We start from the raw sequence: 288,358 nt of genomic DNA on the forward strand, positions 1-288,358 counted from the left end.
TGCACAACAAATCCTCATACTTTTTCATCATTTCTGGTCATGGAATTATTTTGCAGTAGTGTGATGGAGAAAGGTTTTGCATTTGCCATCTTCTAAAATGACAGTGTCACACTGGCAATAATTATATTTTTACAGAAATCCTTTTGTCTAAATAATATAAAGATTTCAGACAAATAGAAGAATCAGACATAGATGAACTGAGTTCTACGTCCTGAGTTAGTAATAGTTGAATAGGATTTATGGGCTAACATTGTCATAAAGGTTTTGAACTCTTCAGTCTCCTGTGCTCAAGATGCTTCTCCCCATTAGGCTCTGAAATGCAGTGATATGGTAGTACTGAACAGGTGTGAGAAGTACTTCCTGAAATATTTCACGTTCATCATTCTTACCTGAAAAACGGTAGCCAAGGTAAAAGAAGCACTGCTGAGTGTCAACCTGCAGCTGTTCCCAAAACTTAGTCCGATTTCCTAAGGAAATAAAACTTAGAAATATAACACTGCTTGCACGCTTGTTTACTCCTTAGATCCTGCAACTAACTTGCAAGCGTATTGCTTAATTTACACAAAATACAACAGAGGGATAGAGGGACATACTTTGTAAAAATTGGTGAATAAGTAGAGGAAAGATGTCCAAATGACTGCCACTGCAGAGAGACAAACTGCAGTCAGAGCTCGGCAGCTATTGCTTCCATTTGGCCTGCTGGCTAGCACATTAGCAAACTTGCCAGCACATCACACGCTTAGCTTGGAGCCAGCCACAGCATGCTGCCGCTTGCCCAGCTGGTGATGAAGGACGTTGGAAGGGGCCTTAAATCCTGTAAAGACTGGTGTGACAGGGCAGAGGTGCGGGGTAGCTGAAAGATGGCAGGATCCAGGATTCTTGCAGGAAAACAATATGTAGAAACCAGTCTCCACTAACTCTGCTGTTGAGAGAACACCTACTGATAGGTCTTGTTGGTTGCGTGCATGCTTTATGTATGTGACAAGTATGAGTAACACTGGAAGACAACAAATAACTGCGTTGACAATAGTGTTTTGTGTAGAATGTTACAGAGTAATGAGTTTCTAACTTTCATCACTTATGCCCCAAATTCCTATACCTGCAGTTTTGAGTCCTGGAAATTGAACTTGTTTGGGATGAAACTGATTAAAGTGCCTCATCTGCAGTTACTAGTGAACAAAATTCAGATCACTTGAGAGGAAGACAAAATCTCAGAACGTATAGGCCTATTTTTGTAATGCGTATGCCCTGTAAAAGAAGTTGCAGTGGTAGAAAGAAAAGTAGTCTTCATATTTTGGGTGTTCCATAAACTATCATCACATTCAATAAAAGTAGTACTAACTAAAAAAGAACATGGACCAACAGATGGCCTGTCATCTTCCCTTTCTATCTTCCTCCGAGAAAATACCTATGGAAATGCTGAAAGGTTTAAAACTTGCTGTCTCAAAGTAAAATCAGATGTCATAGTGAGGAAAAAGTGTAGCAAACAAACAAAGGAATGAATCTCCCACATCCACACAAATAAGAAAAGCCTGGGTTCCTTTAGTGTCTGTATATAGGTAAACAAACTTTTCAGTTTTGGTTCAGCACAGTTCTCCTCTTTGAAGGTATCTCTCCTAAAACAAAAATGCAGCAGACAAATAGCTTGTTTGGACTGGTTGCATACATTTTAGGTTATATTCCTAAAAGAGTGAAGAGACCAGAATTTGTGTAAGAGAAGGTGTCTGTCTGCTTCAGGAAAGTTTGGATAAACAACTGAATTTAAGACCTCTACAGTAATTTCCAGAAGTTTCATGCTGAACCTTTTGCATTTTAGTCTTTAACTCATGCTTCAGTGGTGGTTATTTGGACGTTATATTGCATTATCAAGGGGATTATAAAAGCCTTTTGAAATCAGCATGTTCTACTTTACACTGTAGTAACCTCATCAGTGCTGTACCAATCATCATGAGATTCATTTTTGCCATGGAAACTAATTTAGCTTGTTTGGAGAATTCATAATAGCATTTTCGTTTGCTTGGTTTTCTTTTTAAAATGGTGAGTTGCAATACGACAAACATGAACCCTTGTGAAGGATTTGAACCTTAAATATGCTTGAGTCTCTAGCTTTATTAGCATTATTATGGGCCTTATGAAAGAGTAAATCTTTCCTTTTTTTCAATACAGTCACATGAAAGTGAATAATTTTCTCCTTTTGGTAAGGGTTTGTGGAATATGAATATCTGGCTCTGTTAAAAGAGCCTCAAGTCACAAAGGTTGGCTTTTTGAAAATTCCTTATATATACAAAAATATTATTCATTGAAATTTCCTAAGTAAAAAATCCAGGTGTGAAACTAGAATCTGAGTCTAAATTAGGAACATGAGTTTTCTTTCCAAACGTTTGTAAGTGTTCAGATTTTTGGGCTTGATTTGGGGTTCACTTCTAGATATAGAAACTGTGTCCACTTAGTAAAGGCTTCTAGATTTAAGGCAAATGCGTATCTATTTTGCAAGCTCTAGCAGAGGAGATTTTCTTTGCCCAGATGGTTGTCATTGCAATGGACTGGATCAGTCAGCAACATAGCATCTTCTTATATGATGATGCGCTGTACCCTTCTCTTCAAAGAATATACAATATTGCTTGATGCTTTATGATACTAGCCTATTTCCAGGTCAGAGTTTCACATGAGATCTCTTTCTCTCCATGATACCAGAACATTTTTGTTCACATAAGGAGCTGACATTAACAGTTAACAGTCTCTCTTTTTCCAAATGACAGCAAATGAGCCTTTAACTAACATCAATAGCACTCTGTACATACTTGAATTTAAGTGATTTATAAAGAATTAGAGATCTAGCTCTTAACAGGATAGCATAACAAGCAAAGTGTTCTGTGGAGATCACAATTTATTAAAAGGAAAACATGATCAGTCAAAGACTGCAGCTTCTGTGCCAACATGTTTTCTAATGAACCCAGATGAAAACATGATAAGTTTAAAAAAAGGCTGTGTTTAATGATACCTTCCCTTTGAGGCAGTATACTTCCCATAATTTGGAAATACTTTATTAAAACATCGTATATCTTTTAAGAGCAAAACAAAAAGTGATTTGTGTTCAATAATTACTCTTGCTCTCCAAAGGCCTGCAGGGCATGTTCAATCATTTATTTTTAAAAGGCTTGTGGCTAACTTTGGTGTACTCGCAACATCTAGAAAATAAGACCTTAGCTCTCTAAGGACCTGAAACTAACCATGTGCTTAGAGAATTTAATTCCCATAGAAACTGATAAGAGTAAGAGTAGTTAGTTACATTTCGGATGGAACCTTGACACCACATAGAATAAGATATTAAAAACTTGTAAACAAGGTTTTAGTTAGGATTTAGGAGTAGTGCTTTGGCACAGAAGAAGAAAAGTGCTTTCTGTGCAGGTGTTTTGATATAAAACTTGATGAAGGAACTTCCTATCTAGACTGGAGCATCCTCCTGCTAATTGCATTGCTGTTTTGGAACCCGTTCATGCATTGGGTGAACAGAGCTTTTCAAACCAATACTCTCACGTTCAGACTACTGTGTATTGGCGTGATTTTTGTGTTGACAGTAAATGTTAACTACTGACATGAAATTCATATTGCTCAAGGTTTGTCTCCTGGGTTTCCCTGTATATATACCTCAGCCATTCCTATGGCTCACTATTCAGCATCTGCAACGGCATTTTGATGTCTTCCATTCTAGATACATGGTCATCCCAGCACAGCCGTTCTGTGATGATTGTCGCTTTACTCCCTGAAAGATCAGTGTGTTCCAAAACTTTACTGTTATAAATGTTATTCTGCTATATCATGCACAATATGGCACAGAGATGGTGCAGATGAAACCCATTTAAAAGCTGTATATATCATCAATAGCAAGGCAATGTTTTGCACCCGTATAGAAAACTAAATATTGCTGCCACTATGCAGATGTTTTATTTAGTTTGAAGTTTTCTGCTTTGTTCTTTCCAAACGACCTGTTAATCAGCCCAAAGATGTGCTGTATCTGGTAGTGCATTTTGTAAGGCACTTGTACAAAAGGCTGTCATCTGACATATCACTAAGATGACAAAATTGATAGCTTTTGACTGTAAATTCCTGTTTAAACTTTACCTGGTGAAGCCACATCTATCACTTCAGTGTTTTCCGATTGTTCATAATGACTCCCTATGTCTTTACCAACATGGTTTCTAAAGCCAACAATCAGTGACTGTTTGAGCCTCAAGGGCAAAACATTTACCACACAGCACCTCACAGTTGTCTAAAAAGGTTTTCTGAGAGATTCAACACCCATTAAGTTTAGGCAATTTCCACATTACGAAAAATGTATCTAGATCAAGCTTTTTGCTTTATTTGGGAGTTGCATGGCTGCAGGACAGAATGATACTGAGTTCTAGGGTTTTTTGTTTGTTTATTTCTTTGATAAAGGCAATGGGATAAGAATTGGTCAGGAGATGGTCCTAACTGACTCTGTCAAACAGACCATCATGGAACAGTCTTATTAACAGATGTTATGGTATCAGTATATTTTTGTCAGACACAAAACTTCAAAGTAGCTAACAAAATTGAAGTCTACTGACAGCTGTAAATGTGTCTCACAGATTACTGGAGAGAGAGAACACAACAAACCATCTACCCTACTTCTCCCACAGTTGAAGAGTGCTAAGTATAATTTCACCTGTACCTCCTTTGGGTCTGAAGTTACAGTTGATGACTGGCAATATATTGTAGAAATCTCTTCTGCCTTTTTTTTATAGATGAGAATAATGGCATCTTTAACTTCTGAGACTTTATTAAAGAGACAAAGGAAGCTTTTTAGTATATATTGAAACAGTTCTGCCAGTATATTATCGAAATTGGGTCATTTCAGATTTTGACTGCATAGCTAACTTTGTCAAGGAAAGGACATCCCATAGTTTATTATTCTGTTAGGAGAACAGTATGAGAATTCAGAAGTGATTTTCCTTTAAAAATGTTATTATTCATCTCACTTGGCTGTTTGTGTTTTGTTTTGTTTTGTTTTTAATCAGTACAAGGGTAGTTTTATAGATTATCACAGTGATTCATTCTCTATCACTACAAATGACAAGATGCCAAATCAATTTTTATAATGTTAGTCATAACATTGTTTGCAAAGGTGAACTCCTATGGCTTCTTCTGCTGAGTGCCTTAGTTTGAGTTATTTGACTGTATTTGGTTGTTGATCAAAAAAGGTTCTTTTGTCTCTGTACCAATAGTTCATAATAGATCAGAAGCAGTCCTGCCAGTATCCATTCCATCCACGCTCCCAGCCCTTTATCTTATGCTGCTGAAGTATCACATACTCAACAACATACCGTTAAGTGAATCTTAGACATAGCCGATGTTTTTGTGCCTTTGTTAGGAGGAATTATTAATTTTACAGTTTGATGCTTTGAATATTTATTAAGTAGCAGGCTGTTTTGATTCTCTCTCTAGCTGAAGGATACACAGTAATACATGATTAGTTGCTGAGCCTCCATTTAGTCAATTTCCCATGAAGTTGATCTGTTTGATATTTGTGTTGATCTAATGAGTTTATCTAGGTCTCCGAAAAAATGTCCTTCTTGTCCCCTGTGTTGTCACGCTGGGTGCGAGAGAATGGATACCTGTAGCATAGTCCCTATTTTCAGTACATGCTAGAGGAAAGGACATGCACTGCAGGATAGACTCTTAAAATTCTTGACAGAAAGTTTCAAATTGTGGACTCAACAAGTGATTGACATGGCTGTGATCTGGATAGCCACACAGGAAGAAATAAGCCTTGCTTTTTCATTAATTCTGGTTTCATTACCTGCATCAGCATCTACCTTGTATTCAACCAATGTTAATCTCTTGACATGTGAATTATGAGATCACATTGGAGTTTTATTGTTAAAAAATAATGTATGTTTTTACCACAGAAACTGCCCAGTCCTAATAGTCTCAGCACATTTCCACTAAAGTGTTGGGAGTTTTGGACACAGTTTTACTAGCTCTGTGGAGTAAACAGTACAGTACAAAAACTACTCAGAGTACTGGTTCTTCCCTTGACATCCACCTCTGACCAACCTTCAGAATATGCCATCATCATCTGACAATAGAAAGCACCACAGCTGTGATGGCCCAAAATGCCCCTGTAGTTTTTGACTACCTGCAATCCCTAAGCCCACCATCTTTCTTCCCACTCCAGCCTTCCCCTCTAGCTCACGTAGTCAAACATTGGAAAAACGAAACGTGTGTGGCTGTGACTTAGCCCTGTGGAATGCATCTTCACTTCATTTATCTTGCTCTCAGGCTCCGTGCTTTTTGCTGCTACTTCCTTCTCCTCTTTCCCCTCCCCAGGGGGAATTTAACTCAGAAGTTGAATTCCTTGAACTCCTTGAGCACCATTTGCAGAGGTCATTCCCAGTTGTAGCAAGGAAAGGAAAAGCCCTGCACAGGCATTGATTGCAGTACTTCCTTCACCCAGGCTTGGTTTCAACTTTAGTCGCTTGCATTTACGGCACTGCAAAATACATACCAAATAACAGCTAACTTTTATACAACTATTAATCAGACATAATTCTATTATTCTCTTTGGAATCACAGCAGAGAAAGTGAATGAAGACTAACTGCATACTTTTCTATTAAATTATTCTCTAGAAGACTCTAAGCAAAGAAACAACCTCATTTTGTATAATAATTTTGCAAAACACATACTTTATTCTTTACGCGTATTCTTTACTATTTTCAAATAATGCCCTGGTAGATGTGTGCCTCCAACTACCCCAGATATCATTAGAAATAGCATTTAATTATAAGAAACCCAATAGTATGCTTTTTTCTTCCCTCTAAAATCTGCTTTGCTTGAGGCTATTACTAAATCTGATTAACATTTTCAGTTTCTAGAAATAATGTGAATGTCTGTTCCTTCTGCATATCATTATCATTCTCGTTTAGTTGTATATTCTGCTTATTTGAACAGTTTTTATTCTGTTTCTGTGGAGCTCTGATTTTGGGACAAGACATCTGAGCACCATGAACAAATTACAGTAATTATTTTTAAGAGTAACAGAAACTCTCAGCTAACTGTTGAAACAGCTGTGAAAAGTTCCTTCTTATGCCTGGAAGCCTCAGCAAAGGAAAGAGAGTCTGCAGGACTGCAGCGTACACCTGATGGTATGAGTTGTATCTTGACACATGATTATAGTTTTACAGTCCTCCTCTGGGACAGAGTGTGTATCTGCTTGAAGCTATAAATTCTGGGCTCTCTTTAGGGTGGGGAGAAATGAAAAAGGCAGAAAGGACCACGAAGGCAAGGTGTAAATTCATCACTACTTGAAATCTTTAAGTCAGGATTGGCTTTTTCCAAAGGAAATACTCCATTTTAACCTCGTCATTTGGACTTACCAGGTTGTTTTGTTTTCTGTTTTGAGTAAGTGAGGAGTAATTCATTTAATGAGAAAAAAATAAATAGCTGGATACAATACTATGTGTTCTTCCCTACTGGCCCAGAAGTAAACACATGATTGCCAGATGTTCAGTATTGTAAAATGCTGATGATTCTGTTTTGTACCATTGTTGTGGTAACATTGATTTTTTCCTTTAGAGTCCCCTCCTATTTTGAAGATTGGAAACTTATAATAAATTCTTTGCTCCAAACTTAATCTTGGCATATACATTTCAAATCAGGAATAAGTTAGCTCTTTTAATTTTTCCCCCAAATTAGGAAAAGCAATACATAGACATTCAGAAACAAAGCCTTTCATAGCAGAAGAAGGTTTTTTTTGTTGGTTTTGTGGTTTTTTTTACCCTGAAATATATAGGTGAGGTTATATGACACCACTACTTCTGTTTTGTTCTTTAGCTGCATGAATCCAACTCACTTATAATTTTTGAAACTATAAACCGTATTTATTGAAATAAATGAAATTACTTGCTGGCAAAACTTCACGCAAGTGTGAGGAAAAACAGTATCCCTGAAAACATATGTATGTGCCTCTGTTTCAATTAGCACATGAAAGCCCTCCCCAAAGCACACATTGGTAAATAAGGCATTAGGAATTATTTGCCTGACTTCGTCTGTATTTTTTTCTTTGTCAATATCACACCTGTCGTCACCCTGAAAACTCACGTAAAATTTCAGCATTAATGTGTCCTGTTTCTGTGCAGAGTGCTATGAGAAGGCCACAGGATCCAAGACACCTGCTTATCTCAAAGCAGAAACACAACCATAAATGTGTTTTTTCACAGCCTGTAATCCAGTCTGTTAGTTTCCTAGATTTTTTAGACAGTTTCTGAGACGAGCAAACATGAAGTTTTCAGAAATTGAGAATATATCATCAGCATAGAACGCTGTACCTATTTTTTAGATAATTTGCTTAGTTATTTAATTTCTTTCAGCAAACTCTTTCCTCCTAGTGATTCTAAGAGTGTAATACAGAGATGAGGCCAAATAAAAACACTAGGTTCAAACTTCAGAACAGATTATAACCCAGACACTGTATCTTTATCTCATGTCTACTATAATTAAGCATTTCAGTCCCATAACAGAACTTTGGCAAGAAAACAGCTGAGAACATGTGAAGGCAGTCTTTAGAGATGTTTTTTTCTGCTTCTAAGTTGAGAACTGTTTTAGGACCACCCCTATCGCGCAAGTCAGATTATTTGAAGAGGTTGTTTGTAGTTTAAAGCTGCTTACAATTTCTAAATTGCCATACCAACAATGTGGCAGAGGAAAGTAGAGCAGTCTTAATGAGGAGGGTAAACCTTGCTCATATATTGTATTCCTTAGTGGACATTTCTTCTAAGGAGATAATCTTTAATACGGAAATATTACTTAACTTTATGCCTTTTTTTCCTATATTATACAAGACAATCTTAGACAATGGGGTTTTTTTATGTATTTAATATTCTTAATGTTTTATGGCATAAATAAAAAACATATACCTTATTTATAAAATCTGCTAATGATATCTTCTAATGGTATTGCTCATGATGAGTGATACTTGAGTATATCCAACATTTCTTGTCATATAATCAAGGGTTCAATGTTGGTAGTTAGACTGAGTTAGCATAATGAACAGTTGTTCAAACGAAAACAAATCATGTTTATAAATTATGTAGAACTCTTCATTGCTGTGTTACTTGATTATGTTTCTCTAATATTTGTTCTATTCTTCTCTAATAGAATTCAAACCACTCCTACTTTCTGGCCTTAGATCTTGGCAGTTTTCAACAATAAACATATGAGTTCCAGATGTTCACTAAGACTAGAGAAAATGACCGCCAATTCTGCTTGTGCCATTGTTGTGTGAGAGCTCTTTTTCTCCTTGGAGACCTCTCCTCTTCCAAGGATTTACAACATGGTCATAAAATGTTGTTTCAAACTACATTTTGCCATATAAATGTCATCTCTGGAACACAATGTGTTTTTCACAAAATATAAGACTATTTGGATTATGTTGCTATCCATTTAAAAGCTTATCCTTAGGATAAATCTTTGCTACTTTTTCTTTCTTGAAACAGAGGATAATTTTTCAAAAATAGCTAAGTGACTTGTGACTTTCAAGCGTCAACCTCTCTTCGCTTAAACATTTAGACAGTCTTGCAAGTGGCTATTTCGAAATTCTATGTATTTTTGTACTTGAAATCAACAGAGTATCTAGACTGCTGTCCATACACAAATAGCAGTATGATTAACTAGCAGGCAGATAACTCTGGCTAAACTCAGAACATGGGAATTTTTGCATTTTACTTCAACCATGGAAAGATACAAATCTTTCAAGCTAGTTGCCTGTATCGCTGTAAAGTCAACAGAGCAAAGGGGGGAATGGAGAGAGTAAGAGGAAGAGAGAAAAGGGGGGAGGGAGAGAGAGAAATAATCCCATCCTAACAGAAACAGAGCGGGCAGTTTGAATTTCCTTGTGAAGGTGTCTTTATCTTCACACTGTCTACAGAAACAGTCTATTAAAATTGTTCAAAACAGATGTGTCTTCCATGTTTCTAATGTCTGGTGGAACAGCACTTTCTCAACAACAGAGCAAGAAATCATACTTTTTGAGAATAAAATCAATAGTTAATGTGAAATGTCTCAGATACATTTTCTAAGTGGTAGAAATGAGCATTATTAAAAATAAGAAGAAGCTGACTGAACTGATTTTCACAAATCATCATTTTGATTTTTGAAAATGTAAAATTTGAATTTTGTTTCATTTATTGATAAGCTTTCCCCCCCTTTAGTCTTTTTTAATCACAGTACAGAGAGTATTTTTTTCCAGAAGATCTAGTTTCTAGTTAGAAACACATTTCATCCAGGAAATGTAGGCATCCACAATCCATTTAGTTCCCATTTTCACAGCGTTGGCAGTCAGACGGAAGAATTTTCCTTCAAGTCCCAGCAGCTCAGACTGAGAATCCTTTAATCTGAAAATAACTGTCTCTGGTCATACAGGCATTCCTGGGCTATAGGCACAATACAATGGCTATTGTGGGAGTTCCTCATGATAAAAAGTAGAAATGGAGACCCTAAATTGGTCACGTGAGTTTGGCTGACCGTGCAGCATTTGAAATACATTGTTTGCTTCTGTCAAGGAACTATTCACCCTGTAGAGACATTTTTAAAATACATCTGATTCTCTCCTGTTAGGTAACGAGGTCAAACCTCTGCCTGTTTCCACATTCCCAGGTTTAAGCAGCTCACAGCCTGCCCTGGTATTATTAAACTATTTAAAGATCAAAAGAAAATTCTATTTGTTCTTCCCTATAATTTGCTGGGAAAAAAAAAATTTGTGTCCAAACACCAAGTAGTTCACTTTAAAAATGCACAGCAAAAGGAGTAGATTCTCCTTTATTATTAACTCTTTCTAAAATAGCTACCTACCAATAACAGCTGCATATAATATAAGGTATACAAAACGTATACGAAATTCCACTTTTAAGTTACACACCTGAATGGTTTGTCTTTGCACTTAAATGGTTTTCCTGGTATTTCCATTGGGAAAACTATTGCAATGCATGAGTTAAGAGCCCTCTTTTTCAGTTCGTACCGCTTTTTAAGATATTTTCACTTCCTCTTACAAAATATTGTTAGCTATTTTAGCAGGTGCAATAATTTCAGAGACCTGTTGTTGCATCAGCTTGTTAACACTATAATACCAGTGGCGCTATTTTTAGCCTTATTCCAGGGAAGCTGATCAACATGAGTCATCTCATTTACGATTAATGCCCTTGTGGTCAAGCACGTGAATGACAATCTAATTCTACATGACACCATAGTGTCACAGCTAGAAGACACTCGTTGTAGCTGGGACTTCCAAGTAAAAGGAAATGGTGAGACTGGAATCCTCCTTCCTTCCTATGCCTGTGCACAAGGTTCAACATACTGCTGAGGGGCTCTGGGGTACTGTGCACTGCACAGTTACAGTATATGAATGGAACTGTCTAACCCACCCTATGTAAAGGAGAAATCATAAGGGGTAGAAATAATTTATACTAGGCATGTTCAATCTCCTGTAACCAGTAATAAAGAGAAATAAAGGCACCTTGCTTCTAGGTGATGGTGACGGGGGCAGCATCAACTCTCTCTTAGTTGATCTGCATAACTGGGAGAGTGGTGCTACCTACCTCCATTGGTACTTGGCAGAGACATGATGAACCAAAGAATTCATAGAGGAAGACTAGAAGAAGAAGTCTTATGAAGAAGTGACTCAGCTGCTCAGTTAAAGTGGACAAACTGCCATTTTTTATTTTAAAATACTTTCATCATTTTTGAAACATTAAAAATGTGAAGGTTTTCCACAGACATCTCTGTATATTTTCCATTATTATTTATATAGTCTGAGTTTTCCACCATGCATTCCTAAATTTTTTTAATGACCTTTGTTGGTATTTTTGTTTTTTGGTTATTTGTTTTCGGTGGGGGGGGTGTCTACCCTGCTGTTTTGAATGTCAATAAAAGCTATTTTGAGCCAGGATATAAGTCAGGACACATTTGTGTTTTTGTTATATATTAAACATACAACCATTTGAAAAAAAATCTTCCAATTCAGGTATGTCTCTTTGGTTTCATTTATTGCTTAATTGATACTGGGTCCTCGTGCTTCTTGAGATTTGTATTCCAAATAAGGGGGAAATCAGTTCAATGGGATATGCTAAACTTACACAGCACTCTATTATTCTATGTTGTATCACCTAATTTTTTTAACACCTTCCCACATATGAGGATCTGAGGCTCCAGTGACTCGCCTAAACTCTGATTACTATATAGTATTCTAGGAGACAGACTTAAATTTTCAGTTGTAGTTTCCTCCTCCGTTAATTAAGGTTTCTAGGATTTTCTAGTTTCATGACTTTCAAAGAATAATACAGAGTAATCAACGTGAACAGTGAAATGTTAGTCAGACCAAAGAAAGAGATGGCATAAGAATAACCATAAGGCTCACAGATAGACCATAATTTAAAAAATGCCACTATATCCCTGTAGCATCACCTGACTGCCTAGGTATTTTATAAAAAAATGGAACATTTCTGAATGGAACAGTTGAGAGAGACGGTCTCTTAAAAGGTGGGAGAAGGTGATGCAATGGTCTTCAGCAGATAGAAGGACTGATTTGAACTTTGGTGTTTCTCTTCCATCTTAGGTAGCTATCTTAACCATGATGCTATTGGAAAAATAGGGGCACAACACTCTAGGTTTGTAGATGGGTGATACAATCTAAGGAGTGCGAACCTCATGAAGTTCAACCAGGCCAAGTGCAATGTCCTGCATCTGGGTCACGGCAATCCCAGGCACAAATAAAGGCTGGGCTGAGAATGGATTGAGAGCAGATCTGAGGAGAAGGGCTTGGGGGTGCTTGTGGACGAGAAGCTCAACATGAGCAGGCAATGTGCGCTCGCAGCCCAAAAAGCCAACCGCATCCTGGGCTGCATCAAAACAAGCATGGCCAGCAGCTCAAGGGAGGAGATTCTGCCCCTCTACTCTGCTCTGGTAGAGACCCCACCTGGAGTACTGTGCCCAGCTCTGGAGTCTTCAGCACAAGAAGGACATGGACCTGTTGGAACTGGTCCAGCGGAGGGCCACAAAGGTGATCAGAGGGATGGAGCACCTTTGCTATGAGGACAGGCTGAGAGAATTGGCGTTGTTCTGCCTGGAAAAAGAAGGCTCCAGGGAGACCTTATAGCAGCATTCTAGTACCTAAAGGGGGCCTACAGGAAAGACGGAGAGGGACTCTTTATCAGGGAGTGTAATGATAGGACACAGGGTAACGGTTTCAAACTGAAGGAGGGAAGATTTAGATTGGATATCAGGAAGAAATTCTTTACTGTGAGGGTGGTGAGACACTGGAACAGGTTGCCCAGGGAAGTTGTAGATGCCTCATCCCTGGAGCTGTTCAAGGCCAGGCTGGATGGGGCTTTGAGCAACCTGGTCTAGTGGGAGGTGTCCCTGCCCATGGCAGGGGGGTTGGAACTACATGATCTTTAAGGTCCCTTCCAACCCAAACCATTCTATGATTCTATGAATCTATGAGTATGCTGCATAAATGGACTGAAGAAAAATACACAGAACACTGAATCCTTTATCAAGATTATTTGGTCTTGGGCACCATACTGTGATATCAACAAGCGCATACCTCTCAGAAACCCCCCAGGATGGTCCAAGCAGGTGCTTGGGTAACTTTACTAGCAGAACTTAGATATTTAGGATCTTCTCATATCTGAAAGGAAAGGAAAGTAGCAATATTGTGGATTTGCCTGCAGAATTTTAAAAACCTCTAGTCTGTGCTCCTTGACAGAAAAAACCCAAAGGACTTTTTTTCTGAGAAAACTTCATCTAGAAAATAATCAATATCATATGGTATTAACTAGCTCATTCTTTAGAGCCTTTCACACAAGTGTGAAAGGATCTGTTGCCAAGAAGCATAAAACTGTTGTTTGTTACCCAGACAACCATTGTAAGGGAAGATTAGGTTAGTCTTCCAAGTCCCCATTAAATTGTCTAAAAAGATTAAAAGTGATTTGTCAACTACATATCTCTGAAATATCTACTAAAGGAGATTTTTAAAAATGATAATTGCCTGTAATATTCCATATTCTGCATAGAAATGCCTCTCTTTTTAGTTTAGTTTTCATACCAACAACAATAACAGAATATCATTCTGCTGCTGCAGTGTGTTTTACTGGTTGCTTTCTGGATCTCTTGTTCCCCCATGGAGGACATACACTAAAAACAGAGAACATTCATGGCAAACTTATTGATCCCATATGAAAATCCTATTATTTTTAGCCAATTCATAGGCAAATACAATTCCAAGTTTGTTATTCAAGTTAATTTCGCAAATCCTTTAGATTGTAATTGTGTCGTGGTAGACAGGCCTTTTCCTCAATGGATTGGTTTGACTGAGAATTTGTCTCAATTTTTTTTTTCCTCTCTTTGTCACAGGCATACACCTTAGAATGCCATCTGTCCAGCATAAAAATAAAAAACTACAAACCAACAGCAAACCCAAAAAAAGCCCCAATCATTTTAGAGAAATTTTATGACGAGTTTCTTCCTTTCCCTTTTTTCTTCTAATGTTCCTTTTAATATGTTCCCACAATAACCCTGACAGTGATATTCCAGAAAATCCATATGCCCTGAGAATGCAATTGCAGAATAAAAGGCTAGAAAGAATGGACTTAGAAATTAAACAGGTTCAATGGAATCCTCTTCTTCATAATCTGTGAATTCTTGATTGAAAACCTGGTAGTTTATGAAAACTGCTTAAAGTTACTAGAGAATTCCCTTGGCAGCACAGCTTTTATAGCCCTTGGTTTTACCGTATTTACTACTTCTAGTTGTAAGAGGAAGGTTGTGTAAAGATGACAAGGTATGTAAAGATGACAAGAGGACTTTAAAATTTTCCTGAGGTCTGACCTTTAGACCTTGAGTATTTTTCTTTTTGTAACCGGACTGGAACACAGGGAAAAGTCACATTTAGTAGGTTCTGCCCCACACAAACTCTGCCTTTACTGTAGATGCCACTGATTTAACATTCAGTGACTATTCCATATGTACTAATCAAAACTTTCAGCTAAGTCCTTATTCTTCCATTTTTACTTCATTTCAGTTCTCTCATATCAACACTATGCTCATGAAACTGTTTGAGACTGTCATTGCTGACCTACCATTCTGTTTAAAATGAAAGTGTTACCTTCTATTTTTCTACTTGAATAATAAGAGATAAAAACTTGGAAAACCCACAGGTTTGTAACTTAACTAGTTGCAATGGAGCATCAATTTTCTAGAACTTTGTGAATATTTATGTGTATCAGAACTACTTGCTAAGTTTGTGGAGAAACTATATTAGAAACATCACACTATAAAGTGGTATGCTTATTTTTGGGCAGATGGAACTTTAGATCGTGGACCCCACACCGCACAGGTTATAGTTTGGCCAGTGTTATGCTGTTTTATACAGTCAATATGATAAGTGATCAAACTGATTGTCCAGAAACAAACTAGAGAGACAGATATGGGACTGAGTTCAGGGGTGAGAGATATGAGTCCCTAGCCAGTGAGGGATAAATATATAGTTTGGCTTTTTTTTTTTTTTTCTCCTTGGTATGGAAACCAATTGAGAGTTGTAATTTGTTTTATATAAATCAATTTTATCCTATGGTGACAATACCAGCTTCTGGTTAGTAACAGATTAAGCACAACTAAGTTGGTAACTAGTGACATGCTCCTGATTCCCTCACCTATTCAGAGATTTACAGATGTTTGTACAAAATCTCTAGTGTTGGAGCACTTGTGGATCAACTATAGCTACTATATAGTTATATAGTTATTAAAATTAATCGTACCTATTATCATTATAGCTAAATCTGCTGTAATAGGTAATGATAAAAAAGAGATATCTATAGCTTTTCATGCAACAATCAAAGAATACCTTAGAAAAAAGGTGTCCCACTCTTTTCTGCATAAAGGAAAAATAACTGTTTACACAGTGCTATATAGTGCTCTGCTGAGAACGACAGAATCAGAGAATGGTTTGGGTTGGAAGGGACCTTAAAGATCATGTAGTTCCAACCCCCCTGCCATGGGCAGGGACACCTCCCACTAGACCAGGTTGCTCAAAGCCCCATCCAGCCTGGCTTTGAACACCTCCAGGGATGGGTCATCCACAACCTCCCTGGGCAGCCTGTTCCAGTGTCTCACCACCCTCACAGTAAAGAATTTCTTCCTGATATCCAATCTAAATCTTCCCTCCTTCAGTTTGAAACCATTACCCTGTGTCCTATCATTACACTCCCTGATAAAGAGTCCCTCTCCGTCTTTCCTGTAGGCCCCCTTTAGGTACTAGAATGCTGCTATAAGGTCTCCCTGGAGCCTTCTTTTTCCAGGCAGAACAACGCCAATTCTCTCAGCCTGTCCTCATAGCAGAGGTGCTCCATCCCTCTGATCACCTTTGTGGCCCTCCGCTGGACCAGTTCCAACAGGTCCATGTCCTTCTTGTGCTGAAGACTCCAGAGCTGGGCACGATACTCCAGGTGGGGTCTCACCAGAGTGCAACAGAGGGGCAGAATCTCCTCCCTTGAGCTGCTGGCCATGCTTGTTTTGATGCAGCCCAGGATGCGGTTGGCTTTTTGGGCTGTGAGCGCACATTGCCTGCTCATGTTGAGCTTCTCGTCCACAAGCACCCCCATGCCCTTCTCCTCAGAGCTGCTCTCAATCCATTCTCTGCCCAGCCTTTATTTGTGCTTGGGATTGCCGTGACCCAGGTGCAGGACCTTGCATTTGGCCTTGTTGAGTTTCATGACGTTTGCACGGGCTCATTTCTCAAGACTGTCAATGTCCCTCTGAATGGCATCCCTGCCCTCCAGTGTGTTGACCACACCACACAGCTTGGTGTTGGCAAACGTGCTGAGGGTTCACTCAATCCCACTGTCCATGTCACCAACAAAGGTATTAAACAGCACCAGACCCAATACCCCCAAGGAATGCCACTTGTTGCTGGTCTCCATTTGGACATCGAACCGTTGGCTGTAGCTCTTTGGGTGCAGCCATTGAGGCAATTCCTTATCCACTGAGTGATCCATCCGTTAAACCCATGTCTCTCAAATTTAGAGTCAAAGATGTTTGAGAAAAGGCTCTTACTTTTTCTATGTCCAAATAGTAGCTCAGATCCCAGAAGCAATGAAATAATACCAATGCAGAAATCTGTCTAGATTAATAATTAGAACTCCTCAGCAGAACCAGTTTTTCTGATGACCTGGTTAAGTCTGCTTCCAGTTATAGAGTTAACTGCTCACTAAGCCACCGCAGCACATGGACATCTTCTGAAATCCATGTTTTCTGTAGGCAAAATCAAATGCTTTCATGTGTCTATAAATAGGACTCCTTGTCCATGACCCCTTCCTTCCTCTGTCACTGTGATATATGCAGAGATGATAGTGAGGCAGCTAATATTTTACCTTACATTTTTTGAGATGCTTTTCAGCTTTGTTCATAAAAGTCCTGTGGTGGAAGAAAAGAATGCACCAAGAGCATTCACCTAGCATGAGAGTGCAGAGCTCGAACGGCAAAGCACATGAAACTAGTGGAGCACTGTGAAAAGAATTGTTCAAAGAAACTAACCGAACAATCTGATCTTTGTATTTGGTCTGCATTGACTGAGAAGCCAATGCCTCTGAAATGTAGAGCAGGATCATTGACTACTTGTGACCTAATCCATACCTTATGGATCACTATGCAGGCTGTCTGTCAAAGCCCTTTTAGAATTTTAAGAGTTCTTTTAATTTCAGGGTTTAACACCAGACTGAAACTAAAGCACTAACAGTTCTTGTGAAATTATGAAAGTGAAGTAAATAATGTTTATTTTTTCATCTCTGAGCTGTGAATTGTATCTGCACATGTATGCTTGCAGTGTCATCTATACTAAACATTAGCTTTATAGACTGCATAAGAAGGTCTAACATTGTAGGGTATATAGAATAAGTGATTTATTAAGGTTCTCAGGTTGCAGCTTAAGCAGTCTCTCACTCATCCTGTCAAGTGCAGGATAATTATTTAGAAGCAACTTCGTTGATTTTTTTTTCCTTTTGATTGATATTTCTAGTACACTTATCTTAAAATAGAATCTCTGACTCTCTCTGGATTTGTATTGAAACCTCCTCATCTCAAGTAAATAACCTTTTTTTTTTATTTAAACTGTCAATATAAGATAGATTTGTATACAACACCTTTCACTATTGAAGCCAATGGATTTTCTGCCAGCAGAAAATATGGCCCACTACACAAGCAGCATGGGTGGGCTTACACAGTTGTTTCTGGGTAGATTCAGCACACAACAACTTGAAATAGCAGACTGTCCAAATGTAAACCCAACAGCCACCCCTTATTTGAGGGTGTTTCTTCTACAGAGAGTTTGAAAAATAGTCCTGCTGGGAATGCTATGAATCCAAGACAAAGCAGAAAAGCTTTGCGTTATCCTCCCCTGCTCCTCAGGATATCTTGTAAATCTTCCTTGTTTCCTCTTGTGTACTGCAGTCAGAGCAAGGACTACAGCCTCTGTGCTTGTGTGGTGCTGCTTTTAGTCCTCGTCTAGCAGACTCTTAAGCTCTGGGGTGGGAAAGGTGGAAAGATGGCAGAACTGCATAGATTTGTATACGTAAATTGTAATTTCCACCTGGATGTTTGTAATTTCTACCATTTTTCTGCATCGCAAGACAATGTTTTCTTGTCTATTGTGAATAAAAAATCTGATATATACTTATTTATATTTTTTATTTATATAAATACTGCAGTAACTAAATATTCCTGTCCTTTATCTTTTACGTTTTATTTCTTTTACTTTGAGTGTGTAATCCTGTTTGTGAATACATAAAGCTGAACAAGTGTCACCGAACCTGTCATGGTAATATAGACTACAAAACTGGAGAGTCATTTGTCAAAAATCTTCCACCTCAGTAGCATGTAGTTTTCTTTTCATGTGTCAAATATTGGTGTTGATTTGCCCGGAAATGTCTTGATGCTAGTGCTTATGCTACTGTGAATAAAGGATTTGAAAATTTTTTACCCTCGAGGGCCTGCATTATTAGCTTGCACATGCAACCAAGAATTTGTTGCATCTCCATAGTAACATCCTTGGATACATAGTTTTTAATAAAACCATATACATTGTATGGGTGGACTGGCAGAATTTATACAGAAAAATATTAGTCAAATTGTAAAGAAAAAGAAAAATGCCTTTTTCTTCTTCTTCTTTTTTTTTTTTTTTTTTTTTTTTTAATGAATACGGCAGAAGAGAGAGGGAAATTGTGGTAGTTCAGTTAAAGGTGGGAGGGGTATGATAACTTCACTCATCCTTATATTATGAAGCAACAGTTACAGAAATCAGTCAAGGAAACAAACTAAGCAAATGCAGGACTGGAGAAAGCCCCCTCAGCTGCTAATCTCTTTCAAGTGTTGCAAGCATTTCAGACAAACAAGCACTGGAAGAAAAGCTGGGGGCAGTAGGGAAGGAGAGAAGACTCTGATAACCCCTTCATCTTCAACACGGTTCCTTGTGCAAAGTTTAAAAAACAAATGCGTTTGCAAAAAAAAAAAAACTTGGAAACTTTCAAAACACATTTTTCAGAAACCTCACATAGTAGTTGCTCTATTTCCACAGTTTAGGAATACATTTCCACTAGAGTACAAATTCTACCACAATTTGGCAAAGTCATAAAAAAGTGTCAAGTTCTGGTCCATCTTTTGCAGATGCATGATCTAAACATAACTTCAGGCAGGAGTAAGAGTCAATACACATCCTGCATAAGGGGGCAAAGAAATATGCCTTTTTTTACAGGATTGTTTAGGATATTTTGAAATATTTGCTTTACTCTTTTTTTTCCTTTCTTTTCAACTGAAGGACATAATTGTTTTTTAAAGCAGACTACAGGAGACCTAGTAAAACTTTATTTAGCCATTCAGAAGTGAAAAGGAGGTAGGATCTCTGCCACTAGTAGCAAACACAAAAGTAAAGAAAATACTTCATTTTAATTAGTAATGTTGGATTCATAACCCTGCAGTTGTTCCAAGATGATTAATTCTGGGTCAGCTTTAAGCCTTCTAGAATCAACAGTTCACTGCACCATAAAATAAGCCACTTAGAAGACAGATTCTCAATGTATTATCAGTTTAACAGACCATAATATAAGAACAACTTCCTCTCCAAAATTATTACTTTGTAATTATTCAGATAACATTGAATATAGCTGAAAATGAATTTTACCACCATTAAGTGAATATTCCCATGGAGTCTTTTTTAATTAATTTACAATTCTTTCTGCTGATCCCTGACTCTGCATTGTCAATTAGTACATACATTATAGAGGCACAAACCAGTTAGGATTAAATTTTGGCAACACTGAATGAATAATAAATGCTGCTTTGCATGAATAGCCTGACCAAAAATGCTAATAAAAATAATGTTATTTTGCATCATTTTTATTCCTACACATCAATCAAAAGGAACCCACAATCATATAGCCTACAAAACTATAGGAAGTATCAGAATTAGTTGGTGATTTTCTAATCGTTGTAAAAGACTACTCTGTAGGTACGGTGTTTTTTTAAGTCTGTTTTTGTCAAGAAAGCAATTGAGAATTGAGCGGTATTGTTTGTTCTTAGTTTTTCTGTGTTTTGATACTTCACAAAGTATACTGTCATAGAATTAGAGGAAACTTAGTATCCCTATGGCAATTTTACTCCCGACTAAAAAATGCAAAAGAGTCTGAATGATGAGATGCCTACTTGCTAATGCACAAGACAGAAGTAACTCATCATGGGAGCTTCTCTTATGAAATAGTGTGTGAGATCCTTTAGCATGCAACAATATCTCTTTCTTAGTGACTACTAAGGATTATCTTTCATTTCATGTCACATTAATCACCATACACTCGGTTGCAACAGAAAAAAAAAGTGCCATTCCCTGCTTTTCCCCCATTTTTAAATTATCCAGGAGTAAATAAACAAATGACATACTGAGTTACTGAGTGCACAAGTGTTAACTACTGAAGGTCGTGGATTTTGGCATGTGCCAATACCTCATCATTTATCGTACTGGTACTAGCACAACATTGTACTAATTTCAGTATTCAACTTTTACTACAAAATTGAGAACGTCAATGCAATAGATAAAAAAATCAAGCTGAATACAGTTTATGTGCCTTTTAGCTATTTTTTATTTTCCAAGATACCTTATTTGCATCTGCTAACCTTGTAGAAAGAGGACTAGTTCCAAGCATTATTGATGGAGCCTGTCAAAACCTAGAATTTTTGTCAGAATCAGAAAAAGTATATAAAACCCTGTTCCTCAATCTGCTTTCACATTAGTTTAGCAACATTTTCTACTTCTGCTTTCAGTGGTATATCAGGCCAATTAGTCCTAATGTGGAGTTAAACACTTTGAATGAGGATATCTTTCCACACCTATCCTTGCATATGCCTCTTCTGATATACCAGCGGACCATCTGAATTTCATCAGATGTAATGCATTTACAGCTCTGCCTCTCTCAATGTTAAGTTGTTCATTAGAAAATAATCTTCAAAAACAACAAAGTATCACCAGTTTCTCCCAGCCCGAAGGCTAATAGGTCATGATGAGTGATATGGGAAGATTCTGACTTTTTTATTATAAAACAATAAGGAGAAGCAGGCTGAGAAATACTTTTCTTTAGCTTGGTATTGTAAATTCTGCCACTCAAGGTTTTCCCAGGATAATCCATACATACACAAATATATTGTATTAATTATGTATACTTAAATTTTTCATTTCATTATTAGCATGTGCACACAATACACTCACGCTTCCTTTTGTTTTTGTAGTAAGACACGTAGAACTTAGTAGCTGTAATAATGTCCTATTAAGTCCATTGAAAAAAGTTTGTAGTTATGTAAAAATGTAATGAATTTATTCAAATATACAGCATTGTTCCCCTAACTTCATCATGACTTTAAGATAAGACAGTCACTGAAAATTATAATGAAATATGTCTGTATGTTTGCATACTGTTTTTTGGTCTGCTGCCTTTCCACTTGTATGATGTTTAGCTATTTAAATGTGTATTGGGTAACTTATTCTTTCTCAAAAAAGAGAAAAACTTTTCCTAACATAAGAGTCTCAGAAATGTTCTTCATCACCTCCAAAGCCTTTCTTGTTCTTCCCTGACACGTTAGACAAGCCCAAGTACATCTCTGATGAATTTGTTTGGTCAGTGCCACTGGCTTTTAAAATGAATTTGGCCTGATGCTTAAAGAGACATCTTGAAATGGTTTTATTCTGTTTACAGGAACGCAAACAAAACAACTAAAAAAATTATAAACAGATGCTTGGAGTTTAAGAAGAGGTTCATTTTGCGTAAACTCCTGTGATCTAACATAGGAAAGGAGCACTTCCAGCCTTTTTAACGATAAAATCATGACATTTCTCTAACTCTTTGCAATTAGGACAGTAGGGGCCTTGCCTGCCATTCAGTAGATGGCATGTCTGTCACTCTCCATATTGTGCTTATATATACCTTATTTGCCAGACTAAGCCAGCTGATGAACTGCCAGGCTATAAAACACAACGCTGTATAACACAACAATGTAGAGAATTGGTATGAGCCCAAACTTGTCCTTGCTTTTTGGTAAAAAAAAAAAAAAAAAAAAAAAAAAAGAAGACAAAAAAAAGAACATTCTGATCTTTTTTACTGTCTAGTATGAATAGCAAGTGATTTGACAAGGGCTGGTGGTCACTTAGACAAATATAAAGCAAGCGGGTTTTTTGCCCCACGGTTCAGCATGTTTCTTTTGCACTGTCACAATGCAACTATTGAGAAGGATGTACAAACAACATGAACAGGAGATATGCATAAGCTACAGATGCATAAAAAGTTGCAGCATATATGCATAATTCTGTGTATATACAGTTTTTCTATTCTGCCCTATTTTTAACAACACACTTCTAATATTCCCAACCCTGCTCTATCTGCTTTTTCGGAGTCTTTGAGGACTGTCAGATGTTACAGATTTCAAAAAGGCCTGGACAAATCAACTTTTTGACCTTTTCTGTACAGAACTGTCACCCGATCTTTCTATTCTTCCTATCTACTCTGATTTGTAATAACTGAAGGCCACTTCACTTCTGAATTTTCAAGGAATGAAATAACCACCTATAAAACTGTTTTTCCACCTCTTAGATGATGGTCAAATAAAAAAATACAATTAATGTTTTTCTTGTTTTTCTTATCTGTGTAGATAACGTTATATTTGCGTTCTATGAGAAAAAGCCTTAACCTGAATTAGTGGTCATATTGTTAAGAAGAAAAAAAAAATACTTTTCCTGCATTACAATAAATAAGGAGGTGAATTCTGTGTGGTATGTGTATGCAGTATTCTATGGGTAAATACCCACATAAGTATACTAAAACTGACAATTTTATTCAGGCTTGTATAGTGTAGCTGACAATAGAATTTGGCCCACAGCAGCAAAGAAAAGTTGAGAATGGTATTTGTGTGTGACCATTTAATTTTGGCTTTGAGTATTTATTATTTTATTGCTGTGCTTTACACCCAAAAGAGGCCGTTAGAAAAGAAATCTACATACACTGAACACACAATTTCACACCAGGCATATTCTGTAAATATTTATGAAAATGCAGAATAAAGCTGGATATTTTTCTCTTGAATTGGCCCCAAGGTTTTTTTTTCACCAGAACCCTGGTCACTTGCAAACTGTTCATAGCAGCTGCATTAGGAATAAAGCCAAATATATGGCTGACCGCGGTTTGTAACGGGTGCACACAGAAAAACACTTGGCCTTACAATTTCATTCAGTTTAGGATTTGATTCCACATCAGTGACCACTAGCTGCGCACACTGCTTCGTTCAAACTGAGACATGTAAAGTAAATATAACAGTGCCTCATATCTATTCTGGTACCAAGGTATAATAGCCTGATCTGTGAGCAAAAGGAAGACAGTAATATATGATCTTTCATTTTCATACCAAAAATCTGCTTAGCCAAGCATTCTGTCTCTGACAGTCACTTATGCCTCAGGACAGAATATAAAAATTGGGAGTATATAGTGTGATATTTCTCCCATCATATGCTTTTAGTAACCAACAATCTCAGGACTTCCTGGACCATTCATATATCCATCTCATCATGCTGAGACCCTTCAGATATTCCCCCCCGGAAATTTATATGTTCCTGCTTGCCTGTTTGCTACAAGCCAAACTGCTCTATTTCTCTCCTACCCTCACATTTCTAGTAGAGTTTATCCTTCTGATTGTCCCTTTGATGACTATGATTATGCAGCTACTGGCAGCACTGCTTCTGGAGACATAATCTTGTCTATGTTTATTTTTGAGTTAGAGTGGATAGTAGCATGCAGCCAGGAAGATGCATCCTTGGAGGTGATCACTGTGGATAGAAGATAAGATTTCATTTCTTCTATATTGTGAAGGCAAATCATGGCCCATGATGTAAGATGCAACATAAATTCATAGTTTTTACATGCTGGAACAACTTATTTAGATCCAAACAGGGATCCAAAGGGTCTGCTTCATAAGTATCAGGTTTAACTAATGACCCGAGAATTTTACAGCTACCCATCAATTCCAAAAGCCTCAGACAGTGTTTTGTACTTCTTTCCATGTTGGGAAACCAGAAAGTCTAGCTTTTCCAAATAAATTTTGCAGTAAGTGGGAGGCTGGGTCAAAGGAAAGCAAGGTCATCCTGCAGCCTCCTCCAGTCTTAATTTACTTTGTCATTGACAAATAATTAAGTCAGCGGTTCCTTCTTCATGAGATAGAAAATTCTAGCTCCTAGAAAGAGAACAACAGTCCAAAGTATGTGGAAGGAAAAAACCAACAAAACGGATTCCAGAAAAATGTGACGGGATACAAGAGATTCTTTGCAGTGGTCAAAGACCACAGTAATAAGTTGATTTACTCTGAATCTTTGCAGTTGGAATCAACAGAATCTTGTCCAGACGTGCCTGTGTACCTGTACCTGCAGTTCATGAAAATGAATTTTTTTCTGCTGTTTGGGAAAGAAGACATCCTTGAAATTGGCTGTCCTGTTCTTCACACACATGAATGGGACTTTGCGGAGTTATATAAAACACTGACATGACCAATGAATTCTTCGTGTTCGCTAGCTGATGCTCTGTACGGGATCAATATAGCCCAGTTATGATTTGAGCAGTGGAGCACACTCTTAAAGACCTTACTTTCTATGCACCTTACATTGTAAGTCTTCACGGCCCTTTGAAAACAAAGAACTGCCAAAGAATCTATTTCATTCTTTCCTTTATTCCTTACCTACGCTTTCTTTCTCTGTTTTTGCAGTCTTTTCAAAGCATTTATTTCCAGTGGCATTCAAGATTATTTCTATCAAATATTTTAACATTCCTGCTTAGTACATCAGAATCTAGATGAAAAGAATGTAGATGGCTAAACACTGAAGCTCGCAGAAATTACAACATTATCTTCTCACAAACAAACTACATTAGTTCACCAAAAGCCATGTTAAAAACAGGAGAGTGCTTGTATGGTATTAGCCCTCTTTTCATTAAAGCAACAGTGTCAAATTTACAAATGACAAATTAATAATTCTTACTCACTTGGAACCAGATGCTACCACACAATTTCACAAGGTGAAGTGATGAAGTGAAGTAGTGGGATTGTCCCTGGTGTAAGAGAGTGCTGGGACTGTTAACAGTGGACCAGAGCCTCTTGTGTGATACTATTTCATACTACTCTTTTAATTGCTGGCAAATAATCCTTTTTATTTCATGGAACATAAAAAAATTAAAATTGTTCAAGAGTGGTTTTCCTAAACCAATACAAAAAGAGAAAACCCAAGTAAATGGGCAAACGATTATTGCATCTGAGTACACAGCTACACAGTGCCTTGGACCTCATTTGGTTGCAAGTATTAGAAGAGCTTCCATGCATTTAATTGAACATGAGACCATGACATTTACTGTACAGCATTCAATGTAGGTCCTGGACACATTAGGTACCCACCCAATTTTGGTTACTAATGGTAGCATTTATTTACTTTGTTTCTGTTTGTTCAGTTGGTTTTTGTTGTGTACTTTAAAAATACAGGCTTCATCCTTATGAATATATTGCAAGGTATTCCCTTAAAAAAGAGGTTTGATTTGGGAACAAAAATTTATTCTAACATAGTGGAGGGTAGTGGTGAAAGTGACATTTTATATATACTAGAAAATGTTAAAGACTCCATTGCAATTTCTGTACAGGTACAGGACTGTGTTGCAGTCTATCAGCAAATCCACCAAGTCTTGAGAAACGACAGGCATTCTTAATTCTTGACTCTTTTGTTCAATCAGATAATTTGTCCTGCAAACCTGCTATCGTTGCAGACCATATTACTCTCTCCTATTTCCTTGTGCTCCTTCTCTTTAAGACCTGTGATTTCCTTTGAGGAAAAGACAGTGTTTGATATGGTTTACGTTTTATGGAAAAGTATTGCAAATCCTTCTTGGTCATGAGCATGGCAGTATTATCACAATAAACATGGTAATCATTAAGAACTGTGCACAAAAACAGAAAATGAATTATAAATCAAACCAATTTCCATTAGTTAACATTTAATAATGTTGTTTATTTAGATTTAAGGTGTTTTCTCTTGCACCTTAGTGTACAAGGCTATGCAGTGATTATACTGGTTTCTCTTTGACCAGCGCAATAATCTGCTTGTTCAGACAGTAGATATGCATATGCTCTAAAACCCATTCCTTTCAATTGCATCACCAGGTCCTAGATGTGCATGAAAACTCACACAACAGCGGAATAGTATAGATATAGCTCTTTTTAACCTAAATTCTCCCTGGTGAAAGGGTGGATAAATAATATCAACCAAGCAGATTCAGTGACAATTAAGTTATAAAACAGAAGTAGAAGATAAAAATAAGTACAAGTAAAAGTAGAACATAAAAATAAGTGCTAAGTAAATTGTTGTTCATTATTTTGATCACTCTACAGGAATTGTTGTTTGTGACTCCAAGCTTCGTGCAGAGCAATTAACGTATCAGTTTTAGAGTGGAATGTCCCACTGAAGAAAAATCCCTTCTGTAATTAAGGCCAGACCTGCAATAGGAATATTACGTGTGTAGAAACAATAAATTTAGCAAGGTAGCAAAGCTTTAATGCTGCCTAGTACCCTAGTAAATTAATGAGCAAAAACTGTTTTCAGCTATTTGAAGGAACACTTCACACCACTGTATGTCAAGATGGGTTTAACATTTCAGTTCTGAAAGTTATTCCAGTTTTTGAATGCCAGGACTTTAAGGCAGTTCCTATTAGGGATTCTGCAACAATGTAATTGCCTCTTTCTTTATTTTGTCTTCTTTGTTTGAAATGCTCTCAAATGAGCATTTTGCTCAAAAGAGCAAAATGAAGCAAAGACATAGGATATGAATGAGATCTTTTGTGGGATACAAATATCTTCGGCACATGCAGGGAGAAAACCTCTAGCAGAGCCTTGTGAGAATGAAGGATACAAACATGCTGACCTCCTCATGCAATAGAAATTGCATGATTAGAGTCCTTGTGAAATGCAGATTCTTAGCCAGTTATTCATGACTAAAATCTTCATATTGCCTCCCTTTATTGCAATTGTTACTGCACAACTTTTAATTAGGGCACTGGCCCTAATTACCAGCAAAAGAGTCTGAGCGAAATGGTCTGGTTTTATACCACAGCTGATGCTGTTGTACTTGTGGGGAGAGGATTAGTGCTGCTGTGGGTCAGCTGCCAGCTTCCTGTTATTGCTGCTTAGACTAGTGGTGCAATCGTTCAGAGATTATAATAAATGTCAGTGTAGACCCAGCTGATGAACCTTGTAGATCAAGAGGATCCTCTTGTCAAACAACTCATTGAAGGATGTGTAGCTCCTGTCTCGATTTAACCACAGCCAGCAGTTAGGACTACGCAGCCGCTCACTCACCCCTCCTTTGCCCCCCCACAAAGAAGGGTAGGGAGAAGAGGGAGAAAAGGAGGGGAAAGGAAAAAAAAACCTTATGGGTTGAAACAAAGTGTTTAATAGAAAACTATTAGAACAGGGAAATAATAATAACAGTAATAGTGACACAAGTCACTCTCACCACCTGAACTGGCACCATCCCAAGCAGTGATTGCGAATACCCACCCCACAGATATCCCCATTTATACACTGAGCATGATGTCTGTGGTATGGAATATTCCATTGGCCATTCCATCGTTCTGTCTAGGCTTCTTCTCAGCGTCTATGGGAAGATGAAAAAAGTCCTTGAAAACTATAAACATCGCCTGGCAACAACTAAAATAATATGCATTATTGACATTCCTTTCATACCAAATCTGAACCACAACAACCACAAGAAAGAAATTAATTCTGTCCCAGCTGAAACCAGGACACTTCCTTTCTCTTTGTAATGTGGCAGCAGAATTTCCCTCTGCTGCTTCCTGTAAATCAATGTTCTCGGCAATGACATGGACTTAGCATTAATATAGTTCAACATGGAGTAGATAAGCATTACTGAGTATACCACAGTCCATTGGAGATAACATGGCCAAAGCTGGGCATATGTTTGAAAAAATTATTTAAGTACTCTACACAGCTTTGTAACTCAAAGCAAAGCACTACCAATAGCCACTGCACACACTTTTCCTTTCTAAGTGGTCAGTACAGATGTTCTCTTGTCACCTATTCTTTGTGTTTACATTTCTTTGTGGATATTCCACCAAAAAAGATGCTTTACGATGTTCTTGTTTTCTTGCAAATTTCAACAGACATTGTAATCCTTACCCTAATGATACAGAAGTTATTAGCAAATGTCCCACTGTCTTTTTCCTGAGAGCCCATAAGAGTAACTTTATATTTGCTAGGAATCAACATAAATCACAGGTAAATCTATTTTTATAAAAAGCAGTTTCGTTCTATCTTGTATTTATATCCTGATTATATGTCTTCCAGTTTTCTGTCTATTCAAGGTTCTGAATCAAAGAATTAAATTCTTTTAGAACTAAGCAATTTCTTCTACTGCCTTCAAAAAGGGACAGGAAATGTTTCTCTTGAAGCATGTTGCTTCTATTGTCAGCCAGCAATCATCACTGAGACCACTTTAATTAAGAAAATCCAATTGTATGAAACTAATGGATGAGCCAGTATAATTTACAATTCTATCTCATGATCAATTCTTTTAGTAAACTTTAAACACAATTAAAATTAAGTTTTCCAGTGTGTATTGGAAATTATTGTCCAGCATAAACCCCGAATTATAGTTAGAATAAATTAGAATCTGCTTTCCTCATACATAGTGATCAATGCAAATTTTACCAATGATAGCTACATTTTATAAGTACGGAGGGACAGCAAACTACACTTCATGATTTTCTACCTCTTATTTGGAACAATTAACACAGCATGAAATTCTAATGGCTGACTGAAAAATTACTACCAGTTGAAGAGATATGTATTTTTACAGTAATATTCTACTGAGAGGGGAGGAGAAAATAAATATGCTTCGTGTAAGTGTGTCTGTAAGTTCATAATTATGTAGAGTTATTGAATACTAAAAGTGGTAGGAGTCTGTGTTTTGTTGCTGAAGGTTTGAAGTCAAACTGTGATGATGGATGTAGGAGAGGATTGCACTTAGACAACCCCTTTTTCATTATATATGTGTATAATAAATATAACTTCTTACAAACATAACAATTCATGATATTAAATATAAAAAGTCAAACAAGTCAAAGCTATGTTTGCTATGCAGCCTCACTTTTTCGCCCACTCTAATTTTTTCTTTTCTTTTGCACGTATACACTATGAAACTGCGATTAGTTACATCATCATATAGTCGTCTTTTCCTAAGGGACTTCTACATCATTCAGAGTACAGTCTTGATGTGTAAAAGGCCAGCATTTTTGCATTAGGAAATAATATACTTGCTTTGATTTGTTTAAAATTATTTGACTTTGCAGTCTAAAAATATTTTTTACATACTTATTTTGATGTAGGTGAGTCAGAGTATTTTACTAGTAGTTTAGTATTTATTTCTTTGATATGATCAGTGTGGAATTTAAATAAACAGAACCCCCTAATTTTTCAAGAAATTTTCAGAGAGGTACAAACCTGACAATATGACTGTTATTCTCCACTTGAAAAAGTGTTTCAAGAAGTCTTCACTGAGTTCTTGAAGGTCAAGAAAGCTCTTGAATCCCCTGTTGATATTGCCGTGTATGTCTTTGGAAATAAACATGCAGCATTCCTACAATTAGTAACCAAACAAAATGCTGTTTAACCACCCAGCCAGTTATTTACAATACAATTATTTACAATTACATCAAGTCCCAAGGACCTAAGTATATGCAATTTCTTTGAATGTTCTCTAACCTTGTCCAGTGAGGGTAAGCCCTCCTCGCTCCAGACTTTCCTTCTCATCTTAGGAACCCTGGATTCCCAAAGGTTGGTCTTACCAGAAGAGACAAAGTCAAAGAAGATATCAAGAACCTCTTCCATATCCTTTGTCACCATGAAGATATAAAATCGCTATTTTGCCATAGCTGATCTGCTAATCTTTTTAATAGTAGCACCTCTGGAAATTTTTTTGGGTCAAAAAAATAGGAGGGAAGAAGAGTATCAGTTAAAAGAATCATCAACTAAACCCCTTGGAATCAAATGGAGATTTTGCCCCCATTAGTCCAGCAGAGCAATAATTACTATTTTAAATGAAATTGCTTATCAATTTCCACTCTAAATCCTTTCCTAACTATTTCTTCCTGTTATTTGATCTTTGCCTTTCACTGATTTTTAAAGCCTAAGTACATTTAGAGTATTTCTGAGAAACAATAAGGTCTTTGAAATATAAAAACCTGACCTATTTTTGAACAGTCCTCTGAAAAGACCTGAGTCTTCCAAGTGGAAATCTGACACAAGAATGGCACTTTTAAAAAAAATCTTATGGTGGAAGTAATTGGGTTTGGTTTGAATGAAATATGACCATTTAAATCAAGTATTAAATCGTGAATCTCTCTCCCCATAGGCTGAGTGCACCAGCAGAAAGTGCTGCAGCATCCCCCCATGTATGAATTATATATGGATTAAGTTTGCTTATTCTAGCAGTATTAGGAAGGAAACTGCCTGCAAAACTAGTTCATGGTTTTGCCAGGAAGCACCAAGAGTGGGGGCTGCTCACTGAGAGGACAGGGAGTTGAGGACCTGAGCAAGGCCAGCAGGACAGACGTGGAGGTGGTGGCCAGATCCAACCAAGAGTTCATATCATAATGCAATACTATTGTCATGAAGCAGCTGTGAGGTCAAGCTGGGAGTCAGCCTATAATGGCAAAGCTATGACCAGATTTGGTGATGGCTGGGCAGGGACATGGTGACAGGGATGGATGAGATGTCAAATTGGTGGGGGTCAGGAGGGGAACCATGGTCAGACACAGCCTGTGACTGTCAAGCAGGGCCATGGAGACAGGGACAGACAAAGGCCATGCTAGGACATCAACCTGTCGGTCTGGACTGGCTCAGCAGGGCCCATGTCTGAGCAGGGCAGGGCTGTGGGGAGATGGAGACCAGCCCTTCTGTGGTGGCACTGGGGCATGGTCTGACAGAACCAAGAGGGGAGGCTGAGAGGGGGTTCCAGGCTATGGGCAGGGTCAGGGGATGCCAAGGGGAGGCTGTCAGGGCTGGTGAAGCCTGTTGGTGCACTCTGGGCCCTGACACTTTTTTCCTTTTTTGGCTTTCTGTAAAATTTGTGATATGTAATATTGGCCAGCATCTTCATTAACGATCTAGATGATGGGGCAAAGTGCACCCTAAGCAAGTTCGTAACAATAAGAAATTGGGATGATAGATCTGACCGTCATCCTGCTGTTCAGAAAAACATTGGCAAGCTGGAGAAGGCATCAGACAGAAGTCTGAAGAGGTTCAACAAAGTCCTATCCCCAGGGAGGAATAGCCCCAAGGACCAGAAACAGGTTTTTACTGAGCTTAGGCACTTCTACTGCTAGGCAATTGCTAAGTGAAACTTTAGTAGGTAGCTACATTTTGGGTAGAATCCTAAAGTATACCTCTGAGGCCTCAAGCAATCTCTAAACATTGTTCCTGCTCCAAATCCTTCTAATTTTCAGTCAAAAAAAGGCTACTTTCCCACAGGAAGTGGGTAATGAAACATGCAGTTAGTCAAAGCCTGCCTAGGTGCCTTGTCAAGTTTTATTACTGATTGGTATCAGGGAGTCAATTCAATCAGTTCCACAGCAATAAATTATTATAGAATACAGATTTTTAAAGATGTTTGGGTGCCCAGAGGTGTAACGAATACCTTCAAAAGTATTGTCTTTGTCTTACCAACAATACTTCTTTTTGGATCAACTACTGCTGTCATTATACACAGAGCAATGTGAGTGAAATCCCAGTTGCAATGTGTGACATCTGATTGCAATAGTTTGTTTGCTGTAATTAAGAGCAGAACTTGTTATATGGCAAAAAGAATGATAAGATCATAGTGAGATCCATAAATTTTAGTTTATTAGCCATTCTCTGGGAATTGCTGTAGTTTAAATTTTTAATGGAAATACAGTTTCAGTAACTCCTGTGAAGTATGTTCTTTTCCAATTGGCAAAGAAGAAAAATCAGAACCATGAGGTACATTTTGCTTGATTCATGTTCGTAAATAGCTGAGATTCGTTCTTGGCATAAGAAATAATCAGCAAGAATCTACATTTTCATCTGAATTATTTAGATTGTTTCCCTCTTAAAAGAGTATTATTTTTCTTCTTTAGGCCACCACTGCATTTTACAAATCAGGAACAATCAAAACCGATGTTGCAATAAGCAACAACTGAATATACACAGATGATTTTCGTTAAAAAGTTTACCTTAAAATTAACAGATATTTATATTAAGTAAAGACGGTGAATGTATGTGGCCTATTATCGTTGGATGTTTCATTAGGCAATTTCTGAAACCACAGGAAAAATTTAGTATGGCCAGGATCGACAGTGGAAGCACGTGTGAACTGCTGGAAGTATGACTTACTGCATTGTGTCCAAAACCAGCAGATGGTAAGCGAGAGGAAGAGGACAGCTATTATTTAGGGCCCAGAAAGGTTTGGCTTCATACTTTGTTTGGGAAGGTCAGGCTATGGTGTAACAAGTAGTAAGGTCAGTCTGTATAAAAGTGAAATTTTTAAGAGATGGTGGCAACATCCAAGCAGATCCAAAATATAGTCAAATAAATGCAATAAAAAGCTGATGCAATCCACACAGCACCACGCATACTGAACTCTTCTCTCTGCCCAAAACCAAAAGCCAAACGGACACATGCTATTTGTTGAAAGCTGGGACCTGATTTCCAATGAGACAAGTATTTTGCACCACCTTATTCAAATGTGCTGTAACCTGTTGAAGAGACTGTCCTAAAGCATAATAGCGGACAACTAAAGCATACAAATTAGTGATGGGTCAATAGCTTTCCTCTCTGTAACCACAATTCCACTCAGACTTTTCCCTGAGTGTTGAGCTGAACTGAAGTACTGCTGCTGGATTCACAATTTAGTCCAGATGGCATTTGTTCTAAAATTCAGAAAGCTGCAAATCTTTCCTCCTTTTACTCATGCTTTTCTACAGACCTCTGCAGAGATTTGCCCCTCACATGGACAGCACCAGAAGCAGGGAAAGAGTGCTGTATGTGATTTAATACTCTGTGTAATTTAAAAGATTTAAACATGAAAAAAATATTTTTTTAAGCATTTAAAACTATAGCACTTCATATGACAGTGTTTTAGTTCCTTTCATTTCTTCTTTCTATATCTACAATTTTTTTAAAGAAAACTTATTCAAATAAAGCATTACTGCCTGTATCAGTTTAGGTCGAACACAACCACTATCTGCTAAGAATTTTCAGCATAAACTTACAGATATCAAGAGTGAATGTTTTCATTTTTACATAATTTAAAAATAAAATTATAGGTATTTATATGTAGATAAGCATATAAAAATGTACAATTTCAGTATAGTTTATGGCCTGATTTATGGCCTTGACCACCATAGTTTCTGAATCACTGGAAAAGAAGATTGTGAAAACTGATCTATCGAATCCTTGGAAAAAATTATCAGCAATAAGGTAAGGGGGAATAAATAGATGCTGGAAAGAAATTCCTTAAAACAAGTGTTCAAATTGTGTTCTGCTGTCCAGCTCAAAAAACCAAAGCCAAACTACAACAGATAGAAATACCTCATGAAAGAATAAGTACAAAACCTCAACAGAAAAACAACCCTTATCTGAGTACCTTCATTGGTTAAGATTCAAAATCTTTCAGGAATGATTGCTTCCATTTTTGTTTACTAAGGGAATTGTGTGCTAAAGTAATCAGAAATGATGTGGCAGTCTATTTCTAAGTAGTGCTGATGATTACATTTTTGTGCGATAAGAGCTGTGGAATGCGTTTGTAACAGAAGGTGAGCTTAACAAAGGCCTATTCTGCTAATGTCATTTTGCATACTCCCACCATAAATAAAAACACTAGAAAACAAGCCAAGAGGAAGAAGAGAGAGTTCAGAAAGGATGAGTCAGGTTATGCTAATGCTGGTGTTAATCAGAGATGTCAAAGGATTAGGTATAGGTATTTTTGATACTCACCATGTCAGAAAGAAAAGACATTGCAGTTGTACGGAAAGCCTAGCTAGCACTACAAAAATCTGTCAGTTTGTAGATTTCAGTGATACCATCTGTGTGTGTGTGTGTTTGACACACAGTTTGACAAGGGTTTCCTTTCTAAGGAAACTCTGTTTAAAAAGAAAAACATTATAGACATGCCCCTCTGGGTAAGTACAGTGATTCAGATGGCCAGTGGCAGTGGGAGGTGCTCTTTAGCAAGACCTCTCAACCCAGGCCATTTTCCATGGCCCATGGTACTTGCCTCTGCCAATGTCTACAGCTATTGCATTATGGATGTTGGAAGGTACATCCCTGCCTATCTCTTATAGCTTATTTGCCATGAGCTTATCTAACACCTGATTAAATCCAGTGATACTTCCTCTACAACTTTATTTAGGAATAAACTCCGGAAGTTAGTTAGGTGCTGTTAGAAAGGTACTTTCTGTTAACTGTTTTAAACTGCTTTACTTCTAGTTTCAATGACTGAACTTTAGTTATTGTAGAATTCAGGGAATGTCGCTCACTCTATCTGCTTTCATGATTTTATAAACCTTGGTCATATTCCACATCACACTTCGCCTTAAATGAAGAATCCCAATATTTTCAGTCTCAACTCACAAGGCAGTTGTTCCCTCCTCTGATCATTTTGGTTTTCCGTCTGTACATTCTCAGTTGCCCTATGTCCTTCCTGACAGATGCAGAAATCAGAACTGCACAGAGTACTTAAAACATTGGTGCAGGAAGGTCTTCTATAGAGCAAAATGATGTGCTCCGTCTTGTTCTCCTTACCCTTGCCAGTGATACAGAGTATTTTCTGGATGTTTCTTTGTCTGCTGCTGAACATGGAGCCAAGTATTTCAGAGATGTGTCAACACATAGGGACATGACAATTAATGTCCTTTGTACGTTTAATTCAGGTAGGTTATTAAGAACTCATTGTCAAGGCAATACTGCACAGGCTTTGGAACGGACAGATTTCAAGATTTGGAATCACTGTCAGTGACTTTAAGCTGGAGTATTGGAAAGGATTACATTATAATTATCTCCTGACGTTTTCTCTTACATTGTATTAGATTTTCATAGCACTGACCTTGAACCTCATGGAATTTTTTCATACTGAGTATAAATGCTCTCAAAATGTTCCCAGAATAAAGTAGTCTACAAAAAAAAAAAAAAGTAATAGAGTACACCTGTATATTTAGAGAGTATGTCCTTACTCTTTTCACTAAATTTACTCATTTCACCTGGGATAGTGTCATACCAAATGTTTTTGCAACTCTGAGTGCTCAGCTATAGTAGCATATTTTTAGTGGCAATTGTTACTTGGTATGCTATGTGATACTTACGTGTTTTAACTCTTATGAAAAGGAACCTCATTGCTAATATTAACAGTTTTGTACAAATAATGTTGTACAAATAATATACAACAATAGCCTAATTACCTTACTTCTTTCTCATTTTCATCTATCAGCTAGTTTAAAACGCTCACTTATATCTTTGTCAAGTTTCCCATCTCCACTTTAGAACTTGTTCAGTTTAGCTCCCTGTGGGTTTTTTTGAGTTCCCTTGACTTGGTTTTTATTAAGACTCTTCCTTTTTGACAAGTTTCAAAACTACTGTTAATCTTCAACCAAAATCATCTGTGCTTTTCCTTGTAAGATCTTGTCCTTTGTTGCCTTACAGTACCCTGTCATCTACTGATTCGTCTTCAGTCGTTATAGCTGTTCCTTGTACCTGTGCAGCATCACAGAGCAATTAAATGGTTCTTCAGGCAATTCCTGTAATTTTTCTCTCTAAATTTGATCTAAACTGTAAACCTGAATTTAGTGAATATCTCTATGACAACAACTTGCAGATCAGCTTCTCTTCTCCTCTCTCTTCTTATCTAATCTAAAACCTCTATTTGTCTCTCTCACTTGCTCTATTTCTTGATTGGCATTGACAGTACTACCATCTAGCCTATCACTCAAATCTGCGATGTCGTTGCCACATTCCTCTTCAATTTCTAAATTTTCAAATCTGGAATGTGGTTAAAATCCTGATGCTTTTGTGAGTATAATAACTTATGATGTGGGTGTTATGGATATTTCTTTCCCTAGTAGCCATATGGCTAAAACTCTCCTCCAGACTTTTATCATATTGTTTTGGTTTCTGCAGCATCTTTTTCTGTGTCTTTGCTTATATGAGTCAGAATTCTGCTACAAGAAGTAATTTTTTAGCTTTCTGTTTTCACCCTGTAATCTATGACTATTTTGCTAGTGTTATCTGCTTCTTAACTTTTGAGCCCCAAAATCTGTAATTCCTATTTTCCCTTTCCATTGTCATCAACTATGACTTTCATGGATTCTCACTTTCACTTGGCTCATAGTATCAGTTCCTATCATCCCTCTTTCTAGCACACCTCTCCTTTCTCCCATCTCCAGTGCACCCTTTGGGAATGCTAACAGCAAAAAGCCATTCAATTAACCCCTCATAACACTATGCTACATTATGAAAGTCATAAAATTACCAGACAACAGTTGAAACCTCCACAGTGCTACCGAAATACAAACAATATTTGTAACAACAGCGTCCTTTGAAAGAATATTCTGAAGATTGTTCTTGTAAGAATGCAGATTTTCTTGTTCTAGGAATAAATGTATTCATTTTCTTTTTCTAATAATTCCCTGTTTTGAGAAAATAATGTATTCTTTCTCTTTAGTTGACTGTTATTTATGTAAATGAGCTTCTCCTATTTCACTATGCACATTAAGTCCCACTTCAAATTAACAGGTTACACTGATACAGATGAGGAAAAACAATGAGCCCAGGAAAACCTGAATATTTATGAATTCAAAATCACAGCCCCTGTAATATGGTGCCTTGTTTGGCTTTTCCCCCATTATTCAGTTCCAAGAACGTTACATTACTGATACTTCTGTCTTGACTTTGAAGCATTTGCAAGTGGAAGAATGTACTTAATTACACCACTCTGGCACTATATTGTAGCACAACGAATCTAACTGTATTTGTAGAGCAGTGCAGTTAAAAATATGTGTGCCGCAAGTCAAAGACAAGAGCTCTAAAAAGAAATCCATGCATCCTGGAGGCAAGTGTCTGAAAATGTGATGGTGCAAAACAAAATAGCCTTGCTCTGTGTGCTAGTTTCCAGTCATTTTTACCTCAGACTACAGCAAGACCCTAGACAAAGTCACGTATTTTCTTCCAGTGTTTCAGGAGATGTTTTTGCATCCTTATTTTAGAAATATAAGATGATTCTTATATTACTGAACACTAAGATTTATACTCTGTCATGTATAAATGTGTGCGGGGAGAGGGCGGTAGGGGTTAGATTCTCAACTTCAGGTGAGAATGGTTAAGGAAAGACCTAGTTACTTCTTCCAGGTGTATGTAAAACTGACAAATGAAACCTTTGCTTATATCTTCTACATTTACTGATGATTGTGTGATTTATTTCTCATTTATCAAGGTAACCTAGAATTTTTGGTTTATGTTCAATTTTGACCCTGCAGGGCTGGATACCTGCTTGGCACTAGAGGTGCATGTGTCCTCTGGAAAATGGGATAGCAACATTCCTATCTAGCCATGTGTTTCTAATTTGCTAAACAATCATGTCTGAGATTTTTCCAATATGAAATCATTGCGGAGTACCAGCAAGCTGGTCATAAACCTTCCCTTTCCCCTGAAAACTCACTTTCAGGATCCCGTACAGGCCATTACTTTGTTATCATCACCACAGCACTTCAGTTCATATACATTGTCTTGAAAGTGAGCAATTTAGTCACGATTTTTTTTCAAATGGGACTCATTATCCTTTGCATTACAGCACTGTAAACTTGACCCATTTTATGGGGATTTGAATTTAGCTTTCTGGTTTTGTTTAGCTATGAGCTTTTTGTCTGGCACACAGGCAATTTGAAAGTTTTATACGTTTCAGACTTGTGATTATCCCAGAAGTTAACCAGTTAGCTTAAGAATAAATTCTCATAAAACTCCTTAAAGATGCAGTCTTTGAGAATATTCCCAAAGATTGGAAAAGTATTCCAGCTCCTATATTTCCTTTCTGGAAGATACTGTTTCAGTAAGGAATCTAGAAATGTGAAGGCTAAGGATCTGCAAAATAGCCTTGAATTAAGATTTGGTTTAAGAATCTTCACAAGCTAACAGGAAAAGAAACCTACTCTGTCTTATGCAATTAACCTAGCAATTGCTGAGTCTCACCCTAAAGGAAATCCATTCTGAAATGGAAATTGCGAGATGCCATATCTAGCCTTGACTTTTCTGATCACTGGCATTTGATCATATCCAGCTGTGGTAATTCAACAACATCATCACTGCAGATTTAACCACTGGCTGTTTTACTTCATCTTTGAATAAAACTCACTGGATGAATACTTAGGTGGATCTACTCTAACTTTAGTACCTGATTGATACTTATAAGACTTACCTTAATCTGGGATTTATTTACTTAGGTCTGATATAACATGTGTACAGGGTTCAGAGTTACAGAGAAGAGATTATATAAGCATTTTTATCTATCCTTTTTGAAGACAGAAAAGAGGGAAAGTATCCTAATGGGGTCACATTTCTTTTGATGCTAGTTTGAACTCTTGAAATGTTTCCACAGTTTTCTAAGCGCCAAATCTTCTACTTCTCAAGAGCTTTGAAAATACAAAGTAATTACTAGAGCAAATAGTTTTCTGGGTGATTATTCTAAGAATAATGCACAGTTCCCTTACAGCTACCCAAGCCTGGCCTTTGATATGCATAAACTGATACTCATGGGTTTTATTTTTTATTTTCTTCCTCTCCCAGATTCCTAGCATGGGATAAGACTGACACCATGGCTGTTGTGCGTTGTATTAAGATTGCATGGCTTTCCTTCTGAACTGCCTAGTAAGCGCTCTGACTATTTAAAGAGCGGGGTCATCCAGCACATTGAGTAGAGAACGGAGAACAGCAGGCTTCATTAAAGGTTAAATCTTTTAAGGTAAAGATTTCCAGTTCACTGATTTGATTCCATATGAAGGCAATCTTGTGTTCTTTTGAGAAAATACAATTTATAAAGAATTCTTTATGTGCACAGAAACATCTTTTTACTAATCTGGATGCCTTAATATTTTTATCCTATTCTTCTCTGTTAACTGTTCTATTTACATAACAGTTCAAAAAATAATAGTAGGTGATTCTTTCTTTTTAGCTTGTGATATCTTATTTCATGAGGAACAAAGATATATGCAGCTTTTTATAAAAAATAAATTGTCATTTTCTTTTTTGTTCTCATCCAGATATTGAGATTATATTTGTGACAGCATGGTAGTTTACTCCAGGGTGAAATCTCATAAACTTCCTCTATAACAAGAAATGGAAGCACTATTTGAGGAAAATGGGAGGGTTGTGGGATTTGGAGGTTTTTTTGGTATTCATTTGTTTTAGTTAATCTCATCTAAACCCTGCTGCTAATAACACACACATCTACACACCCCTCTTAGTTTTGGACACCAATAACAGGAGGCCCAGGCAGCACAGCTTCACTGTCATTGAGCAGAGAGCAGAGGACTTTCAGCTAGGTTGCAAACAGCAGATGTTCATGCATCAGACCTGGAGAATTTTGTATCTGTTCATAATGATATGTTTTATTGCTGTAATTTTGGAGAACAGAAATCTGGCCGACTATGTGGATGAGTTGGAGAGAACTAAAGCACATTTTCGCAAATTAAGGATTATGGTCATTTCTGACAGCTCCCTTAATGAAAAATTAGAGGTTGTTTAGAACTAAGCGGATTGCTGAGCTCTTCAATACTGACAAGTTTAATGAGACAGGGAGATGAGTCTTGATTAAAAGGAAGCTGCCCCTAACTAAAAACTTTTCTTCAACCCTCAGGTTTTTTTGCCATGTGGGAGAGTCATCCTCTGAGGAATACTGTTTTACAAGCCTTTTAGTCAATGACTGAGAGATTTCTTTTTCAAGCAGGTGACATCTTTTACCCTGAATACATGCCAAAGCTATCTGAAAGAGGATGTTTCAGAGGTGTTCCAGCTAGGTGTTGACGACTAGGTACAAAAAAGTCTTTGTCACTGATGCTCTGTTGTTACTCCACAACAGAGTGTTAATCTGTATGCCAGGAGTAGGGTCCACATGTTACAGTGTCACAGCCTCACTGATAATGACGCCAATCTGATGCTATGACGGGATGAATCTGTGGCATCTGTACTGTTCTCAAAATATGTGCAGATGCTATTATTTCTAGAGAGAATACAGAATTATGTGTATTTCTCCCAAGATTACTTTATCTCTGAAGGTTTGGATTTATGGTTGGACTCAATGATCCCAAGGGTCTTTTCCAACCTAAATGATTCTACGATTCTAATTAGGACCCCATTGTTATGTGATGATTGTCAGTCTCCAACCCTGCCTCCTTGGCTTTCCTCTTTTCATTTTAGGATGTTTGTTGACCTTCTCTCTGCAATGGCCTCTGCTTGCATTTCTTTCGGGTTTTTTTTTTTTAGTTACTAGGGAGAGGTGGAATTTTTTTGTTTGTTTTTAAAACAGTGCCTTGGCCTAGAATATAATCCATTTAATTTTCACAGCTAGCATCTTTGTTTTGTTATTTCTTGGAATGGAAGGACAGACTGAAAGCTCTGAAGGGCTGGAGAAGCACCAAACTATTGCTGGAGTTCCAATTCATCCTCTTTTTTAATCTGAATCATTTCATTCAGAAACAGGGGTAAAGTTTTTCTTCTAGAATTGGATTTATCCAAGTAGCAGTTCACGACATGCACAATAAACATCATGCATAGTTATGTGTTTAAGTTATTGTCCAAACTCACAGAACAAGTGCTTCTTGCTTACCATGGAGAATTTAATACATAATTAATTGGGTTTTGTGACACTATTGCTCCAAACCAAAGAAAACCATTGAAATTACTGCAGCTGTTGTTTCAAATAAAGAAAACCAAAGATACGCAGTAAACTTTTTGCCACTGTGCAATCAGAATAGGAGCATCTACTCGTTAAAGATGCATCTTTATTAATATAATAATTGAGGCTTTATCATGCAAAGGCATCCATGTGGCACTGTAGCATATTTATCATATATGTAAATTTATTTTTCCATCAAAGCCGCTTCTTTCAGAATGTCATCTCAGAATGTCTCAGAGTTGTCATCTCACAGTGGCTGATTTTAATTTTCTAGTATTAGTAATGTGTTTATGCATGGAGGGTGTACTCAGAGTGTTTTTGTCAAGACTCATTTATGTCTCTGGTTTTCTGGTTTTGAGTTTTGAAAAGTGGAAAAGTGGCTGCGGAAAAGTGGCTGTACATATTTGCTCATCTTTCCCTCTTTCTTAACAAATGCTGTGGATTAACTGTGCCTGTGCTCAGCTTTCAGAAACATGAGGAATTCCGGCTTTTTGTAGGAGTGGTACGACATACACTGATGTCTTATGGTGATGGTGCCTGCTCCACAGCACTACTAAAAGCATTTGCCCAAATTGTCCAGCAATAAACTGAACTGGAAGATTTAAATTTCCCAAACCCTCTGTGTAAGGCAATAATGGCATAGCAATCTGGGGGCAGTGGCCTTTCTTTGGCCCCTGAACTGAAGTGAAATTCACTGAAACAAAGTGAATTTGTTTCACTGAAACAAACACTCAGGATGCTCTGCAGCGGTCATATCTTCTGTCTAAATAATTTACTGGAGTTTTAAAATATCCCAACAATGATGACTCAAATTTTAATTTAAAATGAAACCTATTACTTATGTTAAATGAATGTCAGAAACCAGTAACATGTGAACTACAGCACCCAAAAGGCCCCTGAATCCCCCAATAAATTAAGATCAATCTAAAAACTGCTTTCACAACACACATCCATGCAAAGAACAGAGAGGTAAGAGTAACATAACAGTAATGAGAATACTGGCATAGGTTTTCTTTTTAAACAATAAGATACAGAATGTGTGACAATTTCATCAGGAAACTAAACTCATGTCTCTTTTGATCCTTAAAATATAGCATCTTCCACACTTGAGGGTTTAAGCCTGACACCGGTAAAATAGGTGTCAAAAAGGTTTTACTAAGCTAAAAGCTAAGACAACGTTCTGACTCCATATATGTGGACCTAGTGAGCGGTCACTGGTAATTGGCTGCCTCAGAGAGTCAAAGACCACCACTGACTCCACAGCCGGGACTCACAGCAAGCATATATAATCCACATGGTCTTGGCAGATTGCCAGCATGCAGAGGCCCCTTGAATATTTTCCTCTTGTAATTTCTTTAAGTAACATTTAACTTTAGATACACATGGACAAATAGCAGGTTAAGAAAAATAGTGCAAACAAAACCCCACATTTTAAAAGTTGGAATAATGATAGTGAATCTATTGAAATTCTTAGAGTTGAGGACAACTGAAAAGTGTCTATTATTGTGATAATTTCATTGTTACCAAAGGAAGTAAAAACATTATTTGGGGTTGTTTATTTAGATACATTGTCCAATTTCCCAAATGATACCAGTTTTGTATTCTTCCAATCCCAATTAATAATCTAAAATTATTTATTGAATTTGAGTTCCAAGAGCATCTACTAGATGTTGTGACCAGAATGATCAAGACATATAAACATAAGATTTATAGATTTATTACAGTGAATATATACTTGGGGGGGAGGGTGGGGGGAGATTTTTTTCATGCCAAGAACACTAACTGTTAAATTCTTTAATGTCTGTGAAGTTACCACCAGAACACTGGAAAATACAGAAATACTTTTGTAGAGGTTATAGTAGAAATTAATTCTTTTCAAACTTAAACAGGAAATGGGGAAACAGAGGCCAATGTGGTTAGAGGATATAAAAAGTTAGTATAAGCAATAAGCAGGCGGCTTTTAAGTAACACAAACAATCTGGAAAGGGAAAGCATAGGGAGTTATAAAAAAGTCAAAAGGAAGCACTGAGTGTAGAATTACCAGGGATATTTCAACCAACTATAAAGATTTCTTTGAGTAAAGTAAAGCATATTTGCAGTGAGCAGAAGGAAACTAAAATAGGCAGGAAAGTAAAAATTGACTAGTAAAATAGCTATGGAAAATCCAGCAGAAGAGACAAAGAAACGGTAGATTTCTTAATGTTGTTTTCTTTCACAAATAACAGGATAAAGCAATTGGATGTATTTAAAATCAGGATTGTTTGATCAGTACAGTCAATTGGCTAATGGGGATGCCAAGGAAAACAATCTGCAACATTAAAACCAAAGCAATAGAATTTTTATTATTTGAAAAAAATCTTCTCAAACGTCTGAACTAGATATTAGTGGACTTGTCTTTGGTCAATGTTTGGTTGTGGTACCTGAAGATTGCACCAGAGAGGACTGTGGACAATTCCTGGCAAATCCTTTCACAGCTGAGGGGCAGTAGGAACCTTTCTCAGTACAGAGCAAGACATTTTGCTGATCCTGCACAATCAGGGAATGAAAATATGTATTTCTAGTTCCTATTTATCGGCCAATTATTGTTAGATACTTGCATATAAACAAGCAGCCTGCCTAAAGCAGTCTGTAACAAAAATCTCCTTTTCATCATGTGATCTGACAATACTGGACTTCCTAAATGTAAATTCAGTAAGTAATTATTACTAATTATTAAATTACTGATTGCTGATTACTAAATGTAATCCTCACATGTGTGAGGACTTCTGGCACAGCTAAAGTTGTGCTGCAGCTTGTGCCGTGTGACTTCTTCTTCCCCTTTGGATTAAGTAATCTGTTAAAACAGTTTGCATAATTTAGTTTTGTGCCCACAGAGTATGCTCTAGAAATGTTATACGTTCAGGCAGTTAATTAAGCTTTCTTAAGGATATTACTCCAATTCTGAATACCTTGCTATTCAGAAACTATGCCCTCTACCAGTTTGTGTTTTCCAGATTTAATTTTCACGTGTTCTCAGTTTTCAAGTTTTTCCAGTATAACTATCCCAGTATATTCTGAACACTCTCCTAATATGATTGAAATGATCGTTTACTCCTAAATAGTTCACAGTCAAATCCCAGAAGTTGATTTGTTTGTGCGTTTGTTTGTTTAATGACTCCCATGACTAATGATACTGATGTATGTAGCTTTCACATGCACCTTTTAGACCACATGTGTCTGAGAGATATTATAACGCATTTTGGAAAAACTCAGTGAATTCGAGACATTTTTATGGAAACCAAACACGAGTATGTTTACCTGCCAAATGTCATTGCAGCTGAACGACTTTTGGATTATGAAAGGAAGAAGCTAGTTAACGTTATGTGTAATTCTATGCAGAGCACCAAGCTTTTCAATTTCAACTTTTTCTTACTATGACTAAAGACAAACTGCCACTTCATATCTGCACATTTGCTTCTGTTTGACTTACACGGGAAACTATTTCTCTTTTCTTCCCCTGTAAACATCCTCCAGAAAGGCAAATAAAAGCTTTGATATGCAAGGATTGCAATCCCTTCAAATGTACTCGGACTTTTTCCAAACAAATAATGTTATAGCTGTATCTTATGCAAGTCTACCAAACTGCAAGATACGTTGCATTATCCCCAGAATAGACATTCACCAAGTCTGTCATCTCCTGATTTAAAAAGACAATTAATTCCATATAGTTTCATGCACTGAATCATGTTTTACTTAAGAGATCTTCTTTTTTTAGAGCAACTATTAAATAAGCACAATTTTTATGTTTTCATAATCTGGATAGTGTGATAAAATAAAAAAAAAATCTAGTCTATAAAGTAATCTGATTGATAAGCAATCTATATCGTCTTAAATCCCTCAAACACGTCACTTTAAGTGGTGATCATTTGATATGCAGGGCAGAAGAATTATGTTTAACTGACAGAAAAATCTTTTTTGCTTCTCACAGAGTGATTTAAAAGACTTTTGTACTAGGAGTAGAAGCCACACATAAGTCTCAAAATACTTCAAAACTTTTTCTGGTTTTGTTAGTTTTTTTGGTTGTATTCCTGTGCTCAATCCCAAGGCTAAGCCAAGGTTTACATATATTTTGAAAAGCATAGCAGGTTGTGTCCTGTCATGAAAAAGGGACTTCACGTTCAGTGAATGTCCTAGAAACACAGGCTCCCAAGATGCAGCTCAAGCTCACAGGGCAGGGACCAGCAGCGCAGGTCTGTGCCCTGGACCGGAATTCAGCATTGTGCACTTATTTCTCCTTTGCAGCCTGGAAGGGACATTAATAACATGGGGTAAGCGCAGTAGGTTATGAGCACTCACACGGTCTGTGCTGTAAATCTCTGACTCTGTTTTTGTGTACGGTTCACAGAACTGCAGGCTTACTTGAAATCTGACTTCAAATGTGGGAAAGGAAAAATCAGCTTTCTGGCCCCGAGTCTTGCTCCAGTGCAGCTGTACTATAAGCTAGCGCAAAGCAGGTGCCTGGAGTGTACGCTTGCAGCATATTGAGTCCTGCCAGGTTGAACCTGATCTGTGAAGGGATGGAGCTAAACTGCCTAGATTACAACTGTTTAGATGCCTGCTTGATACAGCAGTTGACAATAAAGTGGATTTCCTGTGACGTGGATTCCTGTGACTTCTGCCAGGGGTTAAATGAGACAAATTAGTTCCGTCAAATATTACATGCTAAAGTAAGTAAACCACTGTAACTCTATTGCTAACTGATAGAAGTACAGCTGGCTCTCTATGTCTTTGATTCCCTGATTTCTTGTGTTCAGATCTGTTGTGTCTGGGATGAATACCCACTGTGCTGTTGTAAGTACAACATTTGCACAGAAACACTGAAATTAAGGCAGAATATGTTCAGAATACTTTACAAATAGGGATCCTGAGCAACCCGTCTTTGTGGTGAAAGATTTCTCTACTGTGTCTGGGAGTGTGAGAACTTTGACAATGTCGCTACATGTTTTCACCCACAGGACATAGCACAGTGTGTTCTCAGTCCTGACTCATATCTCTGCGGTTGAAGTGGAACTATTTGTCACTAACAGCTGAGATACTATGTCTTTGCTTTTCTTCGAAAAATCTTCACTGCCATGTGAAGACAAATTGCATGTCTGACCTGAGGGAAACTACCACAATGCTTTGCATAATGTCTTTCTCATCAGTTCTCTCTCATGGATGATGTGACTACCCCTAAAATCACATATTTTAGGGCAAGTCAGGGGACTCATCTGCCCTAGATAGTCAATTACTAACCATTCGATAGTGGCTTCATGTAATATTAGGAAAATAGTCATAACATGGCTTTTTTTTTTCCAAAATGTGATCCAGCATTTTCCCTGTCAAACTTACTATTTTCAATTAAGCCATCATTTTTCACCAGAAAAAAATCTTTCACAGGAGATCTTCTGGTGTTTTCTGGAAGACAGTGCCAGATGCTTTCTCTAATACAGTATTGCACTTTACATAAAACCTTCATCAGCCTATTGGTTGGGATAACATCTTTACCCTGTAACTGTCTGTTAGTTTTATCCAATCCGTCAAAGAAACATTTGTATGCTACATGGTGCTGCTTGCAATAACTCAATCATATAACTGAAATATATCACCAATGATGAAAACAGGTGCTGGATCTGATTCATAACCCTGATAAATCTTTTTTTAAACATTGCAGAGCTGTAATATTTCATATTTCCATAGCACTTTCCATGCTGTGGGCTGTGAAGGCTAAAATTTCCCAACCAGGAAGGCAGAAAACACAAGCTAAATGAAGAATCAGAGGTGAAGTTCTCTTCAGTTTCAGTCTGGAGGAGAGTGGTTACTTCTTTGTATAATATTAAAAAAAAATCACTGTATGATAGCCTAATTACCATTTTTATCATGTTTAAATGTAAAGTTTCAATAGTCTTGGTGGCAGTGGAGTCTGGATCATTATATGTGGAAAAGTACAATTTCCTGTAAAATATTGCTTGATTTGACGTTGTCTAGAAAGCAGTTTTTTCATATTCTTACATAAGAAAACAAAATCTGGTTTACTTTTACAGCTTTTTTCTGCTTTCTGTTAATATGTGGAAAGAAGTCAATCATGTCTGTAAGCTTAGAAAAAATGTTTTGAATTTCACTCTGCTCCAAACAGATTTATCTCTCTCCAGTGTATACAGAAGATTTCATTATGGGTAGCTGCAGCTGTCTGTCAAAAATATCTTTATTCTAGAACTCCCTCTCCGTGTTTTTTTTTTTCTTGTTCTGTCTGGAAACAAAATAGTTAACAAAAACTATACACAAGCAAGAAGTAGTCTACTACCACTACTGTAAGGTTGTAATTCCTCTGCAGAATATTTATTGACCTAAGATTAATTTGGTGCCTTGTGTATTATTTTACTAAGATGCTAAGTTGGTTTTTAGCTCACCACAGATGATCATAATGAATTGCGCTTGTCCTGTTCCCATGCTTAGTCAGAAGTGACTTGCAGCTTACCATCCATTTCAGCAACAGGTGCCTAGATACTTTCCTAGAGGATCAGAGCTTCCTGGCTAAAAGCCAACGGTATGGTATATTCAAGTATTCTACAGGAAGAAAAAAAAAATTAAAAAAAAGGTAATTCAGAGGCCTTTTTGAAGAGATATAAAAATGCAGTCCCATGGCCTATCTCTGCAATTTCCACACTTCAAAACTTTTTTTTTGGCCAAAAAACCCCCACCCAAAACACTATAAATGAAAGTCCCCCACGGATTTTTTCCAATTTAAATATTATTATTCTGCATTAAGATGCATTTCCTAGTATATTTCAATGTCTATTTCAGTCTGTCTAATAGCATGCAATAGTAAAAGAACAGGGTCAACATGTTATTACATAATAACTTTAAAATATTCTTTTATATTTGAGGTGGATAGAATCTATCCACAGCTTTGAGCATTTCCATGTGACATGTCTGTCAAAATTAGAAAAGTTTCTTTTTATTGATATTAGTTTATTATTTGGCTAGGCTGGAGTGTTACTAACGCTGGAGTGTACTCACACTGGAGTGTTAGTACCACGTCATGTTTTCATCTCTTTTTAACAACCGTGAATATCAAAGACAGCATATTACACAAGGAGAAAGGACCAACATCCTTCAGATCAGTGAAGCCTCCTCTCTATTTCATGGTCATGGCATTTATTGCACTGCTGAAGCTTACCTAGCTTATGTGCAAAGACAGCATGCTAATATACTGTCTTTTAGGTCAGCATCAAGTAAAAAGTATCAGACTTGGAAAGATTAAAATTTTCCCAGCCTAGTCAATATGTGCATATGATTCTGGGGCAATAAAATAGACAGTTTATTCTCCAACTGTACGAACAATCTGTATTAGTGTAATTATTCACTAATTCTACCAGACTACTTGCTGAGTAATCATTAGTGTCTTGCCAAAGATTCACAAGTTTGAAACGCACATTAAGCTGAGTATAAATACTTTCTCAGAAAAGTTAATCTCTTTACCCAACCCCACTGCTTGAAACACTTGCAGCAACACGGGTAGATGTGTTAAGAAAAATAACAAAGGCAGACAGATTATACAACCTGTTGACAAATAAACAACCTTATTTTTCTTCCCCATTCTATAAATTCCCTAGTGCTCAGGCTCAAGAATAAATGACCACTGATTTCCATTTGACATCATCTCTTCCCTAACAGACTGCTGCTGTTTGCCTTTTTCATACCCAGCAATTGAACAGAAGTCGTGTGTTTTCTACTCCAAAGCAGAAACAGAGAAACGAATACTTCATTTGGAGTCACAGAGATTCCTTAAAGACAAAAAATGGGCAGTCTCTTGAAAGCACGGCTGCTTTTGAGAATGCAAGAATTCAAACTTTATCCTGAAAATTGTTGGTGATGGATGGTTTGGGGTTTTGTTTTGTTTTTTTTTACATTGTAAGTATTTTTCTCCTGAGCCTCTTCCTTTTAGATTAGATTTAATCTTGCCAGTGCTCTCCATTGCTTAAATTCTAATATAATTCCTTCTCTCTCTAGAGGCTATAAAAATCAAAGTAACCTTCTAGCTTCAGAAAGATTTTTTTAATGGAATTTAGACTAAAGGGGAGAAGAAAGGAAGGAACAGTACAACAGTCTCTCCTCAGCACAGGAGTGTTTAATTCTAAAGACTGTGCTGATGGGAAAAAAGCCATACTACAGACTCGGTAACTGTAATTTCTGTTTGAGCAAAGACATATGTAACTAAGACAGAGACAAGAGCGCTCTATTTCACTCCGTCTGTGATTCAAACTCAGTGCTGATTCTGGGGACTATGCAAAAAACCTTCCCATTTTTTCAGTCAGTATCTATGGCAGACAGGATCACAAAAGCTTCAGTTTCTGATAAAAAAGGAGGGGAGGGAGACAGATGTTGATATTGGCTGTTGATATTCTTTTCCTAATTTGATTTTTTTTTTCTATTTCATTTCAAGTGTGTGGATTTTATTAATCATAATGATATGTGTGGCTCCAGATTGTTGACTTCCGTATGTTATTTTGTATTACACTTAGAGAAAAAAAAATCAAAACAGGGATTACAATAAGCATTTGTAAGATACAGGAAAACTGCAAAACCTAAAGTTAGGGGGTAATGTTAAGCTGTATGAAGTCCCAAAACATTAAATTTCCACTATTGAGGCATAAGGGAAGCAACTTGTATTTGAATGTGAATTTTCTGTCAATTTGTAGCCTGTCCCAAGAAAGGTTTTACTCTTTCTTTTTTTATTTCCATTTACAGGGGAAGGAGAGAAAATATGTCTAGTAGGGAAGCATTGAGAATTTTATTCTTTGTGATAAGCAAGTCTTTGCTTTCTCCCAGCTCTCAATCTGCCTACCTGACTAACTGGTGTGACACTGAAGAGGTCTTAAGACAAACAGATTATGAACCTACTTCAAAGATAGTAAAATTGGAATGGGAAAAAGGGACAGAATCTGCTTTTGATTTCTGGTACTAAAGGATGAATTCAAGAAAACAACAAAGAAATTAATGGGTTTGAATTCTCTTGAGTTGTGGGGTATTTCTTTATAATGAAACTTTCAATGGGAAGAAATTTCCGTTTTTCATTCATCTCTAGCATTCAAGTACTTACTGAGATTCTAAAAGATACTGACATCTCCAACTTTCATTTCCTGCAATGTTAATTCTTTTTCTCAATGTATACGAGTATTTCTTGAGTCATCGATTTGTTTTTTGAATATCTAAATATCTTTTAAAACTGGCCCAGTAACACATGTAACTGTGTATTATCCCTTGATGTTTAAAAGGCCTTGAGGTACATCCATTATTTGGATGCCTGTTCATCAGTGTGATTAAACTTCCATATTGTGCTCATAGTATTATATTTCTGAGGAACACAATGCACTGTGAAAACTAACATGAATATTTGACAATTGACAAATTTGAATATTGACAAACACCAATATGTGATGCCACTGATGTGACAGTATGTTTGAAGAGATCAGTCTTGACAAAAGCCAGTAATAGTGGTCTGGGAAGGTGGGAGCTGTGACTACTGAAAAACTAGCTAGTGAAATGTATCCCTTCAGTCTGTGTGAGAGCAAGGTAAATATGAACGCATTTTACTTGTTCATAAGTTGAATTAAATAATATTCATATTCTAGAGTTACTCTAAAAGAGGAGGGAAAGCTATAATGGAAGGTGTAAATCTAAATGGGTCTGTCTAAAGAAGCTGGGCTCTGCGGTGTGGCCAGATCAATGCTGATACTATGGAAAGTTATATGAAACAGGAACTTATGAGATGAAGCATTTCTGAGAGATGAAGCGAGAGGGGAAAGAAAATTATGTCTGGCAAGTTTTTAAAAGCAGCAGGTGAGCTGCTGGCTAGTGAGGTACCTGAGTGCAGAGTGCCTGCAGGTCAGAGCTTGGATTCAAACAGGGCTGAAAGGAGAAACCTGCTCTGGGGACATCAGAAGTTGTCACAGTAAATGACTTTCATTTGAATTCCAGATACTTTTGCTGAGCATCACTACTGATGGTTGTTATGCTGTGGTGTTTCCACCAACCGTCCTTCCATAGTCTTGGAAGGAATTCTGGGGAACGCTGTTGGTAACTAAAGCTCCAAGTGGAAAATCCCGTGACGGAAAAGCCAAGGCCGTGGCGGTATGTTTTCCTTTTGTTCTGTGTGATGCCGCTGTGAGATACATAGCATAGCTTAAACCAGATTTAGTGAGGATGAAATACATTGCAGAAAACAAATCTCAGTTCTACCCTTAAGAAGACACATATGTGTGTTCACACACAGGGATGTGTGACTGGAGTTGGGGGCTGGTTGTTTTCTGGAACTGTTAAACTCTTCAGGAATTTTAAAACACTTGCTCTCTTCCTTCTGCTCCCAGTCCTTTCACTCCCTCTCTGACTTTTGTGGTCGCAACAATGCCATTATGCTAGTTTCCAGTAAGTACGACAAACTGTTCTAATTAAGTCATTTAAAACAACAGTTTTATTGCAAACATATGTGAAACCAAATGTGTTCTTAAATTAATTTTCCACTGCTCTTTTGTGCAAATTAGATGGCTTCAATCATTGTAAGTGTGATTTAGGAAAGCTGGAGTTGTTGGAACTCACTGTTTTGTGACAAGAGGATGCATTCCTTGTTTATTGAAATATATGTGCTAGTAATATGTGTTTACAAAGAATACATTCAGTTTCTTGAAGTTTAATTCAACTAACATAAATATTTTACATAATACTGCTTAAAATACTTTAACTTAAGGAAGTAGATAACCTGTGACTTTCAAATGTAAAAGATGTTGCCTTGTTAATTCAAGAATTAAAAATATTTCTTCAATTTGTATTTATGGCATGACACAGCTATTGTATTACTGTATTACAAGTATTAATGTAAAAACTTACTAATGCTTGCAGTATTATTTTTTTAACACATTTTTAATTTAACCTTATATTTGAGATAATCTGTTTAAATCTGCTTAGTAAATATTTCACTTCTGTAAGTACAGTGTTTGGTGATATAGCTGTCTGCAATCAAGATTCTAGACATAAAAAGCAAGGTTTTATCTAAACAAAAGCTTGTTTAAGTATCAATTGGAAGTTCAGGAGGTCTGCAAAAACAATTTAACCTCAGCATGGCAAAAAATTAATGGAAGGCTCCTAACTCTGCCATAGAAACCACTGGTTTGGGTTCAGTGTTCAAAATCCCTATTCAATATTTAGGCACAGGGAAGCATTTGTGAGGCTGGTACTCAACAGTTCATTTGCTAAATTGGGAGGCGTTTAGTCTTCATCTGTACTTCTCTCTATTAATTCAGCGATTTGCTCCAGCCTACACTTCTCTCAAACAAGAATTCAAAATCTGAACTCTTTTCGAAGAAAGGCATACAAGCAAGATGCTTATCCCACTTTCATTCACGCAGAGATATGAGAAGCCTCTTTCATTCAAACTGTCTCTCTGCCTGAGGATACTTAAACCCAACCTGTCCTTCTGGGGCAGGTGTTGGAAGCCAGGTCTTTCAATTTCTTGAGTGAATGTGAATGATCCTTGTGCTGGGTTTCTAAAGAGTTTACAGCAGTTATGTTCTCAAATCCCTAGCTGAAATGGGTCTAATTTTGTGTGATATAAACAGCACAGGGAGAATTCCTTGTCCAAAATCAGTGTGGTAGTGAATGGAGGACATTAGTGACAGGAAAGAGGGATTTGGTCTCTCCTCTTACTTTAAAGTGAACCACAGCCACTTGCAGCTCCAGAAATGGCAGTACTTGCTTTCACAAAGCAACTCTATCGGAGCTCATAATAGAGTCTTTTTCCCTGCCCTCCTCAGCACTCACATCAGAGCCTGTGGCAAATTCTCCTCCTTCAAGCCCCAAAGTGCCAAAGTATCCTGACAGATCTTCACGGGAGGCCCCCAGGGTGCACCTGCAACCTTCCAGCTGCTGTTTGCAGAACCACAGAATGAGCATACAGTACGTGCCTCCAGATCTTCTCATCTGGGTTACAAGCACACTCGCTGGCTGCTGGCACTTACTGCCACTTTATCCATGGCCACGGAGGTCAACTAAGCCAGCTTTTTAACCTGCAACTTGATGTGCTTACTGGCTCTCCCCACTGTAGCCAAATTCTATCTTCTTTTCCTGGCAAGAATTGAAAAAAAAACCTCAGGCACCAGCCTAACCTGTTAAAGAGCTGTCAGAGGGCAAAAACCAAGGATATGTCTAAAAAGATAAATGCACCATCTTAGGAAGAACTATATGTCCTTGCACTTGTTGAAAACAAGACTGTCTTTAGAAAGGTTGAGAACCACTAGTAATTAAAGTGTATCTTCACTTCTGTCTTTTCGTAATACCCATCACTCTGCTCAATGCACATACGCTACATGTAACATGTTCACAAAATAACCTTTACTTTACCTGTTAACTCAGTTTTATTAGTTTTTGTGTCTTTAAATCTTGGGTATGGGTTAAATACACTTGCTTAAATCATTTGTGTGTAACTTAACGGCTAGGGCAATTGAGTGTGTAAAAGATGAGATCTCTGTTCAAGTCCTGTCTGGTTAAGAAAAATATTTCTAAGATGAGAAATGAGTGGTGGAGGCTTCTCTGCAAATAAATGCTTTTATCATTACACATGTGTGATTCTCAGTCCTGGATTTTCTCTCTAGATAACAAATATAATTATTCTAAGTGTTCAGACAGTTTTAACAGAAAAGACTGATTTCCATAGGTTTCAAAGATCAGTGGTATGTAGTGTCCACCGGCACAACAGTACATACAATTTGTTATGCCACCCCTGTCTGGACAGGCACAAACTGCAGTTGGAAGAACTCCTTTGGCAGCTCATCTGTCGCTAGACTCCTGGAGATTATGGGTCTGTCCCTCCCAGTGATGCAACTCACATCTTGTGACTGTTGTGCCTTGCTGGAGCATTGTTGGGCTTGCCCAAAACATCAACCAAATTAGGTACCATAACACTGTGACTGATACATCTCTTATAGAAGAACAGGCCAACAATGTTATAAGGATTGTACAAGCTCTGCAGTCCTGCCAAAAAGAGAACAAGGGAGATAAGATTATTTAATATTTGCTATTAATGCTTGCTTGTAAGAGAGCAGTAGTATGTGAACATCCATACCAGACTGCAAGTATAATCTAAGTGACAATATTACAATCATTAATAGCACACAACAATAATTATTGTGGGAAAGAATTAATGAAACCTGAAACAAGATGGCAGATGGGAATGAGCTACCAGAAACAGAACATTTTCTCTGATTTGCAGCCAGTCTACAGCTCGTGTCTAAAAAAGGAGGAGACCAAAAACGGGCAGCCCTAGTGTTTCTGTCTATACTGGCACGTTAGTGAGGATCTTTAACATATGCATGATGTAGAAAAATGAAGTAAATTCTTGTAACAGGTCGACTGAGAAATGTTGAATATATTGTACGTACAGTGCATCACCAATTCCCCACCTGCAGTACACTTGGCCTGTATCTTCAGGGCATAAAGTTTACTGTCTGTTTCACCCACAAATTTATCCATGAGAGATTCTGTGGCTTGAAATGGAAGAAAGCTTGAGGACTACAACATCAAGTCAGAAATTTCCAGATATGTCCAACAGTGGAGTGTCCAATCAACTTTAACATTGGGAAGTCAGACAAACGTGCAACAACAGCTGTTTTCTGAAGCCCTTCTGATAATCTAACAGCAGACCTGAAACTTGCATGTACATGACAGTCAACAGCTTATCTGATATATTTTAATGCCTTAATGGGGTTTCACCTCTACGGACTTTAAGGCAACTTTGCTCCATCAAGACAGATTCCAAAGACATTCCTGATCTGTTTTCATCTGAGTACCCTTTGATACGGGTAGTGAGACAGAGCACAGGTCAGAAAACTATTCTGATAATGGTTGCTTCTCCTCAGCTTCTATCTTTCTCCCTTGCAACAGAATAGACCTTCCCAATAATGCTGCTAAACATATGTCTAACTCCTGAGAAAAATGTGAAGCAACAAAAGTTTGAGCATTGTGACATTAAATACAAGATATCCCTGTGGAAGGGAGACCAGAAGTCACTGTGAATTGCAGGGGGATTCTTCTGTGTTTCACAGAGAAAAAACATATAACCATGCTCCCAGAAGAGCTACGGGCTAACTGAAAGGAAATACTAAGGACAGGGCTGTGTCCCACGAAAATAACAAATAGGAGCTACCATCTGCTGGAGAACCACTCAAGAAGGTATGCCATTGTGTCTGCCTATCAAAGAGCAATGCAGGACTATTAGGATTTAAAACATTGCTAGACATGGTGAGCTGTTGCATATTTTGGCTACGAGTGTTCAGAGAACTCACTCAAGATGTTGAAGACCATAAAGTCTTCCTGACTAAATTCAGATTAACACTTTTTTGCCTCATATGGAAATATCCTAAGGAATCGGGGAAGGAAGACGTGACATTGGGCAGAAAAAAAATCAAGATTCATAAGGTCATAAGGAGGAGATATTAGTATGATTTCATGTCCTCCAGAGAAGGGCAATGACCTGCTCCTCATTGTCAAAGGACTGTTCTGTATGTTATTCTATATTTGATATAACATATTCATAGATTGCCAATAATTTTGATTTAAAGTATATGCTTTTATTCAATAGAGTTTTTAAAGATTATAGCTTAGTCATTGCAGTTGTATGAATTCAATTTTAGTGTAGATTAAAATTTATACCTGTGATCAATCTTGATTTTTTTCTCAATGTGTTACCTCATCTCAACCAAAGATAATTGTAACAGGTTCTTTTTTGGAGAGATTCCAATGTACAAACTGGAGCCCACACAAATTAAAAAAAAAGGTTAACTCTGCTTTATTGTGAAACCTTGCTACAGAGAAAAAAACCAGTGAACTCAGCTTTATTGTGAAGCCTTGCAAAGTGGATCCCAAATGCCCCAAAAGTTACTTGAAAGAGTCTTACCAACCCAGTAGACCGTAGTAGCACTGCCGAGCAGCAGGATAACGAGGAGACACATCGGTACGGCAGAGGGAGGCAGGCACAGCACTTCAGGGCATCCCCTGTTTATCTTCAAAGTGCGCTCACGTCTCTCCCTCCCTCCAGCCCGAGACACCCCCCCTATATCCTGCACTGGATTGAGTGGAAAAGTACAGGCTAGCATTGCTGCACGCGTGGCCAGTGCATGCAGCGAGCCTCACCAGACTCATGATCCAGCTTTGCTAGCAGCAGCTGTCTGATACCTGACTACATTGTTGTACTCCTTTCCTGTTACCTTCTTCTTTGAAGATCTCATGGATACACACATAGTCTTTGCAGCAACAGTACTGAGGTCCTTTTTCTCAGCATGTATACTGGGTTTGGTTCAACTAGTAGTTTTCCATTGTGTCTCACTCGGACCATCCTCTGTTCTCCCTTACACAATAATGTATAAAAAGTCTCAAAAATTATTACAATGTGGACACACGCAACCTCAAGGCTTATTCTTCTTCTTAAGGACTGAAAATTCTGAATGAGAATCAAGTCAAAAGGAAAAAAAATGGATAAATAAAATAATTTTGGAAGACAGTAGTACTGTCCTAAGAGCTAAACAAAAAGTGACCCTGTGTCTGATGCAAGAAAACTTTATACACTTACTGAGTAAACCTTTTCAGGTCTTGACTGTGGCAGGAGTATGCTACATGCCAGCTGGAATAAAACACGAGTACTTTGGACATATTCCAAATAATTATGTGCCAGGATATTGAAAGTTCCAAGTATCCCATCTTGCTACACAATCGAGCCAACAGTTTTTCCCCTCAACTCACCATTTTGTATCTAAGAGAAACAGAAATTTAAGAATGGAAGTGAGTCTGGTCTTAGCCAAAAGTGATGTCTATGTGTTTAGGTCCTCATATGGTTCCTATCACTTAGTATTGAGTGTCAACCAAATATTTAAGAATACTGATTGGACTGGCAGACTTTTTTCTCACTTTAGAGACTGTTCCTCTCAACTTTTGAACCTATCAGAGTATGGCAATAGTATCTGAAATGTTTGACAAATGACAAAAAAACAGACTATCTTTTTAGTTTCATACAGCTCCATTTCTCATTATCAAGTTTTAAGAATTAAATAATTTTTGAAAGATGCTTCCTCCTTGCATGAATTTAAGAGAAGCCAGGTCTTTAAAAGACAAATTCACCAAGCACTGGATTGTTCACCCACTAATAGGGGATGTGAGTTGGGCTAGACCATCATGAGACAGGTTAGTTTTACCCTTCTGATGTGTTGTGGAAAAACAAATTTTGGGCTTTTGCATAGGTTGCAATTTTTAAATCCAACATTTCAGAAATTTTAACCACTGAAGCTAAGGGAAAATAGATTAACAAGAATGTAAATATTCACTTCCACTTATTTCCACATATAATAATATATATTTCCTTTTGCCAGGTGCCAGCCAAATGTGGGTCTGTTGAGTCTCAAAGATCTGTACTTGCAAAAACTAGGAATCTAAATATCTGTTCTTAACGATGCTCAGAAGCCTCACACCAGACGGTGGAATTGGTATCATTAGGCAACTGCTTCCTGCTCGAGCCCTGCCTTCGAGCACAGCACACCTCCTGAGGCCAACAGACACGTAGCATGTAAATGCATGTAGCAATAGAGGACTACTATGTCCCTTCTTTTTTCTGGTGGTCTAAGACAGCCTTATGCCTCACTGAATACTAGAGCAGATCCTCTGTCTCAGTGGATTCAGCACATGGTTTCTATGTGAGAAGGCCTACTCACAAGTCCAAAGTGCACTTTTCAGTAGACTGGAGGACTGAGCACTGTTTAGGCTGTCTTGAAACTTTCTAAATTTCTAAACTGGGATTTCTAAATATCAGTTTCCAGTTTGTAAACCTTAGTTAAATAGGCATTCACAGCTTGTGTGAGTTTGATCGTATAGATCAGAATTTCTTGCTAGGAGTGGAAAATCTGGTGTCTGATAGCCACAGAAACAGGGAGTATTCCAATGGCTAAAACACAGCTATGGTAGTAAATATGTTAACAAATACTAAGTAAAAGCAACAGTAAATACAAGAACTTAAAACTCTGAATCTCATGGCTTATCATGTTTATCTTTTATAAGATAAAAAGTAAACAGAAACTGAGTTACCAAGCCTTCTAAGGCTTGATTTGGCAGTGCTGCAGAAAAACAAAGCTGAGTCACCTTACTCCAAACGATACATAAGCAAGCCACGGCAGTTAATTCTGCACAGAACCTTTTTGTACCATTATTTGGGATTCTTGCTTTTGTATCCATATGTGTATGAAGTCCTGTAAAAGACAATGCCAAATCAAAGAGATGATTTTTTTATGTTTACCTCTGATTATTCTATAGCTTATACTCACCTTTTACTTCTTAGCTTGGTGAGTGCAAGGATTTAGAATCTGTGGCACGCTAAAAATATTTCATCTTTAATAATCTGCTGTACTGCATCAACAGACTCTAAGTAATCAGAAAGTCTACCAACTTCAAAAGACATCACATAAAAGGCGAGGTTTGATAAAAACTTCAACACTTTAGAATAATTGATCATTGGAGAGGATTCTGGAAGTGGGGATGCATTTTTCCCCACTTCAATAAACATCCAGAATAATTGCATCCTTCCTGCTGCAGAAAACAGAATCAAATGTCAAAAATCTCAAACAAGGCAAAAGTCACAAGTTTCTGTTTCTCTCCCTACTGATTGAAATTACATAGATGAATTAACTTCCTTACATAACCTGCACAACAGTCAAAGGACTTCTGTCTTGACTTGGGGATGCTCTGTGAGAACAAAGCAGTATCTAAGTATGCCCCTTCTACAAATCTGGAGAAAGGATGGTTCATCTGATGGACCTTGAGACCTCAGGTCACCCTTTGGCTCCTATGCAAACAGGATTGAGGATATAAACCCAATCTTTTTAAAGGAATCTCTCCTCTGAATTTAGATTACTTGCTTTGTACAGTAGCAAATCATTAAGAAAGCACTAAATGTTTGGATCCCAGAATGACAAATGCAAGTAATAAATCCAGCAATTTCTGTAAAACTTGGATTTACATGTGAAATTAAGAAAAGGCATAATCACATGGAAATTCAGGAATGGGATTATAGATTCCGGAGCCTGTTAAAGCAAGAAGACAACTCCCTTGAACTTCACCAAGAAAGATGAGATGCTTTCAGTAGTAGGCTAAGGCAGGCCAAACTAGCTATAAAACAGCTGAACTGCTGGCTTGATTTTCCATTTTATCAGATTACATAGGTTTAGGATTGTATTTGCTTTCGGTGCCTCTAGTTTAAGCATCTTCCAAAGTAGAAGGTTAGTGCTGTAAAGTATTTATGGAAACTTTAATCAACACTTCACTCCAAACAATCTGCAAAATTGAATAGAGTTTTAAGAAGTTTTAAGAATTTTCTAGAATCCTTTGTAACTCTTCCTTTGTTGTTTGGTTGATTGGCTGATTGTTTTTTTAATTCAACTACTGACAAGGTTGTTGAAGTCCCAAATTTACAAAGGTAAATTATACTAAATGGGGCTTGTTGGGTTTGTCAGGCACACTAGTGATGCATTATTTTTCAAGAGCAGAAAAAAGAATGGAAATTATCAGAGACAAACAAATGAACATGTTTATATTAAGCCTTCAGATCTTTCCTGTTTTATCTCTATGTGAAATCTGAGTTAAAGAAACTTCAAAATGGTGCTAACCATGCAAATAAGGTATCTTCAAATGTTAAGTGCCTGAGCAATAGCAAGAGCAAAAGAAAATTTTTCCTTTAGTAATCTCTGGATATCAGAGCACCCTAGGTTTGCTGTTCCTATACAAAATAATGCATATTTTAAAGCAAGGGACAAAAAATTGGATTTTCCCACCTTTCAGACTGTAAATGATATGTGGGAATGTCTTTTCATTCACTGTGCTAACACTTTTTAAAGTTCTTTTCAGAGTAGAGTTATTCTATGTAAGATCTTCTAAAGCAAGAATATTCAATGCTAATTAAATTTAGCATTTTTCAAAGCTAAAAAAAATCAATACAGGAGATTCATATGGCAATTTACTAAATATGGTACTTGACACCTGTACCAAAAGTAATTTAGGTATAGTTATTGGCTAGATAGAATTCAGCAATATAATTTTAGAGTGGCACTATAGGTTGAGACCTCAGGAACAGAAGCGCATGTGTGTTGGGTAAGGCATAAGCTCCTTCTAGCAGAGTGGCCTGTGTCTGGTATTGAATTACCACAGAACCAAATGACAGTAGCATAAAAATAACAGCACATCCCAGGGAAACTAAGATACAGAGTTTTCTTGTGATCCAACTTTCTTAGCTAGAAGTTATGCATTTCTGCTAAAAGATAAGATTGGATATACTGAAGAGGTGCCACAAAACAAATTTACAGATGTTTAGACCAAACTGTCTCACTTTTTAAAGGAGGCTTGTATACTGTGGGTCAAGCCTTCAGGTAATATAAGTCAAGCATGTTAGTTATAAGTTTAATTATGGGAGCTTTTCTGAAAGTAGAACTGGCCTCGTTTTCTCCTTATATGTTACCTACTTAATAAAGTATTTAATGGCCTGGCTTGTCAAAAAAACAGCCGGTATTAGAATGGAAAAATTCAGTCTGATCTGTATTCTGTTCCTAAGCTTTTACAACATTACATCTTGTTAAAAAATAAAAACAAAGAAATCATAAAAAAGAGTAAGGGAGAACTTCTTTTTGCTGTCACCTGAGTGCTACTAATTTTTCCTGATGCTTGCTAAAAAGATCAGAAACTATTCCACTGTTTTGAAAGAAAAGAGACATTCAAGGTCATGAAAAAAATAAAGATCTATCGCTATGTTGGTTTTGTACATTTCAGCTGGGATTACTGTCCAGAGTGCATAGGCTCTAGAGCTCCTTTTCCTGAACAAGCAGCTAAAAATGGAATGGTGGTAATTACCAAGGAAGCAAATGGCACGCACTTGATTCTGAAGATTTCTGTTAGTAATAGTTCTTACCTAGGGAGAAGGGAAGTTGCGAGTTTTCCCTCCACAGCTGCACAGAACTGCAAATTCTCCAGAACAAATTCAAAGCTGAGGTAAGCAAGAACACCCACTTTGAATGACTGGTGGATGAGACATTTGGATATCCACTGAAAATATTACTTCCTTGAAAATACCTGGCATCACTTCTCAAAGAAGCATTAGATGAAATGCACAAACTGGAATGAGTCACTGTGCAACTGACGTTTTAAAGACAGGTCATAGGTCCTGACAGACTGCTAGAAATGATGTGACTGATTCCAGGTAAATTGTGGGAATTTGCAAGGAGGTGGTTTCATAGAAAATATTGTTTAAAATAAAAAAAAAGCATAGTGGAAAAGCAATGATGTCCAAATTAATAATAGAAGACATTAATGTTACATAAGAATTAGTGAACACTGAATAATGAAGAGATCGCATATTTTCAATTATAATTACCTGAATTTAGGAGTGGAATATGGGAATATTTTTCTACAGTTTGGAAGATTATGACTGGTGCCCCTGGGTGCTTGGGTCTGTAATGTTATGGGCCCAGTTCAGCAAGTCATGGACAGACCAGTGTGTTCTCACGCCATCACTTGGAGCACAGTCAGTACCTCAAGGGACTACTTGGCACTCACACAATCCAGTCGTATGTCCATCAGTGAGTAATGGATTCTTCCCGTTTATGTTTCTGGCTTCTTTCTCTAAGTTTGTACCATGGCTTTTAACATAATTTGAATCTGGGGAGTAGGGGAGGAAGTGGCAGAGATTCATTGTCTGTCGATACGTTCATCAATCTAAAATGAAAGCCTTGAACGTGCTAATGTTCACCTTTGCTTTACAGTGTATGACACAGAAAAAATAGTTTTTTAATTGCAGTAGCTGGAGCAGGCTTTGAGATAGAGGCTGTATAAATCCACTGTAGGCCTGCAAGAATTGCATTTTTTACCTTTGTATTCTTGCTTCTGCTCTCTAGTTATTTTCCATGTTTGGGTTGCTCATTTAATCTGGCAGTTCTCTTGCTCAGACTATTCTGATTGAGGTGCTTTAGGAAAGAATCTAGACTGTTTTTCTTGTGTGCTCCAGATGTTTGCAATAACATACTACTGAGGTGCATGCCAGCAGTAAAGGGATATTCCTCCACAGGAAATACTTCGCATCTGACACCAACCAATAGCTCCTTAGGGAAAAAAAAGGCACCAATTTGTTAGCTGACAGTTAACCAGTAAACAAAAAAAGTAATCTTGGTAAAATTAGATGAATTATGTAACTTCCAGTAACTGAGTTTGAAAAACAAGCATAAGAAATGACTAATACAAACTATTGCTTCAGGATTACTGCAGAAACATATTCGGTCACCATCCTCCTTTCAGTCTTACCACCTGTTTGCTTTTCAGTTTTGAAGAGAAAGAAACTTCTACTCTTTCCAAGCAATTATGGAGAACATATTCAACAGAGAAAAAAACCCCAATTATCTCCCATTATTCCTATACTTTAAAAACATGTTGATGGATATTTGCAAGAGAGATGCAATTAGCACTGTATAATCGTGTTTTTCCTTCCCTGACCCATTCCCTATTTATTTTTTGTCATATATAATGTTCTATCAATTTGCATTAAGACAGCCATTTTAGTTTATTCTCTCCACCAAGAGTGGACATTGAACTGCGTGTTTGCTGTGAAAGCGAATACATTTCTGCATCTTTCAAGGATGCGTATGCATATAGTTCAGTTTTCTTATTCTCCCACATTAAATTAATAGATTTTTTTTTTGCTTGCCTAGCCAGTGGGTCATTGTCCATTGTCGAGTCAAAGCATTGCACAGGAAATTATTTATGCAATGTTAGAAGCCATTGTATAATATAAATGGACAAAGTTCACATAACTTGGTCAAAGTTCATAATATCACATCACTTCCGTGTACTTGTATTCTGACTGAATTTGGTTTTATTATCCTGTCTTAGTAAATCCATAGGCTGTATTGTGGTGAATTTTACACTGAAAACTGAATCTTTCTTGAATTAAAACAAGTTACAGATATAACTGATACTCATATTTTTTTAGGAAGATGCTCCGTTTCTTTCTCTAGGTTTTGAGGGACTAGTGTGCAGAAAATAAATAATTTAATTGCTTTCTCTTGTGTACTTTTCATAGCTTTTGACATTTTTGGAGAAATATCACTTGTTAAAATCTGACAGAAAAAAGCCCACTGCAATTTCGTGCCTGGGGAATATCCCAGATAGAGGATGGTTCATTTGCTACAGTTGTTTTACAGCTCACCAAAGAAGCCTAATAGAACACAAGTGGTTCAAAGAGGACTTAGTTTCAGCAAGTTTATCTTCCAGCTTGGTAGTATTTCTTATTACCCTGTGAAGCAGTAATAAATCTTGGGAGTTGGCATTCCAATACAGAGCCATTATACAGATTTTTCTTTGAACTGTGTTAACTAATGTGACACTCCATCCTGAGCAGATTGATGGAACTGAACGTGAGTTATGCATGGGAGACATTTTATTCATATTTAATAGAGAAATTCTTGCATATATTTTTTAAGTTAGGACAAAATAACTAAGTAATGTCTCTCCACAACATCACTCAACAAAGGATTTGCCAGATAAATAACTTTTATGGCCATCCTGAACAGACACATGACGAACAACATGCAATGAAAACAGATTTGGATTCCATAAAACTCTTCTTTACTTTTACTTCTAAAGGAGAAAAACATACTCTAAGCTGTCTATTCACTTTCTTAAAAGCTTAGCTCCACACTTAGAGTTCTGCTCTACAAATAATCAGCTCTGTACCGTCTTTACCAGTATGTAAATCTTTATGAGAAATATGCGCGGATTGTGCATTTGATTGAAAGCACAATATAACTAGTTTCATACATATGGTACGCCTAATTTTAAATCAGTATCAAGAAGAAAAAGGTTGGAGAAGACAGACAAGAACTTGCTGCAAAAAGTGACTTTGCCTTAATCCCGACATCCATTATGTCTGCTAGTTACCGTCTGGAAATGAGACAATTTAATTCAGAAGTAGGTAGTTTATTTTTTGAGATCCTGTGTTTCTTTTAAAGTGAATAACTTGTTGTTTTTAAAGAAGTGAAAGAACATAATGGAATTTAATTATACCACACTTCAGAAAGTGTTTTTAATTTTTCCCTTTAACTGAAGAGTCTTTCAGCCTCTTTCCAAATGAACACCAACTCTATAGTTAGGAGCACACACAGCCAGAGTGACTTCCTCAGCACAACTGTTAAAGAATTGTTTAAGAATTAAGAAAAGAACACCATATTCAGTTAAATATGGGAGCATTTTGGAAAGAGATTAACCCACTATTCTTTTAGGACAGAAAAGATAAAAGATGAAAACCTGTGTTTAACAAGTACCTGGAATGTATGTTAGTGCCATTGTACTGTAGCTTAACCCATTGATTTAATTTTACTTACGATCAATTTTGAAGATTTCAATGGCTATTTTAACTAGCACATGTCCAATATGCAAGCCTGTGGCAATTGAATTAAGCTTTCTTCCACAATTTCATTTTTGGATGAAAAAGACACGTTTACTGTTTCTGTGCTTCCCTGTCTTGTATGTGGAATATTTCCTTTAGAGAGAAATTCAGAAGAGGTTTTTTATCATTCCCCAAATTAGTCAGTTCAGCTAGGTATCTTTTTCCTTTGCAAATTCTTTAATTTTGTTTGGAGAGTTTAAAAATTTTGAAAATAAATAAAAAACATTCAGATTTTTTTTTTTACCTAGATGACTTTGTTCAACTTTTACCTTTGATAAATAACACAAATCCTAAAAAAAATACCTTCAACAGGCAACCACAAATTAATTTTTAATTAATCTGTCTGAAATACTAATGACTTGGAGAAAGTGGGATGTAGTTCTACATATATAATTTGTAAAGTGCTCATTTGGTTTCTATTCTCATATAAGAATAGGTATGAAAGTTTCATAGTACTGTATCAGCCCCTCCCAGGTAGGTAAGCATCTGGGGCTTTTCTTGGTGGGTTTTTTTTGGTTGTGTTTTTGTTTGGGTTTTTTTGGTTTTGTTTTTTTTTTTTAAAAATAAGACAGATGTTACTAAATTTAAATTTCTGTATTTCTGATATGACTGGTCTGGCTGATTCTCATGAAAAATTATTTCTGTGATTCAAGTACATTTTATGATTACTTATGATTTCCTGCATAGTTTCCAACTCTCTTTGTGACTCCACACATTAAAAAAAATAGCATAAATAAAACAGCATGATAAAATCACTGCTTTGTGTGTGTGTGTGTTCAGTTCATTCTATTTGTAACACTGGGCTGAGATATAGGATATTTTTTTCCAAAAGGAAAAGTGCCATCTACTGAATCACCAAAACAAAATCTTGCAGCATCTTGAGAGATTTTACTGAGAGATGTCCTTTCCAATTACTGATCAGGCCAATCCTTACTCAACTTGTGAGCTCTAATGAGATCACAGCTGGCAATGGTATGGTTGAGTGCCACATTACTTCACTAAGTATTCATTTAATGTGTGTTTTGTTTTTGTTTGGGTGCTTTTTTTTCTGGATTAAAAAGCGTTAGTGGAAGATCAGTGAACTGCACTTTGAAGGTCTTAAGCTTTCACTTCCGAAATAACTTTCTCCCCCAAGATTTCTGGGGAGGTTTCTTGTGCATCTTCTGTATCTTCTTAATGGCCTACAGGGGTCAGATTTACAGTATGAATTTACTCATCTTTGCCCTGGTTGGTCACTTCAGGTTTGGTAAAGGTATACACAGAAAGACTTCAAAAAGAATAAACTGGTAAATAGAGACAGAGACAGAAGACAGAAACAAAAGAAACAGAACAACTAGTAAATAACTTTGCTATGGGACACTGCCTGCTAGTTAACTGAGACATCGTTTAGCAAGGTATAGCACATTTTTTAGAGGTATAAAATTGCTTTCAAGACCAATAGGACAATGAACTTTACTCAGGACTTAGAAGAGCTGTCAGTTTTTTTCAGGAATAAGCAATAGATACTTGGATGAACCTGATGTATCTATAATGTACAAAAATTATACTATAAATATATAATATTATTAATATAAAACATTGATTATAATTTAAATTAGAATAAAAATAAAATACATGTGCCATACTTAATCCTGCATAGCTTTTAGAAGTTTCACCACAAACGTGGAAGGATTGGTGAACACAATTTATATCTTCAAAAATTTGGGAAATTATCAAACATGGTCACAGGATTAAGGAAACTGGATAATCACAGGATGATGGGTAAAGTCCTGTCACAACTTAAAACTAACTGATGAGATAGAACGGGAATCGATTTTTCCTCCTTAAAGTAAAATTTATCAGTGAGAGGTGCCAAGGCTTTATACAGAAAGAAGAAAAAATAAGCAATTGTGTAGGAAAAATATGTCTAATCATGAATGCTCAATTAGGCCAGACAAAATTTGGAGAGTCTGTAGCAAATCTGGTATTAATTTTGTGACAATGTTGATGATTTCTACAAAAACATAGTAGAAACTATCCCTTACTTATTTATGTTATACATTATCCTTAACTTCTGACAGAAAATAGACTTTTTTTTTAATTCTAAACTGGATATGTGCTGGCTTCTGCATGGATAATTTCACTGATAGCTCTTCATAAATGTTTTCTTTTTTTCTGTTCATACAATGCCTTGGAGGGATGGTATTCGAACATATTAATTAAAACTTACTCAACAACTTGTGGGTTGCTTGCTTCCTAATTTAGTGGTGACTGCAGTTGGGAAATTCAGACTGTATTACTTAGCCTGCTTCAAAAATCATATGATGATGTTGCTCATACAGAAACTGTTAAGCAAAAATAACCAGCTGGAATACTTTTAAAAGTCAATGTTGGAAGGGCTTTTGCTTTGGTGAGATGAAAAAAAATCTACCATGAGACTTGAGGAAAGTCAAGAGGAAAGACATGGGATTTTCTTCAACGTGGCCTCCTTGAAATTGTTTACAAGGTCTGTGAGACACTTGGGGGAAAAAAAAACCCAACAACAATATATGCCCACGAACAGGTTATTTCAGCCAAACACAGCAGGTTTCGTAGTGGTAAAAAGTGGTAAGTTAATTACACCTAACCCAAGACCGTAAGAGGTGCTGTCAGCCCCTGTCTATTCATATCCCAGTCCCACACCATTCCCAGAGACAACTGCTTGTCACCAAGTCAGATTTTTACCCCGTGCAGACACACCGCTCTGGGCAAGGTTTCTGCTTGTCCCCTCCTGCTTTAGCTAGGTTAAAACATCTCAGGCTGCCAAAACTCTCAGAAGCATTTACAGCATCAAAAGTCAGTTGCAGCCATGCAGGGCGATCCTCGAAGCGGGGCTTGGCTGCGTGCCCTCTTCTTGCTGTTCATAGCAAGTGGGAGGTAGAAATACCCAAACCAATCCCTTTTACCTGAACGTGCCACCTTTTTGCAGTGAGATGAAACACCACCAGAGGTGAACGGTACCTAGAAACCTCTTCCTTTTGCCCCGCAGGTCCGATCTCTGAATAAGGCTGTGAGTTCAAAAGCAGCACTGGCCTGGACTTCAGAGAAAGAGCCTGGTAGCATATTCCTAAGAGCTATTCTGGCTCCTGTGCAATTTTATTTCTATCTGATGAGACGCACAACCTCTGCTTCCCGACTCGGACAGGGTCGGCTGATCACCGTGTGTTTGCCGGGCAGTATAGCGGTGGGTAAAGGCGTCTAACTGCCTTTTACCAATTCGGTGCCATTAACACAACACCGTCCTTCCCACAGCCTCCTTACAGCAGCAGAGTCCAACAGGAGCATGCTGCACCCCAGAGGAGCCAGAACGGCTACCTTACAGTGCAGAGGTGTGCGAGTGTCACCTCCCAATTATCACTTTTTTCCCCACCAGAAACGGGCATCATTGACGTTTCCTTCGACAGGAATTTCGCAGCGAGCCAGCCGCGACGAGCCGCTTCCCTTTTTTTTGGGCGCTGTTTTGGCGGGTAAATATTTCTCTCCGGCAGAGGTGGTGCCACCAGCCCCCGTGCGCGGCGACCACCGAGGTTGGGGTGGGGAGACACACGACACTCCGGGGTGACACCGCGCCGTGCCCTCTCCCCTTCCCCTTGCCCCCCCCCAGGTCTGCCGGGCAGGGACGAGGAGGGGGATGCTGCTCTTCCAGAGGAGCCTCCCGGCCTCCCCCGCCCCCCGGGGAGCGCGGGCGGGGGCGATGCCGCGGGCGGCGGGCGCTCCTCCCCCGGTCCCTCTCCCCGGCCGGAGCCGGAGCCGGAGCCGGAGCCGGAGTCGGGGCGGGCGGGGCGAGGCGCAGGCGCGGCGCACGGCGGGCTGCAGCCGGGCCCCCGCGCCGCTCCCGAGAGCCGATGGCAGCTGCACAGCGCGGCCGCCCGGCGGAGCGCGGCGCGGCTCGGCGCCCCCGGCGCGGGATGCGCGGGCGGGCAGGCGGCGGCGGCGGCGGTGGCGGCGGCGGCAGCGGCTGCGGCAGCTCCGGGAGCCGGAGGGACGGGGCCGGGCGGCCGGCGGCCGCCGCGCTCGCCTGACCTGCTGGCCCCACTGGCCGTGCCGGGCTGCCCCGAAGGATGTCCGCCCAGTCCAAGGGGACCGCATCCTCCTCCTCGTCGCCGTCTGAGGGGCCGCCGGCAGCCTCCAAAGCCAAGGTGAAGGAGCAGATCAAGATCATCGTGGAGGATTTGGAATTAGTGCTGGGGGATCTGAAAGACGTGGCCAAGGAACTTAAGGAGGTGAGAAGCGGAGGGCTGCGCGGGCGGACCCTCGCTCTGCCCCGTGTGGGGCGAGCACCCCTCGGCCCGCTCCCCCCGGGGCTCTGCTGACGCCCCCGGGCTCCTTTAACCACTTCTTCACGGCGGGTCGAGCAACTGGTGTCCGGGCTTGGGCACGGGGCGAGCCCCCGGCCGTGCCCCGGGGCGGGCGGCTGTGCCTCGCCGCGGCGCCCGGCGATCGGGAACGGGACGGGGCGGCGGGGCTGGAGCCCCGTGTCCTGGCTGCGGTGCGCCACCGGCGCCCGTCGGGCTCCCCCAGGCTGCGAGGCGGCTCTTCCCGGGGACTTCCCACCTCGGCGCCCCCTTCGGAGGTGTTTTTTTTTTTTTTCCTGGGAGGCCGGGGGTGCCTCTCCTGCGGGAGGAGAGGAGAGTGTTTGGGAGAGCTGCGGGACCCGCAGCCCTGCCCGATGCCGGGCCGGCATCCCGACGGTGGGAGAGGTGTCAGGAGCGGCTCCACTCCCGCTCCAGCGGGTTTAACTTTTCGGCTGCACGGCAGCCCCATATTCACCCCCAGGCAGCATCCCGTCGCGGATCTCCCGGCCGGTGAGGGCTGGGGAGGGTCCCGGACCCCGCGCACCCACCGCCCCGGCGGAAGGGTCGCTGCCCGGCTCGGCAGTACCGGCGCGGCGAAGTCTGCTCCTGCCTCTGCAGGCAGCCTCCCCGAGAGCTGAGCGCCCTGTTTATCTCGCCTATCTGGCAGGATTGCCTTCGCAATCTTTCTTTTGCCGATGGCGAGTGTCGTCTGCCCTCGGTTAATCTGCAGGCAGAGTGCGATTACCGCCGGCATGTTCATCAGCAGGGAAACGCTGAAGGAAGAGAATTTGGCTGTCCTTTTGGAGATTTCGACGTTATCTTGCTTTTGCTACACAACTGGTCGACAGATGGTTGGATTATGCACTGAAATTCAAGTCCAGAATCTCTGTGCATTGCTTTGTAATCCTGTATTTGACATTTATAACAGGCTGTGTTTTTTTGCTATCAAATATTAGTTTTCTATTTTAACAACATTGTCAACAAGTTTCATTCAACAGACTTTTGCCATCTGAGGCAGTCTGAAATTCACCCGGTGCTTCGTATAATCTTGAAAGATGTATAAACACACGGCTCACTAATCACAGCTGTTAGACTTCTTTCTCACCCGCAATTCCAGATTTCTCCTTTTTTGAAAATATATCTATGGTTTCTCTTTTCCTTAATGTGCTGCTGTCCCTGCTTTCTAATTTTTTGAGGTATTTTGAAGTGGAAATAAACATTATTTGTAGGGCAGTTCTTTCAACGTTTTAAAGACTGATAGAGCAAACTGGCTTCTGTTGCTGCAGAAGCACATTTTCAGGACCTGTAGAGGATGTACTCATATCTGTCCCATGAATGTAAATCATTCTCTGCACATAATCAGTCCTAGCTTTCCTTTAGTGAGCAAACAAGATCACTGTAGGTGGAGGTCGTATGTCATCATTTACTGTGGCATGTTTTAGCTAAGCAAACTTGCCTGTTCTGGTTGACTGCATCTATGAAAGAGAGCTGGATTTACCTCTGCTTGATGGGGAAATGGCTTGTGTGGAACTCCTTTTGCCAACTAGAGTGAAATGTAAAAGGGAAGTTGTAGAGAAATGGTGCGGTAACTCTGTTAAGTACTGTGTACCTGTTGAAGGGTGGAAGGATTGCCAAGAGCATCCATTTTGAGAAAATAAAAGTATTTTTTGTAAAAAGGATAGTCAAATCTTGTTCGTAACCACACATGAGCTTTTGAGTAATGCTTTTCTCTAAATACGTCTTACAGACATGATACCTGCGATACTCTGACAAACAAGGGTTGCATATGCAATTGTCTGCTTGCTTGCGGTATTATCATTATGTGTTAAACACACTTTGCAATATTATCATTATGTGTTAAATACACTTTGTATGACATTTATTTTGAAAAGTCCGCAGAAGTTTGCCATCTGGGTACCTCCAGTTGTCCGTCTAGGGACTAAATCTGTACAAGATCTATTGACGCATCTGCAATGTATACCTTTTTATGTGAAAATGATTTAATTGATGATATTGTAAGCTAGTGATCAGTCACTTTCATAGAGGGAATGTTAGAAAGCATTGACGGTTCTTTCATTAAAGCACATAGGAGGTTGTTCTATAGTCAGTTTTGGTGTATTACACACAGAAATGTACTTCATTTGTGGTTCCTTGCTGTAGGACCAGGCAAAGTAATAAACTAGAGGATGTAAGTTTGCGCTTTCCATTTTCACTACGAATTGTGTTTTTCTGGGAATGTTTTGGCTCCCCTTTTATTTTCACTGGGTGTTTGCTATAACCTTTCCTGTCGTTTGTTCCTCTTTTTTTTTTTTTAATTAGGAATATAGTACCTGAAAACAGGTTTTCATTCGTTTTATTACTGTTATGTTAAAAAAGACTAAAATTCTGCTACAGTGCTAGGGTATGAGGGCTTTTTTTTTGTGCAGCTACAGTAATATTTAGTTTTGGTATTGAAAATACAGCATTTGTAGAACACTTTTTTTTTTCTATTTATGTCTACCTATTTGTTACCCTTAAGTATAAATGATTTATTTATTAGATTGTACTTAATGTAGCACTTCAGGTATTGGGATAGACTGGTTGTCCTCTCCTAGCGTCTTTCAGTCTTCTTGTGTAAGATTTTATGTTCAAAGTACTGTCAAGTTGAAAGATGGTTTCATTGCTTCGAAGTGAACTGTTCTATAGCAGTACGGAGTATGGCTGTACAAGACTTGTATGTCTTGTTATATTTAGCTTGTTATAGTTCACTTACATTAATGTATTTGCCTCTGCCCTTTGTTCCAATGCTTTTTCTAATTGATACTTCAGCATTTTCTGTATTCAAAAGAGGGGAAGGGAGAAGTGGGAAGAGGATGGGGTGTTAAATCCAGATGCACAAACCATGGAGGTTATAAATTTTCTGTAAAAACACATGACCGAATCATGTGGATGAAAACAAGTACTGTTAGGAGTAGGAGTTACCGTGTCTCAGAAGTGGAACATCTGTCTCTTTTTTTGTCTCTTATTTATTGGTCTGGTCTGGTTAGGCGAATGTAACCACAAAAGACTAAGGATGGAGAAGGGGGGTGACTGGGAGACGTGTTAGGATGAAGTGGTGCTAGGTCCAGAGTCTGAGCTCATGTATGGCTAATCCTCTCTTGGGTGCAGTTAACTTAGGAGAGACTTGGCCACTTTTGTCTCCTTGCTAAAAAGAAACACGGGGTGGGTGTGTACCAACAGTAGGATGTGTTTCATGCTGGAAGAAATTAATGTATTTAAAATGGGTTGAGTGGCTGTTATTTGATGAATATTCCAAAGAAAAATCAAAGGGGTGCCAGAGGATTAAGCAACACTGTCTGTTTCTTTAGTCCAGGCTATTTCAAAATAAAGTTGGTGAAGCCTTAAGCTTTGATTCTCCTCCAGAGGATTGGATAAAAGACCTTTTTCTCTGGAGTCCCTCTAGAAAGATGTTTATTATTAAGTCTTGCTTTGCAGATGATATTTATCTGTCTGGTACATAAATAACGAGGTGATGAACACTACTGGAAACCAGAACACATGTGGTAATTAAAATATTTTGATTCTAAAATGCATGAGGTAGCCCTAATTTTCTGATGACTTCAGAAGGGATGGTAGGGGGTGTGCATGCACACCTGTGGACAGCAGGGCACAGAGATCTGCATCGTCTTAATATTGATATTATAATTTTTAAGACTTCCCTGTTTCACATTTTATGATAATGTTGCACATTTCTGTAGCCTTGCACTTGTTTACATTAAGGAAATACTTAACTAAATCATTTGATAAATACTTTTTGTAGTAATAAAAATTCATCATGCGTAACAAATTCCTGGAAGTTATGTGTGAAACATTTGCATAGCTTTTAATTGGCTAAGTATGTTTCAACTTTTTATCGAAAGGAAGCAGCTGTGTAGCTATCGCCAGTGTTTAGAATAATCCAAAATGGAGGTACAGGAGGAGCAGAAGCCCCCATAGGCACATGCATCAGTAAATTTCCAGTCTTTCCGAGTCTACCTCCTCTGCTTCAAATCCTGCAAAAATGTCTTGCTGACAGAATGAGTGAATAATCCTCCCTCATCTAGCTGACGTGTTTATTTGCCATGAAGATGTCATCTATAAAATTTGGGCGTGACTTAACAGGTAATGTTTTCTAAAGGATGATGGAACCATCAAATGCCAACCCCCCCCCGCCCCCACCCCAAACATCACAACAAAGTTTGTTATGGAGTAGATGACCTGATTCTGTTACCATGCCAGTCATTCTTTTAAATGCAGGGTGGTCGTGTATTCCATGGTCTTCAGTTCTGGATCAGGCCTGCAGGAGCATATTACAATTACAACAATAATGTTTTCCATTCCGCTTTTGTTTTTGTGTTCAGGTAATGATCCAGGTGGCAGGAAGGCGCTTCAGGTTGTTGCCAGTTAGTCCAGAAACTAGGGAGCTGCAGTTTGTATCCACCAAGAGGATGAGAGCAGCAGCAATCAATTGTGTTATCAGTATCTCTGATGTGCAGGCAGCAATACAAACAAATACAAAAAATGTTTTGGGTTCATATTGCTGCATGAAGGCGAGGTGGAGGAGGTATTACAGCACAGGTATATAATATACTATGTAGAAACCTAAAGGTAAGCAGAACAATAACAAAACATTTTAATCCGTTCCTTATTCTGCTGATCCCTGCCTCTTCTCCTTTTTGGTCTCTCTCTAGATGTCAAGGGCTTGCTTCTCCTTTTGCTAGATAGTGGCAGTCGAAGGAGGAGGTTTTTGAGCATACTTGTTCCTACTGTTAGGAATCCAGTAAATGCAGATGCCCTTCATATGCATGGCTTCTGGATGCTGGCCCTCCTGGAGTCTCGCTTCAGTGGAGGCACTCTCTGCGTATGCACATTTGGTCAGTGAGACGTGAGAGGGACTGAAGCTTTCTTGTGATTTTTATTACTGTACCTGGGATTGTGGTCCGGTTCAGTCACCAGGACCAAGGCATTGTATGACTAATGGCATTGCCCATTCCAAAACTTGATAATCTCTCCGGCAGCAGGCTTTTTTTTTTTTCTGATTTCTTATTGCAGTCCTTAATGACAAATGCAATCATGAACTCTACCTCCTGGATGTTTATTGTAAGTGCAGAGTGTGATCCATTATGTAAGAGCAGTACAGTGTATGTACACTGCACAGCAGCTGTATTGTGATGTGCCCAGGGGTCCAGATAAGGCCATAAATAGTCATTACAGGTAACTGAATCATAATTTTCCTTTCCTTTTATTTCTTGTGGTCTGTGAAGCATTTTTACAGTTACACACAACAAAAAAGTGCAAATGCATTAAGATAAAATTCTTACGCTGGTAGTGTCAACAAAGCTAATTGAGCTAAAAGGGAACTGTGAACCTTAAGAAAACAGCCATGTGTTAAGGTTTCCAGGAACATCTTAAATGCTGATATACGACAAGTTAAGGTTGCTCCACAACTGATTTGTAACCAAAGCTACCAAGAGTTAGTAATTGTATTGTGTGACACAATGAGAAGAATAACTAGTGTACATGTAGAACATTGCTTGTTCATATCAAGAGGCTTGACAGAGGGAGGCACACTGTCAATTTATGCTAGCTATTTTGTTTTTGTAAACACTCGTCAGCTACTTCATTCCTTTTATGCAATACTAAGCTCCTGATAGTAATGTGTATTGTGCAACCATGAGCTAAATAGAGCATATATAAATTCAGTTTTCAAATAAAAACAGTACCACAGTGCAAATACGTATTTTTGTGCTAAAGTTTGGACTTCATACAGTCTGTGCACTTCTGACCGTGATACAGAAAACAAAAGTAGTGAGGCACGAAATTCAATCTGTTGCAGTCAGATTTTTCCATTGACTTCAGTAGGACCAAAAGTAAGTTCAGGGGTGACAGAAGTTAGATTTGGGCTGCTTCATTTTTATTAAAACTTCAGAATTCAGAGAAATCGGTTGCTGCCATGTGTAGGTATAAATGTGTCATACAAAAACAATGACTTGGTTGAGCACTGTCATTGAAGTTTTGCAGATTTTTACGAGTTTCCTCTGGAAATGAAGCAATGCTTCTGTTCCCATTACTCACATTGGACAAAGTTTTGGAATAGCCTTCCCACTTCCAGTCCAAAACCTCCATCCAAATTAGTACTCACAGTCAATTTGTACACAACTAATTAATAATCCTCTTGGGGGAGGTGCAGGAGAGGTGCAAATGTTGTCCCCGAGTTTTAAAGAGTATCTCAATGAAGAGCATCACTATCCTCTCTAGTTTTCATTTCTTTTAAGGCTGCAAAGTATTGGTGGCTTATAGTAGTCTCTGCGTATTATAACTGTTATTTGAGAGGCAGGTGAACAGAATGGTCAGTGACCTCCTAGGTAGCTCATGTGTATCCTGCCCAGATGTCCCCATTTTTTTTAATTCAGTGGAGGTTGTTGCTGTGAGGCAGACAGAGTGAAGGGGTCGAGTTTGCGTATGGACGGCTGTCCTTGCCACGTAACCTGTGGGTGACATTCACCCATGCAGGTTAACACTAGCTTAATTACCTTTACATAGATAGGGCTTTGTTTTATTCTATCAGTAGTCAGGCTTTTTGTTTTGGTTTGGTGTTCTAGTTGTTTTTTTGTTTGTGGTTTGGTGGTGCTTCTTTTTCATAGCAGCTAATGTATGTTGTTTTCTTAACGTACATTACTGAGGTAGCGTTTCATTCAAATTTCAATGTAGGGTGCATGTTTTCTGTTTTACTGGATCTTTACCATGTTAGCCATGAATGTATGGTACGGGCTTCAGCCTGTACATGCCTCCTTCTGTCGCAGCTCATGTCCAGCTCTGCACATCATTAACTCTGGTCATTCTTGCTGCAGCTACCTGCAATGCTTCAGAATGCCCTTTCTTATTGTACACGGGGGAAGAAGAAAAGCAGACCCTGCTTTCACTGTGGAAGGGCTGAGAAAATCCCCTCAGTACAGCTTCCCTGTGTCAGGTCGTGTGTGTGTGTGTTGAGTGTCTGGGGTGGGAGGGCTTGGTGGCTGAACACTCGCTTTGGTTTCGAACTGTTGTACTACAGCTGATGGGAGCAGTGAGGAGCGATTGCCTGCAAACAGGAGTAGTACTGTCAGTTGTTGCTTTTGCAAAAATTATAGTATGTTCCTGTGTCTTTAAAGGTTAACAAACTCATCCGTTGTCTTATGCAGCATGTGCCACATCGCATTATGAAGACTGAAAGCACTGATGTTGAGTCATTTCCAGATTTCATTGCAGATTATTTCTCAGTAATCTGAAAAGTCCTGCAATTTTAAAACACTTTCAGGTTTTTCTCCTTAAATCTTCCTTGTTAGATCTGCAGTAATTATTTTAGTCTCTCACCCATGATGGTATTATATTCTTCTGTTTGTTGTGGTCTGTTTACAGTTCTTTCAGTGAACACCTTCAAGGTAGAAGCAGAGTAAGAAATTCTTACTTGCACTGTAATAATTTGTGTTGTAAGTAGGAGAAGATGATAATTTAATACTTCTGAAAATAGTGTAAGAAGTTTAGTATTTGTTTAAAGTGAGACCATCAGTATGGGGCTCCAGGACTTCGATGGGGAACCAAAAACTAGATTTGGGCTTTCCATCCGACTGCAGAAAGTGAGGTAAGTGCTTAAAGTATGCAAAATTTTGGTATCTAACAACATTTTATATTTTACTGGAGATGGCACTGTGTTAAAGCAGGCAGCTTATGTGGCCTGAAAGATGCAGATTTTATAAACAAGCAAACTGAAAATATTAACAAATGAACAGTTTGCACTTGCTTCTCTGTTACAATTCTTTGGTTTATACCCATGTAAGTGTGTCCTTTCTGTATAAAATTAATGTGAAAATGTGAAAAATCAAGGTCGTTATGTTTCTTCTTTACTGTGGCGTAACAAAACCCAAGTATAACTCTGCCTTTGCATGCTTTGTGATTGAGATTCTCTTCTTTTTTTTTTCTGGTATGCCTTCAGCTTTTTCTTGTCTTTTTGATGAAACTGGGCTAAAAGAACACTTTTTCAGTGTTAGTTCTCTGAATTCTTGTCAGGGCACATACTAATGAGAGAGTAATTGTCCAGCTAATTTAACTGCTGAAAATTCAGTAGTTATGGGACAAATATTTGGAACAAATATATTTATTTTAAATATAGAATCACAGGCTGGTTGAGGATGAAAAGGACCCCTGGAAATTGTCCAACTCATTTAAGTGTCTACCAGAGCAGGTTGCTTAGGATCTTGTTCTTGAATATCTTCAAGGATGGTGACTCCACAACCTTTTTGAACTGCCTATTGCAACGTTGAATCACCCTTACAGTAAAAATGTTTTGTCTTTTGTTTAAGTAGAATTTCCTGTATTTCAGTTAGTGCCTGTTGCCTGTTCTCTAGTTTAGCACCACTGAGAAGCGTCTGTCTTCGTATTTATACACATTGGGATAAGATTGCACTGAGCCTTCTCCTTTCCAGGCTAAACAATCCCAGTTCTCTCAGCGGCTCCTCATATAACAGATGCTCCAACCCCTTAGTCATCTTCCCAAACTTTTTCTGGATTAGCTCCAGTATGTTAGTATCTGTCTTGCACTGGGGAGCCCAGAACTGCACACAGTACTCTAGAAGTGGCAGCAAAAAATCAGGTATATATTCAGTAAAAATGCTACGTTGCAAACATTAGCTTCCCTCAATGAATATTTCTTTATCTGAAATTTTCAAATCAGCTGAAAAACGCATTATCTACTTTTTCATTAAAGTTGCAGTAATAAATGGTTATGAACTTCTCACTGCCTGTGATCTGAATCTGGATGTCACTTACTTTCAGACAGAAGAATAAGTAACAGATTTGCAGTATAACTCCCTATATGAGTATAATGGATGCATACAGCCAGGGTGTGGAGCTGGTGTTCGTAAGTGAGTGCAGGCACTGGATGTGACATTAGGGATGATGGGAAGGGAGGGCTGCAGTTTCTTCTGCTTGCACAGGAATGCCACTCTTCTGTAACATCTCTCCATGGAATTGTGGTACATCCTTTTCTTCACCTCCTAATGAAATTGTCCTGGCAAACCCAATGTAATTATTCAAATTAATTTTGTGAAACATTCAGATCAAGTTTGCCCCTCTGCTCCAACCTCTGCAAATGTCAGTTTCCACTTTGATTTGTCATCTGCTGTTGCATCATACTGATCCCTCCATTTCTGTGAGGCTTTTTGTTTTCTTTTTCTAGCCCTTTTCCTCTTTTCTGTCATAACAGCTTCTGGTGCTTCGGCAACTTTAACTACCTCTCTGCTAGTGGCTATCAAAAGGACATCTGATTGTTAAAAGAGAATGCTTGTCTCTCAATTCTTGAATGTTGACTCCGGAAAGTCAACAGCAAAGTTTTAAGATTGGTCTTAAGAATTTCAGGCGACTCTGGCATTCATCTTAGTAACACAGTTGTTCTCCTCATGCATATTTTGCATGCCAACAGGAGATTCTCCTATGTAGGATCTGGAAGCATTGTTAGTATGTTTTTCTAGCTCAGTTTCCAATCTGGTATAGCAACTGAAAGCTGTGGTGTTTGGATTCCAGAGTTACCTGGGTTGTTATTACAAGCAAAAGCTTTTTGTTTAAAGTCCATGATAGGTTAAGTTAACATTGTTTTCCAGCTTTCCGGTTCAGCATCCAGAATATTTAAAATTCACTCCATCTTTTCTCAAAATACTACAGTGCTTCTTTCTTAAATAAATTATTTTCAGTTACCGACTGGAGTGTACTTTATTCTGTAGGTGTTTTTACAGGTGATTGCAGAGACCATTTGAATGGGATGAGTCTATGACAGCGGGTAGTCTCTGCTAATGCTACTGAGTTTTATCTGTGATAACTGGAGTGGTACAGTCTAGGCTTATTTGACTTTAATTGCTTATAGGTAATTTTATGGGGCTGTTTTAAGGATCCGTAAAACTGTGGCGTTTGGAAAAAGAAATGTCCCATGTATGGACACAGTGTCTGTTGTGTAATTTATTAAGGCTATGCTACCATACAAGCATACATACCTCTCCTGAAGTAATAACTTTTATTTCTTTCAGTCAAAGTACAGCTGCTCTGGTGAACCTTTAAGGCTTACAGAAAACTGGTATTTGACCAAACAGTTTATGCTGAGGCAAGAGAATGAGGAGGTTGTGGTTCTTAGGTTTTGTTGTTACGTGTGGACAGTTGATTTGCATGTGCTTGTTTTTCAGATGGTGGTTATTTGATTCTGTCTATTAGAAAAAATCATAAAATTTGAATGGTTGGATTTAAGTACTTTAAATCATGTGCAAACACTTCAGTTAATTATTTTCATTAGCTGTTTTAAATCTTCACATGCAGAGCGTTTGCTGATGTGATACAGTGTAACCATTAAGGTGTTTGACTAAGCTGAGGCTTTAAATTGACTTGATGAGTATCATGGAAAATACAGTGTACCACTAAGAAATATGAGACAACATAGCTGCACAAAAAAACCCCAACCCCCAAGCCAGCATATTGCTACACATCGTAATCTTTAAAGTAGGGGTGGATGGTTGGATGGTTGGATGGATGGATGGGTGGATGGATGGATGCGACGGGTTGCACAACAAAAAGTCATAGTACTTCAGGTGCTGAAGATGCTGAACTAGGAAAAAAAATCTACTGTAGAGGAGTGAAAACTTTCTTTTTAGTACAGGCTTACATAGGTCTGTTTCTTTCTTCCAATTAAAACAGTAACAAGGCAGAAAAACTGAAAATACTCAAGTTTTGTCTTTGAGGAAAGTTTGAAGGGTAAACTAAAACTGAGGACACTGTAATACAATTAGAACAGTGGCTTGAATGGCATTTTTCCATCTATTTCTAGGGGAGTGTAGACTGAATAAACTTAATTTGACTTTGATAGAGCTGTGCCATCTTGTGTTAGCTTGTCTTGTTGTCCTTAAGCGGTGCCAGTCATTCTGGAGGTTTGAGATGTGTGTGTGTGAAGTTGGTGTCCGACACACGTGATTCATGTTCTTCATTTCAGGAGAAATTAGAACCCCGGCACTTGTATAGACAGTAATGTGTATGAATTGCATTGAAGAGGTTCTAGTTCTTTTATCTAAGGTTTAAGTTCATTGCATACTGAGGAATTACAGTCTAAGATTGATTAAAGCTAGACATACATAGGAATTTTACATTTAATGTTAGGCAGCTGATGGAAATGTCTTTTAAAAATCTCTAAAAATGTGTTCTAAAATCGTAAAAGTCCTTAAAAGGACGTTTAAAATGTGTTCACTAGTCAGTCTTCTCTGAGTTTTTGTTGCAAGACTGTAAGTATTGCAGGTAGCATCCTAGTAGAAAACCTGACTGCATCTTAATGAATGACTGCTGTATACTATTTCTAGGAGATGAACACTAAGCTAGCATTGTGAATCTCTAATTCGAGTTTCTTATGAATTAAAAAAAAAAAATCAGCTCTATCAAAGTCAAAGATAAGTGTACATCAAAGTGTACATCTTAGAAACAGGGACCACTTTTATAATACTTTGAACAGAATATTAGATGTACATAGTCAGTTATTTTCTCCGTAATTTGGTAGCCTGATGCAAACTTACATCTGTTTTAGAATAGAAATTATTTCTGAGATTGAATGTTTAACAGATTTTAGTCAAACAAGAGCATAAAATAAAATTCTAAAAGAAAAAGTTAATAAATAACCGTCTGGACAACTTCTTTGTGAAAAATGTGAACAACCTTGACTTCATGCTTTGTGTTGTGGAGTCAGGTGTAGTTAGTAATAATCTATTATGAAAAGAAGGAAGGACTTACATTTCTGTAGATCTTGTGGATCTTTTGCTAAATGTGAAGCATTTAGTTTTCCCCACTTCTGACAACGACATCTCATGATATAGCATTAATGTCCTGGGATTATGTGACAGCTTTTCAAATGATTTTTTGTTTCTTTTATAGCTATCTTTTGAAAGAGTGGCAAGGCTCAGAGGGAATTTGAAACATTATTGAGCCTTAATTTTCTAAAGATCAAGTTCTTGTTTTCATAACTGCATGTTTTGTACATGCCTGTACTTCTCACATGTTCATCTATTATTTCTCAGCTTAATTTATTAATCAAGAATGAGGCATCATTGTTATCACTGTGAATTACAGCTATGATATGTCTTCCTTCCATGCATGGTTTCTTGTACATAATGACACAAAGTTGTCTGTTACATAAATGCTAATATACTGCAATTAAATCTTGATCAAGTGCCTTTTATGGTAATTAAATATCTATTTTGAACAGATTAAATTGTTTCCTTGCTATTTGTACAGTAGCTGTAGTCTTGGAGCACTTCATTACAATTTTTCATTGAGGAACTTTGTGTTAGACTGTGTTAGACTTAGACTCTAGCCTGTATGGCTAGAGGACAAGATGTCAGTACCTTGCTTTCTTCTGACATAGAACAGTAGCAAGTGTCTGTGTCTGTAAAGTTTTCTTCCAGTGAAGGAGATGTTCTTGGGAGTCTTCACGTGCTTCCTACTGCAGACTGCCATGTAGTACAGACATAGGAATTATAGTACAATGCTTTCGTGAATGGAACCTGTTTAATCTAGGCAAAAAATCCAACAGGCAAAGAAATGAACAGTGACAGTAAAATTTTCTTAAAATTTTAGTAGTAGTAAGATTAGGAAGAGGTTTATCACGAAGTCTTTTTCCCTTAGCAGTACCCTTATCTTTGATTTCCTTCTGCTTCTGGTTTTTGTATGGCATTTATTTGAGATGCAAAATATATGTATGCTAAATTAACATACACAGAGCACTGTGTTGTTGTGGCTAGACTACTTGCAGAACTTGTCCCCTGTGACATAGACATGACATAATTTTCTCTGTTCATGCATGTGTGTCCTCTAGCGGAAGTGATTGCAGATAATACACGAGGCATCCTCCTTTGTTTTAGGAAGCACATCCTGTTTCTAGCTCTATAGAAGGAGATTTATCTGAAGTAGTGATTTTCTTTAAGGACATCAAAGGGGAACAAATTACCTTAGTGTTTTCTGAACCACATCTGAGGAATAATGAAACTGTAAAAGCTCTGTAGAGACTCACAGGCTAAGTAGAAGTATTCGCAGGATGAGATAGCGGTGTGGGCCGCTCTATCATTGCAGTGTGTGTTATCAGGAAGGAAATCTTGAAAATGAATAGTCTACTTTCCTAAATGAGAAGGCAAACACGTTGCATTAAATGCAGCAAGAATTTAACAGTTTCCGTTTTAGAAAGGTTCTGCGTTGTTATTCTCCGAGGAATATGTCCTGGATGAATGCTGACACAGTGTTATCATCTTAATTTGCAGACTGCTCTTGTCCTTTTCTGCTCATCCTTGCCTTGTGTAACAAGATTGGTAATTTTCACTAGAAGTGTGAAGACAATCGTAACTATAGAAAGTAGGAATAAGAATTATTTGTGAATTTTTTTAATTCTTGGCAAAACCTCAGGATGTCACAGGTACTGGAACTGTTGACATAGAATGAAGAACTTGGAGAAAATTCAGGAAGAAAGAAAAGAAGAAAAAGAAAGGCAGATGGTGGGGAAAAAAACCTTTGCCTGACAGTTTTTTAAGTTAGAAAAGGAAGATGAAACTGGAGTAAAAGACATTCCAGCCTTAAGCTCAGTTTATATTATCTGAAATGTCATGACTTCTCTGTGTGGTGGTCTATGTTTTATTGAAGAATAGATGACTGGAAAGTGCAAACTATGTCTCTGAATCCAAGACCTTTCTATTGGAGGCAGCTCACATGTTTCTTTGTGAGTTTATCTAGCTCCATTTTAAATATATAAATTTTAAATTTAAATCAATTTTAAATATAAATATATATAAATTATATAAACATAATTTAAATCTATCAATTTCTTTTGTTTATCTCTTCTTCCCACTGTTCCCATTGGAATATTTTTTTATAACAATTGATGTAACAACTCAGAATAGTTTAAATTTTTTTTTTAATTTTTTTTTTTTTAAACACTCAGGCTTATTTTGCTAGTTTTGCCACTCAGCTAAGGTAGCTCTTGAATATCTCCCTTACCTGTACTTGTATTGGTACATGAGTAAAGAAAGTCTCACTTCCTTTATTAATTTAATAGACTCTCCATTTGATGAAACAGGGAGCTGGAACTATCCCTTTCGCTGCATCCTGAAGTTGCATTTCCATTTTTGTGCCAGATTGGCAGCTGACAGCCATGCTGTGATCACCTTGTACACAGGGGGTCTTTTCCGCATAGGTCTATGAATTAATGAACTTCCAGTCTGTAGCACAAAGCTATTTAGTTTGTTCTCATGGTTATGATCTTGCATATTGCGCAATGGGAATTTTATTCCGTTTCTAAGTGTCTGTGAGATTTATTTCATCCCCTGTGTATTGCCTCCTAGCTCTGCTGGATCAGCAGATTTCCTCAGAGCATTTACAACATTTTTGACAGGGTAATTAATAAAAATATTGTATGACAATAGCCAAAGTCTGGTTAAGGAGTTTCATTGCTTTTTCCTCCTGACCCAAACTACTGCTGTCTGTGTATCTAGAAAACCAGTAAACTATAAAGTCATCAGCAATCCACCTGGAGGTGGGTTTTCAAATAGTATGTACTTAAGTTGTGGAATATCTTGCTGCTATACTTCATGGAGAATATGAGTTTTCAGGCGTTGAAGATGATAGTGGACAAAATTAATGAGAGGGAGCTCTCTAAATGCACAGAAAACCCTAGAAGCCAACTAAATGTATAGAATGAAGCACACGTCTCAGGGAAAACCCCAGGCCCCAGGTGGTTGTAGCCTGGAGAGTGCTTAAAGAGACTACTTATTGTGCTCTTCAGCATCTGTTTTTGATCAGTGTCGGAAACAAGATGATAGGCTAAATAGAGGCTTGATCTCATCCAGTATGGCCATTTTTATGCAGTTTGATTATCATAGCTTAGCCAGTTTTATTTACTGTCTTTATTTCTTTCTCACAGGCATTCCAAAGTTAAGGGATTTCATTTTAGATTTATCAGCCTGTAACTGCCATTCTTCCATTTAAATATAAATATAAAAGTAATATAATACTTTTTCTCCACCACTTGGTATCTCATTTGACTGTCAAGATTAAAAAGTCTTGCTACTGGCCCTGGAGATAACTCTGCTAGCATTTCTGTAGCAGCCCAGCTGAGCTCATCCCACGCTGCTCACCTCAGCACGTTGAGTTTCTGGGCTTTTATTTCTGTCTCTGATGCTTGGAGTTTAATTTCCATTGTCCGTGTTGCTGCTGGATAGGCATAACTGATATTCAGTGTAGGAATAAAAGCCAAATAGTTCAACCAGCACTCTTGTAAGCTAATACAAATTCAAATTTGAAGGCCGCCTGCCTTTAAAGTATACTGGCAACCATATTCCTTACTTTTCTTTAGAAAATTTCAAGAATCTTTCAATACTTGCAGTTGCAAAGTCTAATTCAGGTTGTTAATTATCTCTTTAACAATAAATTCTTCCTTACAATTCTTAGTTTCATGAAGTTTTGGTGGATTGTTTATTTCTGTGTGCTTTTGGGGGTAATTTCTTACCAAATGACTTTTGGAAGTGAAGGGCTATGATACTTCTGATCGGTTTTGTACTTTTACTTGAATAAATTGTACTCCTCTGTATCCAGATTCATGAGCTTAGTTAGTCTTGTTAGTAAGGCCCTTGTATTCTCTCAACATCTGTCTTTTTCAAATTCAAGACCTAGGTCTGTCTGTTTGTTTATTTATTTATTTATTTTAAACTAAGTTTGTTAATCTGCTGTCATTATAGGCAGGGTTATTCCCATGATTGCTGTTTCTACAGGGCCTGAAAGGTCTGAAAGGGTATAATCTCCTGCTGAAATAGTGACTATCTGAAAAAGATGTTTCTGGTTTCACCCTTAGGGATACTTGTGTATGACCATTAATGATAGCAAAGTTGCACGTATTGTTGGACATCCTTGAGTTAGGAGGAGATGGGAAGTGCAAGTGCCAGCAAATGAGTAGTTTACTGGACAATGAAGTAGATTCTGTGGGTTTAGTTTGCCCGATAGGTTCAAAGGCTAATAGTTACCAAACATTTTTGTGAAACAATGGTTACACCACTGTAGTGTTACTAAATTATTGTTACAATAATTTAAATGACAGAATTTGAGACTGCAAAGGCAAGAGCTGAAAAAGACAAGACGCAGTGAAGGAAACTGTTGTTGGTCTTCAGAGTCTGAGTAATGTCTGTGCAGTCTGGCAAGGAAATCTGAAATGTCAGGAATACAACTTCAGGAGGAATTTTCCCTGAAATTTATTCTGTCCTTTTTTCCCACCTCCTAGAAAAGCTTCCTCTTAGTCACCTTAAATTGCAGCTCTTACTTGCATGAAGGAGTATGTCCACTGTGACTTTTTCCACAGTGGCAGTCTCCGGTTGTTATTTATAGACTTAAGCATGTTTCCATTTCTCTTGGGATTTTTTTTTCCTTGGATGTTAGAAAATCATAGTATTTTTGTATTGTGCTTGATTCAGAAAGCATATGTTGTGGTTCTTTTTTTTGTATCTGTCTGTTTTCTCAATTTTTTCCCAAACACGATTATTTCCCAAACACATACTTCGAAATATCTTTCCTCTTCTTCTCTGTTATTTCATTTTACAGGAAATGAAGGCTATTTACATCATTAAATTCTGTCCTTGTTCTAAGACAAAGTGATGCTTCTAATAAACTACCTTAGGTATGCTGGCCTGTTTTGTCTTGTGCAAACCCACTATTCTCTCAGCGGTGGAGTGAACTTTCTGAATGTTTCCAGTCTTCCTTGAGGGTTAGGTTTCATCTTTTGTGAAACCGTGGCCAAGGAGTAACACCTCATTGGAACTGGAGAGTCCTACCTAGCGGATTTTTCCTCCTCCCCGCTCTCCAGTTAGTAGCTTGTTTTTTCAGGCTCTGGGAAATGTTGTATCAAGATACCCAATTAAAAGCAAGAGCAATAGTAGCTGAAGACAGCAATTTAAGTGGTGTTCTTTTATGAAGGAGTGACATTAAGCATTTGTCTTTGCATGTTGTTACAAACCTACTCAATCAGTGAAGTAAAATAATGTCTGGAGGACAAATTTGCTATAGCACGCTATATATTAATGTAAAAGGAGCACTGTCCAAAATGGCTGGGTACATTTTCAAAGGCACAAAATGCCATTCTGAAGAGTTTACTTGGTTTTATTCATTTAATTTTGCTTTGTTTTGCTTTGCAGACAAAAATAATTTACAGATTGTGTAACACATCACTGTCTTGCCAGATGCTTCCCATTATAAAATACCATCTTCAGTTATTTGTAACTTTTTTGTTAATGCCAGATAGTTCAGACAGAGAATTTCAGTGCTGAGTTCTGCATCATGCTGGCATTATTTTTTTTTAAAGCTTTATTTTAGACTAAGTGGTTGATCTGCTTCAGAGCAATAAGCATGGGAAAAGTTCATTGTTTTGATCACAGAATCATAAAATCATAGAATTGCCTAGGTCGGAAGAGACCTTTCAGACCATCTAGTCCAACCAACAACCTAACTCTGACAAAACCCATCACTAAACTACATCTCTAAGCACTATGTCTACCCATCTTTTAAATACCTTCAGGTATGGTGACTCAGCCACTTCCCTGGGCAGCCTGTTCCAATGCATAATAACCCTTTCAGTGTCAAAATTTTTCCTGCTATCCTGTCTAAACCTCCTCCGGCATGACTTGAGGCTGTTTCCTCTTGTCCTATTGCCTGTTACCTGGGAGAAGAGACCAAGCCCCACCTGGCTACAACCTCCTTTCACGTAGTTGTAGAGAGCGATAAGGTCTCCCCTCAGCTGTCATGCTTTCCGTCTTCATGCTTGAAAGCTTTTTTCCCCCTTTCCTTTCTTTACTTTCGCAAAGGAGTCTAGCCTTTGCTAGCCTTTGCTATCGTTTGTTGTTGTTTCTTTTTTATCATGGAAGCCTGTATGACATGACCAATGAATGTAGATGCCCCATCTGAGCTGCTATAGCAAGTCTGAGTCCAGGACTTCCAACTTGTGAGGGAGGAGGATTTATTTTTTTTTCCTCCTTCCCTGAGTAAGCCATGCCACTCTGCTGACCTAACTTGGTGGAGAGATGCATGCCTGAAGCGAAAGGAGAAGGTTAAATAATAGGTCGAAGGTAAACTGGGGTGAGGATGCTGCGATGCACATAAACTGCATGTACAATTTACCTTTGCATAAGGAAGGGTTGGCAGAGGGAGATGGGAAAATGACTGTAAATGAAAAACTGTTATGATGATAAGGCTGTGATCAGAGATATGCTCTGGGAAGAAGATGTCAAGTTTGAGAGTTTTGAGAGAATCCGTGTACTGAGGTCCTTTTTCTTCAGAGTGCTAAGTGAAAAGGATCCCAGGGTCTTGGACTCTCTCAAACCTTGATCTGGAAATGTGTGAAACCCTGTAGTGAAAGGTCCATTGCTCTCTCAGATCCTTCATATCATGTCTTGTCAGTTATCTTTTTTCTTTGTGTACCAGTAGTCATAATGATCTACATGACTCAACTATCAGTATGGTGCCAAATGATAGAGTTGATCTGTTTTAGATTGCTTTTAAACTAGGAGATGCAATGTAAACTTAGGGTGTCTGTTCTTAAAATGTTTTCCTTATTGGTTTTGATGCAGTTTTCAGTGTCATTCCCATAACTGTTTTACGTGAGACTCTGCCTTGCTTAGATCATGTTGTGATGGTTCATGCTTGCTTTATAATTAGCTGTGTGATACTATGTCGTTGTAATTATTTGGTGCGGTAGCCCATGTGTTATACATAGCATGATATTCAGAGCTTTTCTGAATGAAGAATTAATTTCCTATTGGGCTTTTCTGTGATAAGCATCATTATGGTCCTGGAAAGTATCATAAATGTTTAATGAATTTACTTTCATAATACATTTACGAGGTGAGGGAGTATCTCCAGTTCACAGATACAAGACTGGAGGGTGCCAAATACAAACCAGTAGAAACCTCATTTTTCAGTGTATTAAGGACTTTATAGCTCCACTGACTTCAGCTGTAATAGGTTTATCTTTGGCAAATCAGAGATGAGTATTTCAGTTCAGAAAATAAGGAATATACATCTGCATGGTAGGTTAATTTTGACGGCAGTGATTTCCTACAGTATTGCCAAGCTGTGTGGCAGAGGCAGGGGTAGAATCAGGGTATATTTGAAACTCATTTATTGAATTAGCTACTGGATCATCTCTGCTCCCAGCCCCCTGCCTTTTTTTTAAAAGTCTCTGTTGCTTCTGTACCTTCCAACACAGTAGTCCAGGGCTCTTTTACCAAATGAAATTGGTCTAGTCTCAGGCCAGCTTGACCTTTTCCATTCAGTCAGGTGGGACTTAAGTTAAAAATACTGTATAATCCAAGTCTGGACTGTAAAGTATATTTGCTAGGGGCTCCAACTAAAGTTGTAGGGGCTATTTTGTCCCAGTGACCCTAATTTTTACCCTAATTTTTAAGCTTTAGATTTTGGTAGAAAGGACACTAAAAGGGTGCAAAGTTTGTGTTAATTTATGTAATCTAGGAAAACTGAATCATATACATTGAAATGAACATCTAAAACCAGATCCCTGACTGAAATGAGGCCACTAAAAATGGTAAGTTCGGAGATGGTTTATGCAAAATGAATCAACAGCTAGCTGAAATTAACTAACTGAATTATGAAGTGTAATAGCGTGTCTATCTGTTAACTGTTTTCAGCTGAAGTGCTATTGAAATTTGCATGCATTAAAGGAGAAAATGCCCCCAAAAAGTTAAGTGGTTTTGGGAGGAGATTTCAGCCTTGTTATTTTCATGATTCTGTTTTTCTCAGAATCTCTTTTGCAGAGCCATTTGCAGCAGGATCTTCTAGTGCTCATGTAGTGCTCACTGATCACAAAGGTGTCAGGTATAAGCATCTAGCTATTTAAAAGGTATTTCAGGATCTGTGGAATCTAATCAGTCTATGGAAATATTTTTTCTTATGATTGATTAAAGCAACTGTAAACATTAATTTTAAATTTAAATTAAGTGATATGAGATATTATTTTCTCTCCTTCAGTCTAAATTTATATAGATCTGCTGGTTTAAATTTCAGTCCTGTTTTATCTCATGGCTCAAAGATAATCTAAATTATTTTCATTAAAAAATTAGTTATGCTTTTGAAGAAATGTGCACTCTTTTTACTGTGTTAGCTTGATCAATAATCACCTTTAGAGATACTGTGGCACTCAAAGAGAATCTTTTATCCCCTAACTTTCATAAGAAAGTTGTTGTTTTCTGTTGTTTGGGTTTTTTTTTTTTTAAAGAAAAAAAGAAACCAAAAAGAAGTAAGTGGAATTTGCTTGCTCTTCATTATAATATGTACTGTGAAAACACACTGGTTACATTTTTTCACTGGAATTTTAATGAAGCAAAGCCATCAAGGAACTAGGGTAGATGCTTTTTAAAATTGTAAATTGAAATCCATAAAAAAACTAAGCCTATTGCAAGAAGGAAATTCTTCCCATAGGTGAACTATGTAATACACTCTACTTTGTTTCCATGGCACATTTAACTTTTTTGTAGTGTACTTTTTATGTAGTAAAAGGACACTGAAAATTAAGATATGAATCTTTTACAACACTCACTCTTTCTATCTCTGGTGTTCCCTCATTTTTTTCACTGGATATTGTCAGCATTTTATTTCTTATTATGAAGGCAATACAGCTTCTGGCATAACACGGCATTAGGGAAGACACTGTTCAGCTACCACTCGAAAATGTTTTTCATTCCTGAATTGTGTTGCAGCATAAACCCAAAGTCAGTGATGTATTTAGTTTCACATGTGTTGAAAGGCTCATCACAACTTGGAGAGGCAGGAGAGGGGAATTTTTTTGATGTTTTTGTTATATTTAGAGGTGACAAATTGCTAGGTTACATGTAGCTAAAATTATGCCTAAATCAGCAGTTGAAACTGAAAGAAGTTGATACTGGTCCTTTGTTGATTTTTATATATAGCTTGTGTGTTTTTAGGTTAAAGATTTTAAGCAAAAAAGAGTTTAGCGTGATTTTTATTTGAGTATACTGCTGCCTGTTCTTTATGTACATCCGTGTACAAGTACGGTCTCTGTCTTATCTGGGTTTTTTTTGTGTTTTGGTTTGTCTTTTCTTGACGTGATTTCTTTCAGATCTTCAAGTCACCGGTCTAGATGATCATTGCAGCAGTGTTGAAGGTCTGGCATATTTGTCAACTTTCTTGATAAAGAGTTGCTGTCCTTCCATTGAATCTGCACCTGTTCAGGTGCTAGGAAGACCACCTTTGCAGTTTCAATAGCTGAATGAGAATTAGTTTTAAATTCAGTGGGAATTGGGGATTATCGTTGCAACAAACAAGCCCTGGTTCACGCTTTAAACTTGGGCTGCAGTAAAGTCTTTTTGAAAGTCATTTTAACATCTGAAATCTATTTTATATTTGAAATGAAACCCTGAAGTTAATTATTTTTCCTTGGTTGACCTAGTTGTAGGTTTTATTACAAGTATAGTGCACCTGGAAATATCTCCTGACAAAGGATTTTGAAAATGAAATGCTGTGTAACATTATAGCCTAAACTCAGCCTCATGTCTGTGCACTTGGTTTGACTGTATTTCCCTGACCTCACTTGGGTGTTGTAAAAATAACTGCACTGAAGATTGTAAAATGCCTATATATTATGGTAATAGGGGCCATGTAAGTACCTAAGATAGATGGATAGACAGATAGCATTAGTGCATTAGCGGGTTCCTTGAGAACACTAACCAGATTAAGTGCCAGTGTTCTTCTATGTAGCAATGTTAATTGCCAATTTTTGGCAGTTGCACAGGCGCTAATTACTTTTTAATAGAACCAATGGAAGAAAATTTTCCACTAAGCTTTTATGGATAATTATTGCAATTTTTTTTTCTTCCAGGAGCTTGAAAGTTTGCTCTTACAGCATCCATCAGATCTGTCTTCCAGATAAATGGTAGCATTACAGCACGTGCAAGATTGTATTCTGTAGCTTTATACCATCCCTGTCTGCTTTTTAAATGATACCATTTAGAACCTACTCCCTCACTGAACAGAGAGTTTATACAAATAACACATTAACACATTGCTTTGTCTTGTTCAAATGCATCGTGTTTCTACACAGTGCGTTACTGAACAGACACATCTGTAGGGACTGTCCACTGTACTCAGAGCTTTTGGAATGAAGCTTCATGACCGTGCTGAATAAATATACAAGAGTGCTGGAATTTAATGCACTAAATTTGCCAGTGTCTGTTTCCAAAGGTTTCTCGGATTTACTTGTATGGCTCATTCTCTCATTATGTGTTCATGTTGTGCTCAAAATGAGAAGAAGAAATTGCTGTATGAATGGTCTCAGAAAGACAAGATCCATGTAAGATGATAAACTTTAAATCATGTTAAAAGATGAGTGAGTCATTGCAGTTGGACTGAAACGGTATTGGCATCATCTTACGTTACCCTTCTGTCAAGAGTCTGTTACAGTTCATTGGGATTTTAATATAACACTCATATTTCATAATAATTCATAAACCAATATGCAATGTCTTCTCTGTGGTAATGAGTGAGGCTGAACACTAATGTTTTTGGCTGCAAACCCCACTGTGGCTTCAGTATTTCCCATTGACTACAGGGCAAAATACCAGGTCTTCAACTGTAGGGGATTCTTTGAAGGACAAGACCTGCAGATTTAAAAAGGGAATGAGGGTTTGTGTTGGTCAAATTCTGGTAGTTTATGAGAACGTCCTCAAGGTAATAACGATATGTAAAAACAAGACTGTTTTGGTGGGCAGTGGGCAAGTAAGGACAGTGTGCCCCAAACCACCCGCTCTGCTGGGACTGAGGCAGAGTTCACTCAGGTGTGTGTGGGTCCTACATTCACTCTTGTCCTGCGTTTGGCTCTAAAATACGCCTCGGACAAGCCTGATCCTGTTTGAAATATTACCAGAATTTGGACAAAATTTTTTCATAGTTTTTTTCTTGAAGCTTTTACTGGAATAATTATCTAACCACTAGTTAAAATAAAGAAGAAAAATGAAAATGAGAGAGCTATTGTTCAATTTGCACTGTTATTCATAAGGATTTTTTTCTTACTGTTTGTTGTATTACATGTGATTTATAACTTTGGGTGTATAGGTTGAAATTATTACATCCTGATATGAAATGATGATTATAGAGTAAGAAACCTGTGTTTTAATTTAAAAAATAATTTAAACATCAACAATTGCTAAACCTGGTTGAAGCAATGTTTGCCTAGAGATCCATTAAAAACATCTTTCTAGTGTTTGTGTGTGTATAAGGATAATGTGTTTATAATGTAGTATATGCTCATTCTCTTCTCTGGAGCCATCAGTTGATTTGCATTAATTGCTCTCCACTGCTTCTTTCTTGCTTCTTTATGCCTGTCATTTAAAAATAAATAAGTAAATAAATTAAAATCACTCTTACCCCTCCCAAAATCACCTTTCCCTTCCAAGCTGTCTCTTTCCACTGTCCTTGCGACTTGGTAATGGAATAGTCAGTATCACAAACTTTGCTTAGAATACTTCATATGGCATTCAGTCACACATTTCAAGGGGTTTAAAATTGCAGCTCCTTATGATCTTAATCATGATGAAAAATCTTGTTGTTGTACTGAAACTTAAATAAAACTGCAAGTTACAAGATTTGTTGCACTTTTTGAACTCTTCTCCAGAGTGAGGATATTTTAAACAGCTTGTATTGAAGCATTTTATTTGTTTTATAAATTAGTATTTTATGCAGGCACAGACATATGAATAGATGAGAAGGGAGAGAAGTGGCACTGGGAGAAGAGGCTTCCAGGGAAAGGAGAATGCTCGTAGCAGTTGGAATAGATGGAAGATGTCAGAAACATGTCTGTGTGAAGTTACCCTCAGCGTTGGGTGTAACTAAGTTGACTGGTTCCCTCATCTCCTAGTGGTAGAAACTACGACAGATGGTTCAAGCACATGATGTGAGTAACCTGCGCAAGACTGCTGGGAAGGTGTTTAAATCTAAAAAATGCCATTTTCCAAGACTGGGCAAACATGAAACATGGAGCAGGAAATAACCAGCACCTATCAAAACAGGCAGACGCAAGAAATCCGAGTAACATTGAGGACAAGAAATGACACTCCTTACAAGTCACTCTACATCTTACAATAGCTTAATCCAGAACTCCCATTAAGGTCTGGCTGTTGGGCTACATGGCTAGCACAGAGAGCAATAATGGGATTATCTTTTCTCATAACTCGTAATTCAGTAACAGAATATTGCAGAATACTGATATATGTAGAAATTCATTCATCAGAATGACCGTAAGACTGTGCCATCATTGTCCGCAGCTGGATGTAGTCCAAGGCACTCCCTTCAGTTCCAGGCTCTCGATTCATGGACTTCATTAAATGTTAGAGCCATCCTGCTGTACGTTATCAGATCTGCTGAGGCCACTGTTCTACCACTTCTCTTGCAGTGTGTGGGGAGCAGGAGTACACCAGGAAATTTGCTATATTCACGTCCTTATTTAAGACTTTAGATGTTGATTTGCCATTAGTACACCAAGGATTTTGTGATGGGTGTGCAGAAAGTATGGCATCTCATCTATGGCAAGAAACATCGCACATGCAGAAGGGTCTTAATTGCGTACCATAGCCCTCACTGTTTCAGAAATTAGACTGTCGTTCATTTGAAGCTGGGTTCAAAGGCATTCTTAATTCAAATGGAGATATGAAATAGCTCATGGTTCTTAGCAGGAGTGATTTCTTACAGTGGTAAAATGCTGCGGTTTGTCACGCGTACAATTTTAAGCTTATAGGCAAAATCAAAGTAAGGACAGTGGGTATGTTTCAGGAATTGACGCAGTTTCTGAAATCTAAGTTTGTAAAAGCTGACTAGACCCTACTACCCCCACTGACTAGACCGAAGGCTAAATAGGTGGTGCTAAGTCTAAGGAAAGCCTAATGCTGGTTCTAGAATAGGCTGGGTTTCTGCTGATAGAGAGACTACATTCTCCTTTTCTGTAATAGTGTAAATTTATTAGGTACAAATCTGCTTTGTATTTTTTTAAATTATAATTTCAAGCAATTTGGGGACAAAATAATTAAAAATGTAATACTGTTTTACAGTCAGAAGCCATCTTTGATGGTTCAAAATCTGTGTTTCTCTGTTTGGTTTTGATGATAACCAGAAGTTTTCTAAAGAGGTATTTACTTGTGGACTGTTCTTTAAGAGACCCTTAATTAGATTTAATCTTCCTAATTTTATCTCATTAGATGCTGAATAAGTTTGTCTCTAGTGACCACTTAACATCCTGGATGATTTAGATTTTATTCTTACTCTTTTTTGGCTCTTGCCTGAGATAAGAGAATTGCAATGGCTTTAGAGGTTTCTGATTTTTTTCATGCCGGTTCGGTTTTAAAGAAATACTAAAATTGCTTGAGTCCATGCTTTATAAAATACTTTCCCATTGAAAACACAATAATTTATTCTAGAAACCTTAATATGCTAAGAATGCTATTAAAATGTTTTTCTGTGGAGTTTCTTTTAGATATAATTGTTATGATGACAGCAAACATACTTGTCAGCAAAAGAAAACAAGCTTTGGTGGATTGACCTCGGGTGGCTGCCAGACCCCCACCCAGCTGCTCTATCACTCCCCTTCCTCACCAGGACAAGGGAGAAAATAAGACGAAAGAGCTTGTGGGTCTAGATGAGGACAGGGAGATCACTCAGCAATTACTGTCCCAGGCAAAACAGACTTGACTTGGGGAAATTAATTTAATTTTTTTCCAGTTAAATACAGAGTAGGATGGTGAGAAACAAAGGCAAAACCTAAAACACCTTCCCCTCACCTCTCCCTTCTTCCAAGCTCAATTTCACTCCTGACAGTTCCACCACCTCCCCCCAAGCAGTGCAGGTGGATGGGGCATGGGGCTTGCAGGCAGTTCCTAACGCATCATCTCTGCTGCTCCTTACTCCTCATGTTCTTACCCTGCTCCAGCGTAGGGTCCTTCCCATGGGCTGCAGTTTTTCAAGAACTGCTCCAGATTGGGTCCTCACCATGGGATACACTCCTTCACAAGCAGACTGCTTCAGCATGGGTCCCCCATGGCTTACCGGTTCTGCCAGAAAACCTGCTCCTGCGTGGGTTCTTCTCCATTGGCCACCGCTCCTACCAGGAGCCTGCTCTGACATGCGATCTCCACTGGGTCAGAGCCTCCTTCAGGGCACATCCACTTGCTTCAACATGAGGTCCTTCACAGGCCAGGTGAATTGCACAAGTCTGATGTGTGATCAGCCTGCTATGCTGATACCTGACAGGTTCCTTCTTGCTGTGATTTAATTTTTTTTCCCTGCCCCCTTCAACTGTATTATTAGAGCATTGTTATAGCAAACTTAATCATTTTTCCCCAAATAGTTTCTTTCTTGAAATTTAATGATAAATGGTTTGTTGATTAAAATTTTAGCAATGCTTTCACTTCTTAAAAAAAAAATAAAAAAATTCATAGTGCGTTAGACATCTTAAGTGTTACGCCAGTTTCAAGTCCAAGAGGGCATTTGGTTTTAGGTTGCCATAGCTAAGGGGTAGGTTTGGGTGAATGCTTTGTTGCACCTTCAGAGGGACATTTCAAGTTTCCTTGCAGGAGCAATTTGTGGTTCTGATACTCGGTAAGAGCAGTGAATTGTCAATGCATTGTGATAGCATCTACCCTGGGAGCTAAGGGACTTCGTTAGGCCATGAAGCTTATCCTGATGGTCCTGAAATGTAATCCAGTCTCCAGAAATGGAAGATTGTGTTTGTTAGTACAAAATTTTAACTATTTTAAAATTAATTAACTGTACTATTTTAACAGGTCTGATAATAGCAAGCTGTTAAAGTGAATATCCTGAACAGTATCATTTTCAAAGTCTTTATAAGAAAAGAGCTGACAGCTTACAATAAAGGAAAGAGAAGCAATACAAAATCAGTCATGTCACCCTTGTTTCCAAGAAGGTGATTTTAAAATTATTTTTGTGACCCAAAGTGAATTTGATTGTTAATTGAAGGATTTTAGAGACCCCTAATATTGGTATTGTAAGGGACAAGTATTGGGGCAGTAGAGGCGGGGAGAATTTACAGCTAAGGCACAGACAAAAAAATACAATGCAGAAATTTCAGAAATAGACAAGAAGTGGCAATTATAAACCTTTATGTATGATTCCTTGAGTCCTTTCACTTCAGAAATATACACAAAGTATTTTATGTTGAACAAAAATGCTGTTTTTCTATTCACTGAATCAGAATCACAGCACGGTGGGGGTTGGAAGGGACCTCTGGAGATCATCTAGTCCAGCCCCCCTGCCAGAGTAGGCTCACCTAGAGCAGGTGGCACAGGAACGCGTCCAGGGGGGTTTGGAATGTCTCCAGAATTGGAGACTCCACCACCTCTCTGGGCAGCCTGTTCCAGTGCTCTGCCACCCTCACAGGAAAGACGTTCCTTTTGAATGTGTTTATCTTGTGAGCAGGTGGATGCTACAGCATGTCCTTGGGGGAGAGCGTCATTCTGAAGTAATGAAGTATTGCAGGGACTGGGTGGGTTGAGGAGAATAAAGTGAAATGGACTTGGCCTTTTTAAGTTCTAGATGTGAAACATTTTAGTTCATGAGGGAAAAAGCAAGACTGAAAACAGCAGCTGAGTGAGTCTGTACACAGCTGCCTAATTTTGCTTCAGGGGCAACCATAGCCCGCCACAAGGCTTCCTAAGTTTTGTGCAAGTATTTACATTGCTGCTTAGAACAAAATACCTCAGGCTGGAAAGTGTAATAGACTCAGGCAGTAGCTGGTTGGTGAAGGGAAAGAAATCCACAGGTTGCTTCCACAAGTACTTTGTGATTCAGGAGGATTTATATAATTGGGTTATGTATTGGGACCATATTGTACCAAATACTATAGAAGAATATTCCCAGTGGTTTGCGGTGTAAGGATAAGGCAAAAAACAATGAGTGAGTTTTAACTGGAAACACAGTAAAACAGTATTAATCAGTATGATTAGTTCAGCTATGGGTTTTCACATATTTTGTATGAGGAGATAGAAGGGAGATAATGGTTTTCTGCAGAAGTATCTCCCCTACCTCTGTGGGATATCATTGGAGAAAGTTCATAGATTCTCACTTGAAAGTTTAATGCTGTGGGTTAATCATGGATACTCTGCTATTGCTGTTCCTGCTACAAGGCTGAGTGATGGCATACAGTGGAGGATGGGGAAGGGAAAACAAAACAGGTAATGCTTGAAAATGTGTTCCTGTAGAGAGGAGCCTCTTTCGAAAGGACTTGTTAGGTTAGTCATCTTTGCAACAACATTCTGGATAGTTCAGGATGAGGCAAGTTTATCTTTCTCAAGGCTTGGGAAAAGGATGTCACAATTATCTGTACAGTTGCTGGTGACTACTCTCTCCCTCAGCACGCACTGATGTTTTCCATAAAAATTCTACCATCAGAGCATAACAATATTTTTTGGCCTGTAATGATTATGAAAACTGTTCAGCAGGGTGTATGAGTAAGAGTGCCCAGCACAATACATGGATATTATAGATCATGGAATAACTACCTTTGTGTCCAGTTCCCCTTTCTCCATCAGTAATCACTGTCTCGAGGAATGGAAGCCTGTATTTGTCAGTGGCAGCAGAACCTGTCTCTAAGAACAAGTGATTGCAACACAGCAAGAACTGGATGCTAGAAGCGGTACGGATGACTCACCTGCTCCCAATTAATTACAGCCTTCTCTAGTGAAGCCAGAAGTCCTGGTGGACAGACGACATCACTGCCCCTTTTTTTTTTTTTTGTCCCCCCACTGTTTACCCACCCACCACAAGACTATAAACTACACAAACTTGTGAGTAGTTTCTCCTCTCTCAAAGCCAACCCCAAGCATGCCAGCTCCATTCCAGCACTGCTGCGCTGTCAGATTCCCCCAGTTTACCAGCTCCCACTGCAATACCATGCTTCGTGGTTCCTGTTACTTGGTTTTCTTAAAATCTCCAACCCCAGTGTTAAATGCTGGCATTCCTGACATAGTGGGTGAATACTGAGAATTTCAAGATTTCGAGCTGGTATCATTGCAGTAATACATTTGCTGCAGAGACCTGAAGGGTGTAAAGAGCTGGGAGTAAGTGTATTCAAATGCACTGCTGGAAAAATCTATTTTTTGAGCTTTGTTGTGAATTTTGGGGGTCTGGTTTCTTCATTGGTTTGGTAGGATTTTTTCGGCTCCTTATTCAGAGGTAAAGATATCCCATATGTTAGGGCAACTGGCACATTTTTGCACTGATCTCATCAGTTCCTCTTCTAGTGTAGTGCCACACTCCAGGTTTTATGGCCACTGATATCAGAAGCCCCCCGCCTTGCCGATAAACAATTCCAGCAGCTGTGAAGAGGTTTTCTGGAGGAAGAGGAACTGAGCAGCTTCAGTCAGGATAGCTTTAAGATTTTCAAAGCAGTGCCTTTGGATGAAGTTGTCAGAGTGGACCTGATCCGATGGGGCAAGGGGAGAACATGCAGCTGTGATAGTGTCGTGTGTCACGGGAATGAGTATTGCATCATCTAAGGTTTCTGTAGGTGCAAGGCCCCGTAATTCTCCTTTCTTCCTTTCCAGGTGTGTATCAGGTTCTATGCGCTATTTCAGGAAAATTGTCTGCTGGGTTCACTTCTGTGTATGCACAGATTTGTTGCTCAAATCTGTTGCCTTTTGCACATCGGTTTTGAGGCACGTCCTCTTTATCTGAAGGCTTTAAAAAAACAAAAGAAAACAAAAAAAACAAACTGAAATTTCCTTCTTGGACAAGCATCAGAAATGAATTATGCTGAGCTCCAGTGAATAACTAGAATTAGTGTAGGGATTAAACTGGCCATTAATTCTGTACCTTTTTTTTTCTAGACCATGCGGGCATAATTTTTTCCTATGAAATTTCTTTTAAATTCTTTAGTACTGTAAGTATGGCTTTGAGGGGAAAAGTGTTTTTCAGCATTTCAGAGTGTTTGCTGCATGACTGATGCAGCCCGATATGACTTATCACAACATGATTTGTCATCAGAAAAAAGCTGAGAAAACAAAAGTGAGTTCCTGGAAGCTGATGCAGAGAAAACCGGTGTTAAGGGCAGAGCAAGAAAAATGCATGCTTTTAAGAATGGCTTCTTTCTTCTCCTCTTACTCCCTTTCCACTTAAAGAAAAAAAGCTGTCCAACAGAAACATGGCAAGTAGTAAACTTTTAAATAAGATCCTGGATTTGGAGGTGGTTTTCTAGTGATCAGGCAAAGGAGGGAAAAAAGAAAGAGGATATTGCTTTGACTCTTTAGGGGGGCAGTTAATCTCTTAATAGGGAAGGAAGGCTAATAATTAGCAAAATAACCGTGAAGGCTGTAGATTTTAAATGCTGTTGTAGTCTGAGTGTTCACTTGCAGTAATTTGAAGGTTGGAAGCACTCATTTGCAGTAGCCTAACCTTTCAAGATTGTCTTATTAGCATTGAATTTTTATTTTTTATTATTAATTTTCTAAGTTTCTGTTCTTATGGCTGTTCTGCTCATAAACTTTGTGGAAGTCAAAAAAAAAAAAAGCACAACTCAGAATATATTCTCTATAGTCAAATAGAAGTGTTTGATCATTTTATACATATTTTAGCATGTAAATACACTGAGGAGCATAATTAGTTTACTGAGGTTGTACAATGCTCTTGTATGGCAAGATGAGAAGACAGTGATAAAAGGATTGCTAACTGGTGTCTATAATGAGTTGAATTCTGTATTTAACTTGGTGAGTTTATCTGAATACTAATTATACTGGAGACAAATTTGGAGCTTTCAAGGCCTCCCAAGTGTTTAAGGAGAGAAGCTGAAATGCAGTCACAACCCTATGACATCTGTCTTCATGTTTCAAAATATAGCCTGTGCCCTTGTCCTTAGTATTCAAGCATGAAAAAAGCAAACTGCTGGAAAGGAGACCTAAAGAGACATAGCATGAATTCAGTAACCAGCACTATTTTATTTCTGGCATATGATCTTATTTTGTGTATCATACAGTGTGAATGTGTAAAATTTCTCTTCCTTCCAAGAGACAATGGACACAAGGGACAAATGAGCAGCAGTTTTGGTCCAGATGACCTCTAGAGGTCCCTTCCAGCCCAAACCATTCTGTCATTCTGTGATTGCATTAGCACTTGTGGTCATTGGATCCTGAGAGAAGTTAATATCGAAAATGAAATTTTGTGCGTGGTTTTTTTTTTTGTTGTTGTGGGTTTGTTGGGATTTTTTTTATATTTTAAAAAATTAATGTGCTTGAACTTTGCTAGCATGAATTTAAAAAGAAAAATGATTTTTATTACATATCACTCACCAGCATTTTCCAATTATATATTTAACTGTAAAGTGTATAATCGCATAATATTTCTTAGTTGCCATTGAATTACAGAGGAGGAACAGCAGGAAACTTAAGACACGTCTTACAAAAAGTGCCTATATTAGAAATATTTTTCAGTTCAATTTCCTTTCTATACTGTAATTTAAATGTGTTATTTACTAGTTAGGGGAATTAAAAGAAATTGGCTTAATATTATTTTGTAATCCTTTCTCAAATAATTCAAAGTGAGTTAATATCCTAAAAGGCATGTGACTCATCAGGAAAAATTAAGAGTCAGTCACCTCTTTCAATGAATTTGATTCTTGTTCTGTAAGCATTTCTTTTGTTAGTGAAAGCTGCCAGCTGCCTACCATTTTTTAAGGAGTTCTAGTGCATTATTGGCTAATAATTGCCTTGAAGCTTTAAATAGGTTCAGAGTTATTAAGAGTAAATCTCAGACTGATTTTACAGACGGGTCCTTTGACTTACATACTGGAAGTGTTGAATGTCAGCTCTGGAAATCTTACTGAACTGTATAAATAAATCAGGATGCATTTGGGCTAATGTTTAGCCAGTCTTCTGCAAATGAGATGGAAAATGTACCTCGAAATTTAGGTATAAGGTGTTATTGTCAATAACTTTTCAATTGGGAAGATGAAACAAATTTCGTACCAATGTCACGTGGGTATATTTTTTCATTGCTTATTAGAAGCCTGGAGAGAAGTTTCCCACTGTGGATGTATCAGAACATGCTGAAAAAATCCCACTGATTTGTTTGTATTTCCAGTATTAGTAGAGTTTTGGGTGGGTTTTTTTTTGCAGCTGGAAGATATGTTTTATTTTGACTGTGTTGCTGCTTGTTTGGTAGTTGGCAGCTCAGAGAGTTCAGGCAGTTGCTCTTCACCCTTATGAACACATTCCTTTCTGAGCTCCCTATGACTTCTCAGCGTGGCTGTAGCCAGCTTAATTTAGTTCTGTGAAATACGCATCAGCAACATGTCAAACCAGTGACTCCTGAAGAAAAATACCTTTAAAAACCCTATTAAAAAACATAAACCTGTAAAAATGTGTCACCTAGAAATATTTATTTTTCAAGTATTTTGAAGTGTGATTGTTCTTTTTCAGATTGTGTTTTGGCTCTGTGCAAAATATATGTGTGGAAAATGGTTTTTTTTTCCCCCAAAGGTTTCATCTAGCTTAAGGCGGGGATAGAAAAAGAAAGGGTAAATGGAAGAACATGACTAAAATGCAAACACAGCTTTGAAAACAACTGTAGTGGTTTTACTGGTCCAAGTGTTTTTTGCAGAGGTAAGCCTCCCTTTCCTTTTCTAGAGTTAATACATGTTATCACATGGCTGGCATCTGTTGTTTCCTCAATTACCCTTCCTCCCATCTTCCTTGCAAGTGGAGAAGAAACATTTGTTCAGGAAATACTTTTCAGCTTGCTGGAGTGATTTGACAATTTTAATATTGTAATAGGTAGTGTTTGAAAGCTCAGTTTAGGCACCATCTGCAAGTATGTAATTCATTTTCAGACAATGTAGATAAATACTCATAGAAGCTACCTATCTTATTCATTTAAACTACCATCTTAGGCTTACCACTTCCTTATTTCCATCCTTGTTTTCTTTCATGTCTGCATATCAGTTGGGCAATTTGAGAAATGCAAGATCTCTTTGGAGCGCTTAAACAATTTCTTGAATGAAACTTTTTTCTTTTTTTTTTTTTGCGTGACTGACAGTGCTGAGTAACATTATTTTTCTTTCTTCATGGGATTCATGGATCCATCTCTGGTATATTGAGTCCTATCAGTTGCAAGGTCCTGTAACGAGATTATGGGAACCTGTTGGTGGTTACTGAGTTCCCTTTTTCTGTTAAAATGTCATTAATTTTTTCTGTGCTAAATTTCATTTAAATATATTAAAAAATGTAAGTCTGAAAAATGCTATATTTCTCCATTACTCAATAAAAGATAAATTATTATGATAGTTAAAAGCATTTATCTTGAGGCAGAGATCCTTATGCATATGTCCTTAGCGCTCCAAGAGCAGGATTTCCAAACATGGAGTATACAAGGTGAGTAATGAGGCCTAAAGAAACAGACTGTTTTTTGAGAGGAGAAAAAGGAATCAATTTGAAATACTTTGTGTCGTCCCCAAAGACAAAGCTGCGATCTTCCAGAGAGCATTGGCTATAAGTCCTGGCTGTGTTTTCCTGCTCTCCTTGTGGGACTCACTGAGGTAGGCAGCTGTAAAACATATTTCTTCTGCATCTCATGTGTCTTGTCTAAGCTTTACTGATGTTCAGTAAAGCGTGACCTGATGTTCATAAAAATAGTATTGAGGTTTTCCAGGAATTATGTTGTCCCATCCATAGGGAACTGCATGCCTACTGTTGGAGAAGATGATATTGGGTCAGGCTGGTGTTCCTGAGGCTGTCCTCTGCCTCTTACCTGCTTATCTTGGCAGTGCCCTTCAACAGCCCTAGTGGAATTTGTTCATTTGGAAAGGGTGCGATGGCATACCCGATCTGTAGGAAGTTTCACAGGGGGCTTCCTGTGTGGAATTTCTGCCTTGCAAACCAAATAAAAGAGCAGACAGACCTTGCACAACATATGTCATGGTGGGTTCCAGGTCTCCTGGGCAGCCTGCCCTTTTCTCAACACAACTGCAAGCATTGTAGTTTTCCATCCTCACAGTGTAAGTGGTTTTGGCAGAAATACTCCAAACAGCACCAAACATGCACATAAGTAGGTTCTGCTTAGCCTTCAGTTTGCTCCCTGGGCCTGCCAGAGCGCTTCGTTTGAGAGTTTACCCAAAACTGCTGCTCTTCATAGAGGTTTGCGTGGAAATCCTGGCAACCACCTCTTCTTGCTTAGCTCTAATGATGAGTTATAAACCAGTGAGGAGTGTGTTGTCATTCATGGAGTGCTGTTTTTTTGGGGGGTGGGTCGATCCTTTTAGCAACTGAGGTAGAATGAAAATGACAAAAATTCCAGATGATACCACTGATTCTTTAATTCATACCTTGTAGAGTATGTGCAAGCAGGATGATGGTGAAGGAAAATGTGCTTACGCATATATTTCTCTTTCACAGATATGACTAGAGGCAGGTTAGCAGATACAAACTGAAGGACATCTGTCTGTGCTATCCATGTATGCCTTACTATTTAATCTCTTTACAAAGTATTGCAGATGTTCAGTGCTTGATTTAGAAGGTTAGAGAGGAAAAGGATAGCAGCAATAATTAAAAAGGATTTATTCTCTGAACATTGTTTTTATTTCTTCATTTCCTTCCCTTGACCTTATGTCAAGGATGCTGAATACCTTCAGTTTCCTATTAAGCAAAATGGAGGCATCTTCCAGATGCTCAGTATTTCTCAAAGCTAGCTATGCATGATTTGCCTTCGTTTTTTTAATGATACGTGATGGTGGTAGTTTCTGAGATAGAAATGTTAATAGTCATTTTGGAAAAGAAGTTGTTTGTTCTTAGGTTAATAAGCATTTTAGGGCTAGTGACCTGGTGTATTTCACCAAAGGTATTGAGAAAAAAAAAGGTTTTTAATGCCTGAATGCCTGGAGACTGGTTTTGTTGTGGGGTATTTTCTTTTAAGGTTTAGAAAACTTGAGATGGCTTTCATTGAGTTGCCTTTACATCATCATCATTCTCATGACATTTTAGCAAAACCTTTTTGTTATTTAAAAAAAAACAAAAACAAAATAAACTTGCTCATCTTACTTCAACGAATGACATTTACCTTAACTAGATGTCAAAAGACATAAAACTATGGAACCTAGATAAAGTAACCTTTTACTCCCTCCCTTCCCTATTCTTTTCTTGGAGCATGGGTCAATACAATCTAAAATTCACAGATATTTAAAGTTCAGAAGTGTTCTGAAGTCAATATAGTCTGTGAGCAAATCCTTCTTCTTTTTGTAGAGTTCATGCTAGAAGGAAGAACTGAGGGGCTCCATTGGTCCCAAGGCTCTTTGGGCCTCCGTGATGGTAATGGCTTAATGTAGGGACTAATCTCCCACTTGCCAGTTGGCTGCATGTTGAAGATGAAACAAGAAGTGTCTTAACAGAGGGTTGTCCTAAATGAAAAGACATTTTTAATCCCTGACTGTGGTGGCTTGGCCTTAGCTGTCTGTTAGGTGCCCATCAAGCAGCTCTATCACTTCCCCTTCTCAACAGAACAGGTGGAGAAAATATAACAAAAGGTTTGTGGATTGAGATAAGGACAGGGAGATTACACAGCAATTACCATCATGGGCAAAACAGGCTTGTCCTGTGGAAAATTAATTTAATTTGTTGCCAGTTTGTTACTTAACTGGCATAACAGAGTATGATAGTGAGCAATAAAAACAAAATAAAAACTAAAACCACCTTTCACCTGCCCTGTCTTCCCAGGCTCAACTTCACGCCCAACTCTTCTACCTGCTGTCTGTGAGTGGCGAATGGGGGTTGTGCTCAGTTCATAACACTTTGTCTCTGCTGTTCCTTCCTCCTCACACTTTTCCCCTGCTCCAATGTGGTGTCCCTCCCATGGGATACAGTTCTTCAAGAACTGCTCCAGTATGTGTCGTTTCCGTGGGCTGCGCTCCTTCAGGTACAGACTGCTCCAGCATGGGTCCCCTGTGGGGTCACAGGTCCTTCCAGAAAACCTGCTCCTGCATGGGCTCTCCACGGGGTCACAGTTTCCTTTAGGGCACATCCACCTGCTCTGTTACGTTGCCTTCCATGAGTTGCAGGGTGGATATCTGCTCTGGTGTGATCCTCCATGGGCCGCAAGGGGACAACCTGCTTCACCTGGTCGTCTTCTTGAACTGCTGTAGAATCTCTGCTCCAGCATCTGGAGCACCTCCTCCCCCTCCTTCACCAACCCTGGTGTCCGCAGGGCTGACATTTTCTTACTCTTTCCTCCCAGCTGCTCTTGCACGGTGTTTTTTACCCCTTCTTAAATATGTAATCACAGAGGTGCTATCAGTGTTGCTGATGGGCTCAGCTTTGGCTGGTAGCGGGTCTGTCGTGGAGCCAGCTGGAACTTGCTGTGTCTGACTTGGGGGCACCTTCTGCTGTCTGCTCACAGAAGCCACCTCTGCAGCCCCCCCCCGCTACCAAAACCTTGCCATGTGAAATCGATACACCGAAAAAATGCATCACAAAAGTAACGAAACTTCCTTTTTGGTAGCAAGTCAGTTGCTTAGAGCATCCTTTACGCTGTGACTCAGTGGGGAAATAAACATTTTGGTTCGTGGTATGAGAGCAAAATTCTACTTTAGAAAAAACTATTATACATTCCAATTAGATACTAAAGTTTTCCTTTGTCCTCTTTTTGTCATATTTTAAAAGTTTATTGTAAAAGACTATCGTGTTAAAAAAACCCCACAATTTCAACTTTCTGTCTTGCAAATTAAATAAATGAGGTGAAATTTGGTAGATTTTAATCATCTGGCAAGGAGGACACTAGGACTGTCAAACCTGGGAGCTTATTAAATCATTATTTGTAACACTTTCAACACTGGGTCATTAACATTTTGGTGCAGAAAAGCTCTTCCTCAGACTAGTAAACTGTCGGTATATATGCTAATGCAAGTTTAAAGTCATGACAATCCATGTGAATTCTAACATGGAAGAGGCTGTGTGAGAGGTTGATACGTCTTCCTTCCACAACTTGTTCGTGGAGGGGAGCTGCTGAATGGTCGTACATCATTGTCTGGGTATGCGCAAGAACGGTCTGCGCACTCTCGGGGGTTGTTGTGTCGTGTCATTTAGCAGAGCTAATGAGATTTTTGATGACTGACCTCTTTTTCTCTTGTCATACAAAAATGGATGATTTGGATATTTTATTGATATGGATAATTTACAGCCATTTTCAGATTTCAGTTGGATCTAGAAACAACATTTAGCTAGCTCTATATATAGCATCACTAGAGCTGTGTTAAACAGTGAAAAGTTAGTGCAAGTATAGGTGGGAAAGGTTACAGTGAATTTTTAAGAGGTGGGGAGGAAAGAGGAAACTATTTTACTGTTCTATAGCAGTGCACATTCTAGAGGAAATTTTTTTGTGGGAAGCCCTGGGACTTGTCTGTGGTGGCAGTGTCATTCATTCTGCACCACCCATTGTAAGCAATGCAGTATTTCCCCTTCCATTTTTCTCTATTTCAAGATGGGAAGTCAGGAGGGAGGAGGCTGGTATTCAGACTGTAGGTTATTAAACAATTTTTTGACTTACTTTGTGTTTTTTTCATAACCTGCGTATCTTTATTAGAAGGTAACCATAAGTAGCATACATTGTTGTAATTTACTTCCCTCATACTCTGCTTTGCTTCTTCAGGCAGCCTTTTTTTCTCTCTCCTAGCTCTAAAATGGGTACAGACTTCGTAATTGCATGTTTTTTCTTTTTTTTTTAAAAGGAGATGAGATCTGTAAATAACTAAAGTACTGTTTCTTTCTTCTGGAAAGATAATATGGTTTCACTTTAATGGTTTTGTAATATAAATGGGCAAACCAAAATGCCATTTGCAAAATATTTTAAATTCTCTCTGTTCAGGGTTTGTTTGACACCCATAATACAGATCCAACTTCGCAGATAGATTCCAGTACCTACCGCCCATCTTACTCAGCAGATATATTTGTGAATTTATTTCATTACTGTTTCTTACTTTTCATGTCTCGTTTGGCATGTTACATTCTTTAGAAAAATCTGTAAACAAAAACATTTTGCTGGAGTATTTGTGTGAAAAGACAAAGTATCAAGCCTTTTTAGTGAAGTATTCAGTCCCATTTGTTTTTTATAAGGCAAGACAGTGGGAAGCTTGGCAAACAAACATAACTTAATTTGCTTTCCAAGATGTGAATGCCTCTTGAAGTGAAAAGACCCACTCTGTTGCAAATCTAAAATTAGATTACATATAATACATTCAAAGCTGACAAAATAAAATTGCTCCATGATGAATGTCATTTTGTTGATATGAAACTTATTTTTAAATCCTTTTTATGTGGGCTTTTTTGTTTAAGTTTAAGCTGGGATTGACTACCTCAGACCTCGGAGTCCTGTTCTCTGATGGATTTATATATCTTTTTATCTTAAAATAAAATAAAAGGCAGGGGAAGTGAGGATGTGACTGGAACACTTGGTGCACATTCCAGTATGTGCAAATTGCTGGATTCTTGACACAGCTTCCACAACCTTAACCCATGAAGATATTCAGACCCAGCAACGGATGAAAGAAATTACGGAGAGAGAGCAGAACTTCCTGCCTGAACCAGGCTTTTCTGTAATGAGTCTGCTCCACGTCAAACCACATGGAACATTTTTACCGATACTTGCATTTTATTTTTACTTCTGGTTTCTTTCAGGTTGGCTCATGTGGCACTAGAGATTTGGAAAAGCTGAGTCTCTTAGAACATGTTAACTGTGATGCAGGTGCCACAGGAACAAGGTCAAACCAAGTCCAAGCCAAAGCAGATAGAGCTGCGTGATGCTGCACCACTTCGCGCATCTTGTTGGCCTGCTTCTGAGCCTTCTGGGAATTTTCCAAACAAGATGTAGTGGCTCTGTAGGGTGGATCTCTTTGACACCGCTGATTTAAGAAAAATGTTGCAGTCTTTGGTTCAACATAGCCATATCTTGCATTCTCTGTACTGCACTGAAGCATAGTTTACTGGGACTGAAAGCACTTAACCTACTGAGTTAGGTAGGAGTTGAGAAAATGATAGATCTGGTGGGAGTGCACCCTAATTCAGGCATGCCTGTACGGTGCTTGATCCAGGCTCACTATTTGTGGCAAAAGGAAGTGAAATACAAACGTGCTGTGTGGGCGATCTCACACCTACCTGTCCCATCTTTTTAGACATCTCTTCTACAATACATTTCCTTCCTGTTGATTCATCTTGCTGAGAGCTAGATTGCTGTTTCATAAAGATCCACATTGTGAACATTGTTCCACTTAGCAGTGGTAAAAGACAAAGAAATTAAAAATGAACAGGTATAGTATTTTGCAACTTCCTCACTTATTGTCTTCAGCAGATACTGGTTTTGCTAATGGTCTTCTTGTTCATAATCTCATTTCCTTTAACCCTTACATCATTTATTGTAGTTTAAATCTTCATTTGACAATTTGTCTTTCCCCAGACGGTTCCCTTTATAACCTCTTTGGTATGCTCAGGCAGATATCTGAATGGATTACCCATGCCACAGCTTGAGCATGAGATTGATTTAGGGACAGAAAGTGGGTCATGTCAGGCTAGCCTGAAAATTATAGTAAGGATTTAGATGACCTGCTTTACCCAGTGTTTTGTTTCGATTGTGATTTACTAAAATAATTTTTAAAATAGATACTACTCAATTTCACCTTTTCTCGAAATGATACCTTTGCCAAGAGCAATATCAATTTAGAAGAATATTAATATATATCCCCTCCCCCCCCCGATTTATTAAGGAGGTGAATCAGATATCTTTTCACATCTGAGAGTGATTCTCTTACTTTAATGGCTTGTGTTCAATATGTGTATTAAAATGAGGACTTTCTGCAGAAAAAAGTTCTTGTCCACTCGCAAATATACCTATTTTTATCTGGGACAGCAGTGGTGGCACACACGGTAGCACAGCAGTTACACAACCTAGCTCAGCAGACAGACTTACAGGTGTAGTTTGCAGAGCAGACGTTCCTCATTTATCAGTAGTAGAGTTCCTAAATTCTATCGTTAATTACTTTTCCATATTTACTCTAAATACAAAAAAGTATGGTTTGCACTTATTACCTAAAAATAATGATAAACCAAGCCTCAGGGAGCAGAATTGCCCATGTAATATGTATGGAATTTATCGTTTGTATAATTACTCCATATACGTAGACATGGTATTGACTTACAAAACAATTAGTACAAATTTACAAGACTTTGTCTCAGAGATGCTATACAACAAAACAATTAGGTAAATGCTTAGCCTGTGTTACTCATTGATAAATTTTGTATTTATATAAAATCTTCCACATCAAATTTATTCAGGTAAAATCTTTATATCATGTCATATAATTGTATGCACGCATATGCATAAGGCACTAAGTTCTGCCTGAAGTAATACTATTTCCCTAGCTTGTTGGTTTTCTTGTTCTTGTCAGAATGAAATTTGTGCAAATAATTTATTTGTAATTAGACTGAGGCAGTGTAATTGATCTAGTTGAAGATGTCCCTGCACATTGCAGGGGGCTTGGACTAGATGACCTTTAAAGGTCCCTTCCAACCCAACACATTCTATTATTCTGTGATTCTGTGATTCTATAAACTACGTTGACTGTGCACTTCCTAAGCACCTAAAACCCAACAGGAAAAGCGGAGTATGTTTATGCAACTTATGGGCTGTATATGCAGGCTGTGAGGTTCAAAATACTAACACAATATAATTGTAATAGAAAAAAGTTACTAATGCGTAGCTGTAGTAGAATGCATTACATGACTATAAACCTTTGGCTTCTCAGAGTTGGATCAGCCAGGGAATTTCTGTCACGTAGGTTCATGCAGACGTCTCAGAAGAGTGAATAAAGTGCTTGCTCTGTCACTTGCTTTGCACTTTAAAAAAAAAAACAACTGTTAACATGAATGACAGAATTTTTAAAATATTGATTTTGGTTTAGGTGAAAGGCAGGAGGTCGCTGTCAACCTGTCTGTGCTTAAACTGGATATAAAAGAAGGTATTTGAAACTCAAATGTTTTGAGAATTAACAGCACACCAGTGCTAGTTCCCTTATTTTTCTTCTCTGCAAAGTGTAATGTAAGTTCTCTTTCTATTTGATAACAGGGAGTTGTGACCTTTGGAAAACGTAAGTTCAAGAAGAATGAAAACTTGTATTAAAAGTGGAAGGTTTGCTGCAAATACAGGGAGAAAGGCATACACTTTGAAAGCTGATGTTTACATAAAAAAGGCAAAATGTTAAGCATATGTTTATATGATAATTAATTAACATCATGCCAGGGTTAATCATAATTCAAATGTCTTGTATGTTGCCTTTCTAACTGCTGTATTCTGTTCTTTTTAGTACTTGGTGACTTCCATTTAGCCAACAGCCTTTCTGAAGATATTTTTGGCGCAATACTTGATGAAAATAGATCAGTCTTTTTTGTAGAATCCCCTTTACGTTTGTATATTTTTTTTCCTTTTCTACATGTCTACAAAGACATTCTATAAATTATCTCAAGACTAAGTCAATAGCATTATAAGACTTTTTTTTCTTTAATTTTTGAAGCATGTTGTGACATATTATATGTAATCTGAAGTGTATGTAAGTAGAGCTGATTTGAGGAGAGCAATGGTGCACAATCAGGTCTTTCTTGACATTAGCACATTGTTGTATTGCAAAATGGAGTGCAGTGCAGAGATTTCTGAGGCACTGGAAGCTCTAAACTCAGTTGAGTACCACAGGAGAACTCTTCCACCTAGACAGATCTCTTCATGTAATCACAGAATGCGCCTGAGTTTTATTTTATTATTTTATTTTATTTTATTTTATTTTATTTTATTTTATTTTATTTTATTTTATTTTATTTTGAAGGAATGGGGTCATGCTGTCAGAGGTGGTGTACTATTTTGTAAACTGGAATGGTACTTCAGTGCCACAGTGATAAGTTTTTATTAAATGGGTAAAATAAAAACAGCCTGGGCATCATGGTATAGAGTGGAAATCCAGTATTTGTAAGGGATGTCGTTGATGCAGTTGTTCGTCCTACTCCTCAAGGCATGAAAAGATGTCAAAGGAAGCTTCTCCCTCTTGCCAGCACTGAAACAGGATTCACAAATACAGCACAACTCCATTGGGGAACAAGCTTGGGAGGTGCCTGGTGCAAGGAGTTGCTCGGAGCAGGGTCAGCCATAGGGTCAGACCAGGCTGCTCAGGGTTTCGTCCTGCTGGGGCCTGAGAAACCCCCAAGGATGCACAGCCCCCAGGAAACCTGTGCCACCACTTATCTGTTCTCCTGGGGAAGGGTTTTCTCACAGCCAGTCCTAGCCTGTCCTGTACCAGTTCCTACCAGTGTTTATGTGGCCAGTACTCTAAAGGAAAAACATAGTCTGGCAACAACGAAAATCCAGTGTTTATATTACCAAAACGAGGCTATTGCTAACTGGTCCTAATGTGTTAAATGTATTCAACAAAGGTGTTTCTTTCTGCATTGACAGCCACTTCTGTGCGTGCATCGTTCTCTGTGATGATACTGATGATATAATTGCAATAGTTACAGGGTCACTGTTCCCTGCAGTGAAAACATCACAGCTTGATCTGAACATTAACTACATCTAGCAACAGGAGTTGACAATGCAAGTAGAATTCTGAGATGCGTTAAGAGGAAGTTTGAAACTAAAAAATGTGAAAGTGATATGTTAGAAATCATTAATTTGGAACACCGTGTCCAATTTTAGGCTGCTTTTTAAAGGGAAAAAATAACAGTCTTAATAGGATTGGGTAAGATAGATTACAATGGCTACTGCATGGTGAGATTTACTGCATATGAAAGTGGAGATTACAAATAAATGAAAAAATACCAGGATTTGGGTAAGCATTCAAATTGTAAATGCTTATGAAAATGAATGGCTCCTTTTTCTTCTGTTGTATAAAGAAGTGAAATTATTATGGAACAGAATTATTTATGTGCACTCTCGGTCTGTAACAGCCGCTGCCACAGTGGGTCACTGAGAAGCGATCTATGGATGCGTATTTTATTTTCAGTATTAACCCATGCGACTAGTTGCTGAAGTTTAAAACAACTAGGTTTACCAGTTTCTATGATTCATGTAATAGACTGAAGACTGTGGGGTACTCTGAAAAATTGAGCTGCTGTAAAGACAGGATTTTCCTCTTTTGTTTGTCTGGAGTTCTTCAAAACCTGCGTCTGAGAGCAGAGTATCAGGTAAAATAGTATGATCAAGTGTGGCAAGTGCAATGCACTGTGGAAGGGTAATGTTATAGACATTAAATCTTTTTTGTATATTTTATTAGCAGTGAAATCACAAATGTAAGTTTTAATTGTTATGCCGATGTTGAGCTAAGCATCTCACATTGGCCACTTCATAGGCTTGTCAGGGAATCCACTTCTGGGCTCTTGCATGTTTTTAAAACCTGTGAAGTCTGTGAAGCAACTCTGGGTGCTGCCTGTCCCTGCTGCAACCCCTGGCTGTGCCCAGGTGCCTCTGCCTCTCACCTGCAGACCCATCTGATTGCCTTTTGCGGGGTCCCGAGATAACCCATGGGCAGGGAGCTTGGGATCTTGGGATCCCAGGAGGGTCAGCCATGGGGTCAGACCAAGCTGCTCAGGGAGGGAGGGAGCCTGCACAGCCACCAGGCAGCCTGTGCCACCGCGCGCCTCTCCTTGAAGAGATTTCTTTACAGGTTGTCCCCACCTCTGCCGTCCTTCACCCTCTTACCATGCCCCACTGAGAAGAGCCCAGCTCCCTGACAGCCCCTCAAAGGCACTGGGGGCTGCTGTTAGGCGCCCCTGGAGCTGCCCCTCCTTCAGGCTGAACCAGCCCTGGTCCTCCAGCCTCTCCTCACAGGGTGAGTGCTACAGCCATGACCATGTTGGTGGACCTCTACTGAGCTTACTGTGGTTTATGGATGTTTTTCTCATGGTGGGAGGCCCCAAACTGGACACGATATCAAGATGTGGTCTAATGAGTGCTAAGTAGAGGTGGGGAAATCCAGTCCTTTAATTTACTGGGCATTCTGTGCATACATCCCAAGATGAGGCTGGCCTTCACTGTCTACTGGTTAAAGCTTCAAATCCAAGCCATTGCTGAAGAACAGTCTTCCCTAGAGGTCCACTGAAGATTTACATTTCAGCTGCTAAAAGCAATGGATTTAAGCGTTAGATATAATACATTATTTACCAGCACAGCATTATCTCTAGCTGATAAGAAAAATTATCATAGTGAAAATCACATATCCTAAATACAGTCCTTTTGTCCAAGATCATTATTTCCATAGGAGTCTCTGAGGTCTGCTGGAGTTTTGGGGGGTTGTCACTAGAAAGCTTCCACACAGATTGAGTTATTGAAAGAAAATAAAGAACTCAGATTTGGCAATCTTGCAACTTTGCAGCCCTTTTGTGCCAATTTGTGTGACTTCCCTTCAATTTTTCCCTTTTGTGATTATTCAAGATCCTCTGTTTTCTGTAGCTGGGTTGTGATTTCTGCTTTGGATGCTCTGATTTACAGCTGGTTAATCAGAAAGGTGCAGTACCAGTATCAGAGAGCTTAGTGACAAAAAAAAAGCACAGAAGAAACTTGCAGAGTTGCTGTAGCAGAGATTTGATAGGGAGCCAGACCCGCTGATGGGCCAAATCCACTTTTTTTTTAAACTCTCTCTAGTGCCAAGAGTCGCTAAATAAAATATCTTGGTAAACTATGAAACCCATAAGAGGCAGTTGAGAAGTTACTATTTCTGTGCTTCAAAAGCTAGCAATAAAAATGCTAAGATAGCCTTTGCTGCCTTTGTTGTTCATTTTAATCTTTAAGACATCATGGTTTTTGTGATGTTTCTTCTGAATATTAATATCTTTCCTCTGAATATTAAATACTAATATATTTAAATTGTTGAGGTGTTTATTCTGGTGGAAGGTGACTACCTCTTCTGTAGTTCCAGGAGGCTCATAACACTCATTACTTTAGATTTTTCTATGTTCAAAGTTTTTTAGAGTCATTAATTAAACAGGTAACAGAACCCTTGGTGGAGCTGGATTCAAAGTATAAATTAAATGCAAAGCTTAAAAGTAAAAAATTGGAATGTAGTGTTACGGTAGTGGCAAATTCTAATGGTTTCATTTTTCTTCTGTTGAACAGAGGCTTTACAGCCATGACAGATTCCCTAGTTTTGATTTAGTTTCCACAGGTAAAGTTGAAATTTTGAACAATTTAGTGTGCAGAGGATATTTCTAAATTTAGGCTGCCAGAACCACCTTCCCAAACTACCTTTTGTTATTTCTTTTATTGACATTAAGATCGAAGTGGTGCACTATTCTGAATGTTCCTGTAACTCACAGTAAAGAAACACGAATGTATATTTGAATATAATTTTATATGCAATGCAGTCACCTGTCTCATCTTGTGTTAGCATTTCCAGATATTGTAAAAAATGCAACATTATTTAAGTGCAGATTGGTGTGTCTGGTCTGCTTGTCATTTGTTCGAAGGCAACGCACAACTGAGTTACACATTTATAAACTAGTTCCAGTATTTCCATGTTCCACGTTCATATTCAATTCCACTTCAGTATTTCCATATTTTTTAACTTTATTATGAATTTAAAACCAGGAAGTTGAAGTATTGGGTTTTTTTTTATATAGTAAAAGATAATTTAAATTTGTTTCTGTAAACTGGAGAAGGCAGTTCTTGAGTAATTTTCAGGTAATTTTCATGTTTGTGACTGCTTGAAGTAAAACAAATCATAATGTATCTTAAAATTGTTAAATATACGTATTTATAGCAACAGCTGTTCATATGGGTCATTTATACTCAGTTTGGAGGGGGACAGTGATGCATAAAGTGTGTTCATACCACATTGCAGTATTACCACTTATGAAAATATTTCATTTACGAAATAGAACATACTGGGTATTTTGAAGCTCTTGATGCTTTTCCTGTGTTGGTAATCCTGATTAAAGCAACATAAGTAGGAATTGACACAGGCTGGTGTAGTCCGTTATGCCAGTAATCCATGGTTTAAGGTTCCCCAAGATATTGTACACACTGGTATGAAGGAATTTAGTAGTTTAACCATCATGTAAGTGCTCTGCAGATAGATTTTATTTTGTCCGTTTCTGCTAAGCCTCTGTTTTGTGTCCATGGGGGAAAAAGTTTTACGGAATGATTAAAAATTTCTATCTATAAGCAAAGCCTCTGTAAGTAACTGAAAGAAAACCAAACCAGATAAAGAATTCCTTAGGTATTTGCAACCATTAAATAAGTGCATATGATCTATTAAGAAATGTATTCTATTTTGTAAGAAATAAAGCTTTTATATTGATTAATAGACTAACAAAAATAATTGGCAGACCCCTCTTAAGACTGTCACAAACTGTTGCAGTACTTAAGCACAACAAAATGAGGGGAGGACTGTGTGAAAGTGTAACTTGTGTTAATATTTGTGATCCCTGTAACTTTAGAGAAGCTAGGTGTTAAAGGCACGTGGTTTAAATGTAAACCATAGCATTTACTCCTGTAATTAGCAGATGGCACTTTTAAGTTGTATAATGTATCAACATCTATGTAACTGATTACAGGTGTGGTTTGGAAGAAAAATTATCTAAGTCCTGCCATTTGTGCTCATCATCTCTTGCAGATACAAAATTCAAAAGATACTTAAAATACTGATTGCACTAAGTGATAGAGTAGGAGATAGTTGCTGAGTTTTTTGAAAATGTCAGGCTTGCGTTAGCATATGTGGCTTTTTTAAGGCAATGTTGTGACTATTTCAATCTTAAGACTTGAGTTCCTTGGACAGTTTAAAGAAAAAAAAAAACACTTAAAATCAGATGGATTGATTAAATCTCTGTTTATGGACTTAGCTTCATCACGTACTTTCAGCAAAGTTTTGTGATCCTTATAAAACAAGAAACTTCATGACTGAAATCTGAAGAGCATCTGTCACAGACAGCAAAGCCTGAGAAATATTTTGGTATAGTAGACACAAAGATTTAGAGAAGATATAGTGGGAGGTTTTGACTAAACCTCTGTAATGTATATTCACTAGCTATGGGAAAGTAGGAAGCTTCTTGATATAAATGAGTTGGAGGTAGGCATTTCAGTGTTTTATATGCCACCATCTGAAGCCATAAAAGGCAAAACTGGTTTGCGTGTTTTATGGGCATCTGCTGATTCTGTGGTTTCACATGACTTCTAGAACCTGGGCATCTCAATAGCTTCAGTGCCTGAAAAAAACATCTGTGAGTTTTCAGATGTGGTGTAGATATTGTTGTCTGTAGCTGGTTGAGCATGAGTTTTGCTGTGAATTGGCATCTAGATCAGCATCTTGATCAGTATGTACATATATGTCTAAACAGTGTGATTTAGGAATACTTCTGGTTTTCGAGGTCACGGTGAGCATGCTGGCCGTGTTTCAGTTCCTCAGCAGAGTGGGAGCAGGGTGCACGCTGCTCCTGGAGCCGTTACCCCTGGGAAGGACACCTACATGCATGGGACAGCCTGCTCTGGCTGTTGAGTGTATATGGTGGGGAAGGGAAAAGAATCAGCATCTTCCAATTCTTTTATGAGTATCTGAACTGACAGAATATTGTTACACTTCCAGATTTTTCTCGTGAAGATCCCTGAGTGGTGTTAAGATGATTTGTGTTGCTGAATTAATAACTTAAATTGCTACTTACCTCACCCTTGGTAAGAAAGTACTTACCAGTTTACTTATTTCCACAGCAATTTCGGTTGTATGAAATAGGTACCTGTATTTTGGTTTTGGGGAAGTAAAGGTAAGGTGACTGATCCGAAGCTCAGTGAAGTCATGAGGCTGTTCTTGAGTTTTTGGTGACGTAGGCAAGATGACTGTGTTGCAAAGACAGGATTTAGCTAGATTTCACGTCTCAGTTCTGCTCGTAGCTGTCTCCTTCCAATGAAATAGACAAACTCCCCTGAACGGTGCAAATTCTGCTCTGAATGGCAGACAGGCTTACTGATTTTTTTCGATTCTGTGGGGTTCCCAGAAATGAGTAGCAGCACCAGGAGTGCAAGAGCTGAGAAATGCATGCCTAGAACCCAGGAATTCAAATATCCTGTTCAACTCAGAGCCTAGTGAAGTCATAACAAAGTTACTGTGTCCACATAATATACAAGGGACTGGGAAAGCAGATCTAAAAGCCCACAGTAATTTAACTCAGCCCCATCTTCCCTGGTCAAGGACTTCATCATTTCACCACAGAGAATTTGTTCTTGGATAGGAGAACCAACCCATTGCTCAGGAGAGGATGTAAAGCAACATAAATTGCTTTGAGAACCTTTTCAGCTTCCACATGCTTAACTGGTAGAGTCCTACTATGAACAGATGCTCTAACAGATGTCATACTTCTCAGAAACAAGAAAGTTGATGATTTAAGGTTTTCTTGACTGGCAAATATCGCTGCCAGAAGATGTAGAGCGTGTAATGCAATACCGTGTTAGCTGATTGCTGTTTATACCCATCTAGATTGCACTTTCAGATAGGTCATTGCCAGCAGATAGGTGATGGGCATAATTAAAAGGAGGCTAGCAGAAATGAAATGCATGAGCACCAAACACAGAATTATTCATTTCCTGATTTCAAGAGTCTTGATGTATGTAGGGTATAACACATCTCAGAAACAGAAACAAAATTAGGCCCAGGATCTGGGCTCTAAAATTCACAGCTGCAGCTAGGCGTAGAGGTACCGCACATCTTCCAAAAACTTGTCATTCTCAGTGTGCAGCTTAGGTAGTTGTAGATCCTAATCCCAGCCTGCAGATGTGAATCTTAGTAGTGGTGAGTGTCCTTCTTCTCTTAGGCTGCACTTAGTATTATTTGTGAAGCGCAGGCAATGGGAAAGATGACTTGTTCTGTCTCGTGTAACAACAGGGCATGGCCTTACAGACACAAAGCACTGCTGGCAAGAAGGAAACATAGTTTGTGGGAGGCGGGTTTTAAATAACGGATTTTCCTGCACATGAGTCTGCAGAACTGGATTGAAGGCCAATAAGCAACTCTCCATCCTAATGAAACTTCAGAAGAGGACAAAACTCACGAGTTAGGGTTGGCACTAAGGTTGGGTTCTGACTCCTTTTGACCAAATTGGAAACTATGTCAAGCATGATCAGTCTAAAATAAGCTTGCTTTTTCCCCCCCACCCTCCACCCCTAAAATGAGAAAGTATATGTTTCAGCTTCATAAATTGAATAGATTGCAAGACTTAAAGAACCCACATTATATGGTAACTGTGTCTGTCCTGGTGACTTACTTGGAGGTCCCACACAGCGCAGACCATGGGGCTACCAGGCAGAGCTGCTGTATTTTAACTAGCGGGGAAAGCTGTTTTTTTTCATCCGCTCAACTGGTGGACATGAAGCTGGAAAATGGACTGTCATCACATGAGAGCTAACAGTGCAGTGGATTTACGTTTAATAGAGATTGGGGAGTTTGTGGGGAGTTTGCTGCGATGGAGTAGGGTCTCGGGCTGTTGTTCCACTCCGTGAACTTGCTGGTAATGACAGTGAGTTCATCTCTCCAGCAGATGTGGACAATGGATGAACAGATCTCTCCAGCTTCAGGGAGGGCTGACTGAAAGGCAGTAAAAGTGATATGTAAGACCATAATGCTTGAAGGGAAGAATTCCTGTTGAGCAGCACCTAGAGGGAACAGAGGTAGTGAATTTTATGTTGTATTTATTGAGGACAAATACACCAGCGGAGTGAAACTATCATTTTGATTTACTGAATAAAGGGCAATTTCCATTTGAGAGATTATTAACTAACTTTGTTGATGGCATTTAGGACTAATGATGTAGATGTTCTGAAGCGAACAAACAAACAAACAAACAAAACTGCTTGATTTGTTTTTGCAAACTTGAATTCCTCATAAAATGTGTAAAATGGTTGTTTTAAAATGGTTAAAGCGTGAACTGCTGTTTTAAGAAAAGAACTAAGTAAAAGTGGAGAACCTTTTTTGTTTGAATAAATGAATGCATATTTTGCGTTTGTCAGTGAAGAAATGCAATGAACGTTTAAAGAAATGTCACCATGTTGTATCTTTCCACCTTTAACTGATTTCCATGAGTTTAATATAGGTTTTTTTTAATTGCTGCTTTCTCAAGGCAATTCTGTTTTTTAGTACAAGTACAGATGGCATTAAAGTAAACTCAATCAATTTATTTAATTCTGCCAGTCTATTACTCCTGTTCCTAAGAGCCTGCAAATCAAAGGGTTTTTTAAAAAGAAATATTGTGGCATAAAAGAGTAAATTTCCAAATTTTCTGATTGAAAATTATTTGGAATTTTAAAAATGATACACTGATATTGTAAGGAGGCAATGTGCTTGCTATATTTAAAGAACTGCAATTCATTTGGGAGACAACTGATAGGAATTCAGCTGCAGAAGCAAGGCATTTATTACTAATAACTGGGCTAATTTCTCCATGTTATTCTTTTACAGGTATATCTATGTAGAAGATTGAGTGTTTTTAAAAGAGAAATTAGTGCATTACATTTTCCTAATGAGTTATGAATGTTGAGCTGAGGTTAGCAATCCTTGCCGCAGGTATGAAATGCAGTTTTCCATGAAAATTGGCCACTGCCCTTTCTATATAGCAGAAGAGCGTTGAAAAATTTTACAAACTTATGGGAGCCCTGTCTCATTCAAGGTCTCTTCCTCCTACAAGAGTGAAATATGGAGAAAACAGGCATGTTGAGTTTCTGGCCAAACCCAAGCCGATCCTGCATCCCTAGCAGAGAATCAGCTGAACGGCAGCTCCATCAGGTGGTCACGGGCAGCACGGTTGGGTTTGAGAACTGGGGAAAACGCAGTTCTTCCGTGAACACACGCCAAAACAGGACACTAGCAAAGGGCAGTGAGAAATAATCATGATGTGGAGGAGATGATACTAGTGTAAGTCATAAATTATATCAGCAAGTTAGAAATAAATTTTCTTGGGCTGTTTTTTACATTTTTGCTAGGGTATCCTACTTAGTTTTGATTTTATCCTTAGAGATGTCATTTTTGCCAGCAAATGGCCAGTATCTATAGGCAAATCAAGTCTGTGCTGGAAATTCAGGACACCCGTTTCATACATGGAATTTTAATTTTGAACAAGTGAAACAAAAGTGTTTCCATCATTTAACACTATTCACTAAGGTCTCTCTGTTTTCTCTGAGAAGGCCTACCTGTTTTCTCTGAGACAGTCCCTTTCTCTTGGAAACCTTAATTTTCTTTATCATGCAAAGTCATTGTAATGGATATTTCTTTTTTGCATTTGCTGAAAACTCTAAGTTCAGTAAAAAGAAAATGTTTAATCCTTCCCCTCCCTCCCCAGTCCTGGAAACCAAGCTAGCAACTTTCACAAAGTTAACGAAGGGAAGAAATTTCTAATCTTTATCAACTGCTGGAGTGTGATAATGGGCACAATTTCTGGAATAAGTGAGCTTATCGACATTTGACAGCCATTTCAAACACTGTAGGTCTTTTGTATCCCTTCTTGCCAGCTTCCAGACTCTGTGTTCGGGTGCACGGTACTTTTAAGAATATAAATTGTGAAGAATAAATATTAAAGGGAAAGGAGAATGTCAGTGTCAAGGCATTTGCTAGTGCTTCATTAAAGCCCTTCCTAGTTCTAAAACTGGAACATCTAGGAAAAAAGGCATATAGTGCATGCGTGCACCTGAGGTGTGGCTTTAGCTGGAACAATATTGTTAGTTATCTGTACCAGCAGACTTATTTACTCTTCCTGCTAGACTGGCTAAAGGAGATTGAAACAGCTGCAGGAAGCTTGGCTGAGAAGGGAAGAAAGCTGAGGAGAAAAGCTGCTTGCTCAAGCCGGGAGGGAAGGGGTTTGGCTTTTTATTTTTAGCACAGGAGGAAGACTGCTGTGTGTCATTGCCTCACTTCAACCTGAGTGAGCAAATTGTCCCTGATCAGTAAACACTTAAACAGCTATGGGCATCGTAGTGGTCTCTGTATTGAATAAGATTTAAAGATAAGGAAATAAAAATGTTTCATATCTTGCTCAAGTTAACACTGATAGTCAAGATGAGTCAAATTCTATTACAGTAAAACTTAAAGGGAAAACATTATTTAGAATTTAGGCTTCTGTTCTCATAGATAGAACATACTTAATATTTGGAAGATGGAAGATGCTTAATATTTGATTTCTACCTTTAAAAATAAATAATTTGAGATTCTGAATTTGACAGGAGGGGAGAGAGGTTTATGTACACTAATGCATATTTCTCTCTGTAGGCATGATGTCGTGATTCTCTTCTGTTGTTCTTTGTTACTCTTGATCAACCTTTTGATTAACACGGTTCTGTTCAAAGAGCATTGGTATTATCTGTCATTTGACTGATGACGGAAGGGAAAAAATGGTGCCACAGACTATGATTTGAAAAGGCGTCTCAGTTAATTTTGACAATGAAGTTGATACTGGCTATAAACCTCTCAATTTTTCTTCTTTTTTTTTTTTCTCTTTTCTATTTGGTGGTATGACCATCTAAACACATTCCACTGTTTGCGATTTTAAAATGAAAATGTTAAGTTGTTCTTTACATTTTATTGTCTCTTGAGATGTTCTGCCAATGCACGCGAGCATTTGTCTTTGCAGATGTGGTATAGATGCAACTTCAATGAGTTAAGGATATAGCCATTAAAGATGTCACAGATGTAGAGACCTGCGCTCACCATGGTTTGCTGTATGAGGTCTGGCAACAATTTATTTTTGTTCATCTGACTGTTGCTGAAGTGTAAGCCTTGATCTCAGCTTTTGTCATGTCATGTGAAGAAGCAGGGCTTGTACGTGTGCAAGGAGCCTCAGGATCTCTGCGTTCTGCACCGCTACACAGTGCAGACAGAAGATGCTGCAGCACAGAAGAAACCACAGACCTGAGTACATAAGCTCCTTGTGTAACAATTCAGGAGATTTAGGTGCATTTAACCAGGGACTGCAGCAATCAACAGGCAGGACAGGGCAGCTGAACTTGTGCAGGAGAAAATGGTTTTGACGCTGCATGTGTTTTAATCTTGCCTCTGATCACAGGTTGGGTGTCCAGCTCCTTCCTGGTGTGAGTGCTTCCTTTCATGAACAGCAGAGGCATCACTTTGTTATAGAAAATGTCAGGAAGTGTATGGGAGGTGGTGTCTAAAAATAACAGTGATAATTGCTTTCTGCTGGTGGGAGGTTTTATTTTGGAACACAGTGAAAGGAGGAAAGAATGGAAAGGCAGCAGCCAAGGGAAACTGCAGCAGGCTTTAGCCTCCATTTGGTGTTACCTCTCGGCTATTGCAGATATTTTCTGTGCTGTCTGCTTATGTGCACACTTGGTGTAAAATTTCTTAGCGCAGATAGCTGACCAGCATCTGATGAGACGTTTGTTCCATTCTTGGTTGGAATCGCCACTCTCCCTTGGCCACTGAGCCAGCGCTAGTTGGCGGGGAGGCAGCTTGCTGTCGGGTGCTGAGCAACAGCCTGTGCAAAACCCCCAAACGGTACTGGGGAATCCGGGCACGTTTATGGGAAATGCTGCGGGGGGAGAGTAGGTGGAACATTGGTAGATCAGGAGATACGTGTCCCATTTTAGTCTGCAGGATTACAGGGCAAACAGTTGAGACTAATCTGCACGACTCCAGTGCTAGGAATAGACAAGATTACAGACAGAGAGCTGTGTGTCTTGTTGATGTTTAAGGATCATTGAAACAGCAAAGCATTTCTTTTCGTATTGTTAAAGATAAGTATCTGTTACTGTTCTTCTTTTTCTTAGTTCTTAGTACTTTAAGATGTTGCAGATATGTGTATTATCAATGTCAAACTGTATTTACCAAAACTAGATGTGCTCAAGTTTGTAAGATACACTTGTTATAACACTTGCAGTCACACACATACCCACAAAGTGTTAAAATGCATAGCATAGGTAGCAAGATGCAAAATTGTAGGCTTTTTCAATTTTCTCTTTTTTTTTTTAAAAAAAGAGCTTTCTGCTACTCTAAACTGATTTTCTCAGATCCATTCTGCCTAAGTAATTAAATAATGTAGCTTCCCAATCCTAAAATCAAAAAGGAAATTAAGAGATGATCCTTTCCCATTTCTATGCTCTAAGGCTGGAACAAAATAGTATCTTCTAATCTCAAATGATGGAGATTACACAAAATTCCTGGTTGATGCGGTCCAGTGCTCCACTGTCCTTACTGTTACAAAGGTTTTCTTAATGGAGTCCTCTTTGCTGTGTTTTAAACTGATTACTTTTTCTTTACTTCTTTGATGTATGGAGCACTTCTTCGCTCCAGCTTTCTTTGCAGGGACATCTTGCAGCAACATTGGAAAACTGTTCTCGAACGTTCGGATCGCTTTTTCTATTTTTCAGTGTGCTGCACTGGGACTATGCAAGACTGGTAGGAAAGAGAGTCATAGAAAACAAAAAAAAATATGCAGCAGAAAAACATAAAGAAAATGGTGAGATAAAGATTACAATATTACTGGGGTTAGTGATTGATCATTCAGCGTGAAGGATTGGTAGTTTGGATGACATCTAGATTAATACAGATTGGAAATTGTTATCTCGAGCTTTAGTGTGTCATGGTTTCAGGTGGGATGGGGTTGATTTTCTTGCTAGCAGCTGGCGTAGTGCCGTGTTTTGGATTTGGGATGAGAATAGTGTTGGTAGCGCACTGATGTTTCTGGTTGTTGCTAAGCAGTCAAAGCCTTTTCTGCTCCTCACACCGCCCCACCAGCGAGGAGGCTGGGGGTGCACAAAAAGTTGTGAGGAGACACAGCTGGGACAGCTGACCCCAACTGACCAAAGGAATATTCCATACCATCAGTACATAAAGCTGGGGGAAGAGGGGACAAGTTTGGAGTTACTGCATTTGTCTTCCCAAGTAACTATTACGTGTGATGGAGCCCTGCTTTCCTGGAGATGGCTGAACACCTGCCTGCCCATGGGGAGCAGTGAATGAATTCCTTGTTTTGCTTCGCTTATATGTGCGGCTTTTGCTTTACCTATTAAGCTGTCTTTATCTCAATCCACAAGTTTTTTCTCACTTTTCTGATTTTCTCCCCCATCCCAACTGGGTGGAGTGAGAAAGTGGCTGTGTGCTCCTAGTTGCCATCTGAGGTTAAACCATGACAGTGAAACAGCCTAATGATTTTTGCTCGGTTTATTTTGGACAGATAGCTGTATTTGAGAGTTTGGTCCTTTTTTGGTAAAAATTTGTTCCCCATTTGGCAATTTTAATGAAGATACCAAAGAATTGCAGATTAAAGACTGAATTGGCCTCTCCATAGGTACGACTGAAGTAGATTAGCAGTGAAATTTCTAGGGCACATCTTCTGTCAGCGTCAAACTTGTATTGGGCAGAAATACAATATTGTTTCTGGATCTGTCAGTCATGCAGCTTTCAGAGGTAATGAAATGCAAGACACGCTCTTCTGAATTAGGTTCTATTCTGACACTCATCCCACTTTTGAAATTTTACTGCTGATGTAGAAGTGCCCTGTTTCTTTTCTAAGATGGAATGCCAGATTTTTCCTTCATTGTTGCTATGTTGCTTTAATAAAGGTGGTGAAGGGTCCAGAGCACAAGTCCTATGAGGAGCTGCTCAGGGAACTGTGGTTGTTTAGCCTGGAGAAAAGGAGGCTGAGGGGAGATCTTATGGCTCTCTACAACCACCTGAAAGGAGGTTGTAGTGAGGTAGGGGTTGGCCTCTTCTGCCAAGTAACACGTGACGGAACAAGAGTAAATGGCCTCAAGTTGCACCAGGGGAGGTTTGGATTGGATATTAGGAGAAATTTCTTCACCGAAAGGGTTATCAAGCATTGGAACAGGCTGCCCAGAGGAGTGGTTGAGTCACCATCCCTGGAGGTATGTAAAAGACGGGTAGGTGTGGTGCTGAGGGACATGGTTTAGTGGCGGACTTGGCAGTGTTAGGTTAGCGGTTGGACTCAATCTTAAACGTCTTTTCCAACCTAAACAATTTATGGTTTGTTGTTAGACTACTGTTAACTGTTCATGTTATTAACTCTTTTAACATAACATGTAGTATGCAGACAGCCAAAACAGAAGGACGTATCTCCAGTAGCTGCTTCATTTTGACCCCTCCAAACGTGTGCTTGTTTTATTTTTCAGTGATTTAAAAAAAATGTTTTCTTTAGCAGATGTGTAATGCAAAATCACAGGAGCTGACTTCAGTCTATGAAAGGATCAAGTCTCTTTTTATCATTAAATCTTCATGTGTTTTTCCCATCTTGTTAGTTAAAAAAGGTCACAAATCAAGAAAAGACACAGATGAAAAAGGGTACTCCACATTAAACACAATTATTTGAGACAGCATGTAGTTACTGATTACATGAGACTTAGAAAAAATAATCATATAGACATTTAAAAAATTGTTTAAATAAGTCTTATTTTAGTTTTTAATTTTGATAGCTCTGCCTCTGATCTGGAAATATTTCTTTTTCCCTCTAACAATCTCAGAAGTTACATGGGTGTGGTTTTTTGGTAAGGATGTCAATCTTCCCTGGCTTTGAAAATGTAGTATTCTGATAATGTCATTGCGGAGGTTGTGTATACAGACATGCAAGGCAACAGTGTTCTGTTTGTGAGGTGTTGACATGAGAATGTACTTTTACATCCATTCCCTTCTTATATTCAAACAAAATTACAGCTCATGCAAATGCCTAAACAAAATCAGTTTCTTATCTACAAAATCTCAGGTATCTCCTTTCCTATTCTGGATTTGGGACAGGGATATAGCAGCACCAAAAGCATTATGCCCTACTTTCTGCAGAATTAGTAAGCACAACATTAGCATCAAGAGCAGAAAGTTGCGTTTCAGGTGTGGCCTCTGCAGCTCACCTTGACTTCTGTGAGGAGGAGCCCCCCAACACAGACCTGCTTCTGGAATATATTAATCAATGCTGGCATCAGTCCCCTTTGCTGCTCTGTGTGTGCAGGAGCGTTGGACAAAGCACGGTGATTGTGCTCTGTGTGAGGCTACTCGGTGGCAAAAATTACAAAAATTGTTCGCTATGTCTGCTAAACCATTGTCTGCACTGAGCATAATATGACTCAGGCGGTGTTTTTTGACACTGGGGGAGTATGCCAGCTACACAGCAACTCATGGCACTCCCATGCTCGAAGGGAGGCTCCTGTCCCCTTCTGTTTCAAACGAAAACAAAGTCAGCCAAATGAAAATTAGGTTTTATTTTACTGTTTCAGTCCGTGCAACACACTTCCACCTTTTCATTGCGAACTCTTTCAGCTGTGTTGCTGTGATGCTGTACATCCTGTGACCCTCTAAGTAAGCTCTTTCTACCCATCTGCCCTGCCTCACATCTGGTGTCTCTGAATTTAGCCAAGAGTCTCCTAGATTGTTTTGAGATTTATTTTTTTTCAGCAAATCTTCTAGAGCTCTCTGCATATAGACAATGTCAATCTGCAGTTAACAAGGTCAGATAAGATAAAATGTTAATATTTCTCTTGGCTTGAAATTTGCAACAGGGTTCAAGTGTCCCTGAGGTGTTTTCAGGAAACAAGAATTTCCGAAGATTAGTACAGAAATTGTTTTAACTCTTTAATCTGTCTACCAGGGTAAGGTAATCTCAGCAGAAGACAAAATATCCTAGGACAAGACGTCTTAGGGAACTATTTTAGTTGGTCTGACTTACTGTGTATCAGATATAGTGACTATGCAGCGGAGAGAAATTTTTTCTTTGATACAGCATGGCTATATGTCAAAATTTCTTGTAGCAGTTTAATGGTGTAGTGTCTTTAAGCACTGGTGAACGCTTGTTGCACCTAGAAGTTGGTTAGGCTGTGAGGTAGCTGAAGGTAGCTGTTTCTGTAAACATCTGGGGATTGCCAGATGCATCTTCTGTGTCTTACTGTGGAAACAGAAATTTAAAAAATTGTGTGTACTTTTCATAGATAAAGAGACACCATATTTCTGCATAAATTTTCTAGTAGCTGTGCACTACATTCAGTCCTGGTTTTGCTCCAGTGTCACCTTCTGTGAAATACAAATATTTATTCTTTTGCTGAATCTCCTGTCCACTTCAATGTATTATAATTGCTGAAGGCAGAGGTTTTGGGGGTGGGGTGGGTACTTGTGGGGGTTGTCCTATGAAGGTGGAGCTTCAAGAACTGGTGACAAGTAGTTTTTTAAAGGCATTGGTAACCTGGCTAGCATTAGAAACTGGGAAAGAATTTTTCAAAAAAGTTGAATCCATTGAGCAGCTGTAGCTTTGATGAAATCTTGTGCATTGTTAGTGGCGACACTTTTTGTTGTAACCTCTTTCTGATATGTTGGGAATTTTGGAGAGGTTTGTGTTTTTTTGGTTGCATTTTGTAAAAAAATGCTTTGATGACTAATATATGATTTACTGTGGATCCAAGATCCTTTCTTCAGATTGAGCTGGTTCTTCCCCATCTTGTATTTGTCCAGCTGAGTGTATTCTTATCTAGAGGCAGCATGTCATTGGCTTGCATCCTGTCTATTTCAGATCAGGTCTCAAGCTTGTGGTTTGAATTCTAATCCTCTTCTACAAAATAGCCAAGTTGTCAGTGTCTGCGAACTTAAAAAGGATATTCTCCCTTTCTCTAAGTTATTAGTAAAAATGTTAATGATCGTTTTCCCAGGTCTGTCTGGTATTCAAGCTTATCCTACATTTCAGCTTGTGGGGCAGCAGGGGTGAGTGGGGAGGATTTTTTTAAGGCAGTAGGATTGTGGCGGTATTTCTGACACGGAGAAACCTTCACGTCTTATGCCTCTTACTTTGGGCTCCAGCCTCTGAAATGGGAGGCCTGCATTGAAGACCTGGAATACTGGGGAGAAGACCATAGACGTAACTCAGGGGCTTACAGGGTCAGTATCAAGTGGGTATTCGTGACCTTGATGCATTGTGCAGGCAAAAATCATGCAGAACAACTGTACCACTGGGTGTTTTGCAACACATGTCGCAGTGCCATGCAGTAGACATTATCTGTATATTTCTTTTCCAAAAATATCCTAGTCTCCCTCTTCCTTGGTTAATGAAAAAATATTTTTGTGTTCCTTTATTAGTCGAGTCCCAAATAGGCACATGTGGGGAAAAAAGAAATAAAACTTAGCTGTATCTGTTGCAGCCTGTGTTTTCCTAACTAGTTTAGGAGGATGACACATAAGGGAAAAGCCAAGAGTTATTGCATCCTTGTGTCTTTCCTATCCATTATTCCTGGTACTGTGTCACAGAATCAAATTAGATTTGTTTTGACATAGCTTGCTCTTGACAAGCCAGCACTGGCTATTACTAATCTCCCTGTTGATTTGTCTGTGTTTACAAGTAGTTGGTTTGACTGTTTCTTCCAGTACTTTTTTGGGAGTTGGAGGGGTTTCAGTAATTCCTTGGATTGCTGTTCTGTACATTTTTAAAGGTAGGTATTCTTTTTGTGCTCTTCTAGTCATCTTGGATCACAAATTTTCAAGACAGTCATTAAATGGCTATGTCATTAGTTCAGGCAATTCCTTAAATGTTCTAGAGTGATTTTCCATCATGCTCAGGTAACTCAGAAGACTTTAGTAGACTGCAGACTCTCTAGCTAGTCTAAATTGGATTCTTACTCCTCGAATGTTCTTTTTTTTCTGTTTATTTAATTAAATTTATTAAGAATGAAGTATGCTAGCTTTCTCAGGGTCACATGTTTCTAATTTCTTTTGCTACTGACTAATAAATAAAGTATTTCCTTGGTCCATATGTTAGTGTTCTCCAGGAATTAATTTCTCATTCTATTTACTGTATCCTACAGTTGTGGATTTTTTAATTTAATTTTTTTTTTAATCTTTGGCCTGTGTGATTTTACCCATATACTTCTTTTGCTATAGCTTTCATACTTATACATAATCATTTGCTCTATTTTTCACATTTTAACAGGGATTTTTTGAGTTTCAGCTGAATAAAAGGATCATGTTCTAGTCCATTTGATTTCCCTTTATAAATTGCTTGCTTGCATTGGGATAGATTGTGCTTGTATCTTTTATATTGTTTAAGAAATTAGAATATTTTTTTCTTTAATCCGTTTTTCCCATGAGATCTTGCTTATCAATTCTTTGAGTTCATAGAAGCTTATTTGCTGAAGATGATTGTCTTTATGCTTAACTCCCCCCCAAAACAAACAAACAAACAAACCAAAACCAACCCGAAACAAAGAAAAAAGATCTGAAAGGCCTCTGGAGGTCATTCAGTCTAACTTCCTGCTCTAAACAGATCTAGTTTCAAAGTTCAGTCAGGTTTCTCATATGACGTTATTTCTTTTCCTAAGAAACATGTTCCCTGTTCTGTGAGCTGCCATTTACATTTTGACCAGCTCTTCCCTTTTATTTAGAGTTAAATCTCACAAAGCAATTCTAACTTTTATTTTCAGTCTCATGTATCAAAAATTTCCAGGAAGATGCTGGATGTGTATTGTGCACTGCCATGTTCTTTTTGAAAAGGTGTCATTAAATGGTTAAAGCCAAGTCCCGCAGTCCAGAGTGTTCTATCTGTGGCCCCAGAAAAGCCTTTTCTGTGACATCTCCCCACTTGCTGGGCTGGCTACAAGTCACTGCTGGACGGTGCTCTTTTTCTTCTCTTCTGTCCAGAGATTTGGGTATTGAGCATGCAAAAGCATGAACATGCTCTTGAATGTGCTCTGTCCTTCTGTATGGATTTCCAGACATGCTAATAATCTCATCTGTTACTGTCACACTGCCTAAATTACCCAGGTGGCAGGTTTCTAGCGTGCTATAAAGCACTGCCCTCACCATACCGTAAGGTTCAACCAACTCAGCAGATCGAACGTACCCACGTACAGTGATCTGGGATTCATGTACTCCTGCTAGAAAATACAGTTCTTCATTCTTCCGTGTTCCTCGGGTTCCTGTTTACTGCCGCTTGTTTGCTACTAACACCATGTTTGCAGTGGCAGCCTTACAGAAGGGGAAGAAAAGAAAATACAGCAAAGTGCCATAGACAGCTGTATGTTGCTGTATTATTTGTTTCTAGTCAAGAAAGATTAAGTTATAATTCATGAGAGTCAAGACACCAGTGTCAGACTTTTCTCAGCAGAAACAAATTGTGGGTTATATATGGTTGTCCACCATTTTTGGCAGTAACTACTACTTACCAAGCCAGCTGTTATATTCTTTGTTTTGTCACTTCAGTTCATGCTGAGAATTTTTTGAAGGTGAAATTGCTGATGTTTTGTGTCAAGGATGAAAAATCCCCCAAACCAACCCAGAATAAGGAATTACGGTCTGGGCTTCAAACACCTCAGAGTCCTTACACCTGTACAGAAGTCATTAATGCAATTGCATGATTATACATATATTCAGCTGCACAAGTCTGACGTTTCATGGCTAATTGATCTTTTAAAGTAAGGATCCAGTTGGTTGTTAAAATACTTATTTTATATACAACTGTTTCACCCTTGAGTTGAAAATATAACCACAGAAGTAGACCGTAGGTTTTCCAGATGGAAAACGGTTTTCTGTACAACCAGTATCCTTGTATCCCAATTGACACATAATGCCTCAGAAGTTATTTTAACACAAGGTGGGAGCTGGCACCAGCACGGTTGGCAATTTAATGTCGGTGGTGGTACCTGAGTAATAGCTGTCTGATAACTTCTGCTGTAGCAGTTTGCATTCTTAGCCTGTGGACTGTTAGGATCAGACCAAAAAGCTTACAATTAAGCTGAAGAGTTTCTAGGCTCTCAGCCAGGTAGTTAAGAGGTCTGGCTCCAGTTTTTCAGCTTCATACCTTTACTCTGTCTTGTATTTGAACTGTTGAACTAAAACAGCTTGATAGTCTTACAGAAATACATAAATTAGTTTCCAAGAAACTAGAAGAAACTGTAGTTTTTCTGAGATGGACTGAAAACTTTTTCACAATTCTGATTTCAGAAAAAGGGAAAATTCCAGATTTCATTCAGCTCTGAAACCAAGCACTGTTGTTGACAATGTTAATGAGTAATGTTTATTGTATAAAACAATAAGCATGCCTGCTTCCTACAAAAAAAAAAAAAAGAATAGATTTATCTAGGCAGACAGTTCAGTTTTGAAAATTGTTTTCAGCCTTTTTGGTATGTTCTACAAATTTCCTTCAAAGGTTCTTAAGTTGTACTAATCCACAGTGCTGTCAACTTGTTATGTATTTAATAACTAATATTTTGGGGTTTTCTTCTCCAAAGTCATAGTTTTCTATGTGAAGGTGAAATGTGAAAGTCAAAATAATTTTGGATTAATGATTTTCTAAAGACCAGCTAACTGACAAGCTGTGGAGGTACTGATTGCTTTCTAATCTCTGTTCTTTCACTGTAGGTTCCATCATATTACCTTAAAAAAGTAGCCATAATTGATAATAGGCACGTGGGGTAATAATGTTTAATGTAAATTGCCTGAAGAAATTGTGGAAGACTGAATTAATCTCATGTGAGATTGAAGCAAATTGTACTGCTTTTGCTAGACAAAAAGGCAAGAAATGTAGCTCTTCAGTGTAAAAAAACCAAAACAATCCCACAAGTAGTTTCTCCTTAGAAAATTATGTATGCTTTCTGTGACCCTCTTGTCATTCAGGTATAGACCATCTTTAAAGTGGGGGCTGTTTCTGTGTGTCTGCAGCACACGCACTCTTCTGCGGGGAGCCAAACCAGCCTTTTTCAAGTGGTATTTCCAGTGTAACTGTTACAATTCTTATTTGGAAAATACTGTGTTCTAAAGTGATTTTGGAATTACGATTTAGCTGCTTGTTGCATAAAAATTAAATAGCTCTTTTTTTACAAGAGGGTCTGTGTCTGTGTAAAATACCATAAAACATTATTGTTTGTCTGTAATACGTTCAGATGCTTATCAAAGGTACAACACTCACATTTTTTCTAGCTGATACAGGAGACTGATGTGTTGGCTCACGTGAGAAGAACGTGTGTTAAGCAAATGACACAATGAGAGAGGAACCGCAGTTACAACGTGTCTGTATCTGGGAAAAACACATCTTTTGTCCTCTGAGTGCAGCAAAGCTTCCAGGACAGTGAAGCTTTTTCTGTGACCTTATTCTCCAGGTGAAGCTGAAGCTTACTGCTGGAGCCAGGCGACGGTTTCTGTTGTACAAGGGCTCAGAGGGTAAGGGGATGGTTAGGACAGCTGGCAAATGCCCAAGATGTGGGAGGTGCAGCAGGGAACTGGGTGGTCTGGTAGCATGTGAGGCTACCACATCTGCGGCATCTGGTTACTGCATGTATGATACAGAGGAAGGAAGTTTAAGCTGGAAATGACAGTCTGAATAACTTGACAGCATACGCCAGTCTTGGATTGCTTTCTGGTACGATCTGCAAGCAGTGGAAAAACACAGAGTGAGGCAAGACCTCGTTCTTTCCCACAGCCTCACTAGTTTCACAGGACAGCAGAGCTGCATGGCATCACCAAAAAAAAAAAAAAAAAAAAGTAATGCAAAAAATGCGAGTTGTTTCCTTACGGTTTAAAATGCAACACCATCTAAATTCTCTGTTTTATTCTAGTAAGCGTCTAAAAAGCTTCTTGTCTTGCTCGAGCTTTAGTTTGGTCTCTGTAAGCAGCGTTGCTATACCAGCGCAGAGCAGTGCAGGTGCAAAACCCACCCAAGTTTTATGTAACTGATTTATTAACCATGGAGATGGTTTGCAAAGGCTGAGCTGTGTGTTACCGTGGAGACCTTGTTAGCAACTTTACTTTAAGCTGGATTGGGTACATCCATGCGAGCTGCAGTTGCAGCAGTAACGGCGGGGAAGAATACCCTGAAGGAGAGATGATGGGATTTTTCATTTTTCTTACACTTAAGTGCAGTTTTGCTCAGCTTCTTAATGAACAGTGATAAAAGCGTTTAGCTTCAGTTCTCCCTCATGCTGGGGGGGGAGCATGTTTTGTAACAGTGTTTGTGTCCCCATAAATTCTGGAATTTCACATGAGCAGGTTGTTCTGCTCTCGGTGACAAGCTGCTGCCGCCGCCTCACCTCTGCATCTCTGTCTTGTAACGTGCTTTCCTGCGCATACCTGGTCTCTTGCACCTGCGCTGATGAAGAATAATGCTTATTGCACCGTATTTTAGCCCCTACACGGTTTTATGTCCCTGATTTCAAGACTGGCAGCGGTCGTACTGGCTCATATTCACAGACATTATTCCTACCTGCAGGGGCCTGCCCTACAACCTCTGAATTACAGCCTGAGATATACATAGGAAAGAAAGTGACCTATTTTGATTCTCCAGAGGATGCTCCCAGCCTTTTCACTAGGACTATTCTTTGCTTCTTAAAGAGAAAGTTGTTTTAGACTGCCTGTAGTGGTACACTGGAGGTAAGTTTGCTTGCCTTCTACGCAGGTAGGTGTTATCTGCAAACTCTTGACCACCTTTTAGAGACATTTGAAATGCACAGATGGAAACCAGTGTTTGAAAGGTGCAATCGCTGCCGGATTTATATGGTGAGGGAGGGAGACCTGCTTCAACTGTCACTGTTTTTCTGTGTTTCCAAGCAGCTTTGGGCCCATCAGTTGGTGGGATATGTGACCCAGATAGTCTCTTGGTATTATTATTTCCGTTATCTAGTCTATTAGTGGGACTCAATTGCTGGTTGTTTATGGGAGTATTCGTTTTGTATGGCTGTATAGCCTTTGGCTGGGTAGTAGTCATTCTGAGTGAGTCCCTTCTTTGTTAGTGATTGTTACTACGTCTTACACACTAGCAAAAGGCTGTCTTGCTACCTTTTCTGGCAAGGATTTGCTCCACCATCTTTTAGATGTATTTTGAATAGGAAAATATCCCAGACCCAGTATGCCAGACCATGCTTTTTTGCATAATCTTTTCCTTTCTGAAGGATCACACTTATGTTTAGATTGTAACTGCAGGGGAGTTCTTAGCTGGCAAAGGGCCTCTTCCTTAGCTGTGCAGCTGTCAGATGATTAGTGAAAACCTTTTACAAAATACAGCCTTAAACTTGGCGTTGACAAGCTAGCATTTAATATTGTGATTGACAGCCTCAAAATTAATTTTCAGCCAGGCCCTCTCTTCTCCCACACACAATGCAACAATTTGGGGAGAGTTTCAGCAAGATTGGCTAAGAGCAGTAGTGTATCTGCTCTAGCGTTGCACCTGAGAACCTGAATTGTGGTTAAATTTTATATGGTAGCTTACCTGTCCAGCTGCCAGTTTTATTTAAAGCCTAACTAATTTACATCTTTCACAAACAGTACAAAGTTCTTCCCCAGTTTAAAGATTTTGGAACCAGATATCAAGAGAATGACTTCACACAAACTCTTCAAAACCCGTTGTCTTTGCAGTTAGTCCATTCAAAATCAACAAAACTGAGTCTGCAGTGTAGTAGGAGAAATAAACTTTGAGGTCTGTAGCAGGCCAGCACAGTTGACATGTATTCTTCTTAACAATACTGTTAAAATCCTTATAAAATCTCTTCCTCCTGTCTGCCCCGTTCTTTGGTGTTATGCTCAAGTTTTATCACCAGGCAGTGGGAGGTCCCTAAGGTAGTTGGCTTCAGTTTTGGGTGGGTGGTGATGGCATAAGCAAGCTGTCGGCAGGCTTGTCATGTGCCAGGAGGGGTATGGTGTTGACAGTGCAGGTTTCTTCCTCCTCTTTGCTGAGGGAAGCATGATGTTGTTGGTATCTTCTTCCTCCCTCTTATTTTCATTGATCTGTAACTTCACTTTACATTGGGATTTGATATATGTGGTGGGTTTTCTGTATGTTGTGTAGTTGTGCTTTGTTCCTTTTACTGTCCCTAAAAAAATGCTTTTCCCAGTTCCAAGCTTTTCAATGCCATTAACTGTTGGCGAGGGAGTTGCTTATAGCCACAGGATCTCCATTGTCATCCTCTACCCCCTCTTACCATATAGTGCGCATACTCCTCTGCACTTCATACTGTGTCCCTGCTTTTGAGGCTGCTGTTGTCACACCATGCTTTTTTTTTTTGCATGTGACATCATTATGACAGGGTCATAAGTACGTAATTCTGTGCAGTCCATCCACTTGTTACTACCAGCTAGATAAAAATTAGGGTTATACCATGTGATCATGCAAAGATAATTAAAAGTAAAACAAAATAGACTGTAGACTTTTACAGCTAAACCAGCTAAAACAAATCTCTACGCAAGCCAAGACATACTCAGACAAAGCCTGACAAGTCCCAAGGCCTTTCAGAGTCAGTATGAAATCTATTACTAGCAATGGTGATGCTGTAGTCACAAGGCTACAGAGCGACAATACAAAGCATATGCAATGCATATTTCATATGATGAGTAATTTGTTGTATAACAGTCCTGAAGAATTCTTAGCAGTCAGGAGATCTTTTAAATTAGTATGAAAGCCAACTGTGAAGCAATTGAAAAACATGATGGAGGTAGGGTAATAAGAGAAGGGCTGAAAAACTGTCTCTGCCATTTTCCAGCTTGCAACCCAACTTCAAAGGCAATAGACAGAGGAGATATGCATCATCAAAGTTATGTTTTTATTAAACAGGAAGCAACCCCCCCACCCCCAATTGATATAAAAAGAAGTAGATCTAAAAAGCCTTATTAATATTGGCTCAAAAGCAGGGCACCAAGACAAAAGCAGAACAAAGAATAGAAAACTGAACACAGAGCGACTAGAAATGCTTGAAGGCAGGACAGCAGAGTGTGGGGAGTACATCGTTAGCTTTCAAGCTAGCTTTAGAACAAGATTCAGAAAAAAACGGTAGTTATGCAGACAAAATCATAGCTCTTGTGACCGGTCCATGTCTGCTGGACCTTAGATATGAGAAAGTTGGGAGTCTTACTGCTAGAAAAATGTAGGTGAAGATTGCATTTACATGTTATTTTGTCATGCTGTGTCCGCTCTTATAATTGAAGCTTAATGTTAGAACTTCGTGGAATTTCTTTGTTTTTCCTCTTTAGTATGTCTGAAACTGCAAATGAGTCCAAGTGTGATCATTATGGGTGCTCTTATTTATAGAAAATGGATCCAGAACAGAAGTGTTTCCTGCCGTGTTGAAAAGTTGAATATGTGATCAGCGTTTCTGCAGTTTTAAGAAGAGTTATGTCCTGCAGTAAGAGTCTTTTGTACTGTGTGCAGATGGCACAGAGAAAGCCTTGCAGTCGTCAGCAAACCCTCAAGTGTTATATTAGCCCTACATTTTCTAATCCTAAGTAGCCCTATCTTTTTAATACACTAGAGGGATTAAAAGTATTGATGATGGGTTTATGTGTATGTCTTCATTCATGGTGACTTTCAACATCTTAATCTTCCTTATGTTTGGGGTTTTTTTTTGGTAATTTATTTTCAGCTGCAGTCTTTTCACAAGTGTCTTAGACCAAAACTAAATTACTAGGTCTCTGGTGAAAGTAATCTTAAGTGTGTCTTGTGTAACTGTAGGCTTAATTTCTCTTTATGTACTGAAATATATGGATGCTATTATAACTCTGTGGGGAAGGAGAACCAGAGGCCTTGGAAAGAAGAGATTAGAGGTGGCATAAGAATGAGCAGGAAATTCCTGTTGAGTAGCTGTGAAATCTTGTATGCTTCTTTTGCTAAGTTAATTTGGTGTAAAATAGCAAAAACACCTTTTTGAAAGGATCCCTGAACTTTAGAGTAGATAATGGTATCACAAGAACAAAAACAGTGCTTCATAGAATACTGTTTCCCATTTTTTATATGCTTGTGTACTCTTGAAATTGTGACTTTTTCAAGCAATAGATTTCATTTGTTTTCTTGATGCTGATTACAAACTCTCAGGATGTTGCTGTTTTGTTGTTTTTTTTTTTCCCTACCAATCCTTCATAACCAGGACTCCTTCAGATGTGATGAAACTTGAATCTTATTTCACCGTCTGCGACATACAGAAGTTGTTAATTGTTTTCCTCCTGCTGCATCTCTAGCCCTATGTTTGGTTTCCTCCTTTTTTTCATGGAGAAGACCAGAATGAATTCTCAGAATTCTCATATTCTAAGACCAGAATCATAGAATAATAGAATCATAGGGTTGGAAGGGACCTCTGGAGATCATCTAGTCCAGCCCCCCTGCCAGAGCAGGCTCACCCAGAGCAGGTGGCACAGGAAAGCGTCCAGGGGGGTTTGGAATGTCTCCAGAGACGGAGACTCCACCACCTCTCTGGGCAGCCTGTGCCAGTGCTCTGCCACCCTCACAGGAAAGATGTTCCTCCTCATGTTTAGATGGAACTTCCTATGCTCAAGTCTGTGCCCATTACCTCTTGTTCTGGCAATTCTCAAATGAACACAGTAATTGAAAGAGAGTGTCCTAGATCAGATAAGGTATATTTTTAAAATTACCATTTTCTGAAAGCCTTCCATGCTTTCACTAAAATAGGGCATGTCTGGTTTGGGAGGAGCTCTGTTATTATGGGACAACTTTGAGTTCAATAGTACATTAAACCTGTATTTACAGGATAACAGTGGATCAGCTAACAGATAGCGTGAGAAAGAGCTTATTGCCATGGGTAGGGGATCAAGGGAAAGTGACCCATGTGTTTTTTCTTTACTACAGATGAGAACCAGCTAACCAGACTGCTTTAAAGGAGTCACATTTTAGCCCAAGTGTAAATGGGGCAGACGTACTTATACAACACAGTTGGTACCACTTGAAAATAAAACTCACACCTCTCATATCTGAAAAATTCTAACCCAGAACCCTGAGTTTTCCTGTGTTTGTATTCTTTAGGCTAGCTGATGCCCTGTGAATTGAGTCTTAGTTTGTCTCCCCAGACAAGTTAGAGAGCTATACAAGAAGACAATTACGGAATAGTCTTCTTTTGTCCAAAAAATACATGGATTCTTTTATGGGGGGCACAGGACCTTGAGTATGGGTTTGAAGAATCTCATATAGAAAACAAATTACATTAGTGAAATGCAGAAATGTTGTTCTCCATAAGTGTTCTGCTTGTGGAGGGAAGCCTAAAGTCTCTTGACTCCTTCCTGTAAAAATGGGATGAATTCTGAAAGTCTGGCAGACGATTCGTCATGAATTTCTACAGACTGAACTCCTTTGTTCTGACTTCTCATTGCTTTTGAGACAGCAGTGTTAAGGGTTTTGCTGCTTTGACTCATGGTTTTCTTCAATAAAAACAGGAAACAGAACACAACATATTTATTTTAAAAGGGTTTCTTTTATTTATGAACACTTTCTTAAAATATTAATATGGGGACAGTGTTGGAGAACACTTACAGAAAAAGAATAACACTGAAGCTAACATTTTCTGCATGATTAGATAAATAATGTTTAGGTTTCTGAGGTGCTGGCTATAAATACGCAATTTATTTCAAGGAAAGCAGACAGTAATAACATTTAATGGTTCCTTGTCTAAGTTCAGGTAATAAAAAGCCTTGCTAGTCTTGCTGTAAGACCAAATACTGCTTCTGAAGTTAAAGACTGGTAGCTCCTAGCCTTCCTCAGGAATTCCTGTGTATTGTCTTACATTTTTCTGTCATTGTTAATTATCCAAAGTTTCAGATAAATGTGACAGAAATTGTTCAGAAAGTTTTGGAAACCACATATTAAATAAAAATCAGCTATTTAAATGATGTGAGAATATGTGTAATGGTTTTCCTAAATATCTTTAAAGGTAATTTAAACTTAAGTACCATTCTGTACAGACTATTCTGAGTGGTAGGGATAACTGTGATAGATCTCAAAATTAGGGAATGCTGGATTAGAGGTTTAAGAGAATTCAGTGGAAGTACCAGATCCCTCAATAATACTGAAATAAATTTTAAGAGTCTATCCTGCAGGTTTTATATACTCATGACATAAGTCTTTTTTCTTGAGTGTCTCAATATCAGAAAATTGGGAATAACAGAAAATGATAAATCAGAAGTGCCAAAACATGAAGAGGCCAAGGCGACCATAAACGTTCTGCGCTGAAATCAGCATCTACCAAGAAAGACTATCGAAGGCTAAAATGGGATTAATATTCTAATTGCCATGAAAAGCCAGAGAGTTTTGGAAGGCTGATTACCTTTTAAACTCTGCATTTCACATTCTGGCTTATATCAGCTGAAAATGAAGCACGTGCATTTCAGGACGGTAGTTACCGAATAAGAGAATCACATTGGCATGGGAGAACCTGACCTTTTGTGAGAGACTCTGACTAAAGAAAGAGAGAAAGGACAGAGCATATTTCTAGTGGAAAGCATAAAGGAAGAAGTGTATCTCAGTTAATAATTTTGTATCCTACCCCATTCACAGTCATTTTATATTGCAGTATTTGCTTGAGTTTTATATGTAAAAATTCTTATTTTGAACACAGAATTTTTTGTTGCTGACCTGCTGCATTCTGCGTTTTACTGAAATTAGCCAATTTTGTGCTGCATACCAGCATCCTGTGAAGCTGTATTAATAGAATCTGTCTGAAAACCATATGCTGTTTCAACCTATCTTTTTTTTTCTTTTCCTAGGAACATAAATGGCTAGAGACCTTACAAAATGTGTCTGGCAGTCAGGAAAAAGAAATTTAGACTAACTCTCAGGGGGCATATTGAAGCTGATCTATTCAAAACTATGAATTATTTGAATGCTTAACAGTAGTACTTTTTTGCTGTAAATATTAAATGTTTTAAAGTGAAAGACATGCAGGCAGTAGAATGAGAAGCGGAAGAATCCCTTTTATTTTTTTTTGAAAAATCTCAAAGGTCACAAATGGAGGAGCTGTCAGTGACTTGTATGCATTCATATTTAAAATGTAATGAAAATACTTTTCCACTGAGGTTTTGTGGTTTGGTTGGTTTTTTTAGTGTTTGGGGTGGGTTTTTTTTTGGTATGTCAACAGTGCTAATTGTTTAAGATTGTAACTGATTCACTTTAAACATTTAGAAATTTTCAACACTTCCTGCACCCAGCAACCTTTGGCTTCTTGAAATAAAAGATTTATTTCTATCCTGAAGAACTTCTTTTAAGTGCAAAATGAAGCACAGGTGGATATTGCCATGCTGGTAGAAGTGCTTTGTCTATGACAGTACAAGACTGCACTTTGAAATTCCAGTAATAAGTATGAACTTCTCAGACAGATTTCACTGTAAATTATAGAACATGAACCAGTGTATCAGAAAGATATTTCTTAATTACTCAATACATTATTGATGTGAATTGTTAATAGCTTAGTGTCTGAAAATCTCCAGAATGTACTGAACCCAGAAAATCATACTATTGTAAAAACAAACAAACAAAAACCAAGAAACAATTTTGAAAAATGAAACATAAATAATATTACTAAAAAACCGTGAATAGAATACCAGTGTACTGATGTGTCATTCCTATCCAGGAATTTGTCTTTGTGAAATCCTTTTGTGGCTCCGCTGCCCATTGATTACTGCTTTGAGTTGTTGTAGCTATCATAGAATCATAGGGTTGGAAGGGACCTCTGGAGATCATCTAGTCCAGCCCCCCTGTCAGAGCAGGGTCACCTAGAGCAGGTGGCACAGGAAAGCGTCCAGGGGGGTTTGGAATGTCTCCAGAGACGGAGACTCCACCACCTCTCTGGGCAGCCTGTGCCAGTGCTCTGCCACCCTCACAGCAAAGAAGTTCCTCCTCATGTTTAGATGGAACTACCTATGTTCAAGTTTGTGCCCGTTACCTCTTGTCCTGTCACTGGGCACCACTGAAAAGAGCCTGGCCCCATGCTCCTGACACCCACCCTTTAAGTGTTTATAAGCGTTGATAAGGTCCCCCCTCAGTCGTCTTTTTTCCAGACTGAAAAGACACAAGTCCCTCAGCCTTTCCTCCTAAGAGAGATGTTCCAGTCTCCTCATCATCTTGGTAGCCCTTTGCTGTACCCTCTCCAGCAGTTCCCTGTCCCCTTTGAACCGGGGAGCCCAGAACTGGACACAGTACTCCAGATGCGGCCTCACCAGGGCAGAGGAGAGGGGGACGTGACCTCCCTCAATTTGCTTGCCACACTCTTCTTGATGCACCCCAGGATGCTGTTGGCCTTTTTGGCCACAAGGGCACATTGCTGGCTCATGGTCATCCTGTTGTCCAGCAGGACTCCCAGGTCTCTTTCCACAGAGCTGCTCTCCAGCAGGTCAGCCCCCAACCTGTACTGGTGCATGGGGTTATTCCTCCCCAGGTGCAGGACCCTACACCTGCCCTTGTTGAATTTCATAAGGTTCCTCTCTGCCCAACTCTCCAGCCAGTCGAGCTCTGTCTGTATGGCGGCACAGCCTTCCAGTGTGTCAGCCAACCCCCGCAGCTTTGTGTCATCAGCGAACTTGCTGAGGGTGCACTCTATCCCCTCGTCCAGGTGCAGACTATGCAGAGAAAGTTCGTTGTTTGCTCTTGAGATTATTTGTTGTATAGGTGAACCTCACTGTATGTCTTTCCAAGCTGCAGTATTTCTTAAAACATCGCCTAAACTCCACCTGTTGTTTACGGTATTGTGGTGTGCTCAAAGGTACTGATCATGTGGCAATTAAAGGATTGTTGGGTAGTTGTACAGCATTTGAATCATATATCCCAAATGCTGGCAAAACACGTTAGAAACAATATCTAGTAAAACCATGAAAGCTACTGAGCGTTTGAAATGTTTTTTGGCTTCATAATACATCTAAAGGTATTCTGTTTGGTCAGCAGCGCTCTCTGGGGTCTCTGCTCCCGAAAGCAGGTCGAAGCCGTAGGAATTCTGCTCTTGCAATCACGTCTCTTGTACCTGACGGAGGCTAAAGCTGACTGCCTCTGTAAATCACATTGGTTCTCCTGCACTTGGTATTTACTGTTGTTCTTTTTTTCCTTGACAAATGCTATGTTGATAAATTCACTTCGGCAGGCTGTTCCTTGAGGAAGAGTTTTTGTATTTATCACTCCTTTATATACATGATTTATTTTTCTCAAAATCAGCGACTGGTGTCATTCCCAGTCTCCTCTCCCACTCTATCAAATTAGTCCTGGTAACATACATCAGTTGTAACTGTTTTTTTAAACTTAATGCTGGGTTCCAGTGATAGCCAGGTATCTGAAGGGAATCTGATTTTTCAGCAGTATGAAACAGTAGAAGCTAGAAATGGTTAGTAGCACCGCCGTGTGTGTCTGGGCTTCCCGTGTCCAGTTTACGTGCCCAAATACGAGAAAGACGTTGACAAACTGGACAGAGCCCAGAAGGCTCCCCAGGTGATTGCGCGGGGGGGTGAGGAGGGACGGGGGGAACCGTGCGCCTTTGTCCTGCGGGGAAGGCGACGGGTGAGCAGGGCGTGCCTCGTGAATGTCTTCTGGTACCTAAGGGGAGGTTTCAAAGACAGTAGAGCCAGACTCTTCTCACACACGCATAACAAAAGGATCAGGGAAAACAGGCAAATTACAAGGAGAGAAATTCTGATCAAGTGTTAGGAGAAGAAATTTTACAGCAAAGATGGCCAGACACTGGAGCAGGGCCCCAGAGACCAGGGGATACTTACAGACTTCTAAAACCTCATTTATTGGAGTGAAAAACCTAAGGAATGTCGTAATCAACCTCAAACAAGTAGTAACTTCAATTTAAAATTTAGTTTACTTAAAATTTATTTTTAATTGATCCATGGTGAGGATCTTTAACAAAGATAGTTGGACAACTTCTAGTAAAACTTTTCAGTACTTATAGGTGTATATTTAGGTACTAAAATGGCTTATAGGTTCTGTGATTCATAGGCCATTTTAATTTTTTCATGAGGCAATAGCCTTGGTGAGGCTTTTTAATTCAGCCTGTAGAATCCATGTTCCTCCTCTCTCTTTAAAAAAAAAGTTAACATTTTTTTTATTAAACTGGGCTAGTAACTGAAACAGAATGGATTTTTTCTCTGGCTGTTGATTTTCAGTTAGGGTTATTAAGATAGTCTTTCAAAAAACTTGTATCATAGGAATCCAGTTGAATGCTTTCTGATAAGGACAAAATTCGACCATACTCAAGGGAAGAGAGTATGTCTGAAAGATGTTTTTATATTATCTGCTTATAAGGATATTGGTCGTGTTAAAAACTTGTGGATATATTCCAGGCATGTTGGAGTTCCTATGCTGTGGAAATAAAATGGTAAAGAATTAAATTTCAGTATTGAGAGAATGTGATCATTTTGAGGAACAGCAGCACAAGCATGCAGTTGAAGAAGATGCTGTAGTCATCTTAAAATGTGAGTCTACAATTATTCTCCCAGACTCCCAGAGATGTTTTTTCTTTAATGTTGAACATATACATAGACTTTCAATCCACAGGGCTGAAAGATTATTTACGGCCTTCATATTAATGTTTAAATTTACTTACAGGCTACATTACGTTTCTGTGCCAGACCACAGACGACAAATGAGTAAAATTAAAAAAAGAGAGATCAAGTCTCATCTCCAGTTGCTTTGTACAGTGTCTTGTCATTAACCTAACTGAAGTAGCATTGATGTGAGAGAAAATTTGCAGGTTTGTTGTTTTTTTTTAACTTTATTCATTAGGTAGAAAGGAATGTTGCAGTCAGATTTGTGTCCATAACAAAATTTAGACCTCTTCCAGTATTTCTGGACGCCACTATGGATTGATTGTCTCTTGGGTTCTGCATAATGGTCTTAAATGAAACTAGCTTTTCTTTGTAATGAAGAAGAATCTAGCCATTGTGTAAAAAAAATGTAAAAAATAAACAACATTTTAGAAATTGGGTTAAGTCCAAGAAATGCATAGTCCAATACTGAAAATTTTCTAGGCAATTTAAGCCTTAAGCTCCTTCCAGTCCATCAGGATGATTTTTGGCAGTTTTGGTTGGTTAAGGAGTGATTAGGCTTACGATTGACTTTAGATGCTGAGTACTTCAGCACTCCAGAGATGCCTGTCAGATTAACTTGAAACACCTATTGAATCTAGAGGGTGTGATATGTCTGATCTGGCAATGATGTCATTTTTATCCAAAATTATAACCCAAATTTTATCCAAATTCAATGAATTCTAAATTGATATATAACAGCTGTGCTGGCTAAGGCTATATTCAACTCAAGAACCTTCCTCCATTGCCAGTCAACAGTGGGTGTGTAGAAAAGTGACATTTGCATAAAATTAGGTGAGATTCATTGATTTTTGTTATGACATTAAAAGATCTTTCAGATACTGTCTATTTGTACAAAATGCTGTGAGTGTTCTCCTCTCAGTTGTTCAGAGAGGAAGGCACTGCCATAATACCGTATTTGTCTGATGTGCCTGATGAGTCTGATGTAGCGAGACTCAGTCAGCCATACCTAAACCTTGCCAGCCTTTCTGCTGGTAACTTCGTCTCTTCTCACTATCGTATAAATGAAGCCTAGGCTTGTCTCCAGCTATCTTTACTGACCTTTCCTCTTGTGTTTTCCTCTCTGATATTCAGTATCAGAGCTGGTTAGGATCATGTGTGAAATGGCACACTGGATCTAGGTCGCTTTCACCCTACTGCAATGTATGTAAAGAAAGGATGTACATATAATGACATGGGACATGTTGCTTCTAGCAGTACTGCAGCACAGGACCTTCAGCCGAAGCTTACATGGGAACCCTTGCATTTACCAGCACTGCTTCTTGAACATTTACTGTTAATAGTAATATTTAAACTTGATTTAGAAGAATGAAGCTTTTAACAGAATTATTTTTTAACAATCTTGTATTCTTACAGCTGAAACACTTAGAATTTCATCACTTGCCAAGTTACTCTTCAACCAGGCAGCATCTCCTGCCGTGTTGATATGAATCCTTTGCAATAACGGTTAAGCAAAACAAAACAAAAACACACAGAAAGACCCACTGTCTTGTACTGGGGAGTCCAGCACTGGGCCCTAAACTCCAGATGTACGTCACCAGTGCTGAGTAGAGGGGAAGGATCACCTCCCCAGAGGCTGATGGCTTTCTTTGTTGTAAGGACACACTGCTTGGTCATGGTCAGCTTGGTGTCCACCAAGACCACCGAGTCCTTCTCTGCAAAGCTGCTCTCCAGCCGCTTAGCCACCCGGTGCCAGAAGTACTGAGCTTCTAGCCTGCTTTCTCCTGGGACTCCTACCTGGATAATCTTGGACTTGCCCGCTCCTCCTTTGGTACCTCCTTTGGAGGTTCGGGCCTGCGAAGCCACAGGGGCTTGGAAGAGAAACGGTCCATCTCTGTCTTCCCACCTCAGATGCTGTCCAGGCTGCTGGCTTCCTCTGTGGCACAGATGGTCCACCAGTGCACACCTCCTGCAGGCACTCTGATGATAAAACTTCCCTGTGGTCTTCGCCTCCTAGGAGGCTGGGACTGATACTGGTATTTCACACTAGTTTGAAGAAAGGTGAAAGATGTGTTTAAGACCCTTTACCTGAAATTTCAAGTGTTCTCCCATGTTCTTACATTTGCCTTTTGACTGCATGTTTAGCCTTGTGTTTTGTCATGAGCAACAATAGTAAATGCATCTTTGCAAAATTAATTAGGTTCTTTATGATTTTGGGACTTTCTCCATTTGTCAGTCTGTGAACTTGGTTGGATGCACTGGTTCTTCATTTTCTGTCTTCAGCTGAAATTTCACAGATTTCACAAAAAGTTGCTAAATTTTATTCATTTTCTCTGCAGCTAGAAGCGCTGTTGGTCACAATGCTGGCTACTGTGCAGGCCAAGAAGGTTTTCGAATTTAAAGGCTCCTTTCTCAGATGGGTAGCTAAGTAACAGGTTGCTGGATGTGAGAAAATATCAGTTATTCCACCACAGCAAAGCAGCCCCGTGGCTATGAGCTGAGGGGAGATCTACTATAGCTTGAAAATAAGCTCCCCCACTTATGTAGAATTAAACATCAGCAAATAGTAAATAATCTGAATTTATATTACAGCATGTTTTCCTGTGGCATCTGGCTGAAATTAGGTTCTACTCTTCTAAATCCATTTGTTAGGGTAGCCTGCAGCGATGAGGAGAAATTAGAGTTCTTTAATGCTATTTGATGAGAAGTTCATGCGTTTAATTCCAGAAACTGGAATAGCTGACCTCTCTGTAGAGGTCAAATAATACATAATGCCAAATCATAAATTATATCAAGGATGATAATTGCTATCAGCTCCCGTTTATAAATATATGTGCTCGCTAACATCACTAGAAATTTTTAAATTAGAAAAGCCTTTTCAGTAAAGGGTTTCATGAGGCATTTTATTTCCATGCACGAGAAATTAATTGGGTAATTTCACAATGGCATATAAAGACTGTTGATTCTAACGTAAGCTAAGAATTCTTGGCTTTTGCAGTTAGGTTGTAGTGTTTAATATACTCAAAATTACAGCTGTCCATTTTTGTACTCCTGTTTGGTCTGATAGTCCTTTGCTTGGATATCCACATTTCTGAATGCACAGCCAGCTTCTGAGAAAAGGCTGCGCTCCTGAGAGGCTCTTTAGCCTACTTCCCAATCAGTATTATTTTGGAAACCTGAGTTCAAGTACATTCTTTTTAAAAGATGTAAAGAAAAAATAAAAAATCTTGCCTTCTTTCACAGCTATATAAGGAAAGCAATGCTACAGGCAAACTAGGACAATAGGGAAAGACCAGCTCTTTCTTGGGAGGTTTCAGCCATGCAGACATCACATTTGTTATCTTAAAATCAACATGATGTGAATAAGGAGTAAGATGCGCATAAATTCAGTCAGTCCATCTAAGCGAAGATTGTACTGTTTGAAGTTATCTCTTCTATTTATTTGAGTACTTCAAATAGCATGATCTTCGTATTATTGAACATGTCACGTTTTTGCTGCTACAGACCACGATGGTTGAAATACCAGCCTCCAAGTGTATTAAATGCTGTGTTTCTTTTCCTCAAGCTGTCGTGGTATTTGCTTTCAGGCATAGTTTGGGTATGTTTCCCAAACATGGAGGAAAGTACATGTTAAAGAAATATTAAAATGCAATATTTTAAAGTTTCTTCTTCCATATGAGAGGCAGAGGGACTTCATAATTAAAATGTGGATGTTTTTACTTTGATTGCCTTGTAATCTGAATCATCTTTAGGGATAATTCCTGTACACTGGGGCCAAGGCACCCCTGTTCTTTTTTTCATGAAGAAGTTTCCCAGAAGATAGTATTACTTAATTATAGCATTTAAAATAGAGATGAATAATTTTTTTTCTCAAAAGCTAGTTTGCAAAGCGTTTACTAATTCAGAACAAGTTAGGCGAGTAAGGGCATAATATACAATTGTGAAAAGAATCTTTAGGCTTAGCTGATGTGAATTCAGGGTTAAAGGAACCGGCAATTGAGATCACTTATTTTCTTTTTTTCCTCTTGCCAAAGGTACATAGATAAATTTTCAGGAGGAACGCGTTTCTTCCCCTCTGCTGCCTAAAGGGGAAGTGGAAGCAGTACAGAAATCGTGTATATAGAACTGTTACTGTTCTCTGGAAAGGGTAGCTTGAAACTCATCAGCTGTAAGATGAAGTCTAGGAAATTATTGCCCTTTCAGCCAAAGTGTATAAGACACCCAGGAGAGAAGATTAAATGTACTTGATGCTTACAATGTCTTTATCTTTTCATGTCATCAGCCTGCGTTTCATCAAGTTTTATAAAATAGCAGTTTTCCAGTAGTGTCTCGAAAGTCTCACCACATGATCCCAGGCCACATTACGAGCTCTCTAAACGATCCTTGGTCCTTGTATCCTCAACCTGTAGACCTCCAGCATTAAAAAATGCCCACAATGAAAATATAGAGGAGTAAACTGGGGTGGATGCTCCCTTGATCTTCCCTAGGCACCTCCTCATTACTATTCAGCTTTGCTATTTTTACTTTTTCATTCAGATGCATTAGGAAATAAGCAATTATAGCACTGACATCCTTTCTGTCACAAAATCTAACAAGGAAAGAATTACAATAAAACTTAGCTCATCTCTAAAACTCTTCTGTAAGTTCCAGTGTGGCAGGTGCATTATTAAATCCAGTAAATTCAGTATGGTTCATAAGTTTGAGATAGCAGAAGATGCTGCTGACTTGTCAGCCTTCCCTCTCACAGCTGAAACTGGCCCTACTTTGTAGTTACTATTGGCTAAATGGGAAACTACATGGATTTCCACAAATATCTTATGCAATATATGTGCAAGAACGTGCTTTCATTAACACTTTTGGAGCTTGATTTGTGTGAATTAAAATCCCAAGATATTAACTCAAGATTAAGCATGCTGTATTTCCGTCGATATTTTTAGATACAGGAAATACGTAATCACAAAGGGTAAAGTCCAAAAAAATATTATTGTCTAGGATGCCTTCCTGTGTTTTCTTTTTAAAATCAGCCCTCGTACAATATTTCCTTTCAATATTTCTAAGTAAGTTTTTTTCCTCAACTGTTACAACCTGATATTTGTTTCAAGCAAAGCTAAAATTTTTAAGGCCTCTTCCTTAACATGCATGAGCTCCATCAAATATTCTGTTGTTACTAAGGGAGTAGTACCAGTTGATTGTTTCTTGGAATTGAATCCACAAGGGAGCTGCCACACTGCTTTTGCCCACCCTTATAAAAGCAATGGTTGTTAATGCACCTGCGTGTGTTGTTTTAGTTTCTTCATGGAAGAAGAAAAAGTAATTTTGTATTGCTTTGAAAGAAACAGGTAAATAGCTGATGCTTTAAGGTTAATATGGGGGCTGGGCTTGTCTAATTATGAGAGATCCACAGAGATGAGATTTTTCAGTGGTAGAGGGTTCTGTGTTTGCATTGCCTTGGGGTAGAGCACAACATTGCATAAAATAATCTCCAGATTGATGTTGTCTGAAGTCTGTTTGAATTTCAGGCAAAGGGTGTACTAGGCAGAGTTAAAGGCTCTGAAATTGGACTCATTTGATTTCATTCAACCGGGACATTCTATTTTTAAATATTTCCCTTCATCAAATAAGAGCTGTCTGAGTGTGATGAGCACAGTGCCTTGGATTTAGATTTCCAGTTTTCAGTTGTTCTGAGGCCTGTTTTTGTATTTAAAGTCTTCCGAGAGACATGGAAAATTAGAAACCTGAAAGGAAAGTGCATAGGGATTTAAGATACGTTCTGAAGGCAGCATGTACAGAAGTATGTATATCTTAAATTTTGATATTCAGTATTTAACAACTTGCTGGCTTTTTAAGTAAAATACTCTTTCACTATTTTATTCTTTCCATTTCCTTCTTTCCATTAGAGAAAAAGAAAAAGGCAAGAAAATAGTATGTTTTGTGCTAGGAAGTAACTTATTCTGAAGGCAGTCAATCAAAAGTATGTAAAAAAATAAAAGCATATGCTCACCTCTCTCTGTTAACCCAGAATAATTGTATTGCCTTGAGACGTGACTTAATTTACATGAGTGATGTTAAAATAAATAAAGCAATGTGCTATAAGTAGTGCTGTTTTTGCATCTGAATGGTGTTTTTTTTAAGTATTTATATACTATGTTTTTCTGACTGTGCTGATACTGCAGATGTACTGAAATGGCACACAACTTCATCGCGATGAGCTGCTTGTATCTCATTGTGTCTGAAGAAAAGTAGAATATCAGTTGGTGGTTTTAAATTTCATGCAAATATATTTGATTCTTCAATTGTAACATCTGATAAATATCCATTTATCGTGGTGGTCATCTGTCTCTAGGCTGCATGTGCTCAGGGGGAGTTGCTGGTAGGGCCTGTTTGACACACCAGTTAAATCAGTTAGTGTCCTAACGTCGTCTTATCTCTTGACAATGCAGTTTATTTTTTTTCTTTGGTTGGAAAATGCCAAAGGGATGTAATCTTGGAAAGGTACTCGTCTGCAATTCATCCTAGCTATCTGCATTTACGTTCCCTCTTCATGTTTCATTAATCCCTCCTGTTGCAAGTTTTTACAGTTATCCACATAAGAGGATTTTGTGACTCTACCACTCTTAGATCAAGCTTTAGCTTGTATGTCCTTAATTAGATGTCCTTAATTACTCCAAATACCCAGCTTTATTCTGTAACTCATGCTTCTTCCTTTTTGAGGAGAGAGAACAGGGAAAGATGCATGATCGGAAGTGACCAGGGAAGCCTAACAGTTTCCTTAAATCATAATACTGTGCATGTCTTTTTTTTTTTTTCCCGGCCTAGAAACCATTTACTGCTGGAGAACGTATACTCTATTGAAAACATTCAGGTCCTGGTTCAACTTTTTTAAAGGATTTTCTGAACTGTAGAGGAGTGTAGGAAATATAAAAGAATGACTGATTTCAGCCAAGGTGAGAGTTCCAGTTATGCTGTGTCTTGAAATTGCATCTTGATAGTTTCATTTAGTGCTCTTTAAGTTTTGCATTATGAGAGTGAATGACTAATCTTTACCTTGGTAGTGGTGAATAGGAAAAAGATTAGTCAGTCATACTAAGGTGTTGGTGAATAGCAGTTTACGATTTGAATATATCTTCCTTCAGCTGTTGCTTTTCCCAGCTGAAGAATCTTGGTCGATTTAGTGTTTTCCTTTTTTTTTTTTTTTTTCTGTGCAAAAGCCATTTCATTGCCTTTGTTGCCCTTTTGTCTATCTTTTCAAGTTCCACTGTGTCATCTGTAGGATGAGGGACCAGAACTGAGCACATCAGTCCAAATACAGTACATTTTTTATTTATTCACTGGCCTCCTGCTGCCAGTAACTAAATTCTTGTTGCAGCTAGACTTCTGTACCTTGTTAGCTCACTCGGTTTGGGGATTTGCTTATCCTGTGCTGGGAGCCTCCCTGCTGGATTTCTAACATGTCCTTTTCAGTGACAGAGAAAGGCGGAGAAGAAAGGAAAGCAGAAAAGGGGTAAACGTGCATTTCAGCTTCGTGCAGTCATGCTGAAGCATTCAGGGAGTTTAGTGTTCTCTGTCACATGTACGGTTAGAGTTTATTTGGAAAATAGTTACTGCAATAATGAGCTTATTCATCTCAAAACAAAAAGTGGTGGGGGGTGTTCCTCTGATTCTGATTTAAAATCTCGCTGAAGAAAAAATAGAAGCAGCACAGTGCCTTTTATCACATAACAACTGTTGACATCTTATTGATCTTTTTCTTTACCTGTTCTGGGAAGATGCCAGGCATTGTTGAATGTTCCTAGGGGTAAAAAAAAAAAAAAAAAAAAAAAAAGAAGAAAAATAAATACGAGAGAAGTTATAAGGGAAGATTCCACCCTTAGCAAGCTTCTAACACAAGACCTGCCACATCATGCTAAGCAGTTTTGTGGGGAGGTATGTCTTAGTGTAAAACTTACTGATTTTCTAACAAATTGGTGTTGTAACCTATCATTCTAGCTGGAAAGTGGCAATAAGAAACACCAAGAGTAAATACAAGATTAGTCTGAGTTAGCTTTCTCATGGTGGGCAATAATCTGTCATTGATTCTGAGCATCAAAGGAATTTTATTCTGGATTTGCAAGATGAGTGTTTATAGGAAAGTTTATGTACTGATACCCTTAGTATTTCTAGAGATGAATGCATTGGATCTTCTTTTCCTAAACTTTCCTTAGTAAATAGGTCATTTATAATCACAAGTACTTATGAATGAATAAATGCCTATTTGTGAATTCAGTGTACTGATCTAAACATGGAATCACAGTAATTTATGCTGTTACCATAAAAGTAGTCATATAATAATCAACACTGAACTCTGACCTCAGCCTATGGAAATCAGGCTCATTAAGTCATTTGTGATGTTCCTGCATAAAATTTTACTGCGTAAGATCTTGTTAATGCTTTGTCAAGCTTATTTTTTAAATGCCCCAATCTGCTGTGCTTTTTACAAGCATTCCTCTCGGCTGACCTCGCTGCATACACTTTTAGTGTTTTCTGTATGAAGAGATCCACAGAAAACTTTCTGATTTTCTTAGCTCTTTTCCAGAGCAGGGGACTTTCGTTCCCATTTTCCTGTTTCCTGGGCTGGAACTGCCCACGTTCCTCTCATCTCTTCACAGTACCCGATTCCTCCCACCTCACTCACTCCTTTTCTGTTAAAATTTGAAAAGCACAGTGGGATTTTTTGTTTTCTGGTGATTATTTAGGTTCATGGTGGTGTCTGCCTTGGTGTATGCTTGGGGAACCTCTGCAGGTGGTACAGGTGACGCACGTGAAAGCCTGGTTGTCCTCCCCAGAGCAGTTGCTGCTCCAGCCATTTCAATATCCCGTGTTCTCCCACCACCTCCTTCTGTCCAAATCTGCTTATGCTTTCGTTGGGCTCGTCCAACTGCCTAGATACTTACAGATAAGATCTGGGCATCAGACCTGGGGTGCCTTATATAAGCAGATACTTAGATCTGTTTGGTGCCTTAATAATTTAAAGACTTTTCAGAAGCTATTCCTGTCTAAAAACAACTTGGGTGATCTCAAATGATTTAATCTGATGCCTCATTGAGCACATTATACATGTGCTATACTCTGAAAAGAGTTTGCATCTTCAAAAGAGGGGTTTTTATTTTATTTTTCATTAATGAAGTAAAATAATTTCTGGGAGACCATATGTTCCCCACCACTATCACCAACTGAATTTCTGCTTATGTTTCATTCTCTGTTAATTGGCATAGTTATATGCATTTTATGCTTCTGTAGAGTATTATTTTTCTAGTACTTGTATGAAATTAACAGAATACTTCATGTGTTTATATATGTCTGTGTGAACGTTTATAATTTTTTTTATATATATATATATATAATGTATGTAAATTGAAAAATAAGCCTGTGTTAAGGCGAAGTGCATTTGTCATACACAGGAGTAATATGCTATGTGTTAATGGTTTTGAGATGAGGCAGCACAGTCATAAGGATGAAATACTCTAAATGGCTTATTCCCACTTTTCTCGAATTTGAAAGCAGTTAAAATTCCCGGGATTTGACAGACAGCCAGTCAACACATCCTTAGCCATGGGGCCTATTTGGTGGAACAGGTTTTGAGCCTTGTGGCAGCACCCTGATGCTCCTGTGAATTGCCTGGATCTGCAGTTACCATATGAGATGTGGGAGTTGCATTGGGAGACTGTGGTGTACAGGCAGTCCTGATGATGTTCGTCCCTGCAGCTTTTGCCATGTCCTCCTAGGATGTTAAAGTCAGGAATATAGGGTATGCTGTGAATCAGTGGGGGATCATTCATCCTTGGGGGATTAAGTTGTCTTTTGGGCCAAGCATACTGAACCAGAGGTCCAGGTCTTTTCTTTGTAAATGTCAGTTGCTTAATTTGGGGATTCAGAGTAAACAACTGGTCTGTTTTTTTCAAAACAGGCCTCACTTTTTTATCATCTGGGATAATTCAAGCATGAAGAGTGAATGGCAATTTTAATAATTTTTTTCTGTAAACAGGATAATCACTTCTAGTCACCTCACAAGTGCTGTTTGACCAATGAAATGTATTAAAAAGCAAACTTGATTTTGGATATATATTCTCAAAGGAAACAGTAATCACTGTTCTGAGTACTCTTTAGTCTTGTTCATGCAAATCTTCTCTGACGCATAAGAAGGTTTGCAGAGAAATAAACACAGATCATAATATTTTCCAATATAGTACTAGGCCATCATTTCTAGGAGTAGAAGTGCAATATTCTATTGATAATTTTTCCTTCATTCTCTAAGAAAAGTACCTAGCCAAACACTTACATTGACAAAATAAATATTTTCAATGATGTGTGAACTTGCATAATTCTGTGGCGTCGTTATGGGCCTTGAAGGTGTATAAAAATAATCCAAGTAATGTGTTACATAAAACCTTTTACATGGTGCAGCCAATGTTGTAGAGCCATCTTTTCTACCTACAGAAAGTATCCCTAAAATGTATTTACTAGCTGGCTTTCTGTAATGTAGTATCACTCCCAGCACACCACATTCTCATTAAACTTGGTATACACTTAAAAAGCAAATTTATGCAGCAGTAGGAAAAATGACAAGCAATTACAAGGAAGAAGAGACATTTTATGGTTTGGGGGTTTTTTTTTGTGGAGTTTGTGTAGTCAGTCAAAAAATTAGTATCTCATCAGAAATAGTACTTAGTGCAAATATATCTGATGAAGAGAAATCAGAAACAATATTAAATTTGAACCCAGTAAACCAAGATAAAGGAAATACATCTGCTTCTCTCTTCAGGAAAGTAAGAGAAGTTATTTTGTATGTTAAACACAATTGTAGTTGTACAAATTCTTTGATGACTATTCATCAAACCTATATACCCTGTGTTTTCATAGAACCATAGAATGGTTCGGGTTGGAAGGGACCTTAAAGATCGTCTAGTTCCAACCCCCCTGCCCTGGGCAGGGACACCTCCCACTAGACCAGGCTGCTCAAAGCCCCATCCAGCCTGGCCTTGAACACTTCCAGGGATGGGGCATCCATACAATGTAATTTTTTAGGACATTAAAAAAAATCAGAGCAGAAAACCTACTTACTATTTTCAGTACTGACCATATTTTTTCTTACCCTTAAATAGATAGTTCTGTCATTCCAGGCAGCCAGATTCTTTTCTGCAGGTTTAGGATTCAGAAGTTAGTAAAAACCGTGTTCACAGAATCCTTCCTCAGAACAAATTCTGGGTTTGAGCTATGGGATTGTAAGGGACAAAGTAACTTCTTATTCACTGTTCTGATGCAAGAGAAGATGGTGTTCTTCCTCGATAGTGTACCAGTTGTTAAGAGATACCAGTTCCACCTCCCAGGTATCTCAGGAGAACTAAGGGAAAACACAGGATGGTGGACAGAGCTGGGGCTTCCAGGATCAAGGGCAAAAGTCTACAACCATTACGTTACTCTTGCTGATCCAGCATGAACTTTGGAGACTGGAGATTTTGCCTATTTACATTTCAGTTTCTGCACATTGCTTTTTGGTATCTGAAGTTGCTCCAAAACTACAGTAAAGTCTCCTGCCTTCTTTATGTCCAGTGTCTTGATGGCCGCAGAGACTTCTCTAGTGCAGTTACAGCATAGGCCAAGGGAGGAGGCTTTTCTGGAGGCATGGCTGCGCACCCTGCGCAGCAGAGACCGCAGGGCAACAGGAGCTCCCTTTGGCTGGAACGGTGCATCTTGCTCTGTGGCTTTGCTGGCAGAGGAGGTCAGCGCGGGGGAGACTTGTCCTCAAGGTCTAGGTAATCTGTTTAGGCCAGCAAAACTTTATAGCATGCAGCTGGTCTGAAACGTGATGCCTAACATTACACCGTTGGCCGCAGGGTGGGCAGCTCAGGGAGAGTAGTCAGGCATTGTGCCGGTCTCCATGGTGGTGCCTGAGAGATGTACCAAGTGCTGCTACAGGAGCAGTGAATAAGATAAGGTGGAGGTTTTGGTCCGTGAGGGCTGCACGGTATGTTTCACAGCCACTTTACATTCAGGCAGTGAACAGTTTTTTTCCATTTCTAACCGTAATGGATTCCTAAATCCTCAGGAGAGTTTTTGTTAAGTTATATTTAAAGATTAACATGTCTTGCAGAAGTTTTGCTCTTCAGAGTCTTCCTTCTATCATCTTGTTGGTAATGTACTAGCAAAAGTGAGAAAGAGATTATAAGGATATATGGTTAACTGGCTGATTTGTGTAGTATCATCACTTTCAGATGGCTGTAATCACTGTATGACAGTTTTCTCCCTTCAATCACTCCGCGAATTTCAGTGTTTCTAGGTGTCAGACACCCAAGAGAAGCAGGTACGTTACACTCTTCCGTGCGAAGAAGCATTCTTGTGTATTCTTCTTACTGTCACTTTGACGCATGGAGCAGTGTTGGGATAGTCAGCATATTTCTTCTTAGAGTTGTGTACTGGTGATGATTACTAAGCTTTGAGGAATCTGAATTTTTCTTACACTTTTACTTGCTATGTGGATGTTGCACGTGCATGGTACTATTGAATATGAAAATTTTAACAGCTAGTTTAACATTATCAGTGCTGTGGCTTTGGTACCTCACAGTGGTGCAATCTGGAATACTGATGTCTTGGCAACTGTAGCAATTAGCAAATCTCCATGTTCAGATTTTATGAACATGAACATAGTAGCCTGTGCCAGCAACCAGAACTGGAGCTCAATGGAAAAAGAGTTAATTTTCTTTTATTACTGCATATTAATGAAGTGATTTTTATTCAGTTTAGCTATAGCTGCTTTAAAAGTTGACCAATGTAAATGTCAGTTAGGCTTTGAGCTAACATGGTTTACTTTTGCTTTGGCTCAAATGTTAAATATTTTGTAGTGGACCCGTGACTGCAGGGAAGTTGTTTGAGAAAAGATAACAGTGAAAGATCTGAAGAGCAAATAGGTGTGTGAAATGTCAGATACCAAGATCATGAAAACTGTGTTTAATTTTGTTCACATGTTTAATCAAAACAAGGTGGAGGATTAAAAATAGTGTGATACAAGTGAATACTGTAATGGACAGTTGCAATATCTGCAAATAATATATTTCAAAAGATTTGACAAGGCAATATGAGTCAACAGAAAATATAATTTAATTTGATTTTCATTGAATGTTGCTTCTTTGATCAAAATATTTCATAGCTCATGGATTAAAGACAGCTATGTCTTCATTTTTCATCATGAAAAGAAATGATTTCTCCCCTGACTTCTAAGATCACAAGAATTAATTTTCACCTCCTATTTTGGTAGAAGGCACAAAATGAAAAGTTGGAGCATAGTGCCTGGTTTTAGTAAAGAATTTGAATAAGCCAATCTGCTTTTTTTTCCTCTTTGTTTTTCAAAGTTTTCATTTTATTGAGAGAAGGAAGTAGATGTATAAAGGAGTTAAACTGGGTAGCAAGCTGGAAAGAAGTGAAACCTAAAATCCTTTTTGTTTTTTTGTTTGTTGTTTTTTCTTACTTAGAAAAGATCTTGTGTGTTTGAAAGCCAGAGTGCTTTGTTCTAGCCATCAGCTGGTCTTATAAAGATATTACTGCTTGCTGCTTTTTGTAAGTAAACACATTAATCTGAGAGTGACATGCACTTGGGTGTCTAGCTAAGCTGAGGGGTTTTTTTTAAGTTAAAGTCTAATGTTTAGCTTTCTGTAAACTTTCCTGGTTTATTATGAATACAACAAATAATTGTAGCCTGCCTTAAATAAGTATTCTTCAGAAGATTAATTCCCGCAGCTTGGATTTATTTATTTGTACGTTCATTGATTCTCCTATCTAAACTCTGCCCTTAGAGAGAAGGATTAAAGGTAACTCTGCTGCTGTTAGTACCAATGGAAAGAACTGTATTATTGGTGGTTTTTTCCAATTAGGATTCACCCCTTACTACAACACAGTGAGGAAAAAAATGCAGATTCTTATGCTCTGCAGTCCTCTCTTCCACTCCATCAGTAAAAGCTGTCAGCATGAATGAACATGTTGTGTATCTCCACCGACATCTTGGCTTATGGATTCCCCTTGTTATTGCCTCTTTTATATCATCCTGATGTTTTCTTTATTCTCTTTCTCTTTCTTTAGGTAACACTGCTAACATTTCAGATTGTACTTATTGGTTGTGAGGATCCTAGTTTTATCTGTGGAGTGAGACTCTGATGTCAGCGAATAGAAACACATTGATTTAATTAACAAGGGAACTAAGTCCTTATTTCATTATCTGTAATGTGGGTGTACTTTTTTACAGAAATCATACTACAGTCGCAATACTCAGAAGTTTCAATCTTTTAGCTGTCAGGACTCTATTCTGCCTATTAACTCCATTTACCCTAATAATTTTAGGAAGCCTATAAACTGCAATTAGATAGTCTGAACATAACTGTGCTTTGTCCTTGCTAAGCTTCTGAAAGACCTGAATATTGGCTGCCTCACAAAAGAACGAACATTCTTACTGCTTACCTCAATCACTTTTATTCTTTAAAAAAATATATATTAAAAAAAAATTAAAAGAAAAGAACAAAAAACCTAAAACTCTGTCTTACATTCACTGCTTATTGGGTACTACCATGCCAACCTAGATCTGCAGGCTGTCCTTTTTCAGTCTCAGACTATTGCATACATTAATGTCGTATTGTTACATGTCCCTGAAGTAGTGAGTCTATCTTTTTTTTTCAACCACGTCTATCCCAAAGATGCAAAGTTAATTATTTTCCTATTTCATAGTGAAGCTGCTCTACTTAAAGGTCTAAGTGAAAAATCCCACAGCTAATGCTTCTTGGCACCCAGTTTTCAATTGCTTTTTTATATTTGTTTTTAATACAAACAGAAAATGGTTTTCTTGTTTTGGAAGTAGCACCGTAGCATTTTTCTTTTACGGCACATTAAATTATCCTGGTTCTGGGATTTATATTTTTGTATGTCAGAGGTGTTAGAAATTTCGAATTCTTTATATACCTGTGCATAAGGCAGTGCACACAATGCAAGCTTATGAATAAACTGAGCAATTTTTATGCTTCGTTTGCTTCATTACCTTTCTGCTGTGACTGTTTGTATATATGGGTGCAACATATTTGTATTTTTCATAATAGTCGACGTAATGTCTGCTTGGAAATGAATGCATGTTTGTGCAGCATGTCATTGTTTCTGCTAGTCACTGAGACACCATACTGCTGTTTATTTTTGTTCAGTGGAAAAAATGGTCACTACAAATTATGATAGTCCTTTGTGGGGAAAAAGTAGTATTTTTATAATGACTTAAAAACAGCTAATTAAGTTAGAGCTGCATCATCTGTGTGCTGTGTAACCAATGAGTGGTTACTCCAAATATGGGTCTCAGTGCATCTTGGAACTCAGTGCCAGAAGCTGAATGATGTCTGAGAATAGCTGTGGGTGCTTAAATGGGTGAGATTGTATTGGTTAACATGTAAGGAAGAGCTTACTTGATGGAGAATTTGTGAAGAATATTATGTCAAGGGATAATTATGTTTATGTTACTCCTGGTTTATTAACAGTTACGCATACCAGAGAGCCTTCACAGTTTTCTGAGAGCTAGGAACACGCAAGGCCAGAGAATTCATAGTGTATAATTTAGGTAACCTTGCAAATGGGTAATGAAGTGGGTATAGAGACATGAGAGCTTCAGAAAGTCAGAGTGATTTTGACAGAAATTCTATATCCCTTTATTAATTTGCTGATTAACTTGCTTGTACTGCATGGAAACTTGGGGCACCAAGCCAGACGCTAACAAAGCAGAAGCAGCCTGGGGGATTGATAGAAAACATTAAAAGTTTGGTGATGGGGACTTCTGCAGTCTCACACTTTGCTGTCGTCTTCCATTATAGCATGGTGATTTTGAGATGGGTAGTCCTATGAAAGCTGAAGCCTGAAATTCTGAAACTTGATCAGAAAGTTTTATCTTTCAGTACCAAAGAGAACGTGTCTCAACTGCTAAGACAGGTCACTGCTGCTTTGCTGTTACTTCATGTAGCTTTTTGTCACCCCATATCCATCTTTTGTAACAGGTTTTATAGGCTCTCTTCCTGCGTGAACTTCAACTCAACTCATGCACTGTAGTATTTCACCTGCCTTTCATATAATGTATGTATTTACTTTGGATTTTTTTTTTTTTGTCAATAACTATCATTGCTTTCTTCTTGAAATTTGGGTTCTGGGACAAAGTTTAAATCACTCCTTGAGAGATTAGGCAGCTGTGAGTAGCATTTGAATGGGAGCAAGATCTAAGACCCCAAGTAGTGCTATGAGTGAACATGGCTTAGTGGTCAGGGGTGGTGCATCATGTTCATAGTCACCATGGGGACATTTAGCGTTATGTAGACTAATATGTCATTTACTTACACCTTGCTCTTGAAAATACGTAATTTCCACAACTACTTAAAAGAGGTGGTATCTAAAACATAATTTCCACAATATATAGTCAGATGAATTGAATTTGGAGTGTTTTTTTCAATAAATGTTCTAGTGCATGCATTGCGAGGAAATGTTAACGAAAGACATATTCGGATTTTGAAACATCTCTACACTTGAAACTTGACTATAAGTGTTTTATTTATCCTGCTGTAGAGAGAACCTATTAGACAAGAAGAATTAGCCAACAAGATTAGCCAGCAATGTTCTGCTCTGAAATGGTGTTGAAGAATAATAGTAACAAGTAGCACATATTTTGTGGGGAGGGTTGCACACAAGACCAATGTTACTCTTGTTCCAGAGTGTGCAGTCGAAATGGATGAGAGCTAAAGATAAGGAGAAAAACAGTGCCACATAAAGATAAAGCACCTTTCTTGAGTTAACACCGCAGTTATGTCAACAGCAGAGCTAGAAATCAGAAACCACTGGGCACAGATCTATTTCCTGTGATCTCTTTCAAAGTTGTCTGTAGATTACACATTATTTGAATAGGTAACAGCTACATTCAAAAGAACTGTGCCTTTTCTTCTCTGTCACAAACAGAAAAAGAGATTAAAAACATGTTAAGAATTAGTCCTTCTGCTGCAGTACCTGTGATTTGATAGGAGCATGTACAATGACTTAATGGCGCGGTTTTGTAATATCATCATGTTGTTTTTACACTTCTTGATCTGGAAGAGGGGGAAACTTTGACTTAAAAATTATTAAGGATGTAAAATCAAGAGCCACAAAACTGCCTGCTGTAATCATGAGGAGAGGAATCATCAGTGGACACCTCTTTTTTTTTATCATGGTTCTATCAATGCGAAAACGCCGCTGTCGTAACTGTTAGTCTAAAAATGTAATTCAGCCCTTCTGTGTTACTAAGCTAGTGAAAAGAACAAACAAAATACATTGATCACCAGGTTAACCAGATATATTGTAAATATTTTATAGCAAGTGTAAAATATGCATATTTACATTTAACAATACTTGTATAATAATGCATATAAAAGAAGAGTTGGGAAAACGTAAACACTTAACAGTGTTTGTGATGTTTTGCAGATCTGCTTTTGTCTTAACTGTTCTGATGTTATGAATAGTAGAAGTAAAGATGATCCTTTTTTGTACTTTCAGGTTTTGTTTTTTTTATCTCCTGACAAGTACTGTCAAGAAGGTAGCTGGCTTGTGTCACAATCATGCTGCACAGAAATAAATGATTAAATCAGACACAGATATTAAATAGCAGAATTTTGTACATAGTACTAATGTCTTATCAATAATTAACTACTAGTAATTTAAATATAAAAAAATATAGTCTCTAAAAGATAAATTAAATTTAAATGTTATTTAATGTTAATTTTTCTTTCTCACCAAATTCTCATTTTTAATACATTGTTTCTAGCCCAAAAGAAACATCTTAACTTCTACCAGGAAGATGCCTAATGTGTCAGATCTTACACTGTTAACTTAAAATAAATATAATTGTTTTGAGTAAAACTAATAACCTCTGTTAAGCGTTTTAAAAAACTAAATACAATTCCATAGTGTTTTAAATAATTTTCATTTAAAACTTTAAAGTAATTTGCAGAACTTGCTTTTTTTTAGGCATTTCAGAATTGCTTTATTTTTCAAACACAGATGATATTTTTGTTGGAGTTTGCAGCACTTTCTTGTATTAGACATATAAACTCTTTGCCTTTTTATGAGGCCTGTTTTATGAGTCTGAACCCCAAGTATCTGCATTTACAGCTTATATATGATTTGCTAAAAGGGCAAATCTTGGCTTTAAAATTCTAGGCCTCAGTATTAAAGTATGAATTACAGCTATAAAGCTTAGCTATATAATTTTCTTTTCACTAATAGCCCAGAAAACAAAATGATTATTTGTTCAGTGCTGTTTGTTTATGTTGTATACAGCAATAGCTGTATACAATGTCTGTTGTACGTAACATCTTTTCTTCTCACCAGTCATGTTCTGTTGAATGGTAGGGCTGCATTTTTATTTGAAATAAAGTAAACCAAGATGACCTCCATAGGATAGCAGCAGAAATAGGCACTTGGTCTGTCTTCCTCGTGCTTCTCTGTGCATCCCACCAGCAGCACTGGAAAAATTCCACACTTTACATCTAAGACCACTTCAACATAATAGGCACAAAACCATTTCATTCCTGCTGCCACAAGTGCAGCAATTATCAGAAAGGGATTGGGAATTATAAGGACAGGATGTGAGGACTCTTCAAAGTGGTTAGTAATGTGGGTGGCAATCAAAGAAATGATTTAGTACTTGAAGGATTGCATAATTAACCTGAGCAGAAGTTGTGCTGCTTGCCTATAATATATTTTAAAAAGAGGGGGGAAAATAAAAGGGAGAGGAAAAAGTATTCATGTCTTGTAGATTCCAGAAGACAGTGTGAAAGGAGGGTTCAGCCAACAGCGAAAACTGCTTTATTTCTCTTCTCTCCATAAGGTTTCAGTCAGATTTTCCTCATATTCTCTTAGTCACCAGAGAAGTAATTATTAATATGCATAACTTTAAAATAAATATTCTGTAGCTTTTTTATCAATGTACTAACTCAATTGAAAATGCTTTGTAGGGAAGCCAAAACCAGAGAAAAGCTTCAAAGGCTAAGTCTCAACAATTCGTTTCAAGGACTGAATCATTTTGACCTTACCTTTGGTTGGAAATTTGGGGTAGCTGTGCTGAATTTTGGCTGGCGTTTGCTGCCCTGCATGGCCGAGGCAGGGGGTTGCTCCCCGACCCCGCAAACCACTGTGTTTTGCAGACCTGTTTGGAAATGGTTTTCTACTCTCTGCATCAATGCAGTCTACTGCTGCAGCTTCCTGCTGTAGTGCAACTGTTCATCTACTGAGGGAAACAGACCTCTTGAGTTTCACTTTCAGCTTTTAATTAATACTTCTGGTAAGTCATGCCTCTCTCTTGCATTAAAAATAGCAAAACTACACCCAACGGAAACCTGTGTCACAGAAGCAGAGGCATCTGAACTGAATACACAGGAGAGGGACTGGACCACAAGCAGTAACAGTACGGTGTTGTGGTACTGGGTACAACACTGCATACCACATGAGATGGTCAAATTCCCTTTGAAGAGTTCAGTCGCGCTGGGAGTGCAGGTGTATTACAGGCATAACAGGCCCAGCTTCTTTGCAGATTGCGCAAAAGCAAAAAAAAATACTTTCTTTTTTCTTATGTTATAAGCTACCTGATGTTAACCAGAAATAGAATTGGAACAGTAGGTAATAATGCCAAAAACATGAGCTAATGGTCTTATAAGGACAAAAATTTAGTAGTCGTTGCTTGAAAAAACGTCCATGGTTTTGTGTTTTGGCACACTCTGAAATAATTACCTCCTTCAAAAGTGCTGGAAATATCTGAGCTACAGATTTCCTGATTTTTTTCTGTTGCGGTGATTAAGAGTACAAATACTAGATTTAAAAACAGAAGACTTCCTAAGTCTTACAGATATCTTAAAGATGTTAGTTAGATGTTATAAAGATATCTTAAAGACGTTGTTAGCATTTTTAAGGCTCAGCAAATAGAGTGTGTCTCTCATTGCAGACATTAACTGTAAACTCTGCTCCTTCACCTTTGCTCCCCGTGCATCATTAATTGGTGGCATTTATTAAATTTTTTTGACTGGAAGGCAGTTAAAAAGCTTTTTTTCAAGCTCTGAAATAAGTGATTTCTGATTAAATTCATCTTTAACTATAAAGTAAGTGAACATCTATGTAAAAGTATAACATTATATTATTTATGTTGTATTTTTTTAAACAGCTCTCTTGGCAATGTCACATGCTGGTGTGAATACTGTAATTATTGCTAAATCATTAAATTATATTATTAATTTTAAAAAAGCCTTAGCTACAGTTTGCTTTTATTCACTGTTTAAAATATATATAGACTGTAGTAATGACTTGAAGGGATCAGGTTTATGTATCTGCCTAAGGGAACAAAAGTTTTGACTAGATTATATTGTTGTTAGCTTTCTTCAGATAATTAGCATATTGAATCAAAAATATGGTTCAGGCCAAAGCCATGGAGAGCTGAGACTCAGTAAACTTTTATAGCATTTGGACATGTATAATGTATGCAGAATCAAGGATGAGATAAAACTCCTTATTTTTATATTTCCCTTGTGCTCATGTAGCCTTTTATTTAAAGGAATCTGAAAAAAAATGTTATCAATAAATTTTAAGACAGAATATTCTGTGACTTTTAATTAAATTCCTTAAATATGTTGTGATGCAGTGTGAGCAGAAGTCATTTTACTTGGAGCAACTAATAATTAAAAGGCAACCAAGTATTCATTTCAAACCTACCTGGTTCATAGCAATTACTCTCTCTAGTAGCAGGGTTTGGCTGATTCATTACTATTATTTATTAGTGGTGCAAGCTCACCAAGGACTATCTCCTGTTATGTATTCTGCGCAGTACATCCAGATGGAAAAAGTCAAATTGAGTCCCAGGAAGCCCTCAGTACGGTCAATATTACAACATCTTTTTTGTTCCATCGTTCTTGGAACGATGTCTACAGCACACTTAATTCCAGATGTCGCCAGCAGCTCATTGGGAGAACAAGATGGAGAAGGCAGCTTACCCACTTTAAGACCTCTCAGCTGAAGGAGTTATGCAGCATTTTAATAATAATCATCATTATTAATAACATTATTTTTATTCAGGCAGATAGTTCAACCTATTGTGTAAACAGAAGCTTTTTCTTTCAATGAAGCCACATCAACAGAAAGAGCACTGCAGGTATAGCTGAAGGAAAAAAGCCTTCTGCTGCCTGTTTTCACTGTAAAAAACAGATGATGCTGTTACTTCATCTAAAATTCGCTTTGAACTTTGGATTTGTTCAAACTTTTAATTAGAATCAGACTTAATGGATTGTGCAATTTTGGGTCATGTTTTGAAGCCAAAAGGTCTGGTTTGAAATGTGTCTACTAAGCTAAATCCTCCAGCTCTGTTCAGCTCTGTTGAAACTGTGTTGTAATAAGTGTCCAACAGGCTTGGAATTAGTACTTCCAGATTAATGCAAATTCATTGCACATTTCATTTGGGCTTAAATGTGGCTTTCGAGCTGTAACAGAAATGGTGCTGAAATATTAAAATAATGGAGGCCGTCTAAACTCAGAGTAGTATTTCACTAATAAAACCCTTTCAATCAAAAAATCCACCAGCCCAACATGTGGTCTCCCAAAAGATATACTGGCTTTTCTTGGGGAACTTCTCTTTGGTTTTAGAACAAAAGGATGTTCAACAATTATTTCTGGAGTCTCTTTTAGACTGTCAGAGGAAAAGAAAGGATGGCGGTTAATATTGTGCCTAGTGAGGTGGTTTATTTAAGATCAGAGAAGTATACCTAGTGCTTAAGACTGGTGTTAACACAAAAGAATTGCAATAGAGTTGTTTACCAGCTTCTCAGAAAATTCTTTTGGGTGTGCTAAATATTTTAAATTCTTTTTCGGAGTAATAATGTTATGAGTTGTTTCCTTTTTCACAATAGGTGTGATTAAAGTATTTGAAGAGTGTACCTAGGAAACTATTTATGTGATTAGTGGAGCATTTTATTCTAATCCTACAGGGGCACTTTCCGTCTCCATGGTAAGCATTACTAGCTTGGGGATGCACATAGTTTAAGGAACTTCTACGTGCTGTTCACATTAATAGTTAAGAGCTTAGGCAAATATTTATCATACATTTAAATTACTGCGATGTATGATTAGGCAAATCACTATATTTGTAGTCATTATGAACCAATGTTTATAGCAAATGTTGTTATATAGGGACGAAAATCTCCAGCAATTTACAGTACTGCATTTTCAGCTGGTTTACAACACTTTTATTTAGAAAACACTAGAAATAATGAGAATGCACAGACTAACCATTCCTTGTTTTTTGTCAACAGGCAGCCATTTTCAATTTTGTTACCTGTTTTGTGAGAGAAAAGCAGTAGTAAGCTGCAGATTCTAAAATGCTGATTTTGAAAGATACATTTGATTCAGAAGACAGAACAAAGGCTCATAGCTCTGGTATTTTCTGGCCTTTTTATATTAGGCAAAAGAGGTCCACTGAGAGAGAGTATTACTGAAACGTGTACACAAGGGTTCCACGTTCTCTTTAAGTTTTTTACAGGGAAGCCTTTTTACTTGCATGTACGTGTGCATTTAAGCATTGAATGCTGATTAGCAATTTGTCTGATTTGTGCCAATGAATTAAAAAGTTAGGTATGCAGAAATAGTTATCGAGTGCATATGTACCGTGTCAAGCTTCATCCTTTTCAATGTTTTGTCTTTTCTTATCTTAGTGGCATATAAATAGAGGTCTGCAATCTTCGTGTTTCCAAAAAATGTAGTTTATAATTCTGCAAATTTAGGAGAAAAACCCAAATAATAAAGTAGCTGTATAGTTGTACACTCTCCTATGTTACAGTCTTTCATTATCTATTTTCAGAGGTAGGATAAAAAATAGATTACAGTGTGCCCAGAAAGAAAATTAAAATTGTTCTATTACTTTCATGAGCTTAAATAGTCACACAGGCTATATCTACACTGTCAAACCTAAACTCAAAGAGTTTAAAGAAAAAAAAAGGCGTAACTGACATCAGTATAACAATAAAGGGAAAATTGGGAAAATTGCTGACTTCCCGTCAAGTTTCAGTTTTCTTTGTGAGTCATATGAAATTAAACTTTCTTTATATTTTGTTATGTAGTCCTTGTTCGTTTCTCCAGTACTTAAACCCCCTTTTTTCTAGTTGTACGTCTTCTTGATGTTCAGAACAAGCTGTGCCAGATTCACTTGCTGCTCTTGGAATCTGTTCTTGAACAGCTCTCAGTTAAAACTGCTGCCCATAGAGTTACGCATCCTGCGTGTTATTTCAAGTATGTGGATTGATTTGCTGTGCTTACACAGTTTTGGTGACTGCGTCATTATGGGCAAGAGAGGGGCGCAAAGGAAAAGCATGGCTGATAACTCAGAGTGGAAGTTCTTTTTTAGTGTTTAGTCTGGGTTGCAGCTTGGCTTTCAGCCTGGGTAATAGTTACGTGTGAAATCACTGCACTCCCTTACCAGAGTTAATACAAGTGTCATCTCTCTGTGTCTGTATATGTGACATAAAAACAGATTTAATCCCCTTTACATTTGTGAAATTAATTACTTTCCTATATTGCCAAATAGGAGATAATGTGAATATTTCACTGCAAGTGTGAAATTCTGTTACCATTCATAAGGAATACTGACTTATTTCAGTTAATAGTTTAGAACAGAAATTTTTTTGCTACAAATATTCTTTGAACTTGCTTTTCTAGAAAGGGATTTTTGTTTGGTTGTTTGGTTGGGTTTTTTTTTGCTTTATTTTCTCAGGGTTTCTGTTTGTTTATCATAATTTTATAAGGGTTCTTTTGTGTGTGACAGGAACTATAATTATACTATTCTTCATGCTATGAATACCTGCCACATACTTGCCTTCGTGTGTCTTGATCTTCCAAGCAGCTTCCCTAGCAAACTTCATCCAAAAGGGTAGACAGAGAAATTACAATAGCTACGTTAAGTTCTTAAAGGGGAACACATAGAACAGCTTACTGCCTTTTCTATTTATTTTTATTATTATTATTCCTTCATGGAAAAGAAGCCTTTTTCCTTTAAGATTTTGTATATGGGCTTCCCAGTTTCCTCTCCCTGAAATGCTAAGTCAGGATGATGATACCGAGCTTTCATGGACTTGTTGCATTCCCAAGAGTCCAGCATATTCTTAAATTTCCATTTATACATTTACATCCGATCTAACTTGGTATTCAGTCTACTTCTAAATGTCAGAGTACAGTTTAGTAAAGCCTGTAGTTGAAAATAATGTATTTCTGAATTCATTTATGTATAGAGACCAAGGTTGGATCAACAGCTATACAATGTACTCCAAAGGGTAATACTAGTTTGCTGAAGCTACTGGCATATTCTTTAGCAAAAACTTTCTGGTGGCAAGAACTGCATGTGGGTGTTTTTCTTTTATTTATCGAGTTGGGATGTGTGTAAGTTTTCTTAGGATGGTGTTGGTCTTTTAGATACCTTAACGCTGGCAGGCCTCACACTAACCTTGCCCTTAGCTGGTGCTGCAGGGTGGGTGACAGCTCTCTGATGTGCTGCCGTAAGAGTCCTGTCCTGCAAGCTGAATTTGAATCCACCTGGAAGCGTGTATTAACTCAAATATCGTATTCATCCATAGTGTTGTGCGACAATGTCTTAGCATAAACAGACACCTTCAGATACAAAGACGCTGCTGGATTCACTGTAAAACTTTTATTATAACTTATTAGTGGTGGCAAAAGGACTGCGGGACGTAGCTAGTGATTTCAGTCTTTGTTTCCTTGTGTAAGGTTATTACTCTTTGTTCTACAGAGATTTATCATGTATTTGATGCAAAACAGAAAACAAACTCCAAGCCTGAGAGGGCTTGTATAGCTGTGGTTTTACAAAATAGCTACAGCTTAAGTATTATGCAAGTCCATGAAGCATTTTTCTATAAAAGCTTCTGTGTTTTTTCTCAAGCAGAAAGAGGAGTAGGTGGTATATCCGTATAATGAAAGTGGGAAACTGCATGATATTACGTATGCTAAAAGCTTATACGGGTTCAAGCAGAAATAGGCATGTTCATGGCAGATAAATATGTCAAGATCTACTTAATGCAAAATCTATTAAGAAGTCCTTGAGTTAGAAATTGCTTGAGACTGGGATAAGATTCTGCAGAAATATTTTTGTGTGACTTTTCTATTCTTGTGTTTTTGCCTGGGCACCTGCTTTTTGTAATTTTTCACAATATTGTGCTAAGTAGACCACTTCTAGTACAGCTCTTCTTTTGGTTTCTATTTGCAATTTTTTGGCTTATGCAACTTTATAAACATGTTTCTAGTTTAAATTTGGTTCCACTTCTCCTCAGCCTGGAAGCTATATTCACTGGGGATGGCAGGGGAGGCAGTGTAGAGAAGTTGGCTGTGGCAAATGCAAAAGATATGAGCATGGATGACTGAAGCTGTAATGTAAGCACCTGACAACAGGGTGAATTCTGCTGTTATGCAGCTTAAAATGTAGAGGGAAATACTGACTCTCTCACTGTTAATAAGGACCTCCCTTTCATTTGTTGTTAGCTCTCTGGTGGTTCAGGACTTACAGGCAAAGACCTGTCAGGGAAAAAACTTGTGTCCTTAGTTATAGCGAATGCTCACTTCTGCCAACAAAGAACTAGCAACTCTACGGGAAATAAAGAGCTAAGATGACAGGAAGGTAAATAGTTTGGCAGCCTGTCTTAAAGATTCCTGTAGTAATTATAGCAAGTGAAAATTTTCTTGTAGGATTACAGATTCAATCATAAGGTACTAGAACTACTGACATAGCATATTTGCCAGTTCCTTACTTAAAGGTAAGAGTAGCCTCTGTGTGATGGAGCTGTTGCTGTTTTATGATAAATAGATGGTTCTTCTTCTGGCTTGTCACGCCATTAATTTTTGGATGTATAGTGCAAAATTTATCCAGTTTTCTGGAATTGCTTCAAAAATAATGAAATTAAGACATTTTGATTGTGCTTATCTGTAATTAAACAATACCACCTATTTTTGTTCCTTTCCCAGCAATTTTTTTAGTTCAAAGTAAGAGAGGAAAAACTTCTGCTAGTCTCATGACTTGATTTTAGTTGATTTAAAATCAAAATCAATATCTGTATGTAATTATTCATTTTGTAGAAAACTTCCAGCAAACTGCTAAATTGAATCTCATAGCTGTATGCTGCCATGGTGTAGTACTGAACGGTAATATATGGATTATAACTATTCCATCTCAGAAGTAATATCACAGCTAAGTACCATTTCCATTTTGCATATGCAGCTTTTTTGAGAGGTACTAGCCTGTACAGAAGAAGAAAGTAATTTTAAAAAAAGCAATCTTACTCGTAAATCCACATGAAAGTTTGAAGAACATTTGAATCAGTGAAAATATTAGGAAAACAGATGAACGTCTTAGGAAAAATTATAATTTTGAAGTTCTGCGAACTTAAAAGTATATGAATCTGTAAAACTATATTACTTTTCCTTCTGAAAAGCAATTTGCTTCTTTATTCAAGAGTTGAAAAAAAGGCACAACAATTGTCTGTGGTGGATTGAGTGCAGCTAGTGCTTTATATATTCATTGAACATCAGTACCTTACTGCCTTCTTTCCCACTGCTGCCTTTAAACAGGAGAAAAAAGAAACCTGGTGAAACATTTGTGGTAAGGAGATAATAAAAATGCCAATAGATTACATGCGCATTGGTTGACGTGTATTGTGTAATCACACAAAGAGAAGCACTGCAAAAAGTGTTTGTGACTAATTGTAGTTAACTTTTTTTCAGAGAAGTTTAGAGATACAATGAAGAAGTAAAAGAAACTTACTTTCTGTGTCATGTGCTTTAGTCTTATTTTTGCCAAGTTAGATTCTTATAGTGAGATCCTGGCATTCAGTAAGAAATAGGAGTTTTGAGTATTGGTCTAAAAGAGTTAGGATATTCACCCACAGAAGTTCCTTTGCAGAGGAGGTAAAAACCAGGCAAAAGTTATATGTACAATTTAAACAATGGAAATACTAGGCCAGCATAGGCTGCTTTTGATAATCACAAGACATTTTCTTGGATGAGATTCTCAGTTACTTTAAACAGGGACTACAGTTTGACCTCAGTGGAAAAGCAATACTTTATGCTACCTTTATATTTTTAATCAATTTAATATGAGTTGGATAGCATTGAGAGGTGGGGTTAATTTTAGGATATCTCTGGATTGCACTTCAAGGTGTTCCTTTGTTTTTCTGATTTTTTTTTTTTTTTTTTATTGGAGGTGGGTAGTATTTATGTCCATTTGACCTCCTTACTTTGGTAGTACCAATTAATTCTCCGTACACTGGTGGTTGCAGCACAGAATTTCTGAGTCTAAAATCACATCAGTAAGATTTTTTTCAGTAGTACGTAACTTAATCTTACCTGTGCTTACCGCAAGGAGCTTTACATTTTCTCTAACAGCTTTACAGTTTCTCTAACGCTCCCAGAGACAACAGGGAGGAAAGCTGTCTCCAAATAATAATCTTTAGTCTCGTTTTACTTAGGGTTCTATCTTACAAATGTCACACAAATTGTATTCATGTTTAATCTTAGTGAAGCGGGGATAAAAACCTCATGTAATGTTACAATAGATCATACATCACCACATAAATTTAAAAGTTATGTGTACAACTTTCTGCATGCAGTCTTTCTCACAAATGCGCCGACAACTTTAGCCATTAACTCAAATGTTTTGTCAGCTCCTTGTGAGATGTGCTTTTTACATGGCTGCCTTTTCTTTCCTATCTTCCGTTACAGTATTCTTTTGCTCTCAGGAATCATGTTTACAACATTCATCCGCTGATTCATTTTGGCTTCTTCAACTTCTATGCTGTATTGCTCAATCCAGAGCGCAACCACTATTTTATTTTTCACTCCCATTTTAAAATCTAGTGATCTGGCCTCATTGCCTGCTCTTAGAAACTACTACCTGGCAAACTGTCAGTATCAAGCAATCCTTGGTTACTTCATTTTTGCTTTTTTTCTTCCCAATGGCTGTTTGTCCTCTCCTGCACAGGTACTTTATTTAATTTGTGTCCTCTCTGGGGTGTGGAGTTTTCCCTTCCACTTGTCCTCTTTGGTGAACTTCTAGCATTTCTTTGTTGTTGTTTTCACTGTACTTCTTTTGTGGATACTACTCATAGCATTTATTTAGCAGAAAATTAAGATTAAAATTATCTACCAAACTTAAGCACAAATTTCAGATTTAATCACAGATCTGTCCTTTTCCTTTTGGCTTCTTTTTATTCTCATGCTCTAGTTTTCTGTGTCTAATCCAAACCTGAAAGCTTTTGAAGCAGAGAGAAATGTGTTCTTTTGCTTGTCTGTAAAACATCACAAGCATCTATGGCATTCTGTAAAGATTTGGATTTTGCTGGTATGACGGAAGTACCCCTGATTACTTCCTACCATCTTTTCAATCATATATTTCTAAACTCTTTTAATATTCAGGTTATTAGTTTGGATATCTTGAGAAAACCTTTTGAAATAGAGATTTAAAAAAAAAAGTTTAAAAAATAAAAGTATTGAAAGTTAGTGCATTGACAGGCAAGAACTTGACAGCAGTAGTATGCATTTGCTTTAGCAAAGATCTGTGATCATCCTACAGTCATACAACACTGAATTTTCTCCTTGAAGCGGTTCTTGTAGTTAGGTACTCAGCAAGGACACAGCTTACAAGAGGCGTTAGTCAGCCCCTCTGAGTTAAGGGATTTTGGGGCAGTGGTGCATTTGAGCGCTTGTCAGTTTCCTAATTAGAATGTTCATAATTAACATTTTTTTTCCCAAATCTATTCGAAGTGTTGAGTGTCTATATAAAAATTCAAAAGAACAAGAAAAAGCAAAATAATTTTGAATTATAACTCTTAATTCTACTTTTGTTGATTTCTTTTTTTTTTTTTAATTTGGTAAATTGCTGTTAGCTAGTGTTGGTTTTTAAACATACCGGTGCTGTTTTGAGTTTAGGTTGTGATGAGATTTAATTCACATCAACTAATTGCTGGTTCTAAGTGATGATTATAAATTCTTATGTACGTGTTTTACAGGTGGTGTTGTTGATCTTCTGTCTAGTTTGAGCATTACTGGAAAGAAAGGCTTGAGTGTCTACATAAAAATTTAAAAGGACAAGAAAATGAAAAATAATTTGCAATCAGTAAACTGGAGGTGAAGGATAAATGTAAAATCTACATTAAGTTTGCTTTATGCAAGCAGTTGATTTTTCTGTTCATTGTGTGGTAAAGATACCCAGTTGTCAAAATAAAAAACGGAACAAAACAAAACAAAAGCATCCAAAAGCTCCACGCGTATTTCTAATGATAAAGTGAAACTATAAGCAGAGATTTGACGTGTTGGATGATTTAGATTTCAGAATAAAATATTTTGGCTCTGTACATATGTTAACAGACTTTGGTTAATATTTTGGAGTCAGCTAGAGAAATGTAACTCCGTCCTTGCTGGACACCTAATACAGGTGCTGGACACCTGTTCATGTGTCCATGAACAACCCAGAAAGGGGGTAGGAATGAGCTGATGTCCTGATTCATTCAGGAGTGTCACACCAGATCCTACAGAGCTTGAAGCCTCAGGCGGGGGAGAAGTGGGCATCTCTGCAGAGCTCAAATCTGTTTAATGGCTCAGGAGCTCCTCAGGCTATAAAAGAATGTCTCCCCCATGCTTGTACGTGTTAATCAAGTCCTGTTTTATTCTAGAACTGAAAAACGGACAGATTCTGCACAACCAGAGCAGCTTTTTTGTTTCTAAATATTCTCTTACTTCCACAGGAAGTGTGTTGTGAAATGGAGGCTATTTTTTTCAACCCACTTTTATTTTTTATTTCTTTTTTTAACTACATCGGTTTCACTGTGTTAGTCACTGGTTCTATGTTACTGTTTCATCTTACTTGAATTTTTTCCTTCTGCGACAAAAAAAGCAAAATAAAATAACAGTAAACAGAATCACAACTGGTGGGGGGAATGAATCTGCACAGATAGACTACGTTGTTCTGTCAGAGCTATTTTGTGCTGGTTTTACGTTTTACAAATTCGTAGGTGACAAAATAATTCCGATGTGTACTACACATTTGCCCAGAGGGCAAGAGTTAAACTCCGTCGTCATTTAAATTCAAGGACAGTTCATAACAGACTCTCCTGTTACTCTTGAGAAAATGTTTGCGCTGTCAGAAGGACTGTTTGAATGGACACAAATTTTCTTATCACCAGGGTCTGCCATTTTAGGACATACGTGCGCTGCATAATTACAGCTATATCCTCACAGCACCAGTGGAATAGCATCTTTAATGTGACTCTCTCAAAATAATAAACATCAGGTTTTGTTTCTCTAGAATTACATTGCATGGACTACATTTATTTTGTTCACTATGGAACAGGGATGATCTTTGTTGCATACAAGGCCTAAAGCAAAGAAGCCATCATTTGTGACTGGTTCTGCAGAAAAAAAATACATTAAGTTATTAGAATTTTGTGTATATCTTAAAGTAACATTAAAATGGATTTTCGTTATTTTATTTTCTTCTGTGGAAGTTGTGAGTGAATTTTATTAAGGTAAGGAGGATTTAATATATTATTTGGATAATCTCCATGAGATTTATCCATAACTGATGGTGCAATAACCACATCAGTAGTCCGTGGCTTTTTCCTCACATGTGCAATGGTGGTTTCTAAGTTCCTGTATGATTATAGGTACCCTTTGAGGGGGGCTGTCGTGGTAGAAAAGAGAGGAAAAGAAAAATTAGGTTTTGTTGGAATAAAACAGCTGGAAAAGAAACCTATTTTTGTTCTTGGCTTTTTAATATAGCTTTTATTGAGCAATGTAAAGCAACCAAATGTTATCACTTAGCATTATCTAATACTGTAATATAGACCAATGCTGTCACATGCACAAGCTATCCAGTGCTCCTGTGTGGAGCATCCTTAAGGATATGTCTTTCCTTTCTCTCCTGTCTGCAGCTATCTGAAACTTTTTTTTGTTTCTTTGCTTGCCAAGAAATTTCTTTGGTCTATGTTGCATCAATACATTCTGTAGCTGTTACAGTTTATTAGAAGATTACGTGTTGGATTCCAGGAGAGCATTCAATAATATATTTAGCTATATACAGGCAGACCCTAATATTTGCACAAATCCGTACTAAACTTGCAGAGGGATGCTTGGATTTCAGGCTTAGTGCCTGGAACATAACTGTCTTTTCTTTGTTCCTTTGGATTGAGTGTTTCATTTTGAGAAGTTCTCTCTGCCCGTGTTTGCATATGTAAAGTAAGGTGATAATGTGAGTTCTTTCTCCTGTAAACTGTCCTTCTTGCTATGAATTTTGCATTGTCTTAGTACAGATGTGGTTTATCTGCCTTTGCTCTGAAATTTCCAAGAGTAGTAATATGCTGTACGTTGGAGGAGATGTTTGGGATCTGACAGTTACCAGAGTTCAACTATACCTTTTGACTTCTAGGCTAGTATTTTAAAACCCGATTATTTGGCGGAATTCACGTCTGTCTTTTAAGGGTTTAATATTATTTATCCTATATTGGAATATCCTTTATTTTAGCATTTTTCCAATTTTAGCATTGGAAAATGCTAAAAGAGAAAGTGAAATGCAACATAGTGTTGGGCTTTGAACAGTGAGTAAATGAGTAGTTGCTTTGGTCTTTGAGAGAAAAGGTATTGTAAATTTTTTTCAAAAATGTTTGAAAGCTGTCTTTTTGAATCTTGGTTATCTGCGTGTTTGCTGTTTTTAGGAGAAGGCAGGCGCTGAACTGAATTGTTGCATATGAATTTTTATGAATTTTGTATTACACGACTCTTAGCTACAGTATGAGCTGTGGAAGCTAAAGTGCTCTTTCATTCTATAGTGGTTTTACTTTCATTATTTACTGTTTACCACTGGGCACATAAGTGAGTTACTGGTTTGACCGAATAAAGAGTCACTGCCTTCAGTAATGACTTTCACTTTCTTTGCAGTTCATATATGGCTTATATTTCTCAACAACAGGCTTACTTTGAAATCAATAGTATTAGGAAGGAATTATTGAAAGCAGGAAGTACAAGTCTCAAAAGAATAAGAAGGATTGATTCAGTGGCACAAGTGGAGGCATCTCGTTTCATTTCAGATATACTTGGGTGCCCCCTCCAGTTCTCCCTCCAGAACGTCACAGATCTCACATAAGGACCCCAAGCAACGGCATAAGCTTTTTATTCATACACCAAGCTTAGCTAATAACATTTCAGCTACTGATTACTTTATGTGTATCCTGTGAAGGATCCTGTAAAGGATAAAGATCAGTTTTTAAGTGTGTACTTACGTCCCGTGGTGTGTGTTGTAGTTACCTGTAGATTATAACTACAGTTGTTGAGCTAGGCACCGAGTGAAATGCAGCTTTCAGGAAGGACTTTTAATTGTCATATGACAAATTTTCACTACCTAGTAAAGGCACCATCAGTTGCTTGTCCTAGAAAAAATTGAGTAGAAGAAGAAGCCTGGAAGACTAGAAGAGATCTAACGCTATAGAAACTACAAACAGAAATATGGGAGGTAGAGGAAATCTTGGAATAAAGTGCATGAGTTAATAAATTCTTGTAACTTTGGAAACCAAGATACTTCTCCTCTTTTCTTGCAGCAAATGCTATTTCAGGATTGCTTCGGAGGATCTCAGATCTTAAGGAAAATATTCATAAAGGGAGATAATGCAGTTGCATTATCACAAGAGGGCAGTTGCTTCTCAGTACCTTATTTATGCTAAAAAACTCTCAGGAAAGAGTGCACCAAAGTTATGATTGTAGGTATATAATATCATCTGTACAGAGATGCATATTTAAATCTAGACTGTGTGAAAGGTCAGAGCTAAAAGGTACTCTGCACAAGATTTGGATTCAGAAGCTGTGATGTAGAAGCTAAAGTTAAATAATTCAGTCTCCTCCTGCACTGGAAGGCAAAGCGTAATATTGAAGGATTACAGTTCACTTACAATGATATTACCAACTAAACCCTAGAGGGAAAGAAACAGAATTTCATTCCAGAGTGTTTCAAGTTATAATTTTTTTTGTATTGAGGTGATGAGCTAGCAAACTAGCCATCCCTATTACTATTATTATCATTATTAGTAGTAGGTTGGTTGGTTGTTTGGTTGGTTGGTTGGTTGGTTGGTTTCTATTATGTTGGCAAGAAAAAAGAAATAATGGTTTAAAAAGAATTGATGCTTCAGTCCTGAGAATGACAGAACTGATAGTGGAGAGTGCTTCTGTTTTTCCATGCTTTCACTGGGGCAAGTTTTTCTCACTGTTTTCACTCTGACTGTTGTGCAGGTGGTTGACCAGATTGACACCCTGACGTCGGACCTGCAGCTGGAGGATGAGATGACAGACAGTTCCAAAACGGACACGCTCAACAGCAGCTCCAGCAGCACAACAGCTTCCAGCTTGGAGAAAGTCAAGGTGAGGGGCAGTGCACCCCTCATCAAGCCGCCCGCACACCCCTCCGCTATCCTCACCGTGCTGCGGAAGCCGAATCCGCCCCCGCCTCCACCGCGACTGACGCCCGTCAAGTGTGACGAGCCTCCGAGGCTGCCTCCGTCAGCCAACCCTGTCAAGACTAATGGTACCCTGCTGCGAAACGGGGGCTTGCCAGTCGGGCTCAACCGCATCCCCAACGGAGATATATGCTGTACACCGAACAGTAACTTGGAGAAAGTTGCGATGCAGCCTCTGATGCACAGAGCTGAGAAAGAGCGGTGTCCTCAGCCGGGAGCAAGGGAACGGGTACGATTTAGCGAAAAAGTGCAGTACCACGGCTATTGCCCCGACTGTGATGTTCGGTATAACATTAAAAACAGGGAGGTGCACTTGCACAGTGAGCCTGCCCGCGTTGTGGGAAAGCTGCCGCACCAGTGCCCTCCTCTGCCGCCTCCACCACCTCCACTGCCTCCGTTTCCTCTGGAAAATGGAGGGTTAGGGATAAGTCCCAGTAATAGCTTTCCTCCTCCAAGACCTGCAACTGTGCCTCCACAAACTGCACCAAAACCCCAGAAGACCATCCTGAGGAAATCAACCACAACAACAGTGTGATGTATGCCACTTGAAACAACTCTTTGTTTTTTTTTCCTATATATAAACATAAATAGGTAATGAGCACTTTCTACTTGAGCAATAAAAAGACCCAATGTATTACTCCCAGTGTCCAGTGAAGTGGCATAAAAATCACATGGTAAGTACAAAGAGGAATGCTTGTTGATCTTACTTGTACTCACCCAAAAATGTCATTATGGCAAAGGAAGCTGTAAAAATACTCAAGCTTTACCTTATAGGTTGTAAGCATCTATTGCAGTTTTATATCTGTAGTGTGGTTTAAAAGACAGTGAAAAGAAAGTTCAGTTTGAAAATACTGAGTGGCGATTTGTGATAGATTTTGTTCTGTCTGACGTAGGATCACAGAATCACAACATAAGGCAATAGCTGTTGCTCCTGGGTTATGGGAAAGCTCCCGTTTCTAGCAAGTACCTTTTAAAATGTCATTTAACGAAGCAAATTGGAGTACCAGAAAACAGCATTTGACTGAATTCTAGTAAATGCATTTTTCTCCGCCTGACTGCTTGAGCAAAGACATTGTGTGTGGAGCAGTGCAATAGGAGGTAATCATCAGACTTTCAGGCAGCTTGATCTTTGGTGGGGAGGTAAAGAAATAGTTGAAAGGTATGTTGACATGGCTTTGGGAAACTGAATTATCTTGCATTTTGTTTCTCAGTTGTACAATGTGCCACAGCCAAGGCGAAGTATAGAATGTTTAGGTGAGCAGGAGTAGTCCCATTCAGTTCCCCCCTATTTCCACTGCTCAATCTGCAAAATGGTAGTAATATTTTATCTCACGTGTGATGGTGGTAGATTAAAGGAACAAAGCGCGGTCCTGTGTTTTTCACAAAGCTTTTTGTCTGGTGCTAATCTCTTTTTGAAGCCAAAGAAAATTTTGCCTAAGGCCTGCAGGGACATCCACTTAATTCATGTAAAGAGCTTTGAAGTTGAAAAGCTCTGTGCAATTATGGAGCATTAACATGCAAAACAAGATATTTTACATGTTATCACATACTGATGCTGAACCCAATTAATATTCTTACTAGTTGAAAAAAAGTCCTCCGTGTTTTTAATTATTTTATGAAAAGAAGATTCTTTTATTCTCACAAAGAGAATTGTTGGGACCTAGAGTTAAAAAACATCTGATCAGTGAAGAAAATCTGATAATAAATCTGTTATTTAGAAAAGTTGTGCCAAATTAATCTCAAAAGGCCCGACAGCAGGTGCTATATAAAAGCAGTATGCTTTTTTCAGCTGAAATGTGAAACATACTCTATGGTAAAGCGGACAAAACTAGACAAAACAAATTTTTAATTTAAATTTCCATTTACATGCAGTAATAAGTATTAAACTGAAAACTAATCTTCAAGCAGTTTCCCTGTATACACATTATAGTACACTTATAATATTTAAACCAAAATAATAAGAATAATCATAACAGAAATTCTAACCGATAACTACCCTTTGAAAACCTTTGCAGTAAACAAGGATCATATTTTGTGCAACTACACATTTAGGGTCTAAAGCTTCATGTTGTATTCATTGCATAAAAGTTGCAAAGTAAAGAAGTTGCCTTAAATGCATAATCATGCTTTCCCCAGATGCTCCTCACGTGCTTTTTCACATTGCACTTTACATTTTGTATTTTTGACTATACTTAATCTCACGAGAGCTGTTGCCAGGTGAAGTCCTAGTGCTTGCAGCAGGAGGCAGTAACTCGTTCTGTGTTGTGCGAGATTTTTGCTCCCCAAATGAAGCTTCTGTCAGGTGGATTCTGCTCACACCCTGGGACTCCACAGCACCTCCCTTGCTCACGCGTTGAAAATTACCTTTAAAATCACAGGAGCAATGTGTGGATATGTCCACACTGTGTATCTAGAGTTTTTCTTTTAAAAAGAAAACTTTTGCTGTCTTGTTGACTTTATCACTACTGTGGAGGTCATGTACCAACTGTTATAAGCTAGTTTAATATTTATTCCCTTCTTAAAAAGCTACTGTGTACAAGAAATGATAGAATAATGCAAATCAAACATGGCATAAAACATTTCTGTTTCATCTTAAATTTAAGAAAGTAACACTGAATAATTTTAGAGGGGAGGGTCTGCTGCACATGTCTTACCTCACTTGGCTCAATTTTTCTGGTATAAACTCATCTCTGGTAGCAGAGCACAATATTGCTCCTCTGGATTCTGTCCCCGGGCTGGTCAGAGTCTCATGAATATGTCAGCACCTCCAAATAAGATGCTGCGCTCTACGGATGTGCACTGATATATGTGTAAATTTCAGTTTTATTGCAGTGTTACGTTTACAGTTCTCAGCTCTGGAAAGTTTAAGGGGCATCTGACTTTCAACATTTCATGTTCAGTTTTGATACCCAACTTCTTCTATCTTACACATTTGTCCTCTCTTTCAGAGTCACTTTCTTGTCTCTTTCCCCACGCCTCCTGAGTACCCTTTCACAAACTACTGCCCTTCCTTGTACATTTTCAAGGGGGAAAAGTGCTGAAAAGATGCAGCTTTTCAAATGAAATGCTGCTTTTGTCCAGAAATGCAGTTTCCAAATGTGAAGGAAATACATTGTTTTTCTGCAGTTTGCTAACCCAGGCTTTCTTTAATGCACGAAAGTTTTCCAGGGTCTCTGTTAAAGCATGCAGTGAACAATGAATCAGTTCTTCCATTTTAATGAGCACGTCTCTGGCCTGTGTCCTATTGCAAGGTACTTTTATCAGTATAACTTTCACAAAATTAACATGAATAAAATTCATGAATAACTGAATAAATAGAAACAGAATTACAGAAATAACAATAAAATTCAGGTTAAACCAGGTAAACTTGAAAAGTATGGGAAACAACTAATTTCAAGCTTTGCAGAACTGTCTGGAAACTTCTAATAAAAATGGCGTAAGAAAGAATGCAATACTATATTCAGCCAGCAGTGTTTTTTACATTTAAATTAGGTATACAGTCTCTGTGAAGCATTTTTTAAAACCAATAGCAGCCTATTTCACACCTTACTGAGGAAAACACAAGAGATTAACCAGAAGCGGGCAGGAATCGTCTGCCTTTGAAACATAAATGTGATCTTTGAGATTATATTTAATGTTTTGCAAAGATGTTAATACCTGAAAAATTGAAAGGCCAGTAACAGTACTCAGAGCTTTATTTCAACATTTGCCGTCATTTCAGACTGCTGCTTAGTTTTGATTCCCCAAAGGTATATTAAAGTGTGAATTGTCCAGATCTAGACTTCTCAAATGCAAATGGAAGGAGAAGATGGTTTCTGTCAAATTAATGAAGAGGACGAGCTTAGGAAAATGGAAATAAACAATGAAAATTATTTAGTTTGTAATAATGACATTGATTAATAAAAGCTAGCATATGGGTCCTTTATAAGAAAGGAACACTAGGAGAATGAAATCCAATAACAAACCTTTTTAAGGACATAAAGAATCTTCAAAAAGATTGTGGATCTTTTTAACACCTAATGAAAGTCGCTGTTCTTCCTTCTCTATTGTCTTCTGGAGTTGTTACAGCTTTTATCATACCTTTTATCCCATCATCCATTGTACATAGAAACAAGAAAAGATTGCAAATCTTCATCTTCCTCTGTTATTATTAAATCAATATTTTATTTAAAATGTTATGTAAAGTAAGGGAAGTAGATTACAGCTCTTGTTAACTTCCTTCAGGTAACTTGATTATTGGTTTTGAAGCAGACAGAGTTCAGTGTGAATTCTTTAATTAGCTTAGGGAGTTGTGTTCCTGATCTTAAATGATTTGAGGTCCAGGTACCTCGTGTTGGTCAAAAAGCACTTTTGTTAGCTGAGACTGGAGCTGCTGGGATAAACGGACGTGACCAGGTATCCTGCTGCAGGAGAGCGGCCCATGCTCTTGTCAACCTGTACAAATCTGCTTCTGTTTTCTGTTTTTTTTTCACATTTGTTCATGTATGGCAAAGTCCCCATGTTACTTCATAGTTGGAGGATTTTGTTAAGGAATTGCACCATGCGCTGTATCTGTTAGATGGGCTGCATTATTTCATTGGTGTAAGCAGGTGGGACCATGGTATTTAGGTCGCCCAGTCTTTTGTGATGATGAATCTTTGGAAATTTTGAGGCAGAGTTTTCTTGTTGTTGAGATATTCAGTCTCCTGTCAGATATGAAAATAGATGACAATCTCTTGTGCAGGTATGACGAAGAGAAACTAGAACCTTTCTTTTTTTTGCAGAATTGTTTTTGTTATTGCAGGACTATGTATCTTTTGTGGTGTGAAAATGTTTTTTATAGATAGATGAGAAAAAAGTCAGGTCTGATCCAGAAAAAGAAGTAGAGCATAAATTGCATGCGATAGCCAGCCAACGTAAGCGCTTCGAACAATGAGTAAGACCAGGTTCTTTCTGCTGCTATGCTTGGTGAAGATAAAGAGCAGAGCTCCAGAAATTGATGTCTCTTTTCCTCAAGAGAAGAGCTTTTTTCTTTCATCCTGAAATATTGGATTTGTATTCTAAGACTCTTTAAGGAACTGAGCACAGTCTGCTTCACTGTTGGTTGTAAATTATGTTCATAATAAGAAATTATATTTTTATAAGAGTTTTCTGATCTCATGTCTGTCCCTTTATGTTGTTTTCCTGATCCTTTGACTGACTTCTTTTGAAATCTTGCAAGCAATAATGGAAAAAAATAATTTACATAAGAAGGGAAAAGTAATAGGTAAATTATGAAAAAAAACCAAAACAAAACAAAAAAAGGAACTTTGAACAAATATGTTTAAGTATATTCTTCATCAGTGTTTGCATGATGATGCCTACATCAGTCCCAGAGTTTGTTTTTCTTCAAGTAGCGTTGTTATCATTACTTTAAACTTAATCTTGTATCTCTTTAAGCATATAAGAGCAAGAAACAAGTGAGGCCATGGCAGAATTTTTCATAGAAGTGTTTATTTCCTTTACAGTTCAATTTGACTTTGCTAAGTAAAAGTTATTAATGCATGTCAGTCTCCTTCCTGTATAAATTAGCATGCGAAAAACAGAACGTGGTGATGATGATAATATCTTTTTCTATAAATCTCTAATGCCTGCAGAATATTTGGGGTTTCATTTTTTGCAAATACAGTGATGATTGTAACTGGAGCTACAAATTACATTATCTTCTGTCACCAAGGAGTAACTAACATGCTGTAATTTTCATGGATGATGGTTTTCCTTCAGTTTCACAATTTCAACCTGATTAGTTGGTTCAACTTTATAATGTTAATTTTGGGCTTCAGACCCACGTGAGACAAAATACTGTGTTTAGCAGTCATTAAGATGAACTACAGCCAACACCAGTGGAAGCTGACTTTTGAAACAAATCCAGTGTATTTTTTCACAATTCCGCAAAAGGATTGGTTGCAGAATCTTTCTGCTGTTACATAAAAAGCTGTTTGTATGTCTCTATGTTCCAGTTTCTTCCTTATTTGTAAAAAACATTCCACAGTGACATCTACTTCGGTAAATGTTAGATTTGCAAATATTCAATATTAGGAAATACTGATTCATTGAAGATAATACAAAGCAAAAGAAAAACCTCGTTGATTCTCACAATATCATGTATTTACTCTTCATAGAATCATCACAGAATTACAGAATGATTCGGGTTGGAAGGGACCTTAAAGATCATCTAGTTCCAACCCCCCTGCCCTGGGCAGGGACACCTGCCACTAGACCAGGCTGCTCAAAGCCCCATCCAGCCTGGCCTTGAACACTTCCAGGGATGGGGCATCTACAGCTTCCCTGGGCAGCCTGTTCCAGTGCCTCACCACCCTCACAGTAAAGAATTTCTTCCTAATATCTGATTTAAATCTACCTTCTTTCAGCTTAAAACTGTTACCCCTCATCCTGTCACTCCACTCTCTCATAAAGAGTCCCTCCCCACCTTTCCTGTAGCCCACCTTTAGGTACTGGAAGGCTGCTATAAGGTGTCCCTGGAGCCTTCTCTTCTCCAGGCTGAACAACCCCAACTCTCTCAGCCTGTCCTCATAGGAGAGGTGCTCCAGCCCTCTGATCATATTCGTGGCCCTTCTCTGGACCTGTTCCAACAGGTCCACGTCCTTCTTAAGTTGGGGACTCCAGAGCTGGACACAGTACTCCAGGTGGGTTCTCACCAGAGCGCAGTACAGGGGTAGAATCACCTCCCGTATCATATCATATTATATCATATCATATCATATCATATCATATCATATCATATCATATCATAATCATATCATATCCCACATCATAATAGTAAATCTATCAAAAAAATGAAATAAAACACTTCTTTCCTGAAACAATTTAAATGGTATATTTGTTTCAATGAATTTTGTAATAACTCTGTTGTTCTGCAGTGAAATAAAACTTCTATCAAAATGCTATAATTCCATACCAATAGAAATACTCCTAGCTTGTGTCCAGACAATTCTTTCAGATAGTATATGTCATGGACAAGAAAGTCTTACAGAATGACTGCTGCAAATGTAAGAACAGTCATGTGTATGTGTGTTTAGTGAAGCATAGGATTGCTTGCTGCTCTTGTATCAGCTCAGCCCTTATTTCCCCAATGGACGTTAACAGGATATTGTGTACAGATTTGGAATTGCAGTTTTCTTTTTGTACTGGAAATCAAACCCATGTTTTTGTAATATTCAATGTGTGTCTCATACCAAGCAGTAAAATGCAGGAAAGCAAGCTTTGCATCCTCCAAATGTCCAAATATATGGTCAACAAATATCCCCTAAAATATATTCACTGATAGGGCTTAAACATTCCTAGAACTTCCCTTGAATGAAAACTAGGAATCGGGTTTTTAAAATGTCCTAACTCTGCTATTTTAAAATGGATGGAAAAAAATACTGAGGTTCTTTCATTCAGCAAGGTCTCCACTTTCCAAGTTTTAACCTCTAAGTGTATAGTACTCCTGATAGAAATGGGTAATGACAGTCTCTGCCTCTAGAGAATTTACTAGTCTAGATTCAGGAAGTACCTGATGCCATCAAGCTAATTTTGTACTAGCTGACTAAGGAACAAGAAGGTATTAAAACTGGATGGACTGTATAGAGTGTGGTCCTCTGGTAAAATACATTTTTAGTTTAGATGGACCAAAAGGAATAAAAGGATACTAAAGAGATACAGTACAGACTTCTTACATTTAGCTATGTATACAATGTTTTTAAAGCTCAGTTTTCATTGATACTGAGGCAAAATCAAGTGCTTTGGAGGACAAGCTGATTAATGAATGCTGCTGAATAGTTGTCAAAAGTGGTAAGAAAAAGTAAAAGCAACATAAAAACATTTTACCAACTGGCAAAAATACACATTTTATTTTAGCTTCGCAGCAGTAATGTGTTAAAAATAAAAAGGGTTTGTATTTTAGTGCAAGATAGATGGTAGAGGTAGACATACATACTGTGGTCAACCCTGTGCAACAGAAGTAGGTGAAGGAGCTGAAAGGGAGTGGTACCTCTTGTCTTCCCTGGGTTTTTCCTTGGGGATAGGTGTTGCTCATTTCGCTGTCAATCCATGATTGTTTGTAGTTGATGTGCATCTGCCAGGCAGCTTTGCAGCTGTACAGCCTTAGTGTGGTGTAGGTATGTAGGCCTGGTGACATTTCAGTTGAATTAGTCCGTGTTTCTGGGTGTCTGTGTCATCTTCATCAATGGCATAGACAGTGGGATCAAGTACACCCTCAGCGAATTTGCAGATGACACCAAGTGAGTGGTGCTGTTGACATGTCTTAGAGACAGGATTGCCATTCAGAGCGTCCTGGACAAGCTCGAGAAGTGGGCCCATGTGAACCTCATAAGGTTCAACAAGGCCAAGTGCAAGGTCCTGTGTCTGGGTCAGGGCAACCCCCTGTATCAATGTAGGCTGGGGGATGAATGGATTGAGGGCAGCCCCGAGGAGAAAGACTCAACATGAGCTCTCAATGTGCGCTCTCAGCCCAGAAGGCCAATGGCATCCTGTACTACATCAAAAGAAGCGTGGCCAGCCGGTCGAGGGAGGTGATCCAACCCCTCTACTCTGCTCTCGTGAGACCTCAAATGGAGTACTGCATCCAGCTTCAGTACAGAAGAGACATGAACCTTTTGGAGCGAGTCCAGAGGAGGGTCACAAAGACAATCGGAAGGCTAGAACACCTCTCTTACGAGGAAAGGCTGAGAGAGTTGGGGTTGTTCAGGCTGGAGAAGAGAAGGATCTGTGAACATTTATCAAGGCCTTTCAATACTTAAAGGGGGGCTACAAGAAAGAGGGGGACAGACATTTTAGTAGTACCTGCAGCAATAGGACAAGGGGTCATGGTTTTAAACTGAAAGTGCGTAGAATCAGGACAGATATAAGGAAGAAATTTTTTACAATAAGAGTGGTGAAACACTGGAAGAGGTTGCCCAGAGAGGTGGTAGATGCACCTTCCCTGGAAATGTTCATGGTCAGGTTAGATGGGTTTCTGATCCACCTGGTCTAGTTGAACATGTGCCTGCTCATTGCAGGGGGGTTGGACAGGATGACCTTTAAAGGTCCCTTCCAGCACAAGCCATTCTATGGTTCTGTGATACTGTCCTCTTGGCCTACGCATGTCCCTAAGGATGGACTGTATAATTCTCATGCCTCACAAAGCAAGGACTTGATTAGATGCTGCTAAAAGTATTTAGTCGCATCAGCACTTTTTACCTGCTGTGTGATGACAGGAGAGGCAGTTAAATTGTGATTAAGAACCTTGAAAAACATAGTAGAATGCAGGGAGGATCAGTTTGGTGCAGAGGCCTGAAGAAATGAAGAAATGAGCTTCTGTGGACATAGTATATATGTTCCCCTGGCTCATGTCCGTGAACAGGTGTGAATGGTCCCTCTTCAGAGTCTTTTAGATGATCACTCAAAGATGTATTGGTGCCATCTTACATGAGTCATGGTATACCCACAGTGATGTCTTTGTGTAGTGGTCGTATGGTAGCTGGTGGTGTAACTTGGGTTAGATCAACAAATACTTCTTCCGGTAAGTGAACATCTGCAATCTTGTACCGTCTTTACTAGTTCAGAGCACGTCTTTCTAGGAGAAAGTCATTAGTAAATCACAGCCATCACAATACCAAGGTTAATAGAGTAAAATAAAAATAGGAACGTTTTAGCTATTATGCAAAAAACTCTGCAGGCTTTGGAGCTAGTAATACGAAAGGTTCTTCACTGAGAGGGTGGTTCATCAATGGAACAGGCTCCCCAGGGAAGCAGTCATGGCACCAAGCCTGTCAGAGATTCAAGGAGCATCTGAACGATGCCTTTAGTCATATGATTTAGTTGTAGGTAGTTCTGTGGGTAGCAGGGAGTTGGACTTGATGATCCTTATGAGTCCCTTCCAACTTGAGATATTCTATAATTCTATGAAAAATGTAGGCTGAGTGGCTACTACAGCAGGCAGTTGTTAAACATTTGCAGAAGGCAAACGTTCTCTGCTAATACCTTTCAAAGAAAGTATTTAGCACAGAGCTCTTCTGCTTGAGTATGAAAGAGGATTCACTCTATAGAGAATTAAGATCTTAGCGTGGTAAAGTACAGGCCAAGCCACACACCTGAGTTAGACTTGCTCACTTTAGTGGCTGTATGTTGAAGCAGAGACACCTAGAGACTTACTAGTCCTGATGAGCAAGTTGAACAGCAAAAGCAGTGTCTAAGAGTCCTGAGATCTAGTGAGGCTGTTACTGGAAAACGTCCTTTCCTTATAATAAAGAAGATAATGCAAATTAAAAATTCAGGAAAAATAATTTAAAAAGCTTTCCTGGAAGTTAAAACTTTCTGATTATGGGTTGTTTTACCTTAACAAATAAAATGTGTAGAAGGAAGATTATTCATTAGTTCAGTGGAAATAAGGTTTCTGACAGCAGAGGGCCCATTAATATAGTAAAAACAGAAGGTACTGTTGCCTAAGTTAATAAAATCAGACTAGAAATAAGCTAAAAATTCTTCACAGTGAGGTATGTAGCTAGTGGATCAACTTACTTGGAAAAGTAGTCAGTAATCCATACTATGAAGTTTTAAAATTAAAATCAGATGTCCCTTAAAAAGGAGACACACTAAGTCTGAGGAAATCACTTTGAAGATCTACAGGAGGGCAAAGTAATTTACCCTAACGCTCCCTGTTAGCCATTAAAAGAACTGATACACCTTTCATTAAAAGACAGATGAAAAATATACCTTTCTGATGTTTCCAGCAGGTGCAATTTTGTACTTGACAAAGAAGAGAGATGAAAAAAAAAAGCAGTTAAGTATGCCAGAAGCAATGGAAAATTAAAATGTCAAACTTTGTTTTTTATAAACAGGCACAACTAAGTACAAATTGTGCAGAGTGTTAATACATTGCATCTACCTCTGTGGTGACTTGAAATGAAGGGGATGGATGCCTTTATGTATATATATGGAAGTGCCTCTCTACCTTTTAAAATTATGATTTCAGAACAAACGGTCTTTCTCTATCTGTATGTAGAATTCACAGCAGAACAACATACTCTATGTCAATGATAGTGACAAATCCTTTGGCAGCTGAAGTGCTAGTTGTCTGTGCGGGAATCAGCCTCAGAATCAGCCTGTGGATGCGGCCATAAACATATGCTCTTCAGTTCCCAGTGCTGGTGGGGCATAGTAGACTTTTAACCCTGCACTGTTTTTTGAAAAACCATCCTAACTCACTTTTTCTGCTCATTCTTGTGTCATCTGTACAATAAGTCAACTGCAGACATTTTTTCTGTGAAACAGTGGACCAGATGGGTGACCCAAGCTGGCTGAAAAAATGTTTATCCCCAAAATTGGTGAGTCAGTCAACGAGACAGTCTATAAAAGAAACAGGAGTGGAATTTTTTATTTTTTTTTTTAACATCCAATACATGTTTTTGAATTTCAGCACTAAGATTATGTCCATATGAAGTTAAGCAAAGATGTAATGAACCCTTTAAATAAAAACAGACATCTAAGCTTGTGTGCTTCTGTTTGACTTTACCATTAAATGAAGGAAAAGAATCAACCTCGTCACATGGATGTGGGGTTTCGTCTTGACTTGATTAGAATCTAAAAAGCATGTAAGGTTGCAGAAGAAATGTTTACGTATATACATACCGTGATATATTTCAAATAAATAGTTGGCTTCACCAGTGTAACTGAGGAGAAAATATAACCAAAATAGGAACTTAAGTTGTGTTTTGATGTGATTTCAGTAATCGTTGTAGTAAAATGTGTATTTTCATAAGAATTAACTAGTATGCGACTTCTAAGAAATTTGTAACTTTTATTTCTGCACCAAGTCATAAAACCAGTAAAGTAATGTATACATACGGAAAAGCTTCTCATGAATGTTTATTTTCTAAAACATAATCCCTGCAGATATGCATGAAACACAAATAGTTTCTTAGCAACAGAAATAGTACCATGCATACTTGCAATAATAAGATAGTAGTAGCTTTTTTCTTCTGCATACTTGCAATAATAAGATAGCAGTAGCTTTTTTCTTCTAGGGACTTGGTGGTGGATTTTTATTTTTTTTTTTTTTGTCATACCACGTATAAGGAGGAAGTCTTGTATTTTGTGGGTTTTTTTTTTACATCTTTCATCCTGGGTTCTTTGCATCTAAACCCAACATGGGAAAGGGGGGACAGAGAGGAGAGGGAAAGAAAGAAATATCTGCAATATTTTTTATCTCTTTATGATATGTAACACAGCATGTTAAGGCATTTTTAAATATATCAGTAATTCTCACATTGTCTCCCCCTGAGAAACTAACAATTGAAATACTAGTGAAAAACTGACCTCCAAAAAGGTGAGATCAGCAATCAACAGAACAACAAATTCACTGTACTGTTAGTAACCATATATAATATCAATAATTACTGAACAGGTTGGGCGAGAGACTCATCTGGCAAAGATTCAGTGCTCCCATGGTTTTTGACAAAAAAGATCATGGTCACCAAAAGAAATTGTGAGACTTCTCCAGCAGCTTATGTGGAATGTTTTGTGCTTTTACCTGCATTGAGATAGTAACTGATTGATAACATTTATTATGAGTCTCTACAGGAATGTCTGTATAGGCCAACAGGACAAATTTTGATGATCCATTTATTTTTGTAATAAATTTTCACAATAACCCATTTTCATGATAAATAACTTCTGCAACATCAGTCATAATATGTTACTCAGAAATTAAAAGTATATCACTCTGTGAAAGATTTCTTTAAAGCTTTTCAGTAATCACGCCTCCTGAATGATAAATGAAAAAATACAGCTATGATGATTCATAATTTGCAATTTATATATCTGAAATCTGTATAAACAACTGAATATGATCCTGAATACTTTAGAGACTCATGATTTAATTTTATTTTTTTTTCCTGTGGTGACCTGATTTTTAAATACAGGAGTAGTATTTCAAGAGTATGTCTAACCTGCAGAGATGTAATTATACACTGCTTGGAGACTGGCTGTGCTATTTGAAAACTATTTGAACTTGGGTTTTGCCAAAATTTGTAAAACAGTCATAAACACTGAAATAACCCTTTCTTGTGATATTGCAATGTATTGTTCTAATTAGAAGAATCTTCTATTACAATATGTTGAGTAAATTACTTTGTATGTGCATGAAAATGTCAGAGGAAAAGTATATCACATCTTAGTGGCAGGAAGAGATGAGAAACTCATGTTAGAAAAATAAGAATGCAATGTCGTCTTCCAAAGGCCAGTCATTAACATTGACTTCATCTTGTTAGGCATCTTAAAATGCACGTATTTACATTTTGTTTTGTTGTCATTTAGGTTTCACATTGTCACTGTGGTATACAGGCCAATTATGCCAGTGTTCAATACAAAAGTACAGAAAATGAAAGACTGTTCCAAAGTAGTTTATAATTTGGTATAATATGGGGTCAATTCTGATCACATTCACACGTGAGAGTAAGCCTACTAAAACAATTTGCAATTCTTCAATGTGGAAAACAGCTTTTAGAGCCTAAATTGCATTGTTGAGGCAGAAGAAGCATTAAAGAAGGGAAAAGCTGAAGCAGAACAGAAAATATGGTAAGCAAAACTTCATATAAACTTAAGGCTCAACATGTAAATTTTGTAGTATTACTGCATTTTACATGCATTGTTAATTTTCTGCCTCTTCTTTTTCCTCATACTCAGCTCCAGCTGTAGAAGGATATGCTATTCAGTCACAAGGGGAAGAAGAAATAAGGTTGTAAATAAATTACAACTGACTTATTGATTTCTAGAAAGAAGACTGCCAAATTAACAAGCTTCAGTGATGGTCTTATAGTCTGAATTCACAGGCTGAGGCAGGAAAACTATTAGAAAAGCATTTGTATATACTAGTATATCTTTTAACAAGTTTGTTTTGCTATTACTCATTAACCATACATGCAGGAGATTAATTATTTCTCTCTCAGACAGGCAATGAATCTTTTAAATCGTGTTCAAGTGAATACTTCATGAGCTTTCAGCAATTGTATTTTGTGTGGTGTGTTTTCAAGGAAAATTTGATCTGTCTATGGAAGCTTTAAAATGCTGAAATAGAAAGCAGAGAGCTTTATCACAGTGCTGTAAGATTCTAGGACACAAGATGAATACTGTGAAGTCCTATGGGTATGAAGGTATTGTACTCGTTTTCTGTTTAACGTGAAATTTTCTGTTTGATAAACCAACCTTGCACCACTCTGCCTCATCTATATTTACTGGGAAAATATGAACTGTAGATCTGATTCAATTGCCTATACTTGTAAGTAGTCTCATCCCTTGCCTGATTTGACCAGTGGGTTTGTGCCTTGGTGTGGAAGAAGATGATCTCCCAGTTGTGTTGATAAGATCACACGTGGTCTGCTTTGACCTAAGCATCCTACGTTTTCATTGGATAGAAACTGGTGCAAGGCAATAGGAGGCAGAGGAGGGGCACTGCTGCACTCTTGGCTTTTGCCAGGTAGTAATTTGTCATAGTTGGTACATTTGGACTAGGAAATTTGTAGTGCTCCTGATTTAGATAGGCTGAGTAATCACATGTATTGGGTTTACATGGTAAGATTTTGGTGGGGGGAAGGGCTGCAGGGGTGGCTTCTGTGAGAAGGTGCCAGAAGCTTTCCTCATGACAGACAGAGCTATTTCCAGCCGCCTCCAAGACGGACCCACTGCTGGCCAAAGCTGAGCCTGTCAGCAATGTTGGTAGCACCTCTTTGATAACATATTGTCCTTATTTCCCATTATCATACTCTGGTTTGGATTGACGATAAATTAATTTACCCAAGTTGAGTGTGTTTTGCCCATGACAGTAATTGGTGAGTGATCTCCATGTCCTTGACTGACGAGGCTTTCATTCTGTTTTCTCCCCCCATTTCTAGTTGAGGAGGGGAGTGATAGTGTGGCTTGGTGGGCACCCAGTGGCCAGCCAAGATCATCCCACCACACCTCACGGGCTTGGTAGTGCCCTGGCAGAGCCAGGAGGGTTCATCGGTTGCCCAAGTCTAGTCTGGGTCAAGGTGTCTCAGCAGATGGAGTGCAAGGCATGTTCAGCTGCTGCCTCCTGGCCACTCAAGCTTAGCCTTAGGGGTGCACTAAGAGCTGCCTCCAGCACATGGTGCTCCACATGCTGCGTTTCTTCCCATCCAGGTCTGCTTAGGCACTTGGGGGCTGCACAAAGTCCTGTTCCACATCATGTACTTGCCCCACTTTCTGCTCCACCGTCCCAGCTCTACCCTGTGATGCTCCACCACTCTGCCACTTGCAGTTTACAGGGGAGTAGAGAGGGAAGCAGGAAGGAGGCATCCCCATGATTTCTCTGTCTGGGAGCACTCAAGATGGATTCCTCAAGGTCTGCTACTTTTCAGCTGTCCCTGCATTCAATAGAGGTGCTGTTTTGTCCTTGATTTCCTGTTCATGGCTTGGCCTGGGAACCTTGTCCTGCAACTGTGCTGTCAGCAATGCACGCACGCTGTATTGGGTTTACATGTCAAGTTTTAGGGGGTGGAGGCTGCAGGGATGGCTTCTGTGAGAAAATGCCAGAAGCTGTCTTCATATCAGACAAAACCATTTCCAGATGCCTCCAGGATGGACCTGCTGCTGGCCAAAGCTATGTTGGTGGTGCCTCTGTGATAACATATTTAAGAAGGGGTAATAGAAGCTGCACAAGAGGAGCTGTGAGAGAGGAGTGAGTGAAACAGCCCTGCAGACACCAAGGTCAGTGAAGAAGGATGGGGAGGAGGTGCTCCTGGAGCTAGAGACAATATTCCCCTGCATCCTGAGGTGAAGACCATGGTGAGGCAGGTTGTCCCCCTGCAGCCTATGGAGGTCCATGGTGGAGCAGAAAATCAAAAAATCAAAGAAGCATTTTCTTTATGTTGTCATTTCACTTAGTTATACTTTTCAATTCTTTTTTTTTTTAATATTAAAAGGACTCAGTAGAAGGAACACAGCACAGGAAATTGTTTTTCAGGAAACTTCAAGTATATGTATGGCTTAAATATGAAATTAAATACTGTATTTTTTCTTATTTGTGGTGCAATAGCAAAGGCTTCTCAAAACTAGAGCTGCCTTTTCCCTTTCTGAATAAGGGATCTGAGGTCAAATTTGCTTTAAAATTTTCAGCATAGGGCTGACTGACCATCATCAGGTGATACATGAGCTAAGCAAGTAGTTCGGGGTTTTTTACATCTTCAGAGGAACCTCACAAATTGCACCAAATATAAGCAAACAAAACTAGTGGTTTTGGGTTGCAGTGAAGTGTGGTTGCTATTTGATGGAGCAGACACTACAGTACAAAGTAAGTCTGTTAACAATATTATATTGTTGCTGTGGCTAACCAGTGTAGACTTAATAGGTGGGTGGAGAGATTAGTAGTGAATATAGTCTTCCTTACAGCTTTTTTTTTTTTAAGACTGATAGTAAATGGCAGCATGAGCCCCAGATAATTCATTCATGGGCAAATTGGATCCATGTGAAAACAAGCAGCAGTGAGACACAAAGGGATGATGAGGAAGAGTGCAGGGAGGGAGTGATGAGAAGCACTTTTCCCCTGCCCTATTTTCCAAGGAGGAGATCAAAAAAGAAACACAGCTATTGGGTGAACAGAGCAGCTCATATGCCACAGGCACATGGGATTTAGTGGTTCACTTTACTTCTTCTCTTCTTGGTTTGGATCCAATTTACTGTGGAAACTTGTTTATCACCATCTGTTTCATGTGATGTACAACAATGAAAAGTTTGTTTGGCCTCTTTTCTTCGGAGAACTTTTTGGTCATTCGTCATTATTTATTCATGTCTTTCTGAACCCAAGAGCTTAAAGTGACTTGAGTTATCAAAAAATAGGACTTTTTTTGCCTACTCACTTTTCATCATCTTTGCTTACTGTCAGAGAGTTTTTTGGCAGCCAAAACTGTACAGGTGCCACATTCATTTTACATTAAAAGCTTTTTCAACATGTTCAGTAGCAAGTATTTTGGCATAGTGTTGAAATTTTAAATGTGTTTTCTTTCCCCCAGCTATTATGGCATGCCCATGTTTATATGCTTGCAAATATTTAAATGTAGCTAACAAAATATTAGAAAAACTAGGAAAAAATGCCTCTTTGGTCAAGGTTTCAAAATATGGCACATCATTTTAGAATGCTGCTTTAATAATTTATTTATAAAAGCCAAAGCGTTGACTTGAATGGAAGAGCTTGCTACTGTTTCAAACATGAAAAATTTAAAAACATTTATAGGCGTTTCTGTGTGTGCATATCTGTACGTTAACAGTGTCATGGCAAATAACTGCAAGCTTACGTTGCTATTTCTTGCCCTTACTAAGATGTAACATTTTGTTGGGTGGTTATGATTTGAGTCTCTTTAATACCTGTCAAAGGTTATTAAGCATCAGTCGCCTGGACCTGGGGCCTTGCTGAGGGTTACATTTGTTGAGGGGCTGCTGATTGCAACAAGTACTACACAGAACAACAGGACGTTGTCCCCAGGTCGGCCCTCCAAAGGTCCAGACCTTAATTTACAGCTCAGAAACAGGGTGGAAGAACCAGACGTTATGCTGGCCAAATGACCATTGACCGAGCCATACGATGATCTTGCAGGGCTGAAAGGGGGAACGTTTTGGAGGGGATGTATAAGTACAGTTAAAAGGCAATGAAAGGAAGGACCCCACTGAAACGGAAACCGGAGGGTGATGTAGGGGTGAAGAAGAAAGGGTGAAAGAAGGATGCAAGAACAGCAAGCCCACTTAGAAAATATTCTGACTGCATCATCATGGTCTGACATTCCAGCTTAGATTAGTTTTACAGGTAATGTCTAAGTGTCTTCTTCACAAAATTTCTTTCCTGAAGGCCACATGGCAAATTATTTAACATTTGTTGTTTTTCTATTGAATGTGTAAGGAGTGGGCAGGGAACATTTGCTTTGGTTCCACATCTTCATCCATTTGCTACGTTGTGCGTTTTTTATTATTATTTTATTCATACAATGCCTGGAAGTCCTTGTGGCTGAATGGGAAGGTTTTCTTTTGAACTTTTCTGACTAACATAACCACAGGAAACCTAAGAGCATTGCTGGGATTTCAAATAAAAGAAGTGCAGCATGAAATAGATAATGTTTCATAAAAGCCATAGATATGGTCCTGGGAGTAAATGGAAATTATAGGAGAAGTACAGATGCATGTTATAGAACATGACAGTTAAGAGCGAATTGCATTGAAATGTCATTTTAAATAGCTTAGGCAGAAATTAACCCTCTGAACAGACAAGACCAAAACCATCCGTAGAGCCAGTGGCTAGATTAGTTACATCAGGGGTGAACTGGGCCCACTGTACTGATTATAGGATATGGAGCTTGAAAAGGGCATGAAAAAAGATGAATTGGAAACAGATGTCAGAAAGAATTTTTAGAATCATGCATTTATGAAGTAGCTACTGGGCAAAGCAATTGATGAAAAACACAAGGGGACAAGAAAAGGGAGGGAGAGAGAGACAGAGAGGGGAAGAGAGAGATTGACATCTGTTAGTAGCTGCTTCAGATAAAAAAGTGCTTTCCAGGTGAAGTCTGATGTCCCTAACAGTTCTTTTTATTCACTGCCATATTGAGGTGTAAATTGGTGATATTGAAACCTGTTTGATTCTTTCTGTAAAGTCTTGCTTTACGTATCAGTGAAATTCTAGAGTCACAGAATCATAGAGCAGTTTGGGTTAGAAGAGACAATTAAGGGTCATCTAGTCCAACTCACCTGCAACAAGCAGGCACATCTTCAGCTACACCAGGTTGCTCACAGCCCCGACCAGCCTGACCTTGAATGTTTCCAGGGATGGCGCATCTACCACCTCTCTGGCCAACGTGTTCTAGTGTTTCACCAGCCTCATTATAAAAGATTTATTCCTAATATCTAGTCTATATCTACCCTCCTGTATGTTACTGTAGGCTAAATCCCACTATTTCCACATCTATAATTTCTTAAGCAATACAACATGTCTTTGTTCATGCCCAAATGCATGTATTTTACAGATGCACGTGCTCAGGAAGACACGTATTTTATATATACCCAAGGCTACTGTCTTCCATGAAAGGAGACATAAGTAACCTCTGTATCAGTTAAAATAGCATTCTATTTTGAGGGTCTGATAGTAAGATACAGGGACCTATTTGTCCAGTCTTTTTCACATCAGTTTGAGTGCTTTGTTTCATAATAGCCTTCATATACGGTATACATTCCATAACCATGATATCCCTCCACTTCTAGCAGCTTCTCCCCTTTTGTAGGGAGAACAAATGCTGTTGTTGCAAATAGCTCTTGATTATTTGTCACCAAACACAAATCACCAACTACTGGTCACCCAACAGAAATTCTACTTCTTGTCTATTTTTGTTGGTTTTTTTGGGTTTTTTTAGTGACTTCGTTCTCTACCTTTCAATTTTGGACTGTTCTGGTTAAATCACCACTATTTCAAGATGACCCAGATTGTCCAAAATGGGGACTAAGACTTTCATATATATTTGAGGCTATGTGCTATGGTGAGAATGTGTGAAATGTTTTTTCCTGGATGATGTTTCTGATTAGACTTAAAACAATGTTTCTTGTATCCAAATCTTTTGCCCTTTAAACCACATTGTAATAACCTAGTAAAAAGATAAGCACTTTCAAAAATGTCAGATGTTTTCTGTAGGGACAGAAACTTCAGCATGAGGTGTTGGTTCAAGGATCCTTTACAGTGACAACAACCAGTTACATAGAAGTATCATATGGATTCTGAGGTTCACACGTAGTAACAGATCTGTCTGTGTATATGTTAAGGGCACAAATCCCTAGTAAGTTGAAACTTGAACAATTCCATGGTACTTCAAGTACAGGAGCACATTCTATGAACTTAACAGGAGCTGCATGCCTGCTTAGCTCTCACCATTTAAAAGCTACTTCCAGGACTGATCTAAGCATTAAACCACATACCAGATAACCAAAAATGTAATTTGGCTAAACTGAGCTTTCTGCTTTTCATTAGATAAGGAAAATTGCATTTTCATGATTAAAATAGCACAACTGACAACATTCAGTGAAATAGCACGTATGATTTGAATCTTTCAAAGCTATGAATATGCTGGCAGTAAAATCCTACTGCTTTTTGCACTTGCAGAGGAAATAAAGCCAAAAATGCCAGATGTTCAATGTGTGCATCTACTGTGTCACTTAGCAACTTGCTATCCTGTCTCTGATGATACTGAAGAAAACTGATCCCACTCACCCTGGGGAGAGGGTCCTCACCTGGTCCTCCTCACCTGTGAAACTTCTGAAGGCCCTGAAGACTTCGAATAGTTCATTTTCAGTTGCTATTCCATCCCTTTATGGTTTAATTGCTTAAAAATTTATATCCATTTATTTTATCTTTAAAATCAGGACTGCTGAAAATTAGGAACATTTTCTATATAAAATGCTTTATGGTATATTTTGACTGGATATATCAAATTTCATTCAACATAGGCACTTCCTTTACCATTGTTTGGTTCAAAGGTAATAAAAGTATCATTCTGTTTTCCCAGAAAGAGTAACTTTTATTCTGGAAATTATTCTTGGGGTACCATTCATTGCTTTATTTGTTTTCATTAAATTACCACTTGAAAGAAAGGGCCATGAAGTGTTAATGTTTCCTTTTTTTACTTTGGATTTATGGTTGCAAAGTGCAAATACTCAAGAGGAGTGACAGATTCTATATTTTAAATGTAGTTGAAACCTAATGATAAAACAGTTGAAAATATTACAAAGATAATATTACTACTTGGTTTGGGGTTTCAAGGTTTTGTTGTTGTTAATTTAGTTGATTGGAGGGGAGTTGTTTGTTTTGGTTTTAGCTTTTTTGCTGGAAATTTTTATGTAGCAATATGTAAAAGTAGTGGGCCAGCTTGGAGGCTGATAAATGAATCCATAGTTTCATGGGTTTTTTTCCAAAATATTGCATGCTTCAGTTAAATGTCCAACAAAGTGGAATTGCAATTCAGCCACCATCAATCATACTAAAAACATCATTTAATTTTATAATATTTGCAATTTCAAATCCACATGCTAGTCTGTGCCAGAATAATATTTTATATTCACTCTGCTCTGCTTTAAGTACTGCTCAAGGTTTAAAGCCACTGATAACTGTGCCTTGCTATTTTTTAATCACACACTGCTCTTTGAACAGAGAATTTAATGACTGATTGTCATGAAAATCCTTTCCACTGTAGAGTCTGCAGTAAGTTTCAGCCTGTTGCCTTTATATGTTAAATACTTCATGGCTGTAGCTAAGCGAAACCTCTTGATTATAAACTTGTAAACAAATTCAGCACCAGTAGAAGCAGAAAAATTTCACCAGTGTAAGCAAAACCATTTTACAAATAGCCATTTTGGTCCATGATTTGGTCCATGAGACCTGTACTCAACATTCCCGCCATTTAAGTGTTCCTTAGCGGTCTTGTAATACAATGGAAAAGTCTCTTTGAGTTCTTGAAGGTTAGTTACTGCAGTTTTCCTCAAGTTCAGGTGCCTCCTATCAGTTGTTCACCTGGAATGGTTTAAAAGGACATTGCTTTTAAATATTTTTTTTATGCCTACTTTTTCTGAAATTTTAAAGGCTTAACATAAAACTGTTTCCTGTGCCATCTCTACGTAGGAACAACAGTGAATCCTATATAAAATGCTGCTGTTAAGCACAATTTCACGTTCAGTAGGTCAAAATAATGCAAAATTACATTTCTAGTGTTAAGACAAAGATGAATGACATTAGTTAGATGTATGCTTACAGAAAATAAAAGAACTGCTTTAAAAAAATCAAAAAGTATCTTCAAAAAGGTTAATTCACAGGAGAACATAAATAAACCTTATTCTGCCCTGTTTGTGACAGATATTTTAGCTCTATGCACAGTTATAAAAACATTGCTTCTTAAGAACTGTTAATATATTCCATTCCATCTTTTGAAAATGAATTGTTTTATAGGCTCTGCTGGAACAGCTTATGGTTAGGAAAGGGGACAAATTGTGTAGTTGAGGAATGGGGTGGTAGGGTTTTAAATTACTTAAGTGGTAACTTAAGTATTTATTGAAACTGACTACATTCAAATGACACATATTTAAAAATATTTGAGACATGTTTGAAATCTGCATAATGAAATTTTTACTATATTGTCTGTTTAAACAGAAAGACTTCCTAAACAGAGTTGTCAGAGTAAATCAGCTTCTCCTGTTTAAAGAAAACTCTTTAAGCCTGCAGCATAGTTCCTAAGTTTGAAACATGGAAGCCTGCAAGCATCTCATAGAATCGTAGAAAGGTGCTGCACATTTGTAATCTACTGCAGAGTCATTGGGAAGTGGAGTAGAGCTCCTTCTAGGGTCTGGCCCCTGACAGCAATTGCATAAGGTGCCCTGCTGCTCCTTCCTGACAAATATGTTCTGGGAAGTCTGTAAGAAATTATTCTCCAGAATTAAGCCAGGCTTTTCTGGTGTGAGTATACACAGATTTGTAGTGATCAAGTGGATAGACTTAAACTGCAGAAATTTGGTTAACGCCAAGGACGAATGAATAATACATAATATCTGTTCCACCCCACCTGGAAATATAAAGACATTTTTGATAAATTCATAAACTTTATTATACTGCTTTATCAAAATGCTGTTTTTTCCAAAGTAGATTTTCAGTGATTCACATATGCGGTTCAGGACCGTACTGATTTTTGTCGTATATGCAATTCTTCAGGCTTGTAAACAGTGTATTGCTGATCTAAACCTCATGCAGGTTTGTAAATTACCAAGGCTTGTACTATTTTGCATAGAAACAATTCACTTCCATCAGTGAGCTTTAGTCTTCATATTCACAGTTTCTCTGTGTATTTTATTGTTTGGGGGGTTTTTTATATTTACGTACCATATAAAAAGAAACAGTAAAGGAGATATCATATAACTGATAATACTTTGTAATGCAGACTGGTAGATATTTCTTAGATATTTTCATTTTATAGATGCAATTCCTATATCCTCTGAAAAACTTCAAGGATACAGACATATTTTGAAAAATACACTAACGTGTCTATTCTCAGCACATAGATCTGTTTACAAATGCACATAGCAAAAATAAAAAAAAATGTAATTCCCAAAAAATGGGAATTACAAAACTGTATACATATCAGAGATGTAATTTCTTGATACTATTATAGTATCTGTATACTATATACAGATACTGTAATACTTGATACTATTATTTTGCAAAAACAGCCTGAAATTGGACTTACTACAGTACCTAGAAGCCTTTCTGTGCCAAAAACCTGTTTTAAAAGACCTAGAAATAATTTTGCATTTGACAGAGTTATTATATTTTCCTTTTTATAATTTACTAACATCTCCAAAGGATTGTTGCTGTTAACAGTTTTTTCTTCTTGTATTGTCATATGAATTCTGAAGAGATCTGTGTTTCTACTGGAAAAGAGATTTAATTTGCTAGAAAATAATATCGCAAAAGAAACATATTTGTACCATGTTAGATGTTTATGCTTGTAAAGATTAATTCTGCTCGAGCTTTCGCCCCCACCCTCCCAAATGCAAATTATGTTCACATTCATAATCTGAGGAAGGAGCAAATAAGGGGAAGGAACAGCAAAATAACATCGTGAATTGTGGGTAGAGAAATCATGGACGGTGGGTGGAAAACAGGCATGATTAACAGTAAAGGCGGAAGTTTTGTCTCTTCCAGCTATGTGTCCTCGCAGGTACAGTGTACGTTCATTCAAGAGTCATGCAAGTATTTTAGCATATGCAGTGAAGGAAACGAACAGGAAGGATACTTACTATCATAGCCAATTTTTTTTGAAGAGTAGAAGAGTAGATTTTTTTTTTAAGAGTAGGAGAAAATAAGCATGTCATAAGAGCTTTTAGCATTTTTTCATAGCAATAAATTAAGATTTCTGTTGTGAATAATAATGATACTCAGTTCTGAAAAGGCTTCCTTTTATTGCATATCCTTCAACAGCAAATAACACTGAAATCATATTACTCTAAAAGAGTATTTTTTACAAGAAAATAGCACGTTCATATATGGAGAAACTCTTGACTGCTTGGTTGACTGTAGGTAGGTGTATTGCAGACACCTTCAAAGAAACAGTAAATATGGAATCCCCATCATGCTATGTTCAAAATCCCTTTTTGGAAGGCAGTGGACATTCAAAGTCTTAGTTTCAGATTCCTTTTTAGATTAATTCTTGCTATTTTGTAAATACTGAAAATGATATCCAGATATCATAGAATCATAGAATCATGGAATGGTTTGGGTTGGAAGTGACCTTAAAGATCATCTGGTTCCAACTGCCCTGCCCTGGGCAGAGACACCTCCCACTAGACCAGGCTGCTCAAAGCCCCATCCAGCCCGGCCTTGAACACTTCCAGAATCTGAGAATTTTGAACAGCTATGTGTTCAAGCATCAGAAAACAAAGGTTATGGATATGCTCTTATGCTGAGAGCAGGTAAGTAGTAGAGGCAGAAGCTTAGAATGCTGTGTTGTATCCATCCCTGGAAATACTAAAATTTATTTGGGACAAGACCCAGAACAACCTGGTCTAACCAATGTCTGCTCTACTTTGGATTGGAATTTACCTATTCCTTGTAGCTTCAGTTTTTCTCTGATTTTGTTATCTCAACGAGCTGGTTGGAGGTAACTAAAATGATCTGAAGAAGCTGGCTTGGAAATTTGCTGCCTATCCAACAGTTTCACTAATGGACAGATACTGATAATAATGCCCAGTTTAATCATGAAATGTTTGAGATTTTTAATATATATTTTCTAAAACAGGTATTAAGCCTGGTTTTGCTCAGAGATTAATGTACCATGAGAGGTAGGTATTGATGCATGTGTATGCCATGGGCTATTTCAGATTTATCGATCTGGAGAAAACTATATTGGAATTCTCTCGTGTATGCAGTGGTTCTGGATGGTTTAGTCTTAATTTTCTTGAATTAGTTCAAAAGTGGCAAGAAGATGAACTGCATGTTTCTGTGAGACTGAATTTCCCTCATAAATTTGCAGACTGTGTTTTAGTCTTTCTGTGTTAACACCGAGTGTTGTGTGAAGTCATGTTTAGCACCATTCTTTTTCCTGCTCTAAGGGTATCTGCTCTAAGTATATGAGTCTGTCCCTTCAGGCTGCTCGCTGAACGCTTTCCACAGTCGATTTCAGTCTTCCCACCACCACATACATTCTTCATTTTGTTACTTTGTGAATTGAAATGAAAACGCTGTGTTGCTGTATCATTTGTACCATATGTCACTGTTGTTTATAGTTGAAGCAGAGTGTAATCATCAGAATTTTCATTAGTTTTAGTTAATGACACTATCAGCAGTATTAATTTAACATTCACTTATTTCCTTGGGTTATCACATAATAATGTCTTTGAGCATAATCAGGCTTTTCTTTCCATTCCTTAACACAAAAGCATACGAACGTGCCTTCTGTCGCTTCGGTATTTGTTGGTATCAGTACAGCATACTGTCTGTAGGTACTCTAGCCCATTGAATTCATTTAGTAGTGTGCCAAGTTAGTGACTGGATATGTTTTTTGTGAGACAGGTATTACATAGGAAGTAACTGGGTCAAAAAAAGATGCTTTTTTTCTAGGGTATTTTTTGCCTGTAAGAAATATTTAAATTTTGAGTTTACTAATAAAAGTTGCATAAAGTGCAATTTTTTTCATATCACTACAGAGGGTTTGAGCGAAATATCATGTGTCCATTTAAAAAAAAAAAAAAGAAAAAGAAAAGAACTGGCTTTGTCTCTGCCTATGTTGGAAACCTGTGGAACACATAAAGTTACATTTCAGTTAGTCACCTCTGAGTCCATTTGTCTCAATAGCAACTCAACATTTTTCAAAAGTGTTGGACACTTCGAATTACTTTGCAGATACTACCACTGCATTCCAGTAGCACCGGCAGGCATTGTTGTCCTGAAATCACAGGCGATAAAGCAACCTAGTGATGCAGTGTGTTCTTTTTATAGATCAAAATTATTGTAATTTCTGAAGTAACAGCAGATCTTGTAGGATAATTTCTCATGAGAGTATTCATTTACTTTGCACTCTCATTTGCCTTGCAGAGAGAGAAAATCACAAGTGCATAAAATAATCCCAAAGCCAGCTCATAAAATGTTCAGGCTAGATGAAAGGTTGTGAATTGTGGTGATTAAATGACTACAGACAGCATCTCAGGCTCTTTACACGTACAGATGAACGCAAATAGGTGGAAATTATGTGAAATCTCAGCACTCGATTGCTTCCCAAGTCTCTTACTGCAATAACTTGATTGACATGAAACCTAGTTTCTGATTGCTTCCCTAATCTCGAATCTTTTTTCAGAGGTTCAGTTACCTGGAAAACTTATCCAGAGAAACACCTGAGGAAAAGATTATCTGGCATTTTGTATTGCTCCCATATATAAGAGTATGTTTCTTTTATCTATCTATCTATCTATCTATCTATCTGTCTGTCTGTCTGTCTGTCTGTCTGTCTTAGTTGTTTATTAGTGATAAGTAGATCCTGGGAGAGTATCTAACTGGGAAATATTACTTGCTATCTTATATTGCTCTAAACCAAAAAGTCTGGCATTTACAAGAAACACTAATCTTCCTTGTGTCTTGGAAATGCTCAAGAAATTAGCGGTTGAAGCAATCAAGAATAATACAAAATGAGGAGGTAACAATATGGATGATTTGGGTGTAACTGTTTTGTCCTGCAACTGTTTTGATGGCTGTTTTGTCCTGTTTAGTCTCATGGGGTAAATTGCCATGACAGTGTTAGGACATCTTATGTGTCTGTGTGACAGCTGGTGTAACTGTTCTGTCTGTCCCTTTTTTAATTTTAGTTTTTGAGTATTGTGTAGGTACTGCAGGTACAGCAGGTAATGAGGGTAGACTATGCCTCCTGGGAGAAAAGCAAAGGGTGCTGCCGAGCAAGATGTTTGGGCATGTGGGGTGGAAATTTTGGAACAGGCAGAGAACACTTAGCACTGCTGTGCTGGCAGACTCCAAGGAAAACATATTTATAAAAACAAAGAAGTGATTTTTTGAAGATTATTGAGCCCTACTGAAACCTAGCATTAAAAATTGAAAGACCCTTTGGTTTTTGAAGCATATTCAGTTTAAGGAAGATGCTGTCAGATCCACCTGAAAACTGCATCCCATTTCAAATCCCGAGAGAGCATTTTTGCTTATAATTTCTCCGCTTAGTGCCCTAGGGTAGCTGTCAAAATCCGTTTTGGGTAACACAGTTTTTGGATAGAAATGAGGAGGGAGCAAGTCTGTTTTTAGTATAAAATGTGTTTCTTTGTTTATAATCCTCTTTAATCAGAATCCTCACATCACCTATAGTGAGTCATGAACTGCAGTCATGCTCCCTCTTGCTCAATGACTCATGCATTATTTTCTGCAAAAGTTGCATAGTTTCAGCAAAAGCAATGGGGGAAAATCCCATACTCAGAGTAATTTGTAATTGGGAATCATGGTTGTCTTCTAAATAGAAGACTGGGGTTAAAATCCAGTCACACAAGGGAAATGAACATTGCTTTTCTCATTACTAGAAGGATATTTTAACATTTAAGATCTGGTTTTATCTCTTCCTTCCTTTCTTCTCTCTCTCTCTTTTCTTTGTGCCTTCTCTGGATGCATTTCAAAAGAAAAAAGGACTGTCACATTATTTTGAGCAGATCTGATCTGGTCAGTTTTAACTAGGAAATCTATGTTCACAGGGAAATCAGGTACAAGAACGCTTGTTTCTGAATCACAGTCAACCATGAATGTCAGCTGGGCAAAGTGACTCAGCCCTGCAAAGCTCTTTTGGGTATCTGCAAAACCCCAAATATGTAAGGCTGCAAGATGCAGCTTTTATTAAGTAAAGATTCTCCAGGATTCTGTAGTCACAAAACACAGGCATTTCAGGATAATCATTTTGAATTTTGTACTCGTGTTATTTTCTGAGCATCTGTGCTGTGGGGTTTAACTTGTGGCATGTTAGACAGGAGTAGATGAACTTCAAATGACCCTTTTTGGATAAGCTAGTGGTTTTGTACCACATCACTACGTGAAATCCTAATAATCTTTGGAAAATTCAGATATATCTAGGAACAAAACTCAAATTAAGTATTTCCTTATTCTTTCTGTCATTCTTCACTTTGACTGAGCAATGTTCCTCAGTGCTCAGTTTTACTGGAAGTCATTGCTTTTTCTTGAATATCTGGCATAGTCTAGTTGAAGTTACTTTGCATGGAACATACATTGCAGAGATTATACTTTCAGTTGGCTGATGCCTTATACCTGCCTATAAAAGCAAAACTGAAATCATGATGTGACATTTTATTTTCATATACTATCTTGTGTTTTGGGAATTTTAGTTGAGAATGTGTAAACAATTTTCTTTCTGTAGAAGTATTTAGCAAGAATTCTTGTTCATGATGTTAACTTTAGATTCCCTGAAGATTGCTGTAATTGGCTTACACTTGTATTTTTGTGTGTACAATCAGTATAATCAGACTTTTCCTCCTTCTGTCTTCTGATATATTTTAGTTTCCCAACACTTACCAATTCCCACCCTGGCCCAGCATAATGCAGCTTTGCTGTATGCTTTTGAATGTGCAAAGATTTCACTTTGCTGTGGACAGCTTTCTTTTTTGTAACTTGGTAGTAATATTACAAACAATTCTGATATCATGTTTGTGATTTATGGTAATAGCTCTATTCTGGTCACCTCACTGTGTCTCTTTCCTGTCGTGGCTCACTGTAACTGAAGGCTGGGTTTTGGGAAAGATGGTGCTCAGATGGGTATCATTACCTTCGATTGATGTCATAGACAAATGGTGGCTTCAATCTCTTTACAAATCCAGTCTGGTCCTAGAGGTCCTCCGGCAAAGGTGTCTGCCCAGTGCTGCTAATGTGGCACCACAACAGGCAGATGGGATAAATGGGTGCTGCTGGAGACGGTTATGCAGCTCATCCATGCAGGTGAAGGCTCTTACAGTCTAAAAGGTACACAAGGTTTCTATCCACAAGCTGTGTTGGCACGTTCAACTGAGAATTTTGCCTTGAAATACTATGTATTAGAAATTGTTGTGAAAATACTGTGCAACATTTATGTGGCTGCTGCATTCACCGCTGCGAGGCCCAGTAACCTCTCAGGTTGTACACTCGGATCCTGAACAAGAAGCTGATCTTGCAGTTTCCTTCAGAGTAAGTTACAGGATGACTTTTTTGCCTTTCTGAGATTGTGGGGATGGGTGGAAAAACAGTGGACAGCTGTTAGCATGTAAATAGGTTAGTGGGTTTTTCATTGCAGGGTCACTAGTAGGGATGGGAATAGCACGTAGGCTTTCCTTCCCTTGGGAACAAGCCAGGTCAGGTAGAAAATGGTGTAAGTAGTGGTTTGGGATGTGAATGAGAGTGATTTTAAGAGCATGTCTGGTCACAGAAGTGAATTAATTCTATAGCAGAGATGAACTTCAGATAGCCCACTTTTCTAAGTTCTTATGGATAAGGCTGTGAGAGTAGAAACTTCCAGAATTTTAATTACTGAGAAAATAGTTTAAAATTATTTTTTTTTTCATCTGAGACCTAGTTACATGTGACACATCGCCTGTCCTCCATGTGTCTCTAATGCAGACAGAGAAACATATGGTTCATAGTCCAGAACATCTTTAAAACAAAGATGTGGTGCAGTGCATAATGTGACACCAGATCTATAAAATGTAAACATTTGGGGTAAGTACAAACCCATTTCAGCCCTTTGGGCATGATCAGAGTTAAATAACTAGAAGAATAATAACAAAATTATCTGTTATGAAAATTACTATTATAAAAATGTGAATTATTAAAGGTCAAATATAAGAAAACATAATTTTTGCTATTGGTATACTGATGGTCACAAATTATAACATTTACAGAGGACAACAAGCATGTTAGCATGCCCATGTACTCTTTCTGAAATCTTGTACGATCTACAAATTCTTATCTTCAGACATGTTGCTGGCATTTCAACCAGTTTAAATTTTTACAGAAATCTCAGCAGCAAAGTAAAAAGCATAGTGTTTAAACAAAAACACAATTACTGGAAAGTTTCAAGGTAACTAGTGGCTCTTTTGATACTCAATCCACGTAGAGGGCTTAAGCAAACATAATAATTTTACTATTTGTTTTGAAAAGTCTTATATTATCTTCATATTACCTTTAAAATTCATCACTATAATTATTACTTGTGTTTTCAACAGATTTTATTGAAATGAAGTAGTGGATAAAGAAGATATACTTCTTGAAAGTACTGTGAAACTTGTTTTAATTAATCTCAGTAGGTTAGTTGAAGCTACAATAAGTACATTTAAAACACTGAAATTTTAAGTAACTTAAGCATTTCTTAACTAAACCCTGGGTTAAATATCAAAGCATCTATTTCAGTCCTTTGCAGTTATTTGCATTTAGATAGTCTATAAATAAATTATTAAATAAATTATTTAGCAAGTTCTGGCCCTCGATTTGTGCAGCGAGTACAAAATTTCATGGCCTTAAATACACCTTAAAGTGGTTAATGATGTATAGTCATTAAAATCTCATCTTATTTTCTATATTTAACCTGAGATTTCTTGCTATGACCTTCTTTAAATTAATGAATAACTCTCCTGTGCATTAGGATTTGAGTATCACTGTTTTATGTATTTTCTGTAATAATTGATGCTGTGCCATGTGACACCAAGGCAGAATTGCATTGTTACAGCTAATGAACTTTGCACTTAAGAAAAGAAACAGATTTCTCTTCCTGCCCTAGAACTAAAAAAAAAAAAACAAAAACCAACCAAACTTGGAAATGATATTTTCAAATATTATTAGGAGCTTGAAATACATATGAATTCCAAAATCTAAAGAAATGTTACTTGAACATAACAGTATCTCTTTCTTTCCATTATTTAAATTGCAGCAGGGCATGTATTTTATAAAGAAGGAAACCAGAATATTCCACTAATTTTCTTCCACGAATCTATTATTGCTTTAAGATAGAACTGAACAACTGAGCTATGAGAAACACCGTAAGTTCATTATATTGTAATGGTCGTACTATAGAAAACTGTAGTGTTTTCAGCAACTGTAATAGGTCTTACATGCTTAAATAAAACAAGTTTATGAGTGCAAGTCAGCTGCTGACCCCACACAGGGGAGCTTACAGGAGAGTCTGAATTGCATTTCCCGAGATCCTTGAGATTCCATAAGCAGGAGGAAGGATATGACAGAAAATAGAGAAGGTGGATTAATGGCTGTGTAACTGGTGTATATTTTAATTTTTTAAGTCATTAGTGAGTAGAACTATAGGAAGATATGCGTATGTAATACATAGGGAGCATGCTCTTGTCTCTGAAGTTTCGTTGGAACAGTCAGTGGACACTGAACAATATAAAAGCCAAGGACTGAGCAGGTATGTATTAGTATGATTAAGAAATTGAGGAGAGGACAGTTGATTGACTATTATGAGTGCTAGGAACCTGGATAACTAGCAAAGTAAAAAGGAAGATTTCCATTTGTTGAAAGGAATTTAGTATATTTTTGTCTTCACCTAAATTTATGGTTTACATAACTGGAACAGTATGTTTTGAGGTTATCACCTTCCCAATGTGACTTTAGAGTAAGTCATTCTAATGTCAGGATCATAAATGCCTATAGGAGTATTAAAATACAGAGAGATTAAAAAAATAGAGGTGAAAAAATTCCCATCTATAAATGAAAGTTTTTTAACAGTGTCTGAATCGCTATTTAAGAAAAGGTCAGAAATATTGGAGTGCCTCCTGGTCACTCAAAGTAGTCGTGGAACAACAGCAGAAAAGATCAACAGATTGGCAGGGTTTTAACAGTATCAATGTACATTTCCATGGAGAGAAAATTTCCATTTTTCACAAAGCAAAGTAGGAAGCATCATGTGGCAACAATACATTTCACCTCTCTTAAACAAGGCCTTGGTGGAAATATTTCAGTAAATACCAAAAGAAATAAAATGACAAACCACTACTCATTGTTGTATGCTAGGGATTTTTCAGATCATTTTTCCGAGCAAAAGCAGGTACTGTAGTTAAAATGCTCCACCCTGGCTGTGAGTCTGTCTGCCCTCGCAGGACCTGAGGCTCACCAGCAAGTGGGATACAGGATGCTGTTGGGGCAGGGAACATTGCACCCCAACCAGACCAGCTGTTGTGTGTGTACCCAGCAGTGGTGGGTGTAGACACACTCTTGGGTGTCAACTAAGAGACACTACAAGTCATCACTGTCTCTGCCATGAGATTATGTCCACAATTTACGTGTAGTTTCATTTCTTGCTGATGTAGATATCCCGCTTGTGGTCTAGGCTATTCTGCCAGCCAAGTTGCACGGCTTCTGTAGGTGGGTAGGTGTCCACTTAAGTGTGAGATATCATCGTAGGTACTGGAGTGGAAAAAAACAAAAGATAGGTGGAGCAGCCTTTCACATAGTTGCTGTATTACTGTCTCACTTGAAAGGTGCAAGTGAACTTGAAATACACCACATTGAGCGTAACTGATTCAGCAGTAAGAAAGATCAAATTATATGTTCAATACGTATTTTACTTCTGTATCTTCCATCAAAACCCGTCAGTTTAGCACTAGTAAGGTATCACAGAAGAAATTAAATGATAAGTCTATTGTAAGAGCATTAAATCAAGCGGTGAGTATTTCAGTTGATTTTAGTTTGGAAATAGTACCCGCGTGATTTTTTAAGTAATGAAAGGTAGCAAATATTTGTATGAATAAGTGTGATTTCTGAATATAAGCTGTATTTTAAGTTTACTATAAATTTGTCACCTTAGGGGACTTCTAAACATATTTTTTTTTAATTGCTGAAAAATTAAATGAGAAATTTAAGTGTTATTAATCATGATTAGTGTACTGGTTATTTCTTATAGGATACAGCATTAGAAATTACATTTTCCTCAATACAGATAACATAAATAACCTCCTTGGATTTTCCTTCTAATTCCATCTCAGTTAAGAGGCCACTATTTCAAAATCCGATTAAACGAAGGGGTTTTATCTGTTTAATCTTGTAATTTTCTGAGGGAGAACTTTGTGGTATTGTCTTGATCAAGATCAAGAGCATATTGATCAGCCTCCAAAAGCTTTTATGTTACTTTTTTCTGATTGTGTATTTTTTAAAGGAAAAAAAAATAAATCCAAGACACCACCATCCCACTTAGTTTTTGTACTGCTACTATTTGACAGCTACAATAAAATGAAATTATTACTAATTGCTTCTACACATAGATTTATTAAAGAATTACTATCTGAACAGCAGAAGACTTGTATTTCAATTAAAGCCTCCAAAGCAGAAACCACATTTTTTTAACTGCCAATGCATTCTTATCAGTTAGTAGAGCGTTCAGCTAACTCTTAATCAGTTCACACTTTTTGAACTTCCCTATTTATGGGAGCTATTCATGGGGTAAAGGAGGAACGATGATACATGGAAAGAATTATTCACCTCTAATCTCTACTATAGAAAATCCTTGCATGCAAGATAGTTCCTTTTTAACTAGTGTATAGTTTGACTTCAGCCCACAGGCAAGATAGAAGGTTCACTTTTTTGGTTGCTATCTGTAGCTCCACTGCTATATTCTGTTAATATTAGAAACATGAGAAATACAGCTAACACAATACTGGTCTTAGAGCCCAAGTCATCAAAAAGAAAAGGAAAAGTGGCAGTTTTACTTTTCCACTATTGCCAGTATCTGAGGTGGCCGCTAGGCTGCATTTTCTCAAGCAATGAAAGCCGTCAGGGCCCAAATTGTTCACTCATTCAGTGTATCCGTCCTGTTTAATTCTAACTCTGGAAGGAAAGCCAGTGTATTTTGACTCACACTGAAAGTGAAATGTGGACTCTCTATTTGTATAGCCAAAATGAAAAACTGAAATCTTTCGTTCTTTTCAGCATTTAGATATTCTGGCTGACACAAATCCAGTTGCTTTTCTTTCACTCATAAATAAAGCATGGGAAAGATGTGCTAGATTTACGAATTGGTGGAGAAGGAGATGGTGTTCGTAGACTGCCTTTGTTTTGCCCTCTTGCTAGATAAGAGAAATCCATATTGAGATGATTCCTCTGCCTGAGGCATTTTGAACACGCGGCTTCCCCTGTGTCTGAAGCACGTTCTGTGTTTCCGTACGGAGCAGTACGGCTTCAGCTGCCTCAGAGCTCCTTCAGAGGAAGGTGCCACGAGAGAGGAGAGTGAGTGCTAGGATGGTGGTTATTTTTTAGAAAGCAATAAGCAGCACACTGAGAGGACAGAGTACACAAACACATACCCTCTTCAGTTCATCTGACAGTTATGACTGCATTGCCGAGGCACTCCCTGTTTTGGGGCATCACAACTAAAGCCTCCCCATTGCCCACAGTTCCACATCAGGGCTCCTCCAGGCTCTGAGCTGCAGCTTCTGCAAACATCACCACCAGCCAGGTCGCTTTTTGTGCCAGCTTTCCCCCTTTCTCAGCAGCCATGAATACCAAAAACAGGAAGCAAAAACTTCAGCGAATTCTGACCTCCTGTCCTTCCTTCTTGGGTCCCACACCAGAAGCTGACTTTTCCCAAGCCATAAAGAGGGGGTGAAGTCTTCTGACTCTTTAACTTGCCCCCTCTCACCTCCCCATCCCTTTAAGGAAAGCCATATTTTCTTGATGACTCGGTTACCTGATGCTCATTGCAGCAACAAAGGCAGCTGAGTGCCTTTTCACCTTCTTTCTGCTGGAATATGTTTAGACATTCCCTAAAAGAGCATAGAATTTGGTTCTCGAGGTAAAGTAAGTTCACAGGTATACTGAGACTTTTAATAGAAGATTTCAGGAGGGTGCAGCTAGGAATTTACCGTTCAGCGCATACTCTGTGTTGGTGGGAGGAGTAGTAATACTTCACTCAAAATGGAGGCTGATGTTGTGGAAAAAGGCTTTTCAGAAGTCAGCTGTCATCTTGTCATTTGTCCATTATATACTTTGCAGGTTTGACTTGGTACCTGAACATTTTGTTACATCAGCAATGAGCTTTCAGCTGATTGCTGACTTACAGTTGTGATTAGTGGAGTGATTTATGTACCCACATGCTAAGAGCCTGTTATATTTTTTGCTGGCTTTTGTTTCCTTTTTTTTCTTATAGGAAAATCACTGTGACATAGGTAAAACAGTTCACAAAGGTAAATTTAGCATCTCTGCTTTTAGTGATGCTTACACATTGATGCCTTCTATTTATCTAGGGAGTGTATTTTGGAAGTTAAGTATTTCTTTGTAAGCAATAAGCATGTACTTCTAATTATTCATATGGACGATTCAGTTTATTATCCCAGTTTATTGTCCCAGGACACATTTGTGGCTATGAAATGTAAGTATTGGAAATAAAAGCAAGCTGTTCCAGTTTTCTTCACTTAAAAGTTTTTGTACTCTCTTGATTAAAGGCTCTTTTATGCATTAAGAGTCAAAAGGCTTTTAGGTAACTTTAAAAAGAAGTGATATTAAGGATTAATACATTTTTCAATATTAACTGCAGAAGAAAGTTTCATTAGGCCAAAGTTCCAGCTTCTCATGTTGGGTTTGCAAGGGAAATACAAAGCCATTTTATTTTTCATTGTTATTTTAATTAACTAAGTATTTCCAATAAGTACTTCACCTTTCCATTGTGCTGTCCAAAGCACAATTGTTTGCACAAAAAAAACCAACAAACCCCAAACCCACCAAATCAAAACAAAGTGCAATGTGACTGGACCAGAAATGATTTTCAACTATTTGCAAGGGAATTATCCAAATTATGGATTCAGCAGATTTTCCTTCCTCGTTTGCTTCCAGGTATGTTGCTTCTTCACCCAGTGCTTTACACAAGGTGCATGCTGTCTTTACCAGGCTCTGCTCACTGATGTCTAAAGTTATGTCTCATGTCTACAAAAAATTTCAAGAAAGTTCATCAAAAAATGAATTTATGTTTTGATGACTTAATTTACTTATATTTTAGGTATTGCACCATCAGGACAACTGAGAACCCCCTGTGTAAATTCCTTTACCTAGTTTTGTTGTAGTGACCAAATGCCTGCTTTTCACCAAATACATTTTATTTGTCCCATTGTCATATTTGATACAGCAGTTTCATCTGTCATTTCCCATGACTTTCAGGAGATCACCTTCCCATGTAAGGTCACAGCAGCAAACGTAGGTTTGTATTAGGCATTGAGATTATGCATAAGTGAGAATTTACTTGGTTTCAAACACCAGAAACTGGAAGTTAAGAGACTATAGCGTAGGATTTAAAGAACAATGGTGTACAAAATAGAGTAAATTCAGAAAATCTGAAATTTGTGCATATAACTGTAACCATAGACTTTATAAGATTTGGAATCTTTGTTCAAGATTAAGTACTTTCATCTAATAATTTTGACTAGTTCACCAAGAGAGAACCATTTCTGGATGCACCGATTACAGAAAACAAAGCCAAGTGTCTGTGCTGTATTCAGTAAGTCCACCCCACTTGAAAAAGAATTAGCAGTGATTTTGGCCTCCATCCTGTGCAGAGGAGGAAATGCTTCAAGATATGTTTCAAATATGCAGAGGACCATCTCTGACTTACCTAAAGAGCTGCAAACTCTCTTAGTTTGAAATGTGGCCTGGAAAACAACGTTGAAGAGGATCTTGGACAACTCAGCGGACACACAGTAGATTCAGCGCTTCAAACATGAATAATGCACGTAGCCCAGAGCATGTATCACGGCTCTGATTGGAATCAGGATTTTGCAGCAGGTTTCCATATATATCTAACTAACTGATTTAGATAAATAGCTCCAGAGGCTTTATTCTTGTTTTCAACGTCAAGTAAATCCATCAAAATGACTAACCTTTTTGGTGAACAGCGCACAGAATTGCTGGCCCAATAGTTTGCGGTATTTTATTAGCCAGAAGAACACTGTATTTGAGGCTTCTGCTTAATGTGCAAAGCACTGGATTGCAGGAGAGTTTAATGGGCTGTATTTTAATTCTGACCCGCTTTTGTTGGCCTGAGTATCTTTTTTTTTGTTAAGCAAATCACTCTGAAGCCAGCTGAGCATGGATACTTGTGTTGAAGCAGAGATGGCCAGCGATTTTCAGTCAGCAAGCTGGTCTGCACTGGCAAAGGTCTTGAGGTTTGCAAATGCTAATATTGAAAACAACCCAAAACCACCAAACAACGAAAAAAAAAACCAAAAAACCCAAGGGATTTTATGTTCATTGTAAGCCAAGTCTTTAAGCATATTTGATGGACATTATGAAAGGTCAAAGCAGAGATGCTTTATGGTTTTAACGTTTTCCTATAATAAGGAAAGAGATCTGAAACTGGGATAGATTGTTGCCTCTGTAATCATCCCCTATTCCTGCTGGATCTCACCACATGCTGCTATGCGCTTTAAGAAGTTCTTTACTACATTTTTCACATGTAGATTTTCATAGGGATGTCTGTGCTAATAACTGAGATAAATTAAGTTCCTTAAAGGTTAAGTGGAGGTAAGTTTTGTTGCTGAGCTTGTGTTTGACTGTCCCATCCAGTTGTATATAACATTATACATCATTAGAGCTGGATGGAGAAAAACAGTGATTGCTAAATTTGCAAAAAATATTGTTTCATTCAAGTCTAGGCTTCTGGGCATTCATCTTAAAATGGCTAAACAGGCTACAGAAGTAAAGCGACCCACAGTAGATCTACAAAATGAGAAGGTGACATGCTGATCTTTGTATTCTTTGCCTTTTTCCAGAGATACCACAAAATTATGCATTTGTTTCAAATATAGTGTTATGTCACACCAATATAAAAGAACTCTGGAAGCTCATTTTTAGGTTTACTCAAAATAAATTAAAAGGCAGCATTCTGAATGCATAAGAAAAAGAATAATACTGATATTTCTGATAAACTGATATTTCTGTCTTTTAAACATCAGTTGCATATGGTTTGTTATGTTTGGAGTGGTGGGTAAGTGGGAATAAGACAGTTGTTAAGTAGGTTTTAAGAGAGGATGTGCAAGAGCATCTCTTGGTTTATATACAGATATTTGAAGAAGCTGTTGAAACAGAAGCTGGCATCACTTACAATGAAAGTTTGCCTTGAACCGTTGCATATTTGCAACAGTTTTAGCTTCCTGTATGCCTGTTTTTATAGTCTGGAAAGCAAGTACCTTCTAGTAGAGTATGTACCACTTCACAAATCAGAGCTCTTTACCAAGGTTTACATTTATTGCGTTTGAACATTCCCAGAAAACACATAGGAGATTCTTTCATACATCTTCAATGTAAATGTCTCGTCAGGTTGATCTCATGCATATTGTTGCTGAAAGTACAAGGCATATGAAGACACTAGCTAATTTAATTATGCTTAGCCATGGCTGGGTTTTTTTTTTGACCTTCCAATCTAAGAATTTGTCCTATTACATTTTTAAAATATATTGTGCTGTTTCCATTCAATTTATTCCTGATACCATGATTTCCTCTAGAGCTCAAGAAAGTAGCTGGTTAAGTCTTGCTAAATGAATGTGTAGAAGTTTCAGTATTTTTCTTTCACAATGCATGAAGTCTCAAGCAGTAGATGCGACCCTTTCTCTTGTGCCTTGTGATGAAAAAGGGCTGCAGCTGGTGGTCAGGAAGTCTTCAGTAGGCTGCTGAAGTGCCGAGAGTTATAATAAACGCTGTCCTATTGATGCATGGCCTCAGGGTCTCTCTTGCACGTGTAGGCTTCTGCCCAAGATTCAGCTGTGAACTACTCAGTAACTTCTAGCAGCCAAAAATTCCTAGCTACAAAGACAGAACCTGCCAGTGTCCATAACCACCGCAGAAAACCCTTTTCTTTTGTAAAGAAAGAATTTGAATTAGGGTATGTTGACTAACCAGAATTGTAATGAATCATTGAGACCTTTTAGTCACATTGGCATGGTTAGGGAGAACAAGATAATGTAGTTTCAGTAATTTCCATACCTCTACTGGCAGTGAAACATTTTTTTTCTTTTGTGGCAAAATACTTGTGCCAATTGAAGGAAAAAGTAAATCCTGTAAAGCACTTGTTAACGAACAGCATGTTGTCAGTTAGAATCATAAATTATTTCATCCCTCAATAGGCAAACCTGCAGAAAGGCTGCGCCAAAGTATTTACAGATATTTTCTGATGTCTTTTGAATCCTTTTGGCTTGCAAAGTAGGCATAATGCTACAAGGCTGCTGGATTACTTGAGTAATTTGAAATAGATGAAAGATCAGTAAATGTCAAAAAAAGCAGAAATATTGATAGTTACATTGTCTCCTACATGGCTCCTTTCACCCATATACATTTATTATTTTTTTAAATAAGCAAGTGGAATTCTGCCAAGTCACTTATCCATCCTTCCTAGCTCCAGGCTGAATGAGAAAAGGTTACACCTGTCAACTGGAAGATGTACTCTGGGGAGAATGATTTTCAAACCGTTCACGTCACTTCAAGACATGTAATCATACAAAAACCTCTAAACTCTAAAAATTGAAACATAATACTCAAATCTTTTAAATAAAAGCAAATGCATGTCCTATAAAGCATTTAACTATTCTGTGTGATCTTTCATTTTTCCTGAGTGAGACTAATGTCCCTTTCACTGACTAATAAAAGGTTTCTTCCATTGGCGTGTAATTATGCCGTATACTCAAAGGAATTCTTTTTATTCAGTGAGTATAGCTTCACAGGTATTTGTATTATCATCCTGTTTTCTGTTACATAGTCAGCTCTAGGAATTGACTGATTTAAAAGTAAACCGCGGTCATTCTGAATTTTTACAGAAAAAACACTGACACATATGAGATATGAGGTGGTGGTGTCTTTTCTAATCTGTTAGATCTTCCATCTCTTTTAGTTTCTGACAACAACTAGAATGTAAGAAGGCAGTGATGGCAAGGTCCTTAGATTAACCAAAGAGTTAGTAGGTACAGCAGAAATGGGCAGAAAACTTCCCAGCACTAGATACTGGATGTGATATTCTTTGGCAACTCTTTGCAGATGCAAAGCTACTTCATATTTAATATTTTTGTTTAATTATTTGCTTGCTATGGCATTGCCTGTGTGAAACTAGATAGATGAACTTTGTAACCAACTGCCCAAGTGTGTTACTAGCTAATTTTTCACTAATCATTTGAAATAGAAAGTTACTTCTGTTAGTGATTTAGCTGTCTTTTGCATCTCTTTCTTTTCCTAATCTTTGTTCTACCTCCATTTGATACAAATGTGCATTCAAGCTAATTAAGGAAATTTGCTTTGACTCAGCATGAAAAGGAGGGCAAAAATAAGGGCAGAAAGATTAAAATAGTATAACATATTATCTAGCTTTATGTTTAAAAGCATATTTTTAAACCAAAAATGTGCAGTAAGAATGAATAGGTGGATTCCCTGGACCATATTACTTTCTTTTCACGTTGGTAGCTCAGCTACTGCTGTTGATACAACTGCAGTGGCCACTTGAACTGTAGCTTTGGATGTAACCTTACAAGACTGCAGTCTCACTGTCTGCTGCCTTTTCGATACTGTCTACGATCCGTATATAAATAATGCATAAATATATATATGTTTATATTTACATATATGTATATATATTCTATTACAGCCATTGACAAGCAAGCATTTAAGTGTACTTGGCCTTGCTTTTTAAGCAGGTCTACATCAAAAGCCTAACTGTAAATGAACATTGGGAAGATCCATGCCTTGTTCCTTTGAAATGAAAGGTAGCTCGAATTTTATGTCATACTCTAGCACAAAATAGCTGATTTCCTCTTCTCGATAATTTCTTTTCTGTGCATGTTAGTCAAATACAAGATAAAATGTAGTCCAAAGCTAATTTTTGGAGAAAATAGCTTTTCTGAAAGCTAGTGAACGTGTATCCCAGAGTCAAAATGAAGAAAAAACACCCTCCCAGAAATACTTTGTGAGTAGTTGTCTCATGAAAGATCATAGAATCATGTATCATAACATATCCAAAACTAATGAAAAAAGAAACAGGCTTCCTAGGAATGTATACACACTTTGCATAACCAATTCTGTCTTAAGATATGTTTTAAGATACTGCTAAAACAGTTTTCAAGCATCTAAGTGGATGGGTGACCAAAAAGGTAAATGAAAAAGAAGAACATCATGTCAAGAAAAATGACCTGATAAAAGCGTTTCTAAAGGTTGAAAATGGTGAACAAGTAGGTATTTTCTCAGCCGAAAATATGTCTGAGGAATTTTAAAAATGCTTATTTATAAATCCTTTCTGCACATGCAGAGGAGGTAAGATCTTACTTCTCTAGTATATTTATGTATACTTCTCTTAGGAGACAAGGTGCCTCTGACCAGTGAACAAGGCTGACAGAGTTTCACAGGACACATCATCAGGATTTTTTCCAATTCCCTTCTTTCCCCTTTTAGCATTTTTTAGTCAGTTTTGACATTTTTGGCTTTCATCACGGCAACCCCTAATGTAGGCTCTTGACTTCCATGGTGTCAAGACATCACCTGGTAACTTCGGTTGCCTAGATTTCAGCTGTGTTGGAAACTAGTGTTATCAACAAAAAAGGCTACTTTCACGTTGTCAGTCCCACAAATTGCTTCTCTCAAATCTGAACTGTTTGGGACATTATTGAGAAAGGCACAACAGTAATTTGGCTAGCAGTTCATAAGTAACAAACATAGGAAATTTTATGAGTTTGTTATATTGACAAGCATGATGCTTCTGACATTAATTGCATGCTTCTGATGTCATTAATTTTTCATTACAAAAAAAATTACTCTAGAGTAGCTCTCAGAGCCAATATTCTGATGGTCTTCGTTTTGTTGTGCAATCACACAAAGGCAGTGAACTCATTTACATTATTTAAGCAATGTGAGTTCAGTTGGAAAAGTGCATTAAATAAATGCTTTCCTCATATACTCTCTGACATCATTTACAGATTTCTATTTACCATTATCTTTATAGAACTATAATATAGAACCAGTCTTAGAGACAGTTCTAGAGCTATCAAACCTGGAACAACAGAGGACTTGATAATCACATTAGGGAAGTGTTGTTAGGAGAGGTTAGCAAGGTGATAAGAATAATACTACTCTAGAAGCTAATAGATGCTGTCAACATAAAATATATAATAATGTGTAAAGGAAAAAATTGAAAATATGTAAGTTTAGATATTTAGATTTTTCATGCAATTTTCAATCTATTTCAAAGCTTTGAAAGAAAAATTTTCAATAAGCAATTGGAATTGGGAATTCCTGTTTGCTCATTGGCAAATAAATTATTTACAGACTGAAACAGTAGGATGAGATAATCACACATAAGTAGTCTGAAGCTTCTGAGAAAAAAAATAGGAAGAATTACAAAGAAGTGTGGTGGTGAATTTGTTAGCATTCTGTGTTGTTTACATTTAGTTGTTTCAGTTTTTACAGAGAAAGATGTCTCAACAGTGCTATACCACAGAACACAAAAATGCTAACATTGGCTTATATAGTTAAAATATTGATGGAGAAAAGAAATGCTTGGTAAAAGTATTGGGTTTGCATTCAGCAGAATTCCTTTAATGATAAAACATACAAAATTTTATCTGAAATATTATGGCTTCTGACTGAAGCTGTTTGTCTTCTAAAACCCATCATTTAAATTTATACCTAAAAAAACCTATACATGAGCGGTCATGATGGGGATTTCTTGAACAATAGCAACAAGCCAAAAAAAAAAAAAATCCAATAGAAAAGCATTCCCTTCGCTTTCAGTAATTCTTTCTTCTCTTGAAGGAATTAGCATAGTAATACATATTATCTGAAAGGAGTAAAAACCCTAAAGAATATAGATAAAATAGTCTATATCTGAATCTAAATATTTCCGTATCTTTCAGGTTAAACTGAGTAACTGAAACAGATGTGATTAGTATTTAAACAATATCTAGGAAATATGTGCACTGTATTTAGGAGGATTTATTACTATGGGAATTTTTTATTTTTATTTTTTCCTTAGCAAATTTGTTATACTCTTAAATACTTGAATACAACTAATAGCTTGGTGTGTGCACTGGCTGCCATTGTGCTTATGACAGGCAGCAACATATGTCCAAATTATGCAGTCTGTATTAAAATAGCACAAATAATGGAGATTTTAATTAGGCTAGTCTTTCAGGTGCTTTTATCAGACTCTTAAAATGATGTGGAAATTATATAGCTTAGTATTAACCAAGTAAACCTCTCGTTCTCAATTCAATGTGAAGTGCATTTCCTAGTTGTTTTCTCTCTTTTCCCGATAAAAGGCACTAGACCCAGCATAGAAAGTTGCATTTAAAATATCCTTTTCTGTGACCATTGGGAGTCACCCCTGCACTCATCAGTTCAAAGTTTATAAATGTCTTCTATATAATTTGCTTGATGTCTTCCTATCATCCCACTATAGAATCAAACTGCATTTATTATTCTTTAAATACTCTAAGTTGAACCTGAGTATCTCCATATCTCAGTATCTTTAAAAAATATATATTATTGTTTATTTAGCTAAGCCTGGATAAATGTCCCCTCCTATAATTTTCTTATGTTCATAGAATCATAGAATCATAGAATGGTTTGGGTTGGAAGGGACCTTAAGGAGCATCTAGTTCCAACCCCCCTGCCCTGGGCAGGGACACCTCCCACTAGACCAGGCTGCTCAAAGCCCCATCCAGCCTGGCCTTGAACACTTCCAGGGATGGGGCAGCCACAGGTTCCCTGGGCAACCTGTTCCAGTGCCTCAACACCCTCAGAATGAAGAATTTCTTCCTAATATCCCATCTGAATCTCCCCTCTTTCAGTTTGAGGCCGTTGCCCGGTGTCCTATCATTACACTCCCTGATAAAGAGCCCCTCCCCATCCTTCCTGTAGCCCTTAGGTACTGGAAGGCCGCTGTAAGGTCTCCCCTGAGCCTTCTCTTCTCCAGGCTGAACAACCCCAACGTGTAAATCACTGTTCTATTTATGCTAACCAGCGTATGCATAGCCATCCCATAGGTCTGAGGTGAAAGGGTGATTCCCTTCAGTAGCCTTTTCCCTTAATATTTTCCATCTGCAGCTTTCTGCGTAGCACTCTGTTCAGCAACACTATGGCCATGGCAATGATGAGGAGGAGGATGTCACAGTAGATTGGGCTGGATACACTTTCAGTTTTTAAGAAAACTGTTACAAACAGAAGGAAACAGAAGGGAGTAAATCTTTTTTGGGTAATACTGGCACAGAAGTAAAATATTATTTTTTATTATAGAAGAGCAGTTACCTGGTTTTGAATGAGGAAAACAATGACACTGGTTTCTCTCAGTCTCAGTTTTTTTTAACTAAATCCTGATGCTGTAGAAGGAAGAGAATGACCCAGTGATGCTGACAAAGTAAAGAAAGGGAGGGGAAGTGAGTGAACAAAACATTCTCTCATAAATTGTCTGAACTCTAGCTCCCTATTAAGGTCAGGATTTTTCACTATGAGGATGTTGACAAGGTGTGGTGCAATGAAGGGATTTTGTAATGATGAATTAAATGTAGTGATTTGAATGTAAAGCCTTGCTGTCAAAATAGTAAAAACTGTAGAATTAAGAAATAGACAGTTCAGGATAGGAATTTGTAATTAGTAGACACTTTCTTTTGTTTCAGTGACTGGCCTGTTTATTCTCTGTGTCTCTCCTCTTCATGTGTACAATAATGATTTGTAATTACAGGGTTTTGTTGGAGATGCCAAAAGCAATTGCTTCTCTGTTTTTAATGCAGGCATTGCCACCTTCCAAATTTTTCACTGGGCAAGTTTAACCATAATCTTCTAATCTGAACAAATTCTTTATTAATGTGGAGAGGTGCATCAGATTTTTTACTGATGTGGTGCAATTTGTGCTTTTTATCACAGACATAAAGAAACAAAAGATGGGCTTTTCTTCTTTGGTAGAACGTTGAAATGAAGGTGGATGTCGTGTGGTTGTGTGGTTGTATGGCTGGGAATGAATCAAATTGTGTGGGTTGACGACTGAATTCGAGAGATGCTAGAGGAATCTAGGTATACCTGATATACCTTTTACTGGTTTCGTGGGCATGATACTGAATGTGGTTATGAATTGCAACCCAGAGGAAAAGAAAAAAATTGTATTGATTTTTATGCCTACAGGTCCTCAGCATTGTATTGTGCTGTATTCAAAATAAGTTTGAGGAATAACTGTTTTCTGACAGAGAACAAATACTATTTGTATTATTTCTTTTTTTATTGTTATTATTAGTTTTACATATATGTTTGTTGTACCATATTCATCCAGTTTCATGAGCATTAATCTGAGTTCAAGGGCAATACCATCTTTTTTTGTGTGATTTTTGTGAGGAATTAACATACACAAATCATTAGCCTGAATGTAATTGAATGTAATTGAAGCCCGAAACTGTGACAACTGAAAATGGGTTGTGTGTTTCTAGTGATATGAAGACTGTCGTCAGCTAAAAAGTAAGGTGCTAACAGATAATTAGGATACTCATCTTTTTCATTAATAATATGAGCCAAACCCTAAATAGTTGATTAGGAGACGCCAGCTGCTTTGCGTCCCTACCCTCTAATTCCAAGCTACTGGCCCCATTATCTCAGCATCAGAGCAACCAAGTGACATTTTACTTGCCTGGATCTTTTTGTAAATCTTGCATCTCACCCAGGGATAAGGATCGGGTAGTTACCTCTGGTTCTTCCTCCTGTTCTCATGATGACCCTGGTTCAACCTCATCCTTTCCAAAGTGAACTGGTTTTTTTGTGTATCGCTTCTTCTGTCTTCTGTATAGGCGTGACTCATACCAGCATAAGTTGGTTCTCTGGTCCAGTAGCTGCAGTGCCCATCGTGGGGGTTGGAGTATCCACAGCACTCATCGTAGGGGTTGGAGTAGCTACAGCGCTTGTCACGGGAGTTGTAGTAGCCGCGGCACTTGTCGTAGATTTGGAGTAGCCGCAGCGTTCGTCATGGGGGTTGAAGAAGCCACCATGCTTGTCATAGGGGTTAGAGTAGCTGCAGCGCTGGTCGTGGGGATTGGAATAGTGTGTCCGCATACGCACCGATGGTTAACCCTGAGCAAAATCGAGACCTGAAACACATTCAAAAGACCTAGCAGTAGGAGCGTGCTGGTTCCAGCATCCCAAGGGTATTCAAAATTCTTGAACGCTGTTGTAATTAGCCTGGAGGAGAAGCGGGAGGTCCCCCCCGCAGATTAGATCTCCAAGGGGAAAAGATAAGAGGGGTAATTGATAAAAGTTTTCACTAGATTCCCAAAGTACAAAGATGCTGCTAGTTCGCCTTGTTCATCGTTCTTAATAATTAACAAGTACAGCCACAACACACCAAATTTCATCATAACATAAGCCTGCACTACAAGGCACAGCAAAATTATAATCTTGAGAGTCTTCACAGGGATGATAAACAGCATAACAAGGGCTAGATTCATAAAACTACTGGCAAAGAAGTAATTTTCTTCCACCTTGCAGTATGTAGCTCTGGGTGTAAATTACCAACACTGGAAGGGGAAGTTCTCATTCTTTTTCTGAGGAGGTGGTTTTTTTTAATCATTTAACCAAGCTAATGCCCTAGCTACCAACAGGTAAGTATCCCAAGGTCTCTCTTTTTGATGCTGTTTTATCTTGTCTAATAAATAAAGTAAGGCAATTCAGTGAGTCAGTGAACCTCAACACTAGATTAGAGCATTATTCTCTTTCACTGACTCTAGGACTATCATAGTGTTTTATACAAATTAAAGCAGTTTCACAAAAGGGAAGGTGAAAGACTCAAATAAAAATTTTATGTAGTATTTTAGTGATTAGGAAACTTACCTGTCAGGTGAGAAACTTCTGCTGAATTCACTTTCTGTTTAATTTGAGAACAGGCATTAGAATCCAGATTCTCAGGTTAAATTAGACTTGAATTCTTAGAGGATTTTTCAAATGCTTAATGTATAGTTCTTTATTTTTAAGATCTCAGGAGTTCTTGTTTCATTTTGTGCCCTAAGGCATATTGTTAAGCTGAATTATTATGTTATGTAGGTTAAGAAGGATAATCTTCTTAAAAAGAATAATAAAAAACATGATAAAAAAATCATAATTTCATTATCCCCATATACTCCAAGACCTAGGATAGTAACGATCAGTTTTTCAGGTGGTGTAACATAATGTGATTCCAAAGACACCACTGAAGTTAAACCCATTTACCCAGCAGAGTAACAAGGCTTGTAGCAACAATAATGTACAACTATAAAGGTCAAGTTTCAAAGTATCGTAATTCTTTGAACTGTTGCTTATATGACAAATGGAATGATCATTCAAAATGCTGTTTCGTTTTCTATGAACTTTGTCTATTTAAAGTAACATTTGTGTAACTTCATCCTTGTCTTCTTTTCTTTCTAACAGCACCTTCAGGCTTGAAGGAATATGTATATCTGGAGGCACGTCAGTTAATTTCTTGCATATCAGATTCATCATTGTGACTTCTTGCAGGCCAGATCTGAGAAGTAACCAGGAACCTAATCCTCCGTGGAGAATGGAAAAGCCCTTCAAGTGAGAGCACAACTGATCATGAGTGTAATCTGCGTTGATTCATTTTTCTCAGATCTGACAGCTATGTGCTGAGTCCTGGCAAAAGCCACAGCCTTAAATTCCATTTAGAGGGAAAGAAGAATAAAGAGGAGTACATGTCTTGCCCCGTTGCAGAAACTGCTCACTCCAAGCCTGACACTTGACTTCTGTGCTGAGCAACCAGAGTAACAAACAATGAGTTTTTCATGGGTCCAGCCAGCATCCAAAAATATTTCTATATGTAGCCAAAAGGAGAAATGAAGCACTTACATGATAGCAGAAAAAGAATGCATTTACTGTAACAGAGCAATGTTGCTGTCTGTGGGGAAAGAAGACCTCTGTCATCCCTTGTACATATTCAAAGCCATACAGGAACAAGGCATCGGTGATGTTAAATTGCTTAAGAGGATGCTGTCTTCTGTCCTCCACCCAACTTTGAAGAAGTTCAGCTGTTAGAGATTGCATCTCAATGCACTTCTAGTATTTGCACTGTCACGTCCATTCAGGGTAATGATGTGCGCCACCATTTGCACAGATGGCCCCAGGAGATTTTTGACCACAACAAGCTGTATTTTGCCGGGGCTCCAAAAGGAATTAAAAAATTAGAAATGAAGAAAAACATTTACGCTCTTTTTCACTATGGGGATCTCTTCACAGAAAGGAATACGGTCCTTTCTTCTGTTTAAATAAATACATGCATATACATACATATATATATATGTATATATATGAAAAAGCATCAACATGATAAGGTGTATTTAAAAAGGGGATATAATCTTTTTTAATAGCATCCATTTTTTATCATACTAGCAGCCAAGAAATTTAGTCTATTGAATTACGCATCCAAAATGTTCCTATTGAACATTGACATTATAGTCCCAGTTACTGTTAAAGATGTCATTTGTAATATGTATTTGACATAAATTTTTTCTAGCCATTTGTCTATACTTCATGAGAAATCTAACAGACAAGCAGTATTTTCAGTTTATTTTTCTAAATAAATATGTTGTTTATATTATTTGCAGTCACTCATTTTGGCTGGTTTTCGTTATCTCCAAAAATGATTTAAAGACAGAACCAAAACACAGGAATTGTTTGTTCATGTTAAGCTGTAATGATTTGCTGACCGAAAGCTTTAATATAAATACTGTAATTTGTAAAATGATTAAGTATATTTATACAGGCAAATATGTATGGAAAACAAGAGGAGGTATTTTAACTCTTAATTTCAGAACATAGTTTATTTTAATATCCACACAAAGAAATCTAAAATTATAATGGGATAGATTTTTTATTATCAGTGAGTTTTGGCAAGTGAAGATTTGAATGTTTAAGAATGAAAGGAATGTACTCTAATAATGGTGGTTTCCCAAAATTATACAGAGACCTTTTGACGGCTGTCTCATTTTCTTCAAACTGTTATACGTTTTTTGGATTTCTTTTTTTTTTGTGTGTGTGTGTGTGTGTTAGGGCTTTTTGTTTGGTTTTTATTTGTTTTAGCATACTGACAAGGCCATGAAGTTGATAGTATTTGATCACAAACAATTGGAGAAGCTACAGAATAAGAGGTTGTTCCTTAGAACAATCTGCAGTTTACAGTTAAGAACAGTTGTTGTTATCCATCTACTGCAGTGTTTTGTTATCAAATTATTGAACATTTCAATGCTAGAGCTGTTTTGAATAAAAATATATTTTTCCCTTTTTCTTAGTCCATTAGCCTGTGTGTAATTTTAAGAGAAAAGTAAAGCATGTGATTCCCAGTTCACTTATGCATTCATCTTAAATCCAGTCATATGTATCTGAGTAGGTTTTTCTTCATATTCATTGCTTTATGGACGTATTAAGTGCTCACTAACAGAAAAATGATCTTTCAACAACAAAAAATGGAAAATTCAAGCCTTTTTTTAATCTGTGAGTTAACTTTGTAAAGGGCAGATATTTTAAAGATGTGTTGCTCTGCTCTAATGTACTAACTAGTGTATGCGTGTGTGTTTGTGTGTGTGTGCACGCATGCGCACCCTTACCTGCTGATGAATGAAACGCCAGCCCTGCTGAAGTAGGTGCCACATGTCCTGCTACTGCAAAAGATGCTCATGTTATTGTATTTTTTGGAGAAAAACCTGAACTCTGTCTTTGTTTGTCACTCTGAAGCCATAAATAGCTTCTACAGTTTGTCAGGAAATCACAAAATGAACTAATTAAGTGAATGTTAGCCTCCCTCATTTGACAAAACTTGGGATCATCTCACAGTTTTACTCTTTTTTTAAAGAAAGTTAGTGGTCAATTTCCATTGGTGCAATGGATAAATGGAACCTTTGTATCTGTTAAAGAATGATGGCTGTGTTTTATTCCCACACATTTTAGCTTATGGTTGGCTTACAGTCTTCTAACTGTGATTTTGTTTCTGTGTCATTAGAATCACATATTTGGACATACAACTTGCATGGGCTTGGTTTTGCTCCCTCTTTGGATAACCTGTGTTTTAAAATTGGAGAGCTTAGTCTTTGAGACTAATATTCAGAGTTGTTTAAAGAAGGGGCAACATTATCGAAACAATAAGAAAATTTCAGAATGATAATTTGAGCACTTCCATTATTATCTAACAATAATATTTGGAAAAGCTCTTATTTTTGTGAACAGAATGCATTCATCTATATTTGAAAATAGCCCAATAAAATCTAGTGAAATAATTTGTTACTACTTGCAAATACTTTTCTGCTATGCTGAGTTCTAGATCAGCGTGTGTGTTTAATTTTTATTGTACAAAAAGCACCTGAAGCAATGCACAATTTTCTTCAAAAAATACAGCAGAGATGAAAAGAAATGACCTGGTCCCAGGAGTGGTTTTACACAATGTGTGTAATGCAAAAAAAATCCAACACATATACCAATGTGTAGGCCTAATTTAAGTGACAGAAGTAGTTGGAAGAGGACATTGCAAATCATGGTTCTCATCAGTCACATGCTGGTGTTCACAGCTCTGCATTAACCGGGGTTTCATGCTGGAAAGTAAGTTTCAGTGCATGTGCACACACGTGCACTCGCATGCAACATGTGTCATTTTACTACCAGTGTCACTGGCATAAATCCATATTTCTTGATTTTTGTAGATTTAAATAATTAAATCTTTAGGTAAGTATTCAATATTGTGATATAAATGTCAGTATACTATGCAGATGCTCCCCTGAGATAATACTTCAACTCAGGATAACAAAACTCAACTCGGATTTCAGAAACTGTTGTCAAATAATTAGCACTGAAATATTTTTTTCATAAAGTTTAAAACCAGAGGAGACAATTACATTATCTCATTAAACAACCAAAATTTTGTGGGTTTTTGTGACTAGTGGTTTGTGACTAGGTTTAGCCTAGTCCTTTAGGCTAAACATTTTGACCAAGACCAGCAGAACTTTTTCAACTAAGGCATTATTATGGTGACTGATGGGTCCTTTTGTAGGTTTATGGGCGCTGTATATATAAGAAGTGCCTGCAGAAGTGGTTCTAGAATACTGCAGTGTTTCATTATCTGGCATTGAAGAGCAATCTGAAGCAACCAACATGCTTAAAATGATGACGTGTGTAAAATGAAAAGCTGACAGTTCTGGATGTGTCTATGAGACATACTTTCAGCACTTGAATATTTTTAAAGACAAGTGTCATGGTTTGGGCCACCATCGTTCATGAAGAAAACAGGGATATGTTAAAATATCTATTTTGTAAAGTGGAAGTAAAAGATCACAAAAATCTCGTGCTCATCATGATGTTATAAAAGTGTCCCTCTCCTGATACAGTTGCCTCAAGTGTCATACGGCATGAATATCCTTGAGGGACAGATTTTTTTTCTCTGGGGGGATACATGCTCGGTCCAGAGCAAGGCTGTCCAATGACATTGTCAATTGCCTGGGGAGGGATGGGAGGAGGGCAGTCATGGCCCTGCCCCACAGCTCCTGCTGAAGGTAGGAGGCTGTTACTCAGGCATCTGGCAGACCCAACGCCCATCAGAGGACAGCTGTACAAGAGGAACATGCCTGCCAAGGTGGCACATATAGGTGGCACCTGCTATGAGGTGGCACATATTGTCTGGTATCAGAGCCATCTGCTAGCCAACAGTGAGAAGGAGCCAGGGAACATGGACCTTCTGAGCTTCTGTGGCAGAAGAAAAGGAGACCGGAGCATCTAGGGTAAAATTTAAAGGATTTTGGGAAAGAAGCGGTAGGCTTAACATTATCTAACTTATGGAGTGGCTGGGAGGGAAAGGTCAGTTTATGCTGACTGATTTTAAGTACCATTATCCTTTTGTGGGTTTAAGAATAATTTATTTAACAAGTGTCCACAGTGAGGGTTCAACAGCATTGGTGCAGCAACCAGGGTCTCTGCAGTGACCTTCCCCGAGTTATAAAGCAGCTAAAAGGGAATATTTTCATGTATAACTGCAAAAACAGTGTAAGGAGAAGGTTCACCCTTAAGAGAAACCAAGGAGACCTTTTGAATATAGGAGATTGTAAAGAAGGGTTGACACTTAAACTGAGATCACATGTGAGTCTATCAGAAGAGTGGGGAAAAGGTGGAGTAGAGCATGTGGTTTGAGATGATACACGTACTGGGTGAAATCTGTAGGAATGAGTTGGAAGGACAGGACTGAGTCTTACAGAGAAAATTAGATTGAAAAGAGTGACATTTACATATATTACAGTAAGTTTCCTTAGAGGGCTTCTGACACTAAATTACTGATTTTCATGGACCAGATAGTTGAAGATCCCATGAAAGAAGAAGCAAAAGCCAGGTGGATGTGGTTCAAAATACTTCAGCTGAATCTCGCTCTAGATGCAATATCCTTGCAAGGCTGCAGAAGCCAAATCTCCCCGGAGTCGTGCTCAACTTCTGAAAGAGCAATTATAAACAAGGACTCCGGTAATGAAGAATCTGAAAGGAATCACTACATGAGTTAAATCATGGCAGATGGCACAGAGACCATTTAAAATACTGTATTGAAGGCAGAGAGCAAATACATCCTGCTTAGCAAGAAAGGCTTGAGAAAGGGCAAAAGAGAGCCCGCATGGTTAAGCAGCAGGGTGTCAGACTGCTGAAAGCAAGAAAATATCCTTCAGATAGCTGAAGACTTTTAAAGAAAATGTAACAACTGTAAACTTCTTAAGACTAAATATAAATTAAAAAGAAAAAACACAGCAAGGCAAATCAAAACAATTGTGAGATACATAAGAGATTTGTTAACAAAAAATAGCTGCAAGACGCATAGAAGTTAAGAAATTCTATTTCTACAATAACAGCAGCAGGAATTCTGGCAGAGAGTCTGTAGCGCCAAAAGATAATCAAGGAAAACAAAAGCACTTAGAAGAAATTTTAGGAACAAAATTGTCTTAACATTTTAATTCTGCTTTTGCCATAGAAGGGTTTTGGTAGATTTTCGTTCATGAATTTTTGTCTATGGGGGAAATCATCTGAAATCATACTTTGTCAGTATGAGGTGGTACAAAACAAAATGAAGAAAATACCAAGACCAGATGGCATACATCTGAGATTTTTAAAGGCACTCAGGTGTGAAATACTCAAAATGGTAACTCTGGTGTGCAATTCGTTGTTTAAAAATACTTTCATAGATTTTGAGATGTGAGGTTGCAAATATGTTGTCAATTTTAAAGTGCATTTGAGGGAGTTTGAGAGTATAGACCATTGAGTAAGCACTGGGCAAATCAGTTGAAACTATAGTAGTACTTTTTTTTTAAAGAACTAGAAGGTATTTAACAGTGTCTATGTCATCAAACACTGCAGGGAACTGCAACTGGCTAAGAGGAAACGGAGGAGTTTCCTCCAGCTTAGCCAGTGCAGCTGCCTAAGAGAAAGTGCCTGCATTCATTAAAAAAAAAAAAAGTTAAAATATGGGAGAAAAGGGTGATTTTTTATGGTCAGTGGAAAGAGGCCACGAAAGAGGTTTCATGGGACATGTACTAGGATCCATGCTTCCCAAAATATATGTGAATATGCTGGAAGAGTAGTGAACAGTTGTTTGGTAAATTTGCTGATTACACTAAGTTATTAAATATATTAAATATGAGTGTCCCGAATGACTGGTTATTAAAATGGCAGATGAAATTCAGTGAAGATAAATGCAAACTGATCAGTATGAAAACCATTTTTTATTTCACATATTCCACTTAGCTTGATATTTAGTAGTTAAATGTTTCTATGAAAATGTCAGTCCTGTGGTTAGCAGGTCACAAAAATGCAAGTATGCAGTTAAGAATTATTAGGAAAGGAGCAGAGAAAAGAAGTGAATGTCGTTTTATCAGTCAATAGATGTGTGGTAGGCTGTTATATTTAACTCTTTTCATACTATGTGCAGTTCTGATCCTCATCTGGAAAGAAAAAAAAAGGATGTAATCAAACTGGAAGAGCTTCAGAGAATGGGTGACAAAGGTAGACAAATGGTAGGATTAGATTCTGTCTGAGTGACACTGCTGTCAATGATTCTTCTGGTGTGAAGAGGTGTGAAAGAGGTGTGAAACAGAGGTGTGAAAAGGAAGTACAATAGAGATCAAGCCTGGAGTGGTAGGGGAGGTCAAACAAATCTAGCCGTTTGCAAGCTCAAAAACAACAAAAAAGTGGGTATTTAAGCAATGTGGAGGAAAACTGTGGAACTCTCTCACTCAACACATTGCATATCCTGAAAGTTTATGGGACTCAGAAGAGCCTGTGAGAAACCAAGTGAAAATAGTCCTTGAGAGCTACTAAATGAAACGATCTCATTTTTGGCTCAACCATGACCCATTCATGTCAGACAGGGTATTGTGAAGATGCATTTTTACATGCATGCTTTTGATCACTGTCAGCTGTTTTTGTGGGCCAGCTATGCCATTTTATCTTATGGAAAAGTCAATACTTGGTATTTGTGTGCAAAACCTAACTAAAGGGACTGTCTTTAATGTAGGTTGTTTGGACTGACTTTTCTAAGAAAAAGATAATTTAGAATATCTTGGGAATGGATCAGAAGTGTTTCCATATACCTGGTTATGGTTTTGTTCCCTTTGAACTAACAATGTAATGTTTTGAATGGAATGAATTGAACTGAATGAAGTCACCACTATATAACTAATATGTTTCTAGTTTGAAGAATTTTTACTTCTGTCAGTATAGAGGACCTTAGCTCACATTAAAACAAGGTTCTAATTAAGATTTAAAATTTCTTCATGTTTTTTTTCATTGTACGCAGAGAAGAGAGTAAACAAAGAATGATAAAATGTAGAGTGGCAAAAGTGAGATATTAATAAAAGTAAAAGAGTAGGAAAATTCCAGTTGTTTTGGAAAGATGCAGTCACAAATGAACTGAAAATGCATTATAAGACCCATAGCTAAGAGTACTAAATTCTGACATGGAGAAAAGTAACAGTAAAGGTCAAACTGAATATTAGGTTCCTGGAACTGAGGCCTGCAAAATGTGAATTAATAAATGGTAAAATATAAAACATATATATAAATGCTGTCTTCAAACTCTCAGACTTTTGCAGTTAGGGTAGCTGTGTCTGCAGAGAATCTAAGGAATGAGAAAAATGCTGGTTAGAAGGGATTTCTGCATATAATCTGTTCCAGTTTTCCTTTGGAGGTGATCAACCAAAGCTTTGTCTCCGTAACCTCTGATGGTGTGTCCACACTTTCTATGGATATCCTAATGTAGTGCTGCACTGTGAAGAAATTTTTCCATATATGCAACCTGATCTGCCCAGCTCCTACTTTGAGGCCAGTATCCCTTATGTAGTCCCTTATATATTGTCTGCTACTGCTGCAAAGGGTTTAGCTCTGCTATTTTTGCAACTGTACTTCAACTGTGGCCCTTAGCTTTAACTTTGCCAGACTAAAAACAACTCGGCTCACTCTGTCTTTCCTTGTCAGTCATGTGCTTTAGGCCTCTTACCGTCATTGTAGTCGTCTGCTGAGTATTCTGCAAAGATCATCTAGCTAAGGGCAAGCACATGTTGTTTGCCTTGTTGTCAACCATCACCCTTCAAGTTCTTTTAGCCTAGCTGCTGGTCACCTAGTTGGTCCCCATCAATGACAGCTATTCCACTACAGGTGCAGAGCTTGACCCTTCTGCCTGTTAAACATCATGAGGCTTCTCTCTGTGCAATCCATAAATTTCCCAAATCCTGCTGGCTTGAATTTTTGCCATTCATTATGTCAGTCACTCCTCTTAATGAAACATCATCCAGAAATTTGTTGAGTTCGCATTCTGTGTCATCATCCAGGTCCCTGATGAAGGGACACCAGTACTGATCCCATGTGTGATCATGGAAGTCATTAAGGTTGGTGAAGCATGGTTTGCCATTGGTAAATCTGTGTGTATGGTTCCTGATGGCTGCCTTGGCTTCCATGAATGAATCCCAAATGAATGCCAGCTGTAATCTTTCCAGTGTCTAAGGTAAGGCTGTCTGATTTAGAGTTCCCCTTGGAGTTCATCTTAAGATGGACGTAATGTTTGCCTTCTTTTTTAGTTGTTGGGGACCTTTCTTGATTACTGTGATTTTAATAGATAATAGTAGCATTGTGCTCACTTCAGCCTCAGGTGATTTTGATCTGATATTGTGTACTTGAGTGAGTCCATCTTCTTTAAGTTGTCCCTAACTTGTTGGTCTCCTATCTACCCCCTTCCAAAACCAGGCTGATGCATGCAGAAGTTAAAAAGTAAGCTTTGCCTGCAAAGGCTGAGGTGAAAAAGGCATTAAATAATTCAGCTTTTTCCAAATCATGTGTTAATCATCTCTGCCATTCATCAGCACTTTTTTTCTGTGAACTCTCTTCTGATACTATCACACTTGTAAGAACTCTTCTTCTTACCTTTTATATCCCCAACTAGTCTTAGCTCTAATCAGGGTTTGATCATCATGATTTTTATCTTTAACAGCAGGAGCAATGCTTTTATAGTCTCCTACTTTGTTTCCTGTCCTTGTTTTCATTTCCTATATGATTTCTTCTAGCGTTTCTTTGCCTAGCCATTCTGGCCTTTAGTTTAAATTCCTAGTCTCCTTTCATGAAGGTGTGGTTTGCTCCTGAGCTCCAACTAAGTTTTCTTTTCAAGTCAGCTCCAACTAAGTTTTCTTTAAAAGTCATTCTGGGTGCCCCTTGTAGAAAATTGCAAGGGAATTTCCCCTGCAATTTTCTAAATAAGCCAAAATCTGCTGTTCTGAAGTCTAGAGTCTAAGTCTATGGCTTATCTTCTCAGTCTTTCTCCAAATCTCAATCTCAGCCTTCTCCTGGTCACTGCAACTCAAACTGCCATCTATGATTACATTCATAACCATTTCTTCCTCATCGAGAATAAAGTCAAATATACCATTTCCCTGGTTGGCCCCTCTAGCATTTGAATTAGGAAATCATAAGAAGTGTGCTCTAGACACTTTTACAGTAAGTTTAAGAATTGTATTTCCTCTTCAGCAGATGTCCAGATGGTCAAAATCCTCCATATGGACCAATGCCTGTGATCTGCTATTGTCTGTAGACAGACTCAGAGACATCATCTTAGTCAGGTGGGCTGTAGCAGACTTTCATCACAACATCATCAGTGTTGCATCCTCCTTGACCTAGACCTGGAGAGTCTCCACAGACACCTCCTTTGTTTCACACCAGGCCACTGCTTAGTCAAAGATCTCCTTTGCATAACACACATCTCCTCTGCTTCTACTTTACTGCCTACCTGCCCTCAGCATTCTTTAACTATGTATTTTGTGAAGACAACGAGTTCAGTCTTCTGGAAGCAGCATCCCTGTGGAGCTGAAGAGGGCGAGAAGTACTTGCCAAATGGCATGAAGACCTATTCAAGCTGGATATAAGGAGAAACCTTAGGACAGAAAAGCATTGGAATATGTTTCATGCTCTTCATCTTTGGAGGTCTTGAAGCACACATTAATCTGACAGGAAAGATGTATGTTCAAACACAGACGCAGGAGAGGGCCCTAGATGACCTTTATATTAATGGGAGAGAAGCTGGGATATCAAATGGGACATGTGGCTGGGAATTTGAATATCACTAACTTAGTAATCAACTGGGAACAAGTAACATGGTAAAAGCAGGTGGGTAGGAGCCCAAGAATAAGTATGAAAGTTACGCTTTCGACATACTTGTGAGGATTTCAGAGAGCTGTGTGGTGCTCATTATGGAGCACATGAATATTACTGAAACGGCTACCTGACACAGCAGCATGACTCAAGCAGATAAAATTTGGTTGTCAGATTTTATAAAATATATAAAATTTATAATCAAAACACTGTAGGAAAGCTTAAAAGAATGTGAAATTTGCAAGCATTGAGTATTGCCTGTTCTGCTAATTGAAGATTTGAGACCAAAATAGTCTGTCATGCAGGCAAGCACAGAATCCCTTTGAACATGTTATCTGCCTTTGCTTTTAATTCATTTGTGCTCAGCCCGTATGCATATGAAAGTAGATGATTATCTGTGTGGACAAAATCATCGTGAAAGGCAGAAAAAAATTAAATTGCTTGCGACTTGATTATCACTTCCACTTAATCTGGATACCTAGCAGGGTGAAAATATGCACATCCTGCCACAGGTATAAAGACAATTTGTTCTCACTTTAATTCTAATTTCTGTGGACAGCATAATCACAGAATCACAGAATCGTAGGGCTGGAAGGGACCTCTGGAGATCATCTAGTCCAACACCCCTGACAGAGCAGGCTCACCTAGAGCAGGTTGCACAGGAACGCGTCCTGTGTAAGGAACTCCAGAGAGCACTTTTTTTTTTTTTTCCTCCTACAGGATGAGTAAATCCCACAGACAGGCAAAAGGGTTTACTTAAATAAAAATAAGACCTTCTCTCCTCGACAGTATTGTTTTATCCTAGTCAGTAGCAGATTAAGTAATTAATGTCTGTTTGGCTACTTGTAGGTTAGCTCCTGAATTAAGAAGAACCAGTATCATTGGTTCCTGGGAGGATCTCGGTGAGATGTGAGTGGGAAAAGGGCTGGGAACAAATAATGCTCCTTTCTTATTATTTGAGATGTATTATATAAGAATTAGAATTATCTTCTGGACATACATCCTTCCACTAGCACAAAGCATGAGCAGATGGGAAGCTGATTTAGATTAGACACTTAACTTTAAGTTAACTGAATCTACATAAGATAAATCCTTCTTTATTCAAGAAGATCACTGAAATAAGTTTTGACCAATGATTCATAGTCATGTTCAAAAATAATTTAGTAATTTACAGCTAGATTCACTGAGGATAAATAGTAAAGGTAGAAGATAGTCTGGCTTTTACCAGGACTTTTGCAAGACACACTGAAAAAAAAAAAAATATTATTATGACCTTGTCATATTTACTACAATGAGAAACCACAGTTATGCCAAAAAGACAAAGTTTACTTTACCCAAATAAATAGAAGGTAACAACTTCATAGCTTCTCATATTCATTAGATTCCAACAAATATTACTGTCTTATCATCTCTGCTTGCTTACATTAATATTTAATAGGTCTTTTTTCTAGAACCTACCCTAACAACTGGTGTATTTTTCTTTTGGAGGGATCATATTGACAAAGCAGAGACACGGACAGATGCATTTATTCAGGATATGTAATTTAAATGTTAACGTTTCTAAGCAAAAAGGTGTCATAAAATCTTTTCAGAGTCCCATTAGTATGAAATGGGCATTGGTATAATCCTTGAGGGGTGATATTTTAATTTTGATTGAAACAGGAAATGCAGTTTAATGATGCCTCTAAGGACTGAAAGACTGGGGCTCCGGGCAGAAATATAAAGAACATAGGAAGTTTCAAATGCATGAACTGCAGAGGTAATACATTCTGTTATTCTACCCTCTGGACTCATGTCTTTGATAAAAATGTACTTATTACACAGATGTAGAAGGATAAAGACTGTAGACATCACCTGCTGTTCTCCTGCTGTGTGTTCATGTACTACTTTGTCTTCGTAGGAACAATCAGTTTACCGGAGGGATGTCTTTTTTATTATTATTATCGGTTTTGAAATTTTACCTATTAGGGATTTAAATATTATGATTTTTTAAACTACCATTTATTCTGATATCTGAAATCTTTAATTCCCTAGTACAAATACATTGAAAGTATTTTATTTTGCTGAAATCTTAAGTTGTCAGGTACAAAGAACACTTGGACCAGCTAATGCGAGTGGCCAGATTTATCCACATAAATTCCTGTCTACTGTTTTTTGTTTTGGTATTAATCAGATCTCAGGTTCTTTTTTACATTTATCCTTTTTTTTAATTTAATTTTCTTTTTCAACCAAAATAAGCATAATTTGCTTAACCATTTTGAATCATCTACTTCCCCATTAAGAGCTGGCCACCAAGATAGCATCATGCCAGTTTTTGTTACACTGTTGTTTAATCTTTTTATATAGAAGTATGTTTATACGAACATATTTTGTGCTGGAGTGGGTGTTTCACAAAAATACAATTCCTATGTTTGAAATTTTTAGATCATATTTTATTTAGAGCCACAAAGATTTCAGGCACAGAGCTTGCATGTCTAGATACTTTTTTTTTAGTTTTGGATGAAGCAGTTTTGACATTTATCTTCATTGTCATTCCGCCAAGGGCGATTCATTTTGTTTAACATCTTACTGAAGAATGGAATGACAACAAGTATTGGAATCAAGTATTAGGCATGATACGTACTGCAGTAAGGAGTACTCCTCAGGCTACATTCATGAATCAATAATTTTGTAGAGTACAAAATTTAGGATGATTTTCCTTTAGACTATATAAAGAGGGTTTTTTGTCCATTTCCAATATCGAATCTAGAAATGATGCTAAGGGTGTTTACGGAGCCTTCATGGGACTGCAGTTCCAGAAATAAGTACTTCTCAGAGAGTGCTTGTATATAAGTCATGATCATCTGAAGACAGAATATGCTCAATATCAGTTAGAACTGAGGTCCCAGTGTAACTGTGAAGCACAGAATCCCTGGACGTTTACTCCTTGGAATCCATGATAGTTATTGATTTGATAAGGACGCTTTTTGGAGGAATGTGATTTGTGAGCTAATGACATGTGCAAACCACTCAGAAAGAGGCATATTTTTACCATTGCTAAAACACTGCTAAAATAGTGTAAATGGCAAATGAAATTAACATGAAAATTTATTTTTTTAACACATAAAGAAAATTTTACTTTCACTGTAAATGGCAAAATGCTGGTCTCATGTAAGTACTGTAACATCCTTTAAAGCAAGCACAGGGACTGAAAACTTATTTGCTTGACTGGTCTTTACTCAAATTCCCCCATAACCACCATCCCAGATCAATATTCTGCTTCTTGGAAGTCTGTGCTATTATATACTAGTGAATAGCTTTGGTAACAGGCTTCTATTTTATTGAGTGCCTTAGGATCCAACAGAAAGAGTGGTGTCTGCTGAATTAGACTAGAGTTCCTTAGAGGGTCTCCCTTGCTTTTTTCCCCACATACTCTCACAGCCTTAGTTTCTAAACTGTGTCCAATGGTCTCCCCCAAGCCTTTAAAAACCCCAGGAGAATATTGGCAGCTGAGTCTCAAAGTACCAGCACTGTTTCTTAGATCCTTCATTAAAGATATCATTGATTTGTGTCTTCCCTAAAGAAAAGTTCCTTTGGAGCTTCTGAGAAGTAACTGCAAAACATCTGGTTTAAGTCCACTGCATGTGCACTAGTTTTCATCTTATTCTTTGTAAGAAATGATCCTTTGGAGTATCTGCCTCATACAATATTTGTATCACTACAGGCATGTCACTGCTACTCATTTAATCTCCTGCAGAGAAAATGTGGGTGATTCTGACCAGATATTCACAGAATATTCCAATGCTATTGAAAGTATAAAAGAAGAAAGAAAGAAAAAAAGATTCCTGTGAGTCTAAATCCACATCCAGTTTGTCCAGAGTGCGTTTTCCTATGTCTCACATACTGGAATCCAAGAACCTCGGGGTAACCCATATATCATTTGGGAGAAACAAAGCTGTAGGCAAAGGCAAATTATTTAACAGTATTTCAGAAGGATAAATATGAGGGCATTATTGAAAATGACATATACAGTAACTAGGGTCCTCCATAGACATAGAAAGAAACCTCTCTGATTGAGTCTGAGAAATAATGTATGTCTTAATGGATGAATGAAGGATATAGAAGGTGGCTTTTTCAGAATGGGACCACATAAGCCAGAATACACAATGAGGTGCACTCTAACAGAAATACTTCACTCGGGGGCATGCCTTGCATAGAGGTGACATATCCAGGTACATATACGCATGGAGTTTTGATTGCTGCACTTTCCACTTCAAGATCTCTCCCTATGGTTAGGTATCTTCTTGCTTCTTTTCTTTTCAGGCTGATTCCTTCTTCCTGTCTAAAATGTCTAATTCCTTCCTTACTGTTTAATTCAGCTGATGATCATTCTGTCACTTAACGTGCTCAGTTTTGTATACTCAGTCCACGTACACACTCTTTATGCTCACATTCATTTCTTAACAGATGAAGTGGTGTTATCCAGATTATTTGCCAAGGATGGATCCTGCAGGTACCCCTACAATATACTGGTGGAAGGAGTGTCTTGCCAATGCCCAACATTTTCATGAAAATAGATTCACTTTCTTGAAGACTCCTTTCGTATAAGAGAGAATATTTCTTGCAAAGAAAATACACAACCTCTATGGCTATGTAGAGGATGTAGAAAACTTGGTTTCAACTTTTTTCCTTGCTTTCTGAGAAGAGTGACCAGGCAGCAGGGAGATGTTTATTTCTCAGGAGATGGAATATCTTTCAGACAGCTTCACTTTGTACAAAACAAATCTTTTTGAAAGAAAAAGAGATTGCACAGCATTTCCTGCCCAGTAATGCCTGGTCTTAGGAGGCAGACTTTTATACAAAACAGTCCTTTGGGTGTGTCTAGTGCACTAAATTTTAGCGACATTTTTGACACATGGTCCTTATTTACATCACAGCGGTCCACCCTCCTAATGAAGACAGGTCTACTCACAAAGCGTATGTACCGTACATACCTGAAATGCGCTGGGTGTTATAAGCACCTGGCAGTAGAATGGGCTGACTGTCCAGAATATGGCAGTCTCAAAGAATACAGGTGAATAACTGTTACATCTTTGCTTCCCTTGGTCCAAATTTCCTCCTTGAAAGAAGTACTCTAAGTGATAGTTACGAAGGCTCAGTGCTGTCACTAAGCATTCACTGAATAAAATGTGAGTTTTATTTAGTTTGGGGTAACCCTGTTGAGTGGGTCTGTTTGCTAACAGCCTTCATTTAGGGTTGATTTGAAAGAAAAAATAAGTTTAAAATGAAGCCAAATAAGAAAACGTTCATGGCTTCAAATACTCTGGTTATAATGGCTTTGACTCCATGCACATAGGTGTGTACGTAGAAGAAAGTCAACAGAAGAGCGGTAACAGCATCCAGAAACAGAATTGGAAGACTGCCTTCAGCAACACTGATGGATGGCCAAGTGGGAAAAGTAATTAAATTAATAAATTTCATTTAGAATACTAACAAAGAGGCAGGAGGGAAAGGCAAGCCTGTTTGCCTAAACAGAACTTTCCTTGAATCTCAGTTCCACCAGAAAAAAACCTGATGATACCATCACATTTATTTCTTATTGAAAAGCTCTGTGGGACTCCAGTGTTTGTTTACAGGCTTGGTTCTTCTTCTAATTTAATAAATATTGCTCAGTTTAGTTTGATATTGGGCCTAAAGATACACATCTGATTTCACAGTGCATGTACCATATAAGAAGTAGGCTGCTGGTTTCAACTCAGTAGGGCTACATATATACTGAAGGCAAAATATATTGAATTTTATTTATGAAGGTGGCTGTGCCATTATTGTTCAGAAATAAATCAGTACTAATTGCTTTCTCATATTCAGCTTTCCTACAAAGACAACTAGATACCAGATTTTATTATTCTTGTGTTTTATTGCTCTTCTATATAACTCTAAAGCTGTATTTTTACATGCCAAATGAGAGAGATGGGTATCAGAGGAACAGCAATCAGTATCACTGATTTTGTAAGACACTTGCACTGATCACTACTACTTTCTTAACCTGCAAAAAAAACCCCAACAGCATTTTAAACCATCCTGCAATACAGGAGATGGCTATTCAGGAAGTACTGACTCCAGCTGTCTTGATTATAGAAGCTTAAATAAGATAAACTCTGAATCTCAGGTACCCAGCTATAAAAAGAGGATAAGGAAATAGTGGGTCAAAGTAAAACCCTTCTGGCTTTAGTTCTGTTGTGTTTATAGCATTGAATGTTTCTTTGCTTTATTCCTTTAAAAGGGCTCAGTGTTTTAGCACAGGAGGAAAAGTCATTTGACTTCAGCTGTTCCAAACAGCCTTCCAGCAATACAGCACCCCTAAGTAGCAAGTCCCTCTGTATGTGTCATCTTCAAGAAACCATACACATTTGAGTTTCTGGCTAACAGTTTAAATTTGACAGAACCCTGTACCCTGATTTGTTGAACATCAGGCCCTTAATGTAAATAAGAACAATATCTCACTGGTCCAGATCTTCTTGTCAGTCTACTGTCAAAATAACTCATGTTACATGAATATATCTGGAGACTAATTTTATCAAGACTAATTTTATTAAGTCATATTAGAATGTGGATTAAAATACCAAGATCTTTCTCTGGTGTAGGTCTTGACAAGCATAAAGTAGATAATTGTTGCTGTCAGTCAATTTCCAAATTTACTTTATTATGCAAATTTGGAATTTTTGCATATTTACAAATTACCCACCAAGAAAATAATTATTTTCTTCCATTCCCTTTGATTCTATCTAATCAATTCCATGTAAGGAAAAGCCATTTATTTTTCCAGGTCCTGTTGAGTAAAAAAAGTCTCCAAAGTAATAAAATTTGAGCCCTGGTTATTGCTGAACTTTATCAAGTGAAAAGCTTTTAATCAAGAGTGCATTTTACTCAGCTTCATCAAGATAGCTACATACTAGCTGCAGAGTTACAGCATGTAAGTAGTGTAGCATACCTACTACACCTTTGGGCATATGAGTCAGGTTGAGAATTTAAATTTAAAACCTATGTAGAAATACGTTCTTGTCTGTCTGTTCAGTTGAATGATTGCTGGCTATCTTGTGAATCTGTTTTTGACTCAGGAAGACTTTCAAACTCACTCCCTGATTTTGCCATTTTTAAAACTAGCATATCCTGGCAGTGAAGCACAGCTAGAAAACCATATCTTGATTGAATGTGAGAGAAAAGAACATTTGCTATTTTGGATCAGTGACATTTCCATGGTCGTTGGGAGATTTGGAAGCAGGAGTCACTCGACTAGAGCTCCAAATAATACACCATCTTGATGGTCGAGGACATGCGTGTTCTGTTTTGCCAAATTGTTACAAGTGCCTTCAACAATTCTCAACAGTATAAATCTCAGATAGGTGTTTTTCTTGATGGCTATAGGAAGAAAAAAGACTAATCAAGATGGCTTCATTGACCTGAAAGTCATATTTTGATGACAGTGGATTCGAAAACATCTTGCACCTACCTGAATAAAGTAGGTAAGAAAAGACTACTTCAGACAAGAATCTGTATTGACTACCTGTAAGCCACAGGCAGCTATTAACAAAGACCTCGAAAAGGCTCATGCTCAGTCAAATGCATACTTTACAGATTGTTTAAAGTGTGGTTTTTTTCTTTTTTTTTTTTAAATGAAGTGTTTTTAAGCAGTCTGACAATGCCATTAATATTGAAATTATATTGTGTGTAGTTGCAAGGTATTTCTTAAATGCACTACTTCACTAACCTAGGACATCATCATCTTTCTGTTAAAAAGTGTATATTTCATGTTAAGAGCCCATTATGTTCTTTCGTAAATCTTTTGGTGTAATAACAATGGTTATTTTTTCTTTGGCTCTGAGCCCTTAATTTCTCTAACAGATTATTAACAGAATTGTAAAACCATATCCCTCTACAGAGAAAAAAATCGAAAGCATAATGTATTGGTGACTTTGCAGTAAGCGTACAAGGGAGCTATAATAAAATCTGCCAGCTCAGTCTGCAGCCAAGATACTTTGTATTAACACTGTAGTAAGAGGCAGAGACAGTTGCTGTGGTGTGAGCGCATGAAAATTAGCCTGTGTTTTCAGACAGTGTACTGTTTTTGAAATATCATCTCAAAGAAGTGATCCATAGAGTATTTTCTAGTGGTTTGTTGAACGTTATCTCATTATAAGGTGCTGGCATGCTTCCTGGATTTCAGTTCCTGAACTGTATTTTAAGATGGATTAAGCAACGTAGAATACTTGCTTAATATTCCTTTCCATGTTAAAAATTTCTTAACCATTATGAAGATGCAAATAGGAAAAGGAGTGTCCATCGCGTAGTCTCCCTTTTGGGATCTGAACTGTCAAAAAAAGCTATTGCAGTTCACCACTACCGTATTTATAGTACCTGAATTTTTTCTTTCTTATTTAAAAAAAATCTTCAGCACATCCATTTTGGTGTGTTCTTTATGAAATGGTCTATTCCACCAAAATGCATGTATTTAAAATGCTTCTTTTCTCCTAGAGCACAAAAACTTCAAAAGAGGTTATTAGCAAAATGCTTAAAGAAATAAATCGCCTGGTCCACTATATTATAGCTATCAGACTTGTTAAAAGGATGAATGATTCATCCTAATACACACCATTTCTGTCAGGTTATAAGTACGCTTTGGAAAGTGTTCTTATTGACTTTTAATTCTGCAGTTATCAAAGTAGAGGTTTACACAGATATAACATCAACTATTATTCTTGGGAGCAAGGAACTTCTGCACCTCAATTTTAGCTCTGCTAGTGGTTATGTTATTTATTTTGGATGTCAACGTGCAGCAGTTTAGCTGGCAATATATAATATGACTGCAGCTTTTCAGCTGTTTGGCTAATGAGCACTGATCACAGTATATTTTCAGCTCAAAGCTTTTTTTGTTTGTATTCCATGTAGCCACTATGTTTCCTGGAGTAATGTTCATCCCAAAGTTAGAGTATCTGTAGAATGCAATTATTCCTTATAGCAAGAAGTTGTAACACTGCACCTAAATTCATTTTCCCCCAGTGTTCTGGTGCTTTCAGGCCAGGGAAAAGTACCACTTCTTCTCCTCTAAATGTTGGTATCTGTTTCAGTTCTTTCTGTTGAAATAGACAATGAATGTCATCATGATACCATGGGTTTTAAAATAACGTTAAGGGCCAGAAAGAGAATCTGTTTTCCTTTCTTATCTATCAATAACTGTATTTCAGTGAAGAATATTGCTTTTGAGACTATTCTACATCTTAATACAACCCAAAACTTATAATTCTGGAATTTAATTTTTAGCAGGAATGAAGTAAAAGCAATGCTGTTGTATCTGTCTTGCTTTAGGACCAAGCAGAATGTGTGTAAATTAATAAAACGAAGCTAGTCATTCTATTGAGAGCTCTGAATAGCTCCCTTATTGTACTAGATGATATGCTATATGCCAGGAGGGGAGGGCATGTGGCACGGGGAGGGAGAGGGCATAGGAAAGAGGAGCTTGGCTTCCAGATGTTATCACAGTGGTCCTGACTTTGTAATCAAAGGCCCTTCATTCCCATTATTTTTATGCTTTTCAGCAAACTAGGCAGAACAGGCATTAGTTCAGATTATTTTACTTAATGTTTGGTCTTTTTAATCCAGATGTGTTTATTTCAGGTTTTGGGTTGTTTTCAATGTAGCAGCCAGCCATGACAGCTTAGATAAAATCCAAACCATCTGTTAAATCTCTGCCTAAAACACCATAGATTAAAAAGCAACTATCAGTAACTCAGAAAAATACAGGTCTGGCCCTCTAAATGACATGCTAATCTGTGTAGGTTTAAGTGAGTATAATTTTTATTTTTTTTATTGAAACCTTGAGAGAAAAACACACATATTGCTCATATTCATGGTCTAATCTTTAAAGTTTATCTCCATTGAATGAGCTTTTGCACACAGGTTCTATGATTCCACAGGTTATTTTATTTTACTTGAAATTTATGCTCTTCACTTGGTTTCCTGCCTAGTTCTCTGAGGAAACAGGCCTACGAAATTGTGTTGTCTGCCTGTATGTCCCACTTTTTGATCTCTTGGCCACCACTAGCCAAATCCGACATAAGGCAAGGGACTTAATGATGTGAAGCTTCTAAGGCCAATAGAGAGGGAAATGCGACATTTGTGTCACTGCCCAAAGGTATAGCTCAGCTTGGTCCTGGGGCGCAGCTGAGACACAGTGTGTGCTGCAGCCACCATGCCAGGCAGGTGGGGAAGGAGGTGGGAGGAAGGAGAAAAAGTAAAGGCATCCTTTGGAAACTACTCATTACTGGATTCTCTACCTAGGAATCCACCTGTTTCCTAACATCCCAAATTTGGAAAGTTGCAATGTGACTATGGTTCAAAAGGTGCATCCCAAAGGAAATTGATCTGGCAGAATACCAGTATGTTTTTGTCAATACAAATTAAACTATGCCACATTTTTTAATTAATTACACTATCTAGTCTCTTTTCATTCACTGGAGTCAGTACGGTTTCAACATTAATAGTAAGTAGAGAAAATCCTGGCATGCATGTTAAATTCTTTTGTCCCATAAATAAAAAAATTTAAAAAATTGCCAAAATGGTGTGATACTATTGTACGCTTTTTAAACTGCCATATGAAAACACTGCAGTGCTCAGATGGGAATGAAGGTAGACTTGACTCTTCAGTGAGAATGTCCTTACCAGCCTATTTCATTATTTATTTCTATTCTTTTAGACAAGTTGCATAAAACCAGTTCACATAAAAATAACAATAAAATGTATTTAACTTCCTATGATTTCTTGCATGAAAATATCACAAGAAAAAGCCTAGGTGGGTAGGAAATGGGAAGAGGAATGAGGACTGGAAGTTATTTATATGGTAATTTTCCTTTATCTGAAGTATATTTTAAAGTAATGAGCATTTGTAAACAGTGACTTGAGATCAGTACAGAGATATTGAGTCATACAAAGGATCATGCCCCAAATTATCTTAAATTATACTTGGAGTAGAACTGAGGACCATAGAGATAAACTGATAGGTTTTTGTGTAACTTAGGGCACAATTTAATCTATTTTTCTCTAGCAGGACTATTCATTATAAACACAATTTTCCATAAATCACGTTGGACTTGCAGGCTACATTTATCTGATAGATAGATACATAATCCTGAAGAAAATGGGCTATATTCTCTGAATTACAACTGAGCTGCAGTGGTGCAGCAAAATAAAATATACCACATTCTGCAAGAGCTTTTCACATGATAAGTGACAGTAATGTATGAGGCATAAGAAAAGCATTCTGACCAAACACACAGAGTTACAGAGACTTCAAGTAGCAACTCATGCAAGATTCAGGGTTACAGATAACACAGTTATCTTCAAGGGGGGAGAGAAAAAGGAAGATGATGAATGCTGTCTTGTCACATCTTTATGCTGTATTACACATTTGAAGGCATTTAATCACAATGTTGGAATACCAGTATTGAGGAACCCTTTGCCATCTCAGTCTTTGCAGCTCTAGAAATCTGTGTCAGATATCAGAAATGTTTCCCAGATGTTGAAGTCAGAGTGTCACTGGTTTGTATCAAATTAGATGCCAACAATATTCTAGAGGAAACCTGTGCCTGAGTTAATTTGCTGCCAAAACTAAGTTTAACTGAAAATCCTTTGATCATTGTTATTGAACCAACTCAGCATCTGAAATGAACGCTTTGTTTCTTTCAGTGGTCTGTGAGAAAATAAAATTGTGCAGCATGAAATAGAAGTGCCAGAAGAAAACTATACGTTGTAAAGTGTCGCTTCCAGCAGTAGAAGTAGTACAATATGAATACAGAAGTGTGTTTCTTCACTGTGTTAAACAGAGAATTTGGGCTCTCAAAATGCAGCTGAGCTTCAGCTTACTAAGAATTGCCTGTCCTGTACACCCACAACTGGGAAGCCTCTATGTACCAGTACCCGTGAGGAATGCAGTTGCCTTAGGAGGCCAACGTTATCCTGTTTTCCAAATGAGCGACACATTCTGTTACATGGGTAGTTTATGTCTTTCTGTCATAACTGACATCTGCATCAGCTTCCCTCAGTGAGAAAGGTAGAAAAATGGAAAAAATCCCTCTGTCTCCTTAAAAGATGAGGGGTCTTCACCATAAGTGTGAATTAATTTCATCAATGGGATGAAAATCTTGATGAAAATTGCAAATGTGTGTGATGACAGACAGGGGAGTATCAGTTTTTTTTTAATGAACATGATGCCTGCTTCTGTAGGCATATCCATTTTAGTGGGTTATTTGCTATTTAGATAGTCATTAAAGGAGATGCACAAGCAAGGGATAGAAACAAAAGAGATTAAGCTTAACTGAGCAAAAATGAGTAAATTCCAATTTGGCTACAGGACAGGTAAATTCGGACTTTTTTTTTTTCTAGTTTGAAATCTAGGATCTATGTTAGAACCTTACAAGCCCTGTAGCCTAGAGTATGTCAGAAAGATTTATGAAGCCTAGAGAAACCAACAACACAATGTCAGTGAGGGCTTGTGTGGCGTATGGACTTGATCTGTCCTAACCCTAGCCTGGAAAGTACACGGCAACATAAAGCAGAAGCACTGAGCTGTCAGGTGTAATCTAGGTTATGTCCAGACATGGTGCAGAGATGTTACAGTTCTGGAGCCCTGTTGAGACTTGGGAATTATTAGTTCAGATGTAATTCTTGAGTTAATGTGCATTTCCAGCATCTAGATCTGATCTGACATGGCATTTCTTTGATCTGTGTGGATTCTGCAAGATCAAGCACTGAATCTGCAGCAAGAGGTCCACCACTTAGTTTGCAAAATAGTCAAGGGCATAAATACCAATGCATGTTTGCATAAAGAATGGAATAAAACAGAAACCATAGGTAAGATAGTTTACATATAAAACTCGTTTAAAATCTTTTCTCAGAAGAGTGGCACCTTTTGGCCAATACTGACACTTTTTATTTTGAAAAGTCATTACTGTGCCTCCATATTCCACTGCCATTCACACTATTTTCAGTGAAAACTTTTGGAAATGCCACATCCCTGGGGACTCCAACATATTACAGCTAAAAATCAGGTAAAAATAATCCAGAGACTACAATGAAGACATTCCTAGAGGAGGCTCATGTATTGCTTTCTCAAGGAGAAACTGAAAAGCAGATCTGTCATTTCAAAGTTGTGTACTCGGGAGTATGGAAGGAACAGCGTCAGAAGGGTCAACCTACCTTTTAGGCAGACAGATACCCGGCATCAGGTTGTTTACTTGGATTATTAGAAGATGATATTCAGTAACACATGGCACTGTGTTTACTGACACGATTACAAGCAGAACGAGGTACTTGGGGAAAAAATTGAACCAAGGAAGCACAACATTCCAAAATATACAGCTATATTTTTCAATAGCTACATTTGAAATTTTGATGTTCGTTTTTTTGTTACAAAGACATGCATTTCTTAGTTCTGAGTAGAATTCTCATTTTGTGGAGTATTTACAGGTCTTGATGCAACCCTGCAGCTCTTAAAAAATTACCAAACTTACAAATTGTGACAGAACTTAGCAGAGAGAGACAAAACTTTGACTCCTTAGAAAGCTTAGAAAATAAGTTTAGCTTCAGAATTTACAAGCTTTTACTTTTTATAAACTGTTTAAAAATGGCTACCTTCTACAAAAGATTATAAGAAATATTTATCATTTCAGTATAGGTTGTTTCATAATTTTAACTAATCAAGTTGGGAATAGAGTTCTTTTAAATTCTCTTTCAATACTTACAAATTGATAAGACGGAAACTAAGATATACATGAAGAACTCTCTCCATCAAATAGAAGAACTGCTTTCACACGACAACTATTACTGCAAAGTAACACTGAAGGTTTACAATTAGCAAAAAATACTTGTTTATCCTTGTTCTATGATACGTTTACAATCCCAGGTTAACTGGGAACACCAAAACAGTGCTTCAAATCATTCATCAAATTGAGCAAATGACAAAATATTTTGAATAAGTCCTGAAAAAGTAGCTAAAATAATCTATTTTTCGTCTCTCCCTTTCATCTTGCTCCACATTTTTCATACCCGCCCTTTCTACTTTTCCAGCAATGAGGGTTTTGTCTCTGTCCCTACAACAATCAGGCCTTATTCATCAGCTTGACCTCTGCTCATAGCAGTCAGTAGAACGTCTCTGACCTCTCTGATCCAGATCTGTGCTCCAGCCAGTCAAGGACACTGTTGGATTTGTTTGGGTTTTTAGTCAAAGTAAACACAAGCCATGTGACTTACTAGCTAAGACTTGTCTGAGGATGCCTCACGTAAAGCTAGTCCAGGAAGAGCTCTGGAGTTTGTAAAGGCTGATAGAAGCCTCTTCAGAGACGAGTGCACACATCCAGCTATCATATAGCTTCTGGTTTCATGAGTGAACCTGTTATTGAAATATTCCGAACCAGTTTGACGAGCTTCTGGTAAGTACTGTATTAATGTGAAAAGAAGTGGTGATATTTACAAGGTCTTTAAAATTTACAGTGTTGTATTTTTATTTGCAGCAATCTTTGGTAATATATACAAAAGGCTGTGTTCCACTTCAGGATAAAAAAGCTCATAGAAAACTGTGTAGTAGCTTGTTCTGTATTTTTCTGACACAGGTTGTCTCCAGATGACTGTTTTCCACTATCAAAAGAGAAAAGCTGCAGAGAATAAAATTCTGCAATTTTTAAAATTCAAGCACACAAATGTTTGCGCAAATCCTGCCCTTCCTTGGTCTAGGCATGTCAGAAGTAGACTGCCTCTTCTGTGAAGAGGTTTTGTGGGCAAATCTCTGAGGGTATCACAGAATCACAGAATGGTAGGGGTTGGAAGGGACCTTCAGAGTTCATCTTGTCCACCCCCTCTGCTAAAGCAGATTCACCTAGAGCATGCTAGAGCAAGCATCTTCTGTCTCACCTAGAGAAGGAGTATAGTTTCATAAGGTGACTTGTGCTAAATCAACAGCTCTTCTCCACTGAAAGACATATGACGTGTTTCCTTCTCTCCTACCTGCCCACTTTGTTTTACCCTCTCTGTGGTACTTGTCTGATCACATAACAATTTGATTCAGCTCCCCAAAAGAGCAGAAAGATAACTTGGCAAGCAAGAAAGAAAAGGAAACATTCTTTGTCGGGCTGGTTATTCCAGCTCACTGTGTGATCACAAGAGTAGCAGAGGCCTTCTCCTCCCATGACCGCCCAGCTCACTTGAGACCCTACCAGCTTCCTTCTGATGAAGACTAGCTATGCTCTCATATTTATCATTGCACATATCATCAGTTCTTGTCCTTTACTTACATCAGTACTGAATTAGTTTTCTTTCCCAGCTGGTATTGTGACACATAATTCTTCTCTCACACACTTTGCTCGTTATTTATTTAACATACTCCTGTCTCAGCAAATCCTTGTCAGCACTTTCCTTATGTTTGGTTTCCAATAGTTTTATAGCTTGGTATTATTTAAAACATTAATATTTAGTCTGAAGAGATGGTAAAACGCGTCTGAGCATATATTATGAATAAATCCACTGAAGATTTACACAATTTCTGTCTGCGACACAGGTTTAGATTAACATTAAATAAATCAAAGGCTGATTCATTTTCAAAAAAGATAACTGCTGAACTGACAGAAGAGTTTGTGACAGAAGAGCAAAGCGTTTTGAAAAAAAAAAAAGAGCAAAATATAATACAACTTGCTGCTATAATACAAAATAGACTTTCAAAAAAAAAAAGCGGTAACAGCTCAGTAATGGATTACTAAACTTTTCAAAGACTCCAGCTTTGGTTTCATCGTTGAATTTACAGACATTCTCCCAATAGTATCCAGCAAATAATGTCTAATCTCTTTTAAAACTCTGATCATACTTTTTTGCTTTTGACACAGTAGGGCGACAGAGTAGAGCCTCTTTGAAAGCCAGGCTTCGATTGTTTGTGCCAGACAGAGGTGAACAGGGATTGCCAACCGCAAGGTGCGTGAAACTGTGACTGGTGCAGTCCAGCAAGAAGCACTAGTTAACACCACCTGGGCCCCAGCGTAACCTCAGTTTTCTCTTTGCCAGGGCATGGGTCAGCCTGAGTACCACAGTCTGCAGTCCACCATCCCATCCCCATCCCCACAGGGCCCTGCTGGAGCTGGGGGAGTGGCACACAGCCAGGCCCTATCATGATGGGGAGAAAAAGATTTTCTTAGGACTGAGAGTGGGCGGGCATACTTTTGGGGCCCCATAATCTACAACTGGTTTTCAGCCAGCTGTTTTGAGTCCCCTCGTGTTGCCTGGGTTGCAGGCACAACCTGATTTTTCTTTCTGCATGTCTTACTTTCCATGGTCTGGGAAACACTTTGACTTTGTGCTGAAACCTTTTCCTGCTTCTGTTCATGCTATTCCAACAAAAAGCTGCCACTATATTTTGGAGAGTTGACTTCAAGGGCATGATACTGGCAGACCTCCTAGCTGCTGTGATTTTTGGTAAACAATCTTTCTCAGAAGAGCACCTCTTTCTTAATTTTTGTGGTGAGAGGGGAAGCACACTGTAACCAAACCAAAAATAACATAGGTAAAAACCAGGAAACCACATGCCTACATAATTTTTATGCTCTTATTCATCAATATGTGATACTACCGAGTATACAGCGTAACCAAAGCTGTGAAATCTACCAGGCTTCATTTGTTTAAAATGCCACATGTGAAAGAAAATTTCACATATTATCTTCAGGAACAATGTTTCTATTTGTTTTAAGAAGGACTTTATATCTTGAGATTCATATCTTCAAGAAATGCGGAATGGCCAAACTGGTGGGTTTTGCAACCTGAAAAAACACTACTTAGACTACAAGCTGAAATTATTCTTGCAAAAGTACCTCCAATTTTTATGCTTTGGGGAACACATCTGTTTTGGCCTCAGCCACTTAAAGATACAGCACTTTTAACAGAGTTGCACAGATGTGTTGTGCTTGTGGATGAAAAAGCAGGAGTAGAAAAAAATTCTTATTGGGATTAAAAATACTGAAGGAAGATCCGTATTCCATTTTCCCGGAAGAAATCTAAGTTCTTATCACACATAGGGAATGAAGAGCTACCACACTGTAGCTCTTGGGTAGGTGGATTGACTGAACATGTTTCTTTGAGCTTTGGGAATATCTAAGTTTTCACCTCATTGGCCAAACAAGCCCAACAATAATTCTAAAATGTATTTCTAACTGATTTAAATTCATTCAATATATTTGCTTAAGATCAAGCAAAACATTTACAGAGAATCAGAATTAAAAAAAAGCTCAACTACAAATATTATTACAGTGTGTGTTATAGGTTATAAAAATATACTCAAGTATATTTAGTCAAAAAACTTTAAGTCAAAACTGAATTTGAAATTTAAGTTTTTGTTTATTAAGTTTAATTTATTTAGTTAAATTTAAGTTTATTTTAACTCCTGAATGTTACCTTAGTAGTATTATTTATCATGGTTGGGTTTTGTGTGCAGACTTCTGGCTCTCACTGTTCATCCTTGAACTATAATTCAGTTCATTCCCAAGTTATTCGTTTGTATTCGTGTTGGCACTTTCTTGCTTTCATGCTGAGATTAGTATCTTAACTATTTTTAAAATGAGCTTTTCTCATACCTATAGCTCTTCTCTCCTTTTGATTTGGCAATAAATTTCTATGCACCAAACCATTCAGATTCTCCCATTAATACGTCAGGTTAAACAGTGGCAACAACTTATTAAAAGAGATCTGTATGGAATATTAATTTGGGGTTTAGGTTACATTGAGCCCCTTTGGCTTCATGTTTCTATAAAAATGTATCTAATTTTCTGTCTCCACACTACCTTCGGAGAATCATTTTCTGTGTCCCTCTTATTGACTGCCAGCTATAAGAATTCAGAATAAAAGAATGTGATACATAAAAAGCTGGAACAACCTGGGACAGTGTGCTGGTATAACAATAATGAATAACACTTTTTAAGCAGATTATATGTATCAATTCCATATCAGGGGACTGATTCCTATAGCCCAGAAATCTGTCTTCCTGTTTATATCCTAAAACTTTTCTGACCTTCTGCATGTGGTTCTCATTTCTGCTAATTTGTTGTGGGAGGCTTTTTGGGTGTTTTTGTTTGTTTGTTTGTTTGTTTGTGGGGGTTTTTGGTTTTGTTTTGTTTTGTTTTTGTTCTCCTTGATATTTACAAGTCTGCTCCGTTTAGAATCGTCTACAGATTTGATTGAAACAGCTTTCTACATCAAGGTTTATTTAATGTCTTCACTAATGCTCTGCAAGGGGATTAAACTGTTTCAATCAAATCTGAGACACTCAGTATTCTGGCTTTAGTCTTTACCATTGTTTATAATTTTTTCTGCCCACGACAAATGTTATAAGGAAGTAAACATTTTGTACAGTCAGAACAATTGAATAAAGAGCACAGCCTATTTCTCTCATGGTTAAATCAATTATATGAGAATTAAAGAATATATATATATATTTTTTTTTTTTTTAATTACTTGTTCAAAGGATCAACTTCCAGAAGGGAAATCAAAAGGGCCAAGAGCACATCATGGGACAAATTGAAAAAAAAAAAAAAAGAAAAAAAAGAAGCCTGGTTAGCAGAGTTAATGCTAAAAAAATATCTTTTCCCCCTCATATGCCATCACTGTAAGCCCTGAAACTTCTTTTTTAAGTCCTTTTAGGGTGAATATCACTGTAAATCATCATGGTATCTAAGCAAACATAATGTTAATCTCAGCACTGTCATATATTTCTGTAACGCTACAAGCTCTGTGAATCATATTATCATGACAGGCTACTGTGACAGGGTCTAATCTTTTTTAATGGAGTCATTTACAAAATCTATTGCAACATAATTGCAATGTCAGCCAATCTATGCAAAAAGGTCCTCCCAAAATCAGCAAACCCATTTAAACAGTTTATCTAGTCTACCATGCTGCGACATAGAGATTAAGAATACGATATTGCCTCCTAACTTCTAGAAAGTTATTACTAGGCTAAGTAAAATTTTCATAAATTGAACCTGAGAAAAACATCTTAATTTTCACATACTCATGTTTGTGTAACTACATGGGACAGTTTTATCCAAGTAAATAAGAAGGATAATGCCCATACTAATTTAATCTTTGCTCACACTGAACTGAATGACATGGGAAAGGAGGTTGCGTTGTGTAAGGTAAGTGAACAAGTCACAAGATATTCATTCAAAGGTTTTCAATGATGACACGTAAATAAAACAATATTTCTCATGATGGGCCTGACACAGAAGAGCTATTCTGGTGTATCTGAAGAATATTAGTGGCTTGTGTTCATATCTCATATTCTTTACATATACTAAAATACCCTGAGAACAATGGATTAAAGTGTGTATGACTGTAAATGAAGTCAGTTGCAAGAAGACTTTTTTCACATTAAGCAGCAGAAATCTGAAAGAAATCAGACCACTAGGATTGTTTTCTGAGTTTGTTAAGAAGAGACGCAAATTCTCTTCAAATACTCTGAACCTCTTCAAATTCTGTCTGAACAGCAGGTAGAGGTAGACGAATCTAGGTTTAATATGCCTTTTGAAGCAGTACCCACCAAAGAGTGCAACGAACTCCTTTTCTTTCCCTCCAGATCTGCTCAGCAGCATCATCAAATTCAAATCCTGGAGTGCACTTAAACTAAGCAGAAAAACTAACCTTGGTATTTGTCCGCACTATTTGCTCTGCAGGGTAAATCATCTCCCAAGCATTTATCCTAAGGAAATTGGCATGTAAAAGTGGTAATTTGAAAAAGAAGGGAATGAAGTGCTGTTAAAGTTCTACAGAATACAGGGCAGGAACTGAGTCACTGAATTACCTGGTAGTAATGATTCATGTTATGAAGGGAAAGATTAGCCTAGCTCTCTTCTTTGGCCTATTTCCCATCCTCTTTCTCTCTCACACATGTACATATGTCTTGGGCATGGCATATGAGGAATCATCTGCACATTTGGTTTGCACTACTGGCAAGGGCATATGCTCACTTTGCCTAGTCCATTATCTTATTATCTGTGAACAGCTGAACAGTATTAAATTCACAATTTCCTTTATGACCTTGTATGGCAGAAGAGGATTTAATTTTAGGCCTATGTCCCCAAAAGAAAAAGGAAAAAAAAGGCGGGGGGGGAAGTATTTGAGGTATTAAGGCCCAGATTCTTAAATCTTCAGTTGTGTCTAATTTTCACTGAAATATTTAAATTAAAGTGTATCGTAAGACTTAAAAAAATCTGGATCTAAACAACAAGTCTGCAAAAGCATTGCACTGTAATCTTCCAGTTTCCTTATGCTGTAATGTATACTTGCTGTGAAGATTACACACTGACTCAACAGTGGCTAGGAAATGATGGGCTAAAAATTACCAATGATGTCGTCCTTTATTTTTTTTTTTTATTCTTTTTTTATGAACTACTTCACAGCCTGGTATACAGAAATGTTTTCAAGTAGATTAGCTTGACAATTTGTGTGTATAGGTTCTTCTAACACAGAGCCATAGCACAGTGTACATATTGTACATAGTTTTTGCTTTATGCCAGCCACTTGTAATTCCAGAATTACAGTTTGCTTGTATCTTCTTCTTCTCTTTTTTTTTTCTTTTTTTTTTTTTCCTGTATGGATAACCCCCATATGGGTAAAATTAAGTGCTGCCCTCTTCAAGAAAAGGTACCTAAAGTCCACATGGCTTATCTTCTCTGCATGACAAACTGAGGCTAGTTTAATTGTAAAGGTAGTATCTAAAGCTCAGTCTGCCTCTGCATATATGTCTTTTGATTTTTTCCAATATATTTTATACCTGCACTATACCTTCAACCTGCAGAGGCTGAAATTCTCGTGTCAAAGAAGATGCATAACACAAGCAAGAGTCTTGAGAACACGCATTCATGGCTCTAAAAAAGCTTCAATTGTATAAGTAGTAGAAGTGAAAACTCAGACCTTGGCCTTTTTGTTTTCCTGTAAAGCTTTCCTGATCATTTGTTCGTGTGCAAATGGTTAGAATTATGTGAAAGCTTTAAATGGATCAGCTTTCCTGTTTATAGTGAGTTGGGAAACTAATTTGTTAGCCCTGAGTAGTTTATTCTGGAAGGTTACTTGGAAGATTGTGCTTTAGAGAGAAGGAAAGGAAACTGATGAAACTTCAGTAGCTGTGCAGAAATTTCTAATGCATATATGTCATCCCTTATTGTGGCAAAACTGCTTTGGGTGTGAGTTTCTCCTTTCCAAAAATAACTTAAGCAATTGGAGAATTTTATATGTTTGTCATCAGTATGAGACATAAACTGAGTCTACTGAAGAGCTAAATAGCCTGCATTCTGCCCTTTAGTCTTCTTGTCCATTCATAAAAGCCAGAAACTCATATAAATAAAAGACTTGACTCAAAATATAACACAGCTGTATGTATTTTTACACATTCTGTTTTAGGCAGATAGGCAGGAAAGGAACTGCTTGTATTTTCAGGGTCAGTTAAAAAGTAGAACTTCGTAAGAGAAAATCTAGTCTATTCCAGTCCATTTATTGTGATTTAGCTTTTTGTATAAGGGAAGAGAACATAATATTTTCAATAAATTAAACACATTAATTCAGAATCTTTGCTTAATCTCCTGAAATGTGGCTCAGCCTTTTCTGTACATTCATCTTTTCGGTAAGGAAAAAAGGGCCGTTCCTCAGACTGCAGAACAGACGGAAGAAATCCCCCTTGTTTCAGTGTAAGACTGTCATGTACATTATAATAATAATAATAATATAAAAAGGTTGTTAACTGATCAGTTCACCACAGTATTATTTATCTAGAAAAATAAAACTTAACACAGTACAGATCACTGTCCAGACCAGGGACAGTAAAATACAGAGGACCGAGTTTCATTAGGTTCCTAGCAGACATGAAAACTCCAATCTTAACGTAAGAAAAGGAAAAATATAAGAGGTAAAAATAGCTTCATGGAGTGCAGTTTTTGTAGCTTAATGCCAGTGATCATAGTAAAGAGGGTGAATAGGAAAACTTTAGTAAATAAGTACAATGGAAAAATCTTATTAACTGTCCTCTTATTACTGTGTGATTTCACTGGGGCTGAGGTACCTCACTGGGTAAGGGTGGAACTGTAAAGCAGTTCAGTACACATAGGTCTGGGAAGGCTTGAGCAGAGAAGGCATGGGTCTGAGAGTTAAGTCACGGAGCTGTACAGAAGTCTCAGCTGCTGAGTGAGTAAAGAGCCCTGATGATATCGCTGTTCTGATTAATCTGTCCGTGTTTATCCTCTTGGAGGAAACAGGTCGAATGCTCCCATCATAAGAAGCTTAACAGAAAAACATATTAAGTGAACTGCATAGGGGAAATCAAGACTCCCAACGCCAATCGGTTCAAATAAATTAGTGTTTGCAAACTGAAGTAAAGAGAAGTGGGCCACTGCTGTTTGCATTTTAGTAAAACACCTATTCCATTCCACAGTCCCGGAGGCTGAATAAAAGCTGTTTATTCAGAGAGGCCCTGAGGCTGACTCTAGTCTTTTACAGATGCAGAGCGACATGGAAAAGGCCAATGGTTCCTTAGAGGCACATTTCAAAGAAATTCAGGATTTATGCACACAAACCTTATTATTTAAAGTGCAAGTTCTGCTCTGAAAGTCATTGCATAAGAAGAGCACAGAGTAAAAGGTCTTCATGTTTATTATTTCAAAGCATACTGTATGTTAAATATCAGCTGTGTCTAAGTATTCAAAATATCTTCCTATAGCCGGTTATTTGAGATGCTGTCTTTCCTGCCTTCCTTGGTAAGGATTGTGTGGCTGGAACTAATTAAAAATTTTACTAGTGAAATATATGCCAAGAAAATACTCTAGCCAGCTCCTCCTATATTTCATTGACATGACTGAACAAAAAGACTGAAAGGTAGCAACTCTTTTCTGTTTCTCCTCACCAAGAAACAAAGCAAGTGCGAACCTGAATATATGTCAAGAGGAAATTAATGCAACATTTCAAGATATTTTTTGGATAGATATCTTATTTGTTTTTTTAATTTTATTTGCATTCTCTGCCTTTTGTGTAGAGCACTATGCTCAATAGGCTTATCAACAGTCCCTAGACTCTCAACATCCCTAGGGAGTTCACACAGAGCAAAAATAATGCACAGATTGGTTTAGGGCATTGAACTCACAAAAATGCTTCAGAATCTGTGGATTCTGAACATGGGGTAGCGGGACTTCTATTATCAAACCGTAATGGGTGTTCAAGATGCCTAGTAAGGGCCTGGCAGTGTACTTGCAGTGGTGACAGGTAAACGAACAACTTTCACAGCTGGGTGTAAAGTACTGAAGTACTGATTATGCGCTAGAAAGCTTGTGAGTGCAGCTGTTTGAGAGGAGATATCTAAGAAATAGAAGTTAAATAATTTTGTTATGCTCTGGGCACACATGAGACGACACTGAAATGTTAAATCTGTTGACTGGCAATTTGCACTGACATAGATCTTCCTGTTCAGAACATTTGTTTTGTAGAGAGAAGCTAAGCTTTTTTATTATTGTTATTTTTGTCAAAGATATACCAAACGAAAGTGTGAGACACAAATACTCACGTATCAATGTGTATTTGGGATTCAAGGAAAATGAAAAGGAAGCAAGGAGGGCAGTTAGAACATGGATGTAGCTGTTAACTTATTTTATCTCCTCTGTAAGAACTGATGATGAGACTAGCTTAATTACACCACCGTTAGAATGTAGTATGATCTCTCAGGAGATTTGCACTAATAAATACTATAATATCTTGTCTGCCTAGAGACATTGTTTCCATCAGCTTACTCTGCTTTAAGTTTGTATTACATAAAAAGGAATCATGAAGAGCAATTTTGCTGTTTAAATGCTCACACAGCTCTTGTGTGAAAATGCAGCTGCCCCATGCAATCTGACATCTTTGGTCAGCTTGCATCAATGGCAAGCATCTTTTTCCATAAAAAAGTGAAAACATAAATGTACATTGGCAAATACAGAAATGGCTGATGGTAGGACAACAGCTCCCAGGCAAATTACCACAATGCACAACAAATGGTGCTGGCATTTTAGAAAAGGTGACAAGATCCATATTAGAAAAAGTATCATTACATTTTGACATGACTGATGCAAAGCAGCAAGGGGCAACACTGGCTGCCAATTTTTATTTCACTAGTTTTCTCAAAAAATTCTTAGAACCATAATTCTGTATCTCATCAAAACAATAAAAAAATGCTATCTTTGATTTTCTGCCTTTATTTATTTATTTACTTATGTATTTCCCGGTAGCATCATGCTTTACAAAGTTAACAATTTGCCTGCAGAAGTGAAGTGTTTTACTTGCTTAAATTTGACAAGACTAACTTGTAGTTCACTAGTTTTTTGTGAAACAAATACGTCTTTCACTGTCTAGCTGCTAGTGTACTGTGTCACGCTAATCAAAGGCTAGTTATTACTGGACAAAATTAATTGTCAGAGTTCTTTTGCAATGAGGTAGATGCATCCAAATCACAATGACAAGTAAATAAAACTTGATCCAAACCCCAATGAAGTTGATTGAAACATTCACACAGAATGTAGTGAACTTGGCCTGATGCATTACAACTTTGGAGTAACCTTTGTGTGGATTCTGAGTATCAATGAAAAAAACTGGTAAAGAAGAGCTTTGACCTACCTTTTCTGAGGGCGAATCCTGCAAACGCACAAGTGCAGGAAAAAAGGAGACAAGAGTATCTAGAACTCCAAAACCGCTGCCTCAGTGGTAATGAATGCACTGTGAAATTTGCCTGCAACAAATTTCATGTATTTTTCTGTGTTAGAATATAATATCTTCATAAAGATCTGAAACTAATTCTGAAACTAAACAATGTGAAAAAGCTATTAATTCAAGTAATTAAAGGAATTCTAGTTTGTGGTACAAATATTATTATATAGCATAAATATGTAATGGCATATTACATATAAAATAATATTTTAAATCAATGATATAACTAAAACAAAAAAAAATTAAAATCAGAGGTAGACTGAGATGGAAATTTTGTCTTATTTCTGTCTTATTAAAAAAAAAATCTATGGAAAGTAAAAACTATTATTATTTAGTGATGTTGCATGTTATTAAGCCCCACAAAGTTTTATGCTGGAGTAGCACAGTTTAACAATATTTGCTTTTCAATCTTTTTGAAGGTGAATTTGTTTGTAATTTCTGTCAAGTGGTTTCATGCAGAAGATATTTGAGAATTTTAACCTATTCTATTTTAAAAGTTGTGTGCTTCCCAGTAATCATTGTCCTTATACACACCACACCACTACCACTCTGAGAAACACTGTATTTTTTACATCAGGAAGCAGTTCTCTGTATTATATATTTGCATATATGGAGTTGGCGAATGGCAAGGAATAAAAATGATCCATTTCTGCTATTCTTACTATAGAGGAAAATCCTTTTACCCATTCATGAACTGGATAAGTTTTCTCTGGGAGGCGGGAAGTTCTTGGTTCCTGCAATCATCTAGCAGAAACCCAGAAAGCATTTTGGTATGACATGAACAAAAACAGTCATAGAATGTTGAGACAGAGAAAATGGGAGCTTGTGATAAAATGAGAGGAAAATTATGAAAGTGATAGCATACCAAAAGAAAAACAACATAAAGTTCAAATAAAATTACTCCTTTTCATTTTCAAGTTTGACATGGGGTCAGGTGATGGGATAATAAGGAGAAGGTCAGCAATGCAGCAAAAGAAATTTTATAAAACTTAAAAACTGGCCATGATATTAGTAGGAATACTGCAACCTCTCTAAATTTTATTACATTTTATTAAAACAATTAATATGCTTACGATCAGTTCCTGAGTTCTTTCTCTTTTCAGAAACATCTTTAGTTGTTAAGGGACAAAGAGTGGATCACAAAAGAGGTCATACATCAGTTATGCTAAACAAGAACAAAATCTATAGTTTATAGAGCAATTCACTGTCTTTTTAGTTGTATTTACTTATTTTTCTGTGGTAGGCGACAGAGATTATGAAGATAAATAACGTTTGTCTTTTAGACATGAGCACTCAACAATTTTTTATTTAGTTTTATATGTGACAAATAAATATGGAGTTCCGTCAAGATTTCATATACTGTCCCTGAGTTCCAAGAGACTGGGCTAATTATCTTACTACAGACCCTATTCTTATTAAATGTTTCTTTCTTCTAATACAAATTTGAAGACCAGAATTACACATAGAAAAAAAAAAAGAAAAATAATATGGATAGTGATGTATTGCTTGGAACTTGGCTCTCGCTTTAGAATTAATCTGTTTGCACTGACCTTATGCCTAACGTCCACAGAAAACAGGGAAACTTGTTATGTCCATGTCAAGCTCAAAGTGCACACTGTCATGTTTAAAATTAGACACAACCCTGAAGCAGGCCTACTTTTTAGGAAACTGGAGTTCAGTCAAGCCTGGAACCTCATTTTTAGTTTCTCAAAACAATGGAGACATTTTGGCTCAGACTGGTTGCAATTAGCTTCTAATTAACATGTTAAAAAATGGCAGCAATGGAATATTTTGATAGAATTTTTTGCCTTCATTTGCATGCATCATCAGACAGTAAAGGATTTATGTTAGGTAATAAGCAAAATGTGATTTACAGAATACATAATCATTTATTTTGAAAATAATATTTACAAGGTTAGAAATTTGTTTTCTTTCATCAGTCTTGTTTCTTTGGTTGCTTGACGCATTGCAGGATTAATTCTTATTATACTAATTGCTTGATAAGTACATTAGGTCCCCTTGAGGTTGCTTTTACTTTTGAATTCTTATTAATTTTTATACTCTGTTATTATTCCCAAACTCGTCTAATGTTAGCAATAATCTGTGAGAGTTTACATAGAAATTTGTGTCATGAAGCACAGAACAATTACCCATTGTTTTTGCTGTGGAACACATGTTTTCAACTCCTTTGCAATTCAAAAGCAGAAAAAATAAAGAAAATTACAATTACTTCAGGTCTGGAAGTCTAATAAAGTATTTTATAATATTGGTTCATAGAATCACAGAAGATCCTAGGTTGGAAAGGACCTCAAAAGATCTTCCAGTCCACCCTTTGTGGGAAAGGGAGCCTACATGACATTACCTACCACCCTGTCTAATCACGTCTTGAAAATCTCCAGCAACAGGGACTTCACCAGGTCTCTGGGGAGGTTGTTCCACTGAAGAAAAATTGTTCTCACTGTAAAAAAATCCTTTCTTCTGACAAGATGAAACCTCTCCCAGTGCAACTTGTAACCATTGCCCGTTGTCCTCTCCCTGTGGCTACTTGTGGTGAGAGAGCTTCCATCTTTTTGTAGCTGCTCTTTAAGTACTGGAACACTGTGATGAGGTCCCCTTGAGCCATCTCTTCTCCAGGGAAAAGAGATGTAACTGCTTCAGCCTTTCCTCATATGCCAGGTTCTGCAGACCTTTGATTGTCTTTGTGGCCTTCCTTTGGACCCTCTCTAGTCTGTCTGCATCTTTTTTCAACTGTGAGGACCAGAACTGGACACAGTACTCCATGTCTGGCACTGAGTAAAGTAGGATGATCATGTCTCTACCTCTGCTAGTAATGCCCCTGCAGATGCAGCCTGGGATCTGATTTGCTTTTGTTGTTGCAGCGACACGCTGCTGACTCATGTTCAGCTTGTCGTCCACCAGGACCCCTTAAAGCAAGACGGCTCCCCAGCCACAGTGATTGTAATGAATGATGAAAAAAATTGATTTGTGGTGGAATCTGTGAATTATTAAGGGCTTCTTTGGCAAAATGAAAGTAAGAACATAATGCTGGTTTGATTTTTTTCTTCAGCACTGATATAGGAACGTGGAAGAATCATGTGACTATAGAAGCTGGTAGAGATCTGGCACTTTCCTCATTACAAAATACAAACTAGTGAACTTGGAAACTTAGCAGCTTAGATTTTCCAGGTAGGAGATTGGTCCTGTGACTACTGGAATCTACCAGAGCAATATAAACCAAAATACAATAGTGATATCATTAACGAAGTAGCATGTAAGAGTTTGAAAACTAATTTTGACTCAATAATAAAATTTTCTTAGGATTTATCAAAAGTGATAGGTAATGTAAGTTAAGTTTTCTTACAGCATACAACATTCGTGACTTAAACGGCAGCTAGAATCAAATATTACAGGTCCACTGAAGTCAGTTATGTTATGCATACAGGTTTTTCACAAAATATTTTGAAACAGAACAAAAATTTTTTAAAAGATGTCAGATTCTGGAATTACAAGAAAGAAAGGGAAGTAATGCAGCCAAACTTCATGGGTCACAGAGAGGGTTGCAATGGAGGCCAGTGCTAACTACCACTCTCAGTCTCTAGTGATTTTTGACTCAAGAGCTTTTTGAAGTCCTTGAACATTTTGACTTCATTTTACTAGAACCTAAAGGGATTTTTTAACTCATGTAAGATTTTAAACCCCATGGTCTCCTGTAGCAAATACTTCTGCATCTGAATTATGTATTGTATGACTTTATTTGTTTTGAGCCTTTTATCTGTTAGCTTAATTTAATGCTTTTCGATCTTGTATCAGAAAAATCAGAGAACAATCATACCCTATTATCTTTGTGTCAGACATATTCCCCTCAGTTGCCCTTTTTTTGGGCTGGTGTGACTTAGGTTGTTTAAAGCTTTTCATATAGAAGTTACTCAACAATTTAGTCACTCTTGTTGTCCTCTGAACCTTTTCTTGTTCTTCTATATATTTTATGAAGTGAGGAGAATGATACTCAAGATATGTCTATGTAGTAGCATAATTTTTTCCATTGTGTTTCTTTGCAGAAACAATCCTAATGTTCTCTTTTCCTTTATGACTGTTCATGAGAAAATCTTAAGATTAAAAGATGTGTCTTTCAGTTGATTGAGCAATTCCAAGCTGCATCTTCACTGCTACATGCAGAGAAAAACAACAGTTGTTTCTGGTTATACTTAGGCTGTATCCCATTGAGTATTCTTCCATTGCCTTCTGTGGCATTTCTGGCATAACTTCATGAGTAAAAGTTCTTTTGCTTTTACAGAAACGTATGGTGTTGAGCTGATTGCCTTGTGTCCTCAGACAAGTCTTAAATTCCTCTGCAGTGTAAACTCATCCTCTCAGCTCTCCAATCCTGGAGAACTTTGGGGTATTCCAGGTATGCTGATTTTAATTCAGAGATAGGGGAAAGCCTTTGGGACAGTGCGAGATGTACTTGCATTTTACCTTAATTGGCGCAATAAAGACAAGTGGTAGACGCTTCGGGCTAAAGGACAGTTTATATAAATATTTTGCCATTTTCAAAATCTCTGTTCCATGCTTTTCCTCATTCATTTCATTTTTTGAAATGTTTTTGGGTTTTAGTATTTTTTCCAGTTTAACTTTGTAAATCTTCATCTGATATTTTGGACATTTTTCTGAAATATTTGTATAGCCTGTGTAATTAATCCCATAACTTAGTTTCTGTTATACCTGCTTTAGTTGTGGGTGTTCTCTTTAGTGATGGACACCACATCCTGGTGTTCTGTTTACTTCCCTTGAATTACAGCAATGTGTTCTCCTAGCTCCAAAAAACACATTTTCACAAGTTGCTTTCCAAAATGACACACTTTAATCTTGAGTTTGTATCATTTTTAGTTAAACATTTAAAGGCCTCTAGAAACCACTTTAAGCAGAGCATGACTCTACTTTTGATTTAGAAATGCCTTGAAGTTCAGTTAATTTTCAGGATCTTCAGCAGTTGTGTTCTGGAGGAAATCGTAAGTAGTTTTTTAGAAAAAACTTTTATTTTTCTGCAAAACACTGTAGACAAACATGTATTAATATGTTCAAAAAGTAAAAAAATGGGTTCCTATTTTGCTGATCATTCCAAGTAATTTTTTTCTTAATCTGCAAATAAAAATTTAGGGGAGACCTAGATGATAGAGAGGTTGGTTTACTTTTTTTTTTTAATTCTGTTGTTTCTCACTTTTTTCTTAATATGATGAGACAGAATTACATTGTTAGGTAAAATCTTCTCCTCTACCCGAAGTGGTCTGTTGCTAGATCTGACTATGGACAGTGAATAAATAGCCTAAAAATGACATAATTCATCTTTACATATGCACTAATAAAAAAATCTTCAAGGACCAATAATACTATATGAAAAGTTTTGTGTTCTTTGCCATCTTCCTTTTGTCTTCATTTGCTAATTAGAGCTGCTTGAAATTTTGGGGGGTTTTTTGACATTAAACCTATCTTTAATAATTTTATTTAGTATTCTCTTCTCTTTCTGAGTACCAAGACTTAATTACATGACAGCTTTCCACATGGTAACCTGCATTTTTAAGTGGTGTTAAGAAGACTATTGATTTTTTTCTAGTCTGTGGAGTGACATACTAGAAAGCAATGACTTAGCTAGTTTTTACAGCAGAACTTCAGAATAAATTGCTGTAAGTTGATCAAAGATTTCTTTTAAAAATCTTGTTACCCGTTGTGTGGTCTCTAAATATTAAAATGAAAGTAGGAGTCAGTATTTGCACTCACAAGCTTTTTTTCTCAGTTGGCATGATTTCAGTGTTTTTAATTTAAATAGCAAAAATCCTTAAAGATTTTTTTATAATATGGGTGATCAGGAGAAATCAATCTCTGTGGCCTAGAAATTCTTTTTATTATGAATAAATTCTAGACAGGCATGAATTTGAAGTGAGAAATGCTTAAAGATGCTTTCCTTTGATCATTTTTAAGCAGCCAAGTGTTTGCTAAACAATTTTTAACTACGAAGGGACTGTCCTCCTTTTTGAAAACTTCATAAAAGTTTGCAGTTTTGCTAGTGAGAGAGCATTCTGTTTTTTGGGGGGTTTTGGAGTTTGGGTTTTTTTGTTTGGTTGGTTGGTTTGGGGTGGTTTTTTTTTCCCAGTTCTGCTAGTTTTCTAGCCTGAGATAGATTCTTTTTCATAACTGCCTTCTATGAAATTGTTGTATGATTCACAACCCTCTCAGGATGATTTTCAGTAAGTTCACTGCTTAAATAATGCAAAATGTCTGAAACTAACATTTAAGATAAAGAATTTTCATAAGATTCTTCCAAAAGAGGAAAACTTTTACAAAAGAAACATTCTATTTGACAATCTTGCAAGGGTATAATGAGAAATGATAACTACTAAAATAGGCAATAAATACAGACTGCAGCCAGTGGCAAGCGCATTAGTCTTTGGTAACATGCCGTTGTGTTAAGAAACCGCGATCTTTGTGCCTGTTGCTTTTTCTCTTGTAGGCAAATCTGAAATGCTTCCTGCAAATCTTCTTTTCCCTTATACACTGTCTGATTCAATATCTTCTGTTAATCTCACAGTAATCTGCTTTAAAAAATGCCATTGTCATCAGACTTCTATTTAGAAAAATAACTTTGAACGCACTTAATTAAGACAGTGACAGACGACCAAAGCAGGAATCAGTCTGGAGGCTGTGAGCTTGTCAGCCAGACCACAAGAGGATCACAGCATACACTCTGTTGCGATTCTTTTTCAAGGAAAACAGTGTTATTATAATCAATATAAAGTACAGTCTCAAAATCACCACCTATACAGGAGTGTGCTGCTTGTGAAAGATCGCAATACACCATTTATTTCTTCTTTGTGAAAATTGGTGAAAGGAAGGACCAGAAAAATGAGGACACAATTTTGTCACTTGATACTATGAAGTAATGGAAAAAAAAAATCATGCCATAAATCAACTTTATTTGTCCTAACCCCCCAGATCTACCATATACTGTTATTTTATTATAAAGTTTATTGTTGGTCACTTCATCTATTAACTAGTTTTAAAAAAGAAAAGACATAAAAATCTATTAGTCAAGCTGAAGACCCCCACTGCCTTACTCACTATAAAGAGCAACAGCCTGTCTGATAAGGCGAAGAATGTGGTGAGGGAGTAATGAGGGTTAAATCACTAGAAGGTTTGTTAGTTGCAATGAGTAGTAACTTACCTCTGAAATTCGGTTCAAATGCGAATCATAGAAGATGAAGTACTGCTTATTGTTGGTAACAATGGTAAGATCTGATCTAGAGTTTGCAGAGAGTTTCCATTGGTTTAGTGTTTGATTTTGGTGGTGGTTTTTTTCAGAAAGAAAAGTGTTTATAAGAAGCATCAGACTACGTGGTCTAGAATCCATGGTGCATATACAAAGGCTAATTTTTCACTAGCCCCTCTTCTTAACTTTCTGATGATTTCGATTTTTTTACCTAGCTGAAAATAATAATGCAGAGTTTTTTCAGAGAGTAATTTTCAAGAGTGTGATTGACTGAAAGTCTCAAGCAATGAAAACATTATGTATATGGCTTGTTAAACTACTATTTTATTTGAAGTAAAACAATGCTTACTAGCGGGCTTAAAACCACTGTCTCATTTTTCAGTTCAGCCATGCTACTGAATAAATAGCAGAAGGATCTATTCTTTGCTGCAGCTAAAAATGATGCTTTGCATTGTCCCTTAGGCATTTACATTTATGGAGAAGAGCAAAGCAAAGTCTAAAAAGAAAACCTTCAACAGCTTGAAGATTAAACTGAGATTTTCTGTTCAAGTTACCAATCAAGTTAAGCATATTGCAGGAAGAAAATTAATATGCATTAAACATAGGACATTCTCTGTCCTCGTGGAAATAATACCTGGTTCAACAGTGGGTAATCTAACTATTATTCATATCTCATGTACTTATAAAAGAAAAAATAAATGGAAAAAGATAACAGTGCTTTCACAAAGGTATGTAATGCTGCTTAATAAAGGGGAGACTTCTTCTACAGCTAGTTAGTGTTTATCAGAATAAACAGGTGCAGGTTTTGACATAGGCATCATGAATTTCACAATTATTCCATAATTATGTTTGGAAGCAAATGTAATACTTTATCATATTCATTTATTGTTTCATTAATTTTTGACAGAAGAAGGTCACCACTGTATTTTATGGTTGTCTATTATTTTCTGTTTGCATTACTGCCTTTATATTAAAAGAAATCAATTTACCTAAACAGGACAAGTGTGCTGTCTAGAATAGATTAACTGAGCATTAGGTTATATTTCAACCTAATGGTTGAAATGGAGAGAAGTTGTCTATAACTGTCAGATTTATCTTGTCAAGAAACCTTCTCATTTTTAACCTCTCAGTTCCATGTTATTGTTTCTGTTGCTGTTGTTGTTATTATTATTGTTGTTGTTATTATTATTATTTAACTTGGGCAGTGATTGGATTGTGAAAGACAAATCATAATGGAAATCAGGATTTTGTGGTGCATGGTCTTTGTTACAAGAATGATACAGTAGGCAATGAAATTTTGAAGCGAAATATTAAGATGAAGGATCTGCTAAGTCTAGATCAGAAATAAATGGAAATAGCATTTGTCTTAACCATTTGATTAACAGTTGATTTTGTCAGGCTTTAGATTTAAAACCAGTGAGTAAGTAATAAAGTAAGAAGTGATAGAGTGGAAGTATTCGTTTCAGCCCTGTAACACTAATGACTTTCAGCAATATCTTTCTCAAAAATCTTATAACACTGCTAGCACCTACCCCAAATCCTCCTCAGCTGATCTCCTACATACTACTTCCTGTGAAAATTCACAGCTACAGACGACTTCAGCACTTACTTGTTGTGTGTATCTAGAAAAATCCATAATACTGAACTATTTCATACTTTAAAATAATACAGATTGACGTTGGGGTTTTTTGCTTAGTTGTGTTTTTTGGGGTTATTTGGTTGGGGAGGGGGAAGGTTTGGTTTCTTTTGTGCTTTTTGTTTGGGTTTGAGGTTTTTTAGGGTGGGGTTTTTTTATGTCTATGTGGAATGATCTGAATTTCGAAAGGCAGGAAAAAGCAGAGCAAGTGTGATTTTGCTCAGTGCCGTTCTTGCCAAAATGGACTACGGTAAGAACAAGAGTGACACTCTCTTCCAGTCTGTATTATAACGTACTTATGACTTGGTTCTACTGTTATAACTACAATTATTACTACTGCTACTACTGACTTGCTAGTATTAAAAGTCACTAAGAAGTGAATAGTAGTTCCTATCTCTTTCTCTCCAATATTATTTTGAATTGTCAAGACTTTGAACTGACAGACCAGGATCCACCCAAAATCTTTCCTTTTCCTCCATTATTAAAATATATACAAAGCATATGCTTTGCAGAAATTATAGTTTCAGTACTTTCATTACTTTTAATTAAGTGTAGGTAATAATACCAACAAGTAAATATGGGTAATATTTATTGTAAACTGTTTTGTGGATTATTTCTTTTCTTTAGCCATGCTAAGAAGATAATTACATGTCAGTAGTCACTATGTAGTCAGAAAAAAACATCTAGAGAATTAGGCAAAGTACAGTCACAGAAATAATGGTGTGTTTGTCTCCTTACAGTAAGAACATAAAACTTTCTTGAGCTATATGAGAAATCTGCTTGGTCACAGTATACACCATTAAATATACACATTATGGGACATTTCAAAAAATTTATTTAGAAGGGCATAGAAGAAGTCAAGAGTCTAGGTGATTTTGTCACAGCTATTTTTGTCAGCAAAAAGAAGAAAGCAGTGAATACGGGAAAAAAATTGATGGCACAGCTTGAGTCACACTGAGAATTTGGTTTTATAGAACATTGAAATTCACAAGTGGAGGAAGGAGGGGACTTAACACTAACATTGAAGAGGGAGTTCAATCGACAGTATATATTTCATGCAGATGTGTGTATGTATGTGTACATAGAAGTGAATGTATACACACATATAAGAGTAAGCATTAAATGCTGTACATGTTTAGGGTGTTGCAAGCTCATCAAGCTAATGTGGTAAGAAAGTTTTAGAGAAGTTATTTTCTTGTTTCTGTCCAATACTTGGAGTCTCAATACGTTAGCAAGAGGCATTGGATACTCTCATCATTGAGAATAAATGTGGTATAATTGACAAGTTAAAAAGTTGATTGAATCTCACTTGTATATTAGAATGTCTACTTGTATATCTGTTTGGACAAAATGAGGTGATTGCAAGTGGTAGGAATGCAGTCATGTTGAAAACTCGTATTTTTGAACTGTGTTGATGAGTTTACCATCAATGTATCTTGAATATTTGTGTGTTCAAGTGAGTGGCAGCAATGCCAAGTGATTCATTTAAAGCATTGTGCCAATTACAATATTGATTGAATATTTCACTCCAGACCCGCTCTTTAAAATTTTAAGAGAACTTTATGGTTAAAAGAAACTTCAGCTTAGAGAGAAATATGTTGTAGGTTTCAGGTAGGTGATAGGAAATAATTATTAAAGATGCTAAAAATTTCTAGATTATATCTAACAAGAACTTGCTGTATGCAATAGTATTTAACAATTATAACAATGCAGAATGAGTATTTATTCACTGATCTGAAAGTTGCTTGTTGCTTAGAGATCAGGAATCATGGTTCCTTATATTCCAGATGGGCAAAGAATGAGGGAAACTGCACATATACACAAAGGAAAACACATGTTTGATATTACACAAGAACTAATTCAAATAAAGAATTAATAAAATTACATTAAAACATTATCAGGACTTGTCAGTAGGGAAAGAAAATCAGAAAATCACAGATGACAACTGGGAAATCTTCAATTCTTTGTGTGGACAAACATCCATGATTCAACAAGAATAAAAAGGAAGAAATACGTCTAAAACCTCATTCTGGTTCACTAAGACTGTAGTTGCTGCTATGTTGCTATTAAGGCTATTTTAAGTTATATTGTGGTAAAAAATTAATCACACCACTGGCATACACATGCTTTTGATAAAGATGACTGTGGTGGATTGACCATGGCTGGAGGCCAGCTGCCCACCAAAGCCACTCTATCAATCCCCTCCTCAACTGGACAGGGGAAGAGAAAATATAACGAAAGGCTTGTGGGTCAAGACAAGGACAGGAAGATCACTCATCATGGTCTTCTCCAGGGACTGCAGGGGAATCTCTGCTTTGGCAGAGCACCTCCTCCCCTCCTTCTTCACTGACCTTGGTGTCTGCAAAGTTTTTCCTATCATATATTCTCACTCCTCTCTCTGGCTGCTACTGCGCAGGTTTTTTTCCTCTTCTTAAATATGTTCACACAGAGGTGCTACCACCATCACTGATGGGCTCAGTCTTGGACAGCAGCAGGTCTGTCTTGAAACTGGCATTGGCTCTATCAGACAGAAGCCACCCCTGTAATCCTCCCCACTATCACAATGTGACTACCCAAACCAAATACAAAGACAAAATTGAAAAGAAAAAATTTAAAATTATTCAATAAGTATTTGTGTCTTATATTTGGAATTAAACATATACCTGTCAGGATTAAAAAGTAGTTTGGAGATTTTTATTAAATAAGAAGGATGTTAAGCATAGTCTATAAACAGAAAATCTGAATAAATGGCCTCTGAAAGAGGTGGCTGACAATGTCTACGATTAACTTTCTCTAATCCTGCAACACTGAGGACAACCATGAAGTCTAGGTGAAAATTAATGCTGTATTTCCATTAAAAAGGTGTAAGCTGACCAGGATAACTGCTAGCTAACTTTTATCCTAAAGGCTGGTGAATCATTTATATATTTGACAAGGTTAAACAGTCGGCCCATGTGGGTAAAAAAAAAATAAAGCCAAAAATGTTCTGATCCATGACTAGGTGCATGGGAATAGAGTTGAAAGGACCTGCTTTTCTAACTGTTTAGTGTAATGACTTTTGAAAATATAATAGCTGTTGAACAAGACACTGGATTTAGAAAAGCCAATGAAACAATCAAATGGGAAGAAATTAATCAATTCTAGATACTGCGTCCAGTTTTGTGCCTCCAATACAGGAAAGACATTAATAACTGAAGAGATAGGCACTGATGTGGTCAGGGCCAGAGCACTTGTTATTTGAGAAGAGGCTCTACAAGCAGGTCAGCTTGTAGAACTGATCTGAAAAATTGTCAACTCATAGGAGCCCTACTTTTTAAGTGTATTGGGAGTGGCTGGTATGAAGTTTCCTCATAGCAGCCCTTAGAGTGCTGTGCTTGGTATTTGTAGTGAAAACAGTGTTGATAACACACCAGTGTTTTGGCAATTGCTGAGCAGTGCTTGCATAGCATCAATTCTGTCTCCACAGCACCCCAAAGGCTGGTAGGCTTGGGGTGGGCAAGAGATTGGGAGGGGATGTAGCCAGGACAACTGACCCAAGCTGACCAAAGGGGTGTTCTGTGCCATATGGTGTCGATCTCAGAAACAACAGTTAAGAGAAAAGAGGGGAGGGGGAGCATTTGTTATTAAGGCAATTGTCTTCTGAAGCAACAGCTACTTGTATTGGCGTCGTGCTTCTCAGGAAGTGGCTGGACATCACCTGCTGATGGTAAGTAGAGAATAAGTCTTGTTGCTTTGCTTTGCTTCCATGCACAACCTTTTCTTTTCTTTGTTAAATTGCCCTTTTCTTGACACAAGTGTTTTTCATCTTATTTTCTCCCCGCTGTCCTGCTGAGGAGGGGGAAAAACAAAACAGCTTGGTGGGCACCTGGTGGCCTGCCAAGGTCAACCCACCACAGTCTTTTTTTGGCACCCAAGGTAAGGCCTGAGACAATGGCAATTTTGAATTGGGTGTGCTATAGCTATAGTAGTTATTAATTACAGAGTCATAGAATCATAGAATGGTTCAGGTTGGAAGGTCCTTAAAGATCACCTAGTTCCAACCCCCTGCCATGGGCAGGGACACCTCCCACTAGACCAGGCTGCTCAAAGCCCCATCCAGCCTGGCCTTGAACACCTCCAGGGATGGGGCATCCACAACCTCCCTGGGCAACTTGTTCCAGTGTCTCATCACCCTCACAGTAAAGAATTTCTTCCTAATATCCAATCTAAATCTACCCTCTTTCAGTTTGAATTGGCAGGTTTCTGTGCGGGTCACAGAGTACATTTGTCTTTATTTTGCTAAGATTGGAAACATGTTAATACAAACAATGGCTATGTGTTTTGCCCTCGCATTGATGCCCTTACTGTGCTGTGGTAGCTATGTTGTCGAGAAGATGAGAGAATACACCTTCCTCTTCTCATCCAGGATTGATGTGGGTGGTTTTGTTGTGCAGGCTCCTGATGTCCTTGTTCACTCTTATATCAACCATCTAATACTCCTAACACTGTCAGCTTATTGTCAGGTTTGTGGAGCCTGTTGTCATTGTGGTGTAAGAGGAGACAACTTTGGGGAGAGGTGATACTGAAAGGCGCCCTGAGAGGGGTGGTCCCTGGGTGGCAGGGTGTGTAGAGGTATCTGTGTAGGTGCTCTGGGCAGTTATCACCTCCGATAGCCTGGGATTTTACACCTGAATAGGCAAGTAACCATTGTGAATTTATGCACCAATTGATAGACCAGTAACGTGCCTACTCCAATTAAAAACAGCAGTTTCTACCACAGTTTTGAAGCTTGACCTGTGTGTATCAAGCCACAGTTCAGTACTGTCAGAGCACTGTAGTTAAGACAGGGACCCAGACCACCTCTGAAGATGCCATGACTGACACAAGGAGCCAAACTACAACTGAGAACATGACAGCTGAGGTAGGGATCCAAACCCCAACTACAGTAATAACCTCAATAGTGAAAAAGCAGCAGTGGACATTGAGGCTGATGGGTTTATATCATCAATTAGTAAGGGAGAAGGAAGAGTCTAATCAGGAAGCCAGTCCTTCAGCAAAGAAATGGGAGAAAGAAGTGAGAACCCAAGAGGATGAAACTACCCAGTCCCTGACTTTGAAAGAACTTCAAGACACGCATAAAGATTACACCTGCCAGCCAGATGAGCAGATTGCTGCCTGGCTGCTCCAATGTTGGGACAGTGGGGTCACCAGTCAGAAATTAGAATGTAAGGAAGCCAAACAGCTGGGAACCTTTCCTAGGGACCAGGGAATTGACAGAGAAATTAGAAAAGAGGCAACAATTTACCTGCCTCTGGAGGCAGCTCCTGTCAAGCAAGAAAGACCTTTTGAATTACCAAGGGAAGTGTACTACTGCTGAGAAAGGCATCCAGTATCTGGGAGAATTAGAGGTGCTGAAAGTCATCTATAGTGACCTAGATGACAACAAGGTCTCCAAAGATCCAGATGACAGCCTGTGTTTATGGGCCACGTGGAGGAAGGTTGTCCAAATAAACCAGCATCAACTTCCAAAGAACTTGACAACAATGTGTTTCCTAGATTCACATACACCAGCTGTGTGAAGAGTTCTGGCTTCTTTCTGGATCTGAAATTTTGAAGAAAATGTTTCTCCCTCCTTGTTCCCTAGGGCAGCACTTTGGTTGCCAGGGGATCCCCATGGAGCCCCAGTGCCCCTATGAGAGGAAAAGGGAGCCCAGGCACACGCTGCATGTCACTTTCTGGTTCTTCCTGCATGACCAAGGAGAGGACATGAGGAAGTGGGATGGTAAGCCCACCTTTAAGCTGGAAGCCCATGTACACAAACTGAGGGGAAAGACAGCTGCTAAGGAGGGGCCTTCTTGAAACATGAAACTATTCCAGAGATATTTGTGGAACACATGAGGACAAATGACAAAAGACCATGTTCTGTTTTCTTGGTGTCAGTCACCTAGTCAAGTACCTACTTTTGTAGTGAGAAAATCCACCCCGAAAATTGTAACTATTCAATGTGTCTGCCGACCAACTGTTTATCGTGGTTGTAGGGGCCGCTTTAAGCTGAAGTGGAAGAGATGTTGCCTTGGATTTTTTTATTCAACACTGGTGTTTTTTATTTATTTTTTTGACACTCACTCCAAATTTAGAATTGACTCATATACCTACAAATGTAAATATTATTTGGAATCTATGACTATCGTATGACTAAAATAATAAAGTTTGGCATGTTAAAGCTTTGGAAAGGATGAAATTGTGATGTATGCATTATTTCTTTTGAAATAATGCTTTAGGACTTCTTTGATAAGAATTTGTTTTTGGAATTTCTTTTTCGTGTATTTGCAAGTAGATTTCTCTGCAGTCCTAGCAACTTTGGTGCACAGGAGGTAGTGGATTTTCAAGGTAACTGCTTCCTGGAGAAGTAATTAATGTATTACTGAGGCTGAGAGCTGAGAAGCCAGCTCAGCATGTTAGGTAGGGTTTGGTGAGACTCAGAATTAAATTTAGTGGGTTTGCTTGGAGAGGATTAATATAATGGATAACTGATGGAACAAAGAAGGGGTTTGGGACCCAGCCCAAAGTTGTAACTAGAATTCCATTCACAAGTTGTCGCCACTGTAACGCCACATTTGCGTGATATATTTTTCTTATTATACTAAAATAGGTCATTTATGTCACGTTCATAAACTTTGAAAGAAGTAAAGAAAGCCTACCTCCATCTAATTTGTCTCTGGGGTTCTAGCTCATTAGCTTTGCAACTACATCTTTTGAAATGATGACGTAGAGATATAATAATATCAGTCTTAACTTCTTGAAACAAGAAGGTGAAGGCATTCTTACTGTGAACTGATTTAATTCAATGACTATGCTTTTCCTTTGGGAATTCTCCCTTTACTTCAGCATTCTATTGCTACAAACTGCTATGTCCCTGACAGGAAATAAGTGTGCAATTTAAACACATGTAAGCAATAACTAATAAACAGCACTTACCAGCCATAAAATAATGTGATTTGAGAGTATCATGAATTAATACATCCGGAAATTACTGGATAAAATGGTTTTAAAAGTTTTATAGGACAAAATAAATGAACACCATGCCATGAAACACTGGATGATCTCTCCAGACATGCATAAACATTTTATTCGTGGTCATAGCCCAGCATGATTATAGTAAAAGCCTTAATCAGAATTTCTGAGGAGTAATTATTTAATTTATGCTCTAATAAACAAAAATAATGCCATGTGAAAAAGCAGCAAAAAATAATTCACAGTGCTCAAAAAGAACTTTGTTTCATAATACAATCTTATTACTTAGGCTTATATTTTGCTACATTAGGATGGTTTATAAAAATGCACATTTCAGGGGAGCAGGGCATACAGTCTGAAATCTTATCAAGATATATTCTTAAGATCTGGACCACAAAACAGCATACAAATTTGAAATTAATTTTATCTTATATGTGCATTGTTTCCATGTTCCAGGAGATCGGTAACTCACATGTCAAAGAGTTGGTAGGATGCCTGCCTCTTCTATGCACTCTTTTTTTTATGTGTCAATGTGAACTGTTACTCATTGGCTGTAACTTTTTAGCGTGGACATAAAGGTATCCAAATTATTCTTTTTCACCAGGCTTTCATATAGTTTTAATCAATGAGAGAGGGGAACTTCAAACTGAAGAAGGAATGAGTAATGAAAAAGAAAAAAGAAAATGAAATATCCTGTTTTAATGTAACTACATCTTCCAAAATGTCAATTAAAAAATTCAGATGTTTCAAGTGGTAAAGTGATGTATATCTACAACAAAATTTATCTGACCAGAAATTAATTATTTGGTAATTAGAATCTTTGAGAAACAGATTCCTAAACAGAAGCTTCACTTACTGAGAAAGTTTCATCTCACATTGCAATTTACTGAGGTTATACATCTTAGTTCAACTGCTAGTGATATTAAATATTGTTCTAGAGGATTTCCCAGCTAATTAAGACATAGCAAAATTATCAAGTTTTGGATACCTGTGTTTGCTCTCACATTTAGAATCTCGGCTTGTTTCTCATTGGAACTAACACAATGGTTTTATTTTTCCCAAGTACAAATAAATTGACTGGAGTTTTATATACAGTGGAGAACACTTAAACTGGATTTTTTTTTTTACTGTTTCTGAAAAGAGTTAGAAATGTCAGAAGTATTAGTTTTTTGATGTATTGCCTTCTAAGGCTGGTTTCCAAATTTAAGTGCAGGGCATGGTAAATGACTCTCACTCTACCTAAAGAGAAAATTTTTATATAGTGTGCAGCTTTTCTAGAGGAAACTTGTATTGTTTCACAGTGCTTGAAACATGAATAAGCACTAATCTGTAAATAGTTCTCTGTCTAAAAATATGGGGAAAAATGCTAAAAAGCCCTAAGTCGATACATTTAATGATATTAACAAATAAAGATGATCTAAATGGAAAATGAAGCAGAAAGGACTTTGAAAGACATGGATATATGAAATCTAGAGATTCAGAATTACTGAAAGAGTACTTAATATTTAAGGATTACAATTTACATTACACATTACATTAGATCACACATACATTTTTATTCTGTCTTGAGCAGTGAAATATATCTACCTTTAAAATAAAAAGACATTAAAATGACTGGGCTGACCAGACTGCCCAGGCAAAAGATGTCTCCTCTTCAGTCTTTCTCATGCTTCCTGAAAAGAGGAACTTCATTGTTCTGAAGACCTCTAGGTCAGCATCTGAAGATACTATTCATGTCTTCTAGATGATGGAAGAAGACCAGGCTGCCTAGTAGACAAAATAAAGAAATTTGAAAAATTTTATAATGCAGGAAGAAAGACTCTTCTATCCTTGTACAAGAACTTTATGGCTTTCAGGAGGTGTTAGTTTTATCACTTAAAAAAACCCAAACACACACACACACAAAACAAACAAACAAACAAAACAAAAAACAAAGACAAAAAGAAGAAATAACTGAAGGTTTTGTAACAGCTTTGAAATGTGTGATTCAGAAATGTAGTTGTACAGTGCTTGTGAATCTTTAATGTGGCAGCAAAGTTGAATCTTAACGCTGAAAAAGGAATATTTTGAAAATTCTGGGTTAAGACACCACAAGGGCAATGTATGTGGCTCTGGAACAGAAACTGGCCATACTGAAAATGGTAGAAGAAAATCAAGAAAATAATAAGGTAAGCTGATTTAGCCATCCACAAATCCACACTAATCTGCCAAGTAAGAAAATTAAATAAGTAGAAGTTGAGACTCCATAGAGAAATCTGCTGAATTAATTGTTTTAACCATATGTTATAAAATACTTCACTGTCATAGAAGAAAACACAAACAAAAAAACAAGTCCAATGTTTGGACAGATCCTCTATTTTGCAAAAATCCAAATTAAAGTCTGTGAAACAAAAAAATGCCTGACTTTCAATACCTAAAGTAATTCTATGCTATTCACATTAAAAGTTATCTACAGTAAATACAGAGAAATAGCCATTTTAAGCAATAATTCCTGTGATTTTAGATGTCTGCCTTATGGTGAGATGCATACGGCTTTACAAACTCTCTTCACTTTACATTAATGACAGGGGGAAATTATAGCTAGCCTGGAGGAACCAGCTCAGCTGTAGACATCTGTACTATAAGCGAGGTTTACAGATAGACAAACGAATCAGATAGACAAATATTCAGATAAACAAATGAATCTAACAGCTGGTGACTGAAATATGACATTGAATATAATACCTCTGTTACTACCCATAAACGAGATTCTGGTGCAAAGCTGAACGAGATATTGGAAAACACAATGCAGTACTTGTAGAGAAAAATCTAATCCTCTTAAATACACCCAGACAGAAAACATAGCATTCTGCTGGACAATAATGAACTCCAATTCTGTCAGTTAGATGTAATTCTAAAGGAAATCTGAAAAAAAAAAAAAAAGGCTCAGAAATGGGGATATCTATTCTGAGGTTGAAAAATATTCAGATATAATTAATAGCTCTTACTGAGGAAAGTTGTGCTAGGGCCAGAGCCATACAAACTCCTACAAACTCCACTCTTCTAACCAACACCCACTCTATTTTTTCAATACAGGAAAATTAAGTACAAGAAGACTTCTAATTCTAACAAAGTGCAAAATGGTATGGTATTATGACAGTGATTAGAATTACTGATATCTGACTTGCTACATATTCATCCATTTATCATTTTATACTTGGTCTTTAGTTTATCTCCAGAAAATGACTAAAGACTTGCTGTTTTCTTTAGTAAAACATAAGTGAAAAAAAGAATTGATTGTTCTGCAAACTATTATCATTACAAATCATATTTAAATAATATTTCTTTAAGGAACTAGGCTTTAAGGAATATTTCTTTAAGGAGTAAGGTTTATTATGTCAGTTTTTGTCAGTGCATAAAATATATCTGTGCAGTATACTATGTTCAAGGTATTTTTCTTTAAGTTAGTGCTTCTAATCATGATGTGGAATCACTGTGTGCACATAATTATTCTTTGTATGTATCTTCACTTGTTATTCTCTGTAGAACTTCTGTAATAATCAAATTCCATGTGATAAATCTTGGAATTAGGAATTGTGTATATGCTTGTTTCGTTACTAACTTTATGCAACTTCTGACATTTTTTTCTTGATTGTGAGTGAACAAGTTCACACATTAAGTAAGTCTACTATTATTGCCATTAGAATGTCTTCTTCTCATTTTTTATAATGAAATTATGATTCTGAATAGATTTTGCCTGCAGGCCATGACATTTTACCGTACACTTTCTTTTTAGCTCTATTTCTTATTTTTTTTCCTCCTCATTGCCCTAGTTAGTTTGATTTTCCTATTTTAAAATGTTAGATTTTCTCAAAAGAAGAAAGTATATTATGGTAATCGTAAATGTCATTACAATACATGAAAAAGTTGGGAACCTAATCAAGCCTGTTTCTTTTCATTTTTATGCAGCCCTGCTTCAAGTAAGGAGGAGAATAAAGGTCAAACTAAATATTTGGGTGCAGTACTTTTTAGCAGCAACAAGGTGAAAGGATGTAGGCTGGCATTATCATTTGTTATGGTAATGTAATAGGTAAGAGAATTGAAAGTAGCTGCTGTTCACAACCTATTCTACAAATGGCTTTTCTGACTGGAGGACTCACCAGTTCTGTGGACTCTATTGCTGCGTAGTTTTTTCTCCGTAGTCAGGTTAATTTCCCCATCCTGAATCCTTTTTCATCCAGATCATCCCATGTAGATGGTGTTTGATAACTCAGGTGATTTTGAGACAGCTGCTTTGAATGACCTGTGAGAATAATCAGGGATGAACTGAAAACGTGGGGGTAGGGGGTAGTTTCTTTTGGTCCAAAATCCTATGAATCAGTCTCCATTTCCCTTGCAGAAAAAAAAGTGTTTTAAGAACTCCTCCTTGATGCAAGTGAAATTTTCAGTTATTCTGAATAAAATGCTTTCTTTCTAGTTAGAACTTTTTAACAAACACAAAATCAGGAAAACAAAGTAAAAAGGAAAGGGGAATGAGAGGCCATATTTAGGCATTAGTCAGAAAAACGTTCAGGGGAAGGAAACGATACTTTGCCTATGGATTAAGACAGCTGCTCAACCTACAGGAAACCTATCTTTACCCCACTTCTATGTCGACTCAAAAAAAAAGGCTGTAATCATCAGACTGGGTGGTATTTTGGGATGAATTACTCAGTCTATTTTGTTAATGTTGTTTTATTCTGGACACTATTCCACTTTCTATATATTGTATATTTGTATATATTAATTGTACGAGAGACTTGCACACAAGTGTCTCACCTCTCAGCTGACATTCCCTGAACAGGCAAAGCCTTTCTTGTTTGGGGTTTTGGGAGGGTTTTATTGTTGTTTTTGTTGGGTTTTTTGGGGCTTGGGGTTTTTTTTTGGCTTTTTTTTTTCTTTCAATGTCTCAAAAATGAAGAAGCAGAAGGGACAGCAGGTCACAAGCTGTAGGCTACTTCTTTCTCAATGCCACTAAAGCATGCTAATCTCAGTGAACAATCTGTGTTGGAATGCTGACACCTCCCAAGAAATTTTGATGATAGAATCATAGAATCTTCAGGGTTGGAAAGGACCTTTGAGATCATCGAGTCCAACCAAACAACCTACAATCTCTGCCACTAGAGCATGCCCTGAAGTGCCACATCTAGACATTTCTTAAACACCTCTAGGGATGGTGACTCAACCACCTCCCTGGGCAGGCTGTTCCAGTGCCTGACCACTCTTTCAGTAAAGTAATTCCTCCTAATATCTAATCTAAACTTCCCCTGCCGCAACTTCAGACCATTTCCTCTGGTCCTGTCATTATTTGCCTGGGAGAAGAGGCCACCACCCACCTCTCTACAACCTCCTTTCAGGTAGTTGTAGACGGCAATGAGGTCTCCCCTCAGCCTCCTCTTCTCCAAGCTAAACGTGCCCAGCTCCCTCAGCCTCTCCTCATATGACCTGGTCTCCAGACCCCTCACCAGCCTGGTAGCTCTCCTCTGGACCCGCTCCAGCACTTCAATGTCCCTCTTGTAGAGAGGGGCCCAGAACTGAACACAGGACTCGAGGTGAGGCCTCACCAGTGCCGAGTAGAGAGGCACGATCACTTCCCTGCTCCTGCTGGACACGCTATTCCTGATACAAGCCAGAATGCTGTTGGCCTTCTTGGCCACCTGGGCACACTGCTGGCTCATGTTAAGCTGGCCGTCCACCAGCACCCCCAGGTCCTTTTCTGCTGGGCAGCTTTCCAGCCACTCTTCCCCAAGCCTGTAGCGTTGCTTGGGGTTGTGACCAAAATGCAGGACCTGGCACTTGGCCTTATTAAACCTCATACAATTGGCCTTGGCCCATCGATCCAGCCTGTCCAGCCTGTCTTGATGTACTGGTGTTGATTCTATGAGGTACTGAACAGACTTCAAAAGGTCACATGAGTTGAGAGGTGCTTAAAAGGCCCAGGATCATGCATACTGTCAAAAGTAGCACACAGAATAAAGACAGAATGCCACATAAACATAATCTTACTCCATGGCCACCTTTTTTTCCAGTGTTTTACAAATTATAGGGACCAATTTTAAGAATTCTTCTACCTAGGTGCAACAGAGAAGGCTGCAATATGTGGTTACTGACACTAAGCCCTATGCTTAATATTAACTTCACGTGCTTTCCAAATCACTAGAACTTCTCTGTTGGCTCCTGATTCTCCTTATTTCTTCTGTCTCCCTGCTAGAAGGATAGATATGGAAAAGGTGTGTGTGGTTTAGCTTTCTTCTGCTCTGTGCAAGAATGTTTAGTCTGCATTCAATACCAGCATCGTTTGTTTCTTCTCTCCACTTGCAGTCTCAACTCCCAATTAACCCTCTGATGAGACAGTAAGGGGTGAATAGGACCAGTGTGGTTACTCGTTCACCAGGGCCCAAATATCAGATTTCTCTCTTATTTTCTTTTAGCTTAGCTGTATGCGATTATTGCATATTAGTAAGAAACGTTCTCAGGTCTGCCAATAGATGGGGCTACAGATTCTACATTTTTAATGGTATTTTCAGCTTTGCTTTCATGTTGTTCCCAAGGTTGATAAAAATGCTGATTGTTTACCTTCAAGTTGTATCAAATACACTTCCTTCTGGCTAATGAGTATTAGTTCAAGGACTTCATTTGTCTGTCATTTCTTATAATTAGGCATTCTAATAATATACTAAAGTCTATTTTTAACATTTAATATCTTTTACCAGATTTGCACCTTAGAGTAAAACTGATTGCTGAAATCACCCACAATAATCTTCTTTTACTTGTTGTTCTCATGTCTTTCTACTATGAACTTTTTGCATCCCAGACTCTTTCTTGTCATTTTGTAAATATGTCGCATCACACATCTGATAGAGATGGAAAAATAATTTTCATATCTGTTACATCAGTATCTATGATAAATGTATTGCATGTGTAAAGGATCACAGGCATTCATCGCTTTGTCCATTCAGCACAGAAGTCCACATTATTTTTTCTGTTACTGAAGTTATGAAGCTTATGGTCCCTTTCTGTGTCTCATCTTATGATTATATTACAAATAGGAAAACATTAATCTGAGTCACTTGGAGTCACTTGCCTCTAGTTTTGTATCATGCATGGTAGATGATTGCAAATGGTGTTCCTCTCTTAAAATGAAAGAATTATGTAGTTAAAGGTTGTATAGTGTTTTTATGTAAAGTAATTTTTTTTTCTTTTTTTTTTGTCAGCTTGCTTTCTGCATCTGAAATTTTCAGTCTTGAAATTCCGTATTCTAGAGAGTTCTCTGAGGTAATATAAAGAAACAATATGTTATGCAATTTCCATAGTAGAACTTGCAGAGGTTGCAAAATTCAAGAAACTACTAACTTTGCTCTCTTTTTGGATCAGCTATTTTATATAACAAATACTAATTTATAGTTAAGACTACTTAAAATTATTTTTGCATAGTTCTCTAGATTTTCTGATATTTAATAAGGTGTTTGAGTCTCTAATTTAGATTTTATTCTTCTACCCAGTTGTTAGTTTTCATGGAAATTGTTGGAAGACAATGTCTTTGATTTTTACAGCTCTATAAAACAGGGCTGAAATTGAATAATGGATTTGAAAAGAATTTGTAGGAATCAAAGAGACATGGAGTTAGACACCTACAGATACACATAGTGCACATATGCCCCTGCTTCTTACAAAAGCTGTTTAAAATGAAGCTGCAAGTAAGACTACTCAGCTGAATATAAAAATCCAAAATATGTATTAAATGGATTAAATTGATATTACCCAATCAAGTAACAGAAGAATGCATGTCAAGCTTTTTATCAAGTATTAATTGTTGAAAAAATAAATAAAAAATAAATAAATTATGAGAAGTAGTTTTGAGAATAAAATTGTTTACTGCAAAACAACAATAAGTAACAGCAAATAATTCAGCTCTATCTATTTCACTATGAGACACAGAAAACTGTTAAAACCATTGCATTGGAGCTGGTACTATAAGTGCCTAAAAAATCAAACAAACATTTAAGTCATTTACATGCCAGGTTCACACAATGACAGCACAAAAAAAATCTTTTGTCTCTCAAGGAAACATTTATATTGTCAGTAAATACAAGATACGTGATTCATCACATTTTCCTTAAAGTGTGCTTAACCATATTTGCTACCCAAATGAGTACTCCATTTGTTGCCCATGGTATAAGTCTATGGCTCATTATCTTGCAGATCCACACAGTAGAAAGGGAGAGTGGACGCTTAAGCATGAAAAGAGTAGAATTAAGTCTTTGTTATTGTAACCTACCACCAGACTTTTTTATGTTTAACCTCACGAGCATAATATAATGAACTTTGTTCTTTGAAAAATATTTGAGATTAAGATTGAAAATTGGAAAGATAGTACACTTCAAAAATGATCATTTAATTTCTGTCTTTTAGTAAGGGCTCCATAGACCTTTCTACATCCCTTTGGAAGTACTTCAGGCAACAATTAGGGAAACTTGCATAAATTCTGTCTCCACTACAAAACTGGTAAGATTTCAGCATAAAAGTAGTAATAATAAAATATAAATGAGCAGATCAAGCCCCTGGAGGATAAACAGAAGATTTACCCTGAAGATACCTATTCACTGAATAAATGAGGAAAGCAGAAATATCAACTAAACAACCTACTACGGAATCATGTTGATATTTTTTGTGACACATTACTTTATAATTTGAAAATGTACATACATATAAGCAGAAAAACACTTGGAAATTGTTTTGAGAAGTTTTACAGCTCCTCTCTCTTCTTTATGAAACTGCATATACAAATTCCCTTTTATACAACCTGAAGAAAAAAGTCTTTGGAGGGTGGAAGTACTAGAAATGCATGTGGTAAGAAGGCAGAAAATGGTGTGTCTTATGGTCTTCATAGCTTCTAATTTCAAAATTATTTCATATATATGCCAGAATATTCATTAAAGAAAAACATTCAAGGAAAAGAAATTCTGACCCCCAAAATTCAGAACTCTCAAATAGTTACTTCACCCATTGTTGTGGGAAGCTCTCAGGAAGAATTTATTGGTACCCAAATTTCCATACTATGACTTTCTAGGAGGAAAAGAGGAAATCTTGGGCAACTTAAAAATTATATCAGGGTATGTAAAAAACATAAAGAGTAAAGCTGATGTCATTGTACTGAATATGCAGTAGCTACCATCCTCGTCTGTGTAAAAAACACTGATAAACTTTTTTAAGAACATGATTTCTGCAGCTACTCCTCTAAATTTAAAAAGAAAGAGAAAGAGGACAGATTGAGGGATCTGCTCACATCTCTTATTTCTTCTCATCTTCCGAAACATTTAACAGTACAGCAAAATTACCTTTGTCCTGGCAGAAGCTGCTATTTTCAGATACTTAGTTTAAATACTCCTAGTTCATTATTCCTACCATAGGTATATGAAACAGCCAATGGGCAGTTTGCCTGCAGCTATGAATGAGGATCAGTATATAAACTCCACCTCATCCCTGCTGTAAAGATTATCCTTTGGTCTGGCTATGATGAAAACTGTCTATTTCCTAATTAAGAGAATTAGAATGTATCTTGTTCTTGTTTCAGGTGAAAACTACCAATTTTTAAAAAGAAATATCACAGAGGCTGTTTTATTCACTGTAAGACAGATACACCTGAGTGGCTTCTGACTATCAGAAAAATCAGCAAGATCTACTTTAGTCTATCTGCAGCATGTAAGGTGACCTGGAGAACAGATTTACTAAAAGCAGCATTCTTAGCCCCAGAAAATAAGAAACCATCCGAGCTCCTTTAAAGACAGGAGGCTGGTACTTTACAATTACACAGTGACAAAGTACACTTGCTGCTTTCTTTCTATCCCTTTAAAGACCTGACAGACAGATTTTGAGACAACAGTACTATAAATGAAGAAATACCTTTTTCAAAATTATAAGATGGACTAATGGGATCAGCTTAGTAGGAGTTTATTTCCACAATATACATTATGTTGCAAACAGTCATAATTGAGTAAACTACAACTACCTACTACAACTACCTGAAAGGAGGCTGTAGTGAGGAGGCAGTTGCTCTCTTCTCACAAGTAACAGGTGATAGGACAAGAGGAAATGGCCTCAAGTTGGGCCAGGGGAGGTTTAGATTGGACATTAGGAAAAATTTCTTCACTGGAAGGGATATCAAGCACCGAAAGAGACTGCCCAGGGAAGTGGTTGAGTCACCATCCTGGAGGTATTTAAAAGACATGTAGATGTGGTGCTTAGGGACATGGTTTAGTGGTGGACTGGGCAGTGCTAGGCTTACTGTTGGACTCGATGATCTTAAGGGTCTTTCCCAACCTAAATGGTTCTATGATTCTATGATTCCAAAAAAGCAAAGGCTGACTGAACCAATGAGATCAGATTGTGGAAAGGAATAGGATTTTCATGCAGATTTTTTTCCGTAATCTCCTTACACTACAAAAACTAGGAAAAGTGGCAAAGTGCTTTTTGATTTTAATATATAAAGTGTTTGCACTGTATATTTTAGAAATACAGAAGAATACCTGAAATTAAAGGTACTGTTCCAGACCCGTAACAAAAAAAATGAAAAGGCTAGGAAGAGCTAATAGGGATTTTTTTTCAACATACAGTGAAAATAGGAAGCAAAAGGGCAGTACCTGTGCAGAGGAAGGGGAGACTATGCTCTGGAGAGTGGGGGGCTTTTGAGAAAGGATTGAGAGGCTCAGGATTGTCTGAGGGATATTGTTACACACAGCTGCCCACTTCAGTCATATGTAAAGCCAATACTAGGGTTTCTGGGTCTTCTAAATATTACAGAAATACAACCTAGAAAGAATAAATTCTAAATTATTCAGACGAAGAGTGGTTATTCTTTCTCGTATTTATGAAGATTGAAGGTTTGTGTAACATATCTCTATAATAAACTATGCAATCCACAAGAGAAGTTCTTGCATGATTGTTTCATGATGCAGTGAAGCATTAAAAAGGATCTAGTACATTAGATTTCCTGAGAGGATTATGTACAGCTTGATATACTTTATGAAAAATATATATTAAAGGTTGAGTTAATTTGCACACAAAACATCATTCAAAATAAAAGTCGTACCCTATTACTCAGAAATCTCACCTAAATGGTGTATTGATGTATTTTGATCCATCAGAAACAGGAGAAATGACGTCAGTCTGCTAAAAATTTCTGTAAAATAAGTGAAAACTACATTGAGTTTATGTGTTGACTTCTTCATTTTCTTCTGGCTGCAGAACAACAGAACAGCACCCTGCACCATCAAAACGGACCAAGCTAAATGGAATAAATGACAACTTCCCAGTGTCTCTTTTAGTATATAAACAGGGTAGTTCAGTGTGTCAGAGGGGAATTTACAGGGACATTCAACTTGTCTTTGCCTTTTGCCCTCACTTCTGATCTGGGGTTGTGACATTTCCTTTATGCAGGAGACCTCAGAAAGAAAGGACTTATTTTAGAGGTTTTTGAGCTTTTGGTTGAAGTTAGAAAAATGAATTAATTTTGTTGGAAAAATAAAGAAAAATAACTTTAGTTAGCCAGATGAAGTTCTGAAGTACAGATGCCTATAAAATTATCTTGAAGTTACTTGATGGAAACAATATCATCTGAAAAGTCATTTATCCCAAGGAGGTTTTTTTTAGATACACATCTCAATGCCTGAAGATAAAACTGAAAGCTGATTCAGCATTCCCAAATATCATCAGAAGTCCAGTTAATGTCCTATAACTGACAAGATTTTAAGACAAGAAAATAGATGATCAGCAATACCATGCACATTTAACTTTCAATATTCAGCAAGAAAGACACTCTTCACAATTAATTGTGAATAAAATATGATAAGAAATGAACTGCTGAGCATCTACCCCAACATCCTCTGAAGTATTTTGACACCCAGAGAGGATTATCACATCACAACCCCAAGGAATGTGTACATTAGAGTGGCTGGTTGCTCGGTGAGTTTTCTAGAGATGAGAGAGAGCAGATAAATGAAACTAGCCATAAACCACCCAAACTACATCAACACTATAGGAAGACAGCATTTATTACATAAGAAAAAGTGTATCAGTTAAACCTTGATAATGAGACAAGCACTCTAGTAGTTAGGTTGGAGAAGATCTTCAGAGAGACCGAAATACTACTGTCTTCATAAATACAATTTATTTCAAGAATCCTGCTTCTAGCCTATTTAAACATTTTACTTCCTGCAAGAATGAAAACTGTCTAATTATTATGTTCATACATATTATATATCGAAAGTCTTGCCTATAAGCACAACGGATGAATGAGAAGGGCACTGATGTGCAATAGGATGACAGACTACCATTTTTAATTGCAGACAAGTAGGTATATGCCCTTTCAACACATTTTACTTCTAGGAGAAAAGCGTCATGCTACTGTAAATGTAGTCCCTTTCTCCAGTTCTTTTCACACAAGGTTAAGTATGACTAAAAACCAGGGTGAAAGCTGCATCTGTGTAAAGGAGGTATCTGCCTACCTTCTTAAAAGCTAGAAGTCTCCTAGTTCACTTCCCAGTGTTAACACTGCATGTCAGGTTTTGGTCACTGTTTTTGGAGCAGCAGTCTATTACCGTTTTCTCCCCATTTAAAAATCTGTTTTGGCTAG

At 37.8% G+C, this 288,358-nt stretch overlaps 1 protein-coding gene and 1 long non-coding RNA gene across 2 annotated transcripts; one reads left to right on the top strand and one right to left on the bottom strand.

The window, feature by feature from the left end:
• The first annotated feature begins 69,092 nt into the window (after window positions 1-69,092).
• On the top strand, window positions 69,093-227,434 carry PRR16 (proline rich 16). Its single transcript, XM_054185888.1, has 3 exons — window positions 69,093-69,363; window positions 177,125-178,022; window positions 224,813-227,434. Exons 1-2 carry the CDS (start codon window positions 69,202-69,204, stop codon window positions 177,881-177,883), a joined length of 921 nt encoding a protein of 306 aa, XP_054041863.1. The 5' UTR covers window positions 69,093-69,201; the 3' UTR covers window positions 177,884-178,022; window positions 224,813-227,434.
• On the bottom strand, window positions 148,379-155,915 carry LOC128902602 (uncharacterized). Its single transcript, XR_008463840.1, has 3 exons — window positions 154,887-155,915; window positions 151,512-151,547; window positions 148,379-149,493 (listed from the first exon to the last, which is right to left on the bottom strand). It is a non-coding gene; the product is annotated as an uncharacterized LOC128902602 (long non-coding RNA).
• Window positions 227,435-288,358: the final 60,924 nt, after the last annotated feature.

Source organism: Rissa tridactyla, chromosome Z, assembly GCF_028500815.1.
Source record: "Rissa tridactyla isolate bRisTri1 chromosome Z, bRisTri1.patW.cur.20221130, whole genome shotgun sequence".
Classification (NCBI taxonomy): domain Eukaryota; kingdom Metazoa; phylum Chordata; class Aves; order Charadriiformes; family Laridae; genus Rissa; species Rissa tridactyla.

Bases quoted from the DNA above. Each gene is read 5' to 3' on its own strand.
- PRR16 (XM_054185888.1), top strand. From the start codon at position 69,202: ATGTCCGCCCAGTCCAAGGGGACCGCATCCTCCTCCTCGTCGCCGTCT. The intron at 69,364-177,124 runs GTGAGAAGCGGA...ACTGTTGTGCAG, and splicing joins TGGCCAAGGAACTTAAGGAG to GTGGTTGACCAGATTGACAC.